Consider the following 288,358-nt stretch of genomic DNA (forward strand, 5'->3'; position numbering starts at 1 on the left):
ACGCAGGCCTGGCTGTGCCCTCGGCAGGGGTCTCGGTCAACATCTGGTGACCCAAACTCGGGGCCATGGAGCCGGGCCGAGGGGTACGGGCTCGTGTCTCGAGAGCCGCAGAGCCGCGTCCCGGGTGCCGAGTCCCAGGAATGTGGGAGGGCTGGGCGGAGAGGGCGGGCAAGGCGGGGGAGCTTCCTCTGCCCGCCAGAGGGGAGCCGCCCGGGAGCGCGCGGGGAGCGCCGCCGCCCCCTCCCAGCCGCCCGGCCGGCCCGGCGGGGGCGGGGGCTGCAGCGGGAGGGCGGCGATGGGCCGCGGTGCTCGGCAGCCGGTCGGCCGGCCGGGGTGGGAGGAAGCGATGAATATTCAGAGGGGGAGGGGAGGGAGGGGGCTGAGCGCTCGCCGAGGCTCCCTGCAGCCCCATCCGCATGACGCGCGGAGGAGGCAGCCGGAGCCGCCGGAGCCGGGATCAGGGCGCTGAGCGCGGGGGGTGGGCGCCGCTCGCTCCGCCCTGCGAAGCCCCTGCGCGCCCAGGGACGCGTCCACCCCGCTGCAGCCCCGCCAGGCTCCGCCGTGTGGCCGCTGCCGCCGCCGCTGCTGCCATGTCCCCGGGGAAGCCCGGGGCGGGCGGAGCGGGGACGAGGCGGACCGGCTGGAGGAGGAGGAGGAGGCGGAGGCGGCGGCTGGAGGCGGCGACTAGGGCGCCGGGGCTCGGAAGAACGGCGGGGCCCGACTCGGGCGTCCCGGGCACGTTCCAGGGCGCGCGGGGCATGAAGCAGGCGGCGCGGGAGGCGCGGCCGCCTCCGCGCTCGCCCCGGCTCCGCTGGGCGCTGCCGCCGCTGCTGCTGCTGTTGCGCCTGGGCCAGGTGAGCTGGGTGGGCCCGGGGGGGGGCGCGAGGAGGGTGGGGGCGGGACTGGCAGCCCCTGCACCTGCCCGGGTGCGCCCTGCCTGCGGGGATCGGGGGACGTGGCGGGGGGTCCGCGTCCTCGGGGCCCCCCGCTGCTGGAGGCCGGCCTCGCGCGCCGGCGACCGAGCCCTTTCCCCGGCTGCCGCGTACGCGAGGGAGGGTGGTGGGCTTCGGGGTCCCGGGTGCCCGGAGCCTCCCCGTGGCCGGCCCCGCGCGGGCTGCAGGCCGTCTCTGGCCCGGCCCCGACCCGAGCTGGTCACATCTGGTAGGCGCGGGCCCGGCTCGCCAGCCCGAGGCGGCCGGAGGGGGCGTGTTTGCGGAGGGCTCCCGACGCGGAGCCGGGCGGGCCTGGCCGAGCCGCAGCCGACCTCCGACCCGGCCTGCGGGGGCCCGAGGGGCCGGGCCGAAGGGCAGCGGCGGCGGCCGCGGGGAGCCGGGGCAGAGTCGGGCGCCGGGCGGCGGGCAGTGGGAGAGGCGCGGGGCCTCCGGGCAGAGGGCGCTGCTTCTGGGGAAAGTTCCCAGCCTGGGGAGAAGGTGGCCACTCGCAGGCGTGCCTCCGGGCGACGGTCCTCTTCCCGGAGAAGCTGCTTGCTTCCCTGGATGCTTAATTCGTGCTTTGTGGGCGCCGGCTCCCCCCCCTCCCCGCCCTGTTTTCTAGCTTCGCTTTTCAGATAATGCTGTGCCTGCCGTTTTGGTGACGATCTTTCTGAAAGCGCCGTTTCCCCTTCACGGTGTTCCCACGGGGTGAGGCCGGGCAGCTGGGAGATGTCCCCATTTCACAGATAGGGAACTGGAAGTGAAAAAGCAGAATCACCCAGCCCTGCGGCGGGAGCTGAGCCAGCGGGTTCGTCCTCACAGGTTTCTAGGAGACTGCTAGGGTCTTGAACTCGCAGTGGAAAGGGCCCTGATGATACCCCTGTTGTGCATTTTGTAAAGGAAAAACCTTGCTTCTTTTATACAGACAGCGGCTCTGAGGACATGATGTTTGAAAACCTGGGAAGTGAGTTACTGGCTGGGTATGGAACCTGGCTTCAGGGAAAACTGTTTTTTTTTTCCCCCCAGGTCCCTTCCTTTCTCTTTCTTCCTTTTTTTAAAATTGAAATGTAGTTCATTTACAATATTGTATTAGTTTCAGGTGTACAGCAAAGTGATTCGGGTATACATATATATATATATATGTCTATATATATACTTTCGATTCTTTTCTATTGTAGGTTATTACAAGGGAAAACTTTTCAAGCACAAATAAAAAGATTGTCTGAGAGCAGAGACGTCAGCCTTGGGGCAGCAATGCAGCCCAGCAGGCAGGACAAGAAGGCAGCTGGGGCCTGGGGGCTGCGACAACTCTCAGCACCCAAAGGACGCTCTGGTTGCTAGTGTCCCCTCAGTTTTCCTCTGCAGGCTTTGAACAGGCTGTCCTGAAGGCCTGGAAGGCTCTGTGACCTCCTGCAGAGAATATTGGATTAGGTGTCAGAAGACCAGCTCCAGGGCCGGGTGCAGGTTGGACTTGCTCTTCCGTCTCCTTCATCCTCAGTTAATAGCTTTTGTAGCATGGGACCACCTGCCCCATAGCGTTGTTTGAGGGACTTTCACTGGCCAGTGTCTGAAAGAGCTTTGTAAACATTAAAGTGTGTCCAGGGCTTCCCTGGTGGCGCAGTGGTTGAGAGTCCGCCTGCTGATGCAGGGGACACGGGTTCGTGCCCCGGTCTGGGAAGATCCCACGTGCCGCAGAGCGGCTGGGCCTGTGAGCCATGGCCGCTGAGCCTGCGCCCCGCAACGGGAGAGGCCACAACAGTGAGAGAGGCCCGTGTACCGCAAAAAAAAAAAAAAAAAAAAAAGTGTGTCTAGATGGGGTTAACATTAAGGTACAGTGTGTATGGACTGTCTTCTCCCTGACCCTGTAAGGAAATTCATGGAGAATAGTATATGAGATTAAAAAAATATTGCCTTATATTGAAGATCTTTTGTACCAAAGTTAATACTAAAGAAATACTTCATTTATTTTTAGTTTACTTTGGTACATATATATTTTATTATATTATTTATGGTTTTGCTTGGGCCCTGATGGTTGCTAGCTGTGCTTTGAATCAGCGAAAAGTTTCTTGGGTAAATTTATTTCTTGCCCAATCCTTCCTTGTGTTTCAATAGCATCTTGCCACGCTACACCTGTCCCCTATTCAGATATTTCCTTCCTCTCTAATTTGTCCTGTAGAAACTCAAGAGGGCTCTTTATTTCTCATTTTTGGATACATTATAAAATAGGAAGTCTAAAAGTCTCTCTGAAAAAGCATCTTCAAAATCCACATTTGACGGTTTATTTTGATATTGGGTATTTCAGGGATTCAGCACGTTTTTGAGCTGGACCAGACTTCAAGATAGCTCAAAGTCCTTTTTCTTTGTTCCTTTGCTTGTTTCTTTTCTTTTTCTTTTTTTTTTTTAGATAAGGCTGTTGAGGCCCAGGGAAGACAGTGATTGGGCTGAGGTCACCTGGCAAGACAGTAGAGGAGCTGGGACTGGAACCTGTGTCACTTGCCCGTGCCTCAGATTTTCATGATGCTGTTTTTTTAGCCATGTTTTCTCTTTGTTCTTAATTTTACTATAGGCACAGCCCTGCCTCACTGTGTACTCCTGAAACTGTGGGTGTAAATTGAGTTTTTCAAAGTCGAATCATATTTGAGATTGAAAGTCATGTTTGAGATTTCTGAAGCTTGTACAATACATAGGAATACAATAGGAAATGTGGGTGAAGTTATCTGACTGTGGGTGAAGTTATCTGACTGCCTCCCTAACACTTGGTTGGTTTTGTAAGGCTTGGATGGTGTGTGTTTTTAAATGGAATCAACTGTAGCAGCTTAAAAAATGGCCAAGTTGTAGAAAAGATGAAGCTCTGTTTGGGCATTAATGATAATGGGTACGGAAGCAAGGAAGCTGAGGTGCTGGAAGACTTAATGCTTAGTAGGGCTGGAAAAGCAATTTTTTAACCTGGCTTCTCATCCCCCTTCTCCAAGACAGGAAGGATGGCCAGAGATGATTCCAACATGAGGACTTTGCTGGGTGTGGTGACTTCACCCATTCTTGTAGCATTTTTGCCCACTAATTTTGGTTTGTGTGTTATGTTTTAGGCAATGTGACAAAGCAGTTTTTCCCCCTTGCCTCCTTCTTTGGAGAAAAGCAGTCCTGACAGATTCTTTATAAAATCAGCTTGATAGTGGGCTGTTTTAAAATGCAAAAAAAAAACCAAACAAACTGGTGAGTGATAGCTGTTTTGTTGGTCTTATAGTGTTTTGGATTTGCTTTTCCTTTGTTTTCTTGTTTCCTGTTGAATAATAGCTGTTTGTGTTTATTGTCTACTGTAGCTAATCCTTAAGCCCTCTTACCTACCTGTTTCATCCAGGGTACAAAAAATTATTTTGACTCCCCTTGAACTTGCTTGTTAAAATTCTCATAGGGGTGACTTTAAATATTTTTGTTTTGCTTCAGAACAACAACAGAAAAACCAAACGATTATGTTTTGTTTGCAGACAGTTTAAGAAAACAGAGCAAATTGGTTTATGGTTAGACTGTGACTTTGAGCCGACTTCAAGTTTAGCCCCACGGTGAAGATAACCACAGAATACCCAAGGTTTCCTGAGCAGAGAGAATCCTGGCTCCTGAGTGAGCAATTTCGGTCAGCAAAGAGGTTATTTAGCTCCTAAAAGTAATCTTCGCTTGGGGTTGAGGCCCAGGTAGAGTTTCTGAATGACTGTAGGCCTGGGTTTAGCCAGCACTTCATCAGTAATTACTTACTTAGTTCATTCACTGCTTGGCCAAGGGAATTATTTAGAGTGTAGGGTAAGAGGCAATTTTCCCTTCTAATAGAATACTGCTGACATTAATTAATAGGTAACTTTATATGCGGCAGGCACTAAGGGTTTTAATGCATTATCTCATTTGACCATTGCAGAAATAACTGAGAGGTAGGTGCTATTCATGGTCCCATTTTATTTTATTTTAATGTTTTTTCTTTTTTAATTTTGGCCACACCACGTGGCTTGTAGGATCTTACTTCCCTGACCAGGGATCGAACCTGGGCCCCAGCAGTGAAAGCACTGAGTCCTAACCACTGGACCTCCAGGGAATTCCCTGATCCCGTTTTATCCGGGAGAAAACTGAGGTTCAGAACTTACCAAAGATTCATAACTAGTACATGGCAGAGGTGGGTTTGCCATTTCTGCCGCTCGTGTTTACTGTCCTGTGCTGGAAGAGTTTGTGTTTTACAAAAGTCTTCAGTGTGCAGCTAAGAGAGGAGGTGACACAGATGAGCCTATCTATGAAACAGAAAGAGACTCACAGACATAGAGAGCAGACTTGTGGTTGCCAAGGGGTGGGTGGTAGGGGAGTGATGGATTGGGAGTTTGGGGTTAGCAGATGCAAACTATTATATGCAGAATGGATAAACAGCAAGGTCCTACTGTATAGCACAGAGAACTATATTCAATATCCTGTGATAAACCATCATGGAAAAGAATTTTAAAAAGAATGTATATATAGGTATAAATGAATCATTTTGCTTACAGCAGAAATTAACACAGCATTGTAAATCGACTATATTTCAATAAAAAAGGGGGGGGGGAATAAAAAGAGAGGAGGTGACTGACCTGTGGTGAAGGACAGGCTTGTGGGGCCTGAACCCTGATGGGACAGGGAGTCATTTTGGGTTTTTTGCATTCTAAACCCTGTAGAATCTACTCCATTTGTAACACGGACAGCCCAGGAACCCCCTTTCCTGCTCATGTTTCTTTGGGAGCCTGAGTATGTGAGGCAGGCCTGCTTTAGTGGAGACAGAATGGGATCTGGGATGGAAAGACCTGGGTTTAGGTCCTCGCTCAGCCAGTTAGTAGCTGCCTAGACTTGGGCAAGCCACTTAACCTCTGTGACTCCTCATTTCCTTATCTGGAAAATGGGACTAATACTTCCTGCTTCACTGGGTGGCGGAGAGGATCAAGTAAGATAGAAGAGGAGCTGCTCTGTAAATTCCGAGTCTCCCCGTTGCTAGTTGTGGCTGCTGCTGTTATCTGCGGAGGGGAGGTGGGGCTTCAAGTCATTAATTCATGTAACAAATATTTATTAAGTGTCTCCCACACAGTGGTGCGGAATAACCCTGGTGGTGTGCAAAATGAACTTGGCTCACAAAACATTTCAGAAAAATGTTAATAATTGTTTATTTTAGGGGAGCGTTAGTAAAAAAATCATAAGTGAGATGTCAAACCCATGAGGGTCATGGTAAATAAATTTGTTTACACTTAATAAAAAGTTAAGCTAAAGAAAAATATTGAGTACGGAATTATGTAAAGATGGTGTGGTTACGGCACAGTTGTAAATGTGATAAATTGCTTAAATTGGGGACGTGCTGGATGTGGGACAGGCACTGAATGGAGGTCCTGGTGATGAGCAAGAGAAGCAGGTGGCCTCGTGACTCTTACAGGCTGTGGGGCTGACATCATTCTGATCACCCCCGGCTAACCAGTCACAGGTGTGATACAGGCTGTGCATGTGACGTCTTTGCTGCCCCTCCAGAGAAAGGGCTGGTACTGGATTTGCCTGGGAAGGAGTGGTCATGAGAGGGGCAGAGAGTGTCTAAGTGGAGATCCCTGGAAGCTGCAGGTCTCTCAGACCAGAGAAGTCCACAGCAATTTTGTCACCTCCCCGTATGGCTTTCCAGTGGCTTTTCTGGTGACCTCTTGGAAGACGGGAGCTGTAGGAAATTTGTTATTACTTCCTTATCAGTGATAGGATTCCTTAATAGTCATCCTATTGTCTCAGAATTTCCACGGCATGTAAATGCCTGGGTGACGGGTGGTGGCAATGAGACAGCAGATGGGAGGCACTTTGAAAGCGAAGTAGTGTCAGTTCCCACAGAAGGTCTAATTTTAAACATGCAAATAATTTTCAGTTCCACTTTTCCTTCTTCCTGTTAGAGGGAAGCTGTCCCCTGTTGCCATTTCTGAGGCTTGAGCAGACAATGTCATTATTATGCCACAAACTATCTCCTTCTCCCGGGTAGGGATGGGGTGGTGTTTTTCTGAGTGCCTGTGCTGGTCACAATCCAGTGCTATTTTATGGTTTCTGAGCAAAGAAGTGAGTGAATATTAAAACTTAGCACCAATACGGGTCCAACCCAGTGGTTCTTAATCTTTCAGGGGAGGGAGAGGTTTAAGACCCTTACAGGGTATGCAAAAGCAAAGAATCCTTTCCCTAAAAGAAATGCACACATTTACAATTCGGTATCCAATTTCAGGGGTTTCACAGACTCCTTAAAATAGACCATGAAGCCCAGGTTAAAAACCCTCCAATCTAAAACTGTAACATTTAGAAAAGTATCAGTCCTCTTCAAAGAGATAACCCTGTGGGTAACCTTGGTTTCCTCCCAGGAAAAAAAAGTTTCTATGTAATGTATACAAGTATCTGTGTTGAGCTTTTTAAAAAGTTACATTAAAGGAAACATTATATATACATTGTTTTCTACTTAGGCTTTTAATTTCTTAATACTTAGTTATCTTGGAGATTATTTTATATCTGTGCCCATAGTTTTAACTCATTCCTTTAAATGACTGCCTAATCTGATGTGTGACTTTCTCATAGTTTATTTCGCCATTCTCCTGTCAATGGACAGTTAAGTTGTTTTTAGACACCCTGACCCCCTTTTTAGGAATCATGCTTCAGAGGGTGTCTTTGATACATATTTCTTGTAACCTTCACAAGAATTTCCATAGGGTAAATTTCTAATTTTAGGATGGCTGGGTTAGAGGGTACATGCATTTAAAAATTTGATGGCTGTTAAATTTTCCCCAGTTTGTACCTGCATGCATAGGCTTGGAGAGTGTCTGTTTCTCCATACTCTCAGCTGAATTGAGGATTGTTAAATTTGTAAGTGTGTGCCAGCCTGAGAGGTAAAAAGTTGTATCCTGTTACTTTTAGTTATAGCTTCAATTTTGAGCATTTTTTTCTTGTTTTGGGCTATTTGCATTAATTCCTTCTTTTTTTGGGGGGGGGGCGCGAGGGTTAACTCCGTGTTCATTAAAAAAAAAAAAGATTGTCTTTTTGTTATCAATTTGTACAAGCGCTTTGGAAACTGAGGAAGTTAGTCCTTTGTCTCTAATTTGTGTTTCAATTACATATATTTTCCAATTATTTTAGATGCAGCCCTTGTCCTTAGGAACTCAGAGTTAAATAAGACCCCTGGGTGATGAAGAAAGTATAGACCTGAGAGCCAGCTTGCCAAGTTTGAATCCTAGCTCCACCATCTAACTAGCTGTGTGCTTTGGGCAGGTGCCTTAACCTTTCTGATCCTTGGCGTTCACATTTCTAAAATGCTAATAATAGCAGTGGTACCTTTCACACAGGGTAGTTGGATAAGTTAAATGGGATCACATTATATTAAAGTTCCTTGTAAATAGATGTAGAAATTTAAGAACATTACTTCATTTTCTCAAGAATTAGGTTTTTAAAGTTAGGGCAAAAGGCCATAATTATGAATTGTAAACATTGTGTTACAAAAAATTTTAAATTGGATTTAAGAGGTTAATTCCACAATGGATGGTATACATACATATATACATATGTATGTGTTTATATATATATATATTAAAATGTATAATGTGAAGTAGTGTAGGCTTCTCGGCTAGCATAATTTAAATTATATTTCTCTTTTGACAAGTTAATATAACTGAATTAATATAGGTCAGATGAACACAAGATATGACTGAAGAATGGCCAGTGTGGTCTTTGCCCCCAAAGAGCACAGGAATATTGACCATGCCCTTTAAAGCAACAGGGTCCTCCTTGAGTGTCTCTCTTTCTCTTGTGACCTGGCCAGCTCTGGCTGTGGCCACCTCCTATCTCTGGGACCAAGAGGACTTATTTTATGCCACCAACTGAAAGTTTAAAGACATAATCCTTGACTCTAATTGCAGGAGATGGGAAATTGAGGGAGTCTGTGTGGACCATGCCACCCTGTTTCCATGGCAGCGAGGTGATTTCCTGCATTTCCTGCTACTGGCTGAGGGGCTACCACGTTTTCACGTCCTTGTGTCATGGCGATTATTCCTTCCCCACTAAGCATGGACCACTCTTGTGGTCTTGTTTTGCCAAGACACTGGCATACTTTACTACTTACAAAAACGAGAATATTAATTTTACCTTACAGTTTGCAAGGCCTTCAACATATATGAACTCATTCAGTTCTCATAGCATCCCTGTGAGTTTGTCATTGTTATTCCCATTTAAGGTGTGGCTCAGACTATCTCTCAGTGTCTTGTCCAGTCCATTTCAGGTGCCATCTGTCTTTTGCACAATAATAATGTACATTCATTGTGTAGCCCAGTTTTTAACATTAGTCAAATTTAGATTTAGCTTTCAAGAGGCAAATGGGGCAGTTGAGTCCCCTAGTTTGGTTCATACATAATTATTAGGTTGAACCATATGAAATTACTGTTTTTGGTCCTTTGATACCGGTAGTTGTATATGAGTCTACCTAATACGTCCCAGAAAATGTTCTTTTAAAGTGTGGTTTAGAAAACCAAATCATAGACTTGCATGTTGTAAAGCAGTATATTTAAAACCATGGGTCATAAAATCAGTTTGGTGATTTTAATAGACAGAATATATTCTATTCTATCTATTAAAAAATGATAGAAGAGAAAATATTGGCATCTACTGTATGTAGGAAGGGTAAGTATTCCTTTATGAAACTTGTTTCAGTTATATGTGTGTGTGTGTGTGTGTGTGTGTGTGTGTGTGTGTGTGTGAATGTACTGAATTGCATATAAATTGAATTAATCATGGCTTCAATCATTGCCAAAAACCCTGGAAGCCATTATTATAGGGAATGGAGTGATGGAAGGTGTGGGGTGGGGGTGGGCATGCAGGTGGTTTCTGTTTCCAGGGACAGTGGAAAACTAGTATAAAGTCCCCAAATGTGCATCATCAGTGCCCCCATATATGACTGAAAACCATTATGCAGTGGCTGGTCCAGGAAGGCCCTTAGGAGGAGAGGGTGTTGACTGGTAACTGAGGAGGCCTGACTTTAAGTAGTTGCCCTTCTGGATAATTCGAGGGGACCACCCCAGTGGGACAAGCTATTGGCCATGCTCTGCGTTCTTTGGTAAATGGGTTTGTTAGGGAGCTAACAGTTGTGGACCACACGTCCACTGGACCACCACTGGACCACGTGTCCAGTGTGTGGTCTACTTTGAGTGAGAACTTAGGACGTCTCAGGGGAGCTGAGGCTCTGAGGGCTTCACCCATCTGGTGGACAGTGGAGGACTGAGACTCATGGCCTAGATGTTTTTTCTTTTACCTCCAGACCATGCTGCCCTCATTCCACTCATGGTGATCTGCACTGGACTTATGCGGATCCCTGTCTGGGGGCTGCTAGTGCAGTTGACTGGAGGATCCTGATCCAGAGATTGATTTGATTCCCCTATGAGTCAGTTCTGTTTTTTTCTTTTTTTTAAAATATAAAAAATTTGAAAATACAGTTAAATAAAAAAGAAAGCAGGGACTTCCCTGGTGGCGTAGCAGTTAAGAATCTGCCTGCCAGTGTAGGGAACACGGGTTCGAGCCCTGCTCGGGGAAGATCCCACATGCTGCGGAACAACTAAGCCCGAGCGCCACAACTACTGAGCCTGCGCTCTAGAGCCCACGGACCACAACTACTGAGCCCACGTGCCACAACTACTGAAGCCCGCGTGCCTAGAGCCCGTGCTCTGCAACAAGAGAAGCCACCGCGGTGATAAACCCGCGCACCACAACAGAGTAGCCCCACTCGCCGCAACTAGAGAAAGCCCACGCGCAGCAAGGAAGACCCAATGCAGCCAAAAATAAATAAATAAAGATAAAATAAAATAATAAAAAAAAAGAAAGCAAAATTATCTGTAATCTCCACTTTCCTGAAATTAACTCCTGGTACCATTTTATGATGGGTGATCTTTGTCTTTTTTTATGCTTGTTCTATCTATCTCTTTCTCCTAAAATAGGATTCCTTCCTACACATGCTTTGTAATTTATATTTTTTATTTTTTTTTTATTGGGTTCGATGCTGGTACCCCAGGAGGTCACGGCATAAACATGAGGCTTCTTCCTGGAGGGTCACTGTTACTCAGTAGAAAGTCTTTTGAAAAACATTTTTATTTCTTTAAACAAACAAACAAACATGGTTGCTTCTAGAAAAATTTCAGCAAATACAGGAGACAACAAAGAAATCTGTACCCTGCAGACCCTCTGGGGGTGTGAGTTCACTCTCTGCTCTTCTCAGGGGCATTTTGTAAAGTAGTGATAATATGTTGCAAACACTTTTCCCTTGACAGTAAATATTCTTCCCTTCTCTAACTTTCAGCTGTTGCATCCCATTGCATTATATGGAGGTGCCTTAATTTATCTCATTCATCCTGTTGTCTGGTTTGTTTCCAAAACTTTTTGCTGTAATAAAGACTATTCAGATGACTTTGTGATTAAATCTCTCAACACATCTCTGATGATTGCCTTAGGATAAGTGAAGATAATAAAAATAGTAGCTACCATAGGTTGAATAGTTATTATGAATTGTTGTCAGCACTTTGTATGTATTAACTCGTGTAATCCTATGATGTAGGTCCAGGGAAGGAAGCCGAGGCCAAAGAGTTATAATCTGGTCCGTGGCCACACGCTGTGCCGGAACCTCAACCAGCTAGTTGTGGGTTTCCTTGGGGACACGGGGAGATCTGGGAGGATTGCCTACATGGGCCAGGGTGTGTGTGAGTCTCCTGGAAGGACAGCAGGCTTGAGGGCCATTCTCACAGGTGGGAGGGTCATCTTCCTGTGGTATGGGAGGCACATTGATACTTGCTGCTCAAGTCCCATGACATGGCAGGAATGAAATGCTTCCCCAAACCACAGAAGATAAGAGTGATTTTGCCGTGGATTTTAGGTCCTGGAGCCATAAGTGGTAAAGGCTGCTTGAAACTTTGGGGCCTTGGCCCAGATCAAATGGATGAAATAATGGCATCACGCTGGAGTCTTGGCTTTCCTGTTGTGAATGAACTTGGATTTCATAGAGCTTGAAATCGGGCGTGGATGACATGCCTTTAGGGTGTCCCATAAGAAGAGAAGCATGGAAAAGGGCATGGGCTTTGGTGTCAGCAGAAGCATGGACCCAGATCTATGTTCTTCTCTACAGCCATGACTTGGAAGTTGTTACATCATCTGGAAAATGGGTAATAATTGCTGGGCCACGTGTGATTAGGGTTAAATGAGGGAAGGTGTGTAAGGCACCCAGTCTGGATTGTGGCTTAAGCGTTCGCTCCCAGCTCACCCATATTAACACAGTGCCTCCTGGCTCTGGGGCTGCAGCTGCCATGTGCCCAAGGTTGAGCAGACTTGCTGTGCAGGTGTTCAAACAACTTCTGCCTTAGTGCCCAGGAGTACTGTTGTCTAGAGTGGTCACCAGGTCCTACCGTGTGAAGAGAAATTGCAAGGGTGCAGGACAGGAGCTCTTATTTAAGATGACATATGGGCACATCTGAAGATGTGGGCCTGTATTCTCTTTGAACCATAACGATCTCTCAAAGACAATAATGTTAATTAAGCTAGAGCAGGAGATCATGAGAGAGAGAGAGAACATACAACCAGCCAAAGCCGGCCTTAGCTGGAGGAGAGTAATGGTCCTGTTTGTCTTTTCTCCATGTGGTGAGGCCATCCCAATCCGTCAAATCCTTGCTTCGGGCAGAAAATACTTAACAAGCACTAATCCCTTCTTTTAGATCTAGTACTCTCCAGCCTAGCCTGTCTTTCTTTTTCTTTCTTTCTTTCTTTTTTTTTTTTTTGAGATTATTGCAGGCTTTGTAGAGAACTGCCCAGGGGAGATCCAGATTTCCAGGGTGGGGTGGGAAGGCAGGCCTCAAGGCAATGCGTTGAAGGAGGGTGACTTCCTGTGTGCAGAGGCAGCACAGGCCAGCCATTCTGCCCTACCCGGGGTGGGGGTGGGGAGTCAGGGAGAGGCGGCCCCCTCCCACTCACCAGTTGTGCTTTGGGATCATGGAGAAGGCAGGGCACTGAGGCTCTGACCCTGGACAGGAAGGCTTGTCCCTTCCTCTCCCAGAAGGCATACCGGGGGACAGCGGTGGGGAGGTGGCAGCGAGGACTCTCCAAGGGAGGAGAGTCACATGGGTGGGAAGGAGTACGTGGCCAGCAGCTCCCAGCCCTTCGGAGCCCCTCCCCCACCCTCTCTGTGGGTCACGTGACCCTGGCTGTGAGGCCAGACCATCTACTTTGCACCCCCAGGACTCCCTGCTCCACGATCTCCCATGGGGATCTGCTAGTATGGTTGGGGGGCGTGCTTCGCATCTGCGCCTGTTCTGCAGGGCTAGAGAGCTCATCCTAAGAGGAAAGGGGGCTGGGCATATCCCAGGGATGGATTCCTCACTGGACCCTGACCCAGTGAGTGGAAGTGTGGGTACTGAGTGCAAGTGACGGATGTAGGAGGAATTGAGAGCCTAAGACCCGGGCAGGGGGATGAAACTCAGATCGGGGTGAAGAGCTGAGAGTTTGAGACTGGGGACAAGGACTGAGTATTAGGGTATCAGAGCCGCAAGTGGGAAAGGCTGAGGATCAGCTCCGCACTAAGGCTATAAAGGGGTGCGCCTGTGCCTGGGATGGGAGAGATAGAGAAGAGCTGAACCCCAAGCCTGGGCCAAGGAAGGGAGGGGCCTGAGCTAGAGCTGGGGTGGTGGGTGGTATGAAATACATCCTCAGATTGGGGGAGGGTGCTCAACCCTCAGACTCCCGGGATGTAGATCTCTATACAGGATGGAGAGTGAAGAGCTTCGAAATGAGAAAAAAGGCTCAAAGTCCACAGAAACCTTCTGGTGGGTTGCTGTGCTTCTGAGACCAGAATGGGATGTGAGGGCCCCCGAGCCCTCGAAGGGAGCTGAGGGCTGCTAGCTGGAGTGTAGTCTAGGGGGATGTTTCCTGCTGAGAGGTCTGGGTTCAAAGCACAGGGTAGTGGAAGCAGTCCCAGGGCCTTCGGATTGAAGGACAGGTTCTCTGGGTGAGTCCTGAAAGGGGGAGGGGGCTTCTGGTGGTTCAGGAGGGCTGTCAGAGCTTGGGATGGGTGGACCGGGTTTCTGGAATCAGAAGAGAGTGTCTCTGGGTCTTTGATGGTGACAGCTCTCAGAGGCTGGGGAGGGGGGTACAGCTTGGGGCCCCTGAGTGGGGGAGATGCCATAATCCAAAGATCTCAGATTGGTCAGGGGTAGGTCTCAAAGCCCCGAGCTCGTGGGTGTCTCATACCCATGGCCTCGGGATAGGCCTTGGGTAGCCTGTCTTTCTTAGTTTGCTATACCTAGCTCTGCTACATATAGTTTGGCCTCATCATCAAGCACCCATCTTCTGACTTCATGGCTCAATCCGTTCCTCAAGATCACCTCCTCCTGCAAACCTCTCTACCCCAAACCATCTCTGATCCTGCATCCTTATTACAGTTCAGACCTGATGCTGAAATGGTTTTCATAGCTCAGACATGTGCGTCTCTCAAATCAGTCATAAACATCCAACGTAGCCTCATTGTATCTGGCTACTGGGAGTCCATCCCTGTGAGGGTGGACATCAGAGGGCTTGAAGTCACTTTGGTTGATAGTCTTGTAGGCTTGTTCATGGGACTGAGAGACAGTACATGCAGTGGTTAAGAGCTAGGGCTCTCGAGGAAGAAAGCTGCCTGGGAATTCCTTGTTTTACCATGTTGTTTAACCTCTGTGCCTCATTTCGCTTATCTATAAAGTAGTGGTGAATATATGACTCAGCTCTAGGGCTGTTATAGGGCGTACATAAGATACGGTATGTATTTAGCACATATTAAGTATCAGTAAACATTGCAAAAGTAAAAGGGCCACGTGTTGGGTGGGGGTAAGACTCAGACCCTCAGCCTCTGTCTGACCACAGAGTTTGTGATCAGCCTTTTGATTTCCTTTGGAAGAGGCACATGTAGCGCTTAGCCTTTGCTGTCCCCTGGAATCCAGCATTTTGGCTTTGAGGTTGTCTCCCAGTGTGGTTGGGGTGAGTGGGGACAGCTTCTTTTCCTTTAGAGCAGCGCCTCTCAACTTCATTTGGGGCCTGATAATTCCTTGTTTGGGGGCTGTCCTGTGCACTGTAGGATGTTTAGCAGCATCCCTGGCCTCTGCCTGATAGATCCCAGTACCCACCTCCCCCAACTTGTGACAATAAAAAATGTCTCCAGATATTGCCAAATGTCCCTGAGGGGTAACATAGCCTTTGTTAGTAGGGGGGCCCAGCTGTCCTTCCATTCCCAGGTGATTGCATCACTGACTTCCTCTTGTGAGACAGTAGGTCTAAACTAACAAGTGCATTTATAGATGTGACAAATAGCCACATTGCTAGGTCTCAGAAGAGGATTCATATTCCACCTCTGCTCATTCCGTGAGTACTCTTTAGGGATGCTCTGATAGGTACTCCCGTGCCAGGCTCCACTTTTCCTCACCCTGCCGGGTGGGACAGGAAGCCGGTGTCAGTGTGATCTGTGTGGTGCTGAGCTCGACTGCAGGGGATGTGAAATTGAAGGAAAGGCTTAGTGTTTATTAGGAGTGAGGCCAGATATGCCAAGTTCCACACCAGAGATAGACCTGGCCAAAGGGAAATCCCATTACAAAGGGATTCACTGGTAAGTTCCCCCTCCCACCACCTCCCTGGAGCAATTTTCAGCCTTTAGAGTGTTTAGAGGCCCCAGGGCATAAGCCTAGAGGTAATGCCTTCAGAGCCAGTGACAGGGAGCCCGGCAGGAATGAGGCAGGAGGAAGAACCCCGGAAACCTACTGAAACGGTGGTGCCATGGTGCCCATGGTGCCTGCCCGGGGCGAGGAGGGTTGGCTTTTTGAAAGCTGGGTATTCACACAGCTGTTCGGGAACACATCACTTTGTGAAGCCAAAAAAGGGCTCCTCTCTCAGTGTTGGTCACACCTGGTTAGGACGTACTCTTTTTAGGGGCTCTAGTCTTTTACCCAGATTCCAGCAAGTTCTTCTAAGCTGTCCGCTGTACTGTCATACACTGTGCTGGGCTCTCTCTTCATCCTTTTAATTATGGCCATTTTAGCACTGAGGCACAGAGAGGTGAAGGGACTCGCGCAGAGCCAGGGATGGGACTGCTCCGTAATCTCCTTTCTGTTGCTTTGTGATCAACAACAATTTAGTAGCTTTCAAGGCCTGAATTTTCTCTTGCGCCAAATGGTGATAATAAATACCTCAGAGGGTTGTGATTGAGATTCCATGAGAAAATGCATGGGGAGCCCCCAGCGTGCCCCAGCCAGGCATGGGGACTGGCATACAGAAAGTGCTCCATAAATGCCAGCTGGCCTCATTATTATTGTCTCAACTATCAGTAATAGCAATAGGGCGCCGGCTTTGATGAGCTTTTCCAGGAATGGGACTGGTTTGCCCTGATCTAATCATAGAGTCTGTCTCAGGCCCTGTTCAGTAAATGTTTGGGGGTGCAGCTACTTGGAGCGGGGGAGAGATGTCACCTGGGGAGGATGAAGAGACTGAGATTGAGAGAATAAAGCAAAATAAAGCAAAATAAAGCAAAACCTGCCCTCAGGGATAGAACATGTGATCTCCCAGTCAAACCAGCTGAGCTCATTGCCAGGCAACTTGGTAGTTAATCATTGCTTTTATAGGAAGATAAAAAGGATTATCACCTCAAAGAATGTCAGAGTGAGAAAGGACCTGAGGGACATTAGGCTAGGGAAGACAAATGGGTTCCAGTTTATGTCCATTTTCAAGTGATTGATAGTGGCTGCTCCAGCCCTGCATGGAAGGGATTCTTAGACCACTTGGAGTGGCCTAGCTCAGCAGGAGAGAGTGCTGGGATCAGTTAGTGATGTCTGCCATGGCCACAAGAGAGGCAAGGGGTGGCACACAGGCTGTTTAATTTGCTCTCTTTGGTTTCAGCTGGGACAATGAGACCTACGATTTGCTCACTGGAGGGTCACCCAGCAAGTCAAAAAACCACAAAAATCCCTTTTGGAAGGGATCTTTCAAGGGTATCCAGTTCTTAGGTTTCATCTCTGAGAAAGTGATTTTTGCTTGACTATCTTTAGCTAGGAGGAACTTGCTATCTCAAAAGGTGGCTCGTTCTGTCCTTGGGCACCTCTCCTGGGTAGTACTTACACCATAGAGGGGGAGAAGGCCTTAGAAGACACTTTTGGTGGGCTCTTCTCCACCGTGGCTGCACCTGGGGAGCTTTTAGAAGATACTGACTGGGGGAAAAAAAAAAGAGAAAATACTGATTGGAGGTTCCCACTCCTGACCAGTGGGATTTGAGCACCTGCGTGCGTGGGCACACACCATCCCCAGCATCATTCTCTTATTTTTATTTTTCCAGACTCTTCATGTGGTATTAATGTGTAGCCAGGGTTGAGAACCACTGAGACCAAACCTTTTTTTGGAATCAGAGGCCCAGAAAGGGTATGATTGTCCAGGGTTATATAGGGTTAGTGACACAAGGAGAAGGAAACTAGGGTTTCTTTCTTTATAGAGTGCCAGCCACATGCTAGGTTCTTTTACTTTCATGCTGAGACTCTTCTCTCGTTTTAAAAAAATTAATTAATTTTTATTTTTGGCTGTGTTAGGTCTTTGTTGTTGCACGTGGGCTTTCTCTAGTTGCGGCGAGTGGGGGCTACTCTTCATGGTGATGCACGGGCTTCTCTTTGCAGTGGCTTCTCTTGTTGTGGAGCATGGGCTCTAGGCACGCGGGCTTCAGTAGTTGTGGCACACGGGCTCAGTAGTTGTGGCGCACGGGCTTAGTTGCTCCGTGGCATGTGGGATCCTCCTGGACCGGGGCTGGAACCTGTGTCTCCTGCATTGGCAGATGGGTTCTTAACCACTGCGCCACCAGGGAAGTCCCACTGAGACTCTTCTTGTCCCACAAAGGTGTGTTATTCCACTGCTTAAGCCCATGTGGCTTCATATTGCACTTGGTATAAACCCAAATGGTGGCCTGTAAGACCCTAAACCTTAGATCTGGATGACCAGACCCATCCTTCCTCTCTGACTTCACCCTGTCCACCCGCCCCTTTTCACTGATTCCATTCATGCTGCTTCTGTTTTAGAAGACACTGGCGCCCACCCTCCTCTCTCCCTCGGGGTGCAGGGGTGGGGGACACTTGCTGCAGTGTTCTTCCCCAGATCCTTCTGGTTCCTTCTCAGGCTTTAACTTGAGTGTCTTGTCCAGACCCCTCTGTTGCTGTCCTGCTTCATTTCCTCCATCCTTACCACCACCAGAAACTATCTTACTGGTTTACTGTTTCTGTTTCCCCATTCCCTGGAATATGAACTTCAGGTGGTAGGGACCCTGTCTGGTTCTCTGTTCCTGCCTTGGAGGGAGCCTGCCTCAAAAAGATGCCACCAGGGAAGTCCCCAGAGCTGGTAGTATCCCCAAGTTACAATCAACTAGAATCCCATTTAACTGCCTCTCAATCTCATATTATTTCCAATTATCCCATAATATTTTTACCTTCTGCCATGGCACCCCTAAATATATATATGTGTGTGTGTGTGCATGCACTCTAGTAAAAAGAGCACAGATTTTCTGTTTTTTTTGCGGTACGCGGGCCTCTCACTGTCGTGGCCTCTCCCGTCGTGGAGCACAGGCTCCGGACGCGCAGGCTCAGTCGCCATGGCTCACGGGCCCAGCCGCTCCGCGGCATGTGGGATCTTCCAGGACCGGGGCACAAACCCGTGTCCCCTGCATCGGCAGGCGGACTCTCAACCACTGCGCCACCAGGGAAGCCCAAGGGCACAGATTTTGAAGTCCTTTGGACTTGAATTTGAATCCCAGCACTGCCTCTTACTAGCTGTGTGATCTTGGGAGATTACTGAACCTCTCTGAGGCCCAGTTTTTCTGGTCTGCAAAGTGGAATCACAGTCAATACTAATGATTACTTGACATTGATTGAATGCTTTCTATGTGCCAGGCACTGTGCCAATTGCTTTATGTGTTTCGACTGAGTGAATCCTTATGATCACCTAAGGAGGTGGTTCTCTTGTTGCCTTCATTTCACCGGAAAGGAAAACCAAGATACAGAGAAGTTAAGCAACCAGCCTGAAGTCACACACAGCAAATCAAGCGAGGAACCAAACTTTGGCACCTTGGTTCTAGAGTCAGGTTGTTATGAATTTATGAAACCATGTCCAGATGGCCCCAGATGGGTGGTAATGCTGAGGCCCCAAGGGTGCATGGTGTTGGGCCCTGGTACTCAGGGAGCGTGGGGCATTGCGTGCATTTCCCATCAAAACAACAACAACAACAAAAAACTTTTGCCTCAAATATTTATCAAGTGCCTACTTTGTGCCAGGCATTATGACTATGACCAATAAAAAAAATAAAAAATAATTCTCAATCCTATCACCCCAACTCATCAGCCCTTTATTTCCATGCCCGGTTACCTGGGTACTTTTTGTGGTTGTGACTGTTTTAATTGGAGATGCGGATTTATGACTGTGCTGGGCCTGAATTTGGTGTCATCTTGCTGAGGCATTTTCTGGGAGTATTTGCCCTGTTTTTTTTTTTTTTTTTTAATTTATTTTATTTTTGGCTACACGGGGTCTTGGTAGCGGCACGCGAGCTTTCTCTAGCTGTGGTGAGCGGGGGCTACTCGTTGTTGCGGTGCGCGGGCTCCTCATTGTGGTGTCTTCTCTCGTTCTGGAGCACGGGCTCTGGGCACGCAGGCTTCAGTAGTTGCGGCACACGGGCTCAGTAGTTGTGGCTCGCGGGCTCTAGAGCACAGCCTCAGTAGTTGTGGTGCACGGGCTTAGTTACTCCGCGGCATGTGAGATCTTCCCAGACCAGGGCTCGAACCCGTGTCCCCTGCACTGGCAGGCGGATTCTTAATCAGTACGCCACCAGGGAAGCCCTGCCCTGTTTAGATAAATGGAAGAGTGAACAGCCACGGCTGCATTTCAAGTGGCTGCTGTATTCTGGGATGGGGAGGCTCAGGGTTGATGTGAGACTGAGAGGCCTCAGAATGAGTTTGGTCTTTTTTTAAAAATTTATTTTTTTCTATTTATATAAGAGTAGTGTAACAATATTAAAAGAAATTTAGAAATTGGAGAAAGGAGGGGACTTCCCTAGTGGTGCAGTGGGTAGGACTCCACGCTCCCAATGCAGGGGGGTCCGGGTTTGATCCCTGGGCCCGCATGCATGCCCCAACTAAGAGTCTGCGTGCTACAACTAAACATGCCGCAGCTAAGACCTGGCGCAGCCAAAATAAATACATAGATATATATTGAAAAAAAAAGAAAAGAAACTAGAGAAAGGAAAAAAAAAAGCCATGTATCTCTCCTCATTGGAGAGCTATTGTAATTTTAAAGTAGTTACAGCTACGACTTATTCCAGGTTGTTTCTTATTTAAAATAATTGTCATCACCGACAGGGACAATTTCAGATCCTTTAATGCCAGAAGGCTAAATGAAGAGCACACTTTTTCCATGGTGATAAATGGATGATAGAACCATAATTTTTTTTATAGCTGCAGGATACTGCATGGATTGGGTGTACCGTAATTCACTTAACTTTTTTCCTGTTTAGAGATTTAGGTAGCAGCCAGTTTTTCACTGTTATAAGTAATGCAGGGATGAATATCTTCACGCTATCACTTTTTCTGTGAAACAGAAATGATTTATTCCAGATTAATTTCCAGGCATCTTTATACTCTTTGACACCACTTGCCAAATGACTTTCCAAAAGGGGTGCATTGTTTACATTGCCATTAGAATGCATGTGACTGCCTGTTTCATTACGCCCACACTGGCACTGGGTGTTATCATTTTTTAAAGACAGATGTTAAATTTAATACTTGCGTTTGTAGACATGCCAACTGGGCTGTGTGGTGGCTGCCTCCACTGCTTTTGGACCGTGCGTGACTCGTGTAGAGCCTGTTCTGTGTGATCTTTTTTAAACATTAATTAATTAATTATATATTTTAAAAAATGCGCCGGGAAGATGTCAAGTCACTGTTGGTGTTCTGTGCCGCAGTCTGCACTTGTCTTGTGGTACCTAGAAAAATTCTAAGTGCAGCCAGAAACCAGATGGGCCTAGGTGGGTATTAGCTGATTGCAAAGATAATCAGGTGTATTCATTTCATTTTTAGAGCTAATTTTAGGGGTGCCTGCTCTGCAGTATCTAACCTTAAACTTGAATTATGTGATGGTCAGATGGACGTTTGAAGAATGAAATATTGTTGAGTGCTTATTAGATATCTGGCCTTTTTTTTTTTTTGCGGTACGCGGGCCTCTCACTGCTGTGGCCTCTCCCGTTGCGGAGCACAGGCTCCGGATGCGCAGGCTCAGTGGCCATGGCTCACGGGCCCAGCCGCTCCGCGGCATGTGGGATCTTCCCGGACCGGGGCACGAACCCGTGTCCCCTGCATCGGCAGGCGGACTCTCAACCGCTGCGCCACCAGGGAAGCCCTGGGCCTTCTTGATTTTATGTCGAAAGCGGCAGCATGTGCTAGCATAGAGGGCAGAGAAAGTTGAGTTCAGACCCTAGCTTTGCCCTTTGCTTCCTCCCTTCCTTCTCACTACCCTACCCTGCCTTTGTTTCTTCACCTGTAAATCAGTCTGACCGTTCTAAGGAGCGCTGATGTCAGGATCAAGAACCCTGTTTAGCACACAGGAAGCCATGGGGATCTACTTTTGGTTTTGACACAACAGTGGCCTGAGGGGTGGGGACAGAGAGGAGGGAAGCAGGCCGGTCCAGATCTCTTTCCTTTGGGAGGTTCTGGTTTAGCGGGAGAGGTGAGGTGGGCTGCTGGGTCAGTTTCAAGTCACAGATGGGGCAGCCCTCAGAATACCAGCCAGGAGCTGAGACAGAAGTAAGGCCAAACGAGTAACCTTGGTTGCTGTTTGGGGGTGAATGTTGGGAGCCCAGGCCTGCAGTGGGGAGGACTCATTCTGGGGGCAGTGATGGGTCACACTTGGTAAATTCACCATGTTTGTGGCAAGGTAGGCTGGGGCTGGGCTTGGAGGTTTCGGGTGTCTGAGTGATTTAGATTCCGTCTTGTAGAGCATGAGGCATTACAGCAGGATTTTCTTTTCACATTTTATATATTAACCATTGTATTATGTTGTTATATTTTTTAATGGTAATTTAAAAAATAACAGCTGTATTGAGATGTAATTCACATACCACAAGATTCATTCTTTTAAAGTGTCCAACTCAGTTGTTTTTAGTATATTCAGAGGCAATCATCACTGTTATCGAGTTCCAGAATATTTTCATTACCCCTCAAAGAAACCCACACCCATTAGCAATCACTCCTGATTCCTTCCTTCCCCCAGCTTCTGGCAACCATCAGTTTGCTTCCTGTTTCTAAGGATTTGCCTTTTCTATGTGTTTCATATAAGAGGAATCATATAATGTTTGTCTTCTTGTATCTGGCTTATTTCACCCAGCATAATGTTTTCAAGGTCCATCTTTTTTTTTGGCCACACTGCACGGCTTGTGGGATCTTAGTTTCCCCGACCAGGGATCGAACCCGTGCCCCTTGCATTAGAAGTGCAGAGTCCTAACCACTGGATCGCCAGGGAATTCCCTCAAGGTCCATCCTTATTGGCGTATATCAGTGCTTCATGCCTTTTCATGGCCAAATATTCACCATAGGGCCTATCCCATGTGTTATTTCTTCTTTCACGAGTTGATGGACATTTGGGTTAATTCCTCTTTTTTACCTATTACGCATAATGCTTCTGTGAACACTTCTCAGGTTTTTATGTGGACAAATGTTTCCATCGTGGGAGGACTTTGAACTGGGGAGTGGTGTTTGGAGCCTTTGAGCAGGGTGGGCTGTGAGGAGACCTGTGTGTGTCTCTGCCTTTACCAGGCCAATCCAGGGCAAGCTTAATGTGCTCCGTTTCTTTTAAATGACCCTATGAGGCAGGGTCTTTTACTACTCCCTTCTGACAGGTAAGGATACTCGGGTTCAATGAAGTATGCTGCACAGCTAGAAAATGGTAGGTCCCAGCTCTGTCCAGTTCTTAGCCGGCTGGCATGCCATCTGCTCTTGGGAGACCAGGTGATAGCAGTGGCCTCCCTGGGAGGGACCAAGAGGCTGAGCAGTCCTGTAGAGTGACAGTGAGCTGGATGGAGTCGGGGGGTGTGTGTACACTGGTGCGAGCGCGGTGTGCAGTGAGGGGAGACGTTTCACAGGCGGCATCGGCAGGACCTGCTGTGTGCAGCTGTGACAGTAGAATGAACACAAGTTGGGGTTATGAGAGTGAGTTGGATTCTTGGAACGACCTCTGTGACCGACCTCTGTGACCTTGGGCTGATCTTGTCTCCTTTGCACATTACCTTCCTCATCTGGAACCTGGTGTTCTTCTCCCAGCCTCCTGCCTCCCTGAAGGCAGAAATGAACAAGGGCGGGGGTTGGGGAGGAAGGGAGGAGAAGAGGAGAAAGGAAGTGGGGGGACCAGAACCTGCTAGAACATGTCTGGGAGGCAGGGAGGGACACACGCGGCAGGTGCAGGCAGGTTCTGGAGGAGGTCGCCCGCTGGTCTGGGAGGACGTACATCCCTGCCCATTTGGGGGAGTTTTGAACCCCGGTTGTAATCCTGAGACAATTGATTTTTCCCAGTAGTTGAACTGGAGCCTTTGTTTCCAGGAAGAGTCTGGTGCTGACCCGCCCTCGGCATGGGCAGCTGCCTCCAGCACATCCCTTCCTCGTTCTGCCTGGACATCACCTGAAAGCCAGTGAGGCTTTCCTGGGTCCTACAGGTCACTCGGGTGGCCTCTCCTATCTGGGCCTGTCTCTCTGTTCAAGTGGTAGAGCTGGCTGTCCCATTTATCAGTGACTTGCAGCTGGCCTGGGTTTTGTGAAAAGCCTGTCGTTGCCATTTAGAAAATAAAGACAGAAACCTCCCCTTTGGTGCTGGCATCGCAATGACTTGCTCTTGTTCTGACTGCAGCATTTTGCTGGGTTGTTATGAATCAGTCACTTAATGTTTTTTAAGTGTGATAAGCACGTGTGTCTTACTATGAGAAGCTAGGCTTAGGGGATGCAAGTTAGGTGATTTTTTCTTAGACTAAGTCAGAATCCTGCCCCTATCAGAGAGTGATCTAATGTGTCCTCTCTTTTTTTTTTTGCGGTATGCGGGCCTCTCACTGCTGTGGCCTCTCCCGTTGTGGAGCACAGGTTCCGGACGCGCAGGCTCAGCGGCCATGGCTCACGGGCCCAGCCGCTCCACAGCATGTGGGATCTTCCCGGACCGGGGCACGAACCCGCGTCCCCTGCATCGGCAGGCGGACTCTCAACCACTGCGCCACCAGGGAAGCCCTAATGTGTTCTCTTTTATCCTGACCTATGAGGACATAGGGGGCCTACGTCTGTGATCCTTCCTCTGTGTGTTTCTGCCCTCTTGCCTCCAGGCAACTGCTCTCGGTCCCGGGCTGTACTTATCAGTTCGCATCATGAAGTCCAGTCACTCTTCATTTATATAATTGGTCAGGCCCAGGCCCTTTGGAGCAGGAAGGGACGTTATTAAGGATCACCTAATCCAAACCTTGCCCTTTGCAGATACTGAAACTGAGGTTCAGAGAAGGGAAGCCACTTGCCCAAGACCACACAGCTAGTCATAGTGTGAGCCCAGCTTTCTGGCTCCACTACCCTGTTCTTCCGGACAGTAACGTTCCCAATCGTGAGCATACAGGGCATTCAGGGAACATACCTATCTTTGACCCGTTTCTCCAGTGGACGTGGAATTGGTTTTCTGGGGTTGAATTCTGTGGTGTGCTTGGTAATCTGCTGAGGGGAAATGCATTCTTTTCGGGGAAGCGTTGAAGGTGTCTGCTGGAGTCTGGCATCTCTGCAGTTTTTGACCACTTGAGGGGAGGTTGAGCATGCTTGGATCCTGAAGGTGTTGGCTGACAGATGGTCCTCGCCTGCTACCCCCATTTACTGCATTTATATCTAATAGAGTAACCCAGACTGGGAGGCTGAGTTTGGGAGGTGAGTTGGGGAAGAAAAAGAGTAGTGTTCCTTTTAGAATAAAACTTGCTGATATAACGTTGAAAGTCACAGTCTTACTCATTCTCATCCGAGATAAGTGACACAATGGGTGGTATCTGGGGTGCAGAGTTCCCCCCTGTGAGAACACAGTGAGATGAACTTTGTGTGGGCTGGTCTGTTAAAAACAAGAAGCCATGGGTTGGAAACAACTGAAATGTTAAGCAGTGGGGGAATTGCGGAAACCGTGGACTACTACACAGTCATCACAAATGCTTTGAAAGAATGCTTAATGACACAGGAAGATGTTTGTAACGCAAGACGTTTAAAGATGTGGGCTACAAAATAAGGTAAAGTGGAAACCCAATTCGGTAAAACATTCAACCAGACTTCCAACTCAAAAACATGTTTTGCAAGGATACAGGAGTGCGCTATAGTGTGGTGTTTAAAGAAAAGCAGGTTAGGTAGCCCTAGGCCAAGTCCCATAATTGCTGCGTGCCCTTGGGCAAGTCACTGGACCTTCCAGTCTCAGCTTCCCATCTGTAATTTGGAAGAAGTACCTTGCCTGTGGGTTGTTGTAAGAATTCAGTGAGCTATCTGGGCCTTCAGAGATAGGGCTTGCCTGGCCTTGGACCTTGAGTCATTGCGCTGGGGTTGAGAGATCAGACCAGACCGAATTATCTGCTGCTTCAAGCCCGTCAGAGCTCCCAGGGCCTTCTGGATCCTGGACCTACACACTGTGTGGGCTCACATTTCTTGCAGTTTCCTCCAATGTGCCATGCCCTTTCCACCAGGTCTGCACACATCCTGAAAGACATCCTTGTGTCTTTGTCTGCCTAAGTAGACTGGGTTCCCCCAGGGCACCATGTCACAGGGCCAGGTATCCAGGAGGTGCGCAGTCAGTGTTTTGTCAAATGAATTGAAGAGGTGGGACTTGAATTGGGCCTTTAAGTAAGAAGTGGGGCTTGGTGATCAAGGCAGAAGCCTCATTCTAGGAGGCAGGCAGGGCAGAGGGCAGTGGCGGTCACTGCCGTCTGTTCAGGGACCAGACCCGCTGGGCACACCAGAGATTGACATAGGCACAGCCTGCCTTTTAGCGTTCAGTGTCACACGGGCATCAGCACACTTTGTAAGACATTTAATCTATCGGGCTCGATCAGTTTTGCTACCTTTTGTAGATTGGGGCTGTGTGCGCTTCTTCATGAGAGAGACCCATCAAGACCAAGCCTGTGTGGTGGTCGTGTATGTACTGAGGCTGCCAGCAACGTGCTGATGGTGAGACAAGAGCTGGACTTGGGGGCGAAGGTATCCTGGGTTCTGTGTCTGGTCTTACCACTTACTAGATCATTTATCTTGAGTGGAGTGACTTAAGGAAAGAAAGCAATGCTTACCAGAGTGTTCCAAGTGCCTTTACACACAGTATTCTCATCTAGCTCTTATGGCAGGGGTGCAGCTCAGAATGTGAGTGGTGTTAATGAGGCAGTAGGGAGTAGTGGGGACTTTGGTCAACTCAGAGAAGATGCCCTGTTTGAAGGCGAGTGCCTCCCCACTTTTAAATAACACATTAAAATGTGTCAGACAGTGTGTTTGTTTAAATTGTAGTAAAATACATATAACAAAATTTAGCATTTTAGCCAGTTTTAAAAATATTTTTTTATACTTTTTTATTTTGTACATTTTAGCCATTTTTAAGTGTATAGTTCAGTGGCATTGTGTACACGCACAGTGTTCTGTGCTTATCACCACTGTCCATTCAGGTGCTGTATTTTGTGCTTTATAAATAGCACCTCCTATATTTAAAATGGATAAGCAACAAGGACCTACTACTGTATAGCACAGGGAACTCTGCTAAATATTATGTAACAACCTAAATGGGAAAAGAATTTGAAAAAGAATAGATACATGTGTATGTATAACTGAATCACTTTGCTGTATACCTGAAACTAACATGACATTGTTAATCAGCTATGCTCCGATACAAAATAAAACGTTAAAATAAATAAATACCACCTCACTTAATCCTTACCAATCAAACCCACGCCACCTCCAGTGGAAGCACAGAGTCTTAACCACTGGACCGCCAGGGAAATCCGAGGTATCTCCAATTTTTAATCCTCATTTGAGAATTGAGGAATCTGAGACACGGTTGGGTCAAGTAACTTGCCCAAAGACCACACAACTGGTCAGTGTTGGAGCTGGGATTCTAACCCTAGGGAAACCAAAGTTGTCAGTTACTCTGATTCCTTTTTTTTTTTTTCCCAAGAAAAGCTGAAAATAGTTTTAAATGTTGAAACACCTGCTTTTAAAAAATATTGACTCAAATTAACCAAACAAAACACCATTAGGGCCAGATGACAGCCTCACTGCTATAGGCTGGGCATAGTTCTCCCAGTAACTCATCCCCACCTCACCTGCCCCCAGGAGGAGTTGGGAGGATCCAGGGAGATAATGTAAGCAAAAATCTTTTGTAACCTAGGAGGAGCAATAAGTCTAACTTGGAGTTAGTAAGAGTAGCTAATATGCATATTGAGTGCTTCTGTGTCAAGCCGAGTTCTCAGTACTTTCATTCTCATGAGAGCCCTCCATGGGTCGGGGTATTGTTACCCTCCTTTTGCAGATGAGGCGCAGAGAGGTCAGGTACCTCTTCTGAGGTCACACAGCTGGGAGGGTGGAGTCAGGATTAGAACCTGGGCAGTGGGCTCCAGAGCGGGGCTCTGTCCACTGTGCTTATTGCCTCTGTTTGGGCTCAATTCTGAAGAATTACCAGGGAAGGGGAAGCGCTGAGCATCTATTAAGCCCAGACTGGGGCCAGACACTTTGCTAGGCACCTTCTCTCACTTTATTTCATTTAACCCTCACAACAATCCCGAGGCCGTGGTGGAGTGTCTTATTTTACGGAGGTGGAAACTGAGACGCAGAGAGGTCTAGTGACTTGCCAAGATCCCAAGGGGAGGGAGTGGCAAAGCCGGGATTTGAACTTGAATCTGAGAGAGTGCGAAAGCCCACGCTTCTTTCCTCTACATGGGAAGGTAGTAATCAACCGATTTTCAGTTTTAAAATATATATCTGCTTCGGGGGGAGCACTGAAAAGTACAGTCAGGAAGACTTGGGTTCACTCTGTGGAAGTGACTGAGAGCTGTGGTAGTTTCCCTCGCTTGTGTTTGGGTGGTTTCTTGGGGGTCACATGAGTCCAGGTCTGCAGCAGCTTGGGGACGTGGGGTGGGGAGCGTTGAAGTGGGTGTTACTGGGGTGAGTGCAGTGCTGGCCATTGCGGGCCATTGCCCCAGTTTCCCCTCTTACCTCTTTTTGTGAATGCTTTGCTAGCAACAGCCTTGCAAATCAGCTTGTTTGGAGTTGCATCCTCGCTCTAAGTGGTGCTAATTGAATTAGCCATAGCCTCAAGGTGGTGTTTTCAAGGCTGGCATCTATGAAAGTCTACCAAGCACGGTGTTGATTTCCACTCCTCTTTATTCAGCATGGTCCCCTGAAGCTGTTCTGTGCCAAGGCCTGTGCTGAGTCCCAGGAGAACGAGAATGGAGGGTGATGTCCCTGCAGTCAAGGACCTCGTGATCTAGTGCAGGAAAGGAGGAGCCACCGCTCTGCTGCTGTAACAGCAGATGCAGCCGTCAGGGAGGACCTTCCAGGCGGCAAGAACAACATGGGCAGATGGGGGAGGTGGGGTTGGAGAGACACATTGTTGGGGCTTTGGGAGCAGAGGACTCACGGGTCTCAGCTGCCTTCCTGTCCCGGCACACGGGGCTGCTGAGAATGCAGTTCAGGGTTGCATTCAAGATGTCAAGCCCCAGGGGGCAGAAGGTGGATGACAAGTGATGCTAAACAACAGTTGGGCCCACGGTCACCTACAGGCCATTTTAATTTCTTTCGAACACACGGACTAGGTGCCTAGAAGTAGGAGGAACGTGAATCTCGTGGCTGTGTAGGTGGACGGCAGGCCAAGGCAGTCCAGCAGCACAGAGGGGTCTGAGGGCAAGGCCAGGGTTCATGTAGAAGCCTGGGCCGGTGCTTGGTACTCAGTACTAGGCAGACACTTAACGACTGTTTCACGAATGAGTGAATGGTGTCAGAACCTGCCGGGGCGTATCCGAGGCTGGGAACAGCCCTCAGCTGCCCGGAAGGGCTCAGTAAACACTCGTTAATCATTTCCTGTCTGGCGAGCCCTGTGGGTGCCTGAGAGAGCCGTGGTTTGCATGGGGGAGGGGGTGCTGGTCATTCGGATGGCCTGGCCTTCTGCCCGCCTGGCTCTCTGGGAGCTCGGGGGTGGCACCTGTGGGGGCGGGTGGCTAGAGCGTCAGCCAGGGGTACCTGTTGCCAGGCGGCCTCTCAGCTTAGTGAGCTAAACAGAAACATGTGATGCACTCTGCGGCCTGCCACCCAGGGACTCCTGGATGGACACATACCCAGGTCCTCCTGCCTCCTGTACCCTCTTCCAAGGAAGCTCCCTGGGGGTGGTAAGGACCTTTTCCCCGACCCAGACTCTGTGCTTTGCTTTGACTTGGGTGTTTCTCTGCAGGCAGGTGACCCTGAGCCAGGAGACTGGGAGTTGGTCTTGCTGAACAAGTGGGTTCTGGAATGTTCAGGGGCAGCCAGAGTGTCCATGTGTCCAGACAGAGGGAGCTGGTTAGGTCTGAAGGATCCATTTGATTTAAAAAAAAATGCCACGTGTTCCAAAGTTCATAGGTGGTGGTGGTAGAAGGGGTTGGCTTGGAGAGTGGGGATGCTTTTCGTTCCTAGGCTACTATGGGCCCACCTCTTATCTCTGGGGTGGCCCCCTTTCCTTCTTAGGATCAGTTAGAGTCCCCTAGGGTCACGAGAACACTTGTGGATCACTTTCCCATTCTATGGGGGAAAAAGAGGGGGTCTGTGGTCGAGCAAGTTTAGAGAACTCTGGGCTAAACAAAATCAAACAGATGTCTTTCTTGCAAGACTTCTAAGAACGTTCCACGTGCTTATGACACTGAAAGGGAGGCGAATATAAAACCCTTATTTTTCCCAGATTTTTGTTTTACCTCGTATCTGTTTATCTCTATTTTTAGAAATATCTCATGAGACTAGTATTTTCAGGAAACTGCTGCAGAAAATTAATTCAACGAAGATTTGTTGAGTAATTACTATGTACCAGTGGCCATTCTAGATGCTTGGGATAAATCAATGACCAATTCCGCCCAAGAGCCTACCCCGGAGGAACTTACCTTCTTGTAGAAGCTATGAACTGATCTTTACAGAGGACCTGCTGCGTGTCAGGCATGTGAGTTATCACCTGTTATCCTGTTTAACCCTCACAACAGTCTGGTCGGATAGAGGGATCATTTTGTAGATTAGGTAACTGAGGCTAGGGGTAAAGTGACCTCCCCATTTCGGCTGAATCGTCCCTTTTGGATTATGCCTTTGAATTGCAAGAGGAGCTGGTGAAGTAAGGAACTGCCTGGCAGAGACATTAGGGTCTGTGGTGGCGAATCTTTTGCTATACCATTGTGACCCTTTATGAAGGTCTGATGGAGAAACTTTTCTGAGGCTCTGAATCAGACAGGGAAAGATGTGCTTCTCCAGAACAACTGGTTTGTTTTCTTTTTCTGGGCACTGAGAATCTCGTGGCTGATCATGTTTCCCTTTGGCTTTGGTTACTAAGCACCTGAGAGCTAGGTTTGTGACCCGTCTTGACACTTCTGCAGAAAGGAACTGATCATATGGTATATTTTTCTACGTGCTGGTCTTACCCCTGGCTTTATTATTTGCCTTACATTTATTTTTCTCTTATCCCGATTCCCTTGGCCGTTTATTTTATTCTTTTGTGTTGTTTGTATTATTCTAAGCCACTGTTAAGTACTTGGCAGATGGGGCTGAGTGTAACTGAATTTTAAAAATACTGGTAAGGTGACTTGTGTAAGATCCTCCAGCTAGTTTGCAGGGAGGCAGGCTCCACCTTTGTCCACCGCATGACGTACCTCTCTGGATGAGGATCCACCAAGAGACAGCTCTGTTTGCCTTTGCAGCCACCGTTTTGTGGGTTTCAAAGGAAGCTGGGCTGGCAGAATTGGAGGTCTTGAGTGGCTTGAATTGACCTGCATGTCCCACGCGTGGTTTGAGCTCTGGATCCTCCTTGGCGAGGGCTGCTCAGCCTTCCCTTCCTCTTGTGGTTCTGAGGGTTCCCAGCGGGGCAGACCCCCCTTGGACAGACAGATGAGCACTGTGTCTCCTTCCTTATCCTCATGGCAACTCTGTAGAGAAGGCAGCTTGGGAGCGGGGAAGAGCTTAGTATTGGGGATTCGGATCACATGGCCACAACTGTGTGCATATATGAGCCTCAGAAGCCTCATCTCTAAAATGGGTCCCCTAATTCCTGCCCTGCCAGCCTCACTGGATTGTCGTGGGAAAGCGAAGCAGATGAGCTTGGAAGCACTTGTCTGGTGTCATGTACTGTGCCCGTTTGCAGTGCCCTGCCTGCATTGTGCTAGACGACGAACATCATAGGAACATTGACTCCTGTACCCATCACTTTGGTAATGGTGGTAATTACATACATTTTCTTAATGAACGCACAAAGCATACAGACGAGTGGGGACTACGATAGCCCCTTTTTGCAGGTGGAAAATATTAAGTAATTTGCTTAAAAAAGATTAAGTACTTTGCTCAAGGCCACAGAGATCTTAAGTGGTAGAGCCAAAATTTGAACCCAGGCAGCCAACCCTACAGCTGAACTTACTATTACCACTATCGTAGCAAAAGGCAGAAGCCTGAGATCTTTTTGGGTAGTGGTATTAATGCACATCAGTGTCGTAGGGGCAGTAAGGACCACCTGGGGTAGGAAGTTGGTGTGGGTGGTCCCTGGAGGGGCAGTGGAACCTGGGACTCAGCTGGGTAACAGCCCTGGGCAACCGAGCTCGTCTCTGAGCTTCCCGTTTCTCACCCGTAAGATGGGGAGATTAAAAATGTGCCTCATGGTGTTAAATGAAATAGGGGATGCATGGATGCTTGTTCCTTGCTATAAAAATGTTTGTGATATGTGAATGACATGGAGAGTAGATGTAAATTAATTGTAGTGGCCCCCTCTGTTTCTTAAAATCATCCTCCTTGCTGAGATGGCTCGATCACCCCCAGTCTGCAGATTCTTTGTTCAAACATTTTGTCGAGAATCCATTTTGCAAAGTCCTAGCAAAGTGCCAGGCATGAATTACACACACCAGGGATGTGGCTGGGGGGCGCTGTGAGTGGCACGAAGCCCTGGGCCTGCCTTGGGAGCATTGGGAGGAATCTTAGAAGTGAAGCCCCTGGGATGAGGCAGTGGGATCCCAGGGATCTGAGGTGGGAGGGAGAATTCTCTTTTCATTGTTTAGATCTATTTTTCTTCCCATGTACAAGTAATAACAGAACTTTCAAGAGTTATGTGAAAAGCAGCTAATTAAAAATACAAACGCAGTCCCCTTGGAGACTAGAAACGGGCACAGGAGAAACAGGTTAAGTGGGAACAAGATCCTTTTGTAAGGGCCAGTGAGGGGAGGGGCTGGAGAGCAAATCCCACCTTCTGAAGCGGGGAGACTGGGCTCCCTTTAGTTAAGCTTAATGGGCTCCGGCTTTGAGTAAGTGACAGACGGCCTTTTTATTTCCTGCTTTGTTCTCTCCCAGGTACAAATTGACCACAGTCTTCACGCATGCGAATGGCAGCTGGAAGCTGCCCTAGGGGGATGGCTAGATACCTTCGAGAATAAAGCCGAGGCCTTCCTTTTCTCTGTCTCACCGGAGTCGAGTTACCCCCTCTCCCAGCTTCCTGGGAGGGAGGGTGGGGTGGGGGAGGGGAGGCCCCATCCCAGCAGGCCTTTGGGGTCAGGCCGTCGGTTCCCCATCTCCCAATCTCCCTGTTCTTCTCCTGACTTTGGGACGACCTCTGTTCAGGAACGTGGAGGTGGCAGGGGTGAGGCGGGCACTTGGCCTTGACAAGAGCAGTGGAGAAGGACTCTCAGTGGAAAGGAAGCATCCTGCCTGCTTCCCCCTCTCCTGCCTGACCCCGCTGGGCAGATGCATGGGGGCAAAGCCTGTTTGGACCTGAGACCTCTTGCTTCACCAGTGTAGAATCCCGCCCCTTAAAAAAATACCCCCTGAAAGCAAAAATCAGGGGCCATAGCAAAGAAACTTGAAAACCAGGGGGGACTTGGCACTCTCATGTTAACTGATTCTGACTTAAGGTAGTGACCCTAAGGAATGTTACTTTGGAGAAACATCTTTGGACTCAGAGAAGATCGTACATATTTGTAGGTATCTGGTAGCTGTCTGTTGTGAAATGAGCTCCTTGAAATTTTTTAAAAGCTAAATTAAAGATTTGCAAAAATATTCAATATATCAGAAATTAAACATTCTTTTTTTTGAGGGCCCCCCTCCCCCCCAGCCAAAACCAACATCCACTTCTTTTTTTCTGAGCCTAAGAGGAGTAAATAGTGTTGAGTGGGCCTGGGAGCCTTCAGGAAGGGGCCCGACTCCCTACGCTGACCATTGAGCAAACTCATTTGCCCAAGTGTGAGAGTAAAATTTGCTGACCCAGGTGAAGGGGTGGAAAAAATGTTGTGATGGACATCTTGCCAGGGTACCAACGGTGTGTTCCCGCTCTCAAGGCATCACCCTGACACATACGAGCATTTAGGGTCCCCCCCGCAATGGTGTTGAATGCTGTCAGCTTTTCCTTCCTAATTCTTTACCTTAATAGATTATTTGAGGAAGGTTGATTTGCTTTTAAAAATCAGCACCCAAGCATGCGCCATCACACTGCACACAGATGAGAGATTGATGCAGTTCTTTAAAATTCATAGCCTGTGTTGTGTACATAGCAGCAGACCTGGGTGGTAGTTATGTGTGTAACCACTGACAGAAAAGGAACCATAAATTTTGTAGGAAAGAATTTGTTTTGGTGCCCTGTTCTTTTTGCTTCATATCCCATATTGTTTAAAAGAGGGATATTTTTTGTTAAAGGGAATTGTGTATTTGAGGTAAGTAGACTAAAGTGAGATAAATGGTTGGGTTCTGTCATGTGGGTATAAAAATGGCACAATTTCTGAGATCACCCTGTTTCTGTACTGTTCCAATATTTATCTGAAAATTAGAAAATACGAAGTATGGGCTTGTCCTGAGATCCTGGTTCGATTGTGATTTATAGTGGCATTTTTTTCTGTTTTACAGAGCTGAGATTGGTGAAATTTCAGGAGGTTTTAGCCAACGATGATCCAAAGACAATAAATATTGCTTTGTGGGGAGGTTTCCACCTTGTGTCTGATTTGGTGACCGTAAAATGGTAGCCGGATGTCAGGACCCATTATGCAAATGTAGAAAGTGGCCGGATTTGAGGCAGTCACCTTGGCTGGCGGCATGAAATACCCTAATTTTTGGTGGCGGTGTTGGAGGGCGTTAGCACAGAAAGTAAAGATGCTCTTTGTTCCTTGCTGCTGTGGGAATGTCTCTTGTCTCTCCCAACCCTTCATTTGGTGTGGTCCCCTTTCCTTCTTAGGACATCTGGAGTTCCCTGGGTCGTGAGAACCTTGTCCACGTCTGTTCCCCACTAAGCTCACGTTTGGAGGTCTCATAACTGGGCTTGGTGCAGTCCGGGTGCAGAGCAAATGCTTGGTGACTGCAGCCGGCACAGCCCAGGTGCCCGAGATGGGTCAGCAGCTGAGCAAGCAGAGGTTTCAAAACCCTCTGAAAATCAAGCTGTGTGTTGGTTCTGCCGTTGCCAGCCGTTAGCTTGGAGCTTCTGGAGGTACCATAGGTGCGGATGCGCCCATGAGCTACGGACAGGCTGTGGGCAAGTGCATGAAGCAGTGAAGAAGCAGGGGGTTTAGACAGTTCACCTCTGTATTATCTGACTTGATTTTGAAGGGCACGTGCCAGAGTTGGGTGAAGAAATATCCCCAGATACAGAGAAAGATCCCCAAAGGGCAGGCTAGCCACTGATGGTTTTTTTATTTTTTAAAGAAAGGGCGGAGCATTTTACTTTTCTGTGGTAGAAGGGTAGGCTGCCCAGAACCCTTAACAGGAGGGTGAGTTTTGTACAGAAGCCCCAGGGTTTGGGGCATCAGGGGTAGGAAAGAAGCCAAGATGTGTGTGTGCAAAGGACAAATGCATTGCGAGCAGACCGAAGACTTTGGGCTACTGTGTACGTTCACATGGGATCACACCGCCCCACCCCGACCCCACGCAGGCAGCACCCTGAAAGAGAAAGCCAGAAAGCCGACCGAAGCCTTTGAGGGGGGTCTAGCACATTCAGGTTTCCACTGCAGTCTCCAGTGTCGTTGCTGTTGTTTTAATTTTTCATTCTTGTGGGTCTTTTGCTTTTTAAGGAAAACTCTGGGTCTATTTGTCAGATGGCTAATAACACAGTATTCCCTTTTCTGCCTAAAGGCAACAAGTGATTCCTTCTGGCAAACGGCTTAAGAACCATGGTTCTGGAGTGGGGCTGCTTGGGCTCAAACCCCTTGCTCTGCCACTCACCAGCTCTGTGACCTTGGCCACGTTTCTTAATCTCTCTGGGTCTCAGTTTCCTACTCTGTGAAATGGGGAGAAGAGAACCTACGTCCTAAGACTGTCGTGGCGATTAAATATGTTAACCTGTGGAGAGGGCCTTAGACAAATGCTGGGCACGTGGTTGATTTTGTGTGAGTGTTGGTTATAGGAATTAAGATGCAGTGTGGGCGGTGGAAAGAGCGCTGGTCGGGTGAGTCAAGAAACCTGGCTTCCGGCCTGATTTCTAACAGACTGTGTGCATGTCCTTGGGCCTGGCACTTTCCCTCTCTGGGGTTCTGACTTTGCACCTGTAAGATGAAGACGTTTGGCTTGAATAGTGCTTTTCTGGGACTCTGTGGTAAGGGGTAGAGGTAGGGGCAGCCTCAAGACTGAGTGACAGGGGCTTGTAGACCTCCATCTTTGCTTCAGCTGGAGCAGCTTGGGTTCCTTTCATTTATGGATTTTGGTTCATGGCAAAGAAAGGGTTCATTTGCGTGTGTGTGTGTGTGTGTGAGTGTGTGTGTGTGTGTGTGAGTGAGAGAGAGAGAGAGAGAGAGAAAGAAGTATGGAAGTGGCTGAACCCATGGACCCTTCCTGGGGGAAGATGCAGGGGGAGAGGGCTAGCCAAGGGGAAGTTGGTAGGGGTGGGCCTGATGGGTGTAATGGAGCCTGGGGCGAGGGGTTTGACGGCCTGAGGTCACGTGGCACAAGACGGGACTAAATATAGAGCAGCGGGGAAATGCTGTCATCATTTTTGTCCAAGTGGTCTGGGCTGATTTACTTATTTGGCAGGGACAAATGGCTGCATGTTATAACGTGACCATTGTTTGGAGGAGAAATTAAGAGCAAGAAAAGCAAGAAAAATGACTTTTAAGAGTGTAGAAATTCACTTTTGTTACAGCTTTTACTAATTCTTGCTGGAGGTCATCCCAACTTGAACAAAACGGTTGTTGCCTTTGCCAGAATTTAAAGCGGAGGGTGCCTGCCGCTTGTTAGTACTCTTGCTTCCTCCTCCCTCTTTTCTTTCCTTTCCATTCTAATAATCACTAGGAATTTCCCTGATACGAACGTCCATTCATTCCTTTGTATTATCACTCAGTGATGAGGGGCTGTCTTGCCAAGTGGAAAACCCATTCACAGGCTAAATCCGTGGCTTTCTTTTTCTTTTTTTTTTTTTTTTTCTTCGGTACGCGGGCCTCTCACTGTTGTGGCCTCTCCCGTTGCGGAGCACAGGCTCCGGACACGCAGGCTCAGCGGCCATGGCTCACGGGCCCAGCCGCTCCGCGGCACGTGGGATCTTCCCGGACCGGGGCACGAACCCGTGTCCCCTGCATCGGCAGGCGGACTCTCAACCACTGCGCCACCAGGGAAGCCCCCGTGGCTTTCTTGAACCAGAGTTTTCCATGGGGTTTTGAACTTCATTCTTACTCAAGTGGGATTTAATGTTTCCTATTATTTCTTCAATAATATCGTAGATCCAACATTTTTTTTCAGAGGGAGGTCCTGATGATTAATCAAACAGAATACAGATTATTTGTGCCCCCCTAGGCTACTTCTTCAATTAAAAAATCTTTCAAAACCCAGCCCTGGCACACCTCATCCAGCAGGCCTCCCACCTGGACCCCAGCCCGTGTTCACATTCCTTCCATATTAGCAACTTGGTTAATCTGTAGGGTTTGGTGTTTTGATCCTTAACTAGGCTGTTTCCTTACTGAAGACAGGAATCATACTGACATTTCTTTTCTGTTTTGCTGCCATGGCCAACCTTTTCTCTCTCTCACTCTGTATCTAAGATCAAAGCAGCAGAGTAAATTTCCTTGCCCAGTTTCTGATGAGAATAAGTATTGGGGACCAAACATCCCCCTGTTCTGAAAAGCTGGGCCTGCTGCCTTATTTACTAGCTAGTGAGTGTTGAACGTTTGCTTGTAGAATGTACATGGATTGCTGTGTTTCATGCCTGAGCTGTGTTGTTATTTCATTCATTCTGAGTGGCATCTAAGCCAGGTCCACCTGGAGTTTTTCCAGGTTCCCCAGACCTGGCAAAGGCAGGGATCCCATCTTATTCAGCCGTATTTCTTGAGCACTGCTTAGAAGGCCTGACACACAGTGGGTAGTCAGGGAGAGTTGAGTTGGTAATAGAAGGGGAAAATAAAGGTATATTGAATTTCTTCGAAGCTTGTTGCCTAGCTCTCTCGAGGGGCTTTTTGATTTCTTTCAGCAGTGCCATCTGCCAGGGCCTGAGAGTATGAGAAGGAGGGAGGTGTGGGTCTTGTGGGACAGCTGTGGGCTCTGGAGGAGGGATTAGTACCTGGGGCTGGAGGGATCAGGAATCTGCTAGGCCCATAAATCTAGCATAAATGTGTCTGCAAACTCAGAGGCCTTTGGGTATGTGGTAGGTGGCCTGTAAAAGGTAAGTGGACAGTGGATGTTTAGCCTCAGTCTTGGAGATTCAGAAGAGGTGACGGTATGGAAAACCGGTGACTGCGTGCTCTGCCTAAAGGGGGCAGCTGCCAGTCGGCTTCTTTGTCGCCGTGTAGAAGTATCGTCCTAGAAAGATTTAGATTTTTTAATGTGATGTCTCCTAATCCTCAAATGTTGGCCACCAGTTCAGCTGCAGGATCATGCCTGCTGGCCTCTGAGCGGAAGGCGAGGCTGGAGAATGCCAGAGGTCACCAGGGGATACACACACGCCATAGGGTCAGTTTAGGTGGGTGTTAGTCACTCTCCAGATGGTTGCGTACCGGGATTGCCACGGAAACGGACATGCGTGCACGCAGGGCAGGCGGAGCAGATGCCAAGAGTTGGCATCAAGGAGGCATTGACGACAAAAGCTGAGTTCTTCACCCACCAGAAAACCTTCTGTTCCTGGTCTCCTTCCCTCCCCCATGCCTTCAAGGGCACCTCCCTGCCTCCCGTAATGTAAGTCTGAATTTTCCAGTTTGGCATTCAAGGCCTTCCTTGGGCAGTGTAACTATAAACGGTGCCTCCGCTTCAGAGTGTGGTCTCAGCTCTCTTACACACCAGTGTTACCTCCCTGGTTCCCTCCAGACTTCCTAGGCGGCAGCAGTCTGTGCCCATGGTTTCTTCCCTCCTGGTTTTTTTTTTTTTTTTTACGGTACGCCGGCCTCTCACTGCTGTGGCCTCTCCCGTTGCGGAGCACAGGCTCCGGACGTGCAGGCTTAGCGGCCATGGCTCACGGGCCCAGCCGCTCCGCGGCATATGGGATCCCCGCGGAAGGGGGCACGAACCCGTGTCCCCTGCATCGGCAGGCAGACTCCCAACCACTGCGCCACCAGGGAAGCCCTTTTCTCCTGGTTTTACTCATGCTGTTCCCTCTTCCTGGAACGCTTGTCCCTCCAGTTTATGGGAACCCTACTTCCCACTCATCCTTCAAAAGGCTCTGTTCCCTGAAGTCCGCTGCCCTCCCCACTTTGTAAAGTTGGAATACATTGCGTGTTTCTCTTAGCTTCCGCGGCGCTTTCCCGCCATCTCTACCCTGTCCATGGCTCGCAGCTGTTCAGCGGTCTGTCTGCCGTGGTAGATGATAAAGTCTTTGTGGGATGGCTCCAGTCTTACTCATCACTGTCCCCTTGGCGTCTGGCTCAGGACCACAGCCAACAGGGCTTTATTGAATTAGACACTTCTTGTTGGGGTATGGAGAGCTGATCCTCACGAAGAAGCTGCTTCAGGTCTATAGGGGGCGTGGAAAAGGGGGCAGGTGGCTGGACAGAGGGTGTGATGCTGTCTAATGGTCTTTTTGGACTTCAGCGCAGGGACTGCCTGCAGTATTGTCAGGTTTGTTACTTTTTCTTCCCCGAAGCTCCTCTTCAGAGAGCTCCTAGGTTCCAAGCTCACATGCATGCAGGGTCCAGGCAGTGAGTGGAAATGAGAGGGGCTCCCCAGCTGAAAGAAAAAGCATCATAAGTTAATAGTCCTTCACAGTTGTGCTTGGCTTGTGTTTTAGACAGAGAGCAGAGGTCTTCCCTGCTGCTAAGCCATATGCTCTCTCACCTTTCTGGAAACACAAGGTCTTCTTGGTTTATCTTTCCATTTTGTGCTTTTGATAGAGGCATGGACACCAAGAAATGTTCCTCCAATGGTGGAGAAATAGGCTTGAAGATGGGCGCTGGCCTCAGCAGCGGTGATGCCGGGAGCAGCTTGGGGATCCCTCCATGCCCCCTTTTTGCCGTCTGTCCTCTCTCCTCAGCCCAAGAAAGTGGACCTGGTGTTTCCACATCACCCAGTTCTTCGTGAAAAACTAGAAGTCTGGGCTTTTTTTTTTTTTTTTTTTTTTTTTTTTTGCAGTATGCGGGCCTCTCACGTTGCGGAGCACAGGCTCCGGACGCGCAGGCTCAGCGGCCATGGCTCACAGGCCCAGCCGCTCCACAGCATGTGGGATCCTCCCGGACCGGGGCACGAACCTGTGTCCCCTAGCATCGCAGGCGGACTCTCAACCACTATGCCACCGGGGAAGCCCCAAAGTCTGGGCTTTTAATATGACATCTCTTAATTGTTAAAGCTAGATTTGTTTCAAAACATAGTGAGGATGAACCAGACATCTGTGAATGTGATTCAGCCACTAGCCCTCCCATTCTTGACTTTTCGCTTGGACCCACAGTGGAGAGGGAAGTTAAAGCTACAAGTTAGAACTCCTGCAACTGAAGGGTAGTTTGGAAGTGAATCTAAAGCAAAAAAGATTTGCAATGATGAATGTATGATTTCATGCTGTGTTGTAGTGCTGTGTGACACAGGTTTGTCCCTGCAGGCTTTGAGCGGTACCCTGGCGGTGGGCTTGCTGTGTGTGTGCCAGGCCACGTGCTGAGAGCTGTAGGTGCTGCAGTGAGCACAGCGGACGCGTCCAGCCTCATTGGACATCCCTCCCCCTGCCTCGGGGGTGTGGGCTGGTCTTCTTGGGTCCGGTGCGCCTCACACCTGTGTGCATTGTTTAGCCCTTGTGACCTCATGCAGATTGGTCCAATTACTTTTCCCTTTCCAGAGCCATGAAAAACAAACTTTTTTAAAAGGCAAAAAGTCAAAGAATGCATGTACCTAGTTGTATAAAATTCAGATTATACAGAAAGATATAAAGAAGGAAAATTATTCTTTGCCCTTTCCTGTCTTCCTCTCCCAATTATTTGAATAAGAAAACTGTCTAGTTATGTGACCTCAGACAAATCCTCTAACCTCTCCAAGCACAATTGCCTTATATGTTATGGGATAATAGTAAAACCTAGCTCATTGTATTATTTATTCTTTAGCGTGGATTAAATGAGGTGATATGAAATCCCCCGAATCCTAAGCACACAGATTTTTTTTTTCTTTTTCGTGTGTTGAGGATTTCTTTGGCAATCCCATTTGTAATTACTACACAGTTCGTCTTTGATAAACATACATGTTTAGCTGTATAAGAGAAAGAATAAAAATATTAAAGACGAGCAGGACTGTTTTCAACTTGAAGTCCTGTTCTGTCCTTCCCATGTGGGAGCTTAAAATTGCTTTCCCTACCCTTTCATCCCCTAGACTCATGAAGACCTCTGATGAGTGCCTCTCAGTAAGACTGGAGGAAATTGTTCTTTCAATTAGAAAAGGACATAGAATCTTCATTGTCTGCTCTTCGGAGCCAGTGATAGAGATGATAGTGTAAGAAGTTCTGGACGTTCAAATGTAAAACAACTTAATTTGTAGGAATGTTGGATTTTTATCTAGACAGATGTTTTGCTTTTTATGGAGCTGGTTGGGGATAAAGATGGGGGCAGGGTTTTGTTGGTGTTTTCGTTTTGCTTTGAGATCATATTAGTTAGGATCGGCTTTAGCTGCCTACAACAAAATCAAAACCCCCGAAAACCTCCAGATTCACAGTAATTTAAAAGATGCTTCAGTGATGTAAAGTTTTGTGTCTCACATAAAAATAAGTTGGAGGTAGCAGTTCGGGGCCCTTAGAGCCCCGTGGTGTCATCTGGGACCCAGTTGTCCATCCTCAGGTCATCTCACAGCCCAGGGTGTTCCTGGAACTCCAGCTCTTGTGCCTGAGCCATACGCTGCAGAAGGAAGAAAGGCACAGCCCTCAAAGGAGGCACCTTCTTTGCTGAATCAGCTCTCTCTCAGCTCTTTTCTGGAAGCCCCACGGAACATTTCTGCTTACGTCTCACTGGTTGTGACTTGGTCACGTACACACAGTTAAGCTGTCAGGGAGGCTGGGAAGTGTAGCCTTTTAGTCCCCAGTGCAATATGTAAAGTTAAAAATAAGGGTCCTTTGGGCTTCCCTGGTGGCGCAGTGGTTGAGAGTCCGCCTGCCGATGCAGGGGACACGGGTTCATGCCCCGGTCCGGGAAGATCCCACATGCCTCGGAGCGGCTGGGCCCGTGAGCCATGGCCGCTGAGCCTGCGCGTCCGGAGCCTGTGCTCCGCAACGGGAGAGGCCACAACAGTGAGAGGTCAGCGTACTGCAAAAAAAAAAAAAAAAAAAAAAAAAAAGGGTCCTTTACTGAGGAGGAGGAGACTGGTGGTTATGGATGTGGGCAGTAAGCAGTGTTTTCAAGGACTTTAATAATTGCAGAACTCTGTGAACTGACCTCCTTCCTACTTAAGCAAAGAACCGCCTAATTGTTTTGTGCAGTGACCATCGCCTATTAGAGTCTAGGGGCACAGACTCCAAGCCGACTCTTCCGGTTTGTAAATGGTGGGATGAGGTTGCAGGGAGCCTGTAAAAGTAGGAGGGCCAAAGGTAAAGTCACAACACAGGGACAGAAGGTAAACGTGTTGAGCTGTGGAAAGAGCCCGGGCCCTGGTGTCAGAAGACCTGGGTTGACTCTGCACCTCCTCTTACCTCTCCGAACATTCAAGTCTCTGACCTCTCTGAGCTCTTCCCATCGGTGAGACGAGAAGTCCCAACACCTTATGGGGCTGCCAAAGCCTGCAGAAGCCCTAGTAGATTCGAAAGCGTGACGCACATGATAAATCCTCTGCTAGGCTGAAGCGCTTCCAGCAGGCGCGTGGGAAGCATCCATAGTGTGGAAGGCGCCATGGGGTCAAGGACAACATAGAAGAGGCCCAGCCTGAGTCTGGCACAACATGCTGGTGGGACGGGGTCCCACTCTGCTCTTTACCAGCTGTATGTCCATACTTGGCCTGCAGGGCATGCGGGATTGGAAACATGCGTCTGATCTTCCTCGTTGGTGTCCTGGTGCCTCTCACAGTGTAGTTATCCTGCCTCGTGAGTGTGGTTCTAGGGATTACAATGCACACTTTTCATACACTGTGGCTCCTACATGCAAGCCGCGAGCCCATTACGTCACCTGTCCAGTGCTGGAACGCGGGGGACAGTGTGTCCTTCTCCAACAAATGCCTAGGTTGGTACATTTCAAGGATTATTATGCTTAGGCCCGGTCCTGCCCCCACTCCCTGGTGACATTAGAACCTAGCCCCACGTTAGAGGCAGCATCCCTGTGACTGTATCGTAGGGTCGTCACGAGGATGAACGTGCGGCTAGGTGCTTGGCGCTTGGTCAAGGCTCAGTGAGTGACCGTTGCCGCGTCCAGCTGGCCAGAGCAGGCCAGGTGGCAGAGAGCGACTCAGTCCCCCAGCGCCTCTTCCTGCCCCCCCGCCGGGATGTTCCCCCGACTTGGTTCCTTGTTTTTTGGTGACATGCTCATCCCTCAGCTCTGGACTTTCATGTGCCATCAGTTTCCAAACATTATGAAATAAAATATAGAGGGGAGAAGGGAGAAAAGGGAAGCTGAGCAGCCCAGCCTAACTCTGGCTGCTGAGGGCCTCCACGAGACTCCTTGGCTGGGCTTCAAGTGCATCTTAAAAACTTGAAGTTAAGCCCCAGGTAACGATTTTGGTTTTTGACCCTCTCTTTGTCTACCTTGGTTTCTAATTAATCAACCAGTTAAAGGATTCATTCATTCATTCACATGCAATGTAGTCACTGCCTGCTCTGTGCCAAACCCTGTGTATGTGCTGGAGATATTGACATACCCAAAACAAACCATGCCGCCTCCCTCATGGAGCTTACATCTGCTGGGGAAGACAGGTAGACTTCAGACTGCGAAGAGAAGTAAAATAGGTTGATGGGGGGGGGGCGGGTGCTAATTTACATATGGTGGTCAGGGAAAGCCTCCCCAAGGGGGCGTAGGGAACAGCAGGTGCAAATGCCCTGAGGTAAGACTGATTGGCTCGTTTGTGGAATAGCAAGGAGGCAGCTCTGTGGGGAGTGGAATGAACTGGGCAGGGGGTGTGGGTTTTAGACTTTTGAGCTTGAGATGCTTTTATGTGGAGTTGTTGAGCAAGGTGTTGGTAACAGGCGCCTGGAGTCCAGAGCGGACATTGAGGCTGGGATGATAAATTTGAGAGGCATCAGCTGTGCGATGCTGTGGGACTGGATGAGATCACCGTCATGTTAGATCGGTCGTGCTGGCCAGGGGGTGCACGCGTCCAGTCTTGGTGGGTGTTCAAGAGATACATGTGCCTGTCCACTTCATTGGCCTTGGATTTGCATCTGGGCAGAGTGACCGAGGACCAGTCCCTGTGTTGCTCCCAATCTGGTGTGGAAATCCTTCAGAATGATGAGACAAGTACAGAGGAGAAGATAGTCACTGGTGAGTCTGTCCTTGAGGTCTGGCCTCGTTAGCTGTTTGGTGGGTGGTACCACTGATGGTGGCCCTACCCGGGTTGGTCAGCAGAAACAGAGCATTTGACCCATACTAGCCAGCTGAGTACCAACAAATGCTTTACTTACTACAAGGCTTCTCTCCAAGGCAAATTGGGGCATGTATGGAGTAGGGACTTGGGAGGACTTCGTAGCCTGAACTCTGAAGTGCTGACCCTGTTAACAGTCGCCAAGTGGAGCCCTTCGCCTTGGTCAGAAAGTAACACACAGACTTGGCCCAAGACTCCCTTTTCCTCTCCTTCAGCCCCGCCTGTCCTGGTGCTAGACACTGGCTTGGATCTTCCTGTTGGCCATTCCCACAAGATGGCACATGAGAAGGATGTGATCTGCTGGGAAGAACTTGGCTGTACAGGCAAAGACTTGAGCTAGAAAAAGAACAAATGGTCATTCATTCCGTGCTTCCCATTAACCAGGGTCTTTTTTGTTTGTTTGTTTTTCCTTCTTTCTTAAAGGAAACCTTCAAGAAAGGAAGATTCCCTCCCAGGCCATCCTTAGAACTTAGGCCCCAATTTCACATCATAGGATTTTTTTTGTTTGTTTCAATGAAAGCCTTAAGTAACTTAGTGGGTATGAATATGAAGGTATACTATAGATATTAGTAACTACTGCTATTGCCTTAAAGGACACCCCTTTCCCCAGATCCCTATTGATTCATCTTATATTTATTTATATAACAAATCCTTAGACTAGTGCCTGGTACCTATGTATATACTGTGTAAATGCTGTGCATATATTAACTCATTTAATCCGCATATCAGCCCTGGGAGGTAGGTGCCATTAGTTTGCTTATTTTACAGATGAGGAAATAGATACAGAGGTTAACTAAGGTCACCCAACCAGGAAGTGGTAGAGCTAGGATTTGAATCAAGGGAGCCTGGCTCTGGCGCCAGGCTTTTAAACATTATGCTCCAAGGGCTATTGGTTTTTCCACAAATCTTTACTAAAGAATAATGCCGATGGCCATACCCATAATTGTTGCTCTTTTTACGCTGTGCACAGTGTCGTGTGTTTCAGATGCTGAGTAGGACCCTTCATCCCTGCCCAGTCTTCAAAGCCCATTTTTCAGAGGAGGAAACAAAGGCTCCGAGCAGGTAAATAACTGCTCAAAGTCTAAGGGATGGCGCCAGGATGCCAACTCTGGTCTGTCTGGCTTCCGAATCCTGCTGTTTTCTCAGTACAGTGGCCGTCCTGCACTGCGCACGTGATACTCCTTCACCGGTGACTCACGGCACCCGGTCACCTCCTTTCAGACTCACTCTGTGGCCCACGGCACCGGTTGGGCCACAGGATGGGACAGTGGCCTGTGTTTCTCCAGGCCTGAATCCAAGGCCACGTGAGCCACCCGGGGAGGCCGGGGAAGTCGGAGCTGGGATTTGAAAGCTGTTAATCCAGCCGGGTTCCTCCACATCCCTTGCTCTGTTTTATTAAGCTCAGGGTTTTCCTAAAGCGCCACAGATCTCCTTTTCCTGTGTGATGAGATTAGGCCGACACACAGCCAGTGACGCGTAAGCATCTCGTTTCTGGTCAGCATCATGACGAGCAGTGTCTAGTGAAGTGCCTGGGCCTGGAGAGCCCTCGGGAAAGGTGGGGACCATCTGTGCTGTCCTGTAAAGGAAATTGTGGTTTCTTTCTTTCCTTTTTTCTTTTCTCGTTTATGGGAAAGGGAGACTTGTGTCTCAATTGAGTCTTTGTGGCATTGTATTACAGAGAGTCACAGAAAATGTTCTATGTAAATGACTATGCGCCCTGATTAGGGCCTCAATAGGCACCATTGTGTCATATTGCTATTATTGGCGATTGCAGGATTCTAAATGATATTCTCATCAGGCTGAGAAAGTTCAGTGTTAGCAGTGAAACTCGGGGTTGATTATACTGCTCTGAATTAGAGCATAGAATTGAGTTGTAGGGAGAGCTGGGCTCTTGCTTTCTCCCCCCTCTGTCTCTCCGGGGCTGTTGCTGGAGGTTTGATCAGAGTATTGTTTAACCCATGTTCTAAATTTGTACTCACTGGCATTTTGCTCTGCATGAGTTACTACCCCTTCTGGTGCTGGGAAACACAGGACCGATTTATAGGACGGTCGGAGAGGGGGAGAAATGATCTGCTTCATAGTGCGTTCTTAGTCACTTGCTGGGTCAAAAAGATGGAAGTCTTAGGGGCCTGAGGGACCCTCCAGAGAGGCCCTTTACATTTAGCTCTCGGCTCTTCTGCCTTTGAATTACCGGCTGCTCTGATCCCGACTCACCTCTGAAGAAATGACACACTGACCTACATCTCGGCTGAAACAGATAGAAGCCTCTATCCCTGTTCTGCCCCTTCTTGGCATTCCTGATGCGACCTGCGAGGGAATCCGTCTGAGGGCTGAGGCAGGCCCTCTCGGGTTTCCTGCCGTCCACTTCTCTCTGCGTGCTTGAATTGCAGAGCTTCGCTCTTCTCGAGTGGTTCCTGATTGTAAACTTCCTGCATTCCTCTCGCTCGTTCCTTTGGTCTATAAATTTCATATTGCTCGCATTGCTTCTGAAGCCGCATTCCCCCGCTCCCTTTAATATGTTACATGGGCTGTGAATATAATGGTTATAAAAAAAAATCTTTGAAAAGTGGTTTGTAGCAGTGGCCTCCTACTTTTTGTTTGTTTGTTTGTTTTTGCGGTACGCGGGTCTCCCACTGCCGTGGCCTCTCCCGTTGCGGAGCACAGGCTCCGGACGCGCAGGCTCAGCGGCCATGGCTCACGGGCCCAGCCGCTCCGCGGCATGTGGGATCTTCCCGGACCGGGGCACGAACCCGCGTCCCCTGCATCGGCAGGCGGACTCCCAACCACTACGCCAGCAGGGAAGCCCTGGCCTCCTACTTTATCATATGTACGTATCATGACTTATTTAACCACTTCACCACTTTTTGTTGTTTTCATTTTGGCTGCGCTGCTTGTGGGATCTTCATTCCCTGACCAGGGCTCGAACCCAGGCCCATGGCAGTGAAAGTGCCGAGTCCTAACCACTGGACTGCCAGAGAACTCCCACCACGTCACCACTTTTGGATGTTTAGGGTGCATCTTTTTTTTCTTTCTTTTGCTGTTGTAAGTCACACTATATTGGCAACTAGCCTAGGACCGATTCCTAGAAATGAGTGTACTGAGACTGTGAACTTAAAAGTAGAGAAAGCATTTAAACCCAGATCTGTCTGCCTCCAGATCCAGTGTTCCTTCTGCTGATTTTACTTCTCCTGTCTTTTACCTGCCAGAACTCCAGAGCCCGCCCAGAGGAGCCAGGCACATACTGCTCTCCCTGAGTGACCCACTTCTCACCTGGATGGTCCAGAGGGAGCGAGCTCTGGAGTTCTTTTTTCTTCCTCCTGTCTTTTCAGTTTGACGGTGGTGAACCGTTCTCTGGAGCAGTACCGGGTCCTGTCCTGCACAGCATGTGCAGACAGCACACGTGAAAGAATAGCACTCCGTTAACAAACGGCAGTTGAAAGAGTAGAAGATAGTTTGGTGACCGTATTGGATGTGATTTAATCCTCCCAATGCAGACCCCCTGCTGAGTGCCCTGTCGTTCCTGTTTGGAAACATCAGTTCTCAATTTTTTCAGTCAGTGGAGTAACATATTTTCTATATTTATAATATATAAAATAGGCTTTCTGAAGCACAGCCCGGACTGAAACAACTGTCTTTCCCACACTGTGCATTCCCTCAGAACCTGGAGAGAATACGGGGGGGTGGGGGGTGTGGGGGGGGAAGGGGCCTTTGGTCAAACAAGCTGGGGAAAAGCTCCGCTCCAAAGAGATTCCCAAAGCCCTTAAGACTCTTGGAGGCTCGGGCACACTGCGGTCGGGAAGCCTGTCTAGCTCTGTGGAAGCCACTTTGTCCCCCAGGACACCTGTTGATATCCTGTGGCAGGAGCAGCATCTGGAACGATGCTGAGCTAAGGATTAAAGCCCAGAGTCCTAGCTTTTCAGCCCCCGTACCTGCTGTTGCCTTTTCATTTCCTGTCCTTTCTGGCTTCTGTGGGTCTACATACACCATCGTCTCTGCAGTGCCCTTCCTCTTATCTCCGCATGGCCAAGTTCAACCCTATTTCCACATGGTCAAGTTCAACCCCCTTTGCAAGACTCAGTTCAGATCTTCCTTTTTTTGCTTTATCCTTATACATTCTCCATACAATTCACCTCTGGGACTCCTGCATCCTTAGAGCTGTTCTCTGTACCTGCCGTACGGCATGATTTCCTATCTGGTCTTACACTTATTTGTGTCCATGTCTCTTTGATTGATTCATTGCCTTGAAGGTAAGACCGGTCTTTCTGTCATGGCTACAGTATGGACTGTCATATTGCCTTGCACGTAGTAAGTGCTCAGTAAATGCCTGCTGAACGGATGTTCGTAGTGTCAGTTAATGTTTCCATGGAGGGAGGGCCTGACAACAGTGGTGACAGTGGAGATGTCCCCACAGCAATTCTTTTTTTTTAAAAAAAATATTTATTTATTTGGTTGCGCCGGGTCTTAGTTGTGGCAGGCGGGCTCCTTAGTTGCAGCATGTGGGCTCCTTAGTTGCGGCAGGCAGACTCGTTAGTTGCGGCTCTCCGGCTCCTTAGTTGCGGCACGTGCCCACAGCAATTTCTATGCTGACCTCAAAAAACACATCACTGTCTGAGACGCAGAATCTGCCTTCTCCTCCGTTCAGAATTGCTGGGGAGCACAGCTTTACTTCTGATTTTTTTCTGATCAGTTACATGAAGGTTTCGTCTCTCAGACTACTGATAATAGGCTTCAGTTTTTTGAGCACGTACTAAGTGCTAACTGCTGTATGCACATTATCTCTATAGTCCTTCTGTCTACCCAGTGAGTTAGGGTTTGTTAATCAGGCAATGTCAAAAATTGTGGCCCAGAGAGGTTGAAAAATGGGCTCGGTCAAGGTCATATAGTAAATGGCAGTGCTGGGAATTAAACTCGGGTCTGTCTCCAGAGTCCTTACCCCACATAACTGTATTGCCTTTTTCTCCAGATGCAACAAATACTGTGGCATTTATTGTTTTATTGACTTTCTCCTGGAACCCTCCCTCCCCTTCTCTGTCCTCTTTCTCTTTGTGAATAAGACCATTTCTTCTTCTCTCCTGGGCATGATATCTGTGGATTTAAATGTGGCTAATTTATCCAGTTTTCTTAATTCTACTTTTCCCCTCACCTCTCTGATTTTCGGAGCTTTATTGAGAAACTGGCTGAAGGGAGGCTAAAGGGCTCCCAGTGTTAAGTTTGTCATTAATAGTTATGTGTCTCCCCTGATCTGCCGTTTGCCCTTTCTTGGCATCTCTGATACCTCCTGTCCTCGAGCCTTTCCAAGTTCTCAGATTTGCTTTCTTTGGATATAAACTGCAGGTAGGTGTTGCTTCTTCTGGAAGTTCCCAGATAGCACAGGCCTTGCTAAACAACCCAGCACCAGGAACTATCACCAGCCCCCCGAGATGCTGTATGTATGCATGTGCGCGCGCGCTTAGTGAGGTGTAAACATTTACAAGGAATAAAAGACATTCTTTCCCCAGAGCTGAAATTTGAATAGTCTCCTTATGTATAGAGCTTTGATGGTGATTCCATATGTCTTGTTCATCATTACGTTTTTGTAGCCTCCACAAATTATTTTCCACACTGCTACCACCAGCAGGAGAGTGTATCCAAAATACAGAACAGCTAAAAGTCCTTCTTTGTACCCCCTGGTGCCCTCAGGGTGATTGGCCTGTTGGCTGCCCACCTTTCCAGCTTCTTTTATGTTTTTCCTGTAAGTTTGCTCCAGCCAGGGTATATTCAAGGTTGCTCCTGCGTGTATGTGGTTTTCTCTCTCTTCTCTAAGGCTTCCCGGCTGGCTGCACCTTCTGTACATGTCACTCTTCTCCACCTGGCTGATTCCTGTTGGCAGCTCCCGGAAATCTATGCCCAATCAGATCCATCCCTGGTCTGCCCTGTTGCGTCACTCAGCTCACTGGGCTCTGTTTCATTTCTGTTTCTCCCTCAACTAGACCATTCATATCTTGCCTTCTTCATCTCTGTACCTGGCACACAGTCGGAGCTCAGTAACTGTTGAATGGAGGATTAGTCACACGAATTTATTTCCTGTGAAAATGCAGGGAGGTGGGATATTTGAGCATTTCTTGTTCCTTGAGCTTTCCCAGATTTGCGTGATAATGATAATACACACTAATGATTATCAAATACCTACTGTATGCATTCCAGGTGCTTTGTATAGTTTATTGTTACCCTCGTTGTACCCATGAATGTAGTATTATTACTGACCCCATCACAAAAGTGAAGAAGCTGGGGCTCTGTTTCTCAGATGGGAAGTCAGTAGACCATGGCTTCTGGGCATGTCACGTCAAGGCACTTTCTGAATTTAAAGCTGAAAGACATCACCACTGAGGTTCAGGGATATTGTGACAATATTGTGACAATATTTGAAAGAGAATTTTAGGGGCTTGGGCCCCGTGATGTTGCCAGTTGCCAAACTCCTGAGTGTAAAGGGAGAGAGAGAGAGAGAGAGAGAGAGGAGAGAGAGAAAGAGATGGAGAGAGGGTTTTCTTTTTCAGATAGTTTGCATTTACATGAAGGCCAAATTGGATTTGTTTATTAAGTCAATAAAGATACTATCTCTTTGAATAATTCAGAATCTGATAGCCCTGTTACCTTGAGTTCCTCTTTTGTGAGAGACACAGGGCTGCTGGATGCGGCATTGCAGAGCTGGGGGGTTATCTTATAAGGGGTCTCTTCAGTGTTGTCTTGGTCATATGAATTTTGTTTGCCTAGTAGGACATGACTGAGGCTCTGAATAGTCAAAGAAAACATCTCTCTTATGTTTTGCTCATGAATAGAACACTCTGTGTCCTGAACTATTGCTCCACTGGGTCCAGCACGTGGTGTATTTTCCTAATGTTTGAACCAGTAGGGTTTTTCATTTTGGGGCAATCCAGGTAAAGATTTTTCTGGTGCTCCTGTGTGGCAAGGAAAGCACCTCTTTTCTTCTCTCCCTTCTGTCCTTGTGTTTGAAAAAGTATATTTTGAGTTGCATGACTAATCTTAGCATATTTACTAGAAATTAATCTTCCGCCAATGATCGGAAATTCCTTCTTCTCCTCCATTCTGTCAGACGGTGCTGGGGACTGGAACTCAGGGGTATTCAGATCCAGAGGACAGCAGTTTAGAACATTGGAGACATTTGCAAAAATATGTCTGTGGCCCTGGGCTCTGATTCTTTTATGGTGTGTGTGTGTGTCTGGGGGGGAGAGAGAAAAAGAGGGAGATTGACTGATTGACTAGGAGGAGGAGGCAGCTGGATGGAGTAGAACAGGACTTCCTAAAACATGGGACCCAGAGAGACATCATAGGGACCATGATTTCCAGCCCTTGAATCAGGCTCAAGTTCAGGTAAAAGTTTTTCTTATGATTTGTGAATATGGTAATATGAAAAGTCTTATAAAACTGTGAAAATGTGGCTGGTAGACGGCTTTATGAAGAAGACTAACCCCCTACAGGGTGGGTATTGCCCTATGAGGTCCAGAACCTGGTACAAGTGCCGACAATGGTCTTCAGTCTTTGACCAGCTCCCTTTTAGACGGAACCTTCTCTACCAGCCTCATATTCATAAATGGGGTCACGTTTAGTCTGAGGTCTTTTTCTTTTCCAGGAAGAACAGAACCACACCCATCAGACCAGGAAGACCCAGACAGAGCCCCGGGGAGGTGGCTGGAGGACTGTGGGAGCTGAGGCAGACAAGTGCAGGAAAAAGCAGTTTCTTGTCTTTAGAAAAAGTTCAGTATTCAGTTGACTAGAACAAGTGCCACCTGTATGACACTGTGGAAGGTCAAAGCGGAATAGGGAAGGAAATGGTTGAATAATTCTGTTTTTCTTTTTTCCTTTCTTGAGGTTTTTTTCCTTTCCTCCCTGTTAAGAGGGATATTTCACAATTGGCAAGGTCCAATGAAATGGATCTTGAGATCGGTGAGGGTGGGATCAGGGAAGGGGCTCAGCCATGGTTGACTCCTGGCTGCTTTCACGAGCGCTGCTCTGTGCCAGCCCCATGCTTCGTCCTCATAACCATCCTGTGGGTTGAGAAAGTGGGAACTTAGAGAGAAGGGTGCGTCCCCAGGGTCTCTTGGCTAGTAAGTGGCTTTCAATTCCATGCTGGTGGGCAGGTGGGAGAAACCTTGGATGTATTTAGAATGGCACTTGTGCAGTCCCTCTCTCCTCCCTCTGAAGGGAAGCTGAATCCTTCACTCTTGCTTTGATGCTCTGGGAAATTCCAGATCCAAGAGATCAGTTTGCTCAGAGGGCTCCCCAGTGCTGGGCTGCTTTCCTCCTACATGGGGGACTGGCCATGTGGGAAAGGAGGGGAAATCCGATGTGCTGGGCTGGGGGAGGCATTGGCCTTGGCCCATAAAGCCTTCTCTGGGATAAGGAGGTCCACACTTGGTCTTTTCACTCGTGTTTGTTTTGAGGCATACACACTTCTTGCTTGAGTGGGGTTGAACTGGTTCCTCGGCCAGCTGGACGTATGGTTGACTTCCTCAGTGGGTCCCACCTGGGGGGTGGGAGGTGTAATCTCCAGTGAGGGCTGCAGATTCACAGCTGCTCTGCTGTCAGGCATGATGGCTAGTGGGGGCCTAAGAGGAAGTGGATTGCCCAGGGACCAGGCTGGGGTAGATGGTTGCCTGTGCTTTTCGGCACGTGCTAAGGGATCTCCAAAACTGGCTGGCTTGCTAGTGACGATGGACAAAGGAATAACTCTTTTGCATAATGCTTTCATATGCTTCAGTGGGATTTTGGTACGTATTACAGGAACCTGAAAGGTAAGGAGGTCAGGTCAGGTAGTTTTCTACCCCGTTTCAGACATGAGAAAATGGAGACGGGATATAAAGATCAGAACGTAGTTGGAACTCAGCTACTCTCGCAAGGCTGGTATTCGTTCCACTGCCCTGTCAAAACTAGGGTGAGGACACAGGCCAAGTCAGGCCTTTAACAACCAAAGCTACACTGGAGGAAATGGCCAGGTGGACTTAGCAGTGACCAAAGACAGAGTAGAAGCCATCACTGCTGTGTCCCTAGTGCCTGAGAGAGCCTGGCTGAAGTGGGTTCTTAGTAAGTCGTTGCTGGGACCGTGGAGGGATTCCTTAGACTTAGGGGATGATTGATTACTTGCTCTGTACCTTTCAAAATGTTCCCTTTCCCTCTGTGACCCTCCGATTCTTTCCTCCCTGGGTAACGCATCTTATCACAGAAGCGGGATGGTCTATGAGATTTCCATCCAGCTTTTCCCCCACAAATTATGGGATTTGGGATTAGGAGAGAGAACTTTTAGGCTCAGTGCGTGAACTTGAGCTGTGGATTTTGTAGCTGGCTTCTGATGCCCATAGACCACTTTTGATCTGGAATGGTGTTCTTTTTTTTTTTTTTTAAATATTTATTTATTTATTTATGGCTGTGTTGGGTCTTCGTTTCTGTGTGAGGGCTTTCTCCAGTTGTGGCAAGCGGGGGCCACTCTTCATCGCGGTGCGCGGGCCTCTCACTATTGCGGCCTCTCTTGTTGCGGAGCACAGGCTCCAGACGCGCAGGCTCAGTAGCTGTGGCTCACGGGCCCAGTTGCTCCGCGGCATGTGGGATCTTCCCAGACCGGGCTCGAACCCGTGTCCCCTGCATTGGCAGGCAGACTCTCAACCACTGCGCCACCAGGGAAGCCCTGGAATGGTGTTCTTGTAACTTTATTTTGTCAGCTGGGGTGAGTGGGTCCCAGGGAGGTTTGGGAAGCTCCCGGGGGCTTTCCAGTGAGTAGGGTCAGAGCTGGGCTTGAACTTGCACTTTCACTGCAGTGCTTTCTCTGCACTAGTCCCTTTTGCCCCAAATCCCAGCGGGTCATCTTAGATGTCTTTTGAGATTTAAGTCTCTCTGGTTTCTGCAGCTTGGGGCTGAGCGGTAGAACTTCTCTTTAGTGGAGAAGGATGGTGGGGTGTCTCCAAGTAGAAACTTTGGACCATTTGCGCAAGGTTCTTGCAGCTCTCAGGTCAGGAGCTCTCAGATATTTTTCTTTTGAGAGTTTGGTTTTCTTCCCTTCCCTCTGCCTCCCTTTTCTCGACCCACCTTATGTTTTGAGCCCCTCATGGCTTCCCTGGGCGGAGATAGGTGGAGGGAAACTGGTGGAATATTTGCGTGTGGAGCTGATGGCCAGGCCCCCGGGGTGGGTGTGCGTGGTAGTGGTCCAGCTTGATTGGCCTCTGGTCTGAGTCTGCAGGCCACACCCCGCCCTGCCTCTCCCTGGAGGGCCGAGGGGCCGGCCACCTGGGGCTTACCAGTGCGGCTCTCCATGTGTCATGTGCATGTATGTGACCGTTTCACAGCCTCGTTCTGTTTGTGGTCTCATCTGAGCTGCATGTGGGGGTGGATTGCCACTTAACAGCACCCGTGTGGAGGCCCTGCCCTGGGCACCCTCCCATCCATGAGCTCGTTTAACCCTCACAGTTATGCAGGGGGGAATACCTCTTATATCTTATATAGAAGGAAAGGGACAGTTAGAGCCCTTTGCTCGGGGTTGCTTTCATTATTCATTCAATCTGTATTTATTGAGTGTCTGCTGTGTGCTGAGCTCTGCCCTAAACTTGGCCTTGGTGCATAAGACCCACAAATTCCCTGTTCTCATAGAGCTGGGAATCTTGGGATGGGGATCCCTTATAGAGGTTTGTGGGTGGGGAGCAGTGAGCAGGGATTGGGGGCTGGGGGGAGAGAGTTAGGATTTTAGCCCATTTTACTCAAATGCTTCATATTACTTCATGTTACCGGCCTTCTCCCTGTGTATCCTCCCTTCTCCCCTAATACGGATTATTAGCACAGTTTACATATGTGTAAACCTAGGCTCAGAGAGGCTGGGTAGCTTGTCCGAGGTTGCACAGTAGGTGAGCTGGAATCTTGAAGAGACTCTAGGTTGAGTTTTGTCATCTTACTCTGTCTACCTGTGAATAATGTGTTTTCATAAAAATAATCAGTTTGCAGAAGAATAACCATTCCGTTAGCATTTGAGTGAACTCTCAGATACGTTAAATTCAAAGTTGCGCCTACGCAAAGGTGAAGCCCCGTGTCTCATCTTGTAATCAGGACTCAGGGATGTGGGCTGTCTGTGGTCCGAGGGGCAGAGGGGGTGTCTGTCTGAAGACATGGGCTTGGCCGTGTCTCACAGTCGTGTTCCAGTTAGGGTCAGGGTAAAAAACCTCTTCAAATAAAGCCCTCATGTTTGTTGCCAACATTAAACTATGTTCATATTTAAACCCTGCTCAAACGTTTAGAAAACAGAAGTCTGGAAATTCCGAGTTGAGCCACCAGTGACCTCCTGGCGCACGTGAGCATGCGTGTACCATGGGATCGGGGCACACGCCTTGGTGGTTCTCTTCAGAAACAGAAGTTCCCGGGCACACGCAGTTCTCACTTCTTAGGAGGCTTTTATGGGGCCCTGACTCTCCCGAGTTGGTTATGACCAACTTTATTTGATTCTGGTTGTTTGAGGCCTCCAAACATTGCGTCCTCGGTTGTTCTTGTCACGTTAAGGGGCAAACTGAAGGGGGGTGGTCTGTGCTTTAGTCTGCTCTTCTTTCTTTTGGGGGTCTGCAGAAGAACCCTGGCTAATCCTTTTCTTTGATAGTTTTTTGCCCTCTGCTACCAAATGCTGACCTGGGACTGGTCTGGTCCTAGACCCCTCCTCCCTCTTGCCTTTGCTAAGTCATTGCTCCCATCCAGGACATCTTTGGGGATACAGGTGACCCCAAGAAACTCTGCTCAGAGAACCCTGAGCTACCTCAACTTGCTCAGCGTCCCAAGTGGCTCTGCCCTGCTTCTGGGAAGACTCATCTCTGCCAGGCCTTCTGCAGCCTGGCTGCTCCACAGCTTACGGCAGTGATGGCTGTTACCATCCAGAAGACATCTCAGCTTTGCCGATTAGCCTCTCGTGTAGTTTGTGTTTGCAACGTGCAGGGCACTGCAGTGCTGTGAACCCTTTGTGTGTATAACCTCACGTTGTTCTCACCAAAATCTTGGGAGGCAGGTATTAGTATTGTCCCCACTGTATAGCTGAAGAAACAGAGGCTTGGACGTAGTAAATCACTATCCCAGCTCACATAGCCAGCGATGGAGGGCTGCGTCTCCCCGTAGGAGCACAGTTCCGCTTAGGAATAAACTTCCTTTGCAGTCCTGAGGCAGGAGTTTTATTTTAAGGTGCTTTCAGCTTTTCCCACTGAAGCCTTCTAGTTACGGTAGGGCCTCTGAACCTTGGCACGCCTGATGTTTGGGGGCAGATCATTCTTTGTCATGGGAGCATCTCTGGCGTTACCCACTAGATGCCAGAAGCACCCCTGCCCCGCCCAGTACCCCACCTTGCCACGTCCAGTTGTGACCACCAAAAGTGTCTCCAGATGTCAGATGTCCCCTGAGGGGGGTGAAATTGCACCCAGTGAGAACCACTGACCATTTCTTTTTAAAAAAAATAAATTTATTTTATTTTATTTATTTTTGGCTGCATTGGGTCCTCGTTGCTGCACACCGGCTTTCTCTAGCTGCGGCGAGCGGGGGCTACTGTTTGTTGCAGTGCACAGGCTTCTCACTGTGGTGGCTTCTCTTGTTGCGGAGCACAGGCTCTGGGGCTTCAGTAGTTGTGGCACGTGGGCTCAGTAGTTGTTGCTCGCGGGCTCCAGAGCGCAGGCTCAGTAGTTGTGGTGCACAGGCTTAGTTGCTCCGCGGCATGTGGGATCTTCCCTGACCAGGGATCTAACCCGTGTCCCCTGCATTGGCAGGTGGATTCTTAACCACTGCGCCACCAGGAAAGTCCCTAGAGTGACCATTTCAAACCCTAAGCCAGGATGTACATTATATGGAGATGGAGAAAGGTAGAACATTTAAAATCAGGACTGTCTTAGAGAACTTGAAACTACTGCTTTAACTACAGCCTTCGATGTCGGAAGACAGACTGATGGCGGGCTTTACGTGGGGATAACCTTTCATGTTGACGTGTAAATTACACTGCATTACACTCTCGGAGGCCCCGTTATGGAGCCTCCTTAAAATATTTTGTCTTTATTCACTGATAACTTGTGGGGAAAAATTGTAGTCTTAGATTTAATGAGGTTTTGTGGTTCAAGGCACATTTTGCTGAAAAGAGCCAGGTGAAAATGAGAAGGGCCTCCCTTGAGCCCTCGGACACGTGGAGAACATACACGGAGCAGAGCATCCCGTGCTCTCTCTACGCCCTTGCCGAACCCACCCTGCAGGTTTCATAGGCTCCCAGTCAGGTGGTTTGAGCAACGTGTGTTTTGTGATATGTGTACACAAGCCCGGGTGAGTTTGTTTTCACACACACGGCTGGCAAACCTGTTAGGTTTTGTCAGATGTGATTTCTTTTCCTCCGTGTGTCGTTCCTGTTGGTTCACACATCCGTCCTCAGAGGTTCCAAGCCAACAGTGTGCCAGGCTGTACCTGAAGCCTCAGAGCATTTATTTGGAGAGTTCAGTAAACATGAGAGCACATGGTTTGCTGGGATGCCTTGTACTGAGAAAATCCAATTTATAAAAACCTCAAATAGAACAGTAAAATTTGGGAAGATTTCTTTTTTTTCAGATGATGCAGTCAGATTATAAATCCATTTCTTGGATTCTGTGGAACAGAGCTCCCTCCTGTTATGTCATAAATAGGGTTCTATTCGCAACACCCGTTTACATGCGATTTCCCAGAAACGCACATGTAAGCCGGGTGTAGTGTGCCCCTTCGCTGTAGCGGGCAACCTCCGGGGGACATACTAGAGGTCTTAGGTTTAGTACAGCTCATGAGAATGGCTGATTTTCAGGAAAGGGTTCTCTTGTCAGTCTCGGTGACTCAGAGGAATTTTGCAAAAGCGCCTGGTGAACGTTTCTATCTTATTGCAGTACTAATGTAATGCCCCCAGGAGTGATATCTAATTAACTGATGACATCTTTTTACCCATAGTATCCCATTATTTTTATTCCCAGGGCTTAACTCCCTCCTCCAATAGGATAAGTCATAATAATAGCTACCATTTGGAGTCCCGCTATTATTAGCAGTGTTATTAACTGGGAAAAGTTAACTACCTGGCACAGGGTCACATAGCAGGTGAACGGTAGAGCTGGGATTCCAACCCGCACTTGCCCTCAGGGCTTTCCCGCCTCTGATGGTCACTGTAGATACAGAACTGGGGAAACAAGGAAAGTTTAAAGAAGAAATAGAAATCCCTTAGTCTGCTGTCTTGAGGTCGACATTGTTAACATTTTACTGTTTCCTTATGACTGTGTCCCCCAGAATACATATGTTACAACGTTGATCATACTGCATGTATGCTTTGTATCTCATCGGCCTCACTTTGTGTCTTATTCTGAGCACTTTCTCATGTTGATAGTTGTTCTTTTTAAAGCATCATTTGGTAACTGCATAATATTCTAGCGTCTCTTGTATTTTATTTAACTTTTGTATTATTGAGCGTTTAGTTTTTATGATGTTTCATTATCCTAAAGGGCTATCCCTGCAACGCTGCTCTGATGTTGGGGACGTCAGTGTGTGTGCAAGTTTGTGCACACGTGAAGGCTGTGTGATAGGCCATTGGGTTCCAGGCTCGAGCTGGAAGATTCTTATATTTGACTTCCAAGCCAAGCTGCTTGTGGTTTTCTTTCATTCTTCCTTTTTGGTTTAGAGGAAGTCACTTGGTCATATTTTCCCCCTCCCATGGCATAAGGAGAATGGTGTTTCTGATGATTGTGTTTCTCCGTAGATGTGGAAAAACCTGCTCCTGGTTTTCAGAGAGGTTTTCCAGGTCGCTGCGAGGTGGGTCCTCGACTGGACGACCCGACTCATTCCGCTGACAGCTAAGCACAGTCGAGCACCGATTGTGAGCCAGCCACTGGCCCAGCTGTTTTGCATAACCAGTTTCATTTACTGTTCACATCAGCCCCCGAGAGGGAGACACAGTGCCACTCCGGTCTTACAAAGGAGGAGACCGAGGCGTGTGCTCAGGGGCAGGGCTGGGATTTAAGGCCAGGCTCAAACCCAGGGCTCCTCTGCCAGTCTGTGCCTCTTCTGTCCTGGGCTGTGCCTTGGTATCTCCTGTGTGGGTCATAACTGGGGGAGATTTTTCCTCCCAGGGGACGTTTGGCAAGATCAGGAGCCTTTTTTTTTCTTTTTTTTTTTTTTTTTGCGGTACCCGGGCCTCTCACTATTGTGGCCCCTCCCGTTGTGGAGCACAGGCTCCGGATGCACAGCCTCAGTGGCCATGGCTCACGGGCCCAGCCGCTCTGCGGCATGTGGAATCTTCCCGGACCGGGGCACGAACCCGCGTCCCCTGCATCAGCAGGCGGACTCTCAACCACTGCGCCACCGGGGAAGCCCCAGGAGACTTTTTGATGTCATGACTTTGGGGCAGAGGATTCTAAATTTGCTGCTGGCATCTAATGGATAGAGTTCAGACATGCTGGTAAGGACCCCACATGCACAGGACGGCTCCCCCATTGATGAACTGTCCAGCCCCAGATGCCAGCAGTGTGGGTGCTGAGAGGCTCTCCTGGGGTAGGGTGGGGGGAGTGAAGAAAACACAGGCTTCTGGGCGGGGGGGCAGCCAGGAGCGGGTGGAAGAAAGTGGGCTTGGGAGGGAGCCCTCTTCCCAGTTTTATCGTCTTAGACAAATTACACAAAGTTTTTGAGGCTCAGCTTCCTCATATGAAAATCAGGAAATGATGTTTGGCATTTCCAGCATGGGTTCGGGAGTCAGACTTCCTGGGTTTGAATTCTAGTTCCTTCTGTGACTTTGAGCAAGTTACTTTTGAGCAAGTTACTCTAACTTTGCTAAGCCTCAATTTTCTCATTTGTTAAATAGGCAGATAATAGTCATACCAAAATGTGATAATGAGAGTGAAACGCATGACATACCAGCTGAGACACTGTGAACACAGGGAATGTTAGTACCTCGATAACAGCAACAATGGTGAAAGTGGTACTCGGCCAAGTCTGAAGGTGAAGTGTCTCTTCCTGGGGGCAGGGTTTTGTCTTGTCTTGTGCTCTCTCTCTAGTGTCTAGAATTGCCTATAGGTTCGCCTCTGGATCCCATCAGGGTGGGGCTGAGTTTAGAAAGACAAGAGATAGCGCATCCCAAGTGATGGAGGCTTAGTGTTTATTCTCCGTCTACAAGATAATGGAGTCGTGATTCAACTGTGAGTGTGCGCGGTCTTCAGGTTCTTGAAATGTAGGAATGTGGTTCCCTTGGGGCAGGCGCCTGCCTTTCTCTTTTCCCTGCCAGGACTTCAGGAGATGCTGGCCATCCTCTGGAGCCCATGGTTGGCCTTACTCCTGGCTTCAGCCTGGGATGGAGGTGCTCACCATTCCAGCCCTTGGGTCAATGCCATAGTTGTGCCGGCAAGGTCCCCCCGCCCCCCCCGCACCTCTGCCCTGCTCGACAAAGGCTTGTGCCGCCCGTCCCCCACGCCCAGGGGGTAGAGGAGCCTCTGAGGCCAGGCGAGGCTGGGGATCTCACGTGTCTGCATCCCTTCATTGATGCTTCTAATGGGAGTGATTTAATCGGGTGGAGCCCAGATCTTAAAGGGTGGGACACGTGGATCCAGGATGTGGAGAAGAGCCTGGGGGAGTACCGAGCATGCTTGCCCAAGAGGGCTGGCTCCACATTACTGTCATCAATGAAATGTCCTTCGTGGATCCCCCAGGTAACGGGGAAGTGGTGCCCAAAATCTTACAGTGTGATGAAGACTCGGCAGAACTGTAGAAGCTAGTAAAGGCCTAGCAGCTGTGCCATCTCACAACACCTTACTTTATGCAATGCTTGCTTACTTTAGCAATGCTGGGCCACCAGCCTACGGTGGCCTGGCAGCCACATAAATGAGGGAAGTGGGCTGGCGGCACTGGTGTTGAGTTGGAGGGGTCAAGCCCCCCAGGAGGCCGCCACCCTGGTGGCGGTTAGGGCCAACAGCCCTAACCTTTGTTGTTAGGCCGAGAATGCAGCCCAGTGTTAGTAGATCTTCTGCTTTTCTCCCCCAAGAAAAGCAGGAAATTCTATTTTTATGGGAGATATTCATTTTTTGAAAGCCTCTAGCATGGTGCCTGGCGCATGGTGGGCACTGAGCAGATACTCCTCCAGGGTGGTCCGGACCTGTCGTTTATAGACTGTGGATTCTTGGGCTTCCCTGGTGGCGCAGTGGTTGAGAGTCCGCCTGCCGATGCAGGGGACACGGGTTCGTGCCCCGGTCTGGGAAGAACCCACATGCCGCGGAGCGGCTGGGCCCGTGAGCCATGGCCGCTGAGCCTGCGCGTCTGGAGCCTGTGCTCCGCAACGGGAGAGGCCATAGCAGTGAGAGGCCCGCGTACCGCAAAAAAAAAAAAAAAAAAATATATATATATATATATATATATATATATATATATATATATATATATATATATATATATACTGTGGATTCTTTCCGTCTCAGTGGACTGCATTCTTGCCTGACTGGTTGCCTGCAAGCATGGAGCTTCTGACAGTGATTCTTGGAGTCTGAGGGCCCCTAGATCTCCCACTGTATCTCTGGGGTTAACACATAGTCAACCTCCTCCCTTTGTTTCCTGGCCTCTGTTCTCTCCACCTCCTCCTCCCACCAGTGTGACAGTTACATCTTCTCTAGAATGTTTCTGATGAATTCTAGCCTTAGGACGCTAGAGGGCTGGTCTCGTGACCAACATGTGAAGGACAGTGTCACCCGCACCCCATATCCCCTAGGCTCCATACTTCAAGGCAGGTTAACATCCAAGGCCTGCTGACAGATGCCTTTCTGTTATTTCATGCACAGGCTGTGGGCACGAGGGTCCCATTCCACCGCTAGGCCTCAGGGTCAGTGGATGGAGGTAGGTCCTCGAAGTCAGGCTCGGTAAAGGCCACTGGGGCCAGCTTGTCTTGGTCTGTGGCGCTGATCTCAGGATCCAGCAGGATGCCGCTAGCTTGCTTGGCTCGGCTCGGCTAGTGCTGGGAATAATAAGCAGCGTTGAAGACGCGAGGCATTTCAGTCCAAGTCACTCTGATCCCTTTCCAGGCGTTGAGAGAATGTTTTTGCAGCTCAGTTACTTGCTGGCATGCGTAGGTCAATATACAAGGTGTTCTCGGAGAAGCTGGAGCTGGATGTTGACTTTCGCTGCCTGGGATGTGTTCTCGGGGGGAAGTGGGTTTTTAGGTTGTAGTGGGTATAGGATGTGGTCTGGGGTGATTAGAATCACACTGTGGATGAAGTTAACAAGAATTCTGGAACTTTTTTGCCTTTTGTACTTTTGGGCTAAGGCTTCTCAAAAGGAGCTTTGTGTATCGGGGAGGTGCCCTTGATTCTACGTGTATTTTAAACATTTGTATAGAAGTCAGAAGCACACTCATTGCTCTCTTTTATGCAGTAAATATGTTTCTGGCATGTTACTTGTAAGACCTGAGTTCAGTTTCTGACTTTGACACTTAGTGGTTATATGAGCTCTAACCCGTATGCTTAACCTCACTCTCTGAATTTCAGATTCCTGAGTGTAAAAAGGGGACAAAACTCGGAGTCTCTTGTAAGGTTTCAGCGCGTTACTGCACGTAGAGCGCTTGGTGTACAATTCTTGGCTCAGAGTAAGTATTTAGTAATGGCAGTTATTATCCTAATTAGAAGGCAGCTTGGTATGACGATGATAAGGGTAAGGATAAGAACAAGAATGGTGATGATGATTGTTACTGAGTGCTTACTGCCTGTCAGTTATTCTTCCAAGTACTTTGCATCAATTAACTCATTTAATTCTCCCAATAACCCAATGAGGTAGGTGCTATTATAATCTGTTTTATAGATGATATATAACTCAGGCACAGAAAGGTTAAGTAACATGCCCAAAGTCACCGCTTGTAAATATGAAAAGAGCATGGACTTGAGAATCAGAAGACTTTGGCACATGCCTGTGTGTCATCTAATGGTGCGGCCTTCTGCAAAGCGCTTACCTCTCTGAGTTGCCTTCTCAGCTGTAAAAAGGTGCTCATGAATCAGACGTCCTTCGCCTCCCCACCCTTTATCACCTAGTGCGGTGTCTGATTGTGAGTGCTTAGTCATAGGTGCTGAGGAATCATTTGCTGATTAACTGAAGATGGGAGGGGGTTACTATGAGGTTCCAATGAGCTGTAAAACTTGGGACAAAGTTCGTTGTTATTTTAAATGCCCCTGGGTGCTTATTGCTGGGGTTTAAACAACACACCTGTTTTTCAGGTTGCTGAACCACTTAAAAAGAGAGGCACAGAGTAAAAAAATAAAGATCAAAATATCAGCTTTCTAACTGATAAAGGCTTGGTTGGAGGATGTGGCTTAGGTGTGGGACAGCATGAGCTTCCTGATGGGAACCCAATATTAGACAGATGTACCCACCCAGTCACAGACAGCCCCAGAGGCCTCCTCCGAGGGGTGGTGAGGTGGCAGCAGCAACTGGGTGGAGGAGTGGGCCGCCAGGGCGGGGTGAATCACGTCTGCATGGGGGTTGGGGGGGGACCTTGGGGGAGAGGCTGATGAAAGCCAGGAGTTTTTGTTTCTTTAAAGAAGATGCTGGGGGTAGGAGTTTATTAATTAATTAATTTATTTTTGCTGTGTTGGGTCTTTCGTTTCCGTGCGAGGGCTTTCTCTAGTTGTGGTGAGCGTGGGCCACTCTTCATCGCAGTGCGCGGGCCTCTCACTATCGCGGCCTCTCTTGTTGCGGAGCACGGGCTCCAGACGCGCAGGCTCAGTTTGTGGCTCACGGGCCTCGTTGCTCCGCGGCACGTGGGATCCTCCCAGACCAGGGCTCGAACCCGTGTCCCCCGCATTAGCAGGCAGATTCTCAACCACTGCGCCACCAGGGAAGCCCAAGCCAGGAGTTTTGAAGGAAAATCTTTCTTTTTGGAAACCAGAAGTAGGGAAGAAGCATACTGACTACGATTACTATTTAAAGAAATATTCTCCTTCTCCCCCTGCAGAAAAACCCAGTAACCAGAAAACCAGCGGCGCTCACGGTTCTACCCGTTTTCTTCCAGCACGGTTCATGGCTGCCCATTCCTTCACCTGCTCACACCCAAAGCCCTTGAGTCATCCGTGACCGCTCCCTCACACCCTGAATCGATGCCCCCTGCGGGTCTGTGGGCGCGGCCCTCAAAGCAGATGCAGAATCCAAGCCACCGTCGTCTCTCACCTGGGTTATTGCGGGGGCCTCCTCACTGGTCTCCCCGCTTCTACCTGCGTCTGTTTTCAGTCTGTTCTCTGTGAGGCAGCCACAAGGATCCTTTTTAAGACTTGAAGTCGGGTCACGAGCTTTGCGCTTACCATCTCCAGCAGACTGCATTGTTCCTCTTGCAATTACAATGTAGGATCCAGGAGGATTCTGATCTGTTTTGTTGACGGATTCATCTCCAGCCACCAGGGCAGTGCCTGGTGCAGAGTAGGTCCAGAACTTGGCCCTGTAACAGATACTAGAGATTTTGCTGTGTACGCTCGGGATAGAGCAGGTAACGATAGCGTGCTTTTCCAGAGCCCTTGCTGTATGCCCTGCATGCCACTCAGTGCTTCCTTGCAGCCGCCCGACGAGGCAGCTACTGTTAAAACCTCCATTTTACAAGTGAGAAAAGCAAGGCAAAGAAAGGATAGGTAACTTCCCTGAGGTGATACATCTGGCATGCAGAGAAGCCACCTTTAGCCCTTGGCATCAGCTCTGACAGTCTGTGTCTTAACACCGTACCATCTGCCACCACTAACACAAACCCGAGTCGCAGCAAGAAACACCAAACCCAGTTTTGATCGAGGCTGTAGGGAAGCTTTGCACATGGTGAATGGGGTGTTCTAGAGTCAGGGGGTTCTGGGAAGCCTTCTCCGTGGAAGGGATGTTTTGTGAAGTGAAGATGCCCCTGGTAAGCAGAATAATTGCCCCCAAATTAGCTTCACTTTTCTGTTAACTGTAATACATCAGGCTCTCAAAAGTGGAGATACGCTATTTTATTTTTTTCTCTAGGTCCGGAAGTAGATTTTTGCAATGAATAACATTAAAAATGACTGAGACCTAGGGTTACTGAGAATTCAAGAGGTAGATTAACGAAACAACATTTGAATGCAACTTTATCTTTTGAAAAACATTTTTGAGAAGCCCTGTTTATAACCAGGAAGCAGGCTTCATGAAACTCTCTTTTCCATTAAAGTGTGTGTGGTGTACTGTAAACAATGATTGAGCTCCTGGGAGCTGCTTTTCCATAACTTATAGAAGCGATTTTTAAAAAAAAGGATCCAACTCGTGTTGCCACACAAACAACAAAATAAACCAGTATGTGCCAAGAACAAACATTTGCTTCACCCACCCACCAACTTGGAAAGATGCAGCACTGAGGAGAAGTCAGAAGCCAGGGAGTTAGCGCCAGGTTGTTTCCGGAGCCCCTGTTCATTTTAGTAAGTCTGGAAGAAGCTCTTAAGCTTTTAATGTTTTTTATTAGAACCACCACCTCAACAGATTTGTCAGAAAAAGTATTTATTGTAGAGATTCATTGGGCTTCTTGGGCTCCATGTCCCTTGAGCAACTGGGATCCGCAGCCCCTTAACAGGGAGGAAAGTTTCTACCCTGCCTCACTTCCTCATCCTCACTTTGCCAGAACAATGTGTGGCAAAGACGTTTTTGTGTCCTGTGTGACTAAGGCTTTCGTAGGGAGCTTAAGAAGTTGGGGGCCAGGGTGAGGGCTGCTCCCCGCTCAGACCTGCCCCAGGAGCTGTCCTCTGTGGGGTGTGTACTGTGGGCTGCCTGGGGTCCGTCCTGGCTCCATCCTCATAGTGGACACTGCTGGTTTCTTACTCAATTCTCAGGCATTCTCTCTGCTACCGAATGGAAGCCGCTTCTCCCAGTCTCACTGGCGCATAGAGGCGGTCCCGTGACCCTGTCCTGGGAAGTGGTTGCTTGTTGGGTCACCGGGTAGGGCTTCCGGGAAAGCCCTGAGTGGGGCTTGACTCTGGTTTGCTCTTCGGCGGTGCCCTTCCGACTGGGGTGTGGATTCTGTGCTTGGAGGTACAGCAGTGATGCTGCTGCTTCTGACAATAATAATAAATACTAATACGGCGAGTCTGTGTGTCGAGCGCTTTTCTGAGCCCCTTTTATTAACTTGTTTAAGGTAGGCAATGTGATCTCCATGGGACAGATGAGGAAACTGAGACTGAGGAAGATCTCCATGGGATAGATGAGGAAACGGAGACTGAGGAAGGACAATATTTCTCCACCCCGGGCCTCAGACTGAGTCAGTGGCAGAGCTGGGACCCTGGCACCAGAATTTGTATGTCACCTGCCCGATATGCTGCCTCTCACAAAGGTGCAAGCCCTGTCCTGAGGACGGGAGCAGGTAATCGCCTTGAGCAGCTGCAAGTGGCCTGGGCTGCCTGCTTCTGGAGCATCTGTTATTTGAGAAAAATAAATCCCTTACTTGTTACCAAGGGCCGGTGCTTGACAGAATTGATGGAAACGCTCCACGTTGTGTGACTTTGGACATATTCCTTCACCTTTCTTGGTCTCAGTCTTTTCATCTGTAAAATGGAGATAACAATGGTGCCAACTCATAAGTTCTTTCTATTTATTTTTGCGGTACGTGGGCCTCTCACTGCCGTGGCCTCTCCCGTTGCGGAGAACAGGCTCCGGACGCGCAGGCTCAGCGGCCATGGCTCACGGGCCCAGCCGCTCCGCGGCATGTGGGATCTTCCCGGACCGGGGCATGAACCCGCGTCCCCTGCATCGGCAGGCGGACTCTCAACCACTGCGCCACCGGGGAAGCCCGACTCATAAGTTCTTTAGGATAGTGCCTGGCATGTACTCATGCTCCATTGTTATGGTTATATCATTGTCATCAACAACGCTGGCAGTGAATTCAACAACTACTGATCTACTCTATACCAAGCTCAGCGATAGGGAGACAGAAATAGCCTATGAGGGCTGGAGAATCATCGAGAAAGAGAGCTACGTACTGAACGGTAAGACCACCTGGCTCTTGGACACCTTTGTTTCTGAAGCACTTTCTCATATATTTTCCTATTTAATCGCCTCCTGCCTGCCAACTTTGCCCACGAGCACATCCCTAGGTAGAACTCTCCCTCACCAGCCTGGGGCTGAGCTGTGTTCCTGGGCTGGTCGTCTGTGTCTACACCTGGATGGATGCAGGGGCAGCAGGTGGGCACAAATTCCAGGCTGCGAAGCAGAAATAGGAGACAGGTAAGAGCGGATTTACAGGCAGGAATGAAGTTGTGGGGAAGCATCTTAGATGTTGTTTCTGTTGTAAAAGACAGAGAATGGATTCCTTTATTTGAAAATCCACGTTTGGAGGAGTTAGCGCCCCAAGGAGAGAGGTTTTTGTCCATTTTGTCCACTGCTCTAAAGTAGCAGCTGGCGTGGAGGATAGGTGCTCAATACATATTTGTTGAATGACTAATGAGAGGAATTGGCCTTCCTTGTACAGTTCTCACTGAAAATTCAGTTTTCACATAAAGGGCGGTGTTATGGACAGACTGCCGGAGGGTGGCTTTTTGTGATCGCCTTACCAGTCTTTCCCGATGGAGGGAATTGCACATTTTTTAGCTACTTTTGCTCTGACTGATACACTTGGCTGCCTAACAAGAAGCCAGAGAAGAACTAAGATTTTTAGCATCATTCAAAATGCTTGCCATTCCTCCTGCTTTGCGAAATCATGAGCTAGTTATTTCGAGTTCACATGAAGGTCAGAACTCGATCTGCAGGAAGGAGGTTCCCCTTGGTTTATGCGAGGGGAACTTTTTCCCCTTCTGTTTATTTTACCCAAAGGCTTCTGTTTTTCTCCCAAGCTAAACTCTGGCATTTGTTGTAGAAAGTTCTCAGCTTATGTATGATCTTTTTTTTTTTTTTTTTTTAAAGAGCTCACGTTTTGGTCTTAGTTTTGATTCTTAGTGACTTTTTTGCTGCCTTAGTTGAGTTTTCTGCTCCTTGAAAGGCCAGCTCTTAAGTGGGCGCCTGAAGCCTCAAGTTCCCTTTCAGTTTTAGAGGTGACTTCAAAACCATTTCCCGAGACCTTCTAAGGGCTGCTCCCAGCTTGTGTTTCTTCTTTTTTTAGTTGATTGGTGGGACAGCGTCTCTCAAAGTACACAGGCTCATCTCCCTTCCCCTCCACCCCTGTTTTGTTTTTAATGACCGTGAGACAAATGAATGTATAATTTTTTTGGGGGGGAGGTAGTGAGTCCCCTGAACCCTGGTGTTGTTGCACCCTGCGGAACCAGAGGTCTCTTTCCCTCAGGGCTGGGTTAGTTCAGAAAGTGGGAAGCTTTGGAACTTTTGTGGAGGGGGGGGTATTGTAGGGGCTGAACGGGGCAGAGCCTGGGCAGCAGCCCGGAGGCAGTTTTGACTGCAGGGTTACCTGCGGTGGCTCAGGCGGCTCCCCAGGCACGTCCTGGTCCAGCGCAGCTGCCCGATCCCTTCCTGCCCCTCCAGGATCCTCAGAATGGTTTCCTTCTGAGCAGGGTGGAGGAGAATCAAACCCAAGAGTCAGCTAAGAGAAGAACTTCGGGAAGGGGTTCTCCCCACCCTGCTGGGGCTTAGGCCTGCGTCTCCCGGGGGGCTTGGTCACTTAGCCCAGCCCAGTCCTCCAAGCCCCCTCCTGGGGGGAGGTGTCCCTCCCAGGAGCCCGTGCCCTACACTGGACCCTTCTTGTCTTCATTCTTTCTTCCTGTGGTGCCCATCAGATTTTCCCCATTACACAGATTTGCATTATAAGTTCTGGAAACATCTGCAAGTCTTTCTTCCTGTTTGTAAAATTGTATGTCTTCTGGTAGATTTTCTAACTTTTAAAAGTACGTGTCTTGGGCTTCCCTGGTGGCGCAGCGGTTGGGATTCCGCCTGCCGATGCAGGGGACATGGGTTCGTGCCCCGGTCCGGGAAGATCGCACGTGCCACGGAGCGGCTGGGCCCGTGAGCCATGGCCGCTGAGCCTGCGCTCCGCAACGGGAGAGGCCACAACAGTGAGAGGCCAGCGTACCGCAAAAAAAAAAAAAAAAAAAAAAAAAGTCCGTGTCTTTCTGTGTGGTTTGCCCTATTTGTATAGCACAGATCGCAAAGCTCTGCTGTGCCTTATCGTACTTATAAATAGTAGCAATGGTGGACAGCGCCACAGTGCTTCCTATGAGCCAGGCTCTGTTCTAAGACCTTTGCATCTGCTAACTTACCCTAACACCACCCATTGTGCTGTCATCGGCTCTGTTATATAAGGGGAGGAATAAGCTAGAGAGAGGTTAAATACTCTGGCAGCCACACTTCCCAAATGGAGAGCTTGGATTTGAACCCAGGCAGGTGAGCTCCAGAATCCTGGTGTTTAACCACTACACCACACTGTCCTTCATATTAGCCAGCAGGATTAGGACTTATCGTTCTTATTTCTCAAAAATGAAAACTGCTTTTCTTAAAAGATTCAAAAGTAATACCACAGGAACAACTTAAATGATGCGTAAAAGCAGAAGGTGAGAGCTCGCCCACCTGCCGGGTGCTGTTGAGATCGACCGGTGCTGGCAGGGGATGATGTCCTCACAGACTATCCATTTGGAATCCTTATGAATTTTATACATTAAGTCTAACGTATATAATCCCACTAATGGGCCCGCACCATCATCCTGCTGGTGGTGGGAAGGAGGCTCAGGTGTTGAGTCTACTCCAGGGCACACAGCTCTGAGGAAGGGTCTAGGTTTGAACCCGATCCCCTCTCCACTGTAACCTGCCTCAGGGGCTGGTTTTACACGAATTGAGCTTCAGGCGAAGACAGTAAAATGCAAATCTTCAGTTTCGGTTCAGAAAATCTGAAACTTGTGGTGGCGATATAGAAAATAAGGAAGTAGGACGATTCTCTTTTTCCCTCTCCCTTCTTTCTGTCTTCTAGAAAGAAGGGATTAGGAAGGCCTCCTGGAAGAGAGTCTAGGAGAGTCCTTTCCTGTGATAAAACCAGCCCCTTCCCCTCCCCCAGGGCAATTATGGAGCCTCTGGCCTGGAAGCCTGGAAGCATCCTCACCAGCCTGGAGGAGATACCATTCTGCAAACAATGGGGGGAAGGAAAGGAAAGCAATGCATTTGCCAATGGCGCAGATGACTTCCTCAATGCAAGACTCGGGCTTGTGCTTAGAAAATCCCTACTGGGAGGTCCCCCGGTAGGACCATATAGAATTTGCTTTCACTCTCCACATCCTACTGTCCAGGAAAGAAAGTTTCAGACCGTAGGGAGGGCCCTCTGGCTGTGAATTCATGTGGAAATTTGAAAGGGAAGGGAACCTTATCCTAGGAAGCCTCTCTCTTTTTCTGGATTGGACTGGTCAGGCAACAGCAATTATCCAAACCACAGCTCTGCACCAAGAGGCAAACCACAGGAAAAAGAAATCTGAACAAGCACTGAAACTATGCATTAATGTTTTTCTCAGAGGAGAGTTTTTTATTCACTTTTTAAAGACTGGTCCAGTAAGGGTAGTTCTTCTGGTTTCCCTATCCCACAGCAGATAAGCAGAAAATTGGAAGGAACAGGAGAAGCCTACAGAGTATCTCCAGGGTGGAGATGGGAGAGACTGGGAAAAGGAGAAGTGGATGCTTAAACACCTCTGCAGCCCCTAGAGACCCTTAGGTGCTTGGTTTCTAATGAGAGTGTAGAAGGCCTGTATCTCAACCGGCCTGGCAAGTATTAATCCAGCACGGTAGGTACAAGCTGCTGATAAAATGACTGGCCGTCCTCAAACGATGAAGTGGTGACCAGGGTAATATTATTAAACTCAGAGTACTCGGTTTAAGAAGGCAACATGGGGAGTTCAGTGGTTAGGATTCGACACTTTCACTGCTGTGACCCGTGTTCAATCCCTGGTCGGAGAGCTGAGATCCCACAAGGTGCATGGCTTGGCCAAAAAAAAAAAAAAGTTGTGATACATACAGACTTCCATCCTTTCTTTATTCTTTGTTTGGAGAGGCAGAATGGTTGAAATAGACATGTGAGTGATGGTAGTTGACTACCGTTAACTACACTTTTTTTTTAAAGGATTTATAGATTTTTTAAATTTATTTTTTTATTTTTGGCTGCTTTGGGTCTTCATTGCTGTGCATGGGCTCTTCTCTAGTTGCAGAGAGTGGGGTCCACTCTTCATTGTGGTGTGCGGGCTTCTCATTGCGGCGGCTTCTCTTGCTGTGGAGTACGGGCTCTAGGCGCACGGGCCTCAGCAGCTGTGACACTCGGGTTCAGTACTTGCGGCTCGTGGGCTCTAGAGCTCAGGCTTAGCAGTTGTGGCGCACAGGCTTAGTTGCTCTGCGGCATACGGGATCTTCCCGGACCAGGGCTGGAACCCGTGTCCCCTGCATTGGCAGGTGGATTCTTAACCACTGCACCGCCAGGGAAGCCTGCTCTAGACGGCAAGAACACTGAGTCAACATTGATCAGTCAGCTGGTACAGGTAGAGAAGTGTTCAGGTTGCTGGGAATAGGTAGGTGAAAAGCCACACCTTGTCAACAGGGAGTTTGTGCTTTAGTGGCCTTGTGAGAGCCCTGTGATCAGTGTTGAGGTGGCCGGGAGAGCCCGGTTGAGCCAGGCATTGAAGCTGGCCCTGCCGCTTGCCTTGTAGAGTGGCTGGGTCCCTCTCCTTCCTAATCCTCACTTTGCTCATGTATGGCATGAAGACTATGAAAGTTCTACCCTCAGAGGTCTCCTGTGAAGAATAAATGAGAAAAGCCATGGAAACTACCTTTGCTGACAGCCTGGCATCGCCTGATAGCTGCTGTTCTTCTTATTTTATTCTCCTTCACAATCGAAATCTGCCTCGCGGGGTGTTCCAGGACAGCTTTGGAGAGGGAGTGATCTTTGAATCCAGTCTTGAAGCCCCCCTAGTAGGTACAAAGGAGGTAACACCAGTTGAGAATAATTGTGAATGGCTGTGATAAAAAGTACAGTTAATTTGTTTATCAGGTGGTGTTGCCCGATGACGGTGGGATCAACGCAACTTGACTGTGCCATACTTTGGTTGTGGACCAAGGTCACCGTTGGTGATGCCAAGTGGAATCGCATCTCAGTTGGAGCATGGGTTCTTGATGGAAAGTCAGTGCTGTGGCAGACATGCTGTTTGGTTAGGAAATGAAAATCATTCCTTGAGTTGTCCCAAAATACAATGCCCGAAGTGGTATTCATCTGCCACACTGGGGACACATGCCATCTCTTAGTAAGCGCCCCTCATCTAATTATTCCTCATGGTTGAGAAAGGTGCCATCTGTGGTTGAGCATCAGATAAAATATTATATTTAGGGGCCACGTGGAATGGAAAATTTATATCCTTAAGTGTTAAGTCACTATGAGGATGGTGAGAAGTGGTGCATGGGAATTGGGACTCACTGAGGCTACGGCAGAGTGTGGGTGGAATAGCTGGTGCCATTTAAATTATTTCTCTTTTACTTCTCCCTTTCAGCAGATATAGTTTAATTCACCCAAGTAATATTCTTATGTGATGGGACATCAACATAGGCTTTTTGTTTTCGCTACTGCTGGTGATCTGATTTTAAATATGAATACGTCATTGCTAAGAGTTTTTGTTTTTTGTATTATTCTCTGTGGAGAATTTCTTAATGTATACTTCATTGTTTATCCCTTGGCAATTTACCAATAGCAGGAAATATCATTCATTATTATTGTTCAGAGGAGCAGACTATTTTTATATTTTTCAGTCAAAAGTGGCGTTGGCTATTATATAGAGAATGGATAAACAATAAGGTCTTACTGTACAGCACAGAGAACTCTACTGAATATTCTGTGATAAACCATAATGGAAAAGAATATTTTAAAAAAGGTATATATATATATATATATATATATATATATAACTGAATCACTTTGCTGTACAGCAGAAATGAACACAACATTGTAAATCAAGTATACTTCAATAAAAATTTTTTTAAAAAGAAAAAAAAAGTGGCTTTGACATTTACAACTGTAGAGGGAACTTTGACGATTTAGTGTTTTATGAGGGCTGGTCTGAATTGTCACATGATTGTACTCATTGCCATAGAGGTAAATTATTACCTGTTTTCTGAGGGCGGAGGGACTTGGTTTTCCTGGGCTTGCATAATTATTGGTTCACTAGAACTGCAGATATGTTAAAAGAAGTGTTACAGACCATCTAGTTCACTCTCCTTCCAGTGCAGGGAACCTTCTACAAGGTTCTGAATAGATAAAATAGGTCATAATATCAATGAGTAGAGCGCAGTGGAGCTCTTTTGCAAAACAATGTGAAAAGTACAACAATGTAAAAAAGTACCAGTGGAAGTGGTAAGAAGTATCAAACCACTATGGCTTTGGCACTGTGCTTAGTGCTGGGTGTATATTTTCAACAATCCCAACAACCACCCTAATGGAAATAGCACCATGTCATACCCATTTGCAGGTGAGGAAATACACAGAGTCAGGAGTTTTAACCTAAAATTATCTAATTCAAAAGCCAATGGTCGGGCTTCCCTGGTGGTGCAGTGGTTGAGAGTCTGCCTGCCGGTGCAGGGAACACGGGTTCGTGCCCCCGTCCGGGAGGATCCCATGTGCCGCGGAGCGGCTGGGCCCATGAGCCATGGCTTCTGGGCCTGCGCGTCCAGAGCCTGTGCTCCGCAACGGGAGAGGCCACAACAGTGAGAGGCCCACATACCGCAAAAAACCCCCCAAAAAGCCAATGGTCTTTTGTTCTGCTTGACTGTTTTTGATCCGTGGTTCTAAATGGGGTGGTCATTCAACTCCTGGTATGCGAGATGATTTTAGATGCTACACAGATGAATATTTATTTTAATAGCCATCATTTTAATGTGTATTAGGAAAAAACCCAGGGAACAATGAACCTCATGGTTTCTTGAATAGCATTATAGGGCTTCCCTGGTGGCGCAGTGGTTGCGAGTCTGCCTGCCAATGCAGGGGACACGGGTTCGAGCCCTGGTCTGGGAAGATCCCACATGCCGCGGAGCAACTAGGCCCGTGAGCCACAGCTACTGAGCCTGCGTGTCTGGAGCTTGTGCTCTGCAACAAGAGAGGCCACGACAGTGAGAGGCCCACGCACCGCGATGAAGAGTGGCCCCCACTTGCTGCAATAGAGAACGCCCTTGCACAGAAACGAAGACCCAACATACACACACACACACACACACACACACACACACAAAGAATCCGCCTGCCAATGCAGGGGACACGGGTTCAAGCCCTGGTCCGGGAAGATCCCACATGCTGCGGAGCAACTAAGCCCGTGCGCCACACTCCTGAGCCTGTGCTCTAGAGTCCGCGAGCCACAACTACTGAGTCCACGTGCCACAACTACTGAAGCCCGTGTGCCTAGAGCCCATGCTCCGCAACAAGAGAAGCCACCGCAATGGGAAGCCCGCGCACCGCAATGAAGAGTAGCCCCTGCTCGCCGCAACTAGAGAAAGCCTGCGCACAGCGACGAAGACCCAATGCAGCCAAAATAAATAAATAAAATAACTTTATATTAAAAAATTGCGTTACATAGGATGAAGCTACATTTATTTCAGTAAAATCTGTAGATCAATTCACAGAATAAGATTAAATAGATAAAAATGTGGGTGGTTTGTGACTATGACAAAATTGATGGTGATGGTAGTTGAACGAGTGAAGTCATATCAGTGATGCATTTGCCCATTAGATGTTGTTCCATTGTTAATGTGGTTCTGCTGGTCAGAAAGTTCTTACAATGCTGGGGGTCTCTGTGCCTGCACCTTTTGCCTACTAGTTCTGTCTGGTTCCCCTGGGGCCCCACACAATGAACCTGCATACACTTTTCTCACTCCCTTTGGTATTTTCTTCTCTGGGTTAAGCATCCCCAGCCATCTGCATCCCCGTTTGCCTTGGTCATTCCTGCCCCAGGATAGCATTTGTTCTAAAATGTGGGTGTCCCACATGAGGTCAGATCACCTCCTGGGATTTCTGGAAATCCTGCTTCTATGATGGAGACCTTCTTTAGCAGATGCTCGAGGACAGTCTGACCTCCTACCTGTCAGCCCGCCCCACCTCTTGATGTTTTTCTCATGAACCTCTCACCTCAGCTTTCTCATCTGTAAAATGGAGAGATAACACGTAAAGTGTTGGCACAGTGCTTAACTATACACAGACTACTGCCGCTGCTGTCAAGTCACTTGTTTGCTGCTCATGGGTCACTGTCTCTGATTATGCCTTCTTCAATATGAACGAGGTAACTGTAACCTGAAAACTTATAGATTTGAGACTCTTGGCCTCATGGTGAAAGGACCCCTTCCCGATTTCCTTTAGCAGTTTTTACTTTCAAAAAAAAGAAAAAAAAAGGATGTTTAACATCTTTTCACTTTCGAGTTCGGTTTCTCTCTTCTCCTTTTTTCTAGGTGATGGTTGACATTATTTAAAAAAATGTTACATACATGTTATGTAGAATAAACCAATGAAGCTGCAAGCATCCAAAAGGTGTGTCTTGTGTTTTTAGTTGACCCACTCACTTTGTAAGTCTCTAGGGTGTTATATTTGAGACAACTTGCAGCATTTTATGTATACTTTACAGAACAAAATTATGCATACAACATATTAAACTCTTTTTAAACCACAGAGGAAGAAACTTTCTAAGTTTTAAAAAGTAGGGAAAAAGTGTGTAAAGCACTTTAAACTTAGGAACTTCAAGTATCTCCACTGTTCTGTGTTCCCAGTTTATTTTTGCGGCAGTAATTATTTCAGCTGCCTGTAGAATTAGCATGTTGGAGCCTTGGACTAATTCGTGCATGAGTATGTTTAGAGCCTTTTACTTGATAAGAATCCCGTATATCATGCCTGAGTTTGTAATTACCCAGCATGGGACCCGAATTAACATACGGTATTTAGATTCTAGGCAACAATGCCTAAGTCACAACAATGCCTAAATAAACTGAGATTACTTAAGGTCGTGGCAGAATCTCTTCCCGCCTGTTCTGTAAACTTGGGCGAGGTATGTAACCTTTCTGAGCCTCAGTTTCCTTACTTATCAAATGGGATAATTAAACCCTTTCACCTTGTAACTCACAATGCAATTTGGGCGAAACCAAAGTCCAGTGTTAACGTGGCAGTCATGGAGACTTTGAACCTTAGTACTTAGGTCAGTGCTTCAAAGTTGTTTTTTTTTTTTTTTTTTTTTTTTTTTTGTGGTACGTGGGCCTCTCACTGTTGTGGCCTCTCCCGTTGCGGGGCACAGGCTCCGGATGTGCAGGCTCAGCGGCCACGGCTCACGGGCCCAGCCGCTCCGCGGCATGTGGGATCCTCCCGGACCGGGGCACGAACCCGTGTCCCCTGCATCGGCCGGCGGACTCTCAACCACTGTGCCACCAGGGAAGCCCGCTTCAAAGTATTTTTGACCCTCTTGTTTGGTGTTCTCTACAATGCAGTGTGGCTTAGTTTTTAGGTACTTTTGATAATACTGAAGCACTTCCTGGGATAATTGATGAGAATGTGGAATTTCACCAAATTAGGGCTAGGAGTCCGTGCTCTCAACTTGGGAGAATCTTACCTTGCATATATTTTATGCAGGTTTTGCACATTAAGCAAGCACAGTGAAGGCCCAGCGAGGGCAACAGTGATTGCTCTCAGACCGGGGTTTTCTTTGCAGAGAAGTTAGTGGGAGCGTATCAGACGAGGCATTAGCTTAAGGAAAACATATAGAATACTTGAGACTTTTTGAATCTCTAAGATTCTCTGGTTTTTGCTTATAACCTGCAGCTGTGTTCTAGCCTCTTCCACCTCTTCCAGAGAACTTGAGGAGAATATTTTGATGTAGGAACCTGTCCCTTACCTGCTCTGAAGCCCTTGTTCCAGCCTTGCCTCTCCAAGACAGAGGCCAGGTTCTAGTTCAACTAGCCTGCTTGTTGTTTACTCTCTAAATGCCAAGTGTTGGACCTTCTGCGTGGAATGTTCCTTTCCCACCTGTGTGTACTAAAGTCCTGGTCATCTGGTTTCCATCTTGAAGGCCCCTTGTTCATAAAGTCTCCCACGGTCTTTCCTTACTCCAACCTGGCATACTTTTCCTTTTCTTGGGACTACTCTGGGAAGAACTTTGCGGCTTGACCTATGTTCAAATTACTGCCTGGGTGTTAACCTGGGGAATGTTCTTGGGTGGGTCAGTTCATGTTCTCAGAGCCTTAGAATACCTAACTTCCATGAGACAGTACAGCTGGAGCACCTAACATAGGTTCTCTCCAAGCACTTACCTCTTGTGTTGCCCTAATGGCTTTTACATTAGCTGTTGTGTTAGAGTTTTGTTTCTGTCTTATGTTGCTTTAATAAGTTGTAATCTTATGAGAGAAGACTATCTTTTCTTTGTTTCCCCAATAGTGCCTAGCACAATACTTTTACATAAATAAGTGTTTTGTTGCCAGTTTCCATAGAATCAAGTTGGTCTGGAGTTATTCCAGTTAAGGGAGAAAAGTGGAGAGCGCTTGTGTTCAAAAGGGCCTTCTTCTCCCTTTTCATCCTGGTATTTCTGTCTTCTCCCCATCTTTTAGCTTCCATTTTTACTTCTTTAGTACTGAGGACGTGCCAGGCTCACTTCAAAGAGTTGACTTCAAAGCCCTCTTGGCCTAGAATTGCTCGCCACTGAAGCCTATAGGAATTGTCGTCAATAGAAGACCTTGTGCTGGTTGCATTTGAGAGTTTTTCGGGACTTCTATTTTTATAATCCTTTTAAAGAGGAAGGGGGGAGGGTTTCAGAAACATCTGCTTCTTAAAAAAAAAAAATCAAACACAAGCCAGTGTGATTCCAAAAAAAGTTAAGATATCTTAAAAAAAAAAAGAAAGCTATTTTACAATTGGTGGAAAAAACAAATCTTTTTCTTTAAAAAATTACTTTTGCTGTTTTGTCCTAGTTATAAGAGCTGAGGACGGAAATAGAGTCTTAAGTGCAACGTTTTCCAAGATGGCCCAGTGGCGTTGCAGGCTCCAGAGCAGAAAACAGGGCTTGGGCCTGGCGAGACCTCACACTCAGTTCTCCTTGGAACTGTGGGTGTAGGCTGGATGAGAAGAGAAGGAGATTAGAGACCAGGGATCTCCCGCCATCAACCCCTTGATGCTCTTGTTTGTTGACTTTTCGAGGCTTGCAGTGACTGACTCTTCCAGGAATGAGAAAAGGAACCTCCCAGTTTCTATGGTGGTCCCCAAATATATTTACTAAAGGCCTGCTGTGAGTCCGTACCATGCCAAGCCTCTCCAGCCTTAGTGAGTGTGTGCCTGGGTCAAGAAGCTCTCTGTGACCTGACATTTTCCCCCTGCCCAGTCATACACCCCCGCTCTACCCCTGCTTTTGCATGACTCTTTCCATCCTGGAATGCTTCTTTCCCCACTCCCAAACCCTCATGTCTTATCGGCTTGCTTACCCTTCAAGACCTCGTTTAAGGGTTAAATCTTTTATAGAGTCTTCCTCCAGTTTCCCCTCAGATGGTTGCTTTGTTCTCCACTGTGACCTTGCAAACATCAATTAGAATGTTCATTTTATTCTTTGGTAATTATCTATTTACACTCTTATCCCTGCTAATTATAAGCCCTTTGGGGGCTAGGTGAATGGCATAAACAAGTGCTATAGGAATGGAGACTCAGTTGAGGTTAGGTGATCAGGGAAAGTTTTAAGGATGATCTTGGAATCAAATCTATAAAGATGGACACAATTTATTTGCCGAATTGGAGAGGATGGACTTAGGCAGTTAGGCTATTAGGAGACAAGGTGAAAGGTGTCTGGGAGCCTAAATGAGCCGGGCCTCGTCAAGACGTCTGGCCATTTTCAGAAGGGGAATGTGATGACTAAGATGGAATTTGTCGGAAGATCTGCCCGGGTAGGAGTAAGCAGGGTGCATTTAAGGGGTAGTAAGATGTGCCGGGGGCAGAAATTGAGACACAGATGTAGAGAACAAACGTATGGACACCAAGGGGGAAAGCAGCGGCGGGGGGTGGTGGTGTGATAAATTGGGCGATTGGGATTGACATGTGTGCACTGATGTGTGTAAAATGGATGACTAATAAGGACCTGCTGTATAAAAAAATAAAACTCAGAAATTCCAAAAAAAAGAATATGAAAAAGAGTGTGTATATATGTATGACTGAATCACTTTGCTGCACAGTAGAAATTAATACAACATTGTAAATCAATTATACTTCAATAAAATAAATAAATTAAAAAAAAAAAAATGTTCCAGGAAGGCCAAGCAGGGGAACGTTGGTGAGGTCTGGGAATGAGGTGACAAGGGTTTAGACCAGGCCTGCCACCTGTTTTTGCATGGCCAGAGGGTTAAGAAAATATGCTGTGACATGGGGAAGTTATATGAAATTCAGATGTCAGTATCCATCAGTAAAGTTTTGTTGGAACACAGCCAGCCGTATTCATTTGCATATTTTCTGTGGCTGCTTTCACACAAGCATGTCAGCCTTGAGTAGCTGCGACAGAGATCGTATGACCTGCAATGGCTAAAATAGTTACTATCCAGCCCTTCACAGAATAAGCTTGCCGACCCCTGGAGAACAACCAGGGTGAGTGAGACTATGAATGGAAAGTAAGGGATGGGCAGGATCAAGGGACATTGTAGAGGGAGATGCATCATAGGAGAGTTTCTCTAAGCAGTTGCTCTTCCCCCCTTCTGTGTAACTTTATGTCTTGGTGGGGGTGCACTAGATGTGGCATTGCTAGGGCAGGGAGCAGAGGGCATGGAAAGGTACAGGGGTTGTGCTTTCACATTGGGGATCTGGGTTAGTCTTAGAGTAAACCCAGACCACCTGAGTGGCTCCGAGTCCAATGTGGGTTCCTCAAGCTTAGACCGAGGACAGCTTGCCGGCTGCTGATGGGGAAGAGTGAAGCTGAGAGGCCCACCACACCTGACTGCTTGAGGGCTTCTCGCGTAACAGTTCTTCCACGAGGGCAGGAGGAGTGTTGGAGGGTGAGCTGCCGTCAGGAGGCTGCCTTCCTCCCAGCTGCAGCTCCTCTAAGGTGTGTTTGTGACCTAAGCAGTTGCAGCTCTTTTTTTCTGGCTGGTGTTGACGCTTCTTTTCCCTGCCTTTGGGGATGAGAGAGGAAGCTGATGACTCCCTCTAGCTCTGAGTGAGGCGAAGGCGGGGAGGTCAACTTCCCTACTGTCCCATGCCCGCCTGCCTGCTTGCGGGGAGGGGCACCCTCGTTGAGTATGAATAGATACAAAGAAGCCTGGGTGAAAAGGGAGGCTCAGGGGGAAAGCAAAATATCCCGAGGCATGTCCCTCAGCAGGGAAAAGGCATGACTTTCACCCAGCCTTAGGAGTGCCGAATGGGCATCTCAGAAGCCGTGAGTCAGAGGCGACATGCACATCAGCGCAGGACAGACCCTGGAGACTTAAAGTCTCTTACCACTGTTAGAAAAATGGAGTCTTATTGTTAGAAGAGATGTTAGACAGGGTCTGATCTAAGCCTCTTGTTTGGCAGGTGAGAAACTTGAGCCTGAGATGGGTGTATTTACCAATGCTGGTTAGTGATGGTACTTGGGTTTTTAAAAATTAATTAATTAATTTTTAGCTGTGTTGGGTCTTCATTTCTGTGTGAGGGCTTTCTCCAGTTGCAGCAAGTGGGGGCCACTCTTCATCGCGGTGCGCGGGTCTCTCACTGTCACAGCCTCTCCTGTTGCAGAGCACAGGCTCCAGACGCGCAGGCTCAGTAGTTGTGGCTCACGGGCCCAGCCGCTCTGCGGCATGTGGGATCCTCCCGGACCAGGGCTTGAACCTGTGTTCCCTGCATTGGCAGGCAGATTCCCAACCACTGCGCCACCAGGGAAGCCCCCGGTACTTGGGTTTAAGTGCAGGCCTTTTGTTATTATTATTACTAAACAATTCTTAACATTTTGAGCCTGTACCACGTGCCAGGGGCTCCACATGTACACTTACTCTTCACTGCAACCTTGGGGAGGAGCTCTTGTCCCTGTTTTACAGATGAGGAAAGCGAGGCTTCGAAGGGCTCATTGCCTACCAACCAGTAACTAGAAATGGTAATCGGACCCTAGTCAGTCTCACTCCATAGGCTGAGCAGCTTCCTGTTTCCCTAGTGTTCAATCCATCCTTTATTTCTCTTCATTCATCAAGGTGTACTGAGTGCCCTGGAGAAGTCGGGAGGGTACTGGGCTATGTGAGGACGGGTGGGGGCCCCATCTTGGTTTTGGTCAAGCCAACGGGAATGCCAAAGGCTAGCCAAAGATCCCGTCTTCTGTGAAGCTGCCTGTGACCCCCCAAGCAGAGTTGATTTCTCCCACCTTTGAGCTCCCTCTTTTTTTTTAAAAAAAATTTATTTATTAATTTCGTTATTTTGGGCTGTGTTGAGTCCTCGCCGCGGCGCGCGGGCCCCTTACTGCGGCGGCCCCCCCTGCCGTGGAGCACGGGCTCCAGGCGCACGGGTCTCAGCAGTTGCGGCACAGCGGGCTCAGCACTTGTGGCTCACGGGCTCCAGAGCTCAGGCTCAGTAGCCGTGGCGCACGGGCCCAGTTGCTCCGCGGCATGTGGGATCTTCCCGGACCAGGGCTCGAACCCGTGTCCCCTGCATTGGCAGGCGGACCCCCAACCCCTGTGCCACCAGGGAAGCCCTGAGCTCCCTCTTCATGCTCTGTCTTCAGCACATCACACTCTATTGTGACTCCCTTGGAAGCTCAGATTAGGAGCATGTGCACTTATCTTTGTATTCCTAGTCACGGGCCCTTGGCAAATGTTGAGTCAGTGAATGAATACGGACCAGGCTCAAACTTTATTTTGCAAAAGAATCACTTGAGGAGCTTGTGGAAGATTCACACTCCTGAGTTCTACCCCCCCTGGTGATTACTGCTAGGTCTGTGGTGTGAACCCAGATTCTGAATTTCCCTGAAGCACCAGGTGTTCCAGATGCGGGTGGTCTGCAAGACACGCTTGGAGCAGCTCTGGCACAGGTGCTGAGCCTTCTGGAAGAAAGGAACCAAACGCTAAAAATAGCACGCCATTCATTTGATTTTGCTGAGATGCCAAGAGCCCTCTCCTGCCAGTGACAGGTCCGGATGTGGGCCAGTTCTCAGCCCAGGGAAAATGAACAGTGTCTTCTCCGTGGTGCGCAGAACAGTCTGAGTCAGGGGAGTGCGCCGGCCAGTCAGGCAGCAGGGAGCTTCTATTTCTTTTTTAAACCTTGGTGGGAACCGTGCTGGCAAGGCAGACTGGGGGGAGAGGACGTTCGATGTGGGGCTTGGGGTTGGCCGACTTTGCAGGGCTGGCTGTACTTTGGGTGGCTGCCGAGGGCCACTGCTATATATGCCCCTTTCCTCTTGAAATAGTCACTTCCCCGGCTGGGTTATGTGTTGGTTGGCTGCCACAAATGTGTGGCTGTTATTCAAGGGGGCCTCCTGGGATGTTAAAAAGAGAGAATTGGGCCGGGCTGCAGCCAGGGCTTCGCGGGAAGACAAGAGAGCTGGCTTTGGCCCCTTTGACTCATTGTGAGATTCAGAGGAGTGGCTTCTGGGTCCTGGGCCTGCTTTTCCATCTGTAAAATGTGTGGGGTGAAGGGGCAGAGTAATAAAGCTTGTTTCTTCTCCTAAAAGGGATGTTTTATGGCCAAGATTGAACACAGGGCTCTGTTGTTAATCTGATGCAATTGGTGAAGGCTCAGGAAGCTTGAATTTTGGAGTTAACCCTTTAGTCGGTATCGTGCTGATGACAGTGTCTAGAACAGAAGCTTCAGAAGGGCAGGGCCTTGGTCTTTCTTCTTCATCTCTGTACCCCCACTGCTTAGAACTGGGCCTGGCACACAGTAGATCGCCATGAATGTTTGTAGAGCTAATGGCTCCAAGTATGGGTGCCTACTAAGTGCCAGGCGCCATCTCTCTGTCTCCTTTATAGGTTCAACTTGCTGTTTGAGAAGGGGGATTATGACAAGCCAGGGTATTTTTGGAGGAAGAAGCTAAGCTTCTGTCTTTGTTTTAAATGGCTCATCCCTTTTCTCTTCCTTACACGAAGGAATATCAGAGGTTAAGGAAATGGCAACAGTCTGTATAGTACAATGAACTGTGCAGAGGAGTCAGGGGACATAGGTTCAAGTTCTGAGTTTGTTATGTAATAGGCATGTTACTTATTAACTTCTCCCAGGCTCAGTTTCCTCATCTGATAAAGAGGTGAATACTACCCACCCCAGGTCACCCCTCAAGGAGTCACGTGAGGCTCATGCAAGACAGTGAATGTGCTGTACAGTCAAGGGGTGGCCAGAGGGATATGTGTGTAAGCAGGGAGGGCGTGGTCAGCCCATAGGAGGGACGGAAGCCTCTGAGTGAGGTGACTTCTGAGGTTTAGCCCTCCTAGAGCAATTGCAAAGGAATCCAGCTTCAATGGTGAGCTCTCAACTCTTCTAGGGCAGGTCAGCACCACTCCCCGCCCCCCGCCCCCACCCATGTCCACAAGTATTTTGGTATCAAAAAAAGAGAAACAACCCATATTTTATTGTGAAACCCTTAAATTAGCAAATCCCGGGGTTCGCTGATTTAGGCTTCCCAGGGAAACCACACGCCCATGTGCACATGTCTGGTGCAGTGCTTCATTCTTCCACTAGCACTTACCATCACCTGACATTATTGTGTGCATTTACTTATTTATTTGTGTACGGTCTGCCTTCCCCATGAGAGTGTGAGCTGCACTAGGGCAGGGCTTTGTTCACTGCGGAATTCCCAGCACCTGGAACAGATGTAGTGGGTGCCCAGTAAATATTTGTGGAATGAATGAATGAATACGTATATTCATTGGGTGTGAGCTTCTTTACCAATGTTTCTCAAAGAGTGGTCCTGGGAATTCTGGGCGTTCCTGAGACCCTTTCAGTGGATCTGCAAGGTCAAAACTGTTTCCAGAATAATAGGAAACTGTTGTCTCCTCACTCATTCTCTCCTGAGTACAAATCTCAGTGAACCAGTACTTTGCAAGTAACCAATGCACAAAGGTGCAAAGCCACGCAGGCTAAGAAGAGCCATGCAAAGTGCAGTGAATACAAAGAGCAATGGATTTTCATGTAACAGAATATGAAAAGTCACTGACATTGTTTCAGGTTCCGCATTGCAGCTGACTTTTAAAAAACTACCTACCCCTGATCCAGTTTTGCTGTAGTATCAAAGAAAAATTCCACAATTACTGAAAAGGCCAAGAAAACACTGTCTTTCCCAACTATATGTTTGTGTGAGGCCAGGATTTCTTCCTGTACTTCAGCCCCCAAAACCATATTGTAATAGAGTGAATGCAGAAGCACCCATGAGAATCCAGGTCCTCTTATGCAGCCAGACGTGAAAGAGACTTGTGAAAATCACTCCTCACGAATTTTTATTTTTTGTATTGGAAAATACCGTTTCCATAAAGATGTTTTTTTTTTTTTAAACAGGTAATAGATTTATTATAAACAAAATCTCTTTGGGGTCATTAATAATTCTTAAAAGCATAAAGCCATCCTGAGACCAAACAGTTTAAGAAGCACTGGTCCAGACGGAGCCCCCGTGGTCCATGGAAGGGACTGTGTTGATCCTGTAGCTCATACAGAGATGCTTGTCCAGGTGGGCGATTGGGGTTTATCGAGCATCCCCTATGGCAGGGGTGCCTCTCTGAATGATATGTTTGCCTTCCAGCAGAATGGCTTTGGGGAAGTTTGTCTCTCTGGGCCTTGCTTTTCTCCTTTGTTGAAAACTGGGCTTGGGGGCTGGGGTCAGGTAGAAGATACCGTGTTGGGTCTCCTTCAGCTTTTTCTTTGTGTTAGCTCTGCCCACCCCTGTCGAAGAGATGCGTGGGAATTGAAACAGGGAGAGACGGTTTCAGGGAAAAGAGGAGACTTAAAGCTGAGCGAGCTTTGCCTGTGAGACAGGGAAGGCTTCAGACGGGACCATTGCTTCCTCCAGATGGGCAAACAGGCTTTCTGTTTGAGACCTGAGTCACGTTACCTGGGTGGATGTTCAGTTACTTTGATTCTGGGTTCCAGCCTGTCTCCAACCTGTAGCCTGGAGTATTTTGTCCTCTTCACTTCACGACCTCACCTGGGGCCTTTCCTGGGATTTATAGAGCAACTGAGGTCAGTGGCCTGGGACCACCTGGCCTCCTCGACTGGCCAGCTAGTGTTCAGGAAGACGCTGAACGTGTGTGTGTATTTTCATTGCTCCTCTATAACTTCCTGCTGCTCTTCTCAGGGCACCAGTGCTTTTTAAAAGAGGCTGTGTGTGCGTTTCTCCATGTTGAGCCGTGAAATACGTTGAAATATGTTTTGTTCAATCTGAAAATATTTCCTTATCATTGTGCCCCTGGAGAACTGCACACCTTGATAGAAAATGGGCAAAAATTGGATATGGAGAATTAAATGAACCAATGCATGCAAAGCACCAGACATCTTGCCTGCCTCAACGACAGCAACAATAAAATTAAAATAAACAATAAAATAAAAACAGCAACAATAAAATTAAAGTAATACATTATTACGGTCAGTACTCTTTTAGCAATCTTGGTAATTGACTTCTGCAGCTCACATTATATCAGTTTATTCAGCAACTAAGATGCATTGAGTTCTTCCAGCTTGCCAGGCAAAGCAATTAATTTTATGCCCTAAGATTAAAGTATTTCCTTTTGTGAGATAAGATTGACACTAGGTGGTAAATATCCTGCGGCAAAGTAAAAAGTTGTGACTCTTGGGTTGACCCTTAATGTTTCGTGTGTTTAATGTTTGAAACTGCATTGATCTGTGAAATCCCAAACTCTGGGAGCAAAATCCATACAGTGTCAGCGCTAGAAGGGACCTTAGAAACCAGGCAAGGAATGTTCTCCTCATTTTACAAGTAAGGAACCTGAGACTCAGAGAAAGCATGTGACTTGCCCAAGGTCACACAGCAAATCTGAGGTGAGTCGGGGCTAAAACCCAGTGAGGATGGCTAGGAATACCGGTTTTGAGTTAATAACCACATCTGTCTTCAAATTCTGCCTCTGCTACTTATGAGCTGATCTCTTATCTGTGAAATTGGGATATCTACCCAAGGAGTTAACACGCAGATTTAATGAGATGATTGGGTTTAGGAGAGATTCTTGGGTCAAAAGCAAAGGAAACCCTCTTCTCTTTGCCTCCCCTCCCCTCCCCTCATTAGTAAACAGGTTCTTATGAAATGTCAGAGTTTTGTTTTTAGCATGGTTCCTGCATTTGGTACTTGTGATTCTAAGTAGTATCAACTGCTCCTTGTGATGGTCTCACACCCCTCTTGATGACCTTTCTCTTCAACCGTGGAACGATTTCAAAGATCTGATTTGAGCCCCCTGCCCCCAGTCCCAGGCACAGGTCCTAGGAGGATGGGATAAAAACAGTTTGCCCAGGGTTCCCACGCAGCTTGGGCACTCATTCCTTTCTTGAGAGGATCTGCCTCCCTCTTCTAAGATCATTGACGAACATTTTCTGTCTCATCTGGGGCACTGCAAGGCAGCATTTTAATAAAGATACCACAGAGTAGCAAGCATGCAGAAATTCTCATGACATACTGTCAGATTTAAAGACCAAAGAACATCCCATGCTCCTTCCTGAAGCCTTGTAATAACTGACATAAATTATCTGTGGGAATGGAATGGCCCTGGCCTCAGCCGAGCTGTACCATGCTCTCCTAGTGACAGTTTAGTGACTCCATATGTTCACAGATGAAGGAAGTATGGTGACTTGGCACATGGCCCCATGTGCCCCTGGCTTGCTGCCTCAGGCTCCTCCTAGAGACCTGGGCCAAGTGATGTTTGAAAAATGCCCACCTTTGCTCTTGGCGTTCAGTGGGTCCCCCATAGGCCGTGGTCATCGCAGCCGGGACTCCTGATCTAGACAGTCCTGAGGTCTTCTCTCTACATGTCATTTGAGCGTCGTGGTCTTAAGTCACTTGTGTCCTTCAGGGTGGATGAATTAGATGCCTGTGACAGGCCCATCTGTGCACAAGGGCAGGAATCACATGTGGCTTCTATACTAAGGGTTGTTATGCTTGGCTTGGGGGTGATGCAGTTTCCATCCTGGTGTGTCATATTAAGAAAATTTATGTTGTGTTGGCGTCAGCCACATCAGCCGATGTGCTTTGCTTTAGTAACTTTATGAAGGGTTTAGCATCTATTATTTATTCAGGTAACGCACAGTGTCTCTTAGTTTAGGTGCTGCCCTGTTTGTCGTCCCTGATCAGTGTGCTGTGTGGCCAGGAGGGCTGTCGCCTATGTTTGAGACCATTTTGAACATTTTCATTTTGGTTGTTATTATCCCCAACTGTGTGTTACATGGAATTAAAATCCCTTTTTTAAAAAAAAATGTATTGATAAAAGGAAGCCATGCCCTGTGTGGAAATGATGTCAAGTGCAGAAACGTATTGAAAAAAAAGTTGCCTATAACTGACTACCTGAGGAGACCACTCTTGATGATTTGCTGTGTGTCTTCTCAGTATTTTTTTTTTTTAATGCAATAGGATACTTTAGTTGATGTCATACTGTGCACATATAAATTCTTAAACAGAGATGATACATTTAATTCAGAGGGCTATTGTGAGGGTTTAATTAGATAACAAATGTGAAATGCTTAGCACAGGCCTGGCATCTAGCCATCTTCAGTAAATGAAAGGAATTTTCATAGGGGATGTTGAACAGAGGGGCTCCAGGCCTGGTTCTGTCACATCCTAGCTCTCAGGCCTTGTTCCAGCCACTGGAGTACAGCAGCTTCATTTCCCCATCTGGGAAATGGGGCTAATCATAGTGTACCCCCAGATATCACATATTAGATCCTTGGAGCAGTGCTGCCTTACAGCCGGCTCACAATAAATACTGGCTGTTATTATTCAAGAGAAATGTGGGAAAGCACGTTTTTCAACAAAGTAGGTGTTCGATCCCCTCCTCTGTACTCACCTGGTCTTAGTGGGTCAAGGAGACTCTTGAATTCGCAGCCAGTTGAACAGCCCAGTGTCAGCTGGGAGCTGCCCTTGAGGGCAGACACAACGAATCACTACCTCTGTATCCCGCGCCCGCCTGCCGACCTGGACCCGGGCCTACCTGGGCCGTCTTTAGCTAATGAACGGAGGCTCACAGCCTCGGATGCTCTGCATCTTCCTCTTCTTCCTGACACACCCTTTCGTCTCCTCCATCCACTTGTTACCCAGGCTCAGGGAGGAAGTGAAGGTGGTCTCTCCTTCCCAAACCCCGGCCCACACTGGCTTCCCTTCTTGAAGCTCCTGGCACCTAATCAGAGACTGGCCGGCTGGCTTTTACTTTGGCCTTGTCTCCTCAGGTCACCCATCAGGAGAAGGCTTTGGTGTCTTGTCCCTGACCGGAGCCGGCACAGCGGCCTCCGCAGAGACAGGTCTGAGCCTCCGGGGTGGCCTTGTCAACCCCCATGTCCTCACTGAGCACAAGTGGTGCGTACTGGCACCCAGACCCACCCCGACCCGCCTGGCCCGGCAGGTGGTTTTCCTGAGGACCAGAGTGTTGCCATTGCTTCTGATCCATCACACGGTGATGTCCCGAAGTCAGTTCCCATGGCCAGGGTTGCTCCACGTGGCATGGTCTGGGGCTCAGCTTGCCCGGCTGGGTTTCCTCGGGTGCCCACGTCCTGGAGCTGTCAGTCCTGCCGCCTGGGCTCAGCTTGGCTGTGGGTGTGTGGCTGGTGCTTTGTGTTTTGAGTGAAGTCTCTGTCTTTGCTGATGCATTCTCCCCAGGTCTTCCAGCACTTGAGGGAACCCGCCCAGTCTGCCCCACTCTCGAGGGTGAGTGTGTGTGGGCCGTGGTGAATGGTGAAGTGCTTCCCCAGCCAGAGGCTGCTCGTGAGACCACATTCTGAAAGCTGACATGAAGGACTCAGGGGAGAGCGTTTACCTGTTTGCCTTGGAGGATTTTTTCAACCTGCAGTTAAACAAAATCCTCCTTGATATAAAGTGGGAGGATGTGGGCTCTGAGTGGACTGGTCATGCCTGGAGGAGGAAAGAGGGCCTGGAGAAAATATCCCACAGGCTGTAGGCTAATCGTATGGTCTTGGACAATTCCCTTTCTGTGTTTGAACCTCAATTTCCCAATATGTAAAATGGAGATAAGAGCATACCTTATCTCATAGGAGCGTATTAGGATGACTTGTGATGTGGGAAAGTTTCCTGGCATATAGGGAGAACTCAGTAGATGACTGCTGTTGCCATAATATTATTGTCATTATCATAAATTTGCATTTCTATGCCTTCCGCATGAGGAGTTCAGTGTGTGTGTATTTAAAAGGTTAGGCTACAAAATAAAACTCTTTCTAAACCTCAGGGCAGGATGGGGCTTGTTTAGGTGACTCCATAGCAGTGTTTGGTGATGAGGGGAAAGCCACAGACCCCGTTCACGTCTTAAAGGCAGGTCTCCACTGGCCTCCTCTAAGCGAAAAACGTAGTTGTTCACATGACTTTCTTTTCCCTTTCTGCTCCAGATTTGACCTTTCATTCCTTCAGGTGATTGAAAAATTTCTGAAAGACACCTGCTTCCTTAGGATTGGTGTCAAGGCAAGGCCAAGTGAGCCAGCCAGGTGAAGTGTGCTCCAAGAGACCCCGCTGTTTGCTCAGGGTTGTTTTTTCAATCCAAGGGTGATGTCCCCTCCCCCAGTCACAAGAAAGGGCAAAGCTTGTTTTCTGGTGCTCGGGGTGGGCAGAGGTTGCTGAGGGTAGGAGTGGAGCCTGAAGAACTGCTGCTGGTCTGTGGGGTAGAATTGAGTCTCCTGTGTGAAATGTGTAGATTGTAGTCTTTGGCAGCCAACAGCATTATTTCTGGATTCCCCTGGGTGCTGTTCGGAAATGCAGGTGCTTCTAGCCACTGCCGAGGGAGACAGAGGTAGTTGCCAAAGTGATCAGAGTGGCCGCTAAGGTCTGCAAAACTGTCTTAAATGTGTACTTTTGCAGACAGGAAAACTCTGAAGTCTGCCAAGGGCAGGTATATGCCATCTCATTGGATCTTTGAACAATTCTGTGAAGTTGGAAGGCAGGGGTGACAATATCATTTTTTTTTTTTACATCTTTATTGGAATATAATTGCTTTACAATGGTGTGTTAGCTTCTGCTTTATAACAAAGTGAATCAGTTATACATATACATATGTTCCCATATCTCTTCCCTCTTGTGTCTCCCTCCCTCCCACCTTCCCTATCCCACCCCTGACAATATCATTTTATGGACAAAGGAACAGAGGCCCAAACAAGGTGAGGTGTCTTGACTCCAGGGATGGAATAGGTAGTTAGATCCAGGACTCCAGACCCACAGAAATAGTTTCCCCTTTCCTTTCGATCAGTTCTGGGGTGGGAGGGTGGCCTCTGCTGTGATCTGTTCCCAGCAGCCTCCTGCAATATCCCGCTGTGATCTCATCAGGCAGCCACTTGATCTAACCAACTAGCCAGCTAGCCACCTCCAGCCAGCTCCTGACTCCCCTGATCCTCTTTCTGTCCTCCCTCCCCTTCTCGCTCACTCTCCTTCCTTTCTCACGTCCCTTTCTATCACTCTTTCTTCCTTTCTCTCTCTCTTTCCTTCAAGGCCAATGATGGTCCTCAGGACCTCCCCACCCCAACCCTGCACACAGGCTGAGGCCCTACCCTGGCTATAAACTTGCCCCTTAATTTTTATTTATTTACTTATTTACTTTTAAAATAAATTTATTTATTTACTTTTGGCTGCGTTGGGTCTTTGTTGCTGTGTGCGGGCTTTCTCTAATTGTTGCGAGCAGGGGCTACTCTTCGTTGCGGTGCACGGGCTTCTCACTGCGGTGGCTTCTCTTGTTGCAGAGCAGGGGCTCTAGGCGTGCGGGCTTCAGTAGTTGCAGCACGTGGGCTCAGTAGTTGTGGCTCGCGGGCTCTAGAGCGCAGGCTCAGTAGTTGTGGCGCACGGGCTTAGCTGCTCCGAGGCATGTGGGATCTTCCCGGACCAGGGCTCGAACCCATGTCCCCTGCACTGGCAGGCGGATCCTTAACCACTGCGCCACCAGGGAAGTCCCAAAGCTTGTCCCTTTAACTCCTAGTTAGGAAGACCTGTTAAACCTTGCAGATGGTGGCTGTTAGGAGAGAGTTTTAGATTTTCTCTGCTTCGACAAGATATCAACCACTTGTATACTTCTTAGTAACAAATTATGGGCAGTATTTCTCACGATGGAGGGCCACCCGCCTTTCTGTTGCCACCTTGTCAACTGAGACCCTCTCTCCCAGAAGCTAATGGTTAGCTGCCAGTCAGATAAAGCAGTTGGTTCCGAAGTGTCCGTGGATGTGCATGGGTCAATTTATGGTGATCAGCATTAAACGGCCGAGCGCGTTACTCTGGTAATACAGACCTTGGTATACTTCGCTTACATTTCCAGCCTGGAGGTATTTACTGGGCACCTCATGTGCGCTAGGCACTCAGAGGGGAGCAAAGGAACTGACAAGGTGTGTTCCTTAACTTACACTGTGGTTGGGGAAATGAGGCAAACACCGGATACCCACAGGCTGGTGGCGAAGTGAGGCCTTGAGCACAGTGGAAAGGATGCTGGCCAAGGGTGAGGAGGTCTGGGTTTGTCTTCCGGTTCTGGCCTCCCACCTGGCAGTGCTACTTCTCTAGTTCTTCATCTGTGTAACTGGAGCAATGCCTGGCCTCTAGTGATCGCCTGATAAATGTTGGCTGCTGTCAGCCTCATTGATGATGGTGACCGTGAATTGTGTCAGTAGTTTAATCATTGTTATCATGTAATATTTGATAATTTCAAAGAGTATAGTTGAGTTACAAGTATAAGAATAAAGTGTCCACCTGTGAATCCACCACCTGATTAGTTCATTTACCTGTGTTCCTTTTGAGCCCATCACGGGCCTACACCACAACCAGGTCACCACTATCCTGAATTATGTTGATCACTTTTCAACATTAAAAAAACATGTAAACATATACATGCATATACCTAAGCAACGTTTTTAGTTTTGCTTGTTAATGGTCTGTCTCACACAGTTTTCTACGACTTGCTTTTTCACTCAGTATTGTCTTCCTGATGTTCATCCGTACTGTGTTTGTCGCAGTTAATTCAGTTTTACAGGCGTAAACTGTTGATCGGTGTGTTGTTCTGCAATTATTTATCCATTCTCCTGAATGATGGGTCTTTGGCTTTTCCCACCTTTTTGGGTTATTGCACGTGATAACTGCTGTGAACATTCCTGCTCGTGTCTCCTGGTTCACGTGCAGTGAGGATTTCCGTGTGGCTCATTCCTCTGCCCGGAATTGCTGGGTCTTAAAGAACACTGCTCATTCCTATGAGTGGCATTACTATGATGACGTTTGACTTGACAGAAGTGCCAAATAGTTTTTCGGGGTGATTGTGTTCAACGTCCTCTCCCGTCAGCACACTGTAAGTGGTCCTGTTGCTCCATGGCATCTCTATCACTGGATACTATCAGAGTTCTTAATTTTTGCAGATCCAGTGGGTGTAAATGATGTACTTTTGTGGTGTCGATCTGAGCAGCTATTTCTGTCTTTGTTGGTCACTTGTATTTCTTCTGTGAAATGTTGTTCAGGTCATCCAGTCATTTCTTTCTGTTGGGTTATTTGCTTTATCTTCTTGATTTACTGGAGCTCTTTATGTATTCTGAGGATCAACTCTCTGTTGGCTGTATGCATTGTATCTTCTCTTAGTTTGTGGCTGTCTTCACTTCCTTTAAGATATCTTTTCAGGAACTGAAGTTCTCAGTTTTAACAGCGTCAGATTTATAATCAGTCACTTTTTTATGGTTATGCTTTTGGGTTTTGTTTAGGAAATATTTCCTTATTATACAGTTATAAAGATATTCTCCTATTTTATTCTAAAAGTTTCAGGGTCTTGCCCCTCCCAGTTACGTCTCTAATCTGTTTAGAAGTGATTTTGGTGTATGGTATGATGGTAGAGATTCAGTTCCACAGTTTTTCATGTAGACACCAAATTTTCCAGCTCCATTTGATGAATTCTTCCTTCTTGTCAATGATCTTCACTGCCACGTGAGCCGTATAACAAGCTTCCATAGGTGGGTGGGTTTGCCCCTGGGTACTTTACTCTGTTTCATTGGTCAGTGTGTCTGTTTCTGTCCCAGCACCACGCTGTGTTAATTACTATTAGTGTCATACTGAGTCTTGACAGGTGGTAGAGAAAGCCACTCCACCTAATTCTTCAGGAGATCTTGGCAGTTCCTGGCTTTTTGCACTTCCACGTATGTTTTAGGACCATCTTTGTGAAAAAACGCACCTCATTGGGATTTTGGTTGGGACTGCATTGAATCAAGAATCAACTTGGGGCTTCCCTGGTGGCGCAGTGGTTGAGAGTCTGCCTGCCGATGCAGGGGACATGGGTTCGTGCCCCGGTCCGGGAGGATCCCACATAACGCGGAGCGGCTGGGCCCGTGAGCCATGGCCACTGAGCCTGCGCGTCCGGAGCCTGTGCTCCGCAACGGGAGAGGCCCCAACAGTGAGAGGCCCGCGTGAAAAGAATCAACTTGATAAGAATTGACATCTTCCAATATTGAGTCTTCAGTTGAGTCTTCTTCAAGAACATGGTGTACCTCTCCTCTTTGAAGTCTTTTAATAAAGTTTGTTAATTATCTCCATACAGAGCTTCCATATCTTTTATTAGATGCAGTCCTAGATTCCTCAGGTTTTTATTGTTATTGTAAAGGCTAATTTAAAAAAATCACCTCTTCTCTTTCTGGCTGTATATGGAAACACATTTGATTTAGTAACTGCTAAATTAAATTCTCTGATTATTTCTAATAATGTGTCTGGATTTAAATATACAACCAATCTTATTATCTCATTTTCTGTAAGGAATGAGAATTTTGTTTCTTCTTTTCCAATTCTTATCTATTTTATTTATTTATTATGTATTTATTTATTTTTGGCCACGTTGGGTCTTCGTTGCTGCGTGCGGGCTTTCTCTAGTTGCGGCGAGCGGGAGCTACTCCTCGTTGCAGTGCGCAGGCTTCTCATTGCGGTGGCTTCTTGTTGTGGAGCACGGGCTCTAGGCGCTCGGGCTTCAGTAGTTGTGGCACGTGGGCTCAGTAGTTGTGGTGCACGGGCTTAGTTGTTCCGCGGCATGTGGGATCTTCCCAGACCAGGACTCGAACCTGTGTCCCCTGCATTGGCAGGCGTATTCTTAACCACTGCGCCACCAGGGAAGTCCCTTATCTAATTATTTTATTTTCTTGTCTGTTATATAAACTGAAGCGGTAACAGTGAGCATCCTTGGTCTTAGGCTTGATTCCCCCCCACCCCCCAGGTTTATTGAGGTATAGCTAACAATTCATGTCTTGGTGTTGGTTTTAAAGAGAATCCTCCTCAGTTTGACCTGGGTTCAGAATGATGCCTGCCACTATTGAGTTAAGAAAGTTCCTTTCTAGTCTGAATTTGCTAAGAACTTTTCTTGTATGAGTGTTGAATATTATCACATGCTTTTTCTGTATCTATTGAGATAAACTTTTTTTTAAACTTGATGCTGTAATAAATGACATATATTTTCTATTTCTAAACCACTGTTGCATTTCTGGAATAAATCAACTTGGTTGTGATACATTGCTGGATTCATCTTTACTAATATTTTGTTTGGGATTGTTTGCATCTATGTTCATATATAACTTTGACCTGTAATTTTCCTTTCTCATTTTGTCCTTGTCTGCCTTAGTATCAAGATTACATTGGCTTCAGAGAATCAGGGAATGTTCCTTCTTTAAATCCTTTAGTAGAGTTTGTATAAAATTAGAATATAGATGAGTAATTTAAAACTCTCCCAAGGAAACATTTTGTGAAATGTTTCAGGAGTTCTGTTAAATGTTTGGTTCAAATTAAAAAATATTATTTTTTATTATTTAACACAATACTTTATTTTAACTTTTTTTTTTTTTGCGGTACGCAGGCCTCTCACCGTTGTGCCCTCTCCCCGTTGCGGAGCACAGGCTCCGGACGCGCAGGCTCAGCGGCCATGGCTCACGGGCCCAGCTGCTCCGCGGCATGTGGGATCTTCCTGGACCGGGGCACGAACCCGTGTCCCCTGCATAGGCAGGTGGACTCTCAACCACTGCGCCACCAGGGAAGCCCCTGTATTTTATACTTGAAAGTTGCTAAGAGAGTAGATCTCAAGTGTTCTTACTCCTCCCCACCAAAGTAACTATGTGAGGTAATCGATGTATTAACTTACCTTAATGTGGTAATACTTTTGCAATATATACATATATCAAAGCACCATGTTGTACACCTTAAAGTTACACAATGCTGTATGTCAATTATATCTCAATAAAGCTGGGAAAAAATGAAAAACTTTCAACATTGGACGCTACTTGTGCTCCTTTGTACTGCCAGCTTAACTTTTTTTTTTTTTTTTATGATGCCCTTAGGAGTAAAACCTCTGCTCTCTGTTTAATTGAGATGAATTGTTAAACTTTCACTATTTGCAGCTACACAGCTCTGTGAATCAGAATTTTATTGATTTTTGTGCAACTGAATGAAACCCATAAATGGATGAGATATAACACATTATTTCAGATTTTTTGTGTTTGCCCAAGTTGCCGTTTAAAAATAAAAATAGATTGATGTTCCATAATAAGTAAATGATATAAATGTGAACTTTAAAAAAAGACTTACTGGGCTTCCCTGGTGGCGCAGTGGTTAAGAGTCCGCCTGCTGATGCAGGGGACACGGGTTCGTGCCCCAGTCCGGGAAGATCCCACATGCCGCGGAGCGGCTGGGCCCGTGAGCCATGGCCGCTGGGCCTGCACGTCCGGAGCCTATGCTCCACAACGGGAGAGGCCACAACAGTGAGAGGCCCGCGTACTGCAAAAAAAAAAAAAAAAAAAAAAAAAAAAAAATTAAGGCTTGCTAATAATGTTACCCATCTTATCTGGTTTTATTTGGGTTTCCCATAAGATTTAATTTGTCAAGAGGATTTTGCTGTTCTAAAATAATAAAAAGAGAAGCCACTGATTGCTAATGACTCCTGCAGTGCTGACAGTCCTTGATGAAGTGTTCTTTGATTATGTGTCAAGATGAATGGAGCAAATCTTTGACAGACACAGACTGTGGCTGGAGAGAGCCCAGCATTAACTGCTGACCTTGCTGTCCCAAGTGAGCAGGTGTTGAATGAGCTCGGTTCCCTCTCAGCCCTTCTTTTTCCCTGGTGGGTCATTGGCTCCTGAGTAAGATAGATGCATGCAATAGAAGAGCTGTTAATAGCATTTACTCTGTCTTAATCATTTTTAATCCATTCATATTTCAGTGTCTGAAACTTGGCAGGATGTCAGAAGCCACAATACAGGCAGGGAAATTTTTCTTTGAATAGCGAGGACCAAGTAAAATTGTTTTCCTGATATTTCATTTGTTAAAACACGTAAGAGTGGAATATTCCCTCTTAGATCCCAAATAAATGCCCCCAAAAGATCTTGCCAAAAAGACCTTCCTGGAGTTTCTTATTATCTTCATTAAAAAAAAATGGCAATAAAGTCATTTTATCAAGCTTGCCAAGTATCATAATAAGATATTCCTGGCATATTAAATTTACTTAATAACTTTGACAGAAGTTGACAGACAAGTGTTGTCTTTCTGATGTCAAACCTGTTGGGAATTTGGATCTTTTAACTCATTACTGATAAGACTTTAACCTCTGCTTGGGCTTGTTGGCCCAGCGTTTTTTTTTTCCTTCTTCCCAGCTTTATCGAAATATAATTGATACTATAACAGTGTACAAGTTTAAACTGTACAACATGTTAATTTGATACAAAATGATCCCAACCATAGCATTAGCTAATACTTAATCCCATCACATAATTACCATGTTTTTGACTTAAAATTTTTTTTTAATTGAAATATAGTTGATTTACAATGTTGTGTTAGTTTCAGGTATACAGCAAAGTGATTCAGTTACACATATCTATTCTTTTTTAGATTCTTTTCCCTTATAGGTTATTACAAGATATTGAATATAGTTCCCTGTGCTCTACAGTAGGTCCTTGTTGGTTATCTATTTTATGTATAGTAGTGTGTATATTTTAATCCCAAACTCCTAATTTATCCCTCACCCCCACCCCTTTCCCCTTTGGTAACCATAAGTTTGTTTTCTATGCCTGTGAGTCTATTTCTGTTTTATAAAAAAGTTCATATGTATCATTTTTCTAGATTCCACGTATAAGCAATATCATATGATATATGTCTTTGTCTGACTTACTTCTGTTAGTATGATAATCTCTAGGTCCATCCCTGTTACTGAAAATGGCATTATTTCAAGTTTTTGATGAACAGGACCTGGCTGTTCCCTTCAATATCTTATATAAAGAGTTTGGGGAACCCCAGTAAAATGCCAGGAAGACTGAGACACTGATCTCCATTGGGATTTGTCAAATCTGAGACCGCGTGGGCTGGCTTTCAGTGTCTACTGTGATGGATGCGTGTATCTGAAGTCTGTATGTGGCTACTGAGGATGATTTTGGGGGTGTAGAAGTTCTTGGTAGCGCAACAGCTCCCCAAATGATAGATTCTGGATCAGACTTGGGGTTAATAACTTCAGGGTAGCAAGAGGACGGATGCCCAAGAGCACATTGTCTTCGCCTTCCAAACGGCCTTCCTCTTCTCAGTGCTGGCCTTTCCTGGGCGGAGATGGGTCTTGACTGGAGGGGGAGCCCTTTCTGCCGTTTCAGTTCTTGCCGAGCCCTGGGGTGAGGGCTGGTGGGGCGTGGGGGGGTGTCCAGGCCATTGTGGGAGAGAAGGCTGAGGGCTCCTAGAGGAGCATTTGGGGCTTGAGTCAGTTGTGTCTTTGAAAAAATTTACCCATTTTGGACTTGTCTGTGGAAGCAATTAGGGAGATCACAGGACCATTTCTGATTCCTGATTCTGTACAGTGTCTATTCAGAAAAATAGAAAACAGTCAACTGGAACAGGGGATTATTTGAGCACACACAGAGTCCTGTTGTCTCAGAGGCATGCCTTCAGACAATTTGCCTTTTAGTGAAGTTTAAGCCCATGAAAGGAAATAAAAAGTGTTTTATTAGATGGCAAAGAAAGATGGACGAGACTTATGAGACTTTGAGAATTTTGGCTTTTTCTTTGTTAATGCAAACTTTTGGAGAGAGTGACTCTTTATATAATGCAATTTATTTGTACAATGTGGTAATTATCGCGAACAGTTAATAATTATCTTCAACTGGGTAGAATACCAGTGTGCGTATGTGTGCGTGTGTGTCGTGTATCTTTCGTTTAAAGCTAAATATTTCTACTTCTGAAGGTGAGGGTACCTCAGGGTTGTAACCAGCTAACATTTATTACGCATCTATTTTGTCCAAGACCTTATGGCAGTTCCTGCTCGCCACAACTGTGGGAGTCAGGCAACATTATTTCCCACCTGAATACGTGGAAACTAGAACTTCAAGAGAATTGGTGACTCACCCAGTATCGTACACCTAGTAGGTAGTGGGATGGGGATTTGAACCTGGCTATGGCTTCCACAACCATTCTTGCGCTTCTGTAAGAGGCTGACTCATTCACTTTAGGTCTGGCTGGAACCCGGCACAGCTCATTGCAGTTTACAGAATATGTTTACATCTATCACGTCTCTTTTTTTTGTTTGTTTTGTCTTTTTGCGGTACGTGGGCCTCTCACTGTTGTGGCCTCTCCCGTTGCGGAGCACAGGCTCCGGACGCGCAGGCTCAGCGGCCATGGCTCATGGGCCTAGCTGCTCTGTGGCATGTGGGATCTTCCCGGACCCGGGCACGAACCCGTGTTCCCTGCATCGGCAGGCGGACTCTCAACCACTGCGCCACCAGGGAAGCCCCATCATGTCTCTTAAGCGTTGAATCTTGTTTCCTGAAAGCACACAAGGAAAAGCAAGGGATCCACGAATGTGACCAGTGATGTGTTGTGTGAACAGAGGCAGGAAAAGGACTTACTGAGTGCTGAGTGACAGAGCATGGGTCTTCCTGACCTTGGTATGAAAACAGTTCAAGTTCTTGGTCAGTGAGGAAAATCACTCTTAATCCAAATTCCTACATAGGCTGATGGGATTGCCCTCTACGCTGTGTTGGGATTGCTGAATTCGTTAAAGGGAGAACTGGAGGAAGCTACCAGAAGCTTGCAGTGCATCTGAGAACAACTGTCCCTTTGATCCGCCTTCTCCACCAAGTATAGTCTGGTTTTAGCCCAGCTAGAACCTACGGGGCAAACTCAGCCTGGATTCCAGAAGACCTGGCTCCTTTCTTGCTTAAAGACCATTAGAAGATGTCTGCAGTTTGTTCTGGATTGAATTTTCCTCAAACTGAGCCAACTCCCACCCTGGAGTGAGTTTTTCAGGGTTTTCCTGGGAGCTTATGGACTGTGGCTACTTCAGACCAGAGGGGACTCTCTGGGCTACATCATCTCTTCTCACTGTCCCTTTAAAATACCTTAAGCCAGTGGCTCTCAAAGGAGTCACCTAGAGAGCTGATAAAGAACACAGAGACCCGGGCTGGTTGAAGCAGGACAGAACTGGGCCCTCTGTATTTTTACTAAGTTCCCCGGATGGTCCTGATACCACAGTGTGAGAATCACTTCCATGTGTTTTCTTGCCATTGTATTTTTTCCTCACACTATTCTTGGCTTGAATGCTCTCTTCTGTTCTTTTCTGCTGTCCAAATCAAATCTAATTTTCATGCCTAGACCCTTCCCCCACTGTCATCCTTTCAGCTACTATGTTTTTTTTTAAATTAATTAATTAATTTATTTTTGCTGTGTTGGGTCTTCGTTTCTGTGCGAGGGCTTTCTCTAGTTGCGGTGAGCGGGGGCCACTCTTCATCGTGGTGCGTGGGCCTCTCAGTATCGTGGCCTCTCTTGTTGCGGAGCACAGGCTCCAGACGCGCAGGCTCAGTAGTTGTGGCTCACGGGCCTAGTTGCTCTGCGGCATGTGGGATCCTCCCAGACCAGGGCTCGAACCCGTGTTCCCTGCATTAGCAGAAAGACTCTCAACCACTGCGCCACCAGGGAAGCCGTTTTTTTTTTTTTTAATTGAAGTATAGTTGATTTACAATGTTGTGTTAGTTTTGGGTGTACAGCAAAGTGATTCAGTTATACATATTTATATTCCTTTTCAGATTCTTTTCCATTGTACATTATTACAGGATATTGAATATAGTTCCCTGTGCTATACAGTAGATCCTTGTTGTTTATCTGTCAGCTACTAAACTTCTTACCATCCAAATGTCCAGTGGTCAGCCAGCTCAGGCACTGTGCTAGGTGTGAGTTTGAGTCCCCAATGTCAAGGAGTTTCCAGCCAAAGAGTTAGAATAACAGTAAGAGGAGACGCAAGGTGCTGAGCGTCCCACAGAGGAAAGCACCAGCTATGCTGGGGAACGGAGTTTGGCAAAGTTGTCCTGGTACAAGAAGGAGCAGGAATGAGTTGGGCAAAGGAGGGAGTGAGACAGCTCTTATCTTCTAGGTTGTAGGACCAGCACAAGTCAAAGTAGGGGATGACAGCACAGATGATTCAGGGGATTTGAGGTATGTCGATACGTGGGAAAATGTACATGAAGTGTGAATTCTGCTTTTGTGACTCATTCTTTCCTTTACAGAAGGCATCAGTTACATTGTAAAAAAAAAAAAAAAAAGTGTGTGTCGAAAAGTTCAGAAGATGTAAAGTGATAGAATGTAAAATGCTGAAATCCTCACCAAATTAGACGGTTCCACCTAAAGGGAGGAAGAAAAACAAAAAAAACCAAAACCAGTTGTTTATTTCTTTGTCTCCCTTGCTAGTCTCTAAGCAACTTGAGACTAGGGGACGTTCATCTCTGGGTCCCTAGAATGATCATGGGGCCTGCCTAGAGAATGCAATTAGTGATCAGTGGGCGAATGAATGAGTTTCAGACCCAGGAACTCTGGGCAAGTCCCTTTACCTCTCTGGGCCTCTGCTTCCTCAACTCTTAAGTAAAGATTTTATCTTACATTGTGACTGATCACCTATATCCCAGTTGCTTGCTTTTGAGGCCCTGAAGTTCACACGCATGTACCCACTAACTAACAGCCCGGCCAGCTCTGTTCCAGGCCCTGGAGATCCAATTAAAATCCACCAATCAGCCAGTGCTGAGTGAGCATGTCACAGGGAAGGCCATGTGCTGGGCACGAGCAGATGTAAGTGTGTGACTCCCCTTGCCTTAAGAGAGTTTATAGATAAGGTAAATATGTGGAAAGATAAATTGGCTTATGCTAAGTGCCAAAGGACAGGATCAGACTTGCAAACGTACAGGGTACGAGAGGGGCTGCTCTGAGCAGTTCTATAGCCAGTGTCTTTTGACCACCAGGCACCATCCTCTGTCACCGATGGACCCATATTGCAAGGTATTTTATCTCTCAAATACCCTGTATTCATTAAGAAAATTCTGTTCCTTCCCATGTCTTATCGGCCAATTGGAATTTCAGACCAGCATTGAGAGATCCTGTGCTCTTAAACTGTGTTGATTGCATTCTAGCCAAAAGCAAAGAAACAATGGCAATAATGATAGAATTGTCCTCTCTTGAACATTTGCCTGTGCCAGACATTATTTCATTTAATTACCGTAAGTGTTTAGGAGGGGACTGTTGTAATCTCTGTTGTCAGAGGAGAAGATTAAACTTCAGCTTCGTACTCAAGCTAGTAATTGTCAGAACCAGGACACAGAACCAGACCCAGACCACAGGTTCATGCTCTGACTTGCTGTAGGCCTGGGCCTGCGGCCCGTCCAGGGTAAATATGTGATTTAGCACAGCATTAGGCAAACTATGGCCACGTGGGCCAAATCCAGCCACTTGTTTTGGGGTGGCTTATGAGCCAAGACTGGTTTCTTACATTTTTAAGTGGTTCAAAAAAAAAAAATCAAGAGAAGAATGTTTTATGGCACGCAAAAATTATATGAAATACAAATTTGATGCTCATAAATAAAGTTTTATTGGAACACAGCCATGGTCGTTAGTGTACTCATTGTCTGTGGCTGATTTCAAATGACAACAGCAGAGCTGTAAGACCTGCAAAACCTAAAGTATATACTGTCTGGCCTTTTACAGAAATAGTTTGCCAACCTCTCATTTAGGGCATTCATTAGGCTTTAGGAGATGTTGAAAATCGCCTGTTGCCTTGCATTGCTGTCCTCACCCATCGTGGACAGGTTCTGCTGATAATTTTATGATTCTGCATTCTCTCTTCATTGCTTGGATATCAAATAAAAGTGTTTACTTTGTGACATCACTGGCTCAATAGTACCCGCCCTGGGAGATTTACCCAGGTGCCGCTTTATCCAAGTCTGTCTCTTAGAGAGGACGATGGTATGACCTTGCCTTGAAAAAAAAAATTTTTTTTTTTTTTTTTTTTGGTGGTGGTTGTATTTAGGTTATTGTTAAAAGCTGATTGGAGAACAGTTGTCTGGATGTCCCAGTGATGCACTTTTTAATCGAAAGAGGATATTGTAGGCGGAAGAATCTGTATAAGAACTGACCTGTTACTACTACCACTGGTTGTTGAGGCCACCCTGGCACATGTCCTGGCACATGTCCTGGCACATGGGGAGGAACCAGGCCTGGGTCCTGAGCTCTCATCTTGCTGGCAGCGAGGGGAGTGGGGTTGATGGTGGGTTTGCTGAGAGCATCTTTCTCCTCTGGTGGATGCAGGATGGCCTCAGTGCAGCTCTGGCCGTGATGGGTCACAAGAGACGAGAATGCAGCCAGTCTGAGAATTTCAGCCCAAGTTCCTCTGAACATGCAGCAGAATCCAAGATGCTGTCTTGCCTTTCTCTGCTGTTCTTGCTTCTGTGTTAGCAGAAATACCTCCTGGTGCTGCTTTTTCTTAGTCTTTGTTGTGACAGCTCACCCCTCCCCATGCTTCGCCTCTTGAACCCTCCTGTCCCAGCTCTTGCTAGTGGTGATAACGGTAATACTAGCTAATATTTATTGTTAAGTGCTTTGCATGGATTATGTCATTTAAGACTTGTCACAGGAATCCTGTGAGGTAAATACTGTTTAAACCATTTATTTTTTAAGTTATGAGAGTTATCAGACGCACACAAATGAACCCCAGGTACCCCTCTCTCAGGTTCCGTACTTAGCCCTCTTTTGCCCCACCCTTGTCCAGGTCGGTAGTTATTGTAGCTGCTGAAAGAGGATGCGAAGCAGGCTCAGGTGAGTGCAGTTGGTAGGGCTGGACTCCAGAGTGTCTTAACCCCTGTGCCCTCCCACCTGACAACCGATGTTCGCTGCTGTTTATGGAGCACCTGCTATGTGCCACTTAATCCCCGCATCAGGCCTACAGAGTAGATGATAACTTACAGGTGAAAGAGCTCAAGAAGTGAGGTCACTGGCCTCCGGACTCCTTGCTAATTAGTGGCAGTACTAGGATTCAGATCCAGAGCTGAGGCCCTGCCGATTTTCTACCCCAGCCCGTTCTCTGTCCTCCTGTCTTCCTCAGTGCAGTGGGAATCAGTGGGGTGGTGGTTTCGCTTGCGGGAGCCTCTGTCTTCAAACCTTGGAAGAACATAAGGTTACTCCAGGATGATTTCTCAGCAGGCGTGGAGAGCTTCTGCTGCAATCACTGCTGGCCCTTGTGGCCTCAGAGATAGAATCTACCATTGACCTTTTGGCAGGCGTTCATAGCTAATGAGAGATCCTTTAGCTTTTGTGGTCAGTTGAAGGCAGAGCTCGCAAAGCTGGCACCTCGAGTCCTGATGTTCAGTCCTCCTCCGGGGGGAAGGGGGAGAGGGGTGGGGGACTGGGGAGCTGGGAAGGCATGGGCTGTGGATGCACCCAGCTGGGGGTGGGGTGGGGAAGGGGAGGATTCTGTGACCAGCTGGCCCTGAACATAGAAGGCACTTGGTAAATGGTGGCTCTTAGCTGTTTTCATCCGTACTCTAAGGTGGATGGGCGGTGCAGGAGGGACTTGGTGGGATTTATGGAGTGGTTTTATTCAGATTCAAGAGTCGGAAGTGAAAATCTTGACTTTCACAATCAACTGAAAGATCAGAGCTCTCTACCCTGGTTTTGCTCCTTTTTGGGGGTGGTGGTGGCATGGGGGAGCAGGTCAGGGGATGAGCGGAGAATTCAGGGACAGGCAAAATGGTCCACTTTATATTCACATTGTGTACAGTATTCACATCTGACGTTGGCGGGAGGTCTCTTCCTAAGAGAGAAGCTTAGAAAGTAAACATTCGTTAATAATTGCAACCCACAAATTTTGCAAACTGCACTTAAGTCAATGGTCAGAAACTCAAATGGTGTCAGGGTTTGTTTGGAACATAAATAAATGGAATAGGCCAAATAAGGAAGTCACAGTGCCTCTCGATCTTTTATATGCTCATGTTTGATAGAGAAAATGAACAGTGTGGGTGCCATGTTGCTTGGCAACTGCCATTTTTCCTCTGTGTTGAGGTGACAATACTAGGGAGTAGTGGTAAACTCTAAGCACTTACCCATGGAAAGGGGGAGCTGATGCTCAGATCCAACTCGTTGCTTAAATGTCTCCAGGTCCTCCCCCTCCCCCTCCCCTCTCCCTCCCCTCCCCTCCCCCTCCCTCCCCTCTCCCTCCCCTCCCCTCCCCTCTCCCTCCCCTCCCCTCCCCTCCCCCTCCCTCCCCTCTCCCTCCCCTCCCCTCCCCCTCCCTCCCCTCCCCTCCCCTCCCCTCCCCTCCCCTCTCCCTCCCCTCCCCTCCCCTCCCCCTCCCCCTCCCTCCCCTCTCCCTCCCCTCTCCCTCCCCTCTCCCTCCCCTCTCCCTCCCCTCTCCCTCCCCTCCCCTCCCCCCCTCCCCTTCCCTCCCCCCTCCCCTTCCCTCCCCCCTCCCCTCCCCCTCCCCCTCCTCCTACCCCTCCTTCCTCCTCTTCTTCTTCTTCTGCTTTTTTCTTTTTTTTTTTTTGAGATACACGGGCCTCTCACTGTTGTGGCCACTCCCGTTGCGGAGCACAGGCTCCGGACGCGCAGGCTCAGCGGCCATGGCTCACGGGCCCAGCTGCTCCGTGGCCCATGGGATCTTCCCGGACTTGGCACGAACCCGTGTCCCCTGCATCGGCAGGCAGACTCTCAACCAGTGTGCCACCAGGGAAGCCCCCTGCTTTTTTCTGGGAAGCTGAAAATCAGGATTTACAAGATGCTGTCTCCTAATTTAAAAATATTTGCTTAAGATTTTAAGAAACACTGTGGCAAAGCATCATGTTTTATACTATAAATATATACACTCTTTATTTGTCAGTTATATCTCAATAAAGTTGGAACAAATACAATGGGGAAAATAGGACAGTGTTCTAATGGAGGTATATTAAAAAAAACAACAACACTGTGGAATAAATAAAACACGTCAGTGGGCTAGATTTGGACAGTGGAGCTTCAGTTTAGGACCTTCAGATTTATTGTATGATGTGGAGAAAAGGTTCAGAGAGGGGGCCTGGGTTCTGCCAACTCTGATTCTCTCGTGAGATGGGGAGGTGAGTCCTGCTGGGGAGCCCATGAATTTGTGCTTTAGTCTCAGGGCTGGGTGATCTGGGTTGAGTTGCTGAACCACTCTGGGACTGACTTCCTTCCTCCATGGAGTCAAAGGGGAGGTCGATCACTATTTTACAAACTGTGTTCCTTGAGGTGCATTGGGGGTTTCATAAGTGTTTCCTGTGAGTTTCATAGAAAACACACCCCCTCTCCAACCCCTTCCAATTTGGCTGTGTGCAGTTGTAATGAAAACACTTGCCCAAATATGTGTTACACCAAGTTTTAATACATTGGAGAACACCAGTGTCTTCACTTGTTTATGCATCTATTATATTGAAAGTAAGAACAAGGTAACTTGAACTTTAAATGTATAATGAAAAGATTGCTTTTATTCAAGTGTACATATATGCACATAGACATACCTACATAGATATATATATGTGGAACTCTATGCATATAGTTCTTTATAAGACTCTTTTTGAAAAAATAGTTCTGCTGCTAAAAATACCCATGGAAACTTCTGGCCTGGGATTTCCAAGGTCATCCTCAACTCTGCATCTCAAAGTTCACATAGCCTCACCAAAATAGTCCCTCTGGTTACTTTTTCCTCTGTGCATTTGAAAGGGAAATGTTCATCATGCCTTCAACTGCCCCAAGAGGCAAGAGATGAGCCACCTGGTCTTTTTAGGGTAATTGTCGCTCATTCCTTCTGTCAAAGCCTCACCTGGCTTTTTGGGGGCACAAAATTAGGGATTATGCTGACCCTTCTCCGCAGTCCCTTTTGATGACAGTGTCAAGTTCAGAGAGTCATATGTGACTCTGCAAATGAGGCAGTCAGCCAGCCCATTCTCACCTTGCTTGGCCCAATGTCTCATGCTGTAGGTACTGCTTGCCATGCTGCCTATTGGTCTGCCTGTTCCCTGCTTGTGGACTCCACGGTGGAAGTGGATACCAGGCATTCAGGCTGCCCCACAATGCCGCACCTGTCTTCTGGAAAGCTTCCCATAAAGATGTTTATTGCCTGGCTTCTGGGTTCAGAGGGAGTGCCCAGCCTTTCTACCATTTTCGTGATCAATGATTTACCTTTTTATACCAGTTTTAAAGGGAGCTGTTGGGTAATTTTCACATAGGAGATAAATGGAAGGGAGAATGATGGCCTTTCAGAATTGAAATTTGTGCATGCCCCGAATCTCATAAAATGCTCTTTGATTTTAAAAATCTCTCGAAGCGGTTCACGTTTTGTTTAATTATGTCAGTGGGTAAAAATAACTATTGTCATATGGTGTGTGGGCTTGGTTTTGGAAGGATAAAGAATCTATTGTTACCCATTGTGTTATTCAGTCGCTTATTACCCAACCCTAAAAACCAAACGTGTATAATAGAAAGCCTTAAGCTTTGCTAAAATCCAGGCTCTGTGCTAAAATCCTCAAACTCTGCTCCCTTGAGAATAGTGCAGAAGCCTCCTTAATTCGGTCGGTTTTAATGGGTGGACGGAACCCGTCCCCAGGGCCCATGTCAGGCAGGGGTTTGTGACGGGCAGCCCCGGAAGTGCCTTTGGGTTCCGTGGTCTCAGCTGAAGTTTGTCCAGCATCCGAGCCAGCTTAGCGCTCCTGGGAGCGGTTTAAGTCAAGAGCTTCAGTCAGGCAGACCTGGGCCGGAAGCGTAGACTTCGTAGCTGTAGGATTCTGGGTCAGGAATTTAACTTTTCCAAGGCTTACTAGTTTCTTCATCTGTAAAATAGGGATCAACACAGTTCCTGCCTCTCGGGTCCTTGTCGTAAGGCCTAAAGGACTTGATGAATAGAACACCTGTAGTGCAGTGATTGGCCCGTAGTTAAGGGCTCAATCAATATTATTACAAGGAGAATCCATTAGCATTAAGTACCCGCACAGGATCACTCTCAAACCACCCGTGCCCCTCCCGCTCTGTCCCCCAAACTCACGGGGTGCTTGGCACTCCCTGCTTCTCCAGCTGGCTGGCTCCTGCCTCCATCTCTGCACTGCGCTGTCGTTGTCTTTGGTACCGCTCTCGCCCCTGGCTCTCGGTGTCAGAACCACCTTATGTGCCCTGGTATCTTTGGCATCCAGCCCAGGGCCTGGTGCAGTGCAGGACCGCAGGAAATGGCACGAGTGGCTTGGACTGAAAGGGCTTCAGAGCCTGGAGAGCTCCTGGGGATGGAGTGGTCACAGAAGGTCATCAGGTGAGCTGACGGGTGGCCACTTCAGAGGTTCAGTGAGGCAGGAGGAAGGCTGTGAGGCTGGGAACATAGGAACCTTGTTTTGTTAGAGCCCCAAGAAAACTCAGACGCGGGGTCTGTATTGCATATATCCTTCCGCCATTTTATACTTGATGGAATGGATGGCTTGGTGAGACCCAAGTCCCTGAGCTCTCAAGCATCAGGGGAAGTGGAACCTAACCCTCTTGATTACCCTGTTGGGCCGTGCCTACCTGATTCACAGGCTCTGCAGTGATGTGACATGAGCTCTGTGCTGTGGCTCTTCCATGTGCCCCTGCAGACCCCTGCCCCCCACCTCCACCCTGCTCTGCCCACTGGGAGGAAGCTGCCCTCTGCGGTCTACACCAGCAGGTGCCCTTGACCTGCAGCTTCCCACTGGGCCAATCCAGCAGCAGGAAGCCCCCAGTGGAGATGGAGGGAGGTAGCCCCTCAGCCTGTTCCCTTGTCCTGTCCCACTGCTCCTGCCTCTAGGGTTCTTGCCCAGCTCTTGCCCGTTTCCCTTAGCCCCACCCACACCCTTGTAAACAGACCCTTTTAAAACTCTCCTCAGTTACACTGGTAGAGTGTGTCATCTGTCCCTGCCAGGATCCTGACGAATACTAGCACGTTTCAGAAAGAGTAATCTAGCAGTTCTATTTTAATTTTCCACTGTGCATTGAAGGGAGAGACTAGAAGAGAGGCAACCAGGTATGTGGAGGAAGGAATAGGGCCTGCTATTCACAAAGGGCGTCAACTTAGCTTTTGGCCTTTTATATTCAAATGAGGAATTTTAGGTAGAGTTGCAGCAGTACTTTGACAGGACTGAAACAAAAATATACTGCAGCAGATATAACCCTCTTCTGGAACTTCTTAATTTAAAAAAAATCTTTTTTTTTTTTTTTGAATTATCACATGCTAGTAATTAAAAAAAAAATTTTTTTTTTCCGGCCACGCCATGCAGCTTGTGGGATCTTAGTTTCCTCACCAGGGATCGAACCCGGGCCCCCTGCAGTGGAAGCACGGAGTCCTAACCACTGGACCGCCTGGGAAGTCCCCTTACTTTTTTTTGGTGTGTGTATTAAGAGCTTCAAGATATAAAAGTGGATATGGTCTGTCTGTATCAGCCCAAGAACGAGGCTGTTTTCTGTTAGTTAGGGCTGAGGGTTATGAGGTCTTGGTTTAGGGTGGCCACACGACAGAAGTGGGAAGTCCAAGTGCATTGTACAGGGAAGCATCTTTAGGACATGACCACTGAGTGTACCCACCAAGGGCGAAGGAAGGGAGGAGTCAGGTTATTGCAGAGTTTATGGACTGGGAAACACGTGTAACGGGGCAGTCACAGAGGTACTTGGGAAGAGAATATGTACAAGTCTGTTTTGGTGCGCATCTAGGAGTAGTGTTCAAAGTGGACCACTGATGTAATGACTGTAGCTTTGGCCGAGTTGGGATGGCACTGAGGGCAGTGTTAGCAGTTTTCTCTTCTCTGGGCCTGGAGGAAGATTCTTGTGACTGGAGCCACAGTCTCAGGAATGGGGGTGGTTCCCAAAGAGGGGGAGGGAGAGCTTTGGCTCATCAGCATAACCAAAGGAGGTTGTGAAACAGAAACACATCCCTGGGGGAGGGGAGTGATAAACAAGGCTGGAAGTCTTGACAGCGAGGGTCTCTGCTCCTTAGAAAAGAAGAAGACTGCTGTGCAGTGTTGGGTGATCTTGGGCATAGTTAATGCCTGGCCATCTGGTCGACCAATGGGTGGACCATTGTCTGCTGTGCCTGGGGTATCTAGGTAACGGGAAGTCCTTGGCAGAACTGAAGACAGTATTATATTCTTTTTTCGTATGTTGGCATGTCTTCCTCCTAAGACAGTGAGCTTAATCTCTCTTCTCAGTGTTTGCTCCTTTTGCCCAGTTATGGGGCCTGCGGAAGCCTTGGGCCACCTGTGTGGGTGACTTTGCAGGGTGGTAGTGAGAAGATGGGTAAGCTATGAGTACTCCATCTGGGTTTGCATCCCAGGAGAGAATGCTTTGGGGAATCTTGGCTAGAATGGTTGAGGTCAAGATAGAGGTCAAGACCTGGATTCTGTTTCTGGTGCTTCCTCACTGGCTCTGTGTCCTTGGGTAAGCCACTTACTGTCTGTGCCTCAGTGCCCACCTCTGTAACTGAGTTATTGTTCAACTATTTATACACTTGTAAAGTATGAGTTTCAGATTGCCCACTGGTTTTATCAGTAGGATCTGAGCTTTGGTGTTGTCGTCTGTAAAATAGAGATAAAAATACCTTGCAGAGTTGCTGTGAAGATTCAAAGGTGATGATGGTCGTAATAGCTTAAATAGATCATTTAATTTCATATTCACTATAACAAAGCAGGTATGATTGTTTATAGATGTAGACACCGAGGGACAGAGAGGTTAAGCTACTTGCCCAAAGTCACACAGCAAGTAAATGGTGGCACTGAATGGTTTCCCCCAGGTGGTCTAGTCCCAGAGCCCAAGATCCCATGAGTCTGTGCTCAGACAAGGTCTGTAGAAAGCCCAGCTCAGTGCCTGGCACACAGTAGGTGCTTAGTAAACTTGAGTTCCTTCCTTTTTATCCTCAGAATGCATTCGGAAGTGGAGGTCCCCACAGTGCTTCTGGTAAGGCTGTTCTGCCCACCCCATGTTTTCTGATGTCCAGTTCGGGGTGAGGGTTCATTCCCCCTTCTTCGGCTGTCAAATCCACCTTTCAAAACCTCTCTATATATTACCTTCCTCTTCTCCTCCCCACCCTCCCACCCCAACCTCTTCCTTCCGGAAGCTTCCTTTCCCTCCTCCCTCCCAATGGCGGAGCTTGATAATAAACAGTCACCTACTTACTATCATTTTTTTAAAAAAATTGAAGTGGAATTCACATAACACAAAATTAACCATTTTAAAGTGTACAGTTCAGTAGCATTTAGTACATCCACAGTGTTGTGTAACCACCACCTCTCTCTAGTTTCAGAACATTTTCTTCACCCCAAAGAAAATCCAGTACCCGTTAACAATCACCCTCCCTTCCCCCTCTTCCTAGCCCCTGGCAACCACTAGCCTGCCTTCTGTTTCTATAGATTTCCTTATTCTGGACATTTCATATAAATGGGATGACAATATGTGTGCTTCTGTGTCTGCTTCTTTCATTTAGCATAATGGTTTTGCGGTTCGTCTCCATGGTAGCATGTATCAGAGTTTCATTCCTTCTCATGGCTGAATAGTATTCCGTTGTATGTGTATACCACATTCTGTTAGTCTGCCGTTAGGTTGTTTCCACCTTTTAGCCATTGCTAATAGTGCTTCAGTTGACCTCCACCATCTTTTATGCAATCACTGTCCCCTGTTGCAGTTTGGGCACAGGGGCTGTGGCTTTTGGTGTCCCCTGAGGCCTAGACAGGGTGAACTCATTCATAACCTCTGATTGCTGGGTCTGTTGAAACCAAGAGGGAGAAGGCTGGGAGCTAGATGTGCCCCTAGCTCTTGGGCCTGGCTCTGCATACTTTATCTGGTTTAATTTCTGCCTAGAGGGAAGTAGAGAGTGGAAAGTGCTGGTTTTTCTCCACCCTGAAGGACTTCTCCCTCCTGTGCCTGGGACAAGTTCATAATAACCAGTTGGGAAATTTCTTAGCTCCGTGACCTAAGGTCTGCTCTGACCTCAGCGTCCTCATCTGTAAAATGGGGATGATCGTTCTTGTTTCACAGAGTTGTGAGGATTAAACGGGTTGGAACCTGCGGAATGCTTGCTTCTTTCCCTACCTGGATTTGGAGTTCTGGGTGAGGGACCAGTTGAGGGAAGGCACTTGGAGGCAGGACGATTTTTGTGGACTCCTTCTCGATTAACAACGACCAGTGCCTTTTGGGGTCCTCTTAGAAGGGGAAGAAGCTGAGATAATTCTCATCACCATGTTTAGCTGTCACTGCTGAAAAGTTGTCCCCAACTTCCCTTTTCTGCAGTTAGTTAACTCTGATGCTCAGTGTATGAATCTGTGGACATTTTCTCCCATTTCACCCCCAGGCCCAACTAGGCTCTGAGCTAACTTCAGGAAGATGAGCTTTCTGTTGATTGGATTCTTTTAAAAAGTACTTATGAGGCATCCTCCATGCCAGTTAACTTGTAGGGTGTTGTTTGCAAGGGTCTTTTTTTTTTTTTTTTCCTGTGGTCACTGGAAGAGTTTGGGGGCCTGGCAGACCAGGACTTGCCTCCTGGCTTTACCTCTCACTGACCAGCTCTGTAACCCTTGATGACAGATCACTGACCTTGCACTTTTTTTTAATCTATAAAAATGTGAAAATGAGTCACCTTGCTTTGTGGTTGCTGTAGTGTTCTTTTGGTTGCAAATCTTAGACAACCCAAACAAGAGTAATTAAATAATAAGGGGTATTGCATCTCCCCAGGCAAGAAGTCTGGAGGTAGAAAGAGTCTAAAATTGCTTGACTTGGCAGTGCAGGGATCCAGGTGTTTTCTCTCATTCCCCTCATCAGCCATCCTCAGCAAGTGGGTGAGTTCTTCCCTCCTTGTCACATAGTGGCTGCAGCGGCTCCAGGCATCATGGGTAGATCTGCTGAAGTCCAGCGAAGCGGGATGGTGTTTCCTTCCGTCTCATTCCTTTTTATTAGCGAGGAAGCTCTTCCCCAAGAGACCCCTTGCAGACTTCTCTTAGGTGGTCTTGTCCTTCGTTTTAGTCTGCATCCTTTAGGTCCCCTGGGTCATAAGGCAAGGATTAAACTGCTAATGCTTTATTTGGGAAGTCAAGGCCTAGTGAGGTCAAGATGAGGGAACAGAAGGGGGAGTGAGGCCAAAAAGACATGAAGCCATGTGATGTAGTGTGTTATCCCTCTGGCTACGATTTCATGATGAACCTCGAAAAGATACCAGCTGGTGTGTATGCCTGGCACATAGGGCCTTCTTTGGGAGGGTTGCCAGGAGAAACTGTACCTGGATTTGTCAAAGAAGCACACTGATAATATCGCTTGAAATTAATTTTTAAACCTTCCCTAAGTCCTGGTACATTTCTCACCAGTTGCTTTACCCTGGAAGGTAGTGTAGCTAGTGTTTTAGGACACAGACTCTGGAGTCAGACTGCCTGGGTTCAGATCCAGGTGCTGTAGCTCACCAGCCCAGTAGGGACCTGTGCCTCCCTTTTAGTAATGTTTGGAGGATTAAGTGAGTTGATATCTGAAAGCACTTGGGACAGTGCCTGGCAGAGTCAGTGCTCTGGGTATATGATTTTAATCTTTGGAAACGTAACTTTTTGCCATGATCATGATTCTCGAACTTTCACCTGTAGAACTCAGAGCCCTTTGACACGTTGTCCTGTGTAGTTAAGACTATCACCCACTCAATGTTTACTGAGTCTAGGACTGTAAAGGACACAGTTGGAGATGCACAGACACTCTTCACCTTCATGTATGCCCTCAGTGAGTGGTACCTACCCGAGGGCATCCTCCATCTGTCCTCCTCTCTCCCTCTGCCATGGCCTCCTGGGACTCGGAGCCTGTCTGCTTTAGCTCTAGGGCTTTAGCACAGCGCTTGACACATGCAGGTGTGCGGGAATCGCTTGTTAAATGAGTTGTCAGTACTTTCTACCTTGAAATACTTTTTTACAGACATGTCTTATTTCTCTTACTTTCCTGTAAACAGTTTGAGGACAGGACCCAGATCTTTCATGTCTTAGGCGACATTTGGTTGGATGGTTGGATGATTGAATGGATTCCAGGTGAGGACACAACATATAGATGCCCAGGCAGAGAGATAATAACATTGCAAAAAAAAATAACATGCCATCCTAGGGTCATGAGGTTATGTAGTTTAATGTTTTCCAACTAATGGGCAAAAAAAAAAGTTTGCTGCCCTGTGCTACTTAACTAGCAACTGACTCCTCCTTTTTCTCCCTGTCTTGTGGTCCATCCTGGATGACGTGGATTGATGCATAGCATAGATTGAGGGGCAGGGCCTGGAGGGAGGAAGATGAGCTGGAAAAGTTCAGGCCTGAGATGAGGAGGGCTTGAGGGTACAGTGCAGTGGTGGGAATGGAAAGTTTGAGAGAGGGGGTGAGTAGGAAAGGATATCAACAGGGCTTTCCGTCCCCCCCGGCTTGCAGGGAGTGAGGAGAGGAAGAGTACTGGATTCATTTGAGTACTAGTACCTGGGTCACTGGGAGACAGGACAGGGGCCAGGCCCCTACCCCCCACCCCCCTTCTGTCCACCTATCTCATGAGATGAAAACTAATGTTGTTCTTATCTTCTCCATTTGATAAATGCAAAATTTCAGGATAAGCGGAAGGAATACTGGCCTGGGTAAATCAGGCTCCTGGGACCTGACTGGCCTTGGCCTTAGCCTTGCTGTGGGACCCTGGACAAGTTTTTCCCTTCTCTGGGCCTCAGGGGTTGCCTCCTCTCCAAAATGAGAGGCTCATTCTTTCCTTCAGTGGCATTTATTGAGTGCCTACTGTGTGTAATATTCTAGGCACGGGCATAGACGCGATTTCTGTTCTCGTGGAGTATACATTTCAGTTGGAGGAGACTGACAGTAACTGAGGTGAATGCCGGGAGAAAACTCACCAGTGATGTGGTGGAGAGTGAGTGGGGCTAATTTCCATTGGTTGGTTGGACACGGACTCCGTGAAGAGGTGGCATCTGAGGCCACAGTCTGGGAAGGTCTGGGGGCAGAGTGTTTTTGGAGAAGGGAATCAATACGTAAAGGGTCCAAGGGAGAATCAGCTTCAAGAACATTGTAAAGGGTGTGAGAGGCTATGAGATCAGAGAGGCCACACAGGCTGTAGTTAAGAGGTTGCATTTTATTCTAAGTGTGATGGGAGGTTGGAGGACGCTTTTTTCCACTGGAGTCCCTTTTGATTATTTTCTTCTTTACAGGGACCATACTTTGAAATATCCAAAAAGGTGTGTTAACTAAACAACAGAATGAACAATCTTGAAATATTTTAGGTTTTTAAAGTGTGCGGAAATAATGTATGGCTCATGGTAAATATCTTTGAGGATCCCCAGGGAGCTAAAGATGGCAGATTGAGATACGGTCAACTAGACAATCTTTAAGGTCCCTCTGTTTCAAACATTTATTCTTCTCAAAGCTGATTGCCATATGATTACAAAAAAAAAGATGACTGCCACCTACTGATAGAAGATGAATTTTTGCACAATGAAAATCTCAAACCCGGTGGATTTCTTCTGTCACGCATCTGGCTTTATACCCTCCGTTTCTCGACCTGAAGTGGCTCTGAGGAAGGGGTGATGGGGTGATGGTCCTGCTTTCCTTTCCTTCTGACGCAGAGAATCTCAACTCTTGTTTCCATGTTCTTCTGCCTCAGTGCACAATGTAGCGACAGGAAGGAGTGCTGACCTGGGGAGCTGCTCTTGTTGGATGTTTCAGTGGGAAAAAACACTGCCAACAGTTGTCTGGTCTCCATTGTTTGTAGTTGACCCGCGGTTACACTGAATTCCCCTATTCAGTGGCCCTACACCCTAACCCTGGCCAACAGGCCTTTGCCTAATGTATTTAACACCCTGCCCCAGTTATTAAATTCCCAACTGCTTTATTTCCGATTTGCATTTGCCATGGCTGAATGAATCTACTGACTTCCGTTTTCTTTTTCTGTTACAGATCGTGTGTACAGGTGACTGTAAGTACCACTTCCCATTCCACTCTTATGTTGTTCGCTACTGCCCCCCGATGGACACAGCAACATTAACAGCAACGTGAAAATCACAGAAAATGCTAATTTGCTAAAACTTGCTTAGTTTCCAATTTTTCTTTAGAAGTGGGGTGAGGGTGAAAACAGCAAGTGAAAGAAAAAATTTTTTATTTGTGCAATCCTGACAAATAAATAATTTTTCTGTGATTTTTTTTTCTAGCCTACATCTGTAGGTGATCAAAAAAAACCCACTTAGTTTTCATAATGCAGTATCATTTATATTTATTTCAGGTACTGTTATCCCATAATTATTTTCTTGTGTTGCTACATTACCACATGATTTTTAAAATGGTGTACAGGCTTTGCATAACCTTTGGAAAACCAGACGTAGCCTCCTGGATACTTTGCTTCCACGTGGAGGGCTGAATCCCAGTTGCTGGTCCACTGAGGTCCTCCCAGGTCTATAGTAAAATGAGAAAAATAGGGACAGTATAATAAGTTTTTTATGAAACTAAATATATTCAGTTGAAATCACTGTTTATTCTGGGATTATGTCCTTAACAATTTTTTGGATCATAATTCGCTTCTTTAAGAAATAAAATTATTTATTTCTATAAGAAATAAAAGTAAGAGTATATGGTAATTTTTTAATGTATGTTTTTGAAAAAATAAAAACTGGTAGCTTTTGTCTGTCCTCAAAATTCAAGGACTATTTTTTTTTTCCTGGTTGGTAAAACCTCAAAGTCTGTGAACCATAGGGATAAAATAATTAGAATGTTCTCACAGTGCCATACAAAGGGGGCAGACCTTGCTGAAACCTTCTAATAAAGAAAAGCTCAGTTAATAACAGTCATTAAGCAAAGCCTGTGCAAACAATAGAAAGAGTTCTACAATTGCTTTTTCTTCCTTGTTAATCAGTTTGGTAAGTAGACTGGAAGGTTCCTTGTGCAGGCTTGAATCACTGGTGCAAGAGAAGAAAATATCTGTGTGTAGAGGTGATACTGTAAACTGGGGAAAGGGAGATGAGGGAACTATGATGCGTTTTAAAAATTATAATAAAAAAGTCTGTTGTATGGCTGGTATATGGTGGGAGGTGCCATTTTATTAGCTTGTATTTCATTCTTCTTTCCTGTGTTCTAGGCTCCCGCTGCGATCTGGTTGAATTCACATCTACAGCCAGTGAGATTCAATCGTCTATCAAGGCAGCAGGAAACTTTTCAGTGATAAACGTAACGGATTTGAGTGGCCAGAGTCAGCAGTTTCTCCGAGCAGACAGCGATGGGAAGACTTCATTTTCAGGGCTGGTTCCTGGGATGCGCTATCTTTTCACCCTTTCAAATGGCTCCAGTACCTGCTGCCAAGAAGTGCAAATACGTGAGTGAGACTTTTCTTTTGGGATGGATTGTGGGTTTTAGAGAATGTCAGTGTCTTCATGTTTGAGCAGTACTACGATGGCGTAGTGGTTAAAAGCGCAGACCGGGAATCAGGGTCCCGGGTTCGCTTCCTGGGTCTGTCATTGTTTCACTGTATGACCTGGGGCTAGTCATTGGTCCTCTTAGACCTCAGTTTCTTCATCTTTATTACCAAAAATACATACATACACACACACATAGTTTTAAAAGCTATTTTAAGATGTACTTTGCTGAACTATTGAAAGTTAAGAACTTCCTTTTCTAGGGAATTCCCTGGTGGTCCAGTGGTTAGGACTCCACACTTTCACTGCTGAGGGTGTAGGTTCAATCCCTGGTTGGGGAACTAAGGTCCTGCAAGCCGTGTGGTACGGCACAAAAACAAACAAACAAAAAAAGCCCCTGCTTTTTAAAAATCTTTCCCTGTAGAAACAGAATCCCTGTATGAATCAACAAAATTTAGTTCTTGACATATTTCTCTTTCTTTAAAAGGGCGCCATAGCCTTCTTCAGGAAGTTACTGTGAAGCATAAATGAGCAAATGTGTGCACAGCACCTGGCGCAGTGCCTGGGACCCAGCCAGCACCCAGAATAGGACTGCTGCTGCTTCTTGCTGCTCTCACGCTGTGACTGTGCCTATTGTTTTATCATTGTCCTCACCACCATCATCACTGCTGATTGCAAATGGTACCACAACGATAACCTGCCAAAATGCTACTCTGACACTGTGAACCGGTTACTTTATAAAGAGGAGGTTCAAGTCTGAGGGGCTTTCTGGCATGAAGTTTATTGAATTGTGGGCCACCAGATTCTTCTGTGCCTGGTCCCTTTTCTCTTCTCTTGTTTCCTCTCCTGCCCTTCTTCTTTGATTGGGTTAATGTTTGCATCTCCCAGGTTCCAGGTCAGGCCCACTCTCCATGCTGTCATTTGAAGGCCACATGCATGCTGAAGTGGTGTTACCCGTACCACCTTTATTCTTCTGGGATAAGGCCCTGGGTCCTTGAGAAGGGCCTTAGTGCCTGTGCAATAAGGGTAACTTCTGTTTCTAGTTGTTACTCCTCCATCTAGACTGTAATTAGGATGCATCCATTTTGAAGTTTTAGTTACTGTTAATAACCATCACGGCTTCCATTGTGTTAAGATCCTATGCATCTACAATTTGACAGATGATGAAGTGAGGTTTAGGGCAGTGAGATGACTTCGAGTACAATCACATGCTAGTGGCCAGCAGGATTGGACTCTGAGCCCTGCTTTGTGAATGTCCAAGTCCAATGACTTTGTTTACAATTTCAGGGTGCCTTAATAATAATCCTTTGTGTTTAAGAGCTGTCAGCAGAGGAACCTGAGACTGCGATGTTTTAAGGGACTGATTCCAGGTCACACAGCTAAGGGGCAGAGCAGTGCCTTACATCCAGGTCTGGATTCCAAGACCAGCTCTTTTCTCTTTATGCCATTCTGTCCTATGCCATCTTTAGGCCAGAGAACTGTGGCGCTTCCTCCTAATATCTGGGTTTGGAAAAAAAGTTATCATATGCTTCTGCACTGTGTATGCCTCTCCAGAAGCAGCGTTTTCTGAGAATCAGGAGATAGACTTATTTTGCGTCACAGGTCTCTTTTATGTCAGCTTCTGTACAGATTTAGCTCCATGTTCAAGTCATGGCCAACAAGGCCACCCTCTGTTATTTTTATCTTTGTTTTACAGCCTTCTGTTTCACTAACACACATGCATACATGTATATATGGGAATCTAAATGTATTTTGTTGGAGGGAAGTCCAGGAGGCAAATAAAGAGAAATGAAATTCTACGGTTGCAAAATTCACTTCTGGAAAGTAGACACACAGAGCAGTCCCTACTCTTACATTTCTTTTCGAAATATAATTTTTTTCTCTCCTTTTTTTGGGAAACAATATTAAAATAGAACCCAGTCCTACAGAAGCCGTTACCATCAGTCCAACCAGTGTGACCCTAACCTGGAAAAACGACACAGCTGGAGTAACGAGTACGATGGAAAATGGGCAGATGAGTCTTGCAAATCAAACAGGTGGTAACAGCACATACTCAAGCCCAGGAAGCAATGGGACTTCAGGAGATACCACATTAGGTAAGATGAGTAGCTCCCAGGAATGATCATGAACCATCCTTCTTGTCCTGTATCCTAGAGCCTTGCCCATTCAAGTTGCCTGCTGGAAAGAGATTGATTTTCATTAACTGTGGAAGACGAGAAAAGATTCTATATTGTTTCAAGCCCAGGAGTTCAGGTGACAGGATCACTCAGTATTAAGGTCCTGTGTGTTTTGGGATATTTTAGCTACTTCCAACTCTTTGATTTAAAGTTGTTTTCATTATTATTGATTAATACTTACTTTTCTGCTAGGACTTGGGAACAGAGACCTGTTAGAAATGTGTCTTGGGCTTCCCTGGTGGCGCGGTGGTTAAGAATCTGCCTGCGAAGGCAGGGGACACGGGTTCGAGCCCTGGTCTGGGAAGGTCCCACATGCCGCGGAGCAACTGAGCCCGTGTGCCACAACTGCTGAGCCTGCGCTCTAGAGCCCACACGCCACAACTACTGAAGCTCGCACACCGCAACGAAGAGTAGCCCCCGCTTGCCACAGCTAAAGAAAGCCTGCACGCAGCAACGAAGACCCAACACAGCCATTAATTAATTAATTAATTGAAAAAAAAAGAAAAAGAAATGTGTCTTGATGGTGTTGGTAATTACTAGGCTTCTTTTAATCTCCTCAGGGAAGTTGATGCTATATTTATATTCCTGGGAGCTTCCGTTGGGCATGAAAGTTTGATATACTTTATAGAGGAGTATGTGCTTCAAATGAAATAAGAGTCCAGGGACTCTTATTAAGCTTAGATTTTTCTTTAGTTTAGATGTCAGTACCCTGAGCCACCTGTTACAGCTGCAAATTTAGCTTTTTTTTTTTAAGCTGAAAAGAACCAAAAATATAAAAAACAGATGAGACGCTCTTTTTAAGCTGAGAAGAATACACAATTTAAAAAAGAGGTCCTGTGTTGGTTTTCTGATCACACCCTGTGTCGGGTGTGCTCTCATTGGCTGGTGAAGGCTGTGGAAAGCTGACCTCCTGAGCCCATGGTGTGAAGTGACCGCCTGGCACAGCGCCTTCTGCACACGGAGCAGGCCAACGCTAAACCAGTGGTTTTCAACATTTTTTTTTTTAAGCTTGGAAACTATTTCCTTAAATAAAATCTTGCCCAGATGCCCAGTAAGTAAAAAGAACTGAAGAGAGAGGAGCTACAGGGATGCAGCGTCATAGGTACCTTCAAAAACCTCCTGGAGGTTCTCAGCACAGTTTTAGAGAAAACAGAAACCCACAGTAAAGATTTGCTGTATTGTGAGAGAGAGAGGAAAAGAAGGAGGGGGCAGAGAGGAGATAGAAGAGAATTAAGGAGGAAGAAGAAGGCAGAATTTAGAAATGCTGATGGGACAACGTGATGCAGAATTGGTGACTATAGGAAAGGGGAGGTGGACAAGTGGCCAGAAGCCCACAGCCCAGGAACCAAGGATCCTCACTCTACCTTAAAGCCCCCAAGGTCAAGGCTGTGTTTATCAGCTACCGTTTACTGAGCACATACCATGTGCTTAGCTGTCCTTAATACATCAGGGTGTCCTCACAGTAACCCTGAGGGCTACAGTGGAAGACATGGTAATGCCGAGAAGTTAAGTTTCTTCTGAGCTCCCAGAGTTATTGAGCCATCATGTAGTGGGAACCCAGCAGCCTGATTCCAGAGCACTGTGGTACAGTGGTGTTCATAACAGTTACCCAGATCATTGAGATGGCTGCTTTATTTGTGTTACGCGTGTCTTTTTTTTTTTTTTTTTTTTTTGCGGTACGCGGGCCTTTCACTGCTGTGGCCTCTCCCGTTGCGGAGCACAGGCTCCGGACGCGCAGGCTCAGCGGCCATGGCTCACGGGCCCAGCCGCTCCGTGGCACGCGGGATCCTCCCGGACCGGGGCACGAGCCCGTGTCCCCTGCATCGGCCGGCGGACTCTCAACCGCTGCGCCACCAGGGAAGCCCCTGCACGTGTCTTTTTTAAAGAAACGTGTGACCCGATGTAGAAATCTTTGCATCAAAAACATTTGATGTGAAGAACAGAATTGCAGAATGGACCAGCTCGCCTCAGAGCTGGATGGTGCCTTGCAGTCGTCCAGGCCAGTGTCTTTGAGTTCAGCCACCTCAAGCAGGGTTGTGGAACTGTCTGCAGTGCTGCCTGTGCTTGTATCAATATATGCTTAAAGCTGGAGCCCTGGGCTCTAGTTTCCCTGATGCTACAAGTAGTGCGCATTCTTGAGCAAGTCACCCTGCTGTTCTGAATCTCCATGTTCTTATCTCAAGATTGAAGGGAGTGGATGTCATCTTGGCCAAAATGGTTTGGTTTATGTCACAACCAGTCAAATAATGTGATAGAAAGAACAGAGGGGGGATAGTAGAGACTGGAAATCTGAAAATTTCCCTTGGGGTTGGAATACAGGGAAGAGGGTCTTCGTTGAAATGTCTTGATACTGTGAAATATTATTTGTATTATCTGGAACTGAGACCTTTAGATGTAGCAAATGATCAGCTTATTCCTGATATCTAAAACAAATATTAAATGCTGCTGTTTAAAAGGGCAATTTAGAAGAGTATCAGATCACTGTTGGAATTAACTGTCATGGAGAACAGTTCAGATCCTAAAAAATTATGGCCCTAAGGTTTATTCTTTTCTCCTTTTTTTCCTGCATAATGATAAGTTTTCTCCCTGCTGTGCAATGATGGAACTGCACCGGACTCTGATATAATGGAAGTATTTTTAGTGGGTCGCATTGAAACATCAATGTCCCCAGTCATTCTTAATGAAAGGTGACTACAAGTATCTTATTCCATCAGTGCCCACTGTGTGTTTTTAAAATAGAGCCTCATCCAGTTTCTGGTCTTCGTGTTGTCTTCGTGGGTGTGACGCACGTTGCTCTTACCTGGAAGAATGATAACATCACTGACACCTGCCGGATGTTCCTTGAAGGAAGCCAGGAGTCGACTCAAAACTTAGCACTCAATATTTCAGACCTGAAGCCGGGGATTCAAAACCACGTCACCCTGTATCTTTCAAATAAGTCACAGAGTGACCCTCTGGTTACAGAAAATAGCTTAGGTGAGTTACAAAAGTGGGCTTCTGATCTGCCTTGCTGGTTTTGACTTTCAGTAACTTATAGTTAAGAAAAATTGTTCTTATAATTTGTACGGAGTTTCGAATTTATAGAGGTCTTCTCCACATTTTAGTTTGACCTCCACGAGTGTGTGAGGAAGGAGGGGAAAATGTTCTTATTTTACAGGTCAGCACAGTGAGTGTTGAAACTTTTTGGAGCCTGGCATCCAGGAAAGTAGCTGGGCCCTTTAGCTTCTTAAACTTTCGGTTGGGGGGCTTCCCTGGTGGCACAGTGGCTGAGAGTCCGCCTGCCGATGCAGGGGACGCGGGTTCGTGTCCCGGTCTGGGAAGATCCCACATACCACAGAGTGGCTGGGCCCGTGAGCCATGGCCGCTGAGCCTGCATGTCCGGAGCCTGTGCTCCGCAACGGGAGAGGCCACGACAGTGAGAGGCCTGCGTACCGCAAACAAAACAAAACAAAACAAAACAAACTTTCGGTTGGATAGATAACAGATGTGTTAACCCAAGTAGGCCCGCTGGAGGAACTTAACCGCATCCATTGAGAAAAGGGCTGCTTATCAGGCAAATCTAGCAGGTGTCTTCTGCATTGACAGTGGAGTAGTCATTTGCAGACTTCATAGGATTTTCAGGGGTAACCCTGTGAATTGAGAACAAGTACTCAATCCCCATTTTACACATAAGGAAACAGATGTACAGAGTAGGTGTCAGGATTCTTGATGGCAGGTGACAGAATCAGACTTGAAATAGCTTAGACTAAAAGAGCAACTGCTTGGCTCGTGTATATTTCCCCACCAGGGGCAGCAAGGCCTTGAAGGAGGAGAGGAGGTGACTCTTGTCTGTCTTTCCTGCTTCTTTCTTTTTACCAACTTTCCCCTGGTTCAGCGGTTCTGCTCGTTTCACCCTCTCTCAGCAGGGGACTGGTCCAGGGAAAGACTTCCTTGAGTGGGCTCTGCTTAGCCAAGTGTGAATCATGAGATTGTCCTGGAAATCCATGTTTGGAGTTGGGTGGGAGACGATGGTTTCTTGAAGGAAGCTGGGGAGAGATGCAAATCGCTGAGTTGGAGAGAGAAGCACAGATATCTGCGGTGCTACCTGGGCTAAAAGTGCAAAGTGCAATACCTGCCCCAAATCGGGACCCTTTCACAGAGAACGAACGTGCGGACACGGTGGAGGGGAAGAGGGGGTGGGATGAATTGGGAGATTGGGATTGACATATCTACATTACCATGTGTAAAACAGATAGCTAGTGGGAACCTGCTGTATAGCGCAGAGGACTCAGCTCCGTGCTCTGTGGTGACATAGATGGGTGGGATGAGGGGGGTGGGGTGGGAGGGAGGTCCAAGAGGGAGGGGATACATGTATACATACAGCTGTTTCACTTTGTAGTACAGCAGAAACTCACACAACACTGTAAAACAACTATACCCCAATTAAAAAAAAGAAAAGGCAAAAAAACTCACCAAACCCCCAAATCAGGGCCCTTTCAGGAGCATGTGTATCTCTGGGGGAGGAAGGGAACAGGTGTTTGTGGAGTCCCAGCTGTGGGTACTGTCTGATGTGTCGTCTTACGGTGGGGAGGGCACCGGCGCTGACAGAAGACAGGGATGCACTTCTGTCGCAGGTAATGTCTTTGCCTTTTGTGTTTGAAACAGATGCCAGCAACACAGACCGCTTTCTGCAGCCACCCAGGAGCCCCACTGCCCCTGGGTACAAATACGGACTTGAATCTGCAGCCCCGTCCTCTGACCCTTCTCTGCCCCAAGACACCACGGAAGTCCTGCTTTTTGGGTTAAAGTCTGACACATGGTACAAGGCCACTGTTTATCCTCGAGCAGCGAATGGTGTGGAAGGACAGCCCCGCACCACAGAGTTTAAAACAAGTATGTTGAATTTTGTAAAGTGGCTTCAGCCAGAGTTTTCTAGCACAGAGTTTGTCTTCTGTGATTCTGGTTCTGAGTTATCTCTTGCTTCATAAGTAGTTTTGTTGCGGGAGAGAGTTTTCTGGAAGAGGTTTTGGACAGAGCAGATCCAGTGAGTTTCTTCTTAACTCTGTGGCCAAGACCCTTCTTTCCTTGAGCTCATTACAACGTAGCTGCTCATTTCCTTGAACAGCTACCATGTGCAGATGCTAGGGGCTACCTCATTCTTTCTTTCATAGCTCTGCATACTGGCCAACGAGACAAACTGGCATAATGTTTTTCTCTTGTAACTTGATATTCATTTTGTCCATGTTGGTTAAGTATTTTCCCCTTGAGAGAAGAAAATGAGTTTCCTTTTTCGGCCTGAACTTGGAAGGCATACTGACCTTCCTGTGATACTTGCTGACATGCACGTTGCTGCTTTCTACCTATAATTTGTCCGCACTCCCACTCTGTAAATTGAACAGTTTTAGAGACTTTTTGGATTGGTGCTGATGAGGGGGTAAAGAATGGTTCCTACCCTCAGGGAATTGCAGTATAGATGGGGAATCAAGGCAAACATACATGGGAAAGCACACGGTCAGGCTCTGTGGGTTCAGGAACAAATGCTGTAGCCTTGCAGCTGTTGGGGGCTTGCTTGCAGGCAACACAGACTGACTCGGGTTATCTTATCCAACAATATCTCTGTTCTATATATGACAGTCTCTTTTCTGTACAGCAGAAGCTAACACCACCATCATATTTGTAAGTCAGATACACTCCAATAAAAATTAAAACAAACAAACAAACCCCCAAAATATATCTGTTCTGAAAGGCTGTCATAGATCCATAGAATGGAGGGAGTAAGGATGGAGGCTGGAGGACCAAGGACAGAAAACAGTCGAGCATCCAGGGAACTCTGGGGGGCTGGTCCGTGCTGGAGCTGGTGACACTCCCTCAGGATCCTAGGGTGGAGAGGGTGTCCTGTTGCTTTCTAGATGGCTGTGCTGGGGAAGGGAGCCGCTGTCCCTCCAGCTTCCACATGGGTGATAGGCACTTCCTCCCTACAAGGGGGATTGGGATGCCTTTTGGAAGAGGGACTTGGATGCTGGACAGGCAGCCCATGGTCACTGTGCACTAGAATGCCCACTAAGTGCTGTGGACATGGGAAGGCTGGAGCCTGATTTTAACATTAAGTCCCAAAGGAAGGCCTCTTCTACAGGGAGGATCTGAACTTTCTTTGAAGGGAGGATAGGATTTGGATAAATGGAGAGGAAGCGGAGGACGTGTCAGCCGAGGCGACGTCATGAGTGAGAGTGCAGGTGATGGATGCTGAGGTACAGAAGTGGAGAGGCACTGGAACTAGGTAACATCTCAGGGACTCTGATGATTCTGGAGGGGTTGATTCATTTCCCAGAGAGATGGTATATGTGTGTTTTGAGAGCTGCTCTCTCTTTTGGAGGGGCTGGGAGGATGTGCTATAGGACACCTGGGGGCAATTTTTGGCTGGGGGAGGAGTGGAGGGAAGGGACTCCTCCAGGGATGCCATTGACAGTGGTGGGGCTGTCCTACATACAGGATTCTTGTGCAGGGAGGTGAGTGGGGCTGGAATCTGGTCTCTGGGTCTTTCACCAAGCCGCACACCCCGGGGCAGAGCCATCCAGAGGAGGGCCTTTTTGCCTCATCCTGCTAAAAGCGGCCTGTGGAGTAGTGTGGACCTGGGGTTCCCTGCTTTTTAAAGTGATTTGAGTGGAATTAAAGTAATAGCGATTGCATTTTTGGCTTTTGGTCATGTGGATATACACAAAGTCTGGTTGGTGTTGACCTAGTGTTTAATAAATAATAATAATATTATATAATATATACTACTATAATAATTATATTATAGACTTAACCCTCTCTATGTTGTGTGTGTATGTATATGTGTGTGTATACTCATGTGTACACACACACACACACACACAGATACACATACATGTATGGTACCAGGCACTTTTCAAGTGACTAATTAGGTGGGATGGAGCTAAGGACACCATCAGAGGTTGTTGAGACGCCTGAGACTAGTCATGATAGGAAATTACATCCAAGGCTGAAGAGTAAGGGGGAGGAGATGGTGTTTCTGGAGCCGAGCGAGGGCTGGGGCAGTGGAGGACACAGCTATGTCAGAACAGGTGACCCAGAGCAGGAGGCGGTGAGGAGAAAGACTCCCAGCTGCTTTCTCCTCCAGCCCCCCAGTAGCGTGCCCCTATCGCTCACTGGTGGAACCTGGTCCCAGGCCACCTGGCAGAGTCTCTACCCCCCACCCGTGCACCAGTGATGCAAGGTACAGGGCTCAGCCTCCCCGGGGCACAGAGCAGGCAGGAGAAGGACAGAGGGTGGATTGGGAGAGCGGGGTGGGCAGGTGGTGAGTAACTAGCGCTCCTGTGTTACCTTCTGTTGAGATAGGATCATTATCCTGACTTTATAGATGAGGAAACTGAGCTCGGTGATTTTCCTAAGATCCACCTGCCTATTCAAGGAGAGCTGACCTTGGAACCCAGACCTGCCTCATGTGAAAGTCTGTGATCTTTACTTGATCATGTAGAGAGTATAGTGTTCATTCTTGGATGGGTGCATGCTTGAGACCTTTTGGGGTCACCCAGCACCTAGGGGGGCATGTGTAGAGTCCATGTTGTTGTTTGAGGAGTCTGTCGCATCTCTAAGCGTCAGCTCACAAGAAGAGCGTAGAGTAACTATGCAGTTGCAATTGGCCAGGTCGTTTTCTTCACTGAAGATGCTGCCTGACTTTGGCTGGGACCGCCCTACACTCAGGTATGTTGCGTTAAATGGTGGAGAGTAGGAAGGAAGAATCGCTAAGAGTGTTTCTTAGATTAGATGACGTTCCTTGATGACAGCATCTCTCCCTCTCTCTGTCTCTTTCTGTCTGGCTTGGCCATTCTGGTGGTTGTTAACTCCTCTTGTGTCTTTGCAGATTCCAGTCAGGTGTTTGACATCAAAGTTGTGAACATCAGTGCCACGGGCTTGACCCTGACCTGGAAAATCAATGAGAATGAGTCATCTTCTGTCTATACCTACAAGATACAAGTTGCTGGCGAGACAGATCCCTTCAATCTCACTGTCCATGAGACTCGTGCCGTCATCACCCCACTCAACTCGAGCACGTTATACAACATCACGGTGTGGCCTTTCCCTGACAACAGTTCTGAGGGCATACCGGGCTTTCTCCAGGTGTACACCCGTGAGTCCACTCATTGCTTTGCTAACCTTTCTTGCCTGCCTGCTATGCACCAGGCGCAGATACAAGACAAATTCTGTTCCTGCCCTTGAGGAAAGCACAGCTCACCTGTGGGTCCACAGGGACTCTTACCACCTTCAGGATGTGTGATCTTACGACGGTGACCGTTGATTGACCCTGCCCACAGGCCCAGCGTCGCGTGACGGGCTTTCCTTGCATGGTCTCATTTAATGTTCACAAATCTGTGACATGGCACTGGCCTCATTTTATGGATGAGGAAGCCAAGGCCGAGAGAGATGCTATGGGCAGGTGTCAGACCTTGTGAGTGTCAGAGGTGGGATCGGACAGCTGGGCTCTCTCAGCTCTAGCCTGTGCTGGTGACAGCGATTCTAGTGTGCTAGCGACAGGGAGCAAGTTGATACATGGAGACAAAAAGAACCTGGTTATTCATGTCCCTTTGTCCTTTGGATGCTGACGTTATAAGGAAATAGGACACAGCTATGTCTTGTCTTTTCTTTCTTTTGATCCAGCTGTCTCTTAAAGACAAGATGTTAGGCAGCAGATAAAAACCATTCTGTTCCAAGGACGGTCCAATAATTAAAACAATAATGGTGTGCCAGTAGAGTAGTAATGTAATAATATAGTAATATCGGTTTTGCACCGTACCACGAGCTTTACATGTATTGTAGTGGTCTTCACGGTAGGTGTTAGGATGCCTGTCTTACAGATGAAAAGACTATAGCTCAGCACAGCTGAAGAGTTTGCCCAAGACCACAGAGCTGGTAAGCAGCAGGGCAGGGACTTGGACCCAGGGGTGCCTGGCTCTGGACCCAGGGCTCATCCCACCGGAATACTTTATTCGAGTGTCTGTTGCTTTCCAAGAAGCACACCTTAGGCATTCTTACAAATGTCTTCTGACTGGGTCTTTGGAGTAAATGAAATCTGCTTTTCTTTTCTTCACCTGTTACTTTTTTTTTTTTACTGTTTAATCTCTCTATTAGTTAGGATCAGGTTCATTGTGAGTAACAAATTCCCCAAGTATCCAAGACAGGAGTTTATTTCTCTCTCATTATAAAAGAAGCCCAATGCTAGGCAGGATGGGATGGTTAGCTACCGCTCAGTTGCAAGAAACAGAAACCATGAGCTATTTTAAGCTGAAGAGGATCTTATCTTGGGAACTGAGCGTTTATAGAATCATTGGAAGTGCTGGTGTGTTAGTTTGCTAGGACTGCCATAACAAGTATGGCACATTGGGAGGCTTAAACAATAGAAATCGACTCTCTCACAGTTCTGGAGGCAAGAAGTCTGAGATCAGGTGATTCAGGCTTGGTTTCTTCTGAGACCTCCCGTCCTGGCTTTGTAATGGCCGGCTTCTCCCTGTGTCTTCATGTGATTCTCCTTTGGTCTGTGCATGTCTGTGTCCTAATCTCTCTTTTTTTTAAAAATTTTATTGAAGTATAGTTGATTTACAGTGTTGTGTTTAATTTCTGCTGTACAGCAAAGTGATTTAGTTATACATAAATATATTCTTTTTCATATTCTTTTCCATTATGGTTTATCACAGGATATTGAATATAGTTCCCTCTAATCTAATAAGGATACTAGTCATAATGGATTGGATTAGGGCCCACCTTAATGGCCTCATTTTACCTTAATCACCTCTTTAAAAATCCTACCTCCAAATATAGTCAGATTCTGAGGTACTGATGGTTAGGACTTCAACATATGAATTTTGGGGGGACACAATTCAACTCATAACATGTGGGGTGCAGCTTTAGGCTGGGATCCAGAAATGACTCCCAGCCTAAGGGTGCAGAACTCCCCATCCAGGGAGTCCCCAACTGTGTCACTGTCGGCAGCCCTGGCTGTAGCTGTTGGCTTCAGGAATGTACTGAGCTGCTGTCCTGGCATCAGGAAGCTGCAGCCACTGCCACATTGTTGGTTCTATAGCCAGGCAGCCTGAGCTGCAGGCATCACACCCACATTCCAGTTACAAGAAGGAGGAAGGATAAAAGGTAACGCTCCATCCTTTAAGGATGCTTCTTAGGAGCCATATGGTCCTTATACTCACATCCCATTGGCCAGAACTTAGCCTAGTAGCAAGGGAGGCTGGGAAATGTAGTTTTTCTTTCCAATAGCCATGTACACTGCTAAGAATCTGGGGGTGTATGATTAAGGAAAACGGAGGAGGGAATGGATTTTGGGGGTCAACAGCAGCCTCTGCTGCACTTCCTTAAACAGAGACTCTGGAAGGCTAAGTAATGTATACAACATAGGCAGCCAGCAGTGGCCAAGGTCCTCCAGTGCCTGAGCCCTTGACCCATGAGAATTTACGCCTCTTCTCATTTCCTTTGAATGACTTTGTACAACTTAAACACCAGTTTCTGCACTCCTGTGGCCAAGTTTTCTCTTGTTGGTTAGAAACATGAGTTTCTGAGGGGCTTGTGTTGTAGGTGATAATACAAAAAAGAGAAAAAGAGAGGTTGGGTGTCCCAAGTGTACGTTTAATCTCATTGTAAATATTTTGTGAGGTTCAGTCACCCTTGTCTTCTGGAGAAATAGATTCTTAATCTAGTCATTTACTTTCTACCCACAGCCCCCAGTCCAGTTTCTGACTTTCGAGTGACAAGTGTCAGCACAAGGGAAATTGGCTTAGCATGGAATAGCAATGACTCTAATTCCTTTGAGATATATATCACACCGGATGAAGTTGGTCGTCAAACAACGACCGAACAAAGTATTGTCATTGGTGGCTTATCCCCTGGAACCGAGTATCGTTTTGACATATTTCCACAAGGACCAAATGGGACTAAAGGGGATTCCCAAACAGTTTACAGTACAACTGGTAAGCAAATAGGTTGTATTTTCTGAGAAACAGTCATGTTTCTTAAGGGAAATCAGTATAATTTATAAATGTCAAATTTTCCAAATATTGCTTTTCTTTTAATTATCTAAGAAAAACTTTTTAACAAGTTTATAATGACAGCAATGCATATTCATTATATAAAATACAGACAAGCAAAAAGAAAAATCACATGTAAACCAACAACCAGAGATAATAACTAATAGCTTTTGATGCGTGATGTTTTAGAATTTTAAGGTATAGAAAGGTGTGTATGTGTATATATATTTTAACAAATATTAAAATCCTGTACATGTGTTATCTGGTTTTTTTCATTTCAAGTTTATTATGACTATTCTTCCCTATTAGCATAAATATTTCTGCAGGATAATTTTTTTTTCTTTATTAAATATCTTTATTGGATATAATTGCTTTACAATGGTGTGTTAATTTCTGCTTTATAACAAAGTGAATCAGTTATACATATACATATGTCCCCATATCTCTTCCCTCTTGTGTCTCCCTCCCTCCCACCCTCCCTATCCCACCCCTCTAGATGGTCACAGAGCACCGAGCTGATCTCCCTGTGCTATGTGGCTGTTTCCCACTAGCTATCTGTTTTACGTTTGGTAGGGTATATATGTCCATGCCACTCTCTCACTTTGTCCCAGGTTACCCTTCTCACACCCCGTATCCTCAAGTGCATTCTCTGTAGGTCTGTGTCGTTGTTCCCATCTTGCCCCTAGGTTCTTCATGACCATTTTTTTTTCTTTTTTTTTTAGATTTCATATATATGTGTTAGCATACGGTATTTGTTTTTCTCTTTCTGACTTACTTCACTCTGTATGACAGACACTAGGTCTATCCACCTCACTACAAATAACTCAATTTTGTTTCTTTTTATGGCTGAGTAATATTCCATTGTATATATGTGCCACATCTTCTTTATCCATTCATCTGTTGATGGACACTTAGGTTGCTTCCATGTCCTGGCTATTGTAAATAGAGCTGCAATGAACATTTTGGTACCTGACTCTTCTTGAATTATGGTTTTCTCAGGGTACATGCCCAGTAGTGGGATTGCTGGATCGTATGGTAGTTCCATTTTTAGTTTTTTAAGGAACCTCCATACTGTTCTCCATAGTGGCTGTATCAATTTGCATTCCCACCAACAGTGCAAGAGGGTTCCCTTTTCTCCACACCCTCTCCAGCAATTATTGTCTGTAGATTTTTTGATGATGGCCATTCTGACTGGTGTGAGGTGATATCTCATTGTAGTTTTGATTTGCATTTCTCTAAAGATTAATGATGTTGAGCATTCTTTCGTGTGTTTGTTGGCAATCTGTATATCTTCTTTGGAGAAATGTCTATTCAGGTCTTCTGCCCATTTTTGGATTGGGTTGTTTGTTTTTCTGACAATGAGCTGCATGAGCTGCTGGTATATTTTGGAGATTAATCCTTTGTCAGTTGCTTCATTTGCAAATATTTTCTTCCATTCTGAGGGTTGTCTTCTCTCCTTGTTTATGGTTTCCTTGTCTGTGTAAAACCTTTTAAGTTTCATTAGGTCCCATTTATTTATTTTTGTTTTTATTTCCATTTCTCTAAGAGGTGGGTCAAAAAGGATCTTGCTGTGATTTATGTCATAGAGTGTTCTGCCTACGTTTTCCTCTAAGAGTTTGATAGTGTCTGGCCTTACATTTAGGTCTCTAATCCATTTTGAGTTTATTTTTGTGTATGGTGTTAGGGAGTGTTCTAATTTCATTCTTTTACGTGTAGCTGTCCAGTTTTCCCAGCACCACTTATTGAAGAGGCTGTCTTTTCTCCACTGTATATTCTTGCCTCCTTTATCAAAGATAAGGCGACCATATGTGCGTGGGTTTATCCCTGGGCTTTCTATCCTTTTCCATTGCTCTATATTTCTGTTTTTGTCCCAGTACCATACTGTCTTGATTACTGTTGCTTTGTCTGAAGTCAGGGAGCCTGATTCCTCCAGCTCCGTTTTTCTTTCTCAAGATTGCTTTGGCTATTCGGGGTCTTTTGTGTTTCCATACAAATTGTGAAATTTTTTGTTCTAGTTCTGTGAAAAATGTCATTGGTAGTTTGATAGGGATTGCATTGAATCTGTAGATTGCTTTGGGTAGTAGTCATTTTCACAATGTTGAGTCTTCCAATCCAAGAACATGGTATATCTCTCCATCTATTTGTAATTTCACTTTCAGATTTTTCATCATTAGTGTATAGGAATGCAAGAGATTTCTGTGCATTAATTTTGTATCCTGCTACTTTACCAATTCATTGATTAGCTCTAGTAGTTTTCTGGTAGCATCTTTAGGATTCTCTATTTATAGTATCATGTCATCTGCAAACAGTGACAGCTTTACTTCTTCTTTTCTGATTTGAATTCCTTTTATTTCTTTTTCTTCTCTGATTGCTGTGGCTAAAAATTCCAAAACTATGTTGAGTAATAGTGGTGAGAGTGGACACCCTTGTCTTGTTCCTGATCTTAGGGGAAATGGTTTCAGTTTTTCACCATTGAGGATGATGTTGGCTGTGGGTTTGTCATATATGGCCTTTATTATGTTGAGGAAAGTTCCCTCTATGCCTCCTTTCTGGAGGGTTTTTTATAATAAATGGGTGTTGAATTTTGTCCAAAGCTTTCTCTGCATCTATTGAGATAATCATATGGTTTTTCTCTTTCTGTTTGCTAATATGGCTTATCACACTGATTGATTTGCATATATTGAAGAATCCTTGCATCCCTGAGATAAACCCCACTTGATCATGGTGTATGATCCTTTTAATGTGCTGTTGGATTCTGTTTGCTGGTATTTTGTTGAGGATTTCTGCATCTGTGTTCATCAGTGATATTGGCCTGTAGTTTTCTTTCTTTGTGACATCCTTGTCTGGTTTTGGTATCAGGGTGATGGTGGCCTCATAGAATGAGTTTGGGAGTGTTCCTCCCTCTGCTATATTTTGGAAGAGTTTGAGAAGGAGAGGTTTTCGCTCTTCTCTAAATGTTTAATGGCATTCGCCTGTGAAGCCATCTGGTCCTGGGCTTTTGTTTGTTGGAAGATTTTTAATCACAGTTTGAATTTCAGTGCTTGTGATTGGTCTGTTAATATTTTCTATTTCTTCCTGGTTCAGTCTCGGAAGGTTGTGCATTTCTAAGAATTTGTCCATTTCTTCCAGGTTGTCCATTTTATTGGCATAGAGTTGCTTGTAGTAATCTCTCATGATCTTTTGTATTTCTGCAGTGTCAGTTGTTACTTCTCCTTTTTCATTTCTAATTCTATTGATTTACATCTTCTCCCTTTTTTTCTTGATGAGTCTGGCTAATGGTTTATCAATTTTGTTTATCTTCTCAAAGAACCAGCTTTTAGTTTTATTGATCTTTCCCATCGTTTCCTTAATTTCTTTTTCATTTATTTCTGATCTGATCTTTATGATTTCTTTCCTTCTCTGCAGGATAATTTTAATACCTGCCTGACATTCCATTGTCTAAATCAGGAGTCAGGGGATAAAAATGGCCCATGGGCCAAATCTGGCCCACTGCCTGTTTTTTTATAGAGTTAAGTTTTATTGGAACACAACCATGCTCATTTCTTTATATAAAGTCTATGGCTTCTTTTGTTCTAGAAATGAGTAGTTGCCACAGAGAATAAGTGGCCTGCAAAACCTAAAATATTTACTCTGTGTTCCATATGGAAAAAGTTCGCTGACCCCTTGGTTAGATCAGTGGTCCTCAAAGTGTGGTCCAGGGATCTCTGGGAGTCCCCTAGATTCTTTCAAGGGGGTCTGTAAGGTATTATTATTTTTAAGAATTTATTTATTTAATTTAATTATTTTTGGCTGCGTGGGGTCTCTGTTGCTGCTTGCGGGCTTTCTCTAGTCGTGGTGAGCAGGGGCTACTCTTTGTTGCAGTGTGCGGGCTTCTCATTGCGGTGGCTTCTCTTGTTGCGGAGCACGGACTCTAGGCACATGGGCTTCAGTAGTTGTGGCTCTCGGGCTGTAGAGCGCAGGCTCAGTAGTTGTGGCACACAGGCTTAGTTGCTCCGTGGCATGTGGGATCTTCCCGGACCAGGGCTCGAACCTGTGTCGCCTGCACTGGGAGGCAGATTCTTAACCACTGAACTGCCAGGGAAGCCCTGTGAGGTATTATTACCATAATAATATGGGAATGCTATTTGGCTTCTTCGCTCTCATTCTCTCATGATGAGTGTACAGTGGAGTTTTCTAGATGCTCTATGACATGGGATGAGATCATTTTTCTGTTGGCTAATGGAATGCATGCTTGTGTATTCTTATGTTTTAAATATTTTCCCCATTAAAAATTTTCTATTACAGCATACATAAATGTAACCTAAATAAATAAAAATTCTCTGAGAGCCTTAATAATTTTTAAGAAGATAAAGGGGTGCTGAAACCCTAAAGTTTATAAATATTTAACTACTCCCCTATTGTTGGACAGGTAGATTATTTATAGTCTTTCATAAACAACATTGTGATACAGTAGTTTTGTTAGTTCTATGAGGCCTATTGATATTGATAAAAATATTTCATGAAAACTATTGCTCATTATTGTTTTTTAAATTTGAAATGAAATTTTTGGGAAAGCTTGGAAAACATACAGTATTCCCTGATCTTTGATTGCAAGGGAATTGAAATCTTTTCCACAGAAGGGAGGAATAAAGAAACGAGACTGATTCCTTGAGCCACGTGTGAAGTCATTTGGACTCTTGAGATTCTCCTTGTGTAGGTTTCTTCAACTCTGTTGGTTGGGTTAAGCACTGATAGCTACTAGGAAGATCTACTTCCAAAATATGCGGACTGCTAAAATGCATCCCTCAGATGAAGTGCAGTAATTCCTTTTCAAGTCTGAATTTCAGATTAGACTTTTGAGGTAGGGTCGTAGTATCAACATATATTTTTTTCTTTCTTTTTGAGAATGTTGCTAATGGTAAAGGCATCACCATTGTGGGGTCCCTTTGATATTGTATGACTTGCCAACGGCCAGAATTTAATGTAATAATAACATAATGTACTAGGGGTCTGCAAATGGCTGGGCTGTCATCCTGTATTTAAACATTTTGGACACAACTCCGTGAGGTAGGGACTATTATCATCTCTATTTTATAGGGTAGGAAATGGGGACTCTGTGAACTTAAGTAACTGGCCCAGGGTGGCAAGGTAGTGAACTGGCCTCTGTCTGACTTTGAAGACTGAGGTCTTAACAAGAGTGTGGACTGTACTTTGATATGTTGCAGCTGCAAAAGTAATTTAAGCCTATTCATAAGGAGAAGGCATCTCTTGTACTATTGCCTGTAATTGTCCGGTTGAATGGAAATCAAGAAGAGTTGTAATAAGGTACTAGACTCTTAGGGCATTACCATTCTATTATTGACCAATGTTCATTATTATTGGGGAGAATAAATGTAACAGCATTAAAGGCAATTTTGAAAAAGGGAAACAAATACCGTATGACCCAGCAATTCCACTCCTACATGTATATATATTTCCAAAGGAATTGAAAGCAGGGCCTTGAACAGTTATCTCCGCACCAATGTTCATAGGAGCATGACTCACGATAGCTAAAAGGTGGAGGCAACCGAGTGTTCATCAACAGAGGAATGGATAGACAAGATGTGGTATATCCATATGATAGAATATTATTTAGCCATAAAAAGGAACGAAGTACTGAGACATGCTAGAGTGTGGATAAATCTTGAAAACATTATGCTACGTGAAAAAAGCTGGACATAGAAGGACAACTACCGTATGAATCCATTTATATGAGATGCCTAGAATAGGCATGTTCACAGAGACAGACGGTAGAAGAGAGGGGCTGGGAGGAGGGAAGAAGGAGGGTTGTTGTTTCACGGCAACAGAGTTCGTATTGGGGATGATGAAATGTTTTGGGTACAGATGATGGTGGTGGTGACACAACACTGTGAATGTATTTAATGCTACTGAGTTGTACGCTTACAAATGGTCAAAATGATAAATATTATGTTGTGTGTATTTTACCACCACGAAAAGGCAGGGAGACAAAAAGAACTCCACTCTTCTAACCCAACTGAATTCCTTTTCTGTCTGTGTCCGTGGTCATATATTTAGTTTATATCACCGTAATTATTATATGAATTCTTTTATTTTGTATTTGAACTTTTTCTTTTAACTCCATATATATCATAACTTCCCTCCTGTAGTTGTTATGGTTTTCATGTTTTTAGTGGCTGCAGACTATTTCATTTTGTAGCCAGATCACAGTGTATATATAGCCCTTCCCTTTTTATGGAATATTATTTGTACTATTTTTATGTTTAAGGAAAACTGCTGTCTTTCATGGCCTTCTGTCTGTGGAGTCCCTTTAACATCAGGAATCCAGTGGTAGGGAAAGAAGATTCTCAGTTACCTTCCTTTAAGGAGAACCTGCTTAAAAATTAATTTTTGAGCAGATGGTACATGCATGTGGTGCAAAATTTTTTAAAGTACAAAGGGTTTTACTGTGAAAATGTTCCCCTCTTTTGTCCCCTATCTACTCAACTGGCCTCTTCAGCGGTGACCTTGGTTACTGGGTAAAGAGAGAAAAGTTTCGTAAGCAAGGGCAGAAAAGAGGTCCTGTTATCCAGTTGTTTCTGGGATCTGTGCGTTCATATTGCAGCTGGTTCAGTGTGTAGAGATGAGATGATCCGAGTACAGAACCCAGAGGACTCTGGGTGATATCACTCTGACTCCCAGCTCTGAGCGTGGAGGGCATGTGTGCTTTTTCCCTTCGTCACTCCAGCCTCAAATGCTCCCACTTGGTGGCAGCTCTATTTCAGTTTTGCTCTTCAGTATGCCTGTCTATGTTATAGAAAGATGTTTGCTTTGGAGGGAGTGATTAAAAAAAACCTACTTATTGGGATATAGTACACATACTGAAAAGCACACACATCCTAAATGTATAGTTTGATGAATCTTGACAAACAGCACCCATCTGGTCACTAGAACTCAGATCAAGAAACTGGCCATGATTTCCACCCCAGAAGACCCCTGAAGGGGGCATCTCTATGACAAAAGCAAAAGACCAGAAAACGATAGGATAAGCTGGTAAGTTCATCTGTGTTACAGAAGAGCCAAAATTCTGGAAAGAACTGAGTGTGTGTGTGTTTCTCACCGAAGTTTTAGAGTTTGCCCTGTGTGAACTCATTTGAGGGTTTGATGGCAAAAGAGCAAGTTCTCTTGTCAGACTCTTTGGAATAAAGCTGGACGTTATATGGTCATTAATAGACTTCCTTTTTTCTTCCTTTCCTCTGACCAGACCTCAGTGCAGTGTTTGATATCCGTGTGGTTAATGTCACCACAACCGACATGCAGTTGGCGTGGCAGAATACAGACAATGTTACTGGGTACATCTACTGTGTAGTGATACAGTCTGAGCACAGCTCTAACCAGACAAATAGTTCTCATGAAGCAATCACTCTCGGGGGCCTGATCCCGGGCACCTTATATAACATCACAATCTTCCCAGAAATGAACAATTTCAGGGGGAAACCCAACTCCACTGCACGGTACACACGTAAGTGTCTTAGAACACCCTCCTAAGGGAGTAGTCTCCCTTTCACTTGGAGGATGGGAAGTAAGCATTGGTTAAATGATGGAATAAGAGGCTCTCGTGTTTCTGGGCTCCAGGGAGAATGTGAAACTGTGTAAGCTGAAAACATCGGCCTCAGCAAACGTTCTTCTGTGCTCTTGGGGCACTTGGTGCTGAGCCATATGAACTTGGAATTGTCTTCTGAAGCAGAAAGGGATCCCATAAGCGTGGAAAACATGACTATTCATTCTCTAGTCTGGAATACAGACTAGAGGAGGGTCGCCCTGTCATGTTGGCATTGGAAGATGCAGCCCAAATGAGGCACTTTGCATGCAAAAGTGAGGGAAGTACTTTGGTAATATTTGACCTAAATATATGGTAGAAATGGTAGTTCATAATGCCTTTTTCGTATGTTTTTCTCTTTCGTTAATCATATTTCAAAAACAGATAGAAATTACATCTTGAAAATATATTTCAGATAAATTATTAAAAGAAGCCTGAAAAACTTTCATTCTTTTGAGATTTAATCTGTATAATTATATTCTGAATGTCTTTTTTGGGAAGCATTCCATCTTTCGAGTCCAGCAAACATTAGCTTAATTTATTCTTTCCCTAAGGGAGCCAGGCTATTTTTATTAAATTAAATTTAATTAATTTTCTGGCTATTTTTACATGCAAATAATAAAATGGTTCAAGCTAATCCGTGCTTTTTCTTTTTTTTTTTTTTTAAAAAAACTAAGGGCCCAGCAATGTGTCCAACATTGAAGTAAGGACCAACACCACAGCAGCAACCTTAAACTGGCAGAACTTTGATGAAGCCTCTTTCAGGTACACCTACCGCCTTCTTATGGAGCAGGATGGAAATGCCAGCAAGGCCACACAGATAGTCACAGGCGTCGGCATCACCTACGCTACAGTCACCGAGTTAACACCTGGCTCCTCATACACCGTAGAGATCTTCACACAGGTGGGGAATGTCACCGAGTCACTGGCACCTGGCTGGCAGTCATTCTGTACAGGTGAGTAGTCCCACGTGCCTCTTGGACTCCTTCTTGTGTGATGCTGGCCTTGCACACAGGTTCTTGAAATAAACTCTAGTTGATTAGCTTTTGTGTGGTGTGTGATAACAGACCCCAAGCTCTCTGAGCATCCTATTAGCTTATTAGTGCTATCTTGCTGCCCGCATCATTTATTCATTCAACAGATATGTATTGAGCATTTACGATATGCCAGGCACTGTTAAAGGACACAGACAAGGCCCTGCCTTTCTGGAACTTTTATTCTGGTAGGGAAGATATAATAAACAAGATAAACAGGTTATTAGTTGATGATTACTAAGGAGGGGGGAATAAACAAGGATGGGGGAAATGAGATGTTTATCTTGGGAAGGCTTCATTGAAAAGGTGACTTTTGAGTAAAGACTTGAAGGGTGTAAAGCAGGCCATGTGAATGTTGGGACGTAGAGCATTACAGGCAGAGGGGCAGCCAGTGCTGGGGTGCTGAGCCTGGAGCGTGCCTGCTGTATTGAAGAAAGAGCAGGAGGTCAGGGTGGCAGAGGTGGATCCATGGGAGCAAGAGGGGGAGGGGGAGGAGTTGAGGCCCAAGATGTAAGAGGTGATGGGCCAGGGCATGGATGACGTCCGGGCCTGTAGTTCATAGTTTGGCTTTTACGCTGAAGAAGACGGAAAGGATATTGTTAAAATGGATGCTCAGCTTTTTTGCCTTTCTTGATCCTGAATGTCTCGATGTAAAAGGTGTGATCTTTTAAAGGGAAGAAGAGCCCTGTGTTTAACTGAGGGAACTTTCAGAGAGTAATCGGGGAATGTTTTGTGGACGACTGTGAGTACTTCTGCTGACAGTTTTGATCGTGGGGCCTTTATTTTTTTTGTTTGTTTGTTTGTTGTTTTTTGCGGTACACGGGCCTCTCACTGTTGTGGCCTCTCCCGTTGCGGAGCACAGGCTCCGTGGCCATGGCTCACGGGCCCAGCCGCTCCGCGGCACGTGGGATCTTCCCGGACCGGGGCACGAACCCGTGTCCCTTGCATCGGCAGGCGGACTCTCAACCACTGCGCCACCAGGGAAACCCGATCGTGGGGCCTTTATCACCTCTGTGTCTGTGTAGCACCCTACTCCCTACCCTCTTTGCACCTGCTTCCTCCCTTCCTTAGACCAAGCCATTCAAATGTGTTTAGGCTGATTTGGAAGGGGAACAGCGGTCTCATCGGATCAGCCTCCCTGGTAGTGTAGGAGCTGGAACCTTGATGACCTCTGAGTTTTCACATGGAGTGGCTAAAGGGATCCCTGCAGCTTTGAGTCCCTTCTGCTAACTCAGGCTTCATTCACCAGGTCTAGACTCTGATCTTTGGTATTTGGGTGGCTTCCATTGCTAATGTTTATCTTAGCTACAATTATTGTAGCCTGTAGCAAAAGAAGGATATCTATGAGCCTTTATGAGTGGGGATGGGTGGAACAGGAACAGTGGGAGTAGGTATGCATTGGGCAGGTTACCTTTCCAGGCCTCAGGTGGAGAATGTGGGCGTTGCACTAGGTGACTCTTTAGAATCTTCTCCTGCTTTAAAACACTGCAACATTGAAGTAATGGTAATACTCCTCCCACCCCCGGTACATAAATACAGAGTTTCCCATTTACATCAGTTTTTTGTTGGCCCTGAATAAAACGCCATTGGCCCTCAGATAGGTAGAGACAAATAACACCACATTTTAGAGATGAAGAAACCGATACCGTTTACCATTGATTATTTAGCCTGTTGTATGTGTAGAAAACACGCTGGACTTGGATTTAGAAAACCTGAGATCCAGTTTTGGCTTCGCCACTGACCAGCCATGTCATCTTTAGCAAATTGCTTAATCTCTCTAAGCCTCAGTTGATTCATCTGCAAAATAGGACAATATTAACCCTGCCTCTTCCAGAAGGATTATCAAGTGGGCCCCAAAATGAGGTGCCGCAGGCGAAGAAGTTGCTACCGCCTCCACTGTATTGTCGCTACCTCTCATGGAGCCCTGTGCTCTTCCAGCCTGGACCCTGACAGCCACTGTTTCATTTAATCCTGAGACAGCCCTGCAGTTGAGGCTCAGAACAGTTGGGGGACTGACCCAAGGTCACACAGTTCAGTAAGGCCCTATTCAAGGTCAACCTCTGCCTCTTCTGTCATGCTCCATGGCTGTCTCCTTATCACCAACGGGCCAGGAACCTCCTGCTCCCCAAGTTTCAGTATTTGCAAAGGCAAAAGTCCAAGAATTGGGCTTCCCTGGTGGCGCAGCGGTTGAGAGTCCGCCTGCCGATGCAGGGGACGCGGGTTCGTCCCCTGGTCCGGGAAGATCCCACATGCTGTGGAGCGGCTGGGCCCGTGAGCCGTGGCCGCTGAGCCTGCACGTCTGGAGCCTGTGCTCCGCAACGGGAGAGGCCACAACAGTGAGAGGCCCACGTACCGCAAAAAAAAAAAAAAAAAGTCCAAGAATCTCATGATGTACTGTTCTTGCCTTGCAGACCCTGCACCAGTAACCTCCTTCCACTGTGGAGTGGTCCCCAAAGAGCCAACCTTGGTCCTCAAGTGGGCCTGCCCTTTTGGAATCAACACAGGCTTCGAGCTGGAGGTCAGCCACGGAGACTGGGAGAATATGACGAACCTGGAGAGCTGCTCCTCGGAGAACGGCTCTGAGTACAGGACAGAAGTCACATATTTGAATTTTTCTACCTTGTACAACATCACCGTCACTGCCCGGTCCTGTAACAAGATGGCATCGCCCACCCAAAACACCTGCCTCACTGGCATCACAGGTGGGCTTCAGGGAGGGCAGGGTGGCCAGGTGACATTGTGGTCACCTTGGAAAGCTGACCCAGAGGCTCTGCAAGTGTGGCCTAGAAACCTGTTTCTAAAAAAAATTAATCCAAAAATATTTGTTTTTGTTGGCACGGACTGTTAACCCAATTCTACAGAAATCTAGTCTATATATTCTATAGAATCTGTATAATCTATAGAAATCTAGTGAGAGGGAATATTTTACATTCCAAAAGTTTCCTTCGTTTTACAGAATAATTTGTTGCCACCTTTTCTTTTAAGTAAGTTCCCCTAAAATGTTCAAATATACACAAAAGCAAAGGACAGTATAATGGGATCCACGTACCCATCGTCACTCAGTTGAACATTTGTGAGCATTTGACCAATCTTTTTCGTTTATATCCCCTCCTCCCTTATTGGACTTCTTTGAGACCAGTCCTGGTTATTCTACAGTTTTATCTGTAAGTTTTTCAGTATGTATTGCTGCAAGACAGGGACTCCTGTTCCCTTTCTTTCAAACATAACCACATTACTATTGACATTACCCTTAAAAATTTAACAATACTTTTTTTTTTTGGCCATACTGCATGGTTTGCAAGATCTCATTTCCCTGAGCAGGGATTGAACCTGGGCCACAGGAGTGAAAGCCCGGAATCCTAACTTCTAGGCCACCAGGGCACTCCCAACAATCCTTTTTTTTTTCTTTCTTTTTTTTTTTTTTACTATTATCAGATAGATATTCAGTCAAGATTCATATTTCCCTAGAATCTGTATTAATAAGCTCTCCAGCTGTTTTGGGAAATGGGATCATTCACAAGAGATCCCCCTAGTTAATCTTTTCATGACCACCTTTTATTTTGAACTTGGAAAAAATTGCTTCTTTGCTTTTTTTTTTAAATTGAGATATGGTTGATTTACAATATTATATTAGTTTCAGGTGTACAACATAGTGATTCATGATTTTTATAGATATACTGCATTTAAAGTTATTATACGATATTGGCGGTATTCCCTGTGCTGTACAGTATATCTTTGTCACTTATTTATTTCATACATAGTAGTTTGTACCTCTTAACCCCTACCCCTGTCTTGCCCCTCCCCCCTCGCCTCTCCCCACTGGTAACCACCAGTTTGTTTTCTTTATCTATGAGTCTGTATCTGTTTTGTTATATTCATTCTTTGTTCCATTTTTATCTGTCTTTCGCTCCCTGTGTCTTTGCCAAAATTATGTCTTAGGTCAACCTGGTGGAGTTGGTTTTGCTTTGTGCTTTTTGAATCCTGGATATACTATTTCCTTTAGGGTATCAGAATGTTTCCAAACAATTTCTAAAGAATTGGTGGTTGAAATAGTAAGAAGAAAAGGCTTCTTACTTCAGAGACACTGACTTGGAAAATGGCTGAGGGATTCTACTGACAGAGCCTTGGACTTAGGCAGACCTGGGTTTGATTGTAAAGTCTACCTTTTACCAGCTGTGTGATCTCAGAAAAGCTGCTTAACCTCTCTGAGCCTTGTTTTTCTTAGTTGTAAAAAAGGGGAAATAATACCTACCTTCCAGGACTGTTAATACAAATTAGATGAGGTAGTGTAGGTGGAAGATCACTTCAGAGCTGCCATGTATGGCTAGTCAAGTTGTGTACTGCATAGTTCCATGGGACACCATTCATGTAGTCTACTGTGCGCGTGGGACTCCTTGGAGTCGTGTAGTACACAGTTATATAGGATGGCCCTGGGTCACAATCCTTTGTGTTTCTGCAGCACTCTGCAGTGTAATAGAAACAGTGAACCTTGTTGGGTACTTTTTTGTAGTTCTCTGTTTTATGATGTCATCTCAGTGGGTATAAGCCACTGAGGAACATAAACCATATCTGATCCGGTATCTCCAGGGCTGAGCACAGTACCTAGTGAAGGGAAGGAGCTTGTTAGAGTTAGTTGTTTCCGAAGCTGAGCAGCGCGTGGTAGGGTTAGATAGTGACCACTCAGCATTTAGTCCAGGGATCCTCTCACTTTTTAATCTGTAGCTCCCTTTCCTCAGATGAATTTTTATGTACAAATTTAGCAAGCTTTTTAAATGTACAACTTTGATACTTTTTTATTTAACATAAAAGTGGAGCTGCATTTTCTCTGAGAGAGGCAGGAAGTGCTGGTGGGATGGGTAAACCGGGGAGAGTTGGAGCGATGGTCTTTTAGCCAACACTGGTTGGTTGCTTACTGTGTGCCTGGGTGAGGGACACTATGGTGAGCGTGGCCGGCAAGGTCCCTCTAGTGTAGGACTGAGATAAGCAGTGAGAAGGAAAGGATTTCCAGGCTTTGAGGTGGGTGGAGCTGTCTTGGGGCAGGGAGCTGGGGACTCCTCGCTGGCCCGCTAAAAGGCATAGAGCTGTGGACGGAGTGGGAGCTGGTGCTAGGAAGTGTCTGTTGAGGCAGCTGACACTTAGACGATGGACAGCGCCTCCAAGTGGCCACTGCGGTCAGTTACTTGAGAGGTTGCTAAAGGATGGTTTAGAGCTGTGCCTTCCAATAGAAAATCATGTGAGCCTCCTGTATAATAAAAACTTTTCTAGGAGCCCCATTAAGAAACTGTAAAAAGGAGCAGCTGGAAATTCCCTGGTGGTTCAGTGGTTAGAACTCTGTGCTTTCACTTCTGGGGGCCCGGGTTCGATCCCTGGTCGGGGAACTAAGATCCCATAAGCTGGCTGGCATGGCCGGGAAAAAAAAAGAGGAGGAGCTGAAATGAGTTTTGATCTGAGTTTTGATCACATTTTATTTAACTCAGTATATTAAAAATGTTATCATTCCAACATGTAATTTGTATAAAGTGAGTTATTAATGAGATACTTTATGTCCAAACTTGGGCCTGTCACCTTTCAAGCGCTCAGTGGGTACATGTGGTTAGTGGCTGCCATATTGGACAGCATACATTTGGAAAATTGTGTTATGGTCTTTTTTTTTTTTTGGAGTTCAGTTTTCTCAGTCTCCCTGCATCTTGGTTATAATAACAGAAACACTCAAACTGTATGTGGGAGACCAATTTAGGTAGAGAGAGTGTGGAGAGAGATCATCTTGAATTCACCTTTTCCTTCCTTTCGTGTTCATTTAGAGAGTGGCTTCACAAGCTTAGCTTGGGAAAGGCGAGGCACAAGATCATGAATGCCACTCACGGAATGTTCCTGTGTGGGCTTTTCTGGTTTCCGGGAAGAGGGTCAGTTGGATTTCTCTAGGCAGAGTTTTAAACCTACCCCAGCAAAAAACAAGGACTTCGGTGTGAAGGGTGCAGAGCCGGCATGCAGCCAGGTGTCAGGAGAAAGTATGTTCTCTCCATGTCATCTTTCCTTCTTTCTGGGTAACTATCTGCTTCATCATTGTGCTCTGACCAGCCAGTCCTGGGGCCAAGTCCATGTGCCGGCAGATGTCTGCTTTCAGCTCCCAAGTTCTCACCTTGGAGTTCTACCCACACAGTCTGCGTCTTGTTCTCCTTCTTCTGCCCCCATTCTCAAAATAAGGAATCTGGGCTCTCTGGGTCAGGAGGGACTGGGGGAAGATAGAAAAGGCACGTTATCTTCTACAAACAAGGCTGCCAGGAGGCCACCCTGGCAATGTGGCTGGACCCACTGAAGGGGTCATTGTCAGTCAGGCAGGCTCCCCAAGGACTTGCCATCTTTGTTCCCCACCAGTTCCCATCCCTGCCCTTTGCTTCTAGATTTGCTTTGCATGAGCCCAGCACACAGCTTCCAGAGCAAGGGCAGAACTTGAGTGGGGCACTGCAGCAAATCCTCTCCTTCATAATTTTGTTCCTTCTGTGGTTTTAAAAGTTGGGTGATCATGTTTTCTTTTGTTCTGTTTCAGACCCTCCTTCTCCAGATGGATCCCCTAATATTACATCTGTCAGTCACAATTCTGTGAAGGTCAAATTCAGTGGGTTTGAAGCCAGCCACGGACCCATCAAAGCCTACGCTCTCATTCTCACCACTGGGGACGGTAAGGAAGGGGTCATTATGGGTTAAACAGCCAGTGGGTGATGGCGTGACTGGGTGCCATTTTTGTGCCCACTGAAACGCATTCATGAGACAAACACACGTCTGGTTTTATACTGCGACCCACGCTTTGGCACTCACCCCAGGGTGGGTGGGTGTAAGCCATTTGCCTGATGAGCTAGGTCAGAGGTTGACAGACTTAGTGTAAAGGGCCAGATAGCAAACATTCTAAGTTTTGCAGGTCCTACAGTCTCCTTCTCAGCTATTCAACTTTGCCGTTGTAGTGTGAAGGCAGCCATAGAAGATACAGAAAGAGTCAGTATGACTGTTCTAGTATTTACCAAAAGGGGTGGCTGGCTGGATTTGGCCCATGGCCGTGACTTTCTTACCTCTGATCTACGTTTTTCATCTCTTTTGCAGCACAGGGTCTTTTAGGTGGCAGAATATTAGTTTTAACCAAGTTTGTGTCACACACACACACACACACACACACACACACACACACACGAACATGCACGCACAAATCATCCTCAAAGGGTGACTTTCTCTTGGAAGAAAAAAGGAAAAGATTTGCATTTGTAGTGGGAACTTGCAAAGAGCGTTGTCATAGCTGAGAGAGGAGGTGGATTAAATGCTGCTTTTCCTTAAAGGGCTCCATTACATTCCCTGGAAGTGAGACGGGAATGATTTGAGGGTGTCTCTGTTAGCTGTGTGTGGGTGCTTTGCCCAAGGTCTGGGTTTAAAGCGGTGAGTTTTGGAAATTCCCTGGCAGTCCAGTGGTTAGGACCCGGTGCTTTCAATACCAGGGGCCCAGGTTCAATCCCCGGTCGGGGAAATAAGATCCCGCAAGCCATGCGGTGTGGCCAAAACAATAAAAAAGTGCAGAGTTTTGCTGTTCCTGGTGATTCTTTAACTGTGAATTATGCAGTGCCACCCTTGCCCAGTCTCACAGCCTGTGATGCTGTCCTCATCTCCCCAAAGAAGACAGAGCTCAAACACACTGTCAGGGCTGCGGGAATCCAGGAAGACAAGGGATTTGCTGGTGTTGAAAACCTGCAGCTACATCTCAAAAAGAGACATTGAGATCTCTCTCTCTCTCTCTCTCTCTCTCTCTCTTTCTGTCTTTTGTTTGGGGTCTGTTTCAAACACCTAGTCATTTTGCTGTGAAGGTATTCAGCAAATCCCAAGCTCAGACCTTTGCTGAACAGGGGAGATGATATTGCATGTTGACCAGCCTGACCAGTACCAGCCTGTGATGGATGAGATCACACCCTCCGCGTCAGGTGGTCTGGGTTAGAAATACGACTTTACCACGTAGGCAGTGCAGCTTGGGGCCCAGGTCTTTTTACCTTTCTGTGTCTCATTTTCCCACCTGTAAAATGGGGGTAGTAAGCCTATGTGATGAGATTACTGTGGGGATTAAATGAGTTAATGTAAGTAAAGCCCTTAGAACTTAATATAAGGAAAACCTGGCAGAGAGAGCATATGTGAGAGATGGCAGCTGTCACCACCATCACCCTGGTCATTATTTAGAAACGAGGGAGACTTAAATCTCTGCAATCACTTTCTTATGGCTTTCCTTCTGTGTGCCTTTCTTAGCTGTTCATCCGTCAGCAGATGTATTGAGATATACGTACGAAGATTTCAAAAAGGGGGCCTCGGATACCTATGTGACATACCTCATAACAACAGAAGAAAAGGGATGTTCTCAGGGCTTATCTGAAGTCTTGAAATACGAAATCAATGTTGGGAACGAGTCCACCACACACGGCTATTACAACGGGAAGCTGGAACCTCTGGGTTCCTATCGGTAATGCCTTGTGGTTTTTGCCCTTTGGGGGCTGGGCCTCTGAGTGCAAAACTATATGTGCCTGGGCCATCAGACACTTCTCAGCCACCCCTCTTTCCTCTTGTAACCCCACAGGGCTTCTGTGGCTGGCTTCACCAATATTACCTTCAACCCTCACAATGATGGACTCATAGACGGGGCTGAGAGCTACGTGTCCTTCAGTCGCTACTCAGATGCTGTTTTCTTGCCCCAGGATCCAGGTAGAGGAGCATCTTAGCAATGCATTGACTTTTTGCTTCCAGTATCCACAGGAGCATGGGGGTCTGCACACCTCCCTGGGGCCCCCAGGAGGGTAGGAGAGCCTGGTCTGTCCTCTCAGAAGCTGAGATGTCACTGGGCCATCGGGACCCAGCTCAGCTTCCTCTTCTGAGGTCCCCACAGGCCCCGCCCACCACACTCCCTTCTCTGAATTCCAGTTACGCTTCCAATCGGCAAACACTGTTTGGTTCTTTTTTCTCAGTGTAGTCATTTGTGTGCCCATGTACCAGACACACATGTGACTTTTAGGGCATGGAACCCTTGAATATTAGGATCAGAAGGAGCCATGGGAATCATCTTGTCCAACTCCCATTTTATTTTATTTTTAAAAAGTTTATTGAGAGAGAGCAGACAGCAGAAGCAAGAAGATCTACAATCCCGCAGCCTGTGGAACAAAAACTACATTCACAGAAAGAGAGACAAGATGAAAAGGCAGAGGGCTATGTACCAGATGATGGAACAAGACAAAACCCCATAAAAACAACTAAAGGAAGTGGAGATAGGCAACCTTCCAGAAAAAGAACTCAGAATAATGATAGTGAAGATGATCCAGGACTCGGAAAAAGAATGGAGGCAAAGATCGAGAAGATGCAAGAAATGTTTAACAAAGACCTAGAAGAATTAAAGAACAAACAAACAGAGATGAACAATACAATAACTGAAATGAAAACTACACTAGAAGGAATCAATAGCAGAATAACTGAGGCAGAAGAACAGATAAGTGACCTGGAAGACAGAATGGTGGAATTCACTGCTGCAGAACAGAATAAAGAAAAAAGAATGAAAAGAAATGAAGACGGCCTAAGGGACCTCTGGGACAACATTAAACGCAACAACATTCGCATTATAGGGGTCCCAGGAGGAGAAGAGAGAGAGAAAGGACCAGAGAAAATATTTGAAGAGATTATAGTCGAAAACTTCCCTAACATGGGAAGGGAAATAGCCACCCTAGTCCAGGAAGCACAGAGTCCCATACAGGATAAACCCAAGGGGAAACATGCCAAGACACATAGTAATCAAATTGGCAAAAATTAAAGACAAAGAAAAATATTGAAAGCAGCAAGGGAAAAACGACAGATAACATACAAGGGAACTCCCATAAGGTTAGCAGCTGATTTGTCAGCAGAAACTCTGCAAGCCAGAAGGGATTGGCATGATATACTTAAAGTGATGAAAGGGAAGACCCTACAACGAAGATTACTCTACCCAGCAAGGATCTCATTCAGATTCAATGGAGAAATCAAAAGCTTTACAGACAAGCAAAAGCTAAGAGAATTCAGCACCACAAGACCAGCTCTACAACAAATGCTAAAGGAACTTCTCTAAGTGGGAGACAGAAGAGAAGAAAAGGACCTACAAAAACAAACCCAAAACAATTGAGAAAATGGTCATAGGAACATTCATATTGATAATTACCTTAAACGTGAATGTGTTAAATGCTCCAACCAAAAGACACAGGCTTGCTGAATGGATACAAAAACAAGACCCATATATATGCTGTCTACAAGAGACCCACTTCAGACCTAGGGACACATTCAGACTGAAAGTGAGGGCATGGAAAAAGATACTCCATGCAAATGGAAATCAAAAGAAAGCTGGAGGAGCAATACTCATATCAGATGAAATAGACTTTAAAATAAAGAATGTTACAAGAGACAAGGGCACTACATAATGATCAAGGGATCAATCCAAGAAGAAGATATAACAATTATAAATATATATGCAGCCAACATAGGAACACCTCAATACATAAGGCAACTGCTAACAGCTATAAAAGAAGAAATCAACAGTAACACCGTAATAGTGGGGGACTTTAACACCTCGCTTACACCAATGGACAGATCATCCAAAGTGAAAATAAATAAGGAAACAGAAGCTTAAAGTGACACAACAGACCAGATAGATTTAATTGATATTTATAGGACATTCCATCCCAAAACAGCAGATTACACTTTCTTCTCAAGTGCGCATGGAATATTCTCTAGGATAGATCACATCTTGTGTCACCAATTAAGCCTCAGTAAATTTAAGAAAATTGAAATCATATCAAGCATCTTTTCTGACCACAACGCTATGAGATTAGAAATGAATTACAGGGAAAAAAATATTAAAAACACAAACACATGGAGGCTAAACAATACATTACTAAATAACCAGGAGATCACTGAAGAAATCAAAGAGGAAATCAAAAAATACCTAGAGACGAATGACAATGAAAACACGACGATCTGAAACCTATGGGATGCAGCAAAAGCAGTTCTAAGAGAGAAGTTTATAGCTATACAAGCCTACTTCAAGAAACAAGAAAAATCTCAAATAAACAATCCAACCTTACACCTAAAGGAACTAGAGAAAGAAGAACAAACAAAACCCAAAGTTAGCAGAAGGAAAGAAATCATAAAGATCAGAGCAGAAATAAATGAAATAGAAACAAAGAAAACAGTAGCAAAGGTCAGTAAAACTAAGAGCTGGTTCTTTGAGAAGATAAAAAAATTGATAAACCATTAGCCAGACTCATCAAGAAAAAGAGAGAGAGGACTCAAATCAATAAAATTAGAAATGAAAAAGGAGAAGTTACAACGGACACTGTAGAAATACAAAGAAATACAACGGACACCGTAGAAATACAGAGTTACAACGGACACCGTAGAAATACAAAAAATACAACGGACACCATAGAAATAGACTACTACAAGCGACTCCATACCAATAAAATGGACAACCTGGAAAAAATGGACAAATTCTTAGAAGGTATAAACTTCCAAGACTGAACCAGGAAGAAATAGAAAATATGGACAGACCAATCACAAGTAATGAAATTGAAACGGTGATTAAAAATCTTCCAACAAACAAAAGTCCAGGACCAGATGGCTTCACAGGTGAATTCTATCAAACATTTAGAGAAGAGCTTACACCCATCTTTCTCAAACTCTTCCAAAATATTGCAGAGGAAGGAACACTCCTAAACTCATTCTATGAGGCCACCATCACCCTGATACCAAAACGAGACCAAGATACTACAAAAAAAGAAAATTATTGACCAACATCACTGATGAATATAGATGCAAAAATCCTCAACAAAATACTAGCAAACAGAATCCAACAACACATTAAAAGGATCATATACCATGATGAAGTGGGATTTATCCCAGGGATGCAAGGATTCTTCAATATACGCAGATCAAGCAATGTGATACACCATATTAACAAATTGAAGAATAAAAACCATATGATCATCTCAGTAGATGCAGAAAAAGCTTTTGGCAAAATTCAACACTGATTTATGATAAAAACTCTCCAGAAAGTGGGCATAGAGGAAGCCTACCTCAACATAATAGAGGCCATATATGACAAACCCACAGCAAACATCATTCTCAATGGTGAAAAACTGAAAGCATTTCCTCTAAGATCAGGAAGAAGGCAGGGGTGTCCACTCTCACCACTATTATTCAACATAGTTTTGGAAGTCCTAGCCACGGCAGTCAGAGAAGAAAAAGAAATAAAAGGAATCCAAATTGGAAAAGAAGAAGTAAAACTGTCACTGTTTGCAGATGACATGATACTATACATAGAGAATCCTAAAGATGCCACCAGAAAACTACTAGATCTAATCAATGAATTTGGTAAAGTTGCAGGACACAAAATTGATGCACAGAAATCTCTTGCATTCCTATACACTAATGATGAAAAATCTGAAAGTGAAATTAAGAAAACACTGCCATTTACCATTGCAATGAAAAGAATAAAATACCTAGGAATAAACCTACCTAGGGAGACAAAAGACCTGTATGCAGGAAACTATAAGACACTGATGAAAGAAATTAAAGATGATACCAACAGATGGAGAGACATACCATGTTCTTGGATTAGAAGAATCAATATTGTGAAAATGATTATACTATACTACCCAAAGCAATCTACAGATTCAGTGCAATCCCTATCAGATTACCAATGGCATTTTTTATGGAACTAGAACAAAAAATTTTTAATTTGTATGGAGACACAAAAGACCCCGAATAGCCAAAGCAGTCTTGAGGGAAAAAAACGGAGCTGGAAGAATCAGACTCCCTGACTTCAGACTATACTACAAAGCTACAGTAATCAAGAGAATATGGTACTGGCACAAAAACAGAAACATAAATCAATGGAACAAGATAGAAAGCCCAGAGGTAAACCCACGCACCTATGGTCAACTAATCTATGACAAAGGAGGCAAGGATATACAATGGAGAAAAGAGGATATACAATGGAGAAAAGACAGTCTCTTTAATAAGTGGTGCTGGGAAAACTGGACAGGCTACGTGTAAAAGAATGAAATTAGAACACTCCCTAACACCATACACAAAAATAAACTCAAAATGGATTAGAGACCTAAATGTAAGACCGGACACTATAAAACTCTTATTAGAGGAAAACATAGGAAGAACACTCTTTGACATGAATCACAGCAAGATCTTTTTTGATCCATCTCCTAGAGTAATGGAAATAAAAACAAAAATAAACAAATGGGCCCTAATGAAACTTAAAAGCTTTTGCACAGCAAAGGAAACCATAAACAAGATGGAAAGACAACCCTCAGAATGGGAGAAAATATTTGCAAACGAATCAACGGACAAAAGATTAATCTCCAAAATATATAAACAGCTCATGCAGCTCAATATTAAAAAAACAAACAACCCAATCCAAAAATGGGCAGAAGACCTAAATAGACATTTCTCCAAAGAAGACATACAGATGGCCAAGAAGCACATGAAAAGCTGCTCAACATCACTAATAAGAGAAATGAAAATCAAAACTACAATGAGGTATCACCTCATACCAGTGAGATGGGCATCATCAGAAAATCTACAAACAACAAATGCTGGAGAGGGTGTGGAGAAAAGGGAACTCTCCTACACTGTTGGTGGGAATGTAAATTGATACAGCCACTATGGAGAACAGTATGGAGGTTCCTTTAAAAACTAAAATTAGAATTACCGTTTGACCCAGCAATCCCACTACTGGGCATATACCCAGAGAAAACCATAATTGAAAATGACACATGCACCCCAATGTTCACTGCAGCACTATTTACAATAGCCGGGTCATGGAAGCAACCCAAATGTCCACCGACAGACGGATGAATAAAGAAGATGTGGTACATATATACAGTAGAATATTACTCAGCCATAAAAAGGAACGATATTGGGTCATTTGTTGAGACGTGGATGGATCTAGAGACTGTCATACAGAGTGAAGTAAGTCAAAAAGAGAAAAACAAGTATCGTATATTAACACATATATGTGGAACCTAGAAAAATGGTACAGATGAACCGGTTTGCAGGGCAGAAAATGAGACATAGATGTAGAGAACAAATGTATGGACACCAAGCGGGGAAAGCGGTGGGGGGATGGTGGTGGTGGTGTGATGAATTGGGCTATTGGGATTGACATGTATACATTGATGTGTGTAAAATTGATGACTAATAAGAACCTTCTGTATAAAAAAATAAATAAAATAAAATTCAAAAAAAAATTTATTGAAATACAGTTGATTTACAATGTTGTGTTAGTTTCTGGTACACAGCCAAGTGATTCAGTTATACACATATATATTCTTTTTCATATTCTTTTCCATTATGGTTTATCACAGGGTATTGAATATAGTTCCCTGTGCTCTACAGTAGGACCTTGTTGTTTATCCATCCTATATGTAATAGTTTTCATCTGCTAATCCCAAACTCCCAGTCCTTCCCTCCCCCACCCTCCCTCCCCGTTGGCAACCACAAGTCTGTTCTCTGTGTCTGTGAGTCTGTTTCTATTTCGTAGATAGGTTCATTTTTGTCATATTTTCAATTCCACATAAAAGTGATATCATATGGCGTGTCTTCCTCTTTCTGACTGACTTCACTTTAGTATGATCTTCTCTAGTTGTCTGTGAACACCTCTTGAAGTGGCTCCCATTTGGACTTTTCCCAGGTGTCATCTGTGGAGCAGTGTTTGGATGTATCTTTGGTGCCTTGGTTATTGTGGCTGTAGGAGGCTTCCTCTTCTGGAGAAAGAAAAGGTGACTATTGCTTATGTTAACAATAATATCCTACTTTTTTTTTTTTTAGTTTTTTTTTTTTTTTTTGCGGTACGTGGACCTCTCACTGTTGTGGCCTCTCCCATTGCGGAGCACAGGTTCCAGACGCACAGGCTCAGTGGCCATGGCTCACGGGCCCAGCCACTCCACGGCATGTGGGATCTTCCCGGACCGGGGCATGAACCCATGTCCCCTGCATTGGCAGGCTGACTCTCAACCACTGAGCCACCAGGGAAGCCCAATAATATCCTACTTTTAAAGGGAGCTTTGTATTGTGGGTAACCAGACAGTCACACAGATGGAAGGGATAGTATAGTGAGCCCCCAGGTCCCCATCATCCAGAGTCTTCACTGTCTGGCCAGTCTTATTTCATCTCAGTCTCTGAGCTGGAGGGTTTTCTTTTATTTATTTATTTATTAAAAAAATTTTTTGTTAAGCATTTATTATTTTTTTAAACATATTTATTTATTTGGTTGCACCGGGTCTTAGTTGTGGCAGGCGGGCTCCTTAGTTGCGGCTTCAGGGCACCTTAGTTGTGGCATGCATGTGGGATCTAGTTTCCTGACGGGGAGTTGAACCCAGGCCCCCTGCATTGGGAGCTCAGAGTCTTAACCACTGGACCACCAGGGAAGTCCCTGTGAGCTGGAGGGTTTTAAAGCATTAGGTCATGATAAACACTGCAACAGAATGGGCTGCTTTCAAACAGGCGTTCTAGTTCACAAACCAGAGTGTTAAGAGATGGCGTTTTAGAGTCAGCTAAGTTTGAACACACGCTCTGTCTCTGACTGGCAGTTAGGGAGCTTGGCTTTAAGGTCTTGGTTAATCTATGATACGGGGATGATAACAGTGCCTAACTTGTGCCGCCTAGGAGCATTAAATGAAAAAAAGTGCTTTGACAGTATCTTATACCTCTTATGATATTATTATTTTATCTGTACAGTTACTCTTTGGGGTAGTTAAATAGTAAAAATAGCAACTCTGTCTTGAGCACTTACTGTGTGCCTGGACTTGTGCTTTTCATGAATTCTGTCATGCATGAGGCCCTATGAGGCAGGCCTCCCAAGCCCCATTGCAAGGATGCAGAAGCTGAGTGTAGGAGGTGTGGAAATGGACTTGGACCTGGACTTTGCTTTTCATTGCACACCCTCCTGCCTGACCATGCAGGGTGTGAAGCCTGTGTATCAGCTGGGATTTATTCACTGTTATCGGGTGCTGCCAGCCAGGGGATTTCATCCGGGCCCAGGGTTTCTAATGCATCCTACACCTGGTCTTCTGCCACCGCCTTGCTCTCGTGGGTTGACAGGCAGTGCCCGTGTTACATCTTTTTGCATTAGATTCTGATTTTTTTTTTCGAGGGAGGGGTCAAAAACAGCTTTATTGTTTCTTATTAAAAGAAAAGTTTTACATATTTATGGCAAAAAGTTAAAAAACAGAAAAGAAGGGCAAAGAAAAGAAATAATCCATAATCACACCCATACAAAACTACTCTTAACATCGATGTGATTACAAAACTCACACAAATACACACACGCATCCCCACAAACAGAATCATATTATACATATTTTCTGGCCTGCTTTGTTCACAAGACATCGTGGACGGCTTCAGATCTTCTTCATCTTAAGTGGCTGTTGAGTATTCAGCTGTATAGAAATTATTCAACCAAATTCCTGATGTTTTCAGGTATTTTGTTAGTTTGTTTGTTTGCCACAGTTGCTTATCCTTGTGTGTAAATCTGGGCATATTCATGATTACTCCCTTAGGCTAAATTCCAAGCTGGGAAATTGCTGGGTCAGTGGGTATGCATGTTATCAATTTTGATACGTGCTGCGAAATTGCCTTCCAGAAAGTTTTTTTCTTTTAACGCCAGCATGGGGTTTAGCCAGCAGTACAGAAGAGTGCCAGGTGCCCGACCACCTTGCCGACACTGGGTGTATTTTCTGGTTTATTACATTAACTTTATCAGAAAGCCTTTCTCAAAGCCGAAACCAAAACCAAAGCCAAACGAATAACAAACCAAGAAAACAAAAACCAGAGCACTAAAGAACGAGTGTGGCTTTACGCTGGGGTGGTGCAGCTGGTGTGTATTTACCCAGAGGAATTCCTACACATTGCTTGAGTAAGATTCTTCAATACTTTTAGATGGTATAAAAGAGAGTAACTTGGGCTTCCCTGGTGGCGCAGTGGTTGAGAGTCCGCCTGCCGATGCAGGGGACGCGGGTTCGTGCCCCGGTCCGGGAGGATCCCGCATGCCGCGGAGCGGCTGGGCCCGTGAGCCATGGCCGCTGAGCCTGCGCGTCCGGAGCCTGTGCTCCGCAACGGGGAGAGGCCACAACAGTGAGAGGCCCGCGTACCGCAAAAAAAAAAAAAAAAAAAGAGGCTTATACTCAGCATTTGCTGCTTAGACCGTTAAGTCTAGTATTTGTGAGCAGGAAGTAATGCTGTGTATGAACTAATGCTCAGCGAAAAGGCATTTTGTAGATACGCAAAGGGGACAAAGCACAGAATTAAGCTGTTTTGATCTAATGGGTCTTTCTTTTTCTTTCAAAACAGGAAAGATGCCAAGAACAATGACGTGTCCTTTTCTCAAATTAAGTAAGTCTCTAGAGTTGTGCGTCTTAATGCATTGAATCCCTCAATCTGTTCAGTGCCTATTTTGAGGTTTTTTGTTTGTTTGTTTGTTTTTGATGGAAACTGTTGCCACTTTTCCCGATCGACAGGTTTGGACCTAATCCTCCAGAAGTCCTTATTAGCCTTGTTATTCTGCGAGGAACCTATGTTTCCTAGTCTCCTGAAGCTAGCTTCCTTGCCGTGTTGTACAATGGCAAGGGGAGCCATACTTTTGCCATATAGTCTACCCACAAATATATATTTTGTGATTCAAAAAAGGTTATGAAGATCTAGGAGGAGAGAACTTGCTCAAAGTCCCAAAACCAATCAGTTATATAACAGGGTCTAGAAGTCAGATTTCCTGATTCATATTTCATTGTTTTGTAAATAACATAGTGCCACCACCTGCCACCGCCCGCCCGCCCGCCTCTTGTACTACAGGTTTTCTTTGGGAAGATGTTTGCTATCATCTCCAGAGTCATGGTTGAGTCATTTTTTTCTAACTGCTTATTGTTTTTCTTTCCTTTTCTATGATGAAGACCTAAAAAGTGAGTAAACTCTCCACTTTTTAAAAAAATAACTTGTATTTTTCTATTTTGAGTGTGAACTTGGTTGAATGCAAAAAATCCTGTTTTGTTTTCCTAGATCCAAGTTAATCAAAGTGGAGAATTTTGAGGCCTACTTTAAGAAACAGCAAGCTGACTCCAACTGTGGATTTGCAGAAGAATATGAAGTATGTGGCTATAAATGTTGTGTTTTTAATTGCTCTACGTTTGTCCCGAAAGTTGGAAAACTGCCTGTTTCCGTTTTATGGTGAAGCTTTGGGTGAGAGGCAGCCCTCTTTGAGGGGAGAGAGAAGCTCTTGCATGTCCCCTGGGGGCCCCTCTGAAACCTCTTGGGGAGGATCCCTCCTTGCTTCATCCAGCTTCTGGAAGCCCCAAGCATTCTTGACTTGTGGCCATAGAACCTCCATCTTCATATGTCTCCCTTGTGTGTCTGTATCTCAGTGCCTTTTCTCCTCTTATAAAGGCACCAGTGATATTGCGTTAAGGGCCCTGCCCTACTGCAGTATGACCTCATCTTATCTTGAGTACATCTGCAAAAGCTGTATTTTCAACTCAGATTTCATTCACAGGTACCAGGGGTTAGAACTTCTGCATATCTGTTTGAGGGACACGATGTTACCCATAACATCTCTGCATTCCCACTCTGTTCTGTCCTACTCTCTGAGTAGTATAACATTTGAACACTGAATAAATGAACAACTCATATGTTCTGTTTTTAGGATCTGAAGCTTGTTGGAATTGGTCTACCTAAGTACGCAGCTGAACTGGCTGAGAATAGAGGAAAAAATCGCTATAATAATGTTCTACCCTGTAAGTTGTTTTTTCCACATTACTTTCCCTTTTTTCCATCACTGGCATCACATCTCTAACAGTAGAGGGGAGAAGAATCCAGATACGAACTAACCACTTCCATAGCCATTCCTTAGTCACCTTCTGTGTGCATATGCCATTGAATTCCGTCCTCACAATAGCCTTATGAAATAGGTAGTAGATGAGGAAAATGAGGCACAGAGTGGCTAGGTGATTTGTCCAGAGTCACACAGATAGTCATGGTGGGACCAGACTTGGACCGAGTCTGTCAGTTTCATTCAGGGAAAAGGCCAGAGTCTGTGCTTTGAACCCCTTTATTCCCACAGCTCTTCTATTTCAGTTAGTATAGCTCTGGAATGAAAGGGAGCAGGATGAGGGCAGGCAGGGAGTAATGCTTTCTGTTTGTCCAGACACGTCTCTGGTCGGCTGAGTACATTGCACGGCTAAATGTGAATTACATTTGGGTTCATTCCTGTCTTTTTTGTTTGTTTTTTTAAATTGTCTGTTTTACTTGAAGTTGTGTTTTTCTTTCCTGGCCTGAAATGTTAACTTCTGTTTAGATTCAGGATTTTCTAGCTCCTCCCTTCGTTCTCTTCATTCCTCGCCACCCCTCCAGCACTTATATTGACAGCAGACATTGACTCACGCGTGTGCTGAGAGAAACGCTTTTAAAACTAGGCTGTCGGGATCTGCCTCAGCTCTGCGCTTTGAGGGTTAACACAGGATTATTGGCCCGTTCTTGTGGATGTCTGTGGAGATTTTCAGATCCAGAGTTTGGCTGTTGTTTTTATTGGGAAGATTTCAGGCTGACACTCATGTTGGTAACCGGGTTTAGAATTGTTGTTTTTTTGTTCAGGGGAGGGTGAGATAGTGGATAGTCAAAGACAGGGAAACATAGGAGCTGCTGCTTATAGCTCAGGCTGATCGTTGAGATTTTAAGGATATTATTTCATTTCTGGAGTTGGACAATTTTGTGTGTGTGTTTTTTGAGATGACAGTATATAGGAAACATGAGAATTTTATGCTTTACGTCCTTCCACTTATAGTAGTCTTTTTTTAAAAAATTGTTCTTTTCCATCATGGTTTATTATAGGATATTGAATATAGTTCAGTATAACTGTGTTATACAGAACCATGTTGTTTATCTGTTTAAATCTGCTAATCCCAAACTCCTAATTTATCCCCCCACTCCCTTTCCCCTTTGATAACTATATGTTTGTTTTCTATGCCTGTGAGTCTGTTTCTGTTTTGTAAATAAGTTCATTTGTGTCATATCTTAGATTCCACATATGCCACTTACAATAGTCTTATGCATTCAGTTTATTCTTGCATTTGGGACTGTCTTTTTATAACAATTTTTTTTTATGAGAATAGAGAAAGTGTGAAAGTCTTAACTGAGTATCTACCCTGCTATAGTGGAAAGGGCACTGGATTTGAATTCTGACTGCCATTCACCAGATGAAAGTGCTTGGAAAAATCACTTAATCTCTCTGACCCTCAGTTTCCTCCTCTTTAAAATGGGCGCAGAAGCTTGTAGTGTGGTTATAAGGAATAAATAACATTGCTGAGGGCCTTCCCTGGCTCATGGCACTCACCCAAGAATGCTAATAGTTGGTTTCTCCTGAGAAGGCGGTCTGGAGTGGTTAAGACCTTGGGACCTGTTGCCAGGCTGCCCGGGTTCTAACTGTGGCTCTGCCACTGACTAGCTCTGCCCAGGTGATCATGTAACTTGTCTGTGCCATAGTCACATCTGGTGACTGTGGGAATGAAATAAGGTCGTGGATGTAAAACGCCAAGCCATGCAGCTTCAAGGTGTGATGGAGCCCCTGTGTTGCCACACAGGGTTGGGTTGCCACACACAAGGTTGGGTTCTGCACCCATTTCTCGCATCAGAACAGGTTATCATGCAAACGAAAGGCCATTGCTTATGAATGCAAATAAACTTTATGGTGCTTTTGAGCCCAGGGCCTCACCCATGGGACATTCTCCTAAATATCTGTTAGATAAATGAAAACGACAGTTTTTTCTCTTGTATTCAACTCAACTCACACCTTTGCTTCTATTCTAACATGGAACTCTTTTTTTTGAATGTCACAGACGATATCTCCCGTGTCAAACTTTCAGTCCATGCCCATTCAACTGATGACTACATCAATGCCAACTACATGCCTGTAAGTGGAGAGCGGGGCCCATAGTGCTGGCTGGTTAGGAGGAGGTCCTCCTGCTGTCCGTCTCTTTGAGGTTGAATATGTGCTGCTTTCCATTTTTAGGGCTACCATTCCAAGAAAGATTTTATTGCCACACAAGGACCTTTACCCAACACTTTGAAAGATTTTTGGCGTATGGTTTGGGAGAAAAATGTCTATGCCATTGTCATGTTGACCAAATGTGTTGAGCAGGGAAGGGTAAGTATCTTTTATTTTTATTATTATTCAGTTCAATTCGTTCGTTCATATTTACTGTGGTGGGAGGGTATCTTAAAAATGATTTGTCCTTTTTTAAAAAAACACTCCCCCAAATATTAGCACCTCTGTTCTTAGAAGTGTGTTTTCTGACTTTTTCTCCTCTAAGAGGAAAGTTTTAGAAAAATGTTTAAAAACTCTATGTTATCATTGCTTTCCTTTGTGGACAGAGAGCAATGTTCTCTAGTCATTAAGTCACTGCTGCTGGCATTAATGAGCAGCAGGGGCTGGGTTAGTGAGGCGGAAGAAGTCATGTGCAGCTCCGTTGTTCATCAGCTCTGTGGATGAGTGCAAGCCGACCTGCCTCCGAGCAGCCAGCTCTACCTGTGACATGACCAATTTGACCAACCCAGTGATTTTCAAACTTAGTCTACAGCATTGCGACCCTTTCTTTATGCAAAATTTCTGATGTATCCCAAGAGAAGTCTCAGCAGTTCTCTCTCCCTTCTGATGGCCTGGAATCCTCCCAGCCACTTCCATCCAAGATAAGATTTCTTCTAGTAATAAAATCCCATCTTTCCATAAGTGGACCAAGGAGAATTGAAAAACATGGGCTAAATTCAGAAAGTCTGTGCCTGAGGAATAGGACCTAATGTGCTTTGTGAATTTTTTCATGTAGGTTTGTTACTTAAAGAATAGGATAGGAGGGCTTCCCTGGTGGCGCAGTGGTTGAGAGTCCGCCTGCCGATGTAGGGGACGCGGGTTCGTGCCCCGGTCCGGGAGGATCCCGCATGCCGCGGAGCGGCTGGGCCCGTGAGCCATGGCCGCTGAGCCTGCGCGTCCGGAGCCTGTGCTCCGCAACGGGAGAGGCCACAACAGTGAGAGGCCCGCGTACCGCGGGAGAAAAAAAAAAAAAAGGATAGGAGTCAAGTCCCTTTTCTTTTTGGGTTATGCTAGTTCCCCAACCAGGGATTGAACCTGTGCCCCCTGCATTGGAAGGGCAGAATCTTAACCGCTGGACCACCAAGGAAGTCCCAAGGAGTCAAGTCCCTAAGCCAGTGGTTCTGAAACTTTAACGTGCATCAGAGTCACCTGCAGGGTGGCTCCGCCTCCAGAGTTTCTAATTCAGAGGGTCTGTGCTGGACCTCCGAGTTGCATTTCTGACAGTTCCCGCTGCTGCCGCTCCAGGATGCATGCTTTGAGTAGCACTGTCCCGGAGATAGTGCCAACCTGTCAGGCATCATTTCTTTTTTTTTTTCTTTTTTTAATAGTAGAGCTTTTATCTATTTAATTTTTGGCTGCGTTGGGTCTTCGTTGCTGCACGCAGGCTTTCTCTAGTTGTGGCGAGCGGGCTCTAGAGCCCAGGCTCAATAGTTGTGACGCACGGGCATAGTTGCTCCGCGGCATGTGGGATCTTCCCGGACCAGGGCTCGAACCCGTGTCCCCTGCATTGGCAGACGGATTCTTAACCACTGCGCCACCAGGGAAGTCCCTGGGCATCATTTCTTTTAATGTTCTGTTCTTTCACTTTAATTTAGCAGATGTTTATCCAGCCCCAAGTATGTGTAAGGTCCTGTGCTAGGGGCTGGGGTTGGAGGAAGGAAAGGTAACAAAGAACAGTTAAGAGGTGGTTCCCTTCATATTATTTGTGACACAGAAGGTTGGGCTCTGCACCCATTTCTCGCATTAGAACAGGTTATCATGCAAACGAAAGGCCATTGCTTATGAATGCAAGTAAACTTTATGGTGCTGTTGAGCCCGGGGCCTCACCCATGGGACGTTCTCCTAAATATCTGTTAGATAAATGAAAATGACATAGTTAAATTAACAAAGAACAAGAAGATGAATTTAATGGGTCCTTGTTCATCATCAGGCGGGAGAGAAGTGGATGTTACTGACCCTGGGTGACAGGGGAAGAGAGCCAGTGTATTTTCTGCACTAGATTCTCCATATATGTTATTTTTTCCTATAACAACCCTGTGAGGTGTTATTATTTTATAGATGGGGAAAATGAAGCTTAGAGTTTAAGAACTTGCCCACAAGGTAGTAACATAAATCCAGCGGGTAAGAGACAACCTGGGCAAAACCTCCATGTCAGTGTGTGTCCCAGTCCTGTGTTCTATCTTGGAGCAGTGGTCCAGAAGCCGGGATCTTTTAAAAAATACTGATCCCTGGGTCAGAGTCAGCATCTCTGGAGGTGGGAAGCAGGCATCTGTTTTTAAAGCAAAACAAACCTCTGAGGTGAGTCAGATATCAGTCAGGGTTAGAAACCATTACAGGAGAGCACACTTTGGAAAGTTTAGAGAGAGAGTGTGTGTATATATGTGTGTGTGTGTTTTCAGTCAGTCACTAAATGGGGCTTGAGGTAGTCTCAGAGAGCAGTTGTTTCCTGATTTTTATTTCTGTTCACATCTGCCCATTGACTTTATAAAAATCAAAGACCCCCAAATGATTTAATCTGATTCTCTTTATTGGTGTCCATATTTGTATTGCAATTAGTGTGTATCTAAAAGTATTGGGGAAAGTTCTCATTTCTTCTGCTGCTTAGGGTTATAGGTCAGTCAGAGAAGTTTAGTTCAGGGAGCAGTTAGTGGAATGGCTGCTGTAGGCCTGGGGGAGCTGGGTGGGCATGGTGTCCCCTGTGAAGGAACAGCTGCTGCTTAGCTCTGAGTCAGTTTTTGTGCAGAAATGGGGGCTCAGTGTTGGCTAGATCTTCTGATTTTTCAAGAGAAGCTAGAAATCTGGATTTTTATGGGAAAACTCCCAAATTTAAAAAAGTTGGCAGGAATCGTAAATTTTAAAAAACCCAAAATTCCAAGGGTCAGACAGAACCCACCTAAGGGATGGATTCAGACCCCGGGCGATGCTAGTTTTCAATATCTGGTCTCCTTGTGAGGCTTTCGTGATGGTAGGTGGTTTGATCTGAGTCTTTGTATAAAAACACATTTTATTCTAGACCAAATGTGAGGAGTACTGGCCCTCCAAGCAGGCTCAGGACTATGGGGACATAACGGTCGCAATGACGTCAGAAATTGTTCTACCAGAATGGACCATCAGAGACTTCACAGTGCAAAATGTAAGTAAGAGGTCAAGAAGGATAAGTCTCATATAACATTAACATATATAAACCTTGGGTTGGTACTTTTTAGGTTGGTATTAACCAATTTTTTTATGCATCAGAATTATATTTTTGATTTTTTCTTTACAGAATAAAACAATCCATATCTGCATATACTCTAAGGCAGCCCTTTGGCTTTGCTTTCTTAAAGAGAATTTCCTAAGTTGTTCTTAGATAAAGTGAATCTTGAGAGCATGGCTCAGTATCTGTACTCCTTTCCTTTCACTTCCACGTGACCTGCTCATAGAATTTTTGTTACAAATCAAGGCCGTTTTGGATTATTTGGTTGGAAATATGACATCAGGAGTGGCCATCTGCTGTTGGAATAGTTTATAATGACAGTTACAATAATAGGATTCCAGGACATATACACATGGCCTCCCTTCCCCCCAAATGTTATGAAAACAAATGCAGTTAAATTATGTAGGCATTCTGGGAAGTCAGTTTATGTGTCCTTTTAATTTTTTAAAGGATGTTTAAAAATAGAATCAGTGTCATGAGCAACACTGAAATCTTTTGATGGCTGCATAAATCAATATAGCCCTTTGCAGTTTGTATCAAAGGCATAAAAATCTCCGTCCCCCTTTGATCTGGTGGTCCCAAGTTTGAGAATCTGCCCTAAAGGAATAATCTGAAATATAGGAGGAGAGAAGGCTTATTATTCATAAAGATGTATCTGAGTATTATTTATAATGGGGGGAAAATTTGGAAACCGTGCAAATATCTAGCTTTTGGAGTATAGATAATGAAACTATAGGTTATCTAGTCACTGTATCATTATTCAGCTATTAGAAATGATGGCTATGGAGACTGCATAATTACCATGAGGAGAAGTTAGAGTGTAATTAAGGGAAATATACTAGGAGACAAAATTTTATGCACATCATGAATAGTGCATAAAAGAAAAACCTGGAAGTAGATTTAGTAGAGTTGCATTTATGAGGGGCTGGTGGGCTGGTTTCCAGTTTATGAGAATTATCCTTGAAGATTTCATAAGTCATTTCATGCTACACTGTTGTAGTATATTAACTCTTTGCTAATTGCTGTGTCTCAAAGGCTCTGGCCTTTGAAAATAAGTAAATAATTTGAAAATAAGTAAATAATTCATACTTATTTCAATTCCTCTCCTGGAGATGCCGTCAAAGCAGTTAACCATGTATTGAATGGGTCACATAAATAATGCAGTTCACCATAGCTGAGAATCCCTTAAAATGTCATACTTATTTCTATAGATTTCACCCATTTTAAACAGACTGGCTTATCCTTGATTGCTTTCCCTGCTTGGAGTCTGCCCTTGTGGAGGAGAATTGTGGGTAGAATTGTCCACATCATTAAAAAATTTACTATTATTATTCTTTTTATTAACTAAACTCCAGACTTTCTTCTAATTTCATAGTTTTCCACTAAAGCCCTTTCCAGTCCAGGATCCAATCTAGGATACCACATGGCATTTAATAAAATATTATTTTTAATTGTACAAAATGCATGAATATCTTTTCCCTTTAAAAAGTGGGAACATAAGTGATAGGGCTGAAAGTGTCCTTTGCCTGCCATCTCTAACCTGAGCCTCTTTGCTCTTCTGTGGAGATAATACTGAAAGTCTGACCTTCCCCTCAGCTCTCTCCTTCTCCTCTCTTTTCTCTCATGGCTGGTTTCTTTCTTTGGATGAGTACTTATAATTAAATCTGTGAATGTTATGTTCCTGCGTGACGGGACGTCACAGTACCCTCCTCCCTCACTGCCCTTTTCTCTTACTGTCTTCCACATTTTGAATAATGTGAAGGTACTGCTTTTATAATGTATATACATTAACAACAACAACAAAAAGCTTCCAAGGGTAGCTGTCATAAAGAAGACGGAAATGTCAGCAGTCCAGATGTAGGTACACGCAGGTGAGTCCGGTGCCCAGGTGCAGGCATAGTGAGTACAGTTGAATCAGGAATGGGAATGGCCCAGCCTGGGTGGAGTTCTGATAATTAAAGGTATGTGCTTTGGTCCATGTAGGAAACCAGTCTGCATAATAACTAACTCTGTTATAATAAACTTCACTTTCTATTGTCTATCTGAAGTCGAAATAGATGCCCTTTCTCAAACCCCTACAGTTCTAAGTATTGACTTGGCGCTTGCCAGTTGCCTATCACCTTATTAAATTCTTTGTAAGACGTGAATTATGAGGCACTTCTTGCCCCGAAGGCACTGACTATCGTAGTTGTATTTGTACAGATTTATTTTTGGTCAGTGACATTTCCAGGTGGGCTTGAGGGGTGGGGTTTATGAATCTCTAAGGAGGTGTAGGTGTAAGAATGTGAGCACATTATTGGCAGGAGGCTGGATTGGAAGGGGAAGATTCTGAACTCAAAATCGAAGGATGAGAGACTTCTGCCTCTGAGCTGAGTGTTAAGAGAAGTTGTTTCACTTCTTGGAACCCTTCTCCTCCTTCTTGAAAGGGGGATAATAAACCCTCCTGCTTGGCACGTTATGAGGATTTGATGAGTACGTCGAAGTCCCCGCAAGCACTTTATCAGCTGTTGTACCAACGTACCATTCTAATTTGTGGTCATAACCACTTCTGCTGAGCTGCCTTTCAGCTGAGCCGTGCAGTTCAGTCTTCAGGTACTGCTTGATCTAGCTTGCCTTTCTCTCTGGATCTTACAACTTTTCTTGGCTTTTAGATCCAGACAAGTGAGAGTCACACTCTGCGTCAGTTCCATTTCACCTCCTGGCCTGACCATGGCGTTCCCGACACCACTGACCTGCTCATCAACTTCCGGTACCTTGTTCGTGACTACATGAAGCAGAGTCCTCCTGAGTCACCGATTCTGGTGCACTGCAGGTATGCAGATGGCTGTCCATGTGTGACAGATTTCAAACGTACTTATACGTATGGACACTTTTGAAAAAAAAAAAAAAAAAAAACCCTAAGAGGGAATGCAATAGGTATTTACAAATTCAAGAAAGGTTTGGATAAGGGACCAATGAGGAATTAGGGCTTATTCCCTAAGCCTTCGACTTCAGAACGGGGGTTGGCAAACTATAGCCTGTGGGTCAGATGTGGTCACCTGCCTGTATTTAAAAAAAAAATCATAATATATTTAAATTTCTTTCTTATTTATAATATTTTGTTTTGAAGTATTTCAACCTTACAAAAGTATGGAGAATAATAACAATTTAATCAGGCACAGCATGGTGCCATATATGTTTCTTTTTGTTAATGATACATTACAGATATAATTGAAGTCTCTGCTTACTAGTCTCCTATCCCGTTCGCCTTCTTACATAGGTGAATGTGGTCCTAAAGTTGATCTGTATCCTTCCCTTCTGTGCTTTTCTATTTTATTACATATGTACGTAACTCTACGGTTTTATATACTTTAAACTTTGACCAGATTTTATAATGTATACATCGTTCTGCAACCTGTTTTGTTTAGCATTTTGGTTTGCTATTTAGCAATGTTGAAACACATAACTCTGGTTCATTTTATTTATTTAAAAATATTCTTTCCACATGTAAAAACTGCATGTAAATTAATGAATACACCGTAATGAACGCAGCAGTGAGGAGTTTGGAGATGAGTATACCTCTGTGAAACCATCACCGCAGTCTATTTGGCTGTCTGTTTTTGTAAATACAGTATTATTGGAACACAGCCATGTCCATGTGGTTACATATTGTCTATAGTTACTTTTATGCTGTAGTGGCAGAAAGAGTTGATTTGCAAAGTCTGCGAAGCTGACGATATTTACTCTTTGGCCCTTAACAGAAAAAGTTTGCCACCCTCTCCTCCGGAACAATAGGAAATTAGCTTTGAAGCTGAAGGAATTGATTTTAGGACAGAAGAAGGGAGGGACTTTGTTGCCCTCTGGGGAATAAATTGATGGAATTTGCCAACCTAGATACAGTGGCGACTTCAATGGGACTGAGATTCAAGATGCTCTAGCAAGGTGTTTTATTTGTGGCATTTGACATGAAAGTCACTTTAGGACTTGGGCCCCAGTTCTAAGCTAGTACAGTCTGACTTGAAAGGTTTCAATTGAACCAATTGGTAATGGTCCTGGGCTTGACCCTCAAAGCCTGATAGTGGAGGAGAGTAAGATATATGTATAAATGGGGAAATGGGAGTTTTACAGTAGAGATAACCCATGCTGACATGCTCATTTCATTTCCCCTTTTTTTCAGTGCTGGGGTGGGAAGGACGGGCACTTTCATTGCCATCGATCGTCTTATCTATCAGATAGAGGACGAGAACACTGTGGATGTGTACGGGATTGTGTACGACCTTCGAATGCACAGGCCTTTAATGGTGCAGACAGAGGTGAGCCCAATGTCTGTGTCTGACAATTCCCCCTTCCCATCTGTGTTTAAAAGATGGCATCATGTCACACACTTGTGTTAAAATATCCCACCCTTCCAGATCTTTCTGGCTCTTGGCTGTGAGGTGGATTTCTTTCAAGGCCTAAAAGTGATGTGGGATTGAACTCCCCCACGATACCCGACGCAGCGACATAGTTGTCCTGATAGCAGCAATGGAGCTACAAACCGAGACAGTATCAGGATTCCTCACCTTGCTGCCACTGACTCACCAGATAATCTTAGCAAGTCTCTGAACTTTGGCTTCCGGGTTTTAAACTCATAAAACTGGTCTTTTCAACTCTTGATTTCTAAGAAGGTCTGACCATTCTTAAAATAAGCTAATGAAAGGGACTTATCAAATATTAATGATACGAAATAGGATAACGCCGCTTTAAGCTTTAACACAGCAATATATCCTTACCCTGCCTTGTAAATGTTAAAGAACATCAGTCATCATGGCTGCGGGAGGATGGTGACCAATCGGGAACATGCATGCTTAATATCTACAGTGTCATTTATGTAAAACTGTCGGGTTTGGCTTTCCCTGAAATGTTCCTGATGAACTATGTGTTCAAGGCATGTTCTCAACACGTGTATTGGGAAATAGCCTTCCTCAAAGCTGTCGGGATGAATGCTCCCTGGCCAGGATAGAGCAGAATATTAATCTTGTATCAGGCCGTCACCCTGAACCAATTCAGAGCTCTACGAGTATGTGCTGTGTTTCTGAGTCCAGCAGGGAATGTTCTGGAGGCCTGGGTGCATTGTGTGCTTTGGGGTGGTGCAGCATGGCTGTGGTGGGAAGAGCCGAAGTCACCTCCTGCGTTGGTGGGGACAGAGATCTCCTATTTTCTGCTGTAATTAATAGATAGAGTCGTCGTTATCAATCTTTTATTTGCTTTTGAGAAACACAGAAATCTTATACCTGCTTACAAATGTTCTCATCCCTTTTTAAAATATTTTGAAAATAATATAACTTTGTTCATTTCAAAAAAATTTAACAGTACGGGATTATACAGAGGACATTTTTCTCTTTTACTTTTTCTTCCCCAAATCCACTCCCTAGAGGTAGCTAGTGTTTACAGCTTGCATATATCTTTACAGGCTTCTTTATGTACCTCTGTTAAAAAAATGTATACACGTACACACACACACAGAGCATATTTTAAAAATTGGATCTTATTTTGTAGGTAATGCTGCCCTGTGATGTTTTTCTCCTCTAACAGCATTATGGATATCTTTCAGCATATACCCTTTCTTCCTCTTTTTTTTGCGGTACGCGGGCCTCTCGCTGTTGCGGCCTCTCCCATTGCGGAGCACAGGCTCCGGACGCGCAGGCTCAGCGGCCATGGCTCACGGGCCCAGCCGCTCCGCGGCACGTGGGATCTTCCCGGACCGGGGCACGAACCCGCGTTCCCTACATCGGCAGGCGGACTCTCAACCACTGCACCACCAGGGCCTTTCTTCCTCTTTTTAATGGCTACCTGCAGATTCCGATGTGCTTGCCTGAAGCATGGGGACCTTCAGGTCTACCCCAATCATTACCCCTGTCTCTACACCCCCTTCAGGATGGGGACCCCCAACTCGGTCCTGATCATCCCCCTTTAACCCACCCCCTCTGCTGAGAATCACAGCTTATTCATTCTCCACATCCTCCCTAGCCAAGAAAACCCTGCTGGACTTTTTAGTGCATTATTTCCTCCACGTTCTTTCTTTGCCCTTCCCCAAGATTCTGGTACTTTTCCTTGGTGCAGGGAGGTGCGGGGAGTGCACCGCTCTCATTGAGAACCATTAGTGATGAGAACCTTGCTGTCAGTGGTTTCAGATTTCACCACTATGTTATTACCCCTTGACCTACGTGAACTTGGAGTGTTCACTGCGGGTTGGGTGGGGTTGGAGGGCGGTAATCTGTTTGAAAAAAACCTTGGGTGCGCATCTTCAGGACCTGTGCTCATTTGTTTTCTCTCTTTCTTCTTCTAACAGGACCAGTATGTTTTCCTCAATCAGTGTGTTTTGGATATTATCAGATCCCAGAAGGACTCGAAAGTAGATCTCATCTACCAGAACACAACTGCAATGACAATCTACGAAAACCTTGCACCAGTGACCGCGTTCGGAAAGACAAATGGTTACATTGCCTGAATTCCAAAGGAAAACCTTTCTGGAGTTAACTAGACCGTCACACCCACAGCAAAGGAAGATGCCCCGATGTGACATGTTTTTTATATGTCTAGTATCCTAATTCTTTGTTCCGTTTTGTTAGAACTAATTTGAGAGTGTGAAGCTACACATGTAAAACATGACAAATGAGAAGTTGGGGCTGTCAGGGGCTGTGGATGGGTAGTGAGCAAATCAACTATGTTTCTGATTATCAGTGGGATGAGTTCGCTTTTTTTTTTTTCTTGAGAATTACAGAACACCAGGAAAAGTGAGCTATGATTTTTTTTTTCTTTTACAAGACGTTCTTTTTTAAAAAGACTATTTTATATGATTCACATGCTAAAGCCAGGATTGTGTTAGGTTGAATATATTTTAAGTATCAGAGGTCTATTTTTACCTACTGTATCTTGGAATCTAGCTGATGGAAAATACATAATAGTGGACGATTATCATGTAGGGAGGGCTACATGGTACCCCCCCTGCCTGGGTTTTCTATTTGAACATGTGCCTTTTCTGAATTATGCTTCCACAGGTAAAACTCAGTAGATCTCTATTTTTGTATTGAATCTCATAATTGGACTATGTGGAATATTTAAACAGTAGTTTAGTATCAGAGGTTCAGCCTTCTTAGTAACATTCCTGTTCTCATTTGATTAGAGGAGATCCTCCCCAACTTCCTCCATCCCCTGTTTTGTGCTCTATTCTTTCTGCCCTTTTCCCCTCCTATTTTTCCCCAAAGACACTTCTGATGGCCACATCTTCTGCCCATTGGCTGGGCAAGAGTGGAAACTAAATTATCACCGTGAGAATTTCGGGGTGGGGGAAGGTCGGGGGGAAGCAGAGGAACCCTTCAGTGACACAATAATCTTCTATTGTCCCCCTTTGATCTTTTTTCTCATTTCTGTGTGTGGTAAGAAGGATTATTTAAAGGTGCAATATGTGACTTAGTAATTCATGATGCTGTAGGTTTTTAGTAACGTTTTACTCAGGTTGGCATTTTATGTGTCTCTGTGTGTCCGTGTACGTGTGTGTGTTTTTAAAAGCGTGGCAATCTGCGAACACTTCCGTGTGAAAACAGTGTCAGATGAATCCCTCCTTCCGTAGAGTCTACTGGCTTTAGTCTGTATCTGCAGTGACACATACCCGTATCTGCTGTATATATATATACTAAACTCTTAAAACAGTCATTCCTTGGAACTGAGGTGTACAAAGTTCAAATTTGTATCAAAGATGTAATTATTATTTTTAAAACTTCTTTTCACTCTACTGCTGCTGTAATTACTTTGATTTTTTTTTAAAGTGTAGATTGATTTTTGTTGTTGTTGTTTTTGGCTTTCAGGTATGTGTATCCACCGAGAATTTCAGAATCTATGTGGATTTATTTTATTGGTACATAATCTGTAAACTTCTCAAGGCATTAACATGAAAGGATTTGTTTCTTTTTATTTTATATTGTGGCTCAGGTTATATTTTGAAGATGTGTTGAGTTTCTCCTCCAATAGGCAGTGAAGTGTACAAGGTCTTATGAAGGAATGACCAAGTCCCTGGAGTCCTGTGGCCGTTTCCCACAGTCATAAATCCTGCTGTAAACATAGGACGATGTGTCCTATTGAAAACGGGAGTGGCGTGCCCTGGTCACCGTGGATCTGTGGGATCCTGTCTCCTGACCCTGCCATGCTCCTTAACTCACCGGCACTTTGATCACTGACTGGACAGTTGGGTATCTTAGGGTCACGAAGGGGGAACCACCGCGTACAGAAAGCCCTTGATTCGGTTCAGAGGTCGGGTGCTGCATGTCTTTTGTCTCCCTCTCCCTTTGAGGTACTGAAAGGAATAAAGGAGAAGTGGTAACGGTGTCGTGTTTTGAGAGAACCTTACTTCCCAAATGGAGATTGCACTTTTTGCTGAATCCTTTGCTCTCTTTGGTAGAAAGCAGTTTGTTCAGTATCAGGCCCTTCGAGGAGTGGGCTGGCCTGGCCAGGCCAGGCCAGGCTGGGTCCTCCTCTTCGGCTCTGAAGGTCTGCATCAGGGAAGCCGTGCTGTCCCGGGGTGTTGAGTGAAGCTGGGTTTGGGCGATTGCTTCCAAGCCTTCACACTTGGAAGGCTGCCCCTTGCACGCAGATCTTGGAGGGTTCCGTAACTTCTTCGGTGGTCCCTGTTCAGGTAGCAGTTCTGTGGGTCACACCCCTTCCTACTCCAATCTGTCAGGAAACCACGGTGATGGGTGCCAGTGTACCAAATCCCATGTAGATGTACGCCCTGCCCACATCACTGCCGCTGCCGTGGAGAAGTCGGAGGGAAGGACTTAACTCGAAAAATTCCTTTAAAAGATGAAAGCAACAATAATCATAAACATATTGTGTCAAAATGCAAAACCCAGAAATCTTCCTCCCTTCCGCCCGGGATGATCTTGGGAAATGGGCAGCAGCCACTCTCAGACGTCATTCCCAATCCTGGGAGGAAGGCTTGTGGTGGAGAGGCCTGGATTCCAAATGGGCGGGTCACACGAAGGTCACGATGCTTCTCTGCATCCTGAAGAGACCTGGCGGTGGGCCAAGGGTGGGGGGGCGGTGCTGGTGAGGGTATTTATAGCACAGTGAAAAGGGAAGATTAATGTGTAAATATAAAGGACACCCGGGCTGGGGGTTGGTCCCAGAAGAGAGAAAGTGCTTTTGAGTTCCTGCCCGCAGCCCTTCCAGGAGCAATGGAACAGTGAACAATGAACCAAACTTTGAGGAGTCCAGTGGAATCGTGGGGATGGTGTGATCGCCCTTGCTTAGTATTTGACAGTTGCATACAGAAAACCAGCCAGGATGGGATGAGTTAGTTTGGGGGATCTGGGCCATTGATATCTTCTCCCAAGAGCAAGGACGTTTTGTCTGCAAAGTTAAATCTCATGATGATTGGCACCAGTAGGAAGTGACATTTGGGTCTGTTCCCTGTGGCCATGTAACAGCCATTAGATTTTGGCATAATTGACTCCGCTGGATTTGGGCGTCACCAAGTCATAGGCTCCTGGGTTTGGGGCCAACTATGCAGACGATTCATGTTTGCTTTTCATCTGGGATGAAAAAGCCTGGTTTTCTTTTGAAATGCTTGATTGCACTCGCTGAGCTAACAAGTCTCGGTGACTGATGTCGATTTGCCTCCAAAGTCCAAGTTCTGAGTTTTCAGACTATGTGTAGCAGTCGAGTATTTAACATACTGTAGCTTTTTTTCCCTTGGGGACACCTATGAATAGGATATGTTGATGTGGACTCTAAAGCTGTAATTTTCTTGTAACAATTTTGGAATGATGCATATTTCTAATGTTTGTTATACTTGTACAGAGTATTGCTGTTGGTTGCTTTTCTTTGGTTTGTTTTTTAAGGAAAAAAATGGCCTGAAAATAAATTTTTTTAAAAGACATAAATACCAAATATAAAAAATGTCAACACATCATGCCTCTGTTTGACTCTCCCCCTCCTTGCTTTACGTCCACATCATTTCACTTATGGAGCCGTTTAGTCTCCTGCATTCAGCTGGGGTATCCTTAACAAAAACACGTTTCCCTTGGGATTTTCCCACATCGTTTTGGTTTGCCAGGGCTGCTGTAACAAAGTACAACAGACTGGGGGGCTTAAACAACAGAAATTTATCATCTCGCAGTTCTGGAGGTTAGAAGTCTGAGATCAAGGTGTCATCGGGTTAGTTTCCTGCGAGGCCTCTCTCCTTGGCTGGTGGACGACCATTTCCCCCTTTGTCTTCACATGGTCGTCCCTCTGTGTGTCCTAATCGCTTCTTATAAGGACAGCAGTCACAGTGGATTACAGCGCACTCGTCATTTTACCTTACTTACCTCTTGAAAGAGTCTGTCTCCAAATACAGTTGCATTCAGAGGCACTGGGCATTAGGACTTTAACATATGAACTTTGGGGGCACATAATTCAGCCCAAAACACACATGGAGGGTGGTGAAGTGGAGACCTGGGGGAAGTGAGTGTGCAGCTAAGGTGTGGCTGCCTGCGCTCACAGAGGGTCGGACGTGGGTCTGCAGGTGGACAGACACCTATGCCTTAGGCAAGCCTCCAGAATTTTTAGAGGGTTTTCTGGTTGATGGATTTGGGGAATCTCAGAATTGCTGGGAGACTGTGGTAGTTTGGGTACGTTTTCTTTCATCTCGCTCCCTTATGCCTGATGCAAACTCTAAGTAGACGGAGATGATTCTAAGATCTCTCTTATTCCTCTTGCCCGAAACAAATTAATCCATTCAACAGTGATGTACTGATTACCTGCTATACACCAGCCGCTATACACACCTTGGTGGCTGAGGGTTCTACTGTGAACAAAATGGACAGAAATCTCTGCCCTCATGGAACTTACATCCTGATAAGAGGAAGCAGACAAACAACATACATAAATAAAATCTTTAGTTTGTTAGATGATGAAAATAAGGAGAAAAATAGCATTTCACACCCAGATGCACCAACTGGCTTTCACACACAAGGCAGTGCAGCTACATCGTGTCAAGGAGAAAGTGTCGCAACACGCTCTCCACTCGACCCCTGACTTATTTACTGTTTGGACGGCGGCAGTGCCCACTCCTCGGGTCCATCAGGGACACAAAGGGTGAACGCAGCACAAGTCCTGCCCGTAAGAAGTGGACAGTCTAGAGGGAGTGGCCAGGGGCACGTGTGATGCAAACACACAACAAACCCCACGAAATACTGGCGGCGATAAAGGAACAGGTGACAGGGGTCCCAGGAGCGTAAGTGGGGGTGGCATGTGAGGCAGGTCTTAAGCAGGATTTTAGTTGGAGGATATAAGGGGGGAGGCAGGGGTGAATGTGCCCTGTTGGAGGATGGTGAGGGCTTCAGGATGAGGGCGTGCAGGGAGGGGTGAGGTGAGCTGAGCTGAGGTTGTACCTGATGACCCTGGCAGGGAAGAGCCCTAGGATTGTAAGCCTGGTTGATTAAAACCGTCTCACCTTTAAGACGTGTGTGGGGGGGGGGGAGGGGGGTGTACGTAAGTAAACTTACACACAGACATATACACACACAGTTTTGCCCTCTCTATTTTCTTTGCATGGAAACTGCACGGTGGTCACAAGGGTGAGTGACCACAATAGGATGGGAGGAAGGGCACCACCAGACCCTTGACTGGTTAGTGGGAGTAAAGGCTATACTTTCTTGCACAGAATAGGCCACACTGTGGCACGTTCAGCGGGAGACACGTTTGCCCGGGGCTCCAGGTCCCCCTAGGTTCTCAGTGGTCATTGCCATCGGGCAGAGCACGCGGGATCCTGTCAGATCTTTCATTTCCCTTTTTGCTGATCGCACCCTCTCAATCCCTTTCTCTCTTTCCCCACCTCTTCCCTTTCTTTCTCATTTCTCATCCTCCTTGCCTGTCCCAACCATCTGGAGACTACAGCTAAATGCTGGCCTGCTTGCCAAGTCAAAATAACTACTGACAATTCCAGCACATTCCTGAGTTGTTTATTTGAAATACTGGGCGAAATCAGGTCAGTTTTCCAGGCATGGATTCCCATAGTATGTCCAGGTCTGCCCGAGATCCCTTGCTGTAATTACTTTCCTGATTAGGCAAAAAGCACAGATCTGGAGCATACGACAATGGAATTATTCCAGACATGATTACTTGCCTCATTGAGGATAGAAAATATTTTGCTTTTAAAGAGATGCTTCCAGATATATGGTGGTAGGAAGGATGGTGCGGGTCCAGAAGCTTGGAGGCCTGAGCTTTAGTTCTCCCCCTGCCCAAACTGACTGAGTGGAAATCACAGAACTTTTCTACTTTTGATAAGCATCTTTAAAAAACAAACTTTTTATTTTATATTGGAGTATAGTTGATTAACAATGTTGTGTTAGTTTCAGGTGTACAGCAAAGGGATTCAGTTTTACATATACAAGTATCTATTCTTTTTCAAATTCTTTTCCCATTTAGGGATTGAGCAGAGTTCCCTGTGTTATACAATAGGTCCTTGTTGGTCATGCATTTAAAATATAGCAGTGTGTACATGTCAATCCCAAACTCCCTAACTATCTTCCCCCACCCCCCGCGCTTCCCCCCTGGTCACCATATGTTCGTTCTCTTAAAAAAACAAAACGAAAAAGATGATAAGCAGTAGATGACAGAGAGCTGAAGTTTGCCTGAGGTGTCTGGAATGCAGCATCTGTGGCTTGTTGAATACACAGCCCTGAGTGCCTGAGAGGAGTTGGGTGCTGGTGGATGTCTTCTTGTTAAAGCTGAGGAAGTTTAGACACTCAGTTCCCTAAGAGGCCATCTTCCCACAAGTGTTTTGAATGGTCATCTGACCATTACAAGTTCAACTGGGAAGGGCCCATCTTCATGTCCCAGCAGAGAGGGGCCTTGAGGGTAAGTTCAGGAAGAAAGAAGATGGCAGGTAGGAGTGTGGTTATACTTTTGATGCTGTAACATGCTGAGACACTCAGCGTACTGCCTGGGATATATTAAACACTCAGTAAGTGTAGCTATTTATTTATCGACTTAAATTTGTATTGATCATGTCCTACAGGCTGGCAGTGGGCCCTCGGTGTGTACATTTGTGAACAAAACAGGCATGATCCCTGTCCTTGCGGAATTTAAGGGCCTATGGGAGAGACAGGAAATTAAGAAGGAATCGAACCCGTATTCTATCGTCACAGTGCAGCTGGAGTGAGAGGCCAGCCGCGGAGGGAGTGGGCAGGAGGGGCAGTGTGCCAAGACCCTGAGGCAGGAATGAAGCTGGCACTTCTGAATAGCAGTGAGAAGGCTGTGGTCTTTAGGGCCTCGCTGGTGAGGAAGCTAAGGGCACAATATGAAGCCGGAGACAGTCGGGAGTGAGTCGGGCTGCGTGAGCCGCGTCGGGAGGTGGGAAGTTAGCCTACAAGCCGTGGGAGGCCATCAGAGTTTCCACAACAGAGTGTGCTGATGTGCCGGTCACTGCATGGAGAATGGGTTGTAGGAGGGGAGCCTGGAAGCAGGGGAGCCTGTTAGAGGCTCTGCCTTAGGGATGGTTTTGGAAATAGTTGATGGTCACTTGTGAGGGAAGTGGCAGTGAATTTGGAGAGATGGGTAGATCTGAGACATGTGATGATGGTGGCCTGATGCATTCCCTCTCCTTTGTTTTGGACTTAAGACAAGGCCGCCCTGCAATTTGCTTTGGCCCATAGATGTGAACAGAAGTACTCATTCCAAATCTAGTCCATATGAGATTTTGCTTGATTTTGTTCTCTCTCTTCATTGCCATGAAAATAACCTCCCCTGGGCAGCTGCTCCAAGAGCCTGGGCCCCAGAATGAATAGAGCTGCCCAGCCAAGCCCGCCAAGACTCTACCTTGGAGCAGAGCTACATGGCCTAGCCCTGTCTCGGTCAGCTGGCTCCTAAGTGATCCATGAGGATAACTTATTCCATGAGAATCTATGACTTTGGGGTCATTTGTTATGTGGCATTTTTGTGGCAATTACTAACTAAAACACAGCCCCATAACTAGTAATAGGCAGAACTGGAATTTGAATCAACTCCAAAGTTTGGTTCTTAGTCATCTCTTTCAACAGTAGATGATTTCGTTTAAAATGTAGTCAGTTTCTTAGCACAGGCAATTAGGAACAGAACCTGGAGGTATCTGACATGTGAGAGAAAACAGTAAGGATCTGCCTACATCTCTATCCTAGAGGCCTTCACTAAAGATAATGTTATAGTTAGTTACGCTGGGCTTTTTTTTTTTTTTTGGCCACACCACGTGACACACAGGATCTTAGTTCCCTGACCAGGGATGAAACCCGTGCCCCCTGCAGTGGCAGCGTGGAGTCTTAACCACTGTACCACCAGGGAAGGCCCTCTGCTAGGCTTCTTTCTGGGCTGGGGGAACAAATCCACATTCTTCATGCTTTAATTCAGGCCAACCTTGTCCCAGAACTTTATGCATATACTGTTGGTTTGGTCCAGGCAGGAAGGTACGAGCAGCCTTCACATTCTCTCAGTGGCCTGTTGTTAACTGGATACTGTTCAAAAACCAGGCTAAACTGCAAAACGGGCCAGCATTCAAGTGTTGCCTTCTTCTAGCACTTAATTTGATAAAGAACACCCAGGTGTAGCCTAGAATCTGCGGTGTCATGGTGTTACTGAACTCAGGTTCAGCTGCTCATCCCTCAAGAATCCAATACTGAGAAATAGGTGCTGGGTAAAAGGAAAGACAGTTTTATTGAGGAAGCTGGCAATGCTGGGTAGAAGGTGGACTCGTGTCCCAAAGAACCAACTCCCTGTTGCCAACTGGGGGCAAGAGCTTTTAAGGGGGAGTTTCCAGGGTGTATAGGCAGGGGATGGGGGGCCGACGTGCAGAACAGCACAGTCAGCTCTGACAATCATCTAGACATTGGTCATATGGCAGTTTTTGATCAATGGCATCTTGATTGTTTTAAGTACAGTCAATCTTCAGTTCCAGGGCTGGCTTGTTCCCATTTCCTTGAGGCCAGTTCTCGGAGTTGTGCAGATGGAGCTCTTATGTCATGGCTACAGTCTGGGCATCAAGTAGTTAACTTCGTTTACCAGGTGGGGGTTTTAATATCTGCAAAACAACTCAAAGAATATGGCTCAGAATATTCTCTACATCCCTTGAGGAGGAGCTAAATGTCCTTGACTTTGTTTCATGGCTAAACTATCATTATTTTGTCTTGTTTGGCTGTTGTTCTTTGCTTCTGCCTTTTCTCACTTTTCTGATTAAATTTATTCTTTGGGTAAAGTTTTTCTACAGACAAGAGGCAGGCAGAGGACATGGGTGGGTGCGGGGGGAGTTGGGGAGGTCTGACCTAGGAAGACTCCATAGGGTCCCGCTCAGCTACAATGGGAAATAAAAATCAAGTGATCACCTGGGCTGCTATAACATGTAAAGCTGAAGTGAGAAAAACAATTTATAGATCTATAAGAAAATAATTCTAGTAAACAATTAGGTAAGCACGTAAGAAGACAAGAAAGACAACTCCAGAATAATGTAACCGTGGGGTCCTGAGTGGCTTTTATTTTCACTTTCCTAAACTTTCTAATTTTCCCCAATGAGTATGGAGTACTTGTTGAGACTAATTAAAACTTCAGCATTTTTCTTCTTGACTCAAAAAAATAAGCTGCAACATATTTCAAAATATATTTGTCCAGCTTTACAAAGTTCTTTAAAATGAGCACAAGGCTTTTTGGAGTGCCTTTCAGCTGCAGTTTGTTAAAAGTGAAAGTTAAGTTTCTGGATATTAGATTCTGAGCCGTTCAGCTGGAGGAAACAGGGGCCCACCTTGTTGCTCCTGGCTGAGCGTGGCTCTGCCAGGGTGGAAGGCCTGGTCGGCATCTGGGGAAACAGAAGGAGGAAGCAGGGAGAAAAGAGGATTAGCCCTGGTCCTCCAAGTTCTTACAGCCCTTCCGTCCCTTCTGGGATCCCACAGCTCCCTTCGCGGATGAATGTGGAGGATCCCTGGGCCCTCTGAAGAAAAACACGAGACCCTAGGCTTTACCCCCGAAAACGATGGTTATATCCTATCTATCTCGCTTTCCCGCAGGCAGCTGAGACCTTTGGACTCACGCGTTCGCAGCTGTCAGCTGACAGCAGTGATTCTGGATGCCACCAATAGATGGCGCCAGAGGACTGTGCTGAGAAAGCAACTCCTGGTCAGGCTGTGAGAGGGCAACGGAGGAAAAGATTAGAAAAGGAAATCAGAGAGCTGGATCTGAAGCGAGCGTAGGTCATGTTGTCCCCGAGGGTGTGCTAGCAGCTACCACCTTGGTGGGAAGCTGGGCTGGAGGTGGAGGAGCTAGAGTCAGAGCCAGGTGTGAGGCAGGAGTTCTCGGGTGCTCACTGGCAGTCGCACGCTATCGGGGGTGCAGGTAGGGACCAAGGTGTTGGAGCAGAAACCCTGAGGATCAGGTCTGACCTGGTTCCATTCTAAGTGAGTGCACACTCCTTGGCCATGGCACTTCCACCCTAGTGAAAAACAGCACGTGGAGTGAGAGTGGCTACAGTGGCCTCCTAGTGCGTGTTGGGCTGCATACTGGAGCAGCCGTGAGAGACCAGCCAGAGTCCCAGGCAGTTTTCAGTCTGCTTTCTCTGTGCTGTTCCCAGGAGTAAGCAAGCGCCTGTGCACGCTCTTTACGAATGAAGTCTCGGTTTCCTACAGCCCTCCTGTAAGTCCCACTGGTTTTAAAATCACCTAACACATATATATGGAATCTAAGAAAAAAAAAATGTCATGAAGAACCTAGGGGTAAGACGGGAATAAACACTCAGACCCACTAGAGAATGGACTTGAGGATATGGGGAGGGGGAAGGGTAAGTTGGGACAAAGTGAGAGAGTGGCATGGACACTACCAAACGTAAAACAGATAGCTAGTGGGAAGCAGCCGCATAGCACAGGGAGATCAGCTCGGTGCTTTGTGACCACCTAGAGGGGTGGGATAGGGAGGGTGGGAGGGAGGGAGATGCAAGAGGGAAGAGAGGGCTTCCCTGGTGGCGCAGTTGTTGAGAATCTGCCTGCTAATGCAGGGGACACGGGTTCGAGCCCTGGTCTGGGAAGTTCCCACATGCCGCGGAGCAATTAGCCCCGTGAGCCACAACTACTGAGCCTGCGCGTCTGGAGGCTCCACAACAAGAGAGGCCACGATAGTGAGAGGCCCGCGCACTGCGATGAAGAGTGGCCCCCGCTCAACACAACTAGAGAAAGCCCTCGCACAGAAACGAAGACCCAACACAGCCAAAAATAAATAAATAAATAAAATTAAAAAAAAAAAAAAAGAGGGAAGAGATATGGGAACATATGTATATGTATAACTGATTCACTTTGCTATACAGCAGAAACTAACACACCATTGTAAAGCAATTATACTCCAATAAAGATGTTAAAAAAAAAATCAGCTAAGGGCACTCATCTTCTGTGCCCAATATGTGGGTAGAACCCTCACTCCCCAGGGAGGGTCAGCAAGACTGTGATATCCCCCTCCTCTTCTGTGTCCCCCTGCTAAGGCATGGGTCCCGACCTGATCACCTCCTATACCTAACTCCGTATCAATCTTTCTTTTTTAAAATTTATTTATTTATTTTTACATCTTTATTGGAGTATAATTGCTTTACAATGGTGTGTTAGTTTCTGCTTTATATCACAGTGGATCAGTTATACATATACATATGTTCCCATATCTCTTCCCTCTTGCGCCTCCCTCCCTCCCACCGTCCCTATCCCGCGGCTCCAGCTGGTCTTTCTTTACAGTCTTGTAATTATTGTTAATATATCCTTGTGAAATTGGTGACAAAGTTGGTTGAAAAGGTCATTTTGGCAATGTCAAAGAGGAGATTTGGTGGAAAGAAGATATAGTTTAACCGGATATTTCCTAGTATCTTTTGGTCTTTATCTTTCAGTCATGACCAAAGGTAGATTTCCCCAATATGTAGTTTGTCAACTGACATAATTTAAAAACAAATAAAAGTTACTGATGATGATGATAAAAAAAAAAGAAAAGGAACTCAGAGGTTGATAGGAGATGCTTAAAAATCAACAGCAGGGCTAAGGAAGTGCCCTTTCCAGCAGCCAGTAGCTTTTTTCCTTATAATTTAGCATATATGTTTATGGTAAAAAAAATTTAGATATGAAAAAGAAGGAAAAAAAAAATCCCATGTGGTCTTCCCACCAACAAGATGGCCCCCAATGCCACTTGGTATCCAACCCACCATTTTCCTCTCCCACATTGTGGTCTGTGTGAGCAATAGAATTCGGCAGAAGTGATGGTATGTTACTTCCAAGATTAGCTTGTAAAAGACTCTGCAGCTTTTCTGTCTGTCTGTCTGTCTGTCTCTGTCTCTCATGAACAACCAACCCTACAAGAGGCCCACGTGGTGAGGAACTGAACCTCCTGCCAGCAGCCAAGTGATCTTGGAAGCAGAGTCTCCAACCACAGTCAATCCTCAGATGACTGCAGCCCCAAGCCAACAGCTTGTCTGCAATCTCCTGGGAGACCTTGAGCCAGAACTACCCAGCTAAGCCACTCCCAGCTTCCTGATCCTGAGACACTGTTTTAGGCTTTGGAGTCGGACGGACCTGATTTGTGTCCTAGCTGGCCACCTACTAGTTGTGATACTGCAGACAAGCCACTCCACATCTTTGAGCCTCTTCATCTGTAAAATGAGAAGAGTAGTATTTACTTACAGCTTCAAGTAACATAATGTGTGCAAAATTCAAGACGCTGCTTCTTTATGTAGGTAGAGGCAGAAGGTTTCCTTGGAGTAGATGTCTTTGTTCTAAGTTAATTGAGTGCCCTGATTAAGTACGCAGATGTAGTGTGTATAGGCACTTCTTATTATTACGTTTTTCCTGAGGGAAAGCAAAACCTGCTTCTCCCCTTGGTTTGCACAATTTTCATACAAATCGTTCAAGGGGATTTCTGGGAAGGAAAGGGTTGGCCCCTCCCCCAACTTTTGGTCTCTGAGGTTTGCAATTAAGGAAACCTGTTTTGGTGGTTCGGGGTTTTGGCAGACATTGACCATAATCCATAGCAGACATTGGCCAAATCCATTTGGCAGACATTGGCAGACATTGACCATAATCCATAAGCATAAAAGAATATTAAAAGCACGGAGAGGGAGCCCACCATGAGGGGAAGGGGGACCTGTGTTGGTGAAGCAGGTTCAGCACTGGGCTTTGGGTAGCAGGCTTGGTTTTGCGCAGCACGTGCCTGGGGCTGGAAGCCCCTCTCGGTCCAGCCATTCTAGTCCATTGTGTTTTGGGGAGTACTAGCTGAGCGTGTGGCAGTGGGCAAAGATAACTATGACCTTGGAGCTGAAGGATGGAGCCACGCTATGGCACGGCAGGGCTCCAGACCTGCAGCCGCAATGCAGCAGTCAGCACACACCCATCAGATCATGCAGGACCAGTTCCATGGCTATTACCAAAGACAACGCCGGGTCAGAGCTTTAGTTCTTCCTCCCTGCATGGCCCTTGGAAGCAGGAGTCCTTTGCCCTGAATGTCCTTGGACACTTTGGTTTGAGATGGGGTCCAGCATCATGTGAGAGATGAAGGACTTCTGCTATCAAGGCAGAGGTAGCCTCGAGCCATTCGTTGGGTAAAATAAAAGGTGTGATTTAATTTGTATTTTCCAGTTGGCGAAATAGATTGGCTGAGTTGGGTAAGCTAACTGGTCTTATAACAAACAACTCTCAGATCTCAGTGGTTTAATACCTATGACACAGTTTAATGTGGCTGGCACCATTCAAGGACCTAGGCTAGCACAGGCTTCACCACCTTTAACCCAAACCTGTCAAGGTCATCCAGAGTGCCACCATCCAGGTAGCAGATGAGGAAGAGAAAGTGGAAGACAGTGGATGGGAGGTTTCTACAGGCCAGGTTTGTAAGTGACATATATCACTTTCACCCACCTTCCGTTGGTGGGGGAATAGCATTTGGCCATGTACCCTGGCAGAAGAGAGCTGTGGATCTTGGTGAGCGCTGGCGTTCGGTGCCACATCGGTCTGACCAATGGATAAAGTGCTCAGCCCAGCGCCTGGCACCTAGTAGGTATTCCATAAATGATGGTCTCCTCCTTCCTTCCAGAGCCACCTGTCTGGGGAAGGGGCAGATGGGAAAGAAATGGCTTCTGTCCTCCTGCATTGGCATGGTGACCCAGCTGCTTCTAAAATGTATGGTTTTGTGGACCTAACAGGGATACCAGGAGATGCTGTGTCCTGGGTTTGGTCCACAGTATGGTTACAGGAGTTGGGAACTGTGAGCTCATTAGCGACTTGCACATTGAGTGGGGATGTGTTCTTGTAGCATCCAGTCATGCCTTTAATTACTTACCTGAAGCTTCTGGGGAATCGAGGTGAAAGAAATTCTTAGCTCTGAAGAACCCCCAAGGGATGACACTAATTTGCTGCTTTGCAAACTTTTCCTAACTCTTTGCCTCAGCTCCCGACACCTGCGGTATCATCGTGCCATAAAGCCGGAGCGTGGCCTCCAGAAAGTGGAGGACTGACTGATGATCCAACTCGCAGAACAGAAAAATAATTGTCTCTTTTTCTTCCTTTGATGATTATTGTGGCAGCAGAGAACTTTTCCTATTAAATGTGAAGAGGCCAGCATAGGAATTGTGGAGCGTTAGTGGAAAGAGTTGAGAATACATGAATTTGATCAACACTTTTTTTTTTTACATCTATGCTATTATATTACACATACTGTTTTTCAACTTTTTAAAAAAATTAAATATTTTGGAGCTCTTTCAGCATCAGTGTAGGTAGATGTACTCATCTCTGTTAGGTCTAGTTGCCATAGCAAAATATCAGAGTGGGTGGCTTAAACAACAAGAATTTATTTCTCATAGTTCTGGAGGCTAGAAGGCCAAGATCAAGGTGCTGGTGGATTTGGTTCCCTGGTGAGGTCACTCTTCCTGGCTTTCAGAGGTTGCCTTCTGGCTGTGTCCTGATATGGGAGAGAGAGAGAGAGAGACAGAGACAGAGACAGAGAGAGACAGAGAGAGACAGAGAGACAGAGAGACAGAGAGAGGGAGAGGGAGAGAGAGAGAGAGACAGAGAGAGAGAGACAGAGAGAGAGACAGAGACAGAGAGAGGGAGAGGGAGAGAGAGAGAGAGAGAGAGACAGAGAGAGAGAGACAGAGAGAGAGAGCTATTCTTCTTCTTATAAAGCTGCTAATCCCATCATGAGGATTCTACCCTCATGACCTCCTCTAACTCTAATTACCTCCCAAAGGCTCCATCTCAAAATACCATTACATTAGGGATTAGGGCTTCAACATATGAAATTTTGGCAGACAAAATTCAGTCCATAGCACCATTCTTTTTTCTTTCTTTTTCTTTCTGTACGCGGGCCTCTCACGGTTGTGGCCTCTCCCATTGCGGAGCACAGGCTCCAGATGCGCAGGCTCAGAGGCCATGACTCACGGGCCCAGCCGCTCCACGGCATGTGGGATCTTCCCAGACCGGGGCATGAATCCGTGTCCCCTGCATCGGCAGGCAGACTCTCAACCACTGTGCCACCAGGGAAGCCCTTTATTTTCTATTTTTTATTTCAGCTTTACTGAGATATGATTGACAAATGAAATTGTAAGATAATTAAAGTGTACATGGTGGTGATTTGACATACATATACATTATAAAAGGATTCCCCCATCTAGTTAATTGACACATCCATCCCCTTGCAAACTCACATATTTATCTTTTTTTTTTTCTTTTTGGTGAGAACATTTAAGTCCTACTCTCTTAGTGAATGTCAATTATACAATACGATGTTGTCAACAATAATCACCATGCTATACATTAAATCCTCAGACCTTGTTCATCGTACAGCTGAAAGTTTGTACCCTTTTACCAACCTCTCCCTATTCCCCTCCCCCCCCCAATGCCTGGAAGCAGCTTTTCTACACTGTTTCTGAGTCTGACCTTTTATTTTAGATTCCACATATTAACCTCTTTATTCCTATATCATGATGTGTTTTTTCTCTTGTTACATTCTTTGACTTAAAGTCTATTTTTTTCTGATATAAGAATAGCAACCCCTTTTCCTCTTTTGGTTTCCATTTGCCTGGAATATCTATTTCCATCCCTTCACTTTCAGTCTATGCCTTAAACTTGAAGAATACAGGTTGCATATAGCTGGGGCTTGTTTTCTTAATTCACTGAGCCACTCTATGTCCTTTGATTGGAGAACTTCGTTCACTCACATTTAAAGTAATTATTAATTGGCATGGACTTACTATTGCCATTTTGATAATTATTTTCTGGCTGTTTATACTTCCTTTGTTTCTTTCTTCTTCTCTTGCTCTCTTCCTTTGTGATTTGATGATTTTCTGTAGTGGTATGCCTAGATTCCATTCTTTTTTATCTTTTGTATATCTACTATAGCTTTTTGCTTTGTGTTTACCTTGAGGCATACATACAACATATATATAATAGTCTATTTTAAGCTGATAACAACTTAAGTTCAAATGCATACTAAAGCTCTACATTTTTACTACTCCCCTCCATGTATGTTTTTGATACCACAATTTACATCTTTTTACCACGTGTGTCTGTTAACAAATTATTGTAGTTATAGTTATTTTTAATACTTTTATTTTCGAGCCATCATACTAGAGTTATAAATGATTTACTCACTACTCTTACAACATTGGAGTATTCTGAATTTAACTATATATCTACCTTTATCAGTGAGATTTATATTTTCATATGCTTTGCTGGTACTAATTAGAGTCCTTTCACTTGAGCTTGAAGAATTCCCTTTAACATTTCTTATAGGGCTGGTCTAGTGGTGATCAATTCCTTCAACTTTTGCTTGTCTGGAAAATTCTTCATCTCTCCATCTGTTGTGTAAGACAACTTTGCTAGGTAGAATATTCTTAGGTGGCATGTTTTTTCCTTTGGCACTTTGAATATATCATGTCGCTTCCTTTAGGCCTGCAAAGTTTCTGCTGAAAAATCTGCTGATAGTCTTATTGGGGTTCCCTTGTACATAAGAAATTGTTTTTCTCTTGCTGCCTTTAAAATAAATAAATAAAAAAGTTTATTTATTTATTTCTGGCTGTGTTGGGTCTCCGTTGCTGTGATCAGACTTTCTGTAGGTGCGGTGAGCAGGGGCTACTCTTTGTTGTGGTGCATGGGCTTCTCACTGTGGTGGTTTCTCTTGTTGTGGAGCATGGGCTCTAGGGGCGTGGGCTTCAGTAGTTGTGGCACACGGGTTCAGTAGTTCTGGTGCACAGGCTCTAGAGAGCAGGCTCAGTAGTTGTGGCACATGGGTTTAGTTGCTCCGCAGGCTAGAGGAAGGATTCCAAAATGGCACTTGCCAGCACCAGTGCCCTCATGGTAGAACAGGCTCCCTGACATGGCTGCTGCTAGTGCCTGTCTCCCCAGGGTGAGCTCCAGTTCCCTCTGCCTCTCTGGGAGGTTCTCCAAGATCAGCAGGTGCCTTTGATCCAGGCTCCTTCCAAATTACTGCTTATGCCCTGGGTCTTGGGTCATGTGAGATTTTGTGTTCACTCTTTAAGAAGTGAAGTCTCTGTTTCCTATAGCCCTCTGGCTCTCCTGAAATTAATCCCCACTGGGCTTCAAAACCACATCTTGGGCTTCTCTGGTGGCGCAGTGGTTGAGAGTCCGCCTGCCGATGCAGGGAACACGGGTTCGTGCCCCGGTCCGGGAAGATCCCACATGCCGCGGAGCGGCTGGGCCCGTGAGCCATGGCCGCTGAGCCTGCGCATCCGGAGCCTGTGCTCCGCAACGGGAGAGGCCACGGCAGTGAGAGGCCCGCGTACCGCAAAAAACAAACCAAAAAAACAGATCTTGCGGGGGCTTGTCATCATCCTGGTGCAGTCATCTTTTGTTTGGATGAAGCTTATCATGTAGTAGATTCCTCGTAAAGGATACTTATGTACAGTATTTACTGAGTTATTGCATAATTAAAACTGTTTTTATAGTTTTGTTTATTGAAGAACTACTTGGCTGGGTGTAAGATTCTGGTTTATACTTTCTTGATTTTCTTTAAAATGTTGCTACACCGTTGCCTCGCTCTGCATGCTGTTTTTGGGGAGTTGAGCACCCCTGGAATTCTCCTGCTTTTGTAAGTTATTTCATCATTTTGCCTAGAATTCTTGAAGATTTCTTTATCTTTAATATCTCATAGATTTACTAGAGTATGACTTGGGGTTGATTGTTCTATGTCATTTTTTCCTGGTATCCAGTGTATCCTTTTAATGTGTACATTCACGTATTTTAAGAACTTATGGAGTATTTTTTTTTTTGTATTTAATTAATTAATTAATTAATTTTGGCTGTGTTGTGTCTTTGTTGCTGCCCACAGGCTTTCTCTAGTTGTGGTGAGCGGGGGTTACACTTCGTTGCAGTGCACGGGCTTCTCAGTGCGGTGGCTTCTCTTGTTGCGGAGCACGGGCTCTAGCCGCATGGGCTTCAGTAGTTGTGGCACGTGGGCTCAGGAGTTGTGGCACACGGGCCTAGTTGCTCCGTGGCATGTGGGACCTTTCTGGACCAGGGCTCGAACCTGTGTGCCCTGCACTGGCAGGCGGATTCTTAACCACCTTAAGCCCTTATGGAGTATTTTTGGATTATAGGGGTTTTTTTGGCCATGCCACATGGCTTGTGGGATCTTAGTTCCCCAGCCAGGGATTGAACTGGGGACCTCGGCAGTAAGAGTGTGGAGTCCTAATCACTGGGCCACCAGAGAATTCCCTGGATTATAGTTTTAAATATTGGTTCTATTCCATTGTTTTAATCTTATTTATTTAGGGACATCAAGAATATATGTTGGGCTTCCTTGGTCTAACTTCCATTTCTACCTCTTTCTTGGTCTAACTTTTATTTCTACCTCCTCTCTGACACTTTTTCTTCTTCTTTAAATCTTGTTTTTTTTCCTTTGGTTGATTATCTGATTTACTCTCATGCCTTTTATTCTATTTTCATTTGACTATTCTCCTTTTTGTACTTTAATTTTCATTACTGACAAGATTTTGTCCTTTTATTTTTTTCCTGAGTTTAATCAGCTCTCATTTCACCCACTCACTTAAAAAATCTTTTTCTGGTCTTAGTTTTTGTATTTCTGACTCAGTGTTTTATTTTCATACCCATAACTGTTTGAGTATATTTAGTTTGGCTTTGAGTACTATGTTGCAGATATCTTTCACTTTGGGGTTGCACTTTTAATGGAGAATTTTTGGCATTTTCATCAGCAGAAGTACTTTGATTCACATTTTCAGATTTCTTATGGTACTTTTGTTTAGATATAGCTTTTTTCTTCTATTCCTATGAATTCTGTGGACATGGGTTGATTGCAAGAGTGTTATAGCTCCTGCTCTTCTAGTTGCATGTTTACACTGTAGGCAGAAAGAAGGAAGGGAGAAGAGTAAAGGGTGATGAGCGAGGTGCTAATTGGGCTCACCAATTAAGTTTGAGCTCTTTAAAGAAATTTCCAAAAGTTACCTTTGCTTACATTTTATTGACCAGACTTGGATCATATGGCCACGTCTAGCTGCAAGGGAGTCTGGGAAAGTGACTATTTTCCTCTGGGCAGGATTAGAAAGGAGTAAAGGAAATAAAGTATTAGGAGTATCTGTCACCAAAAAGGAGGAAGAAATGTTTTTATCACTTTGTTTCATAAAAGAAATATTTGTAATTATTTTTGGTGCTACTGATTTGATTTTTTAAAATAATTTTTATTGGAGTAGAGTTGATTTACAATGTCATGTTAGTTTCAGGTGTACAGCAAAGTGAATCAGTTATACATATACAAATATCCACTCTTTTTTAGATTCTTTTCCCATATAGGTCATTACAAAGTACTGAGTAGAGTTCCCTGTGCTATACAGTAGGTCCTTATTAGTTATCTATTTTATATAGAGTAGTGTGTATATGTCAATCCCAATCTCCCAATTTATCCCTCCTCCCTTTTCCCCCTGGTAACCATAAGTTTGTTTTCTACATCTGTGACTCTATTTTTATCTCTTGTAAATCAGTTCATTTCTACCATTTTTTTTTAGATTCCACATATAAGTGATCATATGATTTGGTTTTTAATTTAGTGTTACTCCCCCTATAAAATTTGATGCAAAGACCTATACATTAAACTGAGTAATAGTCCTACTACATAATTCAAAAATCCTAATTAACATTTATGGGACACTTACCATGTATCAAGCATTGTGTTAGATAAACTTTTTTTTTTTTTTTTTGCGGTACATGGGCCTCTCACTGCTGTGGCCTCTCCCACTGCGGAGCACAAGCTCCGGACACGCAGGCCCAGTGGCCATGGCTCACGGGCCCAGCCGCTCCGTGGCATGTGGCATCCTCCCAGACCGGGGCATGAACCCGTGTTCCCTGCATCGGCAGGTGAACTCTCAACCACTGCACCACCAGGGAAGCCCCTAGATAAACATTTTAACACAGGTTATTCCATTCCACATTCTAACAATCTTGAAGGTATGTATTATTATCTCCATTCAACAGATGAGAAACTGAGACAAAAAGCTGTTAACTAAGTTGTCTAAAGTTACAAGGCTACTAAGTGGTAGAAATAGAATCTGAAACCATTATTTTTTCCTGATGCAGTCTCTCCATTATTCTATGTTTTCTTTTATTTTTAATTTTTCTTATGCTATGTTTTCTTTTAAAACTCAACATGTTTTGAAGCTTATTTTTAGTCATGACAATATAGTGTCTCAGTGCTATTAATTTTTTCCAGAAGTTTCCTTTCCTCATGGGTACGGAAGTCATCCCATATGGCACCTGCAATATTCCTCCAAGAACTGGCACCTACTTTTCAATGTGTAATTAAAGTTAGAGAATGATGCAGCTCAGAGAATTCATGAGACTATTGGGGTTGATATTATTACCAGTCTGCAATTACCAGAAACAGGTATGGGTAGTAGGAAACTGTCAATCGTGTGAACTTATAATGAAGAATCCTATGAGATTTTAACCTGTTTCCTTCCTGAGTTTGCATAGTATAGTCTTCAAATCTGGAGTTTATATTTACGATGTCTCTGGGAGTCACAAATTTCTCTGTTTCCTTTTTCCCACAGCTGTTTTTATTTGATTTTGTAGAAGAGTTTCCTGAATCTTAGGAATAATTTATCTTTAAAAAAGATTTGTTCATATAAATATTATAGATATTTCAGAAACACTTGGAAGCTACCAAGAATAAAGAATTCTAAACACACATAACACAATTCGCAGAGATAAACATGAATATGAATATGAGTATATTAATTGAGTTTAAATACATCTTCACTTTTGGACTTCGGTATTTTCATTTCCCTGGTCTCAGTTTTGTCACAACATTTTCTGGGGGGACTTGCATTGGGAGGATAGCATTGGGTAACCTTGCATAAGTAGTAGGCTTCTCTCAGACTCAGAATTCCAACAGTAAGAGGAAAATAATACTATTGTACCAGTTATAACACTTTATGATTCAACCGACAGAAAATCCTATTCCATGTATTTAAAAAAGTAATGGAATTCATTATCTCATGTAACTGAAGACATCCAGAGGCAAGTGAGGCTCCAAGTGAGACTTGATACCGTGGCTCAGATATTACCACAACCCATGAAAGCCCACGATTCCTCTTTGTCACAAAGTTGCTGCTGCAGTTCTAGACCTCACAGACACACCCACTCAAAACTATTTAAAGCAAATGTTTCTGTCTCTTCTGATATGTTCTGCCCAAGATAGAGTACACTTCTTTCCTGTGACCCCCCTCCACCCCCGAACTAATATTGTAGTCAAGGGGTGGTTTATGTACATCTGCTTAAATCAATCAAAACCTGCCTCTAGGTGATCAACATCATCGAAATTACATGGCTGGGATTGGGGTGGTGTGGTTTCTCCAAAGCAAAATCTGGGTAGTTTTGACATGACTGGAGGAAAATAGATGCTGGGGAGGAAACAAAAAAGGCTCAAAAAGAAAATTTGCCCTGTAGGATTGTTGTGACTATTAGAGACAATGGCTACAAAATGTCTGGTATAGTGCCTGGCGCATGGTAGGTACTTAATAAATGGCAATTATTATTATTGTGATCACGATCACCATCATGGCTTGTGTGGTGCTTAAGTCTAAGTGACCTTGAAGCATAGACTGTTAGAGTGAGAAGGGACGTGAAAGATAATCTAGTCCACTTCGGTCATCTTATGTCTGTAGAACTGCAAACCATAGAGATGAAGGAACTTGCCTAAAGTCATCCAGTTTGCAGCCCCTTCCCCTGGGCCAGTCCTTTTTCTCTTCTCCTTTTGGACTCATACTCTCATGGTAACTCAGAAAATTGGGGTGAAAAACTCTCTTAATGTCATGTTTTTAGCTTCCCTCTTTCAGAGCATAATTACTGGATGTTTGTTAACTTCTAGAAGTTCTCTAAATTAATTGGCACACATTTTGAACTTTTTCCTAAGTCTGTTTCTTGGAAAAGTTTCAGCCTAGAGACAAAACACCATGAGGAATTTGGTCCCTTGATCACAGCATGGGGTTCAATTTATTTTAAATAGTTCAAGCATCTCAATATTGAAAAACAACCTTTGGTTTTCTAGAGAGCAAGTAGCTTTCCTAAACCAATAGCAGAACCTAAAACTTACTGGTTAGCTGTTTTCTGTAGCTATTTTTCTGTTTCTGAATAGTTGATCTAAAGGTTGGCCATGGACTGATTTCCTGAATCTCTCTCTTTCTAATTTATCCACATCAACATAGGCTGTTCATCTTCTAAAAGATCACAAGATCTATGGGGTTTTGTTGTTATGGTCGCAAAATTGACACTGTTAATTGACAACAACAATCACAAAATCAAAATCACTAGAAACAATCCCGGAAATAGTGCCTCAGCAACCTGACCAATAAGCAGCTGTGTGACTGAGAAGTCAGCTAAACTCTCTGGCCCTCAGTTGCTTCACGGGTAAACTAAGGAGATTGGATTAATCATCTACAAATTTCTTTTCAGCTCTAACGTTTCTTTGGTTTCACCTGGTACCTTAGCTGAGATTAAGTGGCTTAGCTCACTGGGGGCCTCTGATGCAGAGGAAGAAGCCCAGTGGAAGAGTTTTGTTGTGAAGAGAACCTTCTGCGTTCCAGCATACACCCCTTTGGTCTCCTCAGCCCAGGACATCCGTGTGAGCGAGGAGTTCTTGCAACAGAAGGAGAAATATTTCCTGTGCCTGAGGAGAAAAACCTTCAAGCTCAAGCTCTGAGACTGAACAATACCCAAACAAGGTAGGTAATGCCATACCCAGAGACTTTCACAGGTTGACCGAATGTGAGTGAGAGGCTCCAAATCACTGTGTAATCTAGCGTGAGTCACTCTTCCTCCCTGAGCCTCAGTTTCTCCCTCTATAAAAAGGAGAGGACTAGGGCTTCCCTGGTGGCGCAGTGGTTGGGAGTCCGCCTGCCGATGCAGGGGACACGGGTTCGTGCCCCGGTCCGGGAAGATCCCACGTGCCGCGGGGCGGTTGGGTCCATAAGCCATGGCCGCTGAGCCTGCGCGTCCGGAACCTGTGCTCCGTGGCGGGAGAGGCCACAGCAGTGAGAGGCCCGCGTACAGCAAAAAAAAAAAGGAAAGAACTAAAGAGGATGTTTCCTACAGTTTTTTTTTTTTTTTGGCATTCACATTCAGGGATTCCATGAAGTACCAGTTGGGGGTCCAAAGCGAATTGTGGGAAGGAGGCCCTCGTGTTGTGATTTGAGCTCATAGTAATATCTTCCAGGCTCTCTATCATTTTACTCTCATGTCCTTGTTAGATTTCTCTCATTGGTTCTTTATGTTAGAGGAGAAAATTCTACCTAGTTAGGGTCTAGACCATCATTTACCTGTCTAGAGTTTTACATGCAACCCATGGATTATCTTGTAATCCTTGATCCCATGGTAAGGGTTTTATTTGGAGAGGTGCTAGAGGGAAGAAGAGGTCACCAACTACCTGTCTTTCTCTTGAGCAAGAGGGAAAGAGAAAGCAGAGAGAAATGTAAATAAATACCAGGAAGTCTGAGCTAATAATATTAGCTCCTATCTTTTGAGAGCTTCCTATTTGCCAGGCAACCCTGTTAAGTGCTTTATATATTTTATCTTGTATCTAATTGTTGCAACAACAATGCCAAATATGAATTGTTACCCCATTCTAAGAAAATAAGAAAACCTGTTCCCAAGGACATATGCTATGTAGTGACAGAGCTAAGAACTGGCTGCTAACTGCACTGCTCGCTTTTATAACCACTAACCCAGACCCATCTGGGAGGAAAGTGAGTCAGCTCAACTAGGTGTCCTTACAGTATTTTGTTTTCCTCAGTTCTTCAGAGGTCCATGAACCTGAAACTATTTCCTTCAGTAAAAGATCATAATGGCATAGATTCTATGTCCATATCAATATGGACATATCAAACCAAACATTTTAACAAGAAGTTGATCACTTTTAGCTGTAGTTTATTGACAGTTCTATCCTATGCCGAGACATTACATGTTGGTCAGGACCCTAGAATGATTCCTGACGGTCCCTACAGTGTCCTACATTCTGCAGTTGAGAAACACCAAGACAATGGAAGAGAGGTGGGATAAGTGGCCAGGGAAAGAGCAAGGCCCACATCACATAGACCATGGGAGGGACTCTGCAGCTTTTTATTTTTTTCTATGGGAGCCAGGAAAGACATTGGTAGGGATTCTTTTTTTTTTTCTCCTTTTTTGAGGATGTGATTGTGAGACACAATCTGACTGATCTTTTAAGAGGATCTTGCTGACTGCTATCTGGAGAATAAACTTGAGGAGAGAAAGTGGGAGCAGGGAGAACAGTTAAGAACATATTGTAGTAATCCAGCCATGAGATAGTGGTAGCTTGGACTCGGTTAAATAGACATACAAGGCACATGGGACTGCATCACTTTGTATGAAACCTGGGTGTTGCTTTTTACCTCTGGGGGCAATTAAGGCATTTGATGTTACTTACTTTACTATTTACTCCATTGCCCACGAATAAGAGGCTCCAGGAATTCCCCCTGAGGAGTTAATATTGCCTTCCTATCTCTTCCTCCAACTTTGTTGAATACCAGAAGAAAATGGAGTGGAATAGACCCATGCCTTTTTGGACTATCTTTGTCCTGTTTTAGTGTTCACTACACCAAGACTCTGATGTCTGTTCTGGACTGTAAGGAATATAGACATACTTCTTCACCCAAGGATCAGGCACTCATAAGTATATTGTGGCATGAGACACTGAACCAACAGCTAAGGCTAGGTTTTTCTTGAGCCACATGAGGGCGGGTACTGTAGTACTTTGATCTTCACTAGAAAAATGTCATTCACGTATTATGCTCTTTCCTTATTTGCTCTCCTTTCTCAGGTTCATCCCATACTCATGTTGAGGGAGGCTCTTCCTCCCTTTCTAGATTGGCCTGAGTTTCAGTCTTGACTCAACCACTCACAAATTGTGTTTCTTTGGGTAAGTAACTTAACCTCTCTGAGCACAGTTTCCTCATCTATCAGTTCACTACCTCAAAGTGTTACAGGAAGAATTAAATAAGGAGAGGACTATAACATGTTTACTGTAGTCCAGCACACAGAGGAAGCTGAAAACAGCACAGCAGTATCTGCTGTTTTGGTTGTCGGGTTGACAGTGAACATCAGGTAACCACATGCCTCAGTTTCTTTTAGGCCACCAGCCTCTTTGGGTTGTTTTCGATGCCTTCCTTGTTTCCATTTCCCTGAACCAGTAAGGGATCCCCATCTTGCTTCATCTCTCCTGCTCAGTTGTTCTTCCAGGGTACACACCACCACCCTTTTATAAAAATTTTGAAATCTGATTTTTATCAGAAGTTTATTTTGATGTTATTATGTTTGATGCTAGTGAGGGATAAGACAGACATGAAAGCTTTGGAGTATAGATTTTTAGAACTGAGAGATGAGCAAAACTGACAATTCATATTCTTATCAAATCCTTTTGAGTCTTACAAAATAGAAGTTTTCTTGAATTTTCTGACATCTTCACATCTCATCCTGCCCCAAACTTGGAGGCTCTAACAAACATAAAAAAAAATTTTTTAACATCTTTATTGGAGTATAATTGCTTTACACTGTTGTGTTAGCTGCTGCTGTATAACAAAGTGAATCAGCTATAGGTATACTTATATTTCCATATCCCCTCCCTCTTGCTTCTGCCTCCCACCCTCTCTATCCCACCCCTCTAGGTGGTCACAAAGCACCGAGCTGATCTCCCTGTGCTATGCAGCTGCTTCCCACTAGCTATCTATTATACATTTGGTAGTGTATATATGTCAATGCCACTCTCTCACTTGGTCCCAATTACCCTTCCCCCTCCCTGTGTCCTTAAGTCCATTCTCTACGTCTGTGTCTTTACTCCTCTCTTGCCCCTAGTTTCTTCAGAACCTTTTTTTTTTCTTTAGTTTCCATATATGTGTGTTAGCACACGGTATTTTTTTTTCTCTTTCTGACTTACTTCACTCTGTATGACAGACTCTAGGTCCATCCACCTCACTACAATAACTCAATTTCGTTTCTTTTTATGGCTGAGTAATATTCCATTGTATATATATGTGCCACATCTTCTTTATCCATTCATCTGTCGATGGACACTTAGGTTGCTTCCATGACCTGGCTATTGTAAATAGAGCTGCAATGAACATTGTGGTACATGACTCTTTTGGAATTATGGTTTTCTCGGGGTATATGCCCAGTAGTGGGATTGCTGGGTCACATGGTAGTTCTGTTTTTAGTTTTTTAAGGAACCTCCATACTGTTCTCCATAGTGGCTGTATCAATTTACATTCCCAAACAGTGTAGGAGGCTTCCTTTTTCTCCACACCCTCTCCAGCATTTAATGTTTGTAGATTTTTTTTTTTTTTTTGGTACGCGGGCCTCTCACTGCTGCGGCCTCTCCCACTGCGGAGCACAGGCTCCGGACGCGCAGGCCCAATGGCCATGGCTCATGGGCCCAGCCGCTCCGCAGCACGCAGGATCCTCCCGGACCGGGGCACGAACCCACGTCTCCCACATCGGCAGGCGGACTCTCAACCACTGCGCCACCAGAGAAGCCCTGTTTGTAGATTTTTTGATGATGGCCATTCTGACTGGTGTGAGGTGATACCTCACTGTAGTTTTGATTTGCATTTCTCTAATGATTAGTGACGTTGAGCATCCTTTCATGTGTTTGTTCGCAATCTGTATATCTTCTTGGGAGAAATGTCTATTGAGGTCTTCTGCCCATTTTTGGATTGGTTTATTTGTTTTTTTGATACTGAGCTGCATAAGCTGCTTGTAAATTTTGGAGATTAATCCTTTGTCAGTTGCTTCATTTGCAAATATTTTCTCCCATTCTGAGGGTTGTCTTTTCATCTTGTTTATGGTTTCCTTGGTTGTGCAAAAACTTTTAAGTTTCATTAGGTCCCATTCATTTATTTTTGTTTTTTTTTTTCCATTTCTCTAAGAGGTGGGTCAAAAAGGATCTTGCTGTGATTTATGTCATAGCGTGTTCTGCCTATGTGTTCCTCTAAGAGTTTGATAGTGTCTGGCCTTACATTTAGGTCTTTAATCCATTTGAGTTTATTTTTGTGTATGGTGTTAGGGAGTGTTCTAATTTCGTTCTTTTACATGTAGCTGTCCAATTTTCCCAGGACCAATTATTGAAGAGGCTGTCTTTTCTTCACTGTATATTCTTGCCTCCTTTTTCAAAGATAAGGTGTCCATATGTGCGTGGGTTTATCTCTGGGCTTTCTATGCTGTTCCATTTATCTATATTTCTGTTTTTGTGCCAGTATCATGCTGTCTTGATTACTGTAGCTTTGTAGTATAGTCTGAAGTCAGGGAGCCTGATTCCTCCAGCTCTGTTTTTCTGTCTCAAGATTGCTTTGACTATTCAGAGTCTTTTGTGTTTCCATACAAATTGTGAGATTTATTGTTCTAGTTCTGTGAAAAATGCCATTGGTAGTTTGATAGGGATTGCATTGAATCTGTGGATTGTTTTGGGTAGTATAGTCATTTTCACAATGTTGATTCTTCCAATCCAAGAACATGGTATATATCTCCATCTGTTTGTATCATCTTTAATTTCTTTCATCAATGTCTTATAATTTTCTGTATACAGGTCATTTTTCTCCTTAGGTAGGTTTATTCCTAGGTATTTTATTCTTTTTGTTGCAATGGTAAATGGGAGCATTTCCTTAATTTCTCTTTCAGATTTTTCATCATTAGTGTATAGGAATGCCAGAGATTTCTGTGCATTAATTTTGTATCCTGCTACTTTACCAATTCATTGATTAGCTCTAGTAGTTTTCTGGTAGCGTCTTTAGGATTCTTTATGTATATATCATGTCATCTGCAAACAGTGACAGCTTTACTTCTTTTCTGATTTGGATTCCTTTTATTTCTTTTTCTTCTCTGATTGTTGTGGCTAAAACTTCCAAAAGTATGTTGATAATAGTGGTGAGAGTGGGCAAGCTTGTCTTGCTCCTGATCTTAGTGGAAATGGTTTCAGCTTTTCACCACTGAGAATGATGTTGGCTGTGGGTTTGTCATATATGTCATATGTCATATATGTTATTATGTTGAGGTAAGTTCCCTCTATGCCTACTTTCTGGAGGGTTTTTATCATAAATGGGTTTTGAATTTTGTCGAAAGCTTTTTCTGCATCTATTGAGATAATCATATGGTTTTTCTCCTTCAATTTGTTAATGTGGTGTATCACATTGATTGATTTACATATATTGAAGAATCCTTGCATTCCTGGGATAAACCCCACTTGATCATAGTGTATGATCCTTTTAATGTGCTGTTGGATTCTGTTTGCTAGTTTTATGTTGAGGATTTTTGCATCTATGTTAATCAGTGATATTGGCCTGTAGTTTTCTTTTTTTGTGACATCTTTGTCTGGTTTTGGTATCAGGGTGGTAGAATGAGTTTGGGAGTGTTCCTCCCTCTGCTATATTTTGGAAGAGTTTGAGAAGGATAGGTGTAAGCTCTTCTCTAAGTGTTTGAAAGAATTCACCTGTGAAGCCATCTGGTTCTGGGCTTTGTTTGTTGGAAGATTTTTAATCACGGTTTCAATTTCAGTGCTTCTGATTCGTCTGTTTATATTTTCTATTTCTTCCTGGCTCAGGCTCAGTAGATTGTGCCTTTTTAAGAATTTATCCATTTCTTCCACGTTGTCCATTTTATTGGCATAGAGTTGCTTGTAGTAATCTCTCATGATCCTTTGTATTTCTGCAGTTGTTACTTCTCCTTTTTCATTTCTAATTCTATTGATCTGAGTCTTCTCCCTTTTTTTCTTGATGAGTCTGGCTAATGGTTTATCAATTGTGTTTATCTTCTCAAAGAACCAGCTTTTAGTTTTATTGATCTTTGCTATCGTTTTCTTCATTTCTTTTTTAATTAATTTCTGATCTGATCTTTATGATTTCTTCCCTTCTGCGAACTTTGGGAGTTTTTTGTTCTTCTTTCTGTAATTGCCTTAGGTGTAAGATTAGGTTGTTTATTTGAGATGTTTCTTGTTTCTTGAGGTAGGATTGTATTACTATAAACTTCCCTCTTAGAACTACTTTTGCTGCATCCCATAGGTTTTGGGTTGTCGTGTTTTCATTGTCATTTGTTTCTAGGTATTTTTTTGATTTCCTCTTTGATTTCTTCATTGATCTCTTGGTTATTTAGTAGCATAGTGTTTAGCCTCCATGTGTTTCTATATTTTACAGTTTTTTTTCCTGTAATTGATATCTAGTCTCATAGCGTTGTGGTTGGAAAAGATACTTGATATGACTTCAATTTTCTTATATTTACCAAGGCTTGATTTGTGGCCCAGGATATGATCTGTGTTGGAGAATGTTCCATGTGCACTTGAGAAGAAAGTGTATTCTGTTGTTTTTGGATGGAATGTTGTATAAATATCAATTAAGTCCATCTTGTTTAATGTATCATTTAATGTTTGTGTTTCCTTATTTACTTCCAATTTGGATGATCTTTCCATTGGTGAAAGTGGGGTGTTAAAGTCCCCTACTATGATTGTGTTACTGTTGATTTCCCCTGTTGTGGCTGTTAGTATTTGCCTTATGTATTGAGGTGCTCCTATGTTGGGTGCATAAATATTTACAATTATTATATCTTCTTCTTGGATTGAACTATTGATCATTATGTAGTGTCCTTCTTTGTCTCTTGTAATAGTCTTTATTTTCAAGTCTACTTTGTCTGATATGAGAAGTGCTACTCCAGCTTTCTTTTGATTTCCATTTGCATGGAATATCTTTTTCCATGCCCTCACTTTCAGTCTGTATATGTCCTTGTAGACAGCATATATACAGGTCTTGTTTCTGTATCCATTCAGCCAGTCTATGTCTTTTGGTTGGAGCATTTAATCCTTTTACATTTAAGGTAATTATCAATATGTATGTTCTTATTACCATTTTCTTAATTGTTTTGGGTTTGTTATTGTAGGTCTTTTCCTTCTTTTGTGTTTCCTGCCTAGAGAAGTTCCTTTAGCATTTGTTGTAAAGCTGGTTTGGTGGTGCTGAATTCTCTTAGCTTTTGCTTGTCTGTAACGGTTTTAATTTCTCTGTCAAATCTGAATGAGATCCTTGCTGGGTAGAGTAATCTTCGTTGTAGGTTTTCCCCTTTCATCCCTTTCAATATGTCCTTCCACTCCTCTCTGGCTTGCAGAGTTTCTGCTGAAAGTTCAGCTGTTAACCTTATGGGGATTCCCTTGTATGTTGTTTGTTGCTTTTCCCTTGCTGCTTTCAATATTTTTTCTTTTTATTTAATTTTTGATAGTTTGATTAATATATGTCTTGGTGTGTTTCTCCTTGGATTTATCCTGTATGGGACCCTTTGTGCTTCTTGGACTTGATTGACTCTTTCTTTTCCCATAATAGGGAAGTTTTCAACTATAATCTCTTCAAATATTTTCTCAGTCCCTTTCTTTTCCTCTTCTTCTTCTGGGACCCCTAGAGTTCGAATCTTGGTGTGTTTAGTGTTGTCCCAGAGGTCTCTGAGACTGTCTTCAATTCTTTTTTTCTTTATTCTGCTCTGCAGTAGTTATTTCCACTATTTTATCTTCCATGTCACTTATCCGTTCTTCTGCCTCAGTTATTTTGCTATTGATTTACTTCTAGAGAATTTTTATTTTCATTTATTATGCTGTTCATCACTGTTTTAGTGCTTTAGTTCTTCTAGGTCCTTGTTAAACGTTTCTTGTATTTTCTCCATTCTATTTCTAAGATTTTGGATCATCTTTACTATCATTACTCTGAGTTCTTTTTCAGGTAGACTGCCTATTTCCTCTTCATTTGTTGAGTCTGGTGGGCCTTTACTTTGCTCCTTTATCTGCTGCGCATTTCTCTGTCTTCTTATTTTGCTTTTCTTACTGTGTTTGGGGACTCCTTTTTGTAGACTGCAGGTTCATAATTCCTGTTGTTTTTGGGGTCTACCCCCAGTGGTTGTGGTTGGTTTATGGGTTGTGTAGGCTTCCTGGTGGAGGCAACAGGTTCTTGTGTTCTGTTGGATAAAGCTGGATCTTGTCTTTCTGGTGGGCAGGACTGCATTGTGTTTTGGGGTGTCTGTGAACTTAGTATGATTTTAGGCAACCTGTCCACTAATGGGTGGGGTTGTGTTCCTGTCTTCCTAGTTGTTTGTCATGGAGTGTCCAGCACTGGAGCTTGCTGGTTGTTGAGTGGAGCTGGGTCTTAGCGTTGAGACGAAGATACCTGGGAGAACTCTCGCCAATTTATATTACACGGGGCCGGGAGGTCTCTGGTGGTCTAATGTCCTGAACTTGGCTCTCTCACCTCAGAGGCTTGGGCGTGACACCTGGCCAGAACACCAAGACCCTGTCAGCCATATGGCTTAGAAGAAAAGGGAGAAAAATAAGAAGGAAAGAAAGGAAAAAAATAGAATAAAAAAATAAAGTTATTAAAATTAAAAAATATTATTAAAATAAAAAACTTTTAAAAGTAATTATATAAAAAAAGAAGAGAGCAACCAAATCAACAAACAAATCCACCAATGATAGCAAGCACTAAAAACTAAACTAAGGTAAATATAAAAATTGGAAACTGATTAGTCACATACAGGAAACCCCAAGTTAACAGTTGCTCCCAAAGTCCACCGCCTCAATTTTGGGATGATTTGTTGCCTATTCAGGTATTCCAGAGATGTAGCATACATCAAGTTAATTGTGGGGATTTAATCCGCAGCTCCTGTGGCTGGATGCAGAAATTTCCCTTTCTCTTCTTTGTTCGCACAGCTCCCAGGGTTCAGCTTTGGATTTGGCCCCGCCTCTGCGTGTAGGTCACCGGAGGGCATCTGTTTTTCGCTCAGACAGGACGGGTTAAAGGAGCAGCTGATTCTGGGGCTCTGGCTCACTCAGGCCGGGGGGAGGGAGGGGTACGGACGCGGGCCGAGCCTGCGGCAGCAGAGGCCACCGTGACGTTGCACCAGCCTGAGGTGTGCTGTGCGTTCTCCTGGGGAAGTTGCCCCTGGATCCCGGGAACCTGGCAGTGGCGGGCTGCACAGGCTCCCGGGAGGGGAGGTGTGGAGAGTGACCTGTGCTCGTACACAGGCTTCTTGGTGGCTGCAGCAACAGCATTAGTGTTTCATGCCCGTCTCTGGTGTCTGACCTGATAGCTGCAGCTCATGCCTGTCTCTGAAGCTCATTTAGGCGGTGCTCTGAATCTCCTCTCCTCGCGCACCCGGAAACAATGGTCTCTCTTGCCTCTTAGGTAGGTCCAGACTTTTTCCCAGACTCCCTCCCAGCTAGCTGTGGCACACTAGCCCCCTTCAGGCTGTGTTCATGCCGCCAGTCCTCTCCCTGGGATCCGACCTCCGAAGCCCAAGCTTCAGCTCCCAGCCCCGCCCGCCCCGGTGCGTGAGCAGACAAGCCTCTCGGGCTGGTGAGTGCTGGTCGGCACTGATCCTCTGTGCGGGAATCTCACCGTTTTGCCCTCCACACCCCTGTGGCTGCGCTCTCCTCCGTGGCACCGAAGCTTCCCCCTCCGCCACCCGCAGTCTCCACCCAGGAAAGGGGTTCTAGTCTGTGTAAATCTTTCCTCCTTCACAGCTCCCTCCCACTGGTGCAGGTCCCATCCCTATTCTTTTGTCTCTGTTTTTTCTTTTGCCCAACCCAGTTATGTGGGAAGTTTCTTGCTTTTATGGGAAGTCTGAGATCTTCTGCCAGCGTTCAGTAGGTGTTCTGTAGGAGTTGTTCCACATATAGATGTATTTCTGACGTATCTCTGGGGATGAAGGTGATCTCCATGTCTTACTCCTCCGCCACCTTGAAGGTCCTCCAGAACATAAAAGTTGAAAAATACTAGCAAGAAAAAATTTCAGCAGCAGAGTTGTGGACAGCCAGATACTTTTGGAGGTGGAGCTGACAGGAATCGAGCTCCAAGATTTTCTCAAATGGAGAAAGCAAGCTGAGCTCGCAAGATGGCAGCTGCTGAGCCCGTCCTGGGAGGAGGTCGCCCCTTTTTTTAAATGCCTTTCAATGCCCCGTTTCTTCTCCAGTTTTAGCCAGACAACTTACTGAGGATTCTCTCAGCATATTTTCACCTTGTGTATGTCTTCAAATTCTCATTAAGAGAAAAACTGGGGGGAAGGAAGTAATTAATCTATTTCAGCATGGATGCACAAGAGGAAGAAGGAATAATAAGAGGAATAAGAGATCTTTCGTAGTAGTTTTAAAAGCAGAGAAAATCTTGAGAGTTTGCTCTGCCTCGTTTTATAAATGTGTCATTTAATTGTTTGAAATTGCAAACTTCTTGAGAGTGAGAGCCATCTTTCTTCTTTCATATGTCCTGAATTGCCTAGGCACATGGTAGGTTAATGAAACATTTGGTCAAAGCATTGAATTAAAATAAACCCTTACCTCCTTCTGACAAAAATGTTTGCCAATGGCAGGAAAACTGGAAGACAGAAACAAGCAAGCTTGTGTATCCCCATATATTATATTTGAACTACGTTTGATAGTGAGCTGTATTCTCAACAGCTTCCAGATTTTCACTTTGGTCTCAGATGTCAGAAATGTCAAAAAATGTGTGTAAAAATTCACGAAGCTGTGGGATTGAGTGGAACCATAAGGCCTGAAATAATTCAGAAGATTGTCTAGTTCAGACAAGATAATATCGATGACATTCCTTGGAAAGGGAGAAATATCAATGGGACTGGCATTTCTGGGGAATAAAAGGAGAAAACGAGATTCAGGAGCACAAGTTCACTTGAGAATTTCTAACGTAAAGGCATAGTGAGAATGGGATAATGGTTAGTCATTAATATCTATAGATGGTTATTAATGCTGAAGATGGTAATTATTTTTTCAGTGTGGTTTCCTTGAAACAACATACTAGCTGGAATAAAATGATCTAGTTCTTGTTCTGAATCCATTTCTTACTGGATGGCTTCGCTAATTCACAACCTCTCTGAGCTTGTTTTCTCACTTGTAGTATGGGGATCATAGAATTTTTGTGAGGTAGATTGAATCACAGAGTGGGATACTGAGCACTGAATGAATAAATATTTACTATATTAGCAAACAAATAAATAAATAAACAAACCAGTCAGATATTATGTGTGAAAGAGTTCTATCAACAGGCAAGTGCTAAGTAAACATGAAGGACTGGTGTTATGATTGTGTTTGTTTTGTCACAGGTCTCTTCTCTTAGATCCATCTTCTTTGAGTGGAATCCATGGTGAGTAAAAATAATGTAACCGAGTTCATTTTCACTGGTCTTTTCGAGGATCCAGAGGTGCAGAGAGTGTGCTTTGTGGTGTTTCTTCCCGTGTACTTGGCCACTGTGGTAGGCAACGGCCTCATTGTTCTGAAGTCAAAGCCAGGAAGAGTCTGCATTCCCCCATGTACTTCTTCTTTAGCTACCTGTCCCTGGTGGAAATCAGCTATTCCTCTACTATTGTCCCTAAATTCCTCACGGACTTACTTACCAAGATTAAAACCATCTCACTGGAGGGTTGTCTGGCTCAGATATTCTTCTTTCACTTCTTTGGGGTCACTGAGATCCTCTTGCTTGTGGTGATGGCTTATGACCGTTCTGTGGCCATCTGTAAACCCCTTCATTATATTAACATTATGAATCATCAACTGTGTCATGTATTAGTGGCTGGTTCCTGGCTTGGGGGCTTCTTTCATTCCGTAATTCAGATTCTCATCACCATCCAATTGCCCTTCTGTGGTCCCAATGTGATTGACCACTACTTCTGTGATCTCCAGCCATTATTCAAGATTGCCTGCACTACACCTCTGTGGAGGGGGTTATTGTGTTGGTCAATAGTCACTTAATTGCTCTGTGCTCCTTCCTCATCTTGGTGACCTCCTACATTGTCATTCTGGTCAACTTGAGGAACCATTCAGCAGAGGGAAGACACAAAGCCCTCTCCACCTGTGCTTCTCACATCATGGTGGTCATGTTGTTCTTTGGACCTGCCATCTTCTTCTACATGCGACCCTCCTCCACCTTCACTGAGGAAAAACTGGTGGCTGTGTTCTACACAGTGGTCACCCCCATGCCGAACCCCGTCATCTACACACTCAGAAATGCAGAGGTGAAAATCGCTATGAGGAGGTTGTGGGGCAAAAAGGAGAACTCAGGGGTGGAGTGAAAATGGGAAAGTGATTTTAAAAAGTGTGTCTGATTATTCTCTGTTCTTGAAATGGATTTTAATTTTAGTGGGACATTCAAGAATGGCAGAAACAAATGTAAAGACTTAATGTTACTGCTAATGTGATTCTCCTTAGTAACCAAAGACTCCCCACTAATCCAGTGTAATGATCAAAGGACAGAGATCAGATCGGTTTCATGATATCCAACAATATCATGAGATTAGGAAATATTAAGATTTAAGCTAAGTGAAAATGCAAAGAGAACATTTTGACAAGTGTTTTAGAGGTTAAATCACTTATTCTTATGCTCTCCTTCCTTCCTCCTTTTCTTCATCCCTCCCTGCCTCCCTTCTTTCTTTCCTTACTTTTTTTCCCTCCTTCCTTCTTCATGCTCCCCTCTTCGTTCAACCTCCCTAGCAATAACAACCAACATTTCGTTAAAAAAGGAAACAAAATCGAGGAATTATCATGGGATATTTGGGGAGGAGGGTAACAATCTGATCTACTCTTTCGACATGGGTAAGTGTGTCTTTGAAAATTGCATCCAGGGATTTTTCTCTTCTTCTGGTTGTTTGGGCATCTTGTACCATAGACCATCTGATCACAAGTACCAGAAAAGTCCCTGGAGCAATTTCAGTTCTTGTGACATGTTGGCACAAAAGATAGTCCTTAAATCTTCTCTCACAATGTCTACCATCGATAAATTAAAAAAAACAAAAGGTCACAGATTCTAGCTATCAATAAGGAAAGGTCAAGTCAAACATTTTAACAAAGCTTTATCTATAGGAAATAAATATAGAATGTAGGAAATTCTTGTTAGGCATAACTTGAAGAATGAATGGGTGGTAAGTAATGTCCAAGTATGTTTCCATGCCATACTCTGTACTTTATTCTAACTGATCAGGCCAGGTCCATTTCTTGTCATGCCTATTAGTGTTTCTTGGTGAAGTAGGATGAGACAGACTGTGTTGACATTATTGTTTCATCTCTCAGAAACTCCTTTCACCCAACTGACTCTTATCAATGTGGACAATTTAGAGAATATCATGAAATTTGCCCCTGTTGGCTTTAGGATTACACAGACTGGCTTTGCATTTGCCCTCCATCCTTCCAGCTCTCCTTGAGGATCAGGGGAAATAATGCAGGCAGCTTCCTTGCAGAGCCGTGGAGCAGCATAGTATGCTACAGACCATAAGGGCTTTTCCCTTTCTCCTCAGGTGCTGATTGAACATGTAGGTGAATAGTGGTTTTAAAGGCACCAGGAAATCTTCCCCACTTCCCTTGTTGTCTCCACTAATCATGGCCATGGATGACCATTAATAATCTCTGAGAAAATGCCACTTCTTTTGTCTGGAATGACTTTACTGCCCTTTTCCATATGGCAAACTCCTATGCATCCTTTAAGACCTAGGTTAAAGTCATCTCCCTTACGAGGCCTTCTCTGACCTCCCTCCACCTTGGGCTGAATTTGTGTCTCCTGTCCATGTTTATTTTTACATGCATTTATCATTGCCCTTATGACTTTGATTATATTATTTTATATACTTTTCTCTCTTTTAAACTGTGAGCTCTCAAGGGCAGGGCTACCCACTACCCCTTCTTCTTCTTTGTGGCTCTAAATATTGTGCATGTAATTGGTAGTTTATACGTGCTTGTTGAATATAGAAACTTTTAGACCCACGTAAAATCCTCTCTACATCAATTCTTGCTAATTCCTTCTGAACACTTTCATGGTGAGGAGCACTTCTCTTCCTGTTAAACTCTGAAGAGCTCAGGCTCTGAAATTCATCAGGCTGTTCCAATTTCCTCTTAGCCACAGTCCAAGACCCAAGCTACCCAACTTCTCTGAACACCTGTTTTTGCACAAATACAATAAGGTTATCAATGGTATGAACTTCATAAGATTATTCTGAATATTATATAAGATAATGTACACATAAAGCTTTTAGAAAAGAACATGATATAGAGCTGTACCATGGACCGATAAATATTAGCCACCATCTTCATTATTCTGCCTCTTCTCATATGGGTCTTCCTTCTTTCTTGAGGAGCTACTTGGAATAAGCCTTGATTGCACCCCAAAAAGCTTTCAAGCATTTGGAGACAGTTCAATTCTTTTGTTTTGAAGCTTCTTTGGGATAAACATTCTCTGTTGCTTAATTGCTTTTTTTTAAAAATTTTTTAAAAAAATTTTGGGGACTTCCCTGGTGGTCCAGTGGTAAAGAATCTGCCTTCCAATCCAGGGACATGGTTTCGATCCCTGGTCCAAGAACTAAGATCCCACATGGCATGGGACAACTAAGCCTGCATGCCACAACTACAGAGCCCGTGCGCCCTGGAGCCCATGCACCACAACTAGAGAGAGGAAACCCGCATGCCACAACTAGAGAGAAGCCCTTGCTCCACAACGAAGAGGCCGCATGCCTCAACGAAGCTCTTGCCTGCCTCAACCAATAACTGACGCGACCCAAAAAAAAAAAAATTTATTGGAGTATAGTTAATTTACATTGTTGTGTTACTTTCTGCTGAACAGCAAAGTGTATCAGTTATACATATACATATGTTCACTCTTTTTTTAAGATTCTTTTCCCATATAGGTCATTACAAGGCACTGAGTAGAGTTCCCTGTGCTATACAGTAGGTCCTTATTAGTTATCTATTGTATATATAAAATTAATTGCTTTAGAGTGCCTAGCACAGTACCTGGCACATCATATGTGCTCAATAAATATTTGTTAAGTGGATGTTGACTGTCACATGGCCTCCCCATTTATCTTTTATGCTGAATGCTCCTATATTTCGTTAATGTATATTTGAAAGCGTTTGATCCAGAACTAAACTTAGTGGATTTACCCTCTCTTTGTCTTGATGTGTTGCTAGGACTGTAAGATGCAGGCTGTGACAGGAACCTCTTACTCACGTGCATCTTTAGTTTCCACACTGAGAGCTACAGAAAGAACATCGTCAGTGAACTCTGAGTCATTGAATACTGCATGGGCAGATAATATCTGCTCCAAATGAATTGTCATAATTCTCAGGGATTACCTCATCTACTGAGAGTTGAGACTTGGTGAGTCTATTGAGAACTAATGACTCGCTTTGTTCTGGTCTAACTGGAAAAACACAGGAAGCAAAGGAAAGCATTTTTTCCATTGTTTTAAGAGACAGAGAGTGTTGTAAAGCTTACGAATGCCTACTAAATTCACAGATGCAACAGTCTAATTATATCACTTATTGTCGAAGGTCATGTAGTTAGTTCTCAGTTGTTGATTCAGTCACAGCATTAAAAAATGTATTTTTTAGAAAATAAATATAAAATAATCTCACTAAAAGAAATTTGGTAGCATGATGCAAACTACCTTGCATATACAATTGCCCCCCCCCCATTTATTATTTGTATTCTTTTTGGTATAGGTTTGACTACGTACAACAGAAAATAAGGGCAACTTAAGAGATAGAACTACAGGAGTACAGAGGGAGAAAATCCAGCATGATAGTGGAAGTCCAACAGTATTATCAGAAATTGAGACTCTGACATCTTCAGCATGTAGCTTCAACCTATGTATGACCTCAAGGGACTGCTAATACTCCAGACCTGTGCTGCCCAGTAGGACTCATGCTATGCTGGAGATGTCCTCTGTCTGTGCTATCTAATATGATAGTTAGATAATATAATCTAACTGCTAAAGAGCAGTGGAAATGTACCTAGTGAGACCAAGGAACTGAATTTTAAATTTTATTTAAATAAGTTTAAATTTAAATACTACATATGACTAGTGCATGTCATATTGGACAATACCACTCTAGCATTTCCTCTATATTCCAAGAGGCAGTAAAAGGATGATGGAGGTGGGGGCAGTGGGCGGGGTAGAATAAACAGATCATTTTCTTTTTTAGGAGATTTTCCAAAAGTGCCACACAGCAATTTTGCTTTCATCTTAGTTTATTGAAATTAATCACATGGCAATCCTTAATTGCAAGGGAGTCTGGAAACTATAATCTTATTTTTATTATTTGTTTTTAATTTAATTTATTTTATTTTGTCTGTGTTGGGTCTCCGTTGCCACGCACTGGCTTTCTCTAGTTGAGGTGAGTGGGGCTACTCTTCGTTGTGGTGCACGGGCTTCTCATGGAGGTGGCTTCTCTTGTTGCGGAGCACGGACTCTAGGCACGCGGGCTTCAGTAGTTGTGGCACGCGGGCTCTAGAGCACAGGCTCAGTAGCTGTGGTGCACGGGCTTAGGTGCTCCGCGGCATGTGGGATCTGCCCGGACCAGGGCTTCAACCTGTGTCCCCTGCATTGGCAGGCGGATTCTTAACCACTGTACCACCAGGGAAGTCCCTATAACCTTTTATTCTGTGTAGAATTGTTTTTAACTAAAATCAGGGTTCTGTTCTGTTCTCAAAGAGGAAGAAGAGAATAGATATAAGGATTGGGACTTATTCTCAGGCACTTGGTTACACATATATTCTCGGAAAACATTCTGTTTTCTGAAGCAGCTGTGGTCTAGATCAGTGTTGCCATGAGAACTATCGGTGATGATGGAAATGTTCTAAATCTATGCTAATACATGGTAGTGCCTAGCCATGTGGCTAATTAGCATTTGAAATATGCTTAGCACAATGGAAGAATTGAATTTTTAATTTTATTTGATTTTAACTAACTTAATTGTAAATAGCTACATGTGGCTGGCGGCTACCACATTGGATACGCAGGTCTATAGCACTTCAGTGTTTATTTCTGCAAACTTGTAGCTATTGTTCTGGATCAGAGCAAGATTGCTCCTGTGCCAAGTACCCTGATAGGTCTGTAGTTGACTACTATTACATCTCGTCTCTCACTAACCAGCTCTTCTGACTATCTTGAGGTTAGGGTTATTTTTGTACTAAAAAAAAAAAATCCTTTTTCTCTTCTTCTTCTGGGACCCCTATAATTCGAATGTTGGTGTGTTTAATGTTGTCCCAGAGGTCTCTGAGACTGTCCTCAGTTCTTTTCATTCTTTTTTCTTTATTCTTCTCTGCAGTAGTTATTTCCACTATTTTATCTTCCAGGTCACTTATCCGTTCTTCTGCCTCAGTTATTCTGCTATTGATCCCATCTAGAGTATTTTTTTTTAGGATCCTCTTTTATTTTTTTTATTTATTTATTTTTTTAACATCTTTATTGGGGTATAATTGCTTTACAATGGTGTGTTAGTTTCTGATTTATAACAAAGTGAATCAGCTATACATATACATGTGCTCCCATGTGTCTTCCCTCTTGCGTCTCCCTCCCTCCCACTCTCCCCCTCCCACCCCTCCAGGCTGTCCCAAAGCCCCGAGCTAATATCCCTGTGCCTTGCGGCTGCTTCCCCCTAGCTATCTACCTTACTACGTTTGTTAGTGTGTATATGTCCATGACTCTCTCTCGCCCTGTCAAAACTCACCCTTCCCCCTCCCCATATCCTCAAGTCCGTTCTCCAGTAGGTCTGCGCCTCTATTCCTGTCTTATCCCTAGGTTCTTCATGACATTTTTTCCCCTTAAATTCCATATATATGTGTTAGCATACGGTATTTGTCTTTGTCTTTCTGACTTACTTCACTCTGTATGACAGACTCTAGGTCTATCCATCTCATTACAAATATCTCAATTTCATTTCTTTTTAAGGCTGAGTAATATTCCATTGTGTATATGTGCCACATCTTCTTTATCCATTCGTCCGATGATGGGCGCTTAGGTTCTTTCCATCTCCAGGCTATTGTAAATAGAGCTGCAATGAACATTTTGGTACATGACTCTTTTTGAATTTTGGTTTTCTCAGGGTATATGCCCAGTAGTGGGATTGCTGGGTCATATGGTAATTCTATTTGTAGTTTTTTAAGGAACCTCCATACTGTTCTCCATAGTGGCTGAACCAATTCACATTCCCACCAGCAGTGCAAGAGTGTCCCCTTTTCTCCACACCCTCTCCAGCATTTATTGTTTCTAGATTTTTTGATGATGGCCATTCTGACTGGTGTGAGATGATATCTCATTGTAGTTTTGATTTGCATTTCTCTAATGATTAATGATGTTGAGCATTCTTTCATGTGTTTGTTGGCATTCTGTATATCTTCTTTGGAGAAATGTCTGTTTAGGTCTTCTGCCCATTTTTGGATGGGGTTGTTTGTTTTTTTGTTATTGAGCTGCATGAGCTGCTTGTAAATTTTGGAGATTAATCCTTTGTCAGTTGCTTCATTTGCAAATGTTTTCTCCCATTCTGAGGGTTGTCTTTTGGTCTTGATTATGGTTTCCTTTGCTGTGCAAAAGCTTTGAAGTTTCATTAGGTCCCATTTGTTTATTTTTGTTTTTATTTCCATTACTCTAGGAGGTGGGTCAGAAAGGATCTTGCTGTGATTTATGTCATAGAGTGTTCTTCCTATGTTTTCCTCTAAGAGTTTGATAGTTTCTGGCCTTACATTTAGGTCTTTAATCCATTTTGAGCTTATTTTTGTGTATGGTGTTAGGGAGTGATCTAATCTCATACTTTTACATGTACCTGTCCAGTTTTCCCAGCACCATTTATTGAAGAGGCTGTCCTTTCTCCACTGTACATTCCTGCCTCCTTTATCAAAGATAAGGTGTCCATATGTGCGTGGGTTTATCTCTGGGCTTTCTATCCTGTTCCACTGATCTATCTTTCTGTTTTTGTGCCAGTACCATACTGTCTTGATTACTGTTGCTTTGTAGTATAGTCTGAAGTCAGGGAGCCTGATTCCTCCAGCTCCTTTTTTCGTTCTCAAGATTGCTTTGGCTATTCGGGGTCTTTTGTGTTTCCATACAAATTGCGAAATTTTTTGTTCTCGTTCTGTGAAAAATGCCAGTGGTAGTTTGATAGGGATTGCATTGAATCTGTAGATTGCTTTGGGTAGTAGAGTCATTTTCACAATGTTGATTCTTCCCATCCAAGAACATGGTATATCTCTCCATCTATTTGTATCATCTTTAATTTCTTTCATCAGTGTCTTATAATTTTCTGCATACAGGTCTTTCGTATCCTTAGGTAGGTTTATTCCTAGATATTTTATTCTTTTTGTTGCAATGGTAAATGGGAGTGTTTTCTTGATTTCACTTTCAGATTTTTCATCCTTAGTATATAGGAATGCCAGAGATTTCTGTGCATTAATTTTGTATCCTGCTACTTTACCAAATTCATTGATTAGCTCTAGTAGTTTTCTGGTAGCATCTTTAGGATTCTCTATGTATAGTATCATGTCATCTGCAAACAGTGACAGCTTTACTTCTTCTTTTCCGATTTGGATTCCTTTTATTTCCTTTTCTTCTCTGATTGCTGTGGCTAAAACTTCCAAAACTATGTTGAATAAGAGTGGTGAGAGTGGGCAACCTTGCCTTGTTCCTGATCTTAGTGGAAATGCTTTCAGTTTTTCACCATTGAGGATGATGTTTGCTGTGGGCTTGTCATATATGGTCTTTATTATGTTGAGGAAAGTTCCCTCTATGCCTACTTTCTGGAGGGTTTTTATCATAAATGGGTGTTGAATTTTGTCAAAAGCTTTCTCTGCATCTATTGAGATGATCATATGGTTTTTCTCCTTCAATTTGTTAATATGGTTTATCACATTGATAGATTTGCGTATATTGAAGAATCCCTGCATTCCTGGAATAAACCCCACTTGATCATGGTGTATGATCCTTTTAATGTGCTGTTGGATTCTGTTTGCTAGTATTTTGTTGAGGATTTTTGCATCTATGTTCATCAGTGATATTGGCCTGTAGTTTTCTTTCTTTGTGACATCCTTGTCTGGTTTTGGTATCAAGGTGATGGTGGCCTCGTAGAAGGAATTTGGGAGTGTTCCTCCCTCTGCTATATTTTGGAAGAGTTCGAGAAGGAGAGGTGTTAGCTCTTCTCTAAATGTTTGATAGAATTCACCTGTGAACCCATCTGGTCCTGGGCTTTTGTTTGTTGGAAGATTTTTAATCACAGTTTCAATTTCAGTGCTTGTGATTGGTCTGTTCATATTTTCTATTTCTTCCTGATTCAGTCTTGGCAGGTTGTGCATTTCTAAGAATTTGTCCATTTCTTCCAGATTGTCCATTTTATTGGCATAGAGTTGCTTGTAGTAATCTCTCATGATTTTTTTTATTTCTGCAGTGTCAGTTGTTATTTCTCCTTTCTCATTTCTAATTCTATTGATTTGAGTCTTCTCCCTTTTTTTCTTGATGAGTCTGGCTAGTGGTTTATCTATTTTGTTTATCTTCTCAAAGAACCAGCTTTTAGTTTTATTGATCTTTGCTATCGTTTCCTTCATTTCTTTTTCATTTATTTCTGATCTGATTTTTATGATTTCTTTCCTTCTGCTAGCTTTGGGGCTTTTTTGTTCTTCTTTCTCTAATTGCTTGAGGTGCAAGGTTAGGTTGTTTATTCGAGATGTTTCCTGCTTCTTAAGGTGGGCTTGTATTGCTATAAACTTCCCCCTTAGAACTGCTTTTGCTGCATCCCATAGGTTTTGGGTCGTTGTGTCTCCATTGTCATTTGTTTCTAGGTATTTTTTTATTTCCTCTTTGATTTCTTCAGTGATCACTTCATTATTAAGTAGTGTATTGTTTAGCCTCCATGTGTTTGTATATTTTACAGATCTTTTCCTGTAATTGATATCTAGTCTCATGGCGTTGTGGTCAGAAAAGATACTTGATACAATTTCAATTTTCTTAAATTTACCAAGGCTTGATTTGTGACCCAAGATATGATCTATCCTGGAGAATGTTCCATGAGCACTTGAGAAAAATGTGTATTCTGTTGTTTTTGGATGGAGTGTCCTATAAATATCAATTAAGTCCATCTTGTTTAATGTATCATTTAAAGCTTGTGTTTCCTTATTTATTTTCATTTTGGATGATCTGTCCATGGGTGAAAGTGGGGTGTTAAAGTCCCCTACTATGAATGTGTTACTGTCAATTTCCCCTTTTATGGCTGTTAGTATTTGCCTTACGTATTGAGGTGCTCCTATGTTGGGTGCATAAATATTTACAATTGTTATATCTTCTTCTTGGATCGATCCCTTGATCATTATGTAGTGTCCTTCTTTATCCCTTTTAATAGTCCTTATTTTAAAGTCTATTTTGTCTGATATGAGAATTGCTACTCCAGCTTTCTTTTGGTTTCCATTTGCATGGAATATCTTTTTCCATCCCCTTACTTTCAGTCTGTATGTGTCTCTAGGTCTGAGGTGGGTCTCTTGTAGACAGCATATATAAGGGTCTTGTTTTTGTATCCATTCAGCCAATCTGTGTCTTTTGGTGGGAGCATTTAGTCCATTTACATTTAAGGTAATTATCGATATGTATGTTCCTATTCCCATTTTCTATATTGTTTTGGGTTCGTTATTATAGGTCGTTTCCTTCTTTTGCATTTCTTATCTAGAGAAGTTCCTTTAGCATTTGTTGTAAAGCTGGTTTGGTGGTGCTGAACTCTCTCAGCTTTTGCTTGTCTGTAAAGGTTTTAATTTCTCCATCAAATCTGAATGAGATCCTTGCTGGGTAGAGTAGTCTTGGTTGCAGGTTTTTCTCCTTCATCACTTTCAGTATGTCCTGCCACTCCCTTCTGGCTTGTAGGGTTTCTGCTGAGAGATCAGCTGTTAACCTTATGGGGATTCCCTTGTGTGTTATTTGTTGTTTTTCCCTTGCTGCTTTTAATATGCTTTCTTTGTATTTAATTTTTGATAGTTTGATTAATATGTGTCTTGGCGTATTTCTCCTTGTATTTATCCTGTATGGGACTCTCTGTGCTTCCTGGACTTGATTAACTATTTCCTTTCCCATATTAGGGAAGTTTTCAACTATAATCTCTTCAAATATTTTCTCAGTCCCTTTCTTTTTATCTTCTTCTTCTGGAACCCCTATAATTCGAATGTTGGTGCGTTTAATGTTGTCCCAGAGCTCTCTGAGACTGTCCTCAGTTCTTTTCATTCTTTTTTCTTTATTCTGCTCTGCAGTAGTTATTTCCACTACTTTATCTTCCAGGTCACTTATCCGTTCTTCTGCCTCAGTTATTCTGCTATTGATCCTATCTAGAGTACTTTTAATTTCATTTATTGCGTTGTTCATCGTTGCTTGTTTCATCTTTAGTTCTTGTAGGTCCTTGTTAACTGTTTCTTGCATTTTGTCCATTCTACTTCCAAGATTTTGGATCATCCTTACTATCATTATTCTGAATTCTTTTTCAGGTAGATTGCCTATTTCCTCTTCATTTGTTAGGTCTGGTGGGTTTTTATCTTGCTCCTTCATCTGCTGTGTGTTTTTCTGTCTTCTCATTTTGCTTATCTTACTGTGTTTGGGGTCTCCTTTTTGCAGGCTGCACGTTCATAGTTCCCGTTGTTTTTGATGTCTGTCTCCAGTGGCTAAGGTTGTTTCAGCGGGTTGTGTAGGCTTCCTGGTGGAGGGGACTAGTGCCTGTGTTGTGCTGGATGAGGCTGGATCTTGTCTCTCTAGTGGGCAGGTTCACGTCTGGTGGTGTGTTTTGGTGTGATTTTAGGCAGCCTCTCTGCTAATGGGTGGGGTTGTGTTCCTGTTTTGCTAGTTGTTTGGCATAGGTTGTCCAGCACTGTGGCTTGCTGGTCGTTGAGTGAAGCTGGGTGCTGGTGTTAAGATGGAGGTCTCTGGGAGATTTCCACCGTTTAATATTATTTGGAGCTGGGAGGTCTCTTGTTGATCAGTGTCCTGAAGTTGGCTCTCCTACCTCAGAGGCAGAGCCCTGCCTCCTGGGCTGGAGCACCAAGAGCCTTTCATCCACACGGCTCAGAATAAAAGGGAGGAAAAGTAGAGAGAATTATTAGAAGTATGAGGAAAGAAAGAAGGAAAGGAGGAAAGGAAGGAAGGAAGAAAGAAGCAAAGAAGGAAAGAAAGGAGGGAGGGAGGGAGGAAGGAAGGAAGGAGGGAAAGAAGGAGAAAATGTAGAGAGAATTAGTAGAAGTATGAGGAAAGAAAGAGGGAAAGGAGGAAAGGAAGGAAGGAAGAAAGAAGCAAAGAAGGAAAGAAAGGAGGGAGGGAGGGAGGGAGGAAGGAAGGAAAGAAGGAGGGAAAGAAGGAGAAAATGTAGAGAGAATTAGTAGAAGTTTGAGGAAAGAGAGAAGGAAAGGAGGAAAGGAAGGAAGGAAGAAAGAAGCAAAGAAGGAAAGAAAGGAGGGAGGGAGGGAGGAAGGAAGGAAGGTAGGAGGGAAAGAAGGAGAAAATGTAGAGAGAATTAGTAGAAGTTTGAGGAAAGAAAGAAGGAAAGGAGGAAAGGAGGAAAGGAAGGAAGGAAGAAAGAAGCAAAGAAGGAAAGAAAGGAGGGAGGGAGGGAGGGAGGGAGGAAGGGAGGAAGGAAGGAGGGAAAGAAGGAAAAAAGACAGAAAGAAAGAAGATACAGTAAAAATAAAATAAAGTATAATATAGTTATTGTACTAAAAAATATTTAGAAAGAAAGAAAAGAAAAAAAAAAAAGAACAGATAGAACCCTAGGACAAATGTTGGAAACAAAGCTATACAGAGAAAATCTTACACAGAAGCATACACATACGTGTTCACAAAGAGAGGCAAAGGGGGAAAAATCATAAATCCTGCTCCCAGAGACCACCTCCTCAACCTGGGGTGATTTGTTGTCTAAAGGAGGGAAGGAAGGAAGGAAAGAAAGAAAGAAAGAACGAAGGTAAAGTACAATAAAGTTATTACAATTAAAATTAATTATTAAAAAAAAAATTTTTTTTAAAAAAACCATGGATGGATAGAGCCCTAGGACAACTGTTGGGAGCAAAGCTATACAGAGAAAATCTTACACAGAAGCATACACATACACGTTCACAAAGAGAGGCAAAGGGGGAAAAATCATAAATCCTGCTCCCAGAGACCACCCCCTCAACCTGGGGTGATTCGCTGTCTAAAGGAGGGAAGGAGGGAAGGAAAGAAAGAAAGAAAGAACGAAGGTAAAGTTCAATAAAGTTATTACAATTAAAATTAATTATTAAAAAAAAAAATTTTTTTTTTTTTAAAAAAAAAACCATGGACGGATAGAGCCCTAGGACAAATGGTGGAAGCAAGAGTATACAGACAAGATCTCACACAGAAGCATACATGCACACATTCACAAAAAGAGGAAAAGGGAAAAAAATCACAGATCTCGCTCCTAAATTCCCCCTCTTCAATTTGGGATCACTCCCTGTCTATTCAGGTATTCCACAATGCAGGGCACATCAAGTTGATCGTGGAGCTTCAATCCACCGCCTCCGCGGCTGCCGGGAGAGACCTCCCCCTCTCCTCCCTGCTCTCACAGCTCACAGGAGCTCAGCTTTGTACCCGGCCCTGCCCCTGCGCGCAGATCGCTGGAGGGCGTCTGTTTTTTTGCTCAGACAGGACGGGGTTAAAGGAGCCGCTGATTCGGGAGCTCCGGCTCACTCAGGCCGGGGGTTGGGGGATGGGGGAAGGAGGGGCACTGCGTGCGGGGCGGGCCTGCGGCGGCAGAGGCGGCGTGACGCTGCGGCAGAGGCCAGCGTGACGCTGCACCAGCCTGAGACCCGCCGTGCGTACTCCCGGGGAAGCTGTCCCCGGATCCCGGGAACCCGGCAGTGGCGGCCTGCACAGGCTCCGCGGAAGAGGGGCGCGGAGAGTGACCTGTGCTCGCACACAGCCCCCCTGGTGGCGGCAGCAGCAGCCCCAGCGTCTCCCGCTCGTCTCTGGGGTCCGCGGTTTCAGCCGCGGCTCGCGCCCGTCTCTGGGGCTCGCGCTTCCCGCCGCGGCTCGCGCCCGTCTCGGGGGCTCGCGCCCTCGGCCGCAGCTCGCGCCCGTCTCTGGGGTTCGCGCTTTTAGCCGCGGCTCGCGCCCGTCTCTGGAGTTCCTTTAAGCAGCGCTCTTAAACCCCTCTCCTTGCGCGCCAGGAAACAAAGAGGGAAGAAAAAGTCTCTTGCCTCTTCGGCCGGTGCAGGCTTTTCCCCGAACTCTCTCCCGTCTAGTCGTGGCGCACCAACCCCTTCAGGCTATGCTCAAGCCGCCAACTCCAGTCCTCTCCCTGTGCTCCGTCCAAAACCGAAACCCGAGCCTCAGCTCGCAGCCCCGCCCGCCCCGGCGGGTGAGCAGACAAGCCTCTCGGGTTGGTGAGTGCCGGTCGGCACCGATCGTCTGTGCAGGAATCTCCCCGCTTTGCCCTCCGCACTCGTCGCTGTGCACCACTCCGCGGTCCCGAAGCTCCCCCCTCCGCCTCCCGCAGTCTCCGCCCGCGGAGGGGCTTCCTAGTGTGTGGAAACTTTTCCTCCTTCACAGCTCCCTCCCACTGGTGCAGGTGCCGTCCTTATTCTTTTGTCTCTGTTTTTTCTTTTTTCTTTTGCCCTACCCAGGTACGTGGGGAGTTTCTTGCCTTTTGGGAGCTCTGAGGTCTTCTGCCAGCCTTCAGTAGGTGTTCTGTAGGAGTTGTTCCACGTGTAGATGTATTTCTGGTGTATCCGTGAGGAGGAAGGCGATCTCCACGTCTTACTCTTCCGCCATCTTCCCGCCGACCTAGAGTATTTTTAATTTCATTTATTGTGTTGTTCATCGTTGCTTGTTTCCTCTTTAGTTCTTCTAGGTCCTTGTTAAATGTTTCCTGCATTTTGTCTATTCTGTTTCCACGATTTTGGATCATCTTTACTATCATTATTCTGAATTCTTTTTCAGGTAGACTGCCTATTTCCTCTTCATTTGTTAGGTCTGGTGGGTTTTTATCTTGCTCCTTCATCTGCTGTGTGTTTTTCTGTCTTCTCATTTTGCTTATCTTACTGTGTTTGGGGTCTCCTTTTTGCAGGCTGCAGGTTCATAATTCCCGTTGTTTTTGGTGTCTGTCCCCAGTGGCTAAGGTTGTTTCAGTGGGTTGTGTAGGCTTCCTGGTGGAGGGGACTAGTGCCTGTGTTCTGGTGGATGAGGCTGGATCTTGTCTTTCTGGTGGGCAGGTCCACGTCTGGTGGTGTGTTTTGGGGTGTCTGTGGCCTTATTATGATTTTAGGCAGCCTTTGTGCTAATGGGTGGGGTTGTGTTCCTGTCTTGCTAGTTGTTTGGCATAGGGTGTCCTGCACTGTAGCTTGCTGGTCGTTGAGTGGAGCTGGGTCTTGGCGTTGAGATGGAGATCTCTGGGAGATTTTCGCCGTTTGATATTACACGGAGCTGGGAGGTCTCTTGTGGACCAGTGTCCTGAAGTTGGCTCTCCCACCTCAGAGGCACAGCCCTGAGTCGTCGCTGCAGCACCAAGAGCCTTTCATTCACACGGCTCAGAGTAAAAGGGAGAAAAAATAGAAAGAAAGAGGATAAAATAAAATAAAGTAAGATAAAATAAAATAAGGTTATTAAAATAAAAAATAATTATTAAGAAAAAACTTTTTTTTTAAAGTAAAAACAAAAAAACCACGGACGGACAGAACCCTAGGACAAATGGTGAAAGCAAAGCTATACAGACAAAATGTCACCCAGAAGCATACACATACACACTCACAAAAAGAGGAAAAGGGGAAAAAATAATATATCTTGCTCCCAAAGTCCACCTCCTCAATTTGGGAGGATTCGTTGTCTATTCAGGCATTCCACCGATGCAGGGTACATCAAGTTGATTGTGGAGCTTTAATCCGCTGTTGCCGAAGCTGCTGGGAGAAATTTCCCTTTTTCTTCTTTGTTCGCACAGCTCTCGGGGTTCACCTTTGGATTTGGCCCCGCCTCTGCGTGTAGGTTGCCTGAGGGCATCTGTGCTTCGCTCAGACAGGACGGGGTTAAAGGAGCCGCTGCTTCGGGGGCTCTGGGTCACTCAGGCCGGGGGAGGGAGGGGCACGGAGTTCGGGGCGGGCCTGCGGCGGCAGAGGCCAGCGGGACATTGCACCAGCCTGAGGCGCGCCGCGCGTTCTCCCGGGGAAGTTGTCCCTGGATCCCGGGACCCTGGCAGTGGCGGGCTGCACAGGCTCCCGGGAGGGGGGTGTGGAGAGTGACCTGTGCTTGCACACAGGCTTCTTGGTGGCGGCAGCAGCAGCCTTAGCGTCCCATTCCCGTCTCTGGGGTCCGCGCTTCGCCGCGGCTCGCGCCCGTCTCTGGAGCTCATTTAAGCGGTGCTCTGAATCCCCTCTCCTCGCGCACCAGGAAACAAAGAGGGAAGAAAAAGTCTCTTGCCTCTTCGGCAGGTCCAGACCTTTTCCCGGACTCCCCCACCGGCTAGCCGTGTTGCACTAACGCCCTGCAGGCTGTGTTCACGCCGCCAACCCCAGTCCTCTCCCAGCGCTCCGACCGAAGCCCGAGCCTCAGCCCGAGCCTCAGCCCCCAGCCCCGCCCGCCCCGACGGGTGAGCAGAAAAGCCTCTCGGGCTGGTGAGTGCCGGTCAGCACCGATCCTCTGTGCGGGAATCTCTCCGCTTTGCCCTCCGCACCCTGTGGCTGCGCTCTCTTCCGCGGCTCCGAAGCTTCCCCCTCCGCCACCCGCAGTCTCCGCCCGCGAAGGGGCTTCTTAGTGTGTGGACACTTTTCCTCCTTCACAGCTCCCTCCCACTGGTGCAGGTCCCGTCCCTATCCTTTTGTCTCTGTTTATTCTGTTTTCTTTTGCCCTGCCCAGGTACGTGGGGAGTTTCTTGCCTTTTGGGAGGTCTGAGGTCTTCTGCCAGCGTTCAGTAGGTGTTCTGTAGGAGCAGTTCCACCTGTAGATGTATTTCTGATGTATCTGTGGGGAGGAAGGTGATCTCCGCGTCTCACTCTTCCGCCATCTTCCTCAAATCCTCTACATTCTTATAATTATTCTTGAGCTTTGTTAGTGGGAGTAGAGCAGCATTTAGTTTATGATTAGATTATGGTTAATTTTCCCTCACTACTGAGACAATGCATTTCTGAATACTGTACCTGGTGCCTGGTGAATTATGCAGTTTTCTATTCTGATGGGTTGGAAACCCAAACTATTACAGGTGCTGTGTGAGTTCCTAGGACCATTGCCTCTAATATCACTAATCCTGCCTGATATCCTAAAGACACTCAACATCCTAAAGATCTCAACTCTCCACAAGGTTACCTACACATTAAGGAATTCTCCAGTAAAATCGTTAATAATACACTTTTTAACCAGACAAATTTGTTCATATTGAAATATAAATATCCAAAACATGGGCAGGTAACTTTGGACAAAAATTGAGGGAAAGGCCTAGCAGACATTAAAATATAGCAAATAGCTCCAATAATTATAAAAATGTGGTATTAGCTATAGAATAAGCATATCATTTAAACTGAACACAAATCCCCGAAATAGAACATAAAGGATAAGAGATTTGGGAATAAGGTTAAGGTGGTATCTCAAATTACTGGACAAATATAAATTATTCAAAAAAGTTGCTGAGACAATGTGTAGCTATCAGGAAACATATTCCTTTTACCATGGAGAAAAAAATAGATAAAAATGTAACCGGAAAATATCTGTCAATATAGTAGAGGAAATTATGGCAAAATTGTTTTTTGACTTTGCAGTAGAGAAGGCTTTTCTAATAATGATGCAAGGGCAGTTGGAAGTGAGAGGGTTGCATGTCAAGATTCGGAAAGTGGAAAATTTAAGGACTGAGAACAAGTGAGAAGGAAAGAAGGATGGTAAAAGTGGTAATTTTCTTAAAATTACAGTGAAGAGAAAGACCTGTGCTTTATATCTTGGGAACCTCTTCTAGTCATATGAGTATTTGGGGAAAGACATGAATAATCTAGGACTCTAGGGTTATGGGGTGGGGTGATTGGAGAAGGGGGCATTTGTGATAGCCGCTGCTCTGGGCTGGTTTTCCGATAAGTTTGTTACATTCAGGAGGCAGAGAAAGGTAGCAGTTGGGGAAGTTCTGGGAATCTGAGCCTCCGTGTTGTTGGCATTCTATGTGTTGACATTCTATATGCAAGTTGAGGTTTACATATGTATTTATCTTTGCAAGTGTAAAATTCTCCAAGATGAGTGACAGTCATGAAACTGTGAGTTTTAAATAGCTCAAAGACAATTACGGGATCTTAAGTAATTACATAAATAGGAAAATAGATTGATAGCTAATGTGAATATTAAGAGAGTATGTTGGCTACATACAATATTGGGAAGAATGTTATAGCCTTTCTGAGCCAAGAAAAGTTTTCAAAAATCTAAGTCACTTTGAAATCAGGAAGAATATTCATGGTTAGAGTATGTCAGAATTCTAATCTTCATGTGAGAGTTTGATTCTTAGTACTTATAACAGCAACAAAAGTAACTTTTAAGAACTTTAATTCATTTAAAAATATTTAATTCATTTAGGTCAGGGATCCTTTAAGAAAAAGCACTCTGGAAATTCTTCACACTGGATAGTGGTAAATTCAAAAAACAAACCAATGAACAGTCAAAAAACCAGAGTGTCTTCTGTGCCAGCTCAAAATATCATCAGGGGCTTCCCTGGTGGCGCAGTGGTTGAGAGTCCACCTGCCGATGCGGGGGACGCGGGTTCGTGCCCCGGTCTGGGAGGATCCCACATGCCGCGGAGCGGCTGGGTCTGCGCGTCTGGAGCCTGTGCTCCGCAAAAAAAAAAAAAAAATCATCAGGAGGAAAATTCCCCAAATGTACAATAACATACATAGTAAATCATGGTTTTAACAAGTTAAGTTGATAAATAATACAAAGAGTATTAAGAAAAAATGTTATAAAAAATAAGATAGCTGAAGTCATTGATAAAGTTCACATCCAGCCAGGCTTTGGCAACCGGGATGGGAACAGCAGTGCCAAAATATGTTGTGAATAGCAGTTGCTTCCATTCCAAGAACCTGTAGGCCCTGAGGTTAGAGTTTGCCAAAGCCAACACCAAATGACCAAGAGCAAACTAATGAAGACTTCAAATCTAATCCAAGGCCACTCCAATCTGATAGCACATTTCATTAGGGATTCCTACGGCCTAATTGGGGGAGGGGGCTCTGATCCCATGTTCCCAGAAGCCTAAGTCCCCACAAAATGTTCCGCATGGAGCTGGTTCAAACAATCACCCATGATGAGTTAGCTTCACCACACACCACCGATGAGTTAGTTTTACCACATACCACTGATATTACAGCTACGTACTCAGATGTGCTAACATCCTTCTCTGACACCACACACCAAGAATAGAAATCTTGGCAATTGTTAGTTTTTCAGTCATATTCCAATAGCTGGGAAACCGAGGTCAATTTCTGTTATAGAATGCCCTGCTGGGAAACAATGCAGAGAGATCATTCTGGAAATATTTGTGGGTACCAGAAGTGGTACCTAGAGCATCCAGTATCCTCAGTTAGTTCCTTGAAGAGCTTATTTTCCTTCCCTCTAAAGACTGTGAATTTTTAACCTGAACCATCCTGCATCTTAACTTTTCTTTCTCCTCTTCCCCCTTCCTGCCATATTCTGGTAACTTTTTTCAACATCTCACTAAAGGAATTCACTGAGACACCTTTCAGTGGTCAATATTCCATAAAAATCTCCAAACCAAAAAAGTAAATTTTTAAAAATTTATAAAAGTAAATTTCATATACTGTATTTTAAGGGATTGTGTGTGTGTGTGTGTACATGCACATATACCCAATTAAATATTACAGAACTGTGAAAGTCCTATCAGGTAATTTTATTAATTAATTTGCAGCAAGAAAAAAATAGGATTCCATTCTTTTTTTTTTAAACTAATGCTCTTTATTTTTTTTTTAATTTTATTTATTTTTTAAACTTTTTTACTATTTATTTGGTTGCGCCGGGTCTTAGTTGCGGCAGGCAGGCTCTGTAGTTGGCAGCTCACCAGCTCCTTAGTTGCAGCATGGGGGGTCCTTAGTTGTGGCATGCATGTGGGATCTAGTTCCCTGAACAGGGATCGAACCCGGGCCCCCTGCATTGGGAGTGCAGAGACTTATACACTGCGCCACCAGGGAAGTCCCTAGGATTCCATTCTTTATCAATGAGGTGTTAGGTTAAAAAAAATGAAGGAAGAAAAAAGTTATACAATTTCATTTTGCTTTGTGATCTTATTTGTGCTTGTTCCTGAGATGATTTACTAACAGTTGCAGCTGTGGCTGTGATGTCTGTGTTCACGTTTTGGAAAAGAGGTTAGTATTATAATCAATGATACTATAGGAATGTGGGAAGATTGGGATTGACATATATACATTATTGATACTATGTATAGACTAGATAACTAATGAGAACCTACTGTACAGCACAGGGAACTCTATTCAGTGCTCTATGGTGACCTAAATGGGAAGGAACTCCAAAAAAGAGGGGATATATGTATACGTATGGTTGATTCACTTTGCTGTACAGTAGAAACTAACACAACATTGTAAAGCAACTATACTCCAATAAAAATTAAAAAAAGAATGTCAATTTGCTTACTGTTTCATATCCAAAAGGAAACCAAAGTGAAAAAAAAATGAGACAAATAAGGAGATATTCTCTCCGAGTCACACCTTGAATGTTCACCAATATTTGAGAGTAAATATGTATATATTAACAGTAAATCTGTGACTGATTTGTGATAGCACAACCATGGAGATTGTATATGGCAGTAACCTATGCAGTCACATCCCTGAAGGGCAGAGAGGTCACAAATGACACTGATGTAGACATTTAGCTCTTCAGCCTTTCAAATGCTGAAGTCTAGGGCTTCCCTGGTGGCGCAGTGGTTGAGAGTCCGCCTGCCGATGCATGGGACACGGGTTCGTGCCCTGGTCTGGGAAGATCCCACATGCCATGGAGCGGTTGAACCTGTGAGCCATGGCCGCTGAGCCTGCACGTCCGGAGCCTGTGCTCCGCAACGCGAGAGGCCACAACAGTGAGAGGCCCGCGTACCGCAAAAAAAAAAAAAAAAAAAAAAAAAAAAGCTGAAGTCTAAGCTGATAAATGATTTTGGCTGAAGGCCAAGTCTGAAGCTGAACTTCAGAGCTTACCTGTTTAAAAATATTCTGCAAGAGACTCACATTTGAGAAACAACTGGCTACACATTAAAAAGGTATGCATAGGTGTCATGTATATAAACAACTGAAACTTCAAAGGGACACACAGCCTTGAATGTGAATATGGCACTGTGCCCATGCCCTGAGTGACAGGAAGGGGGAGAAGAGTGATGTTAGGAAGATGTTCCAGGTAAAAGCAGAGAGTTGGCATGAATTCACGGATGGGGAGAAAGGAAAGGGGCCTTCGTCTCTGTTCTTTACTGGGCAGGGCATTGGAGACAGAGGCACCATTCAAAGTGGCAGTTGTAATGTCTTCAGAGAATCTTTTATTATGTTGGGGGAATTGGGGCCTGCGAGTAAGAGCCATTTTCAGTACCTTAATAGTATTATTCTGCTCCAAAGCTTCTTGCCAAGAAACCATTGGTTGCAAAAATAAGTTATCGCTGGGGATTTGATAAACAAAAGTGCCTGTTAGTGTGGAAGTAGTTTTGGCACCAAACGTTCTGAATAATTAAAGCATTGCGTCAGCCTTGGAGACCGAGAGACCGCACTGGAAGGAGACAGTGACTGAAGTTTGCCATATACCTCAGGGAATGCACTTTTTCCTTCCCTGCGTCATGAACCCAAGGCAGGGACCGGGGTTCCAAGCCATCTCTAAGTAAGACCGATCTAAAATATACATCATAATCATTGCCTCAATGTACCACATTACCCAAGACATTACACCCTAGAGAAACACTTGGCATTTACATGTAGAAGTCTATACATCAGCAAGTAAATAAATTGGATTCATTTCTATTAAAGACTTTAATTTTTAAGAGCAACTTTAGGTTCACAGTAAAACTGAGAGGAAGGTACAGAGATGCCCCACATACCCCTGCCCCCTACACATGCAGAGCCTCCTGCATTATCGGCCTCCCCTACCAGAGCTATACATTTTTTCCAGTTGATGAACTTATATTGGCACATAATAACCCAAAGTGCATAGTCTACCTTCGGGTTCTCTCCTGATGTTGTACATTCCATGAATTTGGAGAAATGTATAATGGCATGCATCTATCATTACAGTACCATACAGAGTGTTTTCACTGCCCTAAAAATCCTCTGTACTTCACCTATTCATCTCCCTCCTACCAATTCATACTGAATTTTTGCTCCGGATGCGCAGGCCCAGCGGCCATGGCTCACGGGCCCAGCCGCTCCGTGGCATGTGGGATCTTCCCGGACCGGGGCACGAACCCGTGTCCCCTGCATCGGCAGGCAGACTCTCAACCACTGCGCCACCAGGGAAGCCCCATACTGAATTTTTAAATTATGAAATAAGATAAAGGTACATCTATCTTTAATTAGGCCATCTTTTTGAGTTCTTCACTCAATATAATGAATTTGTCATAGGTTAAAGTACTTGCAGAATATGCTTGCCATTAGAAGGTACCAGGTTTACTTAGGACTCAAGGTCCTGGAAGTTCATCTATTTATAGAGCTCTTTAACAAGTCAATGAGAGAGCAAAGTTGATCCTTTTCATTATCATTTTACCAACAGAAGATATTATTCTACTTGGCTAGGCTTTTGAATCCAGGCACTATTCTAGGGGACAGGGAACAGTGATATCATGCAGTACACTAAGAGCCTTCATTATGATACCTCCCCTAAACTCTGCATGTCTTCTTTAATTAATGTAGGTATGTAAGAGTAGGTGGAATTTTTAAAATAAATATGCTTCTCATTAATAAAAGTATAAACATACACCTCAATTGTAACTTTATAGATCCCATATTTTAACAATATGTAATAAATAAAGGCAAGTCTTTCTGTCTCAAAGAAACGCTCTTCCCTTCACAGGACACTGGCTTATCTTACTATTCAAAGAACTGTATTACAAGTGACAAGAAAAGTGGCTAAGAATTGACATTTTTAAAGTGACGTTGAAAAATATGAACCCAGGTTGTTTTGAGGATGATAATGTTATCCATGTTCTTACTTAAAACAACAACCACAAAATAGAACATTCTTCTAAGTAATCCTTTGCTAATCACGTGAAAGTTACTAGATCTGTTCACAAATATTCTAGTTCTTTTCTTCTTTTTTGGCACATAGCTAGAATGTATCTCCTCATCCCTTGTGGAAATTTATGATATTATTTTGTAAAGCTGAATATCGCCACATCCTGCAACCTATCGATTATACTCCTAGGAGACATATTTAAAAATGTTCATAGTTACTGTTCATAGTAGTCTATTCATTGGCTGGAAAATGAATAAACACATTTTAAAATGATCACACAATGGAGTGTGATATAGCAGTGAAAATGAGTCTACAACTATATTCAACAACCAACATAAAACTAGGTAGTGTTGGATGAAAAAATAAAAGAAATTCTTAGAAGTCTGCGTATAGGATGCTAAGTTCTCTAAAATTCAAAGCCAGGAAAAAAATACATATAGATAAAAATATTTTACATTTTAGGATAGTACTGTTCTTTTTGTTTGTTTTGTTTTTCTTGGCCACGCTGTGCAGCAGGAGGGATCTTAGTTCCCTGACCAGGGATTGAACCTGTGCCTGCTGCATTTGGAATGCAGAGTCTTAACAACTGGACGGCCAGGGAAGTCCCTATTTTTAGGATAAAATTAAAATATTGGTTACTTTTAGGGTGAGGAAAGGGACAGAAAAGGGAGGAGGTTAAAAAAATTTAATTATTGTTAATATTTTAGTTCTTGAGATGGTAGTAAGTTTACTAGGATTCATTTTATTATTTACATAAGTGTAAGAAAGCAATAATATAAAATAAGAGAAGGTAAAATTGTTTAGAAATGGATGAATTCTACAGTGAAAACATTATAAGAATAGGTCTCTTCTGTTTGATGTCTTGGCTTTCTTTTGTGCTCTCTCTATTTTCTATCAGTCTCTCTCTACTTATGGTAAGATCAAGCAGGAGTTCTAGGTCTATATTTTCAGACACAAATTCTTTCTCCATGTATCTTACAATAGTCTCCCATTTCCCTCCAGCCTTTCAGGTTCCCTATTCAGAATTCCAGAGAGGAAATCTGAGTAAACTTATTTTTGTAGTTGAGTTGAATAAACTAAACTCAGGTCACTGGCCAATCCATGGAGTAACTCCCCAAGTCAGGTGTCATCCCTGGTACAATCTGCTATGATTTAGAGATAGGAGGGAAAAAGGTAATGGGAGAAAAAAAATGTGGCAACTTATCACATTTGTATAGTATGGACTGTTAGCCAAGCACGATGAGAAAAATGAGCAAAATATTATAGTATCTAATCAAAAATTTACCCAGACATTTTAGGTAAATTTCACTTATTTTCTTTTTGGTTTTTTTTTCCTAGTTTTGTTGAGAGACTATTTACATATAACATATGTAAGATTTGTGATGATTCTATACAAGTGTATATTGGGAAATGAGTACCACAATAAGCGTAGTTAATGTCTCCATCCCTAATATAATTACTTCGTGTGTGTGTATGTGTGTGTATATGTGTGGTGATAATAGTTAAGATCTACCCTTTTAATAACTTTTCAGTATATCATACAGTATGTTAACTACAGTCACCATGTTACACATTAGATCCCCAGAACTTATTCATTTTTCAGGTGAGAGTTTGTTTTCTTTGACTAATACCTCCCCATTTCCCCTATACCCCAGCCCCTGGAAACCACTATTCTACTATTTCTATGAATTCAGCTCTTTCAGATGCTGCATATAAGTGAGAACATGCAGCTTGTCTTTTGCTGTCTGACTTATTTCACTTAGCATAATGCCCTCGAGTTCCAGCCGTGCTGTTGCAGAAGGTACATTTTCCTTCATTTAAATAATATTCCATTGCATATAAACACCACATCTTCTTTATCCATTTTTCCTTTGACAGGCACTTAGGTTGTATTCATATTTGTCTGTTGTGAACAATGCTGTAATGCATATGGGGGTAAAAATATCTTTTTAAGATAGTGTTTTCTTTTCCTTGGATATATACCCAGAAGTGGGATTGCTGAATCATATGGTAGTTCTATTTGTAATTTTTTGAAGAACCTCCATACTGTTTTCCATAGTGGCTACATTGATTTACATTCCCACCAACAGTGCAAAAGGCTTCCCTTTTCTCCACATCTCTCACAAACACTTGTCTCTTTTAACCCTTCCTATAGGAAGGCTTACACTATTTTAGAACTGTTAAATTTCAGTAAATGTGATAGGTTAATGGAGGCGGGCTAGTCTGCATAAAAAGAGACTGTGTCACCTCAGTTGTCTTCTGTGTCATTCCTTAGTGCTAGTGTTTAAGAATCTCCTTACAAACTCTCACTTCAAGTGATCTCCTCTATCACACCTGTTACAATAATGTTTCTTCTTCATCTTCCATTAAGCCCTCTGTCTCCCTTTCCCATAGACCCAGTCTCATTTAAGCTGGAGGAAAGGAAAATCTGACATCAGGGAATCATACTCTGATATGTAGGTTAGTTTTTTTAAAGTATTTTTTTTCTTTTGCAAGAGCTGAAAGAGGGGGAAAAAGTATTCAAGTTACCAGTGATAGAAAAGAGAGGGAAGGAAATACACATAAAACAACCGAATTTTGTTATGTAACCACACTAGTTTATATAGAGAACTGTCCTGGCATTTCAAGAATTCTAATAGTCTCTGATCCACTCTTTGTATATCTTCAAATCTACATTTACTTGCCATTCTGACAATGTCTTATCAAATAACGTTTTAACTTATTGATAAATGTCACTGACAATTTTTCTTGTTATTGTTATATCATTTGACTCACTGTTTTGCTTTGTATTTTAGTACTATCAACTGTGTCTTTTACACATGTAAGTTGCTTATTCAAGGCTCAATGTTGAACTTATCATATTTTTACCAGCATATTATATTGATACACTTGGCTTATCTATGTGTGTGTGTTTGTGTGTAGACTGTATAGTAAAAACAAATCTTTTTTCTTCTAAAAGCCTTCAGCTATTTTAAAGAAAACTGTAATGGAATTTCTATCACCTTTAACCTAGGATTCTTTGCTACAGTTAAGGTATATTGATAACAATTCTTGACGCTAAGTTTAAACTAAATTTAGATAATAAACTAAGCTGAACTTCTAGGTAATAAAGCTAGAAATCAAGCTATTGTTCTGATTGTTTTATATTTCTATTGCCGTGTAACAAGCTACCACAAAAGCGATAGCAACACCCATTTACTCTCTCAGTTCTTCTTGTCAGGAGTTTGAATAAGCTGGTTTCTGTCATTGATAAGGTTACCATCAAGGATCTACTGGGCTGGGCTCGTTTTTGGAGGTTCTGGGGAAGAATTGCTTCCAGGCTCATTCAGATGGTTGGCAGAATTCAGTTCCTCTGATTGGAGGACTGAGGCCCTGATTTCCTTGCTTGCTGTCAGCTGGGGGTCACTCTGAGCTCCTAGAATTTCTTGCACGTGGCCTCTCTGTCTTCAAAGCCAGCAATGGTGCATTTAATTCTTCCTGAGTGTACTCTGAATTTCTGTAACGTCCTCTTCTGTTACCAGCCAGGAAAAATTCTTTGTTTTTAAACAGCTTATGGGATTACGTAGAGTTCAAATAGAACTCAAAGTCAACTGATTAATACACTTAATTAAATTTTTGAAATCCCTTACGACATGTAATTTAACATAGATGTGATATATTATCATATTCACAGTCCCAGGAGCTAGGGCAGGAAATTTTATGTTCCACTGGGCCTCCAGGGAAGTCCCTGTCATCGAATCTTATATAATCAATTCCATTATACCAATTGTCTCCAGGCATGAGCGTGTAAATCTCATTCTCTGCCTCAAGCAGAGAACTGAAATTTCAATTTCACATAGTTTTTCATAGTGAGCTATTGTCATGTTTCCTCTTTATATATCATTTTCTTCAGCCTTAAGATTGTGAGCCGAATGTTTTGTCTTTTAAATATTTCCCAGTTCCCTATACTAATTTCTTTGGAAATTGCATCAGAAGTTTCTAATAATAAAAATAAAATAGCAATAATACTAATAACAATAATAGAAAATACATATCACTTATGTATAATAAAATAAATATATATTCTTATCGTATTTATAAGTGAAGAATCTGAATCTCAGTGAGATAAATATCTTTCCCAAAGTCACATCTTGTATTCAAGTTCACGTTTTCTGGCTTCAACATCTGTGGTGGTATACATCAAATCATCCTGGACATTTGGCATCTCACATAAAAATTGCTTCTTCTTCTTTTGAGTGCTTAGATGTATATATAATTAGTTTTGACACTGTTGCTCTGTTGCTTCTTTCTGCCATCTTCCTGTTACCATTCACATGCCCACATACCACACACATACACTCATGAAAATAATCATTCCCCCTTGCAATGTTTTTGACATTCAAAGCACAAAAATTAAATTGTTTAGATGGTGAAGCACAATTATAAGTTTAGTTCAAGAAAAATGTAAAACTAAATCCTTTAAACTGCATGTTACTTTGCCATCATAAAATAATCAAAACTATGAATATTATCTTAGTAATTTATTTTGTTGTTGCTATTAAAATTCTATTAGAACAGACTGTATAATTTGGAAACAAATGTATAACTTGAATCCTCACTATACAATTAAAACTTTAAACATGATTTTGAAATATTCAGCATATTATTTTATTATCCTATTTTAAACTGAATATCCAGAAATATTGACTAAGTATTTCCTATGTGTCAATTGTGGAGTACTTGCTTAAGGTAGTGTTTGCCATGTTTCTCCATAGTAAAACTGCTATCTTTTCCTCTCCTAATCTATTCTTTGGAAGTGAGATACTAAATCTAGTTTGCCCTCAAGGGAGACGTGAGGAAATAAAGGTTCACCTCCTAAGGTGTTAGTATTTCCACATATGTGGAGTTTTTTATGTAAAAAAGATTTATTTCTACTCTTGCATTTATTTATTCATTTATTGATTGATGCCACTTTATCTATATTTGTTTTATACTTTAGATTTTAATCCATTGCTGCATTATTTATTTTGTTCACTTTATTCCACCTTTGCACTTGGGGGGCACTTTCATTTTTGTCCATGTTTCTCCTTGACATGACCACATTCTGTTGTTTCTTTGAACAGTTATTGACTTCATAGCATTGAAAGATACTCAAGAGTTATCTTCTATTTTCTCTGCCTCAAACCTAGAATCAGCCATTTTTCCTGAGTCCTGTTTCCTTTTTATTAGAGAATAATATTTAGAAACCAAGATACTGGCAGTGGATTTGCTGGGTATGCTTATTGCACCTGGGATGTCATTATGTCTGTGCCTCCCAGCAGGCAAAACTAGGTAATGTTGGCATGTCTATTAGCTTTTCGTGCACATATATCTACAATTGGTCTGTACTATCCACCTGTGTATATGTGTGTATTAAGCTAAAAAATTAATTTAAACTAAAATCTGTGTGTATCTCTGTGTCAAAACTGGTACCACAGGGTTCTTTCTAGCCATCATTTTTACCACACACTATCCAAACATTAAAAATTTTTTAATTGCTGTAAAGATAACTGACTGAAACAATAACAGCAATAAAGCATTAGCTGTTTACAGTGTATGGAAACCTAAAAGGTATGACCATAGGGACACAGCAACTAGAGGGAGAAACTGGGAATATTCTGTTAAAAAGTTCTTTTACTACACTGGAAGCTAAATTACATTATTTGAAGATGTAGGGATAGATCTTAAGTTATATAACTTAAAAGTATATTGTAAACTCTATGTAAACCACTAAGTTTTCAGAAGAGGTATAATTATTCAATAAGGAAAATAAAAAGTAATTATAAACAAGTACTCAGTGAAAGCCAGAAAAACCATGTTAAGAGAAAACAAGGGGCAAAGAAGAAATACATCAAATAGAGCTAGCAAGATGGTAGACTTTAATTCAAATATATCAAAAGTTATTTTATGAGAGAGTGATATAAAAATGTTAGTTAAAAGACAGATATAGAAAACATTAAAGGGTGGAGAACGATACACAGTGAAAGCACGAATTCAAAGAAAGCTGAAAAAGATACTAATTTCAGATAAAGTAGACTTCCGGAAAGGAAAGAAGCAGGGGTAAAGGGGAACATTACTTACTGATAAAGGGATCCAATTTCTGAGAAGACAGAACCATTCTACCGTGTATTCTTCTAAAAACAGAGTTTCAAAACTGATAGATCTTATAGAACAGTAGAGAAATACACAATTACAGTTGGAGATTTCACCACACTTCCCTCAGTAATTGTTAGAAAGTAGGCAGGAAATCACTAAGGCTAGAGAGTCCTTGAAAACAGCACTATTAAACAATTTGACCTAATTGACATCCACAAAAACGTTTTAGGGCTTCCCTGGTGGCGCAGTGGTTGAGAGTCCGCCTGCCGATGCAGGGGACGTAGGTTCGTGCCTTGGTGCGATCCCACATGCCGCGGAGCGGCTGGGTCCGTGAGCCATGGCCGCTGAGCCTGCACGTCCGGAGCCTGTGCTCCGCAGCGGGAGAGGCCACAACAGTGAGAGGCCCGCGTACCGCAAAAACAAACAAACAAAAAAAACCATTTCATCCAAAAAAAGCAGAACATGCATTTTTCTTAAGTGTACGTGGAACATTCACCAAAATATACTATATTCTGGGACATAAAACAATCCTTACTTAACAAATTTAAATTAATGGAAGTTATACAATGCACTTTCTTGGACCATACTAGGATTAAAGTAGAAATCAACAACAGAAAGTTTTATGGAAAATCTCTATATTTAAACAATAAATTTATAAGTAACTCATGGGTAAAAGTGGAAGTCTGTAGGAAATTTTAAAAATTAGAAGTAAAGAAAAATACATCACACTAAAATTAGTGAGAGTAAGTTAAATCCATGCTTCTAGGAAATTTAAAGTACTGAAGATATACATTAAAAAATCTAAAATCAATAATTTCCATTTCCATCTTAGGAAGTTAGAGCAAGAAGAACAAATGAAACCCAAACCAAGGTAAAGGAAGAAAAACAATAGAAGGGAAATCAAGTAAACTGTAAATAGAAAAGCAATACAAAATATCAAAAAAAAAAAAAATTAAAAGCTGGTTCTTTGAAAAGAACAATAAAATCGATAAGTCTCTATCCAGGCTAACCAAGAATAAAAGAGAGAAGACACATTTTGCCAGCATCACAAATGAGAGGGGACGTCACCCCTCATCCTGAAGACATAAAGGGATAATAAGGGGATACTGTAAACAACTTCATGCCATAAAAGACAAATTCCTTGAAATACACATAGTGCCGAACTCACAAAAGAAATGTATAATCTAATAGCTTTATATCCAACAAATAAATTGAATTTGTATTTAAAACTGTGTGAAAAAGAAAACTCCTGGCCAGATAGTTTCACTGCTGAATTCTACCAAACACTTAAGCAAACAATAATACTAATTCTGGGACTTCCCTGGTGGTCCAGTGGTAAAGAATCTGACTTACAATGCAGGGGAGGCTGGTTCGATCCCTGGTCAGGGAAATAAGACCCCACATGCTGCGGGGCAAATAAGCCTGCGCACCACAAATACTGAGCTCACACACCTCAACTAGAGAGGCTGCGTGACACAAACTACAGAGACCATGCTCCCTGGAGCCCATGTGCCACAACTAGAGAGAAGCCTGCACGCTGCAATGCACCACAGCGAAAGATCCCGTGTCCCTCAACGAAGATCCTGTGTGCTGCAACTAAGATCTGACGCAGGCAAAAATAAATAAATAATTTTAAAATAATGCTAATTCTATACATTTTCTTTAATTGTAAAAGGAACATTTCCCAACCCATTTTATGAGGTCAGCATTACCCCAATACAAAAATCAGACAAAAGTACTGCAAGAAATGAAAACTAAAGACTTATGTCTCATGAACATAAGCATAAAAATCTTTAACAAAACGTTAGTAAATCAAATCCAGGAATAAAAACTAATACATCACAGGTAAATAGGTTGTTCTGAGATTCTTTATCCCTCGAAAGCTCCAATATAATCTATTCTCCTTGAACGCCTCACTCTCTGTAACTAAATACAATAATTTCTGCTTATCTGTTCAAGAAGGTCCTGGAAAGTAGCTTCACCTGACAACTTGTGGTGTGACCTATCTATAAGTAATAATTAATATTGTTATTCATTGGATGTCATTTTTTGGTAAATTTAATATTATTATGCTGCTATTTTAAAATACAGATGCATGATTTTTCTTGTCAGATATTTGAACCATCTGTTTATAATATATGGCAATCTGAAGTATATGGAGATCCAGAGCAACGTCTCAGAATTCATTCTTTTGAGACTTTCTTATGACCAGAACATAAAAACATTTTGCTTTGTGCTCTTCTTATTCTGTTATATTGCCTTGTTGGTAGGAAGCCTTCTGATCCTAATCTCCATTCGGTGCAGTTCTCTTTTTCACCAACCAACGTACTATTTCGTCAGCCACTTATCCTCCATGGACATCTGCTATACCTCCAGCATTACACCCAAATAATTGGTGACCTGCTAGTGGAAAGAAAAAATATTTCCTATGGTAATTGCATGTTACAGGTCTTTTCCAAGCACTTGTTTGGAATGACTGAAGTCTTAATTCTTACAGTCATGGCCTTTGATCGCTATGTTGCCATCCGAAAGCCTCTCCACTACGTGATTATCACGAACAGGACAAGGTACAATCTCCTAGTCTTAGCTGCTTGGGCTTGTGGGGCAGTTCACTCCTTTCCTCAGTTTTCTGTGATAATCCAGTTACCCTTCTGTGGTGCTAATAAAATTGATCGCTATTTTTGTGATATTTTTCCTTTGCTAAAAGTTGCCTGTACTGATACCTACATCACTGGTGTCATTATGCTTGTCAATTCAAGAATGGTGACCTTAAGGACATTCGTGATTTTATTTTTTTCTTATGTAACTATATTATTCACTTTAAGAAATCACTCAGCTGAAGGAAAACGCAAAGCCCTCTCTACTTGTGGGTCTCATGTCACTGTGATATAGTTTTATTTTTTGGTCCTTCAATATTTACCTATCTTAGACCACCCACCACTTTCCCTGAGGATAAAATATTTGCACGATCTTACACCATCATCGCTCCTATGTTCAATCCCTTAATCTATACACTGAGGAATTCAGAAATGAAAAATGCCATGAGAAAAGTTTGGTTTCAAACATTATAGCTAAACTTCACATCACATATGTAGACTAGGTCTCAATATCTCTGAGGGTTTAGAAATTTCCCATCAGTATACTTTGCCATAGATATAAACCATAGCTCCAATTTCTCCCTAATAAATAGTTATGCCAAAGTTCATAATTATATTTTCCTATTGCATCAGGATCCAAAGCACTGAGGTTAGACATGGGACACAGGGACTATGAAGAAATGTGTATATAATGCTCATTTTTCAGGACAGGGCAGAATTAGATAGCTGAGGGAGGCTGAGGTGAGCTGCAATGGGAAATACATGAGAACACTATGGCCAGAATTAAAAGTACAGCAAGTAGACCCAGGATTTGTGATTTATCTTTTCTGAAGAAAAAAAAAAAGTCTTGTTAAGGCATCGGAATTTCTAGTTCATTCCTAGAAAAGACTCCTATTCTTTAAAACAGTCCTTTTGGGAACCCCGCATGCCCCCATGAGTTCTCTTGCCAGGTTCTCAGATAGCTTCTTGATTTATCTCTGTATGGCAAACCCCTTTCTAAAAATACATGCTTTTTTCTGACTGAATTTCGTATATGTATATTGTAGAAAATCTAAAAAAGTATAGAGAACTATAGCAAAAAACAAAATGGTCTCATAAATTCATCCGTATAAAAATATTTACTGTCACCTATCTCTAAAAAGTCTAAGTTGGATCCAACTCAGGATAGAGAATGCATATAGCTGTAGTGACAGACAAACCAGGAAGTCTTTGCCCTCAGTGAGGCTGGAGACCAAAGGAGAAGACAAACAAGAAAACAAACAAATGTATAACTACAATAGTGTTTTTTAAAGAAAAGAATAGGAAGCTGTTAGTCTTTTTAACTTACAGAAGCTTTACTCAATTGTAAATCTTTGACATTTTTATGTTATACAGATATTTATTACTTGGTTGTCTCCTGAATTTTACTTTACATAATTCTGTAGGACAATTGTATTTTCTCATCCTTTTTGTACCTGAAAATGTAGTCTCTATTATATTTGTTCAAAAGCTGAAATCACATGATTGAATTCATCTTTTAAAAATTTTACTTTGTCTTTATTGTTTGCCTGAAAGCTTGTCAGATCTTTCATTTATCACCGAATTATTTTAAACAGCGGGTATCTGTGAATGGATCTATTTTTATAGCTTCTTTCTAATTTCAGCAATATTTTAAAGTTTATCATTGTCAAAGGATAAATTTTAAAAGAGGATGTAAAAGTGGTTTTTATACAAATAATGAATGAACATGTCAAAGATTTTATTTAACTTAGAATTTAATGCAGAAACCAGTAAGGTGTTACCATTGTTTCAGACAAAAACAGTGTACCACACATTTATAGACAGGAAGGAGTGCTGAAATGAATTTATAAGTGGATGCAAAACTCGCCCAGTACCCACAGGGCTATAATCAATTGCATTTCACCGAACAAATTTGTATTTCTATGGCCAGGAGTTGTTGGCATTGCTATTATTTTCTATGAGTCAACTTCTATATTTTTGAGTTGTAAAATACCTTAGCCAAAGGTAATGAAAGGTGGATGAACTGAATGCAAGAGCTAGTAAGGTCACTCACTAAATTGCAAAGAATCTCATCATGCTTTCCCTATAGTTACATGCGATATTAATGATCCAGTTGGAGAGAGGAAAATGGCTGATGCAGAGAACGGTGGGAGAATCAATGAAGTGATGTTCTTGAGAAGCTGAGAAGGGAGATCAAAGGGCAAAAGTGAAGGAGTTAAATTAGAATTCCCTGCTTAATGATTGGTATTACCAAAGTCTTTTTGCCCCAAGTATTTGTTTGTTTATTTATTTATTTGTTGAAGTATAGTTTATTTACAATGTGTTAGTTTCAGGTGTACAGCTCTTACCGAGCCCAAGCTCGTTCTGCTCGCCGCATGACAGGCCAATGACTCGGAGACGAGGTGTTGAGGCAGGGAGTACGACCTTATTCAGAAAGCTGGCAGACCGAGAAGATGGCAGACTAGGGTCTCTGAAAAACCATCTTATCGGGGTTTGGATGCCAGTTTCTTTTATAGCACAGAGAGGGGGAAAGGAGATGAGGAAGTAAAATAAGAAGGCCATAAGTTTTGCAAATATCCGCTGGAATGGCCAGCCTTGGTGAGAAGATGTGTTAATTTCTTCTTTCTTGCAGCCATCCACATGTGGACAGGGTCAGATATCTCCCTGTGAGGTGAACAGAGGCATTTTAGTTTAACATTCAAGCAGAGGGGCAGGGTTCCCTGAGGCAGGCCATTATGTGTGATTATAATAACAAAAGCAATGAAAAGCAAAGGTTTTAAAGTCAAAGAAACAGATTGAACATGGAGTCCAATTTAGCTCTTCCCTGTTACACAGCCATGTGACTCAGTTCATATATGTATATGTGTATATATATATAATATATATATATATGTTTTGTAAATAAGTCCTTTGTATCATTTTTTTTAAGATTCCACAAGTAAGTGATAGCATATGGTATATGTCTTTCTCTTTCTGACTTACATCACTTAGTATGATAATCTCTCAGTCCATCCATGTTGCTGCAAACTCCAAGTGCTTTAATTATCCCTATTCAAAACTTTTATTCCAAGGATAAAAATAAAACAGAAACATTTGTATTAATTTTTGAAGTTTTACTTTTCAGTAATACAAGTCTGGTTGGCTGGAGGATAGGGCTTCTGAAACAGAGGGGAACTTCGAGGCTTGGTGGGTCTTTTTATGAAAGACCCTGCTTATTTCACACCAGAAAGTGATCTTTCATTTTCCAGCTCTGATATATTCTCTGACATGTATACTGTGTGAGCCCTACTCAGGAGTTTTGGGATAGCTGTCAAGACTTAGATTTAAAGCAACAACAACCAGAAGTATGTTAGGATATTTCTGTAGAATTTCTAGCACATAATATTTTCAGGTTTATTTGCTGGGCATTTTAAACTGAGTAACACAACTATGCTATTTTTCTCTTTATATTATGCACCCATTTTAGGAACCCTTAACAACAATAACTCTTTTTTTTTTTTTTTCCGGTACGTGGGCCTCTCCTTACTGTGGCCTCTCCCGCTGCGGAGCACAGGCTCTTGACGCGCAGGCTCAGCGGCCATGGCTCAAGGGCCCAGCCGCTCTGCGGCACGTGGGACCTTCCCGGACCAGGGCACGAGCCCGCGTCCCCTGAATCGGCAGGCGGACTCTCAACCGCTGCGCCACCAGGGAAGCCCAACAGTAACTCATTTTTATTTAGTATGGCTTTCTATACAATTTGAAAACAGATTCTCATGCAAGTATGTTATGTCAGTGAAGTTTTTAAAGACCTCTGAGATTCTCCCCATTCCCCAGCCAATTGTCCACTGGCCTAATTTTGCTCCTAGCCATTTCTGATGTTGGGTGACTTTCAATTCCTGCTGAAAAAGCTGCCTTTAACTTGTACAGTGCCCAAAAGATGTACCCATTGATTTTAACTGATATTTTCTACTTGCCCACTCTAAGAGAAATTTAATTTCACCGGTAACAGGAACCTGATGTTAATATGTGTTCCTTAACTTTTTCCCATGCTTATACTCCCACTGCTCCGGAGGAAACTTATTGTCAGACTGGTTACTTTTCTGGTGCATAACGGGGTTGGGCAATAAAAATAGCTCATGCTTATTGAGCGCTTACTGTGTGACAGGCAGTGTTGCAGCCCTTCACATATCCTCACAAGACTGTGACTGTTGGGCTATTATTATCATTAATAGAGGCTTTGTTGGCTATATGTCCCACTCCTCATAATTAGTAAGCAATTCTGGCTCCAGAACTCATGCCCTTAACAAATACACTATAAGGTGCTAGAATCAGAGAGTTGCAGTTCGCTTGTACATGAACAGAGCTGATAGATAAAGCTCATTAGAACAAAAGAAAAGAGTTTGACGTGGGGCTGAGGCATGTGAGAAGTTCCAGGTCGCCACTGGCTACAAATGATCAGAGTAGAAGATGAATTTTTTAAGAAATATTGTGGCAGGTCATAAATTTGATCTTTTATAATAGTCTCTAAGTGATGCAAGTGAAAGATTGGAATTATCTTTTAAATCATGGTTTGGCGGCTGGAATTAGCTTCCTTGAATACGGTCACATATAAGAATGAGCTATATGGGCTCTCAGTGTTGATCTGTATTGCATGGTGGCTTTGATAGTCTGCTGCTAAATATGCAAACTGGTTACACAGCCACACAATCAATGGGGCAAAAGAGATATAAATAATAAAGCTAGAAGAGACATAGCAGAGTGCCTGGACAAATCCTCGGAATTGTAAATTTCGCTCATATTTGAGCCTACACATGTTGCTAGACACAAATACATAGACAAACATTATGCATTTTAAAGTTTTCAGAGTAGAGAAGTCTTATATTCAACAAGCTCAGTGGTGAAAATCAGGGATATCTTTCAGTTCATTTCCTTTCTTCCTGTAACATGGCACCATAGTTTCTTTATGGCTTTCTTCATCTCCATGTTTCTCAGTGTGTAGATTAGAGGGTTGAGCATGGGAGCAATGATAGTATAAAAAAGAGTGAACACTTTGTCTTCTGGTAAAGTAGTTGCTGGTCAAATATAAATAAAGAATAAAGGAGCAAAAAAGAGGGCCACCACAGTGATGTGGGAACTGCAGGTGGAGAGAGCTTTGCGGCGATTCTTTACAGAGTAGGACCTGACAGTATATAAGATCATAGCGTAAGATATCAACAAGACCACAAAAATCACCAGGCTCATCAGGCCCGAACTGGCAATGACCAGGAGACCGATTCTGCTGGTGTCAGTGCAGGCCAGTTTCAGCAAAGGATACACATCACAGAAGTAATGATCTATTTCATTGGGACCACAGTAGGGTAAAAAGATGACCAGGAGAAACTGACCAAAGGAATGCAGGAATACCCCAGCACAGGAAGCAGCGATCATGGCACCACACTTCTGTCTGGTCACGATGACAGTGTAATGCAGGGGCTTGCAGATGGCCACATAGCGGTCATAGGCCATCCCTGTGAGGGTGAAGACCTCGATCCCCGCGAAGAAAGTGCATGGTAAAGAGCTGTGTCAGGCAGCCATTGTAGGAAATGGTCTTCTTTACTGCCAGCAAGTCAGTGATCAACTTGGGGGTCACAGTGGAGGTATAGCAAAGGTCTGAGAGAGAGAGGTAACTCAGGAAGAAATACAGAGGCTGGTTAATAAGTTGACTGCAGGTGATAGAAATCATGACAAGTAGTTTTCCGATCAAAATTGCAATGTAACAAAACAAGAACAGTAAAAAACAGACGACTTCAATTTCCTTTTTCTGAGAAAGTCCTAAGAGAATAAATTCCGTGATGTTATTATTATTTTCCATGACTCAGAGCAGTTTGTAGCCAGCTGAAATTAGATAATTAGATAATTATCAATTCTTATAAATATTTAAATATAGTGTTGCATATCATTCCTCATCATGGGGCAGATCATAATGGAAAGGGTCCAAAAGTTGAAGAAAATGATTTGATTTTTATTTAGGAAGTCTTTCCTGGAGTTCTTTTTTTCCCTTTCTTGAAGACGTTAATTACTGGTTAAAATCTTAGGTATCTGAGATGAAGGCTGACGTTGTAGAATGCAGTATATTTACGTAACCATTCTATTGGCATGTATTATCAAACATAACTGGATATTATGCCCTGGTAGAATTCAAGAAATGGTACTGTAGAAAAAAAAATCAGATCTCTCTTTCCTGTTCTCACTGTTTATTATTAGAAAATACACACAGAAATGAAATATCGAGTGAAAATACAAATAGTGCAAATATATGAAGTATAATATGTGGATAACATCATATGTGAGAAATTTCCTGCCGTCTCTCCTAGGTGGAAAGGGGATAGATAGAAAAAAACCAGCAAATTTGGAATCATGAGACATATACACATGGCCAAAATCGGCTATATTTCTCTTGTGCTTAATTTATAAATATAATTAATTTACAAATATGCTTAATTTACAAATAAAATATTATATTTTATAGTCAACCAAAAGGATAACAAGCAAAGTATAATGATCTCTATTTTTGAAAACATTTATCATCTCAGACTTTTAAAATATTTGTCTTTGACATTCAGCAAGGCATTCAAGGATAATAAAAAGTTTTGCTTGAATTTTAGTCTCATACGATGGCTTACTCACTTGCATAAATTGGCTTCTTTCCAATTGATGTACACAAACTCTTCAACTCGTCTTAATAATCAGCCATCCTGAAAATGCATGCTCCTTTCTGTCCCTACATCATCCATCTTAGTATTTCAGGCTGGCTTTTCTTACTTTCATTCCTGTTATTTCTACCTTCTCCTCCTCCACACATTGCTGTAAAGTAAGACCAGCTCTAATCATGTGTTAATAACTATTACACCTTAGGATAATCAAAATCTTTCTACTGGTAGAAGTTCAAGAATCATAGGCTAAGGGAGAACTACTGAGAGACAATCATTCCACTAAATCACACCATAAATTCTCTACTTCAGCTATGTAAAACACTGGACCTTAGTATTTAAAATATTTTATTTTGTTTACTCCTAACTTCAGAGCCAATATAGTCACAATTTATTTTCAAAGCTGTAACACTCCCCTCCTTTTTTTCCTTTCAGTGTAATTACCATTCAACTTTGTATACATAAAGTAGGATTTTGAAGAGGATAAAACATAAATCAATCTAGTGTATGAGAGTTATCATCAATGACCACAAAATGACATTTTGATATGCTTCATACTGAATAATGAAGAGGGGATATTTGTAGTGGTCAAACAAGCCATCTCATTCAACTAACAATTACATTTTAGGCTTTTAAAATTATTCCCAATCATTTAAAAGAATGCAGCGCTCTACTCTAACTCCTCCCTTAAATTATATTCTTCTGATTTGGTGGGAAACACTGGAAATTAAATATTCAGCCACAGTTTATTCTTTATTTCACACTTCCTGCATGAACTGATCAATTAACTTTTCTCAGCCTTTTCTTTCCCTCACAGGTTTTCCAAAATCCTGCCTCTGTGAGATTCTTTATCAGATAACAGGTCAAATCATATTTGAAAAAGACAATGTAAATGCCATTTTGAGAAAAGTGTGTTTGCAGGCTGAAAGTGGAAAATCAATGAAATGATTATGAATTGTCAAGAAAATAAACAAAGGATTTTAAAATGCAGATTATTTTGTTTATCAATATTTGGATATTTCATACAAAACACAAAACTCTTTTAAAAATTGTAATCATGTAAATGCACTCAGTCTAGTATATTAGAAAGAGGGGGAAATGTGAAAAAAGACCTATCAATTAATTTACTTTTTAAAATACAAAATCTATATAATGCATGACTCAAAAACTATAATCTATATTCCTGAATAACTTGAAAGTATTTTCCCTATTTTTAATTATTTCTATAGAAAATAAGAAAGTATGACTAATATAAGAATCATTTTATATTTTCATATTTTAAAAAATAAATAATATCAACTTAGAAGATATTCTTTAAAATACTGGACTATTTGGAAAATGAAACAAATATTGTCTCCTTCATCTTGTTGTACTATTTCCTAACTTCGATTTATAACATGCAGCATCCCTTTTTTATACTTCAGTTTAACCATAAGTAAGCTGTGGGAGTTAAACTAGATCTTTAAGGACCGCCTCTGGACCTGAACTGTCCATGGTTTTGACAAAAATTAGGAGGTGTCAGCAGCTGGGTGTTGATAACTACTTATTTTCTAAACACGTCAAAATAAATTTACAACTCACCTTCGGGTTATTGTCTCTGTTATCTCCCTTAAGATTAACTGATCCAGTCTCAGAATCACAGCAAAGTTGGTCTTTTCCCCAGAAAGAAGCAGAAACTCCTGGAGCTATCCCTTTCTTTGGATCGTTTATAGCCTGCTATTTTAAATTCCCTTTATGCAGTCCAGGTATATAGAAATCTCCAGCATCTGTAGTTCAAACTTACATATCCTTTCCTGGAATTCCTAATGATTCCCTGCAGCAGTGGAGCTGGACTTGTTTCCAATCAATCCTTGTTCAATCCTATCAGAGTGTATTAAACTCCTACTACTTCCAGGTAGATTTCACTATAGCCCACCATGCAATGAATACTCAAATATTCTAAGTCTTTTGGTTCTTAGAACTATCTACCTTGCTTCATATTTTTTTTCTAATTATTGCCAGATACTGTTAAATGCTTTAGCTTATCTCTCTAAGGAAATCTTATCTTGGTGAGAGTTAGGGCCAGTGCCTCATTTTCTCCCTGACCTGGACATAATGAAAAAAAAAAATTAAAATTTATGCCATTCAAATCTATGTAGAATAGTGGATGCCTGACTCTGGGACAGATTATGTGAACTTTCTAAGCCACCTCACTTGTTTAATCTTTAAAGAAAGGAAAATAAAACTCATCTCCTGTTGGTGTGGGGAAAGTTCTAAATTATTAATTACTGTGTGCCAGAAATTGTGCTAGGTGGGAGAAAGACTAAAATTACCAAGGTAGGCTTTACTGAAATTCTCATTTAGTGAGATAGTTACCGAGTTCTCCCATAGTAAGATTGTGACTGGATAATGAAATGATGAATTATGAAAGAGTCAATGAATTAGATAATGCATTCATAATTTAATCAATCAGATGGCACTTTGTCTCATCAAGAATTAAATTATTAATTCTATTCCTTTCCTCATTATATCCCCACCTTATACGTTGATTGTTTTAAGTATTCAGTATGTATTTGCCAAATTAATGAATAAATGTAATTTAAATATTTGATAGAATGAAATGGAAATTCATTTTAATTATATGTCATTATCATTATAATTGTTTTGTCATGTATTTGAGATGTTTATAATCAAATTTACTTCAGAATGATAGAGACACAGAAAGATCCACTTAGAATGGTTCTTCTAATTTTGACTAGTATTCTGTTAGCAAAAATCATTTGGAGGTCACATAAACCCATCCCTGTAACCTTCCCGCATTTCTTACTCCCCTGGTGTACTTGGAGACTAGACTCTTGAGAGCAGGCTTTTATGTTAAAACTCGGTCACTTTCCCTAAAACCGTGGTGGTCTCCAACCTGGATGGTCTCCAAGATGTACAGAACTAAACCTGACCATGCTTTATTCTCCACCCTTTCACTCATTCTGAGGGATTATTTAGATCATCTTCACTAACTTCCTATTTTAATAAATAGCTCAGTTTTGGTTGAATTGTAATAGAATAAGTGATGTTTAAATACAGGAATGAGAAACTCAAACTATAAATATGACACATTCAGACAATTGATAGGAAGTAGGAATAGAGTGATTTAACATACTCTGTACTTCTTGAGTTTTTCCTTTTCAGATTTTCTATATCCTTCACTGAATATAAATCACTAACTTTCTGCTTTGTTTCCCCTTAACATTCCCCAAGTTATGAAAAATATTTATCATTGTCATGTTTTTAATTATTTTATACAATTGGCATAGAAAGTGTAAGTTATCATATATGAATTCTATAAAACATATGTAGCCGCAAAAGATGCTCTATATTACCAAGTAGATAGTTTCAAATGCTGACTGTATATAAAATATGGTTAAAGTTTTCTAACAAACATTAGCCAAGGGGGAAATGGTCATTAAATTAATATTTTAATAATAAATTATAAAAATATATTTCTTATTGACCTAAGGACAGTGATTAATTGTGGGTTGATTAAAGAAAACTCGAGTCCAACTCACCAGATATTTGGCTTAAATCTAAGGTACATGTAATGTTTCACTGTACCATACTTAGAATTAACCAGTAAATTCAATGAATATGTAGTAATAAGTCTCACTGTGCAAATAATTCTGAAGAATCCTGAAAATAGAACTTACCTGCTCTCTAAGGTAAGGTGTGCAGGTTTTTTCTTAAGCAAATTCAAGAGTCTTTCCCCAGTTTTATTTTAGTATTTAAGAGAATAAAATGGTACCTTCAGCATTTATGTTGGCAACTATTCTTTATTTCTTTTACATAGCACTTTTATTATATTCTACGGTGAAAGTGAAAACAAAGACAACACATGGTTCCTGTCTGATTTGTAAACAATTTTACCTGGGAGATATGTAACTTGCAGACATTTATGGCAGTATCTCTGTGAGTTTGGAAATTCCCATTGGGATAACTTCACCAAAGTGAAGTTGAACTTTTTTTAATATTATTCAAAGACCTAAAAATAATTATATCAATCAAGTCATATTTTTCCTCTGAAACCAAGTACCGATCAGTTTCTGTTTTAATATGGGGACGATTATGAGAAAACTCTAATGACCTGGAAAGAAAGTTCGTAACACTCACACCTCAGAAAGAAGAGAAGTAGATAGAGAAGAAAACTGAGTTGCAGGTAAAAGGAAAACATTAATGTTGCCTCAATTCAGTTTGTGGAGGACGCTGAAGCTCCCAGCACACATCTCCTATAGTCTAATAAAAACTCTTTAAAAAGCTACCACAGTCTGTTGTCCTTCCTCTCTCAATGTCCTTGGCTACTGATTTTTCTGTCAACAATTCATCCAAACAATCTCCTTACATACCTCATCCCTGTAATGGAAGATAATACCAAGTCTTTTTGTGATTACTTGTTTATCTTATTTCTTGGTAACGTTCTGAGACAGTATTTTCTCTTCTCTGACAGCATTTTATTCAAGCTCCACAGAAGACATTCCTCAAATGTGTTTACATTTTAAAAAAATGGCACTTTAGGTGCATAACTCAGTGGCCTTAATTACATTTACAATGTTGTGCAACCATCACTACTCTATATTTCCAAAACATTTTCATCACCCCAAACAGAAACTATGCACCCATTAAGTAATAACTCCTCATCCCCTTTCCCTCTGCCACTGATATCCGATATCCTTTAATCTACTCTGTCTCTATGTATTTGCCTATTATATTTCATGTAAGTGGAATTGTTACCGAGTTCAAGCTCGTTCTGCCCGTTGCACGACAGGCCAATAAATAGGAGACGAGGTGTCGAGGCAAGGAATAGCGACTTTATTCGGAAAGCTGGCAGACGGAGAAGATGGCAGACTAGAGTCACTGAAAAACCATCTTATCAGGGTTTGGAAGCCAGTTTCTTTTATAGAACAGAGAGGGGGAGGAGATGAGGAAGTAAAGTAAAAAGACCATAAGTTTTGCAAATATCCCCTGGAATGGCCAGCCTCGGGGAGGGGATGTGTTAATTTCTTCTTTCTTGCAGCCATCCACAGGTGGACAGGGTCAGGATGCTTCCCTGAGCAAAGGCACTTCCGTTTAACATTCAGGTAGAGGGGCAGGGTTCCCGGAGGCAGGCCATTGTGTACAGACAGTATCCTTTCAGTGAACAGAAGCAGCAGAAAGCGAAGGTTAAAGTAAAAGAAACAGATCCAACATGGAGTCAGATTTGGCTCTTCCCTGTTACAGAATCATACAATATTTGTTTCTCCCATCCTTTTTTATCTTGTAATTTAATCTTGGTTTCTCAAAAAATCTTGATTTTTCTTTGATTTCTTTCTTGAGTCCAATCAACTCTTTTTGGCATAATCTCTTTTTTCTATTCATGTTTTATTTTATATTTATGACACATTTTTAGTATTTCCAAATGAGTTTTTTAAGGAGATTTAGTTCAATGTAGAGTATTCTAGTTTTCTTCTGCTGTGTGTGTGTGTCTGTGTGCACGTGGTATTATTTTGGGGACATTTTCATTGTTTGGAATGTTTTGACACATTTTATGTTTTTCCCCCTTTCCCCTTATAGTAGAATTATATGGATACAGATTTTTTTGATAACTTAGGGGACTAAGTTGTGGGGTTTGGGTGGCTTACAAGAATTCTACTTAAGGTTGTTTTCTTCTGTAGTATAGTGAAATGAAGTGTGTGTGTATACACATACACACATATGTATACTCACACATACTTACACATATATGTGTGCATACACCTATATGGATATATGAATCCCTCTATACGTAAAATGCGTGGCTGCTGAGAGATCTTGATGATCCTTTGTGTGTGTGTATGTTTCATCTTGTCTCTGGAAGATCCTTCACATAATTTACTTATCTTCTTTCTCTTTAAATTTACAACTCTAAAGGGTACTGTCATCTTTTTCCTTTTCTCCTTTCTCTTAGAAAAAATTTTCCCCAAAGTTTTCGCCTCAAATCTTATACAATTACTAGCCTTTTTACTGTAGCCAATGCTGTTTCTTATCAGACTTTTGACCTGTTTTCAATTATTGGTTATGTAAGTGGAACTTTATGATTGATTTTACCTGTGTTGTCCCACTAATAAGATCTCCAATTTCTTTTCTCTTTTCTAAACTGTTTCTTCAGATTTCTTCACTATACACACATAGAATTATGGTAATTTGAGGCTCAGAGATAGTCCTTTTTCCTTCTGATGAATATTTATCTACTTACAGGCAAATTTCGCTTCAAGGGGTTGTCTTTTTCACAGTGATGCAAAAAGTGTGGGCTAGTCATTTGATTTCCCTGGTCTGAAAAGTTTCAGGGAGGTTGGGTGGGAAGATTAAATTTTAGGTGCTATCACTATATAAAGGCCTTTTTCTAGATCTTTCAAGTGGAATGTTTTATCTATTTTCATTTTATTGATATCAATATGCAATACCATATAATTTATTTTGACAATCACCTAGAGTATATCTCATATAGTAATTCTGCTATTGTGGGCTATATTATTCCTTTGTAATATTTTAATGGCATGCTTTTACATTTTTAAATGGACTGCCTTATTTATACTTATATTTATTAGTGACCAATAAATGATATTTACATTTTTATTATTTTTATTATTGATAAATTTGTTGTGTTTTACTCAGGGGTTAAAATATAGTCAATTTTTGGGCTTCCCTGGTGGCGCAGTGGTTGAGAGTCTGCCTGCCGATGCAGGGCACACGGGTTCGGGCCCCGGTCTGGGAAGATCCCACATGCCGCGGAGCGGCTGGGCCCGTAAGCCATGGCCGCTGGGCCTGCGCGTCCGGACCCTGTGCTCCGCAACGGGAGAGGCCACAACAGTGAAAGGCCCGCGTAAAAAAAAAAAAAAAAATATATATATATGTATAGTCAATTTTTAAAACTGCTTAGGAACAATTGAAACAAATTCTATTCCTTACTACTAGGATTCTGGGATACATGCGATTGTGATATTTGGGATTACAGCTTTAATTACTAAATGTTTGTTGTTGTTGCTTTTTACTTTGAATTGAGAGTGTTTGTTTTTTCTCCTCTCATCTCCTATAGTATATGGTTTATGGATATTGTTGCTTTGTCATTGGATATATGCATATTCATAACTTATAACTTCATTATGGATTCCTGTTTTTTTGTAATATAGTATTTGTTTCTTTTAATACATTTAAAGTTCTATGGTCTTCATTCTCCTTTATAACATGTCATGATTTTGGCATATATATGATAAAGGTATATATGTATCTTTACATATAGGTATATATGTTTTAATATGCAAACTATATATATGTTTTAATATGCATACGGGAAAGTGCATGAACAGCACCACAAGTTTTCACAAAGTAAGCACACCTTTTAATGAGCTTGGAGACCAAGAGATTACTATTATGAAATGAAGTTCATATCTTATGGCAAGACAAGAAAAATTTAAACATAAGAAAATCCTTCTCTGGCCTTTGGCCTTCTCTCTTCCCCACTGTGCATTGTGTATCTACATTATGCATCGATTAAACCTCCCCCTATCAGCAGGAATACATGCTCAACCATAAAGAGAAACGTTCTCCCAGCATCAGCAAAACAACTCCTTAAAAGACAGCATTCTTTCTTGAGCTTGTAAGGGGTCACATGACCCACCATGATGACGCTTAGATCTAGATTACATAAACTGTCAATAATACATTATCTGATGTACAGCAATCTGTCTTTAAAAACTTACATAACTGTGCCTTGATTTCTAACTGGTGGAACAGTTCTCAGAGCTTTCTGAGATGCTCTTCCTGGGTTATAATCCTCAAATTTGGCTCACATAAAATTTTCTAATTCTTAGATCCACTGATTAATTTTTTGTTGACACTATTTAAACTTGTAATACTAATGTTTTACCTGTTTGTAACTTTATATAAATAAAACTGTACATAACATTTTTTTGGTATCTGGCTTCTTTTGATCATCATATGTATAACATTTATTCATCTTGTTGCTTGCAAATTTCTTTGCTGTATAGTTTCACTGTATCAATATACCCCAAATTTTATACATAAAATATTGATGGTTTTCTAAGTTTCTTTTTGGTTTTGTTTATTTATTTTTTTACTTTTCAGTAAAAATTATGAATAGCGGCATTTTGAAGACTCTTGTTATATTTTGGTGAACATAAATAAATGTTTCTGTGAGGTATAGACCTGGGTAAAATTTCTCAGTAGTAAGTTAGGCATGTGCTCATCTACTTTAGACATTGTAAAAATAAAAATATATTACAAAGCAAAGTCTTTCTAATGAAAGCCTGTGCATCACAATATGAGACATTATAGGTTTAAAATCAAATAAAATTACTGAAGATAATTTCATAATGACATACCTGTTCACCTTCTAAGAAGAGGTTACAATTCAAATGTCAATGCACATTTGGATCTTCAGAATACATAAGGAAAAATTCCAGAGATACAAAAGAAACAGACAAGTCCTGTATCATCATAGGAGACTGTATGTAACCTATGTTTTCAATTGATGAGTAAACAAGCAATACAATGTCTAAGGTTGTAGAAGTTTTAAATGACATAATTAACATATTTGACCTAGTTAATGTTGATAGAATATGACTACCAACAAACGTAGCATACATGTGTTTTTCACTGCACATTAGAAATATACCACATTTGATTATTTGCTGGATCATAAAGCAAGCCACAGCAAATTCAAAGGACTCAAATCATTCAGAATAGTTTCTGTTCATGAAAATGAAATTAATTTAGGAATTGCTAACTCATTCTTTAGTTTTAATTTTACTGAATCTCTTTGTTTATGAGTTTCTCATGTATATAGGATAGTGTTGAGTTTAACTTTGTCATTAAATCTATGAATATAATCAATATGTTCTGGTTCAGTTCTGTAATATTTTATGTCATATACATGATATTTTACATCATATACATTCATACATATGTATATATGTGTGTGTGTATTAATAGATAAATATCTTTTCACCATTTTGTTTGCTCTTTACTTTTAGGAAGGTTTGCATTTCTGTAAGGATTTTAATAATTATACTAATATCTGTACATGTTATTAATCACCTTTTTATTTGTGTTTTTACTTATTATAAAATGAATTGAAATGAACTGCTAATACTATTTATTACTCGAACTGTGTGATTGTATAAGTGACCGAAAGCCAACACATCACTCCTAGTTCAGAACTGAAAATTGGAAAAACAAAGATAAAAATCACAGGTGAGTTGATGCTTGAATGTGGTTGAGGGATTTCCCATCTTTGAGCATGTGTTTCCTTATTCCTGAGAGATGAAATTGTCAACTTAAAAAAAAAAAAAAAGCACAACCTAAAAGTTGAGAATTATTTTTTATTCTATGGACTTCAACCTCGAAGACAGCCTGTCAGATAGTTCTAAGAGACTGCTCTGAAGAGGCAAGGAGAAGCCAGGATATATATGCATTTTGCAACAAAAACCAGGTAGTTGGAGCATCAGAAGATTACCATTAATTATAGAAAACCAGATAGCTCAAGTAATGAATTTAGCGCTTTTCTGTGTATGGGAAGACGCAAGAGTCTGGGCTCCTTGAAATCATTCCTTTGATATGGGCCTTAACTGGAGTCAGTATCCTGTACTTTTCCATCCTGAGTCCCCTCAGGGTGCAATGTTTGTCTCCAGCCTGAGTTCCTTCAGAGCTCCCCTGTCCCGGGTGGGAGGTAGGGGTGCCCGTAGTGGCTGATGGCTTGATGGCCTCAGCATCCTTTGTTTGTTGATATGACAGGTAACGTTTTTCCTTTACAGAAGAAAACATTTTCAAGGTTGTATTTAAACCGTGAACATCTTGTTTTCTGTTTGTTTCTGTTACTCTCTCTAAAGCAATTAATGTACATTATTCGTGCCTTGATTTAAATTATGGTATCACCCTGCCATCTAGTGGATATTCTATTTTATCACTTGTAAGGGAAAGACAAGTTCATACTCTGCTACATTTGCAGGGGGATTTTATACTACTAGACCCTGTGAAAAAAATTCTACCAATTACTATGTACTTTTGCTGAGAATGAGATCAAAAATAGACAATAGACAACATTTCTTTCTCATTATGTCAAGCTAGGGTAAACTTAAGGAAAAAAGAAGAAAGAAATTGCTTCTTGCGTAATAGGAAATAATACTGGACTTAGATTTAAGAGACTCATTATCATATTTACCTTAACTCTTTAATCTCTTCTGAAATATGTGTCAGACTGGAGACCCAGATTAGATCAAAGAAAGATAAAGAAAATTGCCTGTAATCACACTGAGTTATCCTAGAAACCAGAGTCCTAATCATGGGCTACACTTCATACTTTCCATTCTCAGAAGTATCTATATCTAAATACCCGTATCTATCTATAACTATGTATTTATGCATAATACTGGATTTGAGAGGCTATTTTGAATTGAATTTCTTATTTTTTTAAAGTATGCTGTATTTACATGTGCTTACAGGAATGGTCTCCTCAATTATAGGCAAGGATTCATAAAGCTTGCACTGAACTGAATCCTTATTTGTTAAGATGGTTAGAGTATACTATTTAATTACTGTAATAGGTATTTTATTAGATGGGCAGTTAAACCAACATGTTAGATATGTATAAATTATGGGTTTTGAGAATTGTACATATAATTTAAAAACAATATTTTGAGAACACCAAACATAAAGTGATCTAGTGAAAGCTTTAGACAAATGTAACAATTAGACACAGAATATGGGAAATGCAGAGAGACATTGTGAAGTTTTATTTTTTGTCTGCATTCTTCCTGAAGAGCCACCCCCTTCCCTTCATTTACATTAAAGTTTATATCTCTATAGCCCCTTCTTACATCCTTTTAGTGAAACTAAACAACCCAGAGACTCTGAGTCATTCATACTATTCTGTTTCTGGACACTCTGGAGAGAAAGTCCTTTTTGGTTGTTGTTGTTCTGAAACTGGTTTTCCTGTGGTTTGTAAATTAATTCATTTAAAGTTAAATTTCTCTCTTGAAGACACAGAAAAGAGGCCAGTGTTTCTTTCACATTTTAGCCTTTAGATATTTGAAAACACTGGTAAGGGTCTCCTTTTGTTTTTCTTCTGTATTCCAGAAATCTTCACGTCCTTGATTGGTTTATTAGATGCTCTAGTTCCCATATATACATCTCACTGTTAATTACTTCACATTGCAGGTGCCTATAGAATTATTAATAGTTACTGGGAACCATTGATTTACCTGCAGTGAGAGGCTGTCAAGAACATAATGCTCACTTCTGAACTAAAATGAAAATGGAAGTTACTTCTTTATGTTTACATCAGCTACTAATGGAACCTAATTGAATGCCATGAGTATAATATTAAAACTGAATCAATTTCATTCTTAACGTCTACAACTTTTTACAACCATAACCTCTTTATTATTACATACTTGTCCTGTTGTCATGGAGCTCTATTACAAGGTCAACAACTAGCACTAAACCTAATTGCATTCTTTACACAGTTTGGATCCTCTTGTCCTCCGATCTTATCCTGTACCGGTACCTGCATAAACTCTACTTCTAACTGATAAAAACTTGAACATTCAAATTCTTACCTTGGCTCAGAATGTCTTCTCTGCTTAAAATGTCTTTTGGTTTTCTTTCTTATCCCTTCAATTCTAACTTAACATTATAGTTCAACTCCAAGTTCAAAATCCTATTGTGATATTGTTAACCAGGAAATATCTTGGTTGTTATTCAAGTATCTCAACATGTGAAGAGCACCCTTAATACACTTGACAAAAGCTTAAAGAAAAATAAATAAACAAAACAAAAAATGTTATGCACAGTGACAATGCAGAAAAGTGCAGTATCTCTTAAAGCAAATTATTATTTCTCCCACTACGTTATAATTACATGAGAATAATCACATTATTATAAGCCACAATTTGGAAGAAGGCTAGGTCCCTGCACCACCATTCAGAGGACACCTGCCTACTGCTCTAGAGATATTTTTGGACCTTGAACAATCAAGAAATACATTCTACTGCATGGGTTGACAAACTGTGACCTGCAAACCAAATGTGGCCTATTGTCTTTTTTTTTTCTTTTTTTTTTGCGGTACGCGGGCCTCACACTGTTGTGGCCTCTCCCGTTGCGGAGCACAGGCTCCGGACGTGCAGGACCAGTGGCCATGGCTCACGGGCCCAGCCGCTCCGTGGCATGTGGGATCTTCCCACACTGTGGCACGAACCCATGTACGGAAACACAAAAGAGCCCAAATAGCCAAAGCAATCTTGAGAATGAAAAATGGAGCTGGAGGAATCAGGCGCCCTGACTTCAGACTATACTACAAAGCTACAGTAATAAGACAATATGGTACTGGCACAAAAACAGAAATATAGATCAATGGAATAGGATAGAAAGCCCAGAGATAAACCCACGCATATATGGTCACCTTATCTTTGATAAAGGAAGCAGGAATGTACAGTGGAGAAAGGACAGCCTCTTCAATAAGTGGTGCTGGGAAAACTGGACAGGTACATGTAAAAGTATGAGATTAGATCACTCCCTAATACCATACACAAAAATAAGCTCAAAATGGATTAAAGACCTAAATGTAAGGCCAGACACTATCAAACTCTTAGAGGAAAACATAGGCAGAACACTCTATGACATAAATCACAGCAAGATCCTTTTTGACCCACCTCCTAGAGAAATGGAAATAAAAACAAAAATAAACAAATGGGACCTAATGAAACTTCAAATCTTTTGCACAGCAAAGGGAACCATAAACAAGACCAAAAGACAACCCTCAGAATGGGAGAAAATATTTGCAAATGAAGCAACTGACAAAGGATTAATCTCCAAAGTTTACAAGCAGCTCATGCAGCTCAATAACAAAAAAACAAACAACCCAATCCAAAAACGGGCAGAACACCTAAATAGACATTTCTCCATAGAAGATATACAGATTGCCAACAAACACATGAAAGGACGCTCAACATCACTAATCATTAGAGAAATGCAAATCAAAACTACAATGAGGTATCACCTCACACCAGTCAGAATGGCCATCATCAAAAAAATCTACAAACAATAAATGCTGGAGAGGGTGTGGAGAAAAGGGAACCCTCTTGCACTGTTGGTGAGAATGTAAATTGATACAACCTCTATGGAGAACAGTATGGAGGTTCCTTAAAAATCTACAAGTAGAACTACCATATGACCCAGCAATCCCACTACTGGACATATACCCTGAGAAAACTATAATTCAAAAACTGTCAGGTACCACAATGTTTATTGCAGCACTATTTACAATAACCAGGACATGGAAGCAACCTAAATGTCCATTGACAGATGAATGGATAAAGAAGATGTGGCACATATGGAATATTACTCAACCATAAAAAGATAGGAAATTGAGTTATTTGTAGTGAGGTGGTTGGACCTAGAGTCTGTTATACAGAGTGAAGTAAGTAAGAAAGCGAAAAACAAATACCGTATGCTGACACATATATATGGAATCTAAAAAAAACCCCAAAGGTTCTGAAGAACCTAGGGACAGGACAGGAATAAAGACACAGACGTAGAGAATGGACTTGAGGACACGGGGAGCGGGAAGGGTAAACTGGGACTAATTGAGAGATTGGCAGGGACACATATATATATACTACCAAATGTAAAATAGATAGCTAGTGGGAAGCAGCCACATAGCACTCGGAGATCAGCTCGGTGCTTTGTGATTACCTAGAGGGGTGAGAGGGAGATGCAAGAGGGAGGATATATGGGGATATATTTATATGTATAGCTGATTCACTTTGTTATTCAGCAGAAACTAACACATCATTGTAAAGCAATTATACTCCAGTAAAGATGTAAAAAAAAAAATAAACACAAGTGATTTAACGGATTCTACTAGGAAGCATGCTATCTACCCTGCTCCAGTTATTGTGGGTGCTAAATGTCTTTATTTCTTTTAAAAGTATCCGATGATTCAGGCTGGCTGTTTCACAGAATCTACTTATTTTGGTGAATTCCTGGTCCTTGAAAACACGCATTATTGTCATTATTTACTACCATAATATGAGTCAACTTTCTCCCTCGCCTAAGGGAAGTGAAACTTGTAAACACTTTCTGGAATCCCAGCTTATGTTTACCCAAAGAGTGGAAGTGAATTCCAGGTGTGATCCACTTCTTTTTCAAGAATGTCTGGTCGTACCTGTGCATCACCTTTCCCTGACCATTTCACCCCATCAGGATACTACCAATGGCCATCAAAGAGCCAATATATTCCTAACTGTATTCGTTTGATAGGGTTGCTGTAACAACTATCATAAATTGAGTAGCTTAAACAACAGAAATTTATTGTCTCACAGTTCTGGAGGCTAGAGTCTGAAATCAAGATGTTGGCAGGATTGGTTCCTTCTAAGTTGTGAGAGAAAGATCTGTCCCAGGCTTCTCTCCTTGCCTCAAATATGGCTGTCCTCATGTTCACATGGTGTTTTCTCTGTGTATGGGTCTGTCTCCAAATCTCCCCTTTTTATAAGAACACCAATCATATTGAATTAGGACCCACCTTAATGACCTCATTTTAATTTGATTAAAGTCTCTTTGAACACCTTATCTCCTAATAAGGTCACATTCTGATGTACTGGGGGTTAGGACTTCAACACATGAAGTCTGAGGGGGAACATAATTCAACCCATAGCATCATCTAGAGGCAAGGCTGCTCAACTCTTCAGGACACTGAGAATCTTATAAACATCTAGTCTAAAGCAAATCCAGATCAATCCTTTATTCCCTCTTCCTTTCTTGGTAGATGAGTCTCTGTGTGGCAATTGGATGTGTCATGACATTCCAGAATTATTGGAATTGCATCTTCTCCTGGCCAGGATGCCTCCCACGTCCTTCAGAAAGAAGTGGGCTCTGATTAACAAATCCGGACTGAAGACTCAGAGAACTGAGCCCCAATACATTCTCAGGGGTCTGACAAGCATAAGGAAGATTATAAGAAGGTAAGAGATTGTTATTATAAAAAGTTCAGTTTCAAGCTTAAACACAACCTACAATAACACCAAACCTGAAATCTAAAATTCTGTAATAATAACCAATAATGATAATAATTACAACAACAATTTACTGAATAGTTACTACATGCCTGGAATAGGTACTTTATGTGCATGGTTTTACTTGATCTCAGTACCACTGTATAAGGTTGATACTTTCAGTTAAATCTGATATGTATGTAAATAGCCGCACACAAATCCTGGCACATGGTATGTGTTTAATAACCAAAAGCTAATATACATGCCCATTTTACAGATGAAAACACTGATCTTCAGAGACACCTAGGATTGCACTGACAGAGATGTAAGCTGTATTTGAATCTAATACAGGAGTATGTTAGACTCCAAAGTTTAGATCTTATCAACTAAACTATGCTGTAGCCCATATCTATCCCTGTGTCACAGAAGTTCAAAATTATATAAAACTCCAGAAACATCCGTCATGTCCTCTGTCCTTTATGAGTCACTGAACTCTTTTACAGCACCCCTATTTAGTCTCCAGAGCTTGAGAATTACTTTTTTAAGATTAAACTAAGACTTCAGAAATGGGATTTGTAAGCTTCCTCTTTTTCCAGGGCCCCTTTCCCCCCACACACCCAGATAGTTCCAGAAGCTCTTTATAAGCACCCCCTACCACCAATGCCCCTTAAAACTCTTATCATCAATATAGAAGACACTGTGACATCAACTGGTGAATGTACCAGATAAGACCTTAAGATCTCCCAATAAATTAGAGTCGGCTGATCAAGGAAGGGCCCTCTACTTGGCTAGTTTCCACGTCAAATGCTCTCCTTCAATTCACATTAGAATTACCATTTACTTTCCCTGATTTCTGCACCAGAGATATGTACAGTGTCCAAAACTGTGCAAAGGATTTTACATACACCATCTTGTCTGACCCTCACAGCAACTCTATGAATTCACCCTGTGTTGTTGAAGAAAATGATACTTAGGTTAGTCAAACGGCTTTCCAAATCCCTCAGTCAGGAAATCTCAAGCAAAGATGGACGTTTAGGGGTTTTTGTATTATTCTATTTTCTTTCCACTACAGCTCGTTGCACCTGTGATTTTTAACATTCCTTTTCAACTCATGTCTATGATTATATTACAGAAATCTTACTTAATCATCCCAACTCAACTTTCAATCTGACTTGGCATTCCCTAATCAATTTTCAGAAATTCATTTCTTCAACAAATGTTTTTGGAATGGACACTCTGTGTCTGATTCTGAGTTGAGTGGGGACATAAAAATGAGCGAAACAGACATGACTTCTCCCTTCATGGAGCTTACAATCTAGCATTAGTGTCACAGCCGATCCAGAACTTAGCTGAAGAGGCTAAAGTCATTGCATCAAAGAGTATATGGTTCAACCACACTCAAAAATGTGAGATAAAGGGCCTTTCACAAGGAAAGTAAAAGGAAGTCAGAGTTTACTTCCTGAAAGTGTTCATTAGGAAGATTTGGGGTGCTTGGAGAGATGATTCAAGAGGCTAAAGTCAGCCAGCTTTAAAGAGGGTAACTAAAGGCTTCCCTGGTGGCGCAGTGGTTGAGAGTCGGCCTGCCGATGCGGGGGACACGGGTTCGTGCCCTGGTCCGGGAAGATCCCACATGCCGCGGAGCGGCTGGGCCCATGAGCCATGGCCGCTGAACCTGCGCGTCCGGAGCCTGTGCTCCGCAACGGGAGAGGCCACAACGGTGAGAGGCCCGCATACCGCAAAAAAAATAAAAATAAAAAAAAATAATATAAAGAGGATACCTAGCCTTCTGTTTGCAACAGTTAAGTAAGTGTGTGATGATTAGCTCATTAAGAGAACATTCTTATCTTCCCTTTTTAACATGTGAAATTTTAACTGAGTCAGACATAGGAGGTCTGGAGTCTATATTTTTGTAACATCTTATTCATAACAATAATGAGAGCCAGAGTCAGTCTGACTAATGTACCTAAACCACTGTCTACACTGGGGAATAGGCCCCAGGCCATTGGTGTCTGGAGCACTCGTCAACAGTCCCCTATCTAAATCTCACAGGGTGGTCATGTTTTCATTTATAATAACCTATCAAAATGATTGTTAGAATTCTTTGAGAAAATGTAGTCAAATACACTATGAAAATTCTTCTTATATAATCCCTCCTAAAAGCCCTGTGTTAAGATTTTCTTAAGCTCAAAGAGGTACCATTTTAGAGTCATAAGGAAGTTTCTACCATCTGGTTTGAAAATAAAATTTGCCTTTGCAAGTGTCTATTATTTTTGGAAGGAGCTCTTTAGTACATTTAGCTTTGCGCATGTTAGGTGAGCATTCATTCATTGTTTGCTAGTTTTTGAGAGGAAGACTGGAGTGGGATCACTTTAGGTTGTTGGCTCAAATAGATAAACACTCCGAGGATTGAAATGGATTCTGTTTCAGTTTTATCCAAAGGCTCAAATAATAAAATCCAGACATCATTTCTTTGCATCTCTCAGCTCTGCCTCTGTCATGAGTCACCCTCAGCCTCAAGCTGGTCTCCTTCCTGATGGTAAGTGGCTGTAGCAGCTCCAAGCCTCACGTGACCAAATATGGTGATGGACAGAAAGCCTTTCTTTCCACGAATCCCAGAAGATATCTCCTCAGAGCTCACCGGCTCTGCTTGGATTGTGTGCCCCTCTCTGAAACAATGGCTTAGGGGAGGACTGCAGATAGAGCCAATCATTCCCAAGCACAAAATAAAATGAGCAGAATGGTTTCCCAGGGGAAACTTAGGGCCCTCTTACTAAAAGAAGAGAGACTGAATACTGGACCACAACTGATAGATGTCCATTTATTCGGGGAAAGATAAATTCCTGTGCACATCATTTTAATACAGGGTAGATTGAGATTGGCCAAGTAAAGGTGTAGGCAAGAAGGCAAAGAGCAAGGGGCAGAGAGAGGTTGATTCTGAGGAGAAGGATCTGGGAAGGTCACTTAGACATGAGCACAATGGGAGCTGGTCACTCAGTTTCAGCTTCAGGAACCCTGGGTTCCAGGTCCTGCTCTCCCGCTGGCCTATCACGCCAGATACACCAACTCAGTTCTCCTCCATAGAGATTCCTCACCTACAAAATAAAAATGGTCATCGTAAACTCTTAGGCTCCTCCAGCTCTGACCTCATAGGATTCTCGCTGTGGCCTCCACTGTTGGTGCCCTCTGCCCTCTGCCCTCAGGTGTCCTGATGCCTCTGCATTCCTTACACTGTGGTGCCTCAGCTGGTCCTGCCTTCTCTGTATTCTGCCCTCTCCCCTGAGATCAACCAGCAGGTAACTACTGTGAGTAACTGCCAGCTGAGTAATGAAAGAATCTTTGACGTGGGATTGTCATTTGCATTTTGACAAAAGCCTTCTAGAACTTATGCTTTAACACAACAGATTTATTAGAGTGATGGAAATTTAGGTATTTTGTTTTCAACCAAGTGGACTGTGGGTCCTTTCTGAAATTATCCATGAACATGGCTGCCTTCACATACAATTAGCCCTAGAATAATTAAGGAAAACCAGACTTGGAGAAGCCAAGGTTTCAGACTTTAATAGTCATATAATGTATTGGGCAGTGAACATATTAAAGAATTTGTTGTACAAACATTGGTAATTCCTCTTTGACATAGGAGATTTGAGTTAGCTAAAGTCATTTCCCTGAAACAAACATGGAGACATTGAACTGTGTGAATTATGAGGCTGTGCTTCCACAGAGAATAAGTATCTGGTGTGACTTGGAGAGAGCACGAAGAAACAGTGGAGGAGATGTGGAGGGAAGCTGCATTCCAAGTCCCTGTAATAATATGCCACTGACCTTCAGCACTGACCTACAGCACGGCTTCCTCAAGACACAGCCTGCTCTTCCCCACCTCTGGGGCTCTGTCCACGTGATGCGCCTCTTGGAATGTCCTTTCCTGCCATCCCAGCTCTGCTCTCCACACTATCCTCTCTTCCTTCCAAATTTCATTATAAATGTTGTCTCCCATAGGAAGTCTTGCCTGATCTCTCTGCTGTAAATGATACGAGCACCCCTGAACTTGCACAGCACCTTACCTCCATCTCTACTACATCAGTGATGAGAAAGTGCCCTGCTGAAGGAGATCTCTGCTCAAACTGCACGGTCACAAAAAGACTTGGCTCCGGCATTATGGTAAGCCTCATTCTGGACCTTGTTGAGAATTGGGCCTGGTTAATGCCTGCCTAAGTGACAGAAGGCTATGATAAGGTCCAGCAGCAAAAGGGACTTTTCCATCCCTTTCTGTGCCTGTGATAGGCAACCTCTGATCCCTTCCTCCTGGTATGCACGGCCTGTGTAATCTCCTCCCCTTGACCCCTTGAGCATAAGTAGGACATAGTGACTCCCTTATAGTGAACAGAATATTGAGAAAGTAATGAGACGCTGAGATTAGCAAGGTTAGGATTAGGAAAAGACTCTGGCTTCCACTCTCAATCTCTGTCTGTCTCTATGTGTGTGTCTCTCTCTCCCCTTCCTCTCTCTCTTTCTCCCACTCTCCCTCGGAGGGCAGCCAGCTGCCATGTTGTGAGTTTCCCTATGGAAACACCTATGTGGCAAAGAACTAATGTCTCTGGCCAAAGCCATGTGAATGAGCTTGGAAGAGGACATTCCCCCAGCAGAGCCTTGAGATAAGACCACAGACCTGGCTAACACCTAGATAGCAGCCTGTAAGATACCCTGAGCCAGAAGCTCAGCTTAGCTTCTCAGCTAAGCCACATCTGGATTCTTGACCCATGGAAACTGCAATATAATAAATGTTCCTTATTTTAAGCCACTAAGTTTGGGGTTAATTTGTCATACAGCAGTAGAAAACTCATACAGTAACTAATCAAATGTGCCTTCCAGAATCCTACAATTTTTGGAAAAAACTTTTCCTTCTTCCCCTGTATCTGTCCCTCACTCTACAAATCACTGTTGGCCTTGTTATTCTTCAGAAGTCCACACTTTTTCAGGTAATATGTTGGTCTAAGGAATTAAGCTCAGAATTTGATGGTCCCCATGAAATTGACTCTTTTCCAACAAATTGTATAGGTATCCGAAACTCAGAAAAATTCTTTCTTGTTAAAAACGTAGTCCAGGGAAGTTGGACTATTTTATAGATAAAATATTTTATATCTATATTTCTCACATGATTCTATTTTCTGACCCATCAGTTCAGATAGATACATATTTCATATTAATAAGCCTGGACTCTATGAGAAGAAGAACAAAGTCTATTCAAATGTCTTGAAGCAGTTGGGAAGTGAAAGCTTCTTGTGAACCCAGCAGATTCCCAAGTGAATCACTCTGGGGGCATTAGCTGACATTTCGAGCATCCTTTTCAGCTATTCATCATGTTCTTCCATAAGCCCCAGCATGACCATCATTGGTGAGTGGCTTCGGTAGCTGAAAAGCAGGGGGCCCAGCCCCGTAGGAAGGGTCCCCAGGGTGCTTCTTAACTCATAAAGGTCACAGCTGCTGCTGGAAGAAGAGATACTATTGTCATTGACAGGGACTCTATTAATATCTCACCGAAGTCCTATAAGGCTCACTTCTGTGTCTGAATCCCTCACTGGTTTGGTATCAGACATTAGATCAGTTCACTTCAGCCTTCAAATTACTAAAAATTAACCCGTGGATCCTTAGTCAAATCAACGCCACAAAACATTTATTGTATATCTGTCTGCTGGGTGCAGTGCAAGTTGGAGAGCAGAGAATGGTGCAAAGATGACCAAAGCACAGAGGTTTTTCCCACAAGTTCAGAGTCTGCACAGACCTGAAAAAAAGGCTCAACAATAGCTCTACAATCAATGACCTCAAAGAGCACCAGAGCTGGAAGCTGAAGACCTAGAGTCTTAATTACAGCTGTGCCAGCCTCAGTTTTTCCATCTGTACAACAAAGAATTTGGGCTAGACCACGGATTCTGTAGGAGGCAGGATTCTAGGAAGGGCTCCCAAGATTCCCACCCCCTGGTGTTACATGCCCTATGCAACCCTCTCCCAAGAGTGTGGGAGGGATACATGTACGTGATGGCATCTCACTCTCGTGATTAAGTTATGTTGAAAGGAAGAAATGAAGGGATATTTAAAGATGTAGTTAAGGTCCCAAGTTAGTTGCTTTTCCAATAAATCAGAAGGGAGATGGAAAGCTAATATAGATTTTAGAGGGCCATCTTGCCTAATTGTAATGATTGAGAATGTCTGCCTGGAGCATCATAATGAAAAGTATTCAAATTTTGCACCTAAGTTCAGCTACAAAAATTGTCGTCACTGATTAATAATGTCTGCCATGGGTATTTATCAGTTAGGACTCCTCTGACTGCAAGCAACGGGAAACATCACACCAATTGGCTTAAGGAGGGGGAAAGAATTGTTAGACCTGGTATTTATTCAGGAAATACTTACTGAACCCTACCGAGTGGTGAACATTGTTCTGAAGTTACCACAGAAGTGAAGTCCTTACCCTCACAGAGCTCACGTTATAGTAGCTTATTAAAATGAAAAGTCCAGGGACAGAGTTGGCCTCAGGCATTGATTCAGGAGTTCAGTGTATAATCTCCATGTTATAGCCACTTCAGGCTTCAGGCTTATATTCTCTCTGCTACACATCAAATGGGAAAAGATTATTCTTCATCTGGTTACTCAAGCAGATAGTCCAAGATTCCCTCTTTTTAATGGTCCTGATTGAATAGGCTTGGGTTGTACATCCATCCCTAAGCCAATCACTATGCCCTGGAAAGAGTGGTGTCCTACTGGGTTAAGCTGGATGTTATGGACCTCATGTGTCCCTTCTCCCTCCAAATTCATATGCTGAAGCCCTAATGCTCAGTGTAATGGTATTTGAGGACTACATGATTCAATAGATATGAAACACTTAGAACAGTGTCTGACACATAGTTCATGCTTAATATATGTTAGCTATTGTCATTATTATTCATACATTCACACATTTGTTGAGAATATATGTTCCAAGAGCTATCTTAGGTGCTAGAATTGCATAAATATATATATGTCAGTCTCTTCCATGGAGAGCTCAACACAGATTTTTTAATTGCAAAATGAGATCATTATTAAGAGAAGAATGAGAAGAGAAGAATGAAAATGCTGTGGGAGCCCAGAAGAGGGAGCCTAACATTGGAAGAATGAGGGAAAACTTCCCAGAGAAGGGAATATTTCAACTGCACCTTACCTTCATAAGCCATGTAAAGAAGAAGACTGAAGAGAATTAGAGAGGTGGGTAAAACAATTGAACATTTAAAAACAGCTATATCTTAGAAACATTGTGCAGAGTGAAAAAAAAAAGAATGAGATTTATAACACTAAACAATTTCTATAGTATAAAGCCTTGGACACAAAATGACAACCTGCATTTTGCAAAACTATACACATAAAAAATGCTTATGAAACATACTTAATAAGAGTAGAGAATTGGGATTAAAATCATAAATAAAATTTTAAAAGAAAGAGAAAGCAAGGTCATGAACACTCAACGGTGATAATGTATCATCAACTTAAAGCCAGAGAGGGAGGGAGGAAGGGGGTACACCAGGGAGAACAAAGAGACCAAACACAGAACGTGTGAGAATTTGCATCTGAAATTCTGGAAGAATCATATCACTGCTGGTAGGATAAGGCCTCCGGTTATCTGATCTGAACTCTCAAAAGGAATGTTACAGACAGGATACACATGCACGTGTGCACGCACACACACGTCTAAATGTGGAGAGGAGCCTGCTCTACCTTACCTGGCCCTCTTATGCACTTAGAAATAAGTACCTCTTCCCCTGAACAAACACAGACGGAGCTCAGGAAGCAAAACCCAAGCCGGATTTTAGCACCACTCATGCCCTCAGCCGGGCACACCCGTGCAGGATGCAACTACACGACCCTAAGACGTGGCCCTACAGTAGTTATTCCCTTTCATCAAGCCTCCAGACAAAAAAAGAAAAACTGAACAGCTCTAAACTGTATACAAAATGGGCAAGCAGAAGCACAGAAGGTGTAGATGGTCAGAGCACTCCGTATCGGCAAATCCAAGAGTGCCGAGCCTCAGAGCGGGAAAGCTGGCTGCCAACCTCAGTCTCCAGCATCAGAGCAGCCCTGGGCTTGGGAAAGGCTGTCTCTTACAAAGCAAGAAAACATCCCATCATCTTCAGATGGAATGTCTACAGAGCTACTCTAGGAATGTCCAGGTCAGCAAATGACTCTTTAGCCTCAACTGATTTTCCCTCTGCCCAAGACTTTGACCCAAATACTGCCTTTCTTTCTCTGGCGTGGGATCTTCATGGAGGAGTTTTACCCTGTGACCTAACGTTTGAAGAATGGGACGATGTTAACTTGTGGCAAAGGGAGAAGGGAGTGATGGAGGATGGGATGTAGAGGGGTTACCGGTAACAAGCAGCCTGAAGTACTGAAGAACAAATAATGATCAAAGTGGTTTAATTACTTGAAAAAAAGAGTTCAAATTTTGAAAAGGAACTTTGCATCTGACAACCATGGTGCAGTGTACAGTGTACAGGACTAGAGCTTTTACATCTATGAGTTCACAGGATCTTCACAACAATCCTTTAGAATTAGGTACTGAAATCATTAGTACTGGAGGAGGAAGAAGGGAAGGGCCATCACAGGCGAGGGGTGGGAGGGTTCCAGTCTAAGGTAGAGAGGTCATGGCCAGCTCCTTACCAAAGGACAAAGCCTTTTTAACTGTCGCGGGACAGGACAGGCAATATCACATGGGTATTAGGTCACAGAGCTGCAGACAAATGGATCTGTATTCTAGTCAGCTAGAGGGGACTTGGACCAGTCTATTAACCATTCTAACTTTATGTCCTTAAATGGGATGTAATAATAATATTCACATTGTACGGTTGCCAAAAGGGGTAAAGGTTTATAAAGTGCTTAATGGAATGCCTATCACATAGTAAGTGTTCAATAAATAGAAGCTATTATTCACGTATTCAATAGGTAATCCTGAGGGTTTATTTTGAGACAATCACTGATCTAAGCCCAGAGATACAATGTTAAACAACAACAACAAAAGACATGGTATTTGTACCCATAAAGTACACAGCCTAGTGGCGCAATAGGCAATAATGAAATAATCACCAAAAATATTAGCTGTGAATTATTCTAAGTGCTTTAAAATCACACAGAGACGAAAGTTTGTAAAACTGGAAATAGCACGAAGTGAAGGAATCTGAGATTTATTAGTCTAGGGATATCTAATCTAGAAAGGATCAGGAAGCAAAGCAAACTTTGAGTTGAGATGTGGAACGTGCATAGGAACTAACAAATGGATATGGAAAAACGCTCTAAAGAGAAGAATCAGCACGTGACAAGTGCCTGTAACGGGAGCGGGCCTGGTGCAGGCCAGGAAATAAAAGATGAGCGTGGCTAAAGCATGGGGGTAGAAAGAGTCGTGTAAGATGAAGCTGGCATGAAGAGGGCTGAGTAGGCAGGGGTTGTGCCCTATGGGTCCTGGTGGGAATCAATGAAAAGCCACCGAGGATTTTCATTTGATTAAGGTTGACTTGTCAGGAACATGAGACAAGGTGGGATAACATGTTCACATGAGGTTTTGACAAGATGGCTCTTGCTATTTATGTGATTAATAGATGAGAAGGAAAAGATAGAATGGATACCGGGAAACTGTTTTGCAATGATAGCAGTGGTCCAAGCTAGAGATGATGATGGCTTGGGATAGCAATAGAGGAAATAGCACAAAGTGAAGGATTTTCTGAGATTTATTTAGTAAATTGAATCGACAGGACTAAAGGATGGATTGGGTATGGAGCGTAAGGAAAAAGGAAGAATCAGGAATGTCTTGCAGGTTTTGGGAAGAGCCAGTTGCTCACATCGGGAGCGCTGGAAGAAGTCCCAATTTGGGGGAATGATAATACATGAATTTCTTTGTGGCCAAGTTGAGACTAAAACGTCTTTGGGATATCCAAGTAGAGATACTCTGCAGATATATGTTTCTAGAGTTCAGAGAGAGGTCTAGGTTATGGATATGTACTTAATAGTCATTGCCATGTAGAAGGCATGAATGAGATCATGTCGGGTAAGGATACAGAATATTTTTTTTTAAGTGGCTTTAGACTACACCCTAAGGAATTCCCAAATAATGATTGGGTAGTGGAGGATAAGTCAGCAAAAGAAAGTAAAAAAGGAATATTCTAAGCTAGGAAGAAAACCAAGAAAATATTCAGCACAGAAGCCAAGTGAAGAGAGAGTCTGAAGGAGTCAACATTATTCAATGCTGCTGAGAATTTTGTAAATTGTATCATAAATCACAGGTCTATTTGTTATTCAACAGCTTAAAATTGCACACCTTTAATCAAGATTTTAAAATTTAAGGCTTAAAAGTTTAAATTATTTGCCTAAGTTTATGCAGTCAGGATGTAGTGGGCAGGGTTTTCAATCTAAATCTTGCACCAAAGCCCATTTTATGAAGGTTCTCAAGCTCTACTGTCTTCCTTGGGGATTAGATATGAAGGTTCCTCCCCACGGCACTGTGATTTGCAAAACTAGAAGAACCTGACACTCAGAGCTTAGCAACAACATCTGTATCCTCTCCTCCCAGGGACTGCACATCTCTATAGAAGAAAATCCTCCATCGTCTCTCTGTAAGTAAGTAGCAGAGAGATTGGCAAAAGAAACATGATTTAACTCAGTGGTAGCTGTGATTTCATCTTGAATCTAGACTGGGGTCAAGTGCATCTGGGAAACAGGCAGAACTCCTGACCACAGTCTCTTTTCAGAACAGCTGCTGAGAATCTATAGAAAAAATCTTTTTCTATTTTAATGGATCTTTATTGGAGTATAATTGCTTCACAATACTGTGTTAGTTTCTGTTGTTCACCAAAGTGAATCATCCATATGCATACACATGTCCCCATATCCCCTCCCGCTTGAGCCGCCCTCCCACCCTCCCTATCCCACCCCTCTAGGTCATTGCAAAGGAAGGAAGGAACCCAACACACACACACCAAAAAAAAAAAAAACTTAACTCAGAAACAAAGTCTTATTCACAATTCTGAGTCCAGCAGAGTAGCTATTACTCAAAATTCATTCCCATCTCAACCTGCTAGGTCCCAGGAAAATACTGGATGTCAAGTCTGAAAGACCCAGTTTTATCAATTTTTCCCTCCTTTCAACACTCAGCTTCTCTCTCAACCCCTACCTTAGGACTGTTAAGATCATTTTACTATGGTCTTATCCTTGTTCATGTCAGATACCCTGTGAAGCCCAGGACTCCCAGCTCACCCTCATCCACTAATTCTCATGCCTGTCTGGTTCTATCACATTTTCTGAACTCATCTTCTACCTTTCTCCTTCTGAAATCATTTCACTATGACTCTGGAACTCAAGATCTCTTATCAGCAAACTCCCCTGTATCCTCAGCCTCTTCAGTAATATTCCCCTTCACCTTCATGCTCTAACTGAAACCTGGCTCTTCCTTGAGGACACTGCAGTTATTTCTAATGATGGCGCTCTTCTCTTCCACTCCTGTAGCACTGGAGCTGGATTTGGTGTACATACCCTCCTTATTGCTTTATTGATGCTTCAAGATCATTCTCTCTCCTTCCTCATTAACAAAATTAAAGCTCTGACTCTCACATCGTGAAACTGTGCCTACACTACCCCTTGAGGTTGCAGTCACTTTCCCCACTCCTCCAAAGCCAAGTCACTACTCTTCAACTCTTAAGATGTTAGCTTCTGGTCACTGTCATTCTCCCCCACACAATTCCTGTCATAGGTCTTATAGGTCAATATCCCCATAGAAAATCCTTCCCATATTCTGGCCACTCAGTATTTTGGCCTCCTCTCCACCATCAATCTTGTCCTTTTCTGGTCCTGCTCCAGGCTTATTTTTTTTTAATTTATTTTATTAAAGTATAGTTGATTTACAGTATTGTGTTAATTTCTGCTGTACAGCAAAGCGATTCAGTTATACACACATATACATTCTTTTTCACATTCTTTTCCATTATCGTTTATCACAGGATATCGAATATAGTTCCCTCTGCTATACAGTAAGACCTTGATGTTTATCCATTCTATATGTAACAGTTTGCATCTTCTAACCCCAAACTTCCAATCCATCATTTCCCCACCCTCCCCTCCCCCTTGGCGACCACAAGTCTATTCTCTATGTCTGTGAGTCTGTTTCTGTTTCATAGATAAGTTCATTTGTGTCATATTTTAGATTCCACATATAAGTGATATCATACGGTATTTATCTTTCTCTTTCTGACTTACTTCACTTAGTATGATAATCTCTAGATCCATCCATGTTGCTGCAAAAGGCATTATTTCATTCTTTTTTATGGCTGAGTAATATTCCATTGTACATATGTACCATGTCTTCTTTATCCATTTGTCTGTTGATGGACACTTAGGTTGTTTCCATGTCTTGGCTATTGTGAATTGTGCTGCTATGAACATAGGGGTGCATGTATCTTTTTTTTTTTTTTTTTTGCATGTATCTTTTTGACTAGTTTTTTCCAGATATATGCCCAGGAGTGGGATTGCTGGATCATATGGCAACTATATTTTTAGTGTTTTGAGGAACCTCCATACCGTTTTCCATAGTGGCTGCACCAATTCACATTCCCACCAACAGAGTAGGCCTGTTTATCAATATTTGAAACCCTCGTCTAACCACTAATTCAAACACTTCACTCTCTACCTTCTGAGCCTCAACCTCAACAATTCTTTGACTGCACCCGAAACTTTATGTATTCTGCTACTTTTTCACTGCCTCTCATATCTCGTTTTCTCCTTATCTTCCATGGTCAATCCATCATCATCTTCTTGCATACACCTTCAATTCCATTGTCTCTCTCTTGCTTTGTCATATTTACTTGGCTAAATCAAAGTTCTAATTCAGTCCAACTCACTGGCTTCTCTGCATTGGTATCCATTCAGCCAGTAGAAGGACATGCTCCCATGCTGGCTGATACCACTTTACTCTCTCCTTATTCTCAAAGCTCCAATTGCTCTCTGGCAACCGTACTATATTTCCTTAGCCTATCTACTCTCTTGGACAACTATTTCATCCCCTCTCGTCTCTCCTTAAACCTCTAACATTGCTGCTTCATCCTTACTCATAGCTAATGAATTTGATCATTTCACATAGAAAATAAAAAAGAACTTCCACAACTTTCCTTCACCACATCCACCCACCTGCCTGATTCTGGGCCCCTAATACTTCTGCCATCCCTGTCACGCTCGTGATCCTATGTAAGATCAACCCCTCGATTTGTACACCAAATCACATCTCCCTTTACCTAGTCAAGGACATTGTTCTTCCAATTTTCCCTTCTCTTTCTTGTGTCTTCAGCTCCCCCCTTTCTATTGGATCATTCCCATTAGCATACAAATATGTTATTCTTTCTCCCAATATTAGTGTAACAACCCCTGCCCCCCCAAACCCCTTTCCTTTCCATTCCTTTTCTTCTCTTTAGAGCAAAACTCATTGAAAGGGTTGTCTAAACTCACTGTATCTAAATTTTCTCCTTCCGTTCTCTCTCCAATGAGGCTTTTGTCAAAACTGTCTATATCAAGGTCACCAATAACTTCCACATAGCTAATTCCACTGGTCAATCCTCAGTCCTGATCTTACTCCATCTTTCATTAGCAACTTAACTAATGATAATCTTATCCCTCAAGCACGTTCCCACTTGGGCTCTAGGACTTTACACTTGCCTGGTTTTCTTCTGACCTCTCTAGCTGCCATGTCTCAGCCTGATTTGCTGGCTCCTCCATATGTCCCAGACCTCTAAATGAAGGCAAGTCCTAGGGCTCTGTCCTTGAACCTCTATTTTTATCCATATACGCTCAGGGCTTTAACATCATTTAGATGCCTGTAACTTTTATATATCTAACCAGAACCCCTCCCCTTTAGTCTAGATTCTTATACCCAGTAGACCACTGTATATCTCTACTTGAGTGCCTACTAAATATCTTAAATTTAGTATATCCATTACAAATCCCCAGATTTTCCCCCATAAAACCTGCTCATCCCACAGTATTTTCTGTACCATTTAAGGGTAAATTCATCCTTTCAGCTGCTCAGGTCAAACACACTGGAGTCATCCTTAATTCCTATCTTTTCCCACATCCAATCTGTCAACAAATCCTCTCAGATACAGCCTCATAATTTGTTTGTATCTTCAAGCTATATCCAGAATTCTATTGCTTGTTACTATTTCCACTGCTATGACACCGATCTGAGCCAAGCTGCCATCAACTCTCCCCCTGTATCATTGCAATACTCTTCTACCTGGTCTCCCTCCTTCTGTATATGTCCTACAAGCTATTCGCCACACTGTATCCAGAGGATCATGTTAAAGCATGAGTCAGTCCCTCTGCTTAAAACCCTTCAAGGAGTCCTAATCCAAGCTTTCTACCACGTTCTCCAGAGCTCTGCAAGGCTGACCCATCACCTCTCTGACCCCAGCACCCACTACTCTCTCACTCTGCTTCAGCCACGCTGGCCTCCTTGCTGTTTCTCTAATATGACAAACTTGCTTCTGCCTCCGTATCCTTGCTCTGGGTATATTCCCTCTGCCTGGAATTATCTTCTCCCATATTTTGGCCATCCCCATTCCTTCACTTCCTCCAGATCTTTACTCAAACATCTCAAATGTTGACTTCTCATTGAGGCTTGCCCCGAACACCCTATCTAAAATCCACCCTCCCACATGCACATTTCCTATCCCCTGTGTTAGTTTTATATTTTCCTCCTTAACAGGAGGAAAATTGCTCTAACTTCCTATATATTTCAGTTGTATTAAGCCATGAGCTTGATGTAGACAGGGATTCTTATCTGTTTCCTTTATTATCATCTCTCTGGAGCCTAGAACAGTGTCCATTGCACAATAAGAGATTAAATGAATAAGTGAATGAATGAGGAAACTGAGTTACCAGGAGGCTTAGTAATTTCTCCCAAATTACAAAATTGGCAGCCAGTACACATCAAAGCCAGAACTCAGGTCTCACTTCAGGACTCCCACGCTTTCAAGATGGAGACTTACCCAACCCAGGGTGGAAAACACCCCATCCCTGTTTGCAGGAGTCTGCCCAAGACTCCCATTCTTCCTGACTTCTTGTGAAACATTCATAATGCCATGAAATAAGCTTTCCCAGTGCCCCTGCTGGGACTTCCCACTCATGTCTAATTTAGTGAATTCAAACAAACAGGACAGAAAAGGAGCAGCTGCCCTATGAGTAGAGAAGCAAGTGAAGAACTTCCTAAATTTCAAGTTGCAATTAGCAATTCCAGAGAGCAAAGGGGTTTTAGATAAACCAAAATGGCCATTGTCAGTCCTGCTGTAACTATTAAACCCACTAAGAAGACTATGCCTTATCTCAACTTACAGGAAATAAAGGCCCATTCATGGAAATTGAACTTGATATAACCTCTCCTTCCGGGCACATTTACCTAGAAATTCAATGCTCTGGCCTGGAAATTTTGTATTCAAACTAATAAAATTCACACATTTTCTGAGGACTAAACTGCATGCAAGTCACTCCCTACTGTTGAGAGATGAATGAAAAGATAAAAATAAAAAATAATACCATTTGTTGAACTTTATGATATGTTAAACTTTAATTAAGAGCTTTAAAATCAATTCATCATTTAATCCTTACATCAGCTCTGCAATACGGTAGAAAAACCACGTTATGACTGAAAATGCCAGTTTAGTTCATCTTCCTAAGGCAGTAGGATGAATAAATATCACAGTGGAAATCCTGATCTAAGTACCTCTGACTCTAAAGCTGAGGCCCTTAACCAACGTGTCAGACCACCGTCAGTTAAGAAGATTAAGAAGTTAAGAAGGGGTAAGACTCAGACTCACCCCTTGTCTCCAGTAGCTGAGTTTTCAGGAGAAAAATGGAAAAACATCTAACTCTCTTTTCAAAAAAAAAAAAACAAAAACAGCGCTGATCAACTGTAATGGCTGAGGAGAAATTTATTCTAAAAGGAGTTAGCTGAGAACCCTCTATGTATAAGGCATTTGCATCATGTTTGAATGATAGGTAAGGTTTCAAATGTTGATACAAGGCAGAGGGAATTCCGGGGAAAGAGGTTTTCCTTGAAAAAGACAAGATCTTGAATCAGCTAAAGCAGCAATCTTCGTAAGTACAAGACTCTTAGGCTACATTAACATCCCTACTCTCCAAAACAGGTCAATAAATATACCCCAAAAGGAGGATTCAGACGTTGAACTCCCACACACGTCATCTGTTTGGAATTGTTACAGGAATGAAGAGAGGGCCTGCCCCTAAAGTTCTCCTCCATTTGGCCTGAAGAACTCCATCTCTTTACCTCAATATCTGTACTTCTGACAGACAGATAGTCAACGGGTTAACAACCTCCTTATAAAAGCTAAAAGCCTGTAGGAAAATTACAATCTATAAATCACACCTCAGCCTGTATTGATTTACTCCCTTGGCTTCCTCCTAACCCAGCTGAGGGCTAGCATCTGATGCACAAAAGAGTACTAATGGGGATGAAGGAGGGGAAAGAAAGAGGAAAAGATAATTCTGGAGCCTGGGATAGACTTCAAGGGGCAGGTCTGAATGAAGTCCTGTGGCTGAGCTGTCAGTCACAGGAAAGAATGAGGCCAATGATAGAAGGAGGGGACCGTTAAAAGGGACATAAACTCAACTCAAACTATCTAAGCAAATTAAAGAATTGATTGGATCCTGTCCCTGAACTAAATCCAGGAGGGTTTACGCAGCGGCTAAAGTTGCAGGCTTTGTCACCACACCATCTGAGTTCAGATCCATACCCAAATTCTTACTCACTGTAGAACTTTGAGCATGTTACTTAGCTTCTCTGGGCCTTTCTTCCCTCATCGGACTGAGGGTGTGATGATAATAACCATACCCAGTTCATAAATATTCTATGCGAATTAAGTCGATCCATGTGTTATGTGTTGAATTGTGTCTCTGAAAAGATATGTTGGTGTCCTCAGTACCTTAGAGTGTGACCTTTTCTGAAATTAAATCTTTGCAAATGTAATTAGGTAAGACAAGGTCATACTGGAGTACAGCGAGCCTTAATCCAATATAACTGCTATACTTATAAGAAGGGGAGAAGAGACACAGACACAAGGGGAGAATGCCATGTGATGACAGAGACCAAGATTGAAGTATGGTAGCTGCAAGCCAAGGAATACTGGGGCAACCACAAGCTATAAGAAAGAAGCAAGGAAGGATTCTCCCTTATAGGTTTCAGAGGGAGTGTATTAGTTTGCTTGGGCCACCATAACAAAATACCATAGACTGAGCAGCTAAACACTAAAAATGTATTTTCTCCCAGTTCTGGAGGTTAGAAGTTCCAGATCAGGATTCAGCAGATCCTTGATAATAACCTAAACGGGAAAAGAATTTGAAAAAGAATAGATATATGTATAGGTATAACTGAATCACTCCGCTGTACACCTGAAACTAACACAACATTGTTAATCAACTATACTCCAATATAAAATAAAAATTTTTTAAATATAGAAAAAAAGATTCAGCAGGATCTGTGGCTGGTGAGAACTCTTTTCCTGGCTTATGGTTGGCCCAGACTCGCTGTCCTTCACATGGTGGAGAGAGAGAAAGCTCTCTGGTGTCTCTTCGTCAGAGCCCAACCCTATGACCGTATTTAACCTTAATTACTTCTTTAGAGGTCCAAACATAGTCACATTGGAGGTTAGGGCTTCAATATATCAATTTGAGAGGTGTTGCAGGGGGGACACAATTCAGACCATGACAGGGAGCACAGCCCTGTCAACACCTTAAACCTGAACTTCTAGCCTCCAGAACTATGAGACCATACATTTCTGTTGTTTTAAGCTTCCCAGATTATAGTACTTTGTTATGGCAGTCCTAGGAAACTAGTACAACATGTGAAATGCCTACACCAGTCCCTGGTATATAGAATTTAATACATGTTATTATTCCAACTCAGGCACAATTCAATCCAGGTCCTCAAGAAATGTCTTCAGGTATTTCTTTCTCCTCACCTCTCAGCTTTGCTTTCCTCCATATTGGTTCACCCTCACAAGCTCTCATGGTGACCCCTGGGAACTCCAGCCTTAGATTGCTACTAGCTTAGCAGCCGCAGCAAAAAAAACACATCTCTTTCTCAATAGTTCTAGCAAAAGTCCTGGGACTGAATCTCATTGGCCAGAATGAGGTCGCCTGTTCATCCATGAACCAATCACAGTAGCCAGAAGGATGCAGTGCTTTGGCCTGACATGCCCACTCTGCAGCCATGACTGCCATCAACTCCATTTTAACCACCTGGACTGAGAATGGAGATGGATGGTTTGGAAAAGGAAAATCAGGGTGCTAGTACCAGAAGGAGTACCAGAACGCTCCGGAGACACGAACAACAGATCATCATTATATGGCATTTCAGCAAACTGAAGTTTATAAACGTCTCTGAAGTTCTCATTACATTCCTGATGTTATCCTAGTAAGAAGTATTGGTTGCAGATAACAGCAACCAGGATTAATCAACTTAAACAGAAAAAGAATTTTCTGGAGAGTCTCTGGTAGTTTTCAAAGCTGAAAGGGAAGCTGGAGAATCAGCCTTGGGCAGGAATGAGTAATGTTAACACTAACCAAGGTCTTGCCTGTGTTCTGTCAGTCAAGGGACAAGGAACATGGATTTCTTCATCCCTCATCTGGGTTCTACGGCAAGAGGTGGGACCCTCCACCTTCCTATTTAGAATCCCCGCCACCAAACTAGCAGGGTGTTTGGATGTTGAGCTGGCAAAGACAAAGATTCACTGTCGTTTTCTACTTATTGACAGTGAGGAAGTGACCATGAATCGAGCAAGGCTTTAGAGTCATCCAGAACCTGTGATCAAGGTGCGAAGAGACATCTTTACAACTAACCAACACTCAAGTCAGAGTGCAGCACCAAACCTGTAGAATGAGATTTACTTTGGTTGAGGGAACGAGAGAAAGCTTCGTCAGAGAAGTGGCAGCAAGCCAAAAAGGACGACTTTGATGGGAGCAGAAGAGCAGGAGTAGGGCAGACACGAGAACTCTAGGAGAAGCTATAGCATGAGTAAAGGCATGGAGAAAAATAAGATCAGACGGTGCTTCCCTGGTGGCGCAGTGTTTGAAAGTCCGCTGGCCGATGTAAGAGACGTGGGTTCGTGCCTCGATCCGGGAAGATCCCACATGCCGCGGAGCGGCTGGGCCCGTGAGCCTTGGCAGCTGTGCCTGCGTATCCGGAGCCTGTGCTCCGCAACGGGAGAGGCCACCACAGTGAGAGGCTCGCGTACCGCAAAAAAAAAAAAATAAATAAGATCGGGCGGAAAAAACAGGGAAGACTTTTTTGAATTCAAGGAATTTGTTTTTTCAGCAGAATCTCAGTGCCTCAAAGATTATCTTTAAAAACAGCTGTTACCCAACAACTACTTAAGGCTTGAAATAAGGAAAACATTCCCACGCCAACTCTGCACTCGAAGTAGAGCCTGAAGAGATACAAAATACCGAGGCCACTGTGGCAGCCTAGTCGATGCTTTTCATGGAACAAAGAGTTCCATGGGCTACTGAAGGCCTCACTCGTCCTCCTCCTGCCATTGTTCTGTTTCTCCTGAGCGCCCACTGCCAGGGTGTCAGGGAGGGAAGAAGGACAAGCAGACATCTGGAGCCGCAGCCAGCCTCCAGTTCCCCTGCCCCCATGCAAGCGTTCTAGCAAAAGTTGTCTCTAGCCTTTACTGAGCATGTAACAGGGCTAGAGCTATTCTGGGAGCTTCAGGACCACTATATCCTCTACGACAGCCCTATTTAGTAGATGCTGCTCCAATCCCCATTGTGCAGACAAAGAAACTGAGGCAGACAGAGGTTAAGTCATGTGCCCAAGGTCACGTATGGTGTTCCTGCCTCTCACACTGCACAAAAGAATACTAACTGAAATCCCTCAGCGTCATAGTTTTTGAAGGCTGAGGTAGTAGGAAGCCATGAGTGAGGGGAGGGAAAGAGCTGAACCTTATTCAGCCTTGCAGTGTGCCAGATTTTGTGTTAAGCAGCCTACGGGGTCGAGAAAACAAAGATAAACTTACAGTCTGTTCGGTAAATGCACAACAATGTGAATGTACTTAATGTCACTGAACTGTACATTTTAAAATGGTTGTAATGGTAAATTTTATGCTATATATAGTTGCCACCAAAAAAAGGTCTATCGGGGAATGCTAAGTGGCAGGCTAGCGCTCTGCGAGTATTAGTCCATTTAGTCCTCTCAGCAGCCCTAGGAAGCAGATGCTACTCATTATCCCCAGTTGACAAACGAAAAAATAGAGGCTCCCGGGAGTTAAGTAATTCCCGCAGTTAGGTCACCAGCTAATGCATGCTTTCAATTCCGTTATCCTGTGCCGCAGGTAGTACTATTCGTAATAATAGTATAGCGCTGTTAGTATTAATTAGTATTATTAATTAATGAAAGTATTACTATTAGAATTAATATTATTACGAATAGTACTCTTCGTAGTATTAGCATAGGCTCTAGAGGCAGCCAATGTGGTTTTGAGTCACAACTGTATTATCTACTAGCTGTGTGATCATGGACAAGGTACTTGACCTCTCTGTGCCTGTTTGCTCATTCGTAAGAGGGGGATAATAATTGTGCCTCTTTCATAGGGTTGTCAAGTGGACTGAAGTAAGGTAAGAGTGCCTGACAAATAGTAGGTGTTAAATAAAATATTTTTGCTCCTATTAAGCTTTTCAAGAGGGAAATTAAGCTAAGGGAGCTGTGCGATTTGCCTGAGGCCACACAACTAATGAAAAAGTGGGAAGATAGTCTCACACCTTTGCTGGCCAAGGTGGGAGGAAGTGGACCATCATGGGGGACAGTGTGATACTTCTCCTAGCCATGAATGACCATTACAGAGTGATTTCTGGAACAGATCATAGATCAGTGAAGCCTCAGACATCTTACTGGGTAAGAATCTCTTGGATAAATCTGTAAAAGTTTAAAGCTATAGACATTCTCATCACAAAAATGCACATATGTGAAAAGACAAAAACTTCCTTAATGACGGACTATCCTTTGTGCCACTGTATGTTTTACTGACTCAGTTTAAACAGTAGGCACCAGGGCCATGGGCCATCACAGAGCCCAGGCAGAGTTCTGCACCATGCCCACTGCACCTGACCTGTTCAAACAAGTTCCCAGGATTCCTGGGTACCTGAAGTTCCCCTCCCCAGCCACAGAGCCCTCTGGTAAGAAGTCCTAGCCTGGATAACCCAGCCCAAACCCTACTGCCAATCATACTGATTTAGAAAGAACACTCCCATAGAAATTAGGGCAGTAGTTCTCACTTCTGTTTCTGATTCATTAAGTCTGGTGTGGTATACAAGAATATAAATTTTTAAGAATCTTCCTAAGAGATTCTGATGCAAGCAACTACCTTACATTAAGAATTACATGTTTAGGGGACTTCCCTGGTGGTCCAGTGGCTAAGACTCCCTGCTGCCAATGCAGGGGGCCCGGGTTCGTTCCCTGGTCAGGGAACTAGATCCCACATGCTGCAACTAAAAAGATCCCTCATGCCGCAACTAAGACCCGGTGCAGCCAAAAAAAAAAAAAGAATTACATGTTTATGGGACTTACCCAAAGTTACCGGGTAAAATGAGATTGAGATAGGTTGGCCCTAAGAAACGATTCCACCTGAGGAATCCAGACACTAGCCAGTGCTCTTTCCCCATTTCACACAACCTACAAATATTCTCAAATGAATTAAACTTTTAAAAGTTTTCAAAATATCTATGTAAATAAAAAATTTCTGCAGAGAAAGAGAAAGCTAAAAGGGAATACAAGATGTTAATAGTAGGGACTCTGAGAAAATGGAGTTCTGAGCTTTTTTCCCCCTTTCTTCTACTTTTTAATATTTTCCAACATTTGTAAAATAAATATGTATTCTATATAATGAGGCATCTTGGAAAGTAAACTTTATGTTTAATATGTATATTTTCATATCTTAGTTTCTGGACATTTAATTTAGAACATTAACTGACTTAATCTATATTTTTCTTGGCTTCTTACAGAAACATTATAGATGGGTTAGGAGAACTGATATGAATTTACTTGAAAGTGAGCCAAAGCAAAGATAGGAAGGAAAAATGTGGCATTTGATTAGCTACTCTGCGAAGGATTATAGATGCAGACCTAGAATTTGTGGACTACTCTTTCACCCTTGAAGAGAAAAATAAATAGTGCAGCCCTGCAAGATTTAATAAGGCATATGTTTTCAGATCTTTGGTGCTTTTATAAGAATGCCATTAGAAGCAAAAAGGTCAGGAAGACAGAAAACACCTGCATCATGGGAGTGCAATAACAAAAGAATGATGATCCAGCCTTGCAACTGTCTAGCACTTACCAGTTTTCAAAGACCATTCATAATAATTAGCAATTGGAAAGAATACAAATGGCCAACAATAGGGCACTGGCTAAACAAACAGTGATCGATTAACTGGATGGAATACTTCATAAAGAGAGGCAATGGTGAACTCGCAGACTGAGCTGATTCTGGAAATGTCTGTATGACCTCATGTTAACTAAGAAAAAAGGAAAACACAAAGTAGTGCCTTGGGACTTCAATAAGGCATTTTAAAAGGCCTACCACATTAGCTTCCTAGGCAAGATGGAGAAATGAGGGCTTCATTATTAGAGAAAAGAGCTGATGTCCAATTCTGGCTCCACCAGAAACCAGCTGAGTAGCATTAGACTGGTTAAAGGCAAATCCCTTATTTATGGAGAAAATGCATTTCTGTCTTCACAAAATTTTAAAAGCCTGAGTTGGGAAATTAACTTACATGCCATAAAGAGGATTCTGCTCTCAGAGATGAAAAAATATGTAAAATCTTTAATGCATTTTGCCTTCTTGAAATCATCTTTTCAGACTTGCTTCAGGCAATTTATATAATCTTTCATTTCATTCTTTTCTTTCCAACTGAACCTGAAGTCTGAAGGCTCAAGCCCAGAGAGGTCACTACTTTTGACATTCCCAATAAATTTTATTTTAGTCTCGATTTGCATTGAATATGAAATATTAAGTTCATTATCACCAATATTAGAACTTACATCTTTTCCAGTTTCCACATAAATTTAGCAAACCATGTCTTGGTTTTGTTCTATACAACATTTCTGTCTCAGAGATTCAGTGAAGAATAAATTGAAATGCATGTAAAACTCTTAAATTAATGCCTGACACATAATTTGTTTTCAATAGATTACTACATTTTATTCTGGGTGCTAATATCAAGATTAATGACAATGAATATTGGTGCAGACAGACTGCAGTCTGAAAAGTAGAACAGCGTATACCTAGAAGAAGGCCTTTGCTAACAAGCACCAGGGCTCCTGGCTTTGCCCACCATAAAACTTTGATCTCTGCATCAGTAGTGATATGCTAGCTCAGGCCATCAAACGTGTGAGTGGGAAAAAGCCAAGAAAGGGAGCAGATATGTTAGAGAGTGGAACAAAAACATAGAATAATTTTGCTAAGCTCTAAGGTATGGTTTAAACATACCAAGATGAAAATTAGTGAGAGGAATATAGGACCTTCCACTTATATTTTAAAAGACTAATTGCCCAAAAACAGATTGGAGAAGACATAACTTACTCTGGCATGTATGGAAAGGATTTAGAGAACCTGGCTAGCAGGAAGTCTGCTGTGAGCCAATACTATAATTTGACTCCACAGAAAGCTAGTATGATCTCAGGGTGAATGTATAGCATTATGGTATTTAGAATGGGTGGGCAAGGACACACTGAGAGTTTCAAGTTTAGTTCTGTACAACTTACTTTAAGAAGGAAATAAGCAGAATAGTGTTTGTGCTTGGAAGAGAGTGGCCAGGACAACCAGTGAGGGCTCTCGACCTTATCGTCTGCAGAATTTTTGCAGGATCTGGTCCAAAAAAATGTCTCCGGGATATATAATAGCCTACTTCAAATGCTACTAGCTATGGATGAGAGTGAGCATTTATTGTGTGGACCATCAGGGTAGGATCAAAGGGCAGAAGGTGAAGTGAGATGGCCCCACGATCAGAATGTTCTGGAAATGAATCACATTGGTAGATAGTAAGTTCACCATCAATGGAGGTGTTTAAGCATAACCTGGAGAAACACCTGGTGGAAAGTAGTAGAAATGTAGTCGAAAGAAAAATGAGTCGATGTGCCCTCTAGAAGATCCCTTCTAATCTTTTTCTCTATTCTAATCTTTCATCTATGAGACTTTGAATTTAAGTATGTGAAAATAAGTGTGTGCAAGGCTCAGATTGGAAGCAAATATGGAAAGATGCTCTTGTTTAAGTTGCTGATCTCTTAATTTCAAAAGTATTATATTTTAGATTCCCTGCATTTGTACTCTCCTCCCCTCGTGATTACTGTTTTTGATATTATATTTTACATCCTAATTGTTTTGTGTATCCCTTAACTGCTTATTGTAGATACAAATGATTTTACTACTTTTGTCTTGTAACCTCCCTACTAGCTTTGTGCAGGGATGATTTCCTACCTTTATTGTATGTTTGCCTTTACCAGTGAGCTTTTCCATTTTGTAATTTTCTTGTTTCTAGTTGTGGCCTTTTCTTTTCCACCTAGAGAAGTTCCTTTAGCATTTGTTGTAAAGCTGGTTTGGCGGTGTTGAATTCTTTTAGCTTTGCTTATCTGTAAATCTTTTGATTTCTCCATCAAATCTGAACAAGATCCTTGCTGGGTAGAGTATTCTTGGTTGTAGGTTTTTCTCTTTCATCACTTTAGGTATATCATGCCACTCTCTTCTGGACTGCAGACTTTCTGCTAAAAAATCAGCTGATAGCCTTATGGGAGTTCCTTTGTTATGTTATTTGTTGCTTTTCCCTTGTCACTTTTAATATTCTCTATCTTTAATTTTTGTCATTTTGACTACAATGTGTCATGGTGCATTCCTCTGTGGGTTAATCCTGTATGGGACTCTAAGCTTCCTGGACTCGGGTGGCTGTTTCCTTCCCCAGGTTAGGGAAGTTTTCAGCTATTACCTCTTCAAATATTTTCTCAGGCCCTTTCTCTCTCCCTGCTCTTTCTGGGACTTATAATGCAAATATTAGCTCACTTGATGTTGTCTCAGAGGTCCCTTCATTTTTTTTTCTTTTTTCCTGTTCAGCAGCAGTGATTTCCACTACTCTGCCTTCCAGCTCACTGATCTGTTCCTCTGCCTCGTTTAGTCTACTATTGATTCCTTCTAGTGTATTTTTCATTTCAGTTGTTGTATCCTTTAATTCTGTTTTGTTGTTCTTTATATTTTCTAATTCTTTGTTTAAAACTTCTAATTTCTCGCTCTGTTCATCCATTCTCTTCCTGAGTTCTCTGATCATCTTTACAATCATTACCGTGAACTCTTTCTCAGGTAGGTTGCCTATCTTCACATCACTTAGTTCTTCTTCTGGTGTTTTATCTTGTTCCTTCATCTGAAACATATTCTTCTCTCACCTCATTTTGTCTAAATCACTATTTGTATTTTTACATATGTTGTAGGTTGATTACGTTTCTTGACCTTGGAGAAGTGGCTCTCTGTGGAAGACATCCTATGCATCCCAGCAGTACACTCCCCTCCTGTCACCCAAGGGTCCCAGGGTAAGTATCTGGCCTGCGTTCACAAACTCAGCCTGAAATCTGTGGGACTGTAATTTTCTTGCTGCTTCTGTCTTTCCCCTGGTGGGTGAGGCTGGTCCGGAGGCTTATACAGGCTTCCTGGTGGGAGGGGCTGGTGCCTGCCCACTGGTGGGTGGAGCTGAGCCCTAGCCCTCTGGTGAACAGGGGCATGTCTAGAGGTAGCTCTAGGCACAGGAAGTCTTTGGGCAGCCTGTCCGCTCATGGGTGGGGCTGTGTCCCCACCCAGTTTGTTTTTCCGGCCTGAGGAATCCCAGCATTGGAGCCTACAGGCTATTGGGTGGAGCCAGATCTTGGTGCCAAAATGTCAGCCTCCAGAAAAGCTCACACAGATGAATGCTCCCCAATATGTCTGCCACCAATGTCTATGTCCCCAGGGTGAGCCACAGCTGCCCTCTGCCCCCCCAGGAGACCCTCCAAGACCCACAGGTAGGTATGGCCCAGGCTCCTATCAAATTACTTCTTTTGGCCTGTGTCCAGGTGTACATGAGACTTTGTGTGTGACCTTTAAGAATGAAGTCTCTTTTCCCCCCAATCTTGTGGAGCTCCTGCAGTCAAACCCCACTGGCCTTCGACACTCTGGGGGTACTTCTTCCCATTGCTGGACCCCCAGCCTGGGGGGCCTGATGTGGGACTGAGAACTCTCACTCTTGTGGGAGAAACTCTGTAATATAACTGTTCTCCAGTTTTGGGGTCATGCATCTGCGGGGGTGGGGTATGAGATTTGATTATACCACGAGTCCATTCCTCCTCCCAGTCTCATCTTGGTTCCATCTTTATGTCTTTAGTTATAGAGGATCTTTCCTGATAGGTTTCAGTCTTTTTCAATGATGGTTATTCCGTAGATTGTTGTGATTTTTGTGTGCTCGTGAGAAGAGGTGACCTTAGGATCCTTCTACTCCACCATCTTGGCCACTCTCAGAAAGATATCATCAACGGAGAGTTCCATGTGCATTAAGGTCCTTCTTCATTTATTCATACTCCCTTTCTCGTACCATATAAGAAGTGCGCATGGGGGGGAAGTAAATAATAACCTAGACCAAAGAAAATATACATTAGAAAAGATCAACTCTAAGAGCAAAGAGTTAAGCTATATTATTAGAACTATATTATATAGAATAACTATATTATTAGGTCACTTAAGTTTCTATTCAGTTATGAAATGAACCGTGAATTTGGCATTGAGCTTTCTCGTGGCCAAAAAAAAGGAAATCAGTCACATGATTCTCAATATTCACAAGAAAAAACAGATCACATCTTCAGGACAAGCAAAACTTCCCCTGGCACTAAGCCCTGAAGGGAATTGTTCTTGTGGGGGCATTGATTAATGTCATGGGTATTGTCCTTAACAAAACCCCTGCAGCAAATAATAATGTAAGTCTTGAAGCTGTTTTTTTGACAGTGTTCCTGGGAGAAAACCCAAGGGCACAATGCAGTAAAAACAGTTTTCACAGGCCAGAAAATTAGTGTTTGAATGTTTTATAGTCTAGGTAAACCTAAAAATTAATGTCTGAACTATATTTTTTTAAGTTGAGTGGATGACATACCGTTGAGGCAATCCTTTATAAATATTACTTCTCCAGACCAATCAGAGAGCTTGAGCTTATACTCTGAGATAAGGGACCAATTCTCTTTAACTTTATAAGCATTTCCTTTTGCTTTAACTCCTGTCCTTTGATGTCCAAAATATTATGCAGGGCCCTTCTCTTCTGCCAGGGCTGTTCCCCTTCCCCAGACGCTCACCTACAGCCTCTATATACAGCTCACTTTTCCCTTTGTGGTACTAGACAGCTTGTGTGACATGTATCCTCCCACTGGGAACTAAATTAAGACATCAAAATCTTGTCACATCAGGTACCTAATAGTCACTAGTTGTTTGCTAGCACTGTTCATTTGGGAGGAATTCAAAATTCTGATCCTGAAAGAAAGCTGCCAGTTTCCATTAACAGTCATAGTCAATTCAAATATCTTGGTTGGTATCTAAGGGTAGAAAACTGATAGGGCAAAGGGTTAGTGGGACTTTACCTGCACTTTGAACTTGCATTGGTGAACTAGCATTTAAGGATTGGTGATCCTTCCCATCTATCGCTTATTGATCACTATAACAGAAGACCTGGAGTGGGGAAAGAGGCATATAATAATGACCTAGACATTATTTTATAACCTACATGCTTCGTGCCAACCACACCTTGTCCTTCCCTCCCACTCTCTCATTGGGCTTCCTTCTAATTTTAAGTTCTCTTTCCTCTTCTTACTTGTTTATTGTCTTCCTCCTCCAACTATAATGTAAAACCTTTAAGTGCAAGGACCTTATCTATTTTATTATCTCCAGGGCCTAGAACCATGCCTGGCACTTAGATACTCAATAAATATGTGCTGGGCTGGCTGAATGAGTAACTGAGTAACTGAAATTTCCCAACTGGCTTAGTGATAGAAGTGAACCTTTTTCTCTCTGTGGGCTTTTGCTTCTTCCTCTTGAAAAGGAGGGGTTGGGGCCAGTGTGGCTTGGATTGAGGGCTGTTCATCAGAATATGTTCTCCTCTTCTTCTATGGTAGGAAAGCTAGCTGAGAACATGACTGCCCAGCAGTTGGGCATCCACGTGACTAAGTTCCTGCCAATGGAATGTGAGTAGAAGTGATGGAGCCCTTAAGACAACAGCTGTGCCTTCTACATATTCTCTTTTCTCCTTTCGTTCCAACTGGAGACTGAGCAAAACACCCACCCAGCCTCTAACCTGCAGGAAGTGGGATACCCAAGAGGATGCCAGAGCTGTTCAGCTAGTCTGAACAACTTCTGGCCTGGACAGAGCCCAACTACTTACCCCAAAGGAAAAATGAGTCATTGCATTTGGGGTCTCTTTGTTACAGTTGTTTAACATCCCCCTTTAATGGATATAGCTAGATAATCTCTGGGGACCCACTCTAGTTCATAAGGGCTTGACTGGTGATTGACTTCATCATATATAATCACTTGCTTCACTTTAGAGAGAGGTTTTCTCAAGGACGATCACCACGTACAAAGGATACACTTAAACTTTGATCTTAATACTTTTCTCCATTTATATGAATGTGCGTTTCTTGGAGACAAAATTTAGTGTGCATCTTTGAAATAATCACCTATACCAGCTGGATGGAATGAGGGTTGAATGCATGGCTTCTTTATGAACCACAAAAAGTACAGTAGTAATAATCATATAATCACTACCATTTCACATGCAGAACAGTACATGTTCCATCATGGTTTATTTATAGTGTGTTCTAGCATCTGAGTATTTCCCAAATCGTGACAAGGATACCAAGAAGAGGAGAGGAGATGTTTTAGGCAGGTCATAAACTACTTTTTAATTTAATAGCTATGTATTCTTTTAATGTATATTTAATGTACCTTCAATTTATGTCAAATGAATCTACTTCCCAGCTAGTGGGATAGTATAGTTTTCCTTAAAGACAAATTTATGTAAGTACATGATTAACTCAAGGGAGATTAATAATGACTAGCAATCATAGGCACCTTTATGGTTTACAAAATATTTTTTCAAATTAATATCTCTTGAAATTTCCTAATTGAATGTGTTAAAATGCAGTATTAAAGCAAATGGAGAGTAACACAGAGTTCCATTTTTTAAAAGACCGAGTATGTATTATGTTGCTAGCATTACAACATTAGTAAAGGAGACAATTTATGGGCTTTGATAATGAAAGAACTAGGCTCAGAATCCAGGTCAGTCACTCATCAACTGTGAGACCCAGAGCAGGCCTTTTATTCAACAGTCAGTAGACACTTACTGACCACCCTATGTGAGAGAGGCATGGATCTAGGTGCTTGGGATACATCACTGAACAGAACAGCAAAGATGCTTGCCCTTATGGACCCTAACTTCTAATGAGGGAGACATAAGAAATAATTAAATCAACATAATAAATAAGTAAATTATACACTGCATTAGAAGATAAGAAGTACCCTTTAAAAAGAAGGAGAACAGGTGGAATAGGAAGGAGACAGTATAAAATAGAGTGATCAGGGCAGGTATCATGGAGAAGCTGACATTTACAGAGGCTTTAAAAAGGTAAGAGCATGATCCAACTAAGTGCCTGGGGGAAGGAGGTCTAGCAGGAGGACTTCCTTTGGGCTTTCTAAGGCCAAGGTGTACTTGGTGTGTTCAAGAAACTACAAGGAGGCCAGTATAGCTGGAACATAATGAGTGAGAAGAAAAACAGCAGGAAACAGGGTCAGAGGAGTGGGGGCAGGTGATGTAGATCATGTATGGCCCTGTAGGCCATTGCATAATAACTTCAGCTTTGACCCTAAGTGAAACAGAAAACTGTTATAAGGTTTTGAGCATAAAAGTGACATGAAATAACTTATGCTTTAAAAGAATGATTCTGGCTGTTCTATCAAGACTAGAATGTAGGGGAGCAAGGGTGGATTTAGAAATACCTTTCTGGAGACTTACAGTAATCCAGGTCAGCAACGATGGTGGCCAGGACCACAGTGGTAGCAGTAGATGTGGTGAGAAGTAGTTGGACTCTGCTCTGGATATATGTTGAGGGTGGAGCCATGAGAACTTCCTAATAGGTTGGATATGGAGTGTTGGAAAGAGAATGGAGTCAAAGATAACTCAGGTTTTTAGCTTGAAAATTGGAGGGATGGAGTGACAACAGCTGAGCTAGGAAAGACTGTGAATAGAGCAGTTTTGAGGAGTAAGATCAGAGTTCAATCTAATATTGAGATATATCATTTCTGGTGTTCTTTAGTAAATATTTTGCATAAATCTGTATTCCCAACTTGTATCATTTTTATTCTGTCTGAAAGAATTCCTTTAATATTTCTTGTAGTATACGTCTGCTGGTGATGAATTCTTTCAGCTTTGTATTTTTTAATGTTTTTATTTTGTCTCAGTTTTTGAAATATGTTTTCACTGGGTTTAGAACTCTAAGTGAACATTTTTTCTTCTTTCAGTATTTTAAGATGTTGTTTGTCTTCTGGTTTGCATTGTTTTCAGTAAGGCTGTCATTCTTATCTTTATTTCTTTATTTCTCTGTATGCGTGGGCTTCTCACTGCCGCGGCCTCTCCCGTTGCGGAGCACAGGTTCCGGACGCGCAGGCTCAGCGGCCATGGCTCACGGGCCCAGCCGCTCCGTGGCATGTGGGATCTTCCCCGACCGGGGCACGAACCTGTGTCCCCTGCATCGGCAGGCAGACTCTCAACCACTGCACCACCAGGGAAGCCCTAATGTGTCCTTTTTTTAATCTCTAGCTTCTTTCAAGAATTTCTCTTTGTCATTGGCTTTGAGCAATTTGATTGTGATATGCCTTGATGTTGTTTTCTTAATGTTTCTTTTGTTTAGGGTTTGTTGAGCTTTTTGTGTCTGAAGGTTTATAGTTTTCATCAAACTTGGAAATTTTTCAGCCATTATTTCTCCCAATTATTTTTTGGCTCCCTCTTTCTCTCCTTTTTTTCGGGGGTAACTGCAACACTGTACATATATTAAGCTGGTTAAAATTGTCCCAAAGCTCAATGATAGTCTGTTTATTTGTTTTCAATCACTTTTCTCCATATGTTTCATTTTGGATATTTTCTATCGCTATATCTTCAACTTTAAAATTTTCTTCTTCAGTGCTAATCTGTTCTTAGAAACATCCAGTGTATTTTTCATCTCAGACAGCATATTTTCACCTCTAAAAGTTAGTTTTGGGTTTTATAAAAAAGACATTAACATGTTGTTGCTTCCTTTATTGTCTTGAATGTATGATATATACTTCTAATACTGTTATATGGTCCTCGTCTA

The 288,358-nt window shown here is 43.7% G+C and overlaps 4 protein-coding genes and 1 long non-coding RNA gene across 5 annotated transcripts; 4 read left to right on the forward strand and 1 right to left on the reverse strand.

The window, feature by feature from the left end:
- Window positions 1-387: 387 nt before the first annotated feature.
- PTPRJ (protein tyrosine phosphatase receptor type J) lies at window positions 388-172,896 on the forward strand. Its single transcript, XM_032639468.1, has 25 exons — window positions 388-854; window positions 115,350-115,368; window positions 116,521-116,754; window positions 118,708-118,890; window positions 121,711-121,947; window positions 123,616-123,843; window positions 126,833-127,099; window positions 129,693-129,941; window positions 137,239-137,496; window positions 138,252-138,530; window positions 141,020-141,310; window positions 145,156-145,287; window positions 146,883-147,093; window positions 147,208-147,332; window positions 153,349-153,436; window positions 156,006-156,047; window positions 156,602-156,610; window positions 156,708-156,795; window positions 157,348-157,438; window positions 159,536-159,609; window positions 159,709-159,843; window positions 162,797-162,916; window positions 165,631-165,791; window positions 167,136-167,271; window positions 169,290-172,896. The coding sequence occupies exons 1-25, from the start codon at window positions 417-419 to the stop codon at window positions 169,446-169,448; spliced, it is 4,254 nt and encodes a 1,417-aa protein (XP_032495359.1). The 5' UTR covers window positions 388-416; the 3' UTR covers window positions 169,449-172,896.
- Window positions 61,585-64,421, forward strand: LOC116757578. Its single transcript, XR_004351007.1, has 2 exons — window positions 61,585-62,726; window positions 64,086-64,421. It is a non-coding gene; the product is annotated as an uncharacterized LOC116757578 (long non-coding RNA).
- A 30,746-nt stretch (window positions 172,897-203,642) lies between the features above and the next one.
- LOC116758149 (olfactory receptor 4B1-like) lies at window positions 203,643-204,570 on the forward strand. Its single transcript, XM_032640867.1, is given in 3 exon segments — window positions 203,643-203,775; window positions 203,778-204,203; window positions 204,206-204,570. Coding segments are annotated over 3 exon segments (924 nt in total).
- A 30,166-nt stretch (window positions 204,571-234,736) lies between these two features.
- On the forward strand, window positions 234,737-235,652 carry LOC116758386 (olfactory receptor 4P4-like). The gene is given in 3 exon segments (XM_032641193.1): window positions 234,737-234,968; window positions 234,971-235,467; window positions 235,470-235,652. Coding segments are annotated over 3 exon segments (912 nt in total).
- A 4,422-nt stretch (window positions 235,653-240,074) lies between these two features.
- On the reverse strand, window positions 240,075-241,008 carry LOC116758387 (olfactory receptor 4P4-like). Its single transcript, XM_032641194.1, is given in 2 exon segments — window positions 240,075-240,698; window positions 240,700-241,008. Coding segments are annotated over 2 exon segments (933 nt in total).
- Between the last annotated feature and the right edge of the window lie 47,350 nt (window positions 241,009-288,358).

This window comes from Phocoena sinus, chromosome 8, assembly GCF_008692025.1.
Source record: "Phocoena sinus isolate mPhoSin1 chromosome 8, mPhoSin1.pri, whole genome shotgun sequence".
Taxonomy (NCBI): domain Eukaryota; kingdom Metazoa; phylum Chordata; class Mammalia; order Artiodactyla; family Phocoenidae; genus Phocoena; species Phocoena sinus.

Coding starts and splice junctions, on each gene's coding strand:
- PTPRJ (XM_032639468.1), top strand. CDS start 417: ATGACGCGCGGAGGAGGCAGCCGGAGCCGCCGGAGCCGGGATCAGGGC. Junction 127,100..129,692: donor CTTTCTCCAGGTGTACACCC/GTGAGTCCACTC, acceptor TTCTACCCACAG/CCCCCAGTCCAGTTTCTGAC. Junction 167,272..169,289: donor CTTTAATGGTGCAGACAGAG/GTGAGCCCAATG, acceptor TTCTTCTAACAG/GACCAGTATGTTTTCCTCAA.